Source organism: Copidosoma floridanum, unplaced genomic scaffold, assembly GCF_036245765.1.
Source record: "Copidosoma floridanum isolate Cflo_tuat_1 unplaced genomic scaffold, Cflo_Japanese_pri ptg000012l, whole genome shotgun sequence".
NCBI lineage: Eukaryota > Metazoa > Arthropoda > Insecta > Hymenoptera > Encyrtidae > Copidosoma > Copidosoma floridanum.
The window spans coordinates 2,277,967-2,563,409 of NW_028321889.1; the positions used below are offsets into that span (position 1 = coordinate 2,277,967).

Sequence of the window (285,443 nt, forward strand, 5' to 3'; positions counted from 1 at the left end):
GGGAACGGTTCGGGAGATCGCCCTATTATTACCCTTGGGGGGGTATGGCAAAAAAGAGCACCAACTCCCCCCACGGGAGCGTCCCGCTAACACGCTCTGGCTCTCTAAAGTATCCGATTGTTGTTGCACTGCACGCGTAAAACACACTTTGGAGACGTATACAGAGCCACAAACCTCGAGAGCGGCCAGTTGCTCGGCTTGAAGCGTGCTCACTCGTCGGGGGGGCGGTGGGGGCGGCAACCGGTAACTCATGCCGTCCCCCGTGACCCCGTACAACTCGAGCATATATGTACCGTCCGGGCAGGTGTGCGGGGACCTACGGCCCCGAATCGGCCGCTCCGCCCAATGGAGCGCGTAACTCGGACTCGAGGGTTGTTGATGCCATCTCCACTCCACAGTTGGGATTACTTCTCGTGCACCTACGACCCGATGCAAATGTGTGGGTTGTTTTTTGTTTTTTTTTTTTTTTTTTTTTTTTTATTGTTGTTGTTGTTGTTCAACGACACACGTGCGGGCGCGAGAGGTGTAAAAGAAAAAATAAAAAAAGCGCAGCGTGGCGCGCGCGAACCTCGTGTCGCGCTGGCTCCGCGAGCACTGGAGTACAACCGTGCGCCGAGCCGTGCCGGCTACATCGGCAGAAAGGAGGAGGGGGCGCGTGCGCGCCACGCTGCTGACACACCATACACGCATGGGTATAAATTCGAGGGCGGCTGTAAGTAGGTGTATGGGATGTTACGCGCAAGGAGGGACCAACGGGGGATGCACGGTCGCGCGAGTACAAAGAGGAGGGAGAGATTGCGTCGTGTGGATTGTTGCAGGGGAGACGAGCATCGGTTTCAACGTCCAAATGGTCGCGGGAACAAGTGGATGACGATAGCGATGCGCCAGCGGTGGACGTAAAATTTTACGCAGGGAGGGGGTGGTTAATTGCCGGTGATTGCTGTAAGGGGGAAGAGGGGTTGATACGAACGGAGATTGGCGCGGTTAAAAAGGGCCGTTATAGGCGCGCGGGATGGGATGTAAAACGAGATGGAGGAGTAGCGGGGGGCTGGTGGAAATTAGGAGGCTGTAATGGGGATGGGGTGTGACGGGCAGAGAGATGAAGAGAGAACAATGGAGACTTGGGGGGATGTTGAAGGAAGGTGGAAAGGTTGGTGGGAGCGCAGCCAACAGCTGGACGAGGGATGAGGTGGAAAGAAATCGGGGACAAAAACGCCGGAGTTGTCGAGAGAGTGAGGGAGCGTTGAGAGGACAATAGAGGGTGCGTAGAGGAAGGATAGGCGCAATAAGAGAATCGAGGAGATAATAACGGGTGGGCGAGACAAAACGCGCTCGTGAGATACGAGTTGAGAGCGGGGTAAGGAAGACGTGTTTCCCTTGGCTGGGAAGTGTATAAGTGAAAGGGATTAGGGGCAGAGGCGGACAACGGGTGGAAAATGGTACCTGTTTTGGGAAAAAATGATGATGATGATGATGATGATGAGGACGAAAATAAACGAAAGGACAGGAAAGTAGGGTAAGCGCTAAGAAGGGTGTGATAAGCTGTTTTGGGGGGAGAGGGAATCGTTGTAATATCTGATGATTAATCTTGTTTAAGACATTTTTTGTTGACCGATGCAAAGATTCATTATAGAATAAGGAAGCATAGAGAGAACGACCGATATGGTTATTGTTTTACAGTGATTTTGTATAAAATAAAACACGCATTTATAGAATTACATCGATGCTCATCATTTAAAAACCATAAAGTGGTAAAAAAAAAAGTAACAAATTGTAGTAAATTATCGGAGTATAGGTTGTCGTGTAAATGTGTAACTTGATATTTTGTTTGTCGTATTGTAAATATTACATATGATATTCAGCGCGCATCGCGATAATAAAATAAATATACATATAATCCTCTGTAACCAACTAATGTGTTACTATTTCCTACGTAATCCGTGACTATTTTTTTTTCGTTCGAAAGATTCTTATTTTGTTTTTTGTTTTTTTTTTTTGTTTTTTTGCAAGGAAAGCCCGCTTATGGAGTATCTTTTATATTTTACGCCAGAAAGAGTATAGCAAGCTTGCGGTCGTTTTTAAAATGAAAAGCCGCCTGCCGGACTATTAGGCAAGTTAAAGCGGTTAATACCACGTACGACTGTTGCTTTCTTTTTTCATACGTACGCTGTGTCGCTGTACTTTACGGGATGATGTATAGGGGCACTAGTATTGTTACAAGAAAAATCGAGAAAATTAATTTTACTTTATGCGGGAAAAAAGTGTAACAAAGCTCACGACGTCGATAAAAATTCAAACTCACATGGCTTGCGTACAACTGAGAGAAATATTGGGGCACACACGCTCGCACTCCGTAGCACTAGCCACCCCCAAAGTGTATCAGTAAAGGCCCTCCATCTTGGCCGATGCTCTAATCTACCTGACCCTCTTACAACTGCACTGCATGTTTACCATAGTACTCCGGCTAAAGTTTGCGAATTGAAAATTTAATGCCTCCGGGGCGCGTTACAGGCATCTACTTTCCCCAACTCCCTAAGTGTATTACTTTTAAAGGATGCAGGAGACTACCCCCCTCTCTCGGGGGAGCCCACGTACAGGCTAGAGACGCGTTCACACGTATAAGCACCGACGCGAGAAGTTCCGGCGGCTCGTTACGCGACTGTGATTACCCGAATCTCGGGATTAAACCGCTGACGACCAGGTATCCACTCCACCACCCCAACCCCCTCTTTGGTCTCTTTCGTTGAAGGTTTATTGATCCGGCAGCGCGTATAACGTGTGTGTGTGTGTATCGTTGGGCAAATAAAGAGTACGGTCCCTACCGGTCTAAAATCCCACGGAGGGGGTCGAAAAAGTTGGAGATCGATCGGACAAGTTCAAACATCATTTGTATCTCTCGCGGTAATGGCCCCGGAAGTTCAACGGAAGAGGCCCTCGGAAAAAAGTTTGTCGGTCGGTGGAATTACCGATTTTCCCCTTCCTTCAGCTACGATCGTAATGTTGTATACTATTTTGCTAACGAGAGAACTGTACTGCGAGACGCAAAAAGAAAGATCAGTACACGTCGTTTCGTAAGACGGCTTATTGTGTCTCTTTTCTCCCTGGTAAACAAAATTGACGATATGTTTGTATGCAGGGGCGGCGCGGAAAATCGCGCGAAACGCCGGGCGATAAACAAACCGCGCGCTCCCTGCCACTCGATGTGTTTACCCTCTTGTTCGTTCCACTACGGGGTACGTGACGTATGCGCAGAGCCCAGCGGTGAATGGATGTCGAAGTTTCTTTCTTGGCTTCTCCTTTTCCGCCGAGTTGGCCAAGTTTTAGGATTTCATTGTTGTTGTTGTTATTGCCGCTCAAAACAAAGTGGGCGTGGGACGTGTTTTTTACTCCACGTTTCGAAAATGTTTGATTAAAATCAAACCTTTGGGGGAATGGACAATAAGTGGCCAAGAAATCTTGAACTATGGGTGAAAAAATATCATATCCAGCCCAACATGTACTTTTCGCCGTACATGGCGCTCTCCTCCTTTCCAACTTTCGCGCGTCAAAGTTTTCCCTCACCCATCTCGCGCATCCGTGGAATCGGGGGCCCTTTAGCTCCTCATCGATCGCGTACACACACGCGTATCCAATATCTTTGAGTCTCGCGCGCCTCCTTTCTGCTCCGGTGGCTGCATTCCTCGGGTCCTCCGAAATTGTTTGCCGAGGATAGCCTTAGGCCTCCTCCTTTCCCCGGCCCTTCCGAACTCACGAGCCAAGAGTTACCGCTCCTCGGCCTCTGCGTCAGCAGTGGTTCGGGAGAATCGAGGCGCCGCAATTATAACTACGAAACTGCGCAATGTGGAGTACATCAGAGGCAGTTTGCCGAGTTGAAATTGATCGCTCGGCTCTTTGTGCAGCGGTAGGAGGGTAGTAAGAGCCGTTAATGCGCGAGAGGCACGCCAGCCATCATCCACCGGCGACGGTTTATTGAAACTCGGCTGCCTTCTTTCACGGGGTGCGTTTGTTGTCGTTGCTTTGCCACCTGTGCGCTCTATACGTGTGTATATTTTCGGGTGACGATAAGTGCACGATGGATTCACACGTGTACAATGAAACTGGGCAAGGTGGGGCTGCTGAGTTTCAATGGAGCGCTTAAAAAGCCGGTTACGCCGAATGGTGCCGTGAATTTCAATACTCGTTCGTTCGTCCGCTGCTGCAGCAGCTCGAGTATATAACGGAACAATGCGATTGCAGAGCAGTGGTAGTGGTAGCTGTAGTAATCCCGTGAACGAGCTTTAAAAGACTATAAAAGGTGAAATACTCGGTAAATCTTTCAACGCGTCACGGCGATAATTTCGCTCGCAATGAATCGCGTGTCCAATCTTTGGGACCTTAACGAGATTCCTATGCAATGGCTGCCTCGAATTTGGTGGAGTGCGTGTATACGTGGAGATGCATGAGAGAACCATTGCGATTGCCGTTGTTGTTGTTGTTGCTACAAAAGTTTGCCAAACGGTCGGATAATTGAAATGTTGCAGTAATTTACTCGGGTGTCCTTTCGACGTTTCGAAAATTCATTTGGATGATACAAAAGTATATTTTCCATTGTTTATCGAAAAATCAAGTCTGACCATACGCTGGTCGTACTACTGGAAAATTAATTAATACTTGGTTCAATTTGTTGTTAGCAGCAGTTGTTACGGCGTACAAGCAGTCATCAACGTTATTCATTGTTTCGTAGAGAAAAATATAATTATGTACTTTTGATTCATCTCGGCTGACCGTACAGTGATTTTACTACTGAAAAAGCACTGAATTAGTTGATCACTGGCAGTATTTGTTGTGGTGTACAAAAAACATCATCTTTAAACGTGTTTCCACACGGGAAATTTGGCAGGATACTTTTGATTGTGTATTGAAAAAGTTTGGCTGACTATACGTTTATTGTACTACTGAAAAAGCAGTACAAAAATTTACCGTAACATAGTTTATTACTGGCAGCATTTTCTATGGTATACAAAAAATAGTATACCAACAAATCGTCATTTCTCGTGTTTCCACACGGAGACTTTAACATCATACGTCTAATTATTTATCGGAAAATCATGTCCGACCATACATTGATTAAACTACTGAAAAAGAAATGCAATCATTTGGTTTATTCCACATTTCCTATGGTGTACAAAAAAATTTATACAACGTGTTTATCAATTGATAATTCGACTTGCTTTCATTTGTATGCCGTTAAAACCATGTCTGACCATACGTTGATTAAACCACTGAAAAAGCACTAAAAATATGTATTTTATTGTTCCTACTGTTTGCTGTGTCATACAGATAATTTTTTTTTCGATTCATATAATTTGACAGAATACTTTGAATGGTTTAAAACAATCACTTCTGACCTTACGGTGTTTGTACTACTACTGAAAAAAAGTAACTAGTTTATTGCTGGCTGTATAATTTACTAGGGTGTACAGTAAAGAAACATAGTAATTTATCACGTTTTCTCTCGAGTAATTCCACATTATAAATTTGATTTTCAATCGAAAAATCATGCCTGACTATACGTTGATTGTACTACTACTGAAAAAAAAAAATCAAATCCTTGTTCAGTTTACCGTTAGAAGCATCTGTTATAACGTATACGGAGATGTTCACTTGATACTTCAACAACAATGAACTTCCACATGAAACACTGTATATAGCTGCTTATTACCGATTTGATCTTGTTACTACTCGACCAGTTGAATCGCCTAAAGAAAAAAAAAAAAAAAAAAAAAAAGCCGATACCTGACACTAGTGGCCGAGAGCTTAAAACTCGTTCACCCCTGCCATCGATCTCCTGCACTTTCAGCAGCATCGAAAGCTCGGAAGCTTTCCACGTACACCAACTCGCGATGCCTGTCGCAAGATATTAATCTCGTATACGGCCCCGTGAAACGATTTGCAGTTCCACGATGCCGAAAGCGAGCGAGCCTCCACGGCGTGACTCTGTATTTACCGCGTGGGATTGGATTTGGTCCGCCTGCCTGGCCGACACTACCTACGCGTCCGTCCTGTGTATATAAACCGGGAGCCCGGACTTTGCTCCTAACTGCAGAGCACGCTACTCATCGGGACATACGCGCCCTTCGCTTGCGAGGTACGTGCGTATATATATATATATGGGTACGTATACGAGCGTGGTTTTACTCGACAAGAGACATGGTGGATCGTCGTGCGTTGCTTGGAGTGTGTGCGTATGATTTTTTTTTTTTTTTTTTTTTTTTTTTTTCTTTCTCACCCCAAACCATCGATGTCGCAAAATCAGACACACACACACACCCGCGTTCCCGAAACTTTCCACCTCGTGCAAATATATGGCGGTCGAACTGACCAAGTTTTCTTTTTTCCCTTCTCCCCCAACACACAATGTACCACTACATACAGCTGCACCTACTTATCGTTCGTAGTACTCGTCGGAGAGTTTCAAACCGCAGGTCTCGCGTATGTACCCACCCGGACAAGTATATACACATATATGGTATACGGATGAGAGGCAGTTGGTTGGGGTTGATCAAAGTGACTTTCGCGCTTCGGAGTTCGGGGGAAGAGGGTTTTCGTCGCAAATCGAGCGCGAAAGGTTGCAAAAGCTGCAGCTTTTACTTCTTGACGTGTAAGAGCGCAGCTGGTGCGATTGCCACTGTATACATGAAGCCGAGCTCGGGGGGTACCAGTTGAACCAATGTAACCGCGAGTACCCGAGGGGAAAGAGTATAACGGAAAATGAAGGAGCACGAGAGTTGCACGAGCTCGAAAGGTAGAGGATTTTTGTTTTTTTAACTCATCATTAATTTGGTTTTGGGCTGTACAGAAATGGAGAAACTCGAGCAAGCGTTTCGGCGACGAGGACAATAAAGCAAAGCGAGCGGGGCACAGAGGTTTGACGCCATAACTCAAACTTCCGGCAAAGTTGTAATCTCGAAGTCGAGTCTAGCTATGTGCGCGCGGGGGGGGGGGGGGGGAAATGGCTTGAGCGCCGAAAATCGCGACCTCCACCCTTTTGCTGCATAGTTCAATTGTTGTTGTTGCGTCGAGAAGTTGCTCGGGAATTTTTGGATTCGCTCGAGCTTTTTCATTGATGTATCGTTGTTGTTTTTTTTTTTTTTTTTATTATTATTATTTTTGTTTCCCGCGCGAGTCATCCGATCGGAATGACGGTAAAGTTTTCGGTGAAAGCGCGACGTCCGTTTGCGTTCCGGTCGACTTTGAGGGGCGAAATTTTCTATCTTTCCCTGCGGAGGGTGAATTTGGAGGGGCAAATTTGTTGGCACTCGTGTTGGAACGACACCCAAACAAAAAAAAGCCAATAGTATATATTTCACCTGGAGAGTACAAGTACCATAATAACCACTTGCAAAGCTTTTTTTTTTTTTTTTTTTTTTCACACGCTACATTGATTGAAGATAGAAACAAAGTGTCACTCCTTAATTGCGATCCAAGTAATGCGAGACCCCTTGTTTGTTGTCCTTTAAACCGAAAGTTGTGGAAAGTCGCAGCACTGCCTCGTATCAATTCAAACAAATAACTTGGATTTTTTTTTTTTTTTTTTTTTTTTTTAATGCCAAAACAGTGTGTTTTGTGAAATAAAATATTTTAGCAGCAGTCGATAAATTTACACACAATGCAACTGTATTCTCAATATGTAAGGATGAAGACTGGTTGTTGTTGATGAAATACACGCTTTTTCCCGTGTCGTAACACAAGAAAACTACCCCAAGTAATTTTGTTCAGTTTAGAAATTGAAAATGAGTCAGATTTTTCTCCCCTTCAAACTAACATACCTACATATATTTATAATACAAAGCTGCGGATTTTACTAAAAAAAAATGAAAATACGAAAATGAAACGACGAAATAAAGATAGCGCATGCCCCAGTATCGATGATTCTGAAAATAATATGTATATTGCGTGGCAAATTGGCAATATTATTATTACAATTGATGTCAAAAGAAAAATATGTGAGTGCGAGAGAGACACACTATGTTAAGCTATGTCCAATATGTATAATACACATCATAATATATATGAAACGTTTGTTGACTCACTGTAGAGTTACTGCCAGGCATTCGTTCGTGAGTAGGTGAGTAAGTACTGTAAACTTCTAAGCTACGTAGACACTGGGACTTTTGGCGATAATAACAATTTTTGTGGTGTATTATTTTACTTTTTGTCTCTTTTAGTATTCCTGTTGGTCAGTAAATAATAATGACAAGTACTTTTGCAGCAAAAGTAGAATTCAAAGTACAAAGTAAGCAATAAACAGTTGTAGAACTCCATCTAATTGAAACTGCGCAAGAGCAGCAAACTACAGTCAAGTGAGTCATATTTTTATTAACTTTAATACATTTTAGCGTAGTGTAAACTATCAGACAAGTATTCGAATTCTCTATTCCAAAGGACGCAACACATACACATTTCATCAATATTTGGGCGTTATGTATATTATAGTAGTACGTTTTAGTTATTTTGATGGCTACGATCAGGATCAGATTATGTTTGGAAGTTTAAATCGAATTACCCGCCCAAAGCCCAAGCCTGCGTCTTCACAGATATTCACACCCCATTTTCATGTAAATCACACTTTGACGCGAGAGAGAGACGCAAATGTGGTGTCATGAAAATGCACCTTTAAGAAAGCGCGCAACTCTGCAAACGTGCAAACTAATAACTAAAAGTTATAAGCAGCAAAGCAGCGCGCCATTACTACACTGCACGCTCTTGGAGTAGTCGAAGAGTCCAACAGTGCACTCGCGGGTTAATAAGCTTTTAACAAGTAACAACTCGTCTTCTTGTATCTCAGACTAGAAACATCACACCTTCTCCCGCAAGAGGAGATTAGTTTGGCCATCGAGAAAGCTTTGACAAAAACCGCAAACATTCCGCGCAAAAGCAGCAGCAACAACATGAAGAAGAAGGAGGTCGTGGACGAGGAGGAGATCTCGAATGAGGATACCGAAGAGCACCAGGAGGATGCCGGTTCAGACGAATGGACGCCCAACAATGAGGTACAATTGTTGAACTTTTGTTTTTCCACCTCTCTCGTATCGTCGTCTATTGTTTCGTACTTTCTTCGCATCAGCTCCTACTAGCATACATGAGAACCTAACCTCACTCCGGCGGCCTCGTCGTGCTCCAAAATATACCCTTGGCGCGTGCTGTCTTCTCTCTCATTTGCTCGCCTTTAAGTACACGCAGCAAGAATGAAAATTCACATGCGTCTCTTACTGGAACAATTATCGCACGATTCATTAGTGTCATTTGTAGTGTTCATTGGGTGCATGTGGTCATCGTCGTCTTTCCGGCCAAAAAAAAAAAAAAAAAAAAAAAAAAACGTGAATTGCGCACACTTGTAGCCATTGTCCCGATTCCCGACATTCCGGCTAAAAGTATGTGTTGAACTTTGAGGAGCGCGATGCGGATCATAAGATGTATATAATTTGTACGTTGCGCCATCGTCATGCAATAGTCGACAAGATTTATCGGCATCGTATTTAATTTGCTTTTATCGCAAGAAAAACAGATTTGTGGTACACATACGCAAACGGATACATTCGCTATAACAACGAAAGCATGGCATCTGTGCTTACGTTTATGTGTGCACTCGTTGATTTGCATGCTTGTGGAGAATCGAAAGTAAAATGTCTACTCAAATACGAAACAAGATGATTAACGTAGTCGCTGAGAAACGTCAGCGTCTCTCATTTTTCAGTTTCCAGTCTTTCCACCGGCCGGCCATTGGAGCTGATATAAGTATTACTTATACTCTATACACTCTCTCTTTTTCTCTATACTTATCGCACTCTACTGTACACTACACTCTTTCGTGTTCGAGCTCTCCGCTTCCCCCTTTGTCACAACTTACTCTCGCATCTGGTGTTGCAGGCAATAAATGTAGCAAGTAGCGCCACTAGCGCTTCACTTTGTATATTTTCGTTAAAATTTCACAGTACACGCTCCAAAAATGAATAGTATAAGTAGTGCCAAAAGTCTTGATAGTTCTAAAAATGTCATGTTTTTTTTTTAAATTCTAGTCCACTACTCCAGGGAGAAGAGGAAGGCCACGAAGATCTACTGCAGGCAAAAGACGTCATCACTCGGAAGAAGAGGAAGATGAAGATGAGGAGGAAGATGAAGAAGAGGAGGATGAGGATGATGACGACTCCGACTCTGATTCTGGAAAAAAAAACAAGAAAAGACGACGCTCCAGAAAAGAAGAGGATGAAGAGGATGAGGAAGAGGAGGATTCAGATGACAACAACTTTAATGACACAACTGTACCTCCAAAAGACTTTACTGTGAGTTGAGCCACTAGTTCTTTTTTTTTTTTTTTTTGTGTGTGTAATCACTAGTGTTTAAATTGTGGTTGTAAAATTATCATTTCATTTTTCAGTCAGGAGCGTTTGTGGTTGCCAAAGCCGATGTCGTGGATGGAAAAGATCCTGTTCTGTGGAGGATAGATGGAAAAGCTCTTTTACAGAAATACTTGCCATTTAAGGATGATGGAAAAACATTGTACAAAAGCACATCAACGGTGAGTACTAAATCATGTGGTCACTTGTATTTTTTATGATGGAAATATGTTTTCAACTGTATAATTTTACTGTTTGTGTCATTTAGTATTCCGGTTGGTCAGTAAATAATAAGGACAAGTACTTTGCAGCAAAAGTAGAATTCAAAGTGCAAAGTAAGCAAGAAACAGTTGTAGAGCTCCATCTTGACACTGAGCAGGCTGCAGTCAAGTGAGATATATTCATAGTAATTCTGTTGAATTAAACTAGGGTGATTAATTTAATAATTTTATTTTTTACTTTTAGGGATGAGAAGGAAGAGTAAACTTAGCATCTTACACTGTTTTTATAACTATTAAGATTCAACCACTTGAAAAACCAAACTAAAGCGTGAGTCCAATAAGAAGCGAATGTTAAGAAAACACTTTTTTTATCTAGCTTTCTTACAATTACTGTGAATGTTTCAAATACAATTTCACTAAATGATGATTTGATACGGTTTTTTTTTTTTTTTTTTTATACATATGTATAAATATGAAATTTTGCATCATTTTTTATGATCATTAAATTTAGTTGATTTGTAGGAATAATTTTTTAAGCAAAGTATCTTGACGAAATCAATTATCGTTGTTCAGTAAAATTTACTTGTACAACGATTTTGAATTTTGTGCGTAATTACGGTAACATTAAACTGATACGTTTGTAGTTAAATTTTTAAGTGTACTAACTGATTAAGTCTACAAGAGGTCTTTATCTGTAATTGAAATAAACTATCTTGATGTATTTCTCGAAGCTATAACTTTTGTTGAACACTACGAGAAATCGAATTGATCATAAATATCTTTAAATATATTAAGCATTTTTCGATTCCAAACTTATTTTTGTGTGTGAAATCACTTGTAAAGAAATTATCGACATTAACGTTTAAATAATAATTTACCTAAAATATAGTCCATACTTTTTGATTGTTTATTTTAGACAACCTTTTACGTCTCCGATTTCTAATTATTATATCCTTGAAATAATACAAAACATTATTAATTACACATTTTATTAAACGTGAAATTCATTACATTCTCAATTTTTTTTTTTTTTTTCATTTACATGGTAATTATTGTTTCGATTGTGAGACGACATACAATTACAGGAATTATATAAGTTCCGTATATTATATTACAGGTGAGTTCAAAAGCAATTCTAAAGTTCATATTGTGATTTATTTTATTTGTGGTCCACGTGAGAGGTTTTACAAATATGCATCACATTATTTTTTCTAAAATATAGCATATTTCCGTGATTCTCATTCCCACTAATTTATCAAGATAGTTTCAAAAATTTACCCTGAATCATAAGTAGTAATCACACATCATCTTTGATATAAAATGTAGGTACACAGCAACTAATTGAAATTATGCTATTATGTACTGTAAGAATCAAAAAAACATTTTGAAGTGAAATTAAACTTCCTTAGTTAACGAGTTTTGGTAAGAAAATATTCACAATAGGATAAAACTATCAAACATTCACTTAATGAGTAGTATTTGAGGTTATTATTTAAAGCTTTGACAAAAATTTGAAAATTGAATGTGCTAGCTTTAAGCTTTGAAGAAAATATGGATAAAATTGCTGAAGTTGATTGTACAATACAATTTTATACAATTAGTTAACTACGTATTGACGTGTAGTGTAGGTATAGGCTAACTTCAGATCATCTTACAAAAATGTTTAGTCTAAAAAAAATTTTTTTATGAAAGGTGACATCTATGATATCTTTATTCTCTTTATCGCAAGAGCAACAATATAAAATATAACCATGTTTCTCAGAAACACGTTTAAAATATATAAAAAATATCCAATCAAAATGTAGAGTGAAATCTCTAATCTAACAATCATAAACTATTCTAGTACTTTCTCGTGTTTTAAAGGGGAGACACCTTTAACTTCTAATTTTGGTCCTTTTTTTTAATGTTCGCATGTTTCATCCATTTAAACCGTCATGTCATCCGAAAACGTAAAATTGTTACTCTCAAGTAACGAATGCACGTCTAGGTAACAAAAAGTCTCATGCACATTTTCAACCATACATATGTACTCAATAATTCATTATACACTTCGAAAGGCCATTGAGGAATAATCACGAGTTTTTGTATTGAAAGTTGGCACTAGAGGAAGGGAATACACGGACGATAGAACAAAAAAAAGAAGAGACTCAAAATCCGGGTTCCATCCTGACAGACAATACCGTGCTGAGCATGTCCCGGATCTCGGATATCTCTTTACGACTTTTGGCCACCGTGTCCTCAAGCTGTTTGTTCTTTTCTTTGACCTTCTCCATCTCGCGCCAACAACTCTTGTCAATCGTCCTTCTATGACAGTCAGAGCTCTCGTCCTCCAAGTCTTGGATTTCAAGCTTACCACAGTGAGAGCATGGGCTGTGCCTCGATTTTTCTCTCCTATCTTCGCTTTCCTCTTCCAGAGGCACAATCCCATCATCACCCGGCGTTTCCCGTATTTTGGCCTGACGTTTTAGGCTTCTTTTTCTCGATGTAGAGGATTCAGTGCTGCTGCACCTCCTGTACTGCAAGACACCATCACTGTGCCGCCTACCCTCTTGTTCCCAAAAAGACGACATCGAAGAGTCATCGTTCGAACCCTCGCTCACTCGCCTGGATATTTCATCTTCCCTGCAATGGTGACCTCCGCCGATGGAGGGCTCGTGCGATGTGTGAACGTCGTCATTGTTGTTGGTGTTTCCATTGACTTTCATTGGAACGACCGTCTCGGTGGAGTCCCCGTTATTTTTGAAGTCACTCAGACATTTGTGCTCAGTCGTCGTGATTGGTCCCGTGGTTTCCATCGTGTTCTCTGCTTCTGTGTACTTCTCCTCCGAGGATAAGTCGATTAGGTCGCCGTCGCGTCCAAAGGCAAACGACCTCTGGCCTGCAAGGAAACATTACATCTTTAGAGCGAACAATCGCCATGACCAGTTTTTATATGACGTGCATCAGCCTAATATAATGTGATCTAGCAGTTTGTCTCGTGCTTTGTACATGACATTCGTGCGGACGAATCTAAGCTTTTCATCGTGAATTATTGATAATTTACTGGATGCGAAGCTCGAACGAATCGATGGATCATTAATAAATCAGTACTACTATAGGACTTGTAGTATTTTTTTGGCAAACGCTGCGAAAACTAAGAAGAAAAAAATAGGCAAAGCTTGTGTTGTACTGCAGATACACTGTTGTTTGAATTTACTTTTAAAAAGTGAAGCCGAATGCCGAAAGAAACGTCATCTCAAAACGTGCCATCGCACAAGTGAGCAAAGATTCCTTAAAAGAGAAAACAAATCTTGGTGATACCTTGATTAGCAAAGGAAAAAAAAAAAAAAAAAAAAAAAAAAACTCATCCATCCTTACCTATGATCATACGCTTGTTACGCATATCAGGACTGGTTGATCTTGGCCTGTCGAGGAACTGCCGGTTATCGGGTGACAAGACAGACAGCTTGCTGTAGTCCTGTTGCTGAGGAAGCAGATACGACTGATCCGAAGATCCACAGCCGCTGCTATTCTGCTGGAGGTAGGCATCGATCTCGTGGCTTTCGTGTTCTCGCAGCCGCTGCATGATTTTTTGCACAATCTCCGAAGGCGCTACGTAAGGTGAACCTGCAACAATCCCCAAAGGTCGTGAGAACATTTGTTGTTTATTTGGGATATGGCACGATGAAAGCATATTATACATGTTTATCCATCACATGAAACGCACACCAAATATATATGTAAAATCGATGGTATAACAATAGGAAAACAGTGCGTACCGGGAGCGAAAGTGTGAAAAACAAAACGCAAGCAGCAAATAAAAAACGTCGCAGTCTCGGTGAGTATAATCAAGGTAATGCTAATATAGATCACGAGATACTACTACAGCATAACAGGTGATGAAAAGAAAACCAAACAATACGAAATGTGTCAAATACACAATGCTCTTATCAAGTCGTGGTGTGGGCGAAAAAAAATCTAGAATATTCCTACTTGTGATTGTAATACTCACATAATGTTACTATTTTTTTGTTTTTTGTTTTTTTTTACATCTTTTGAAAGTAAGAAATTTTAAGGTTTTTTTTTTCATCCATAAATAAATGAGGTATGTATCACATTGAACATGAAAACATAAGTACAGCAAGCTCAAAGCATTGAAGCTCCGAGTTATATTTCACTGAGTGGTGATAATAGAAAATCGTCGTATTATGTGTAAGGGCACACAGAAAAAAAAACACAGGTGTTAAAAAAACTAAAATATTCGTGCACACACGTGAGCGGGGCATTTCGTGTTATGTTCAATTGTTCGCAGCAGAACGAGGATGTGGTGAACTTACGAAGGCACTGGGTCCGGAGTGTCGGCGACTCCGCGGCCGCCTCACACGGACCCTCGGGGCGCACATCTCGCTCCCTATAAAATTTTGAAACAGGTCGGTTTTCCTCCAGTTTCTTTTTTTTTCTTTTCGACTGAGTTGTGTACATATATTATATAGGGGCGGATCGATATGTTCTTGAATATTTTGACCGCATACGTTTGTTCCTCTGTTTCAAAGTAAAAAAAAAAACGGCATCGCCAACTCGATTTGTTTTGTTAATATATGGTTGGTTCGTTGGAGCGAGACATCGAAAGTTTCGTTAAAGATTCAAGGACGCGTCAATGCGATTCAATTGAAAGTGTTACGGAAAATTTTAAGATCAACGGAATGACCATTTTCAATACTGTTGTTATGCCTGTTTGAGTTACAAAACCAAATTTTACCGGTATGTTGCGGTAAAAAAATGTACGTTGGCCAAACGGTATAGTCGTAAAATCGACATTGCACCGCACGCAGTAGTACAAGATAATTTACATAACGAAATGTAACTTTACTCGGCGAGAAGAAAAATCATTGTTAGTGAAAACTTCATTCCAGTTTACGTAAGCAGTGCGACGCGTGTTTTTGATAAACAAAAAGTCAATGGCAAACATTTTTTTTTTTTTTTTTTTTTTTTTTTTTTTTTTTTTTTTTTTTTCGTTAAGGAACAAAAATTGCTCGATAAAACCACTCTCAAGACAAACAAAGGTCATTAGCGCAAGTATATATCGTATATTAGTGAGCGGATGACGAGTTGAATTGTCATTACTTGCCGTTGCCCGTGCGGTACGGTCAAAAGAGCTTCCTCTCGACCTCCTGACGCCCTCCGTCAGAAAATCAAAGAAAAGGACCAACACCTTCGATTCGGATTTTTTACTTCCTTGAAACATGATTTTTCATTTCATCAAAGATTCCAACACAATTACAACAAAATTATTTGTTCACACTGTCTCGAGAACCATATATTGAAAATTGGCTATTCAAAAGAAAATGTACATTCTTTTCCAATACCGTAAGCAGCTCCCCGCCACGCAGAGCCATCATCATCGTAGACGCACCTACAGTGAATGAATGAATATGTATAAAAGCACACCAACCTGTAAGTCCGCGATACCCGAGGGACGTCGAGTCGAGGCTCTCGTTGGTCTCCTGCTGGTGGCGCACGAAATCGTCGATGACGATGCCATCGAGCTTGGACGGCTGCAAAAAGCGCTTGGGTATCCGCGCGAGCGGCCCGCCGTCCTGGGGAGTGTTGGAGTAGCCGCCGAAGCCTAGGCTCATCAGGATAGCCTCGGGATCGGCTCGTCTCGATTCCAGCAGGCTCTCGACGCTGCTGCAGTGGCTGCTGTCCGACTGGAAACTCGGGTCCCGCGCCAGTGACCTACGGAGAGACATGCTATTTTTTTTTTTTTTTTTTTTTTTTTTTTTACACGTGTCAGAACAAATAGAGATCTTCGAGACTCTGCAAGCCGCGTGCAAGAGACTTTTCTTTTGTGCCTCGGGTTTCTTACTGGGTTCGTTATCATTTCGAAAAACAAAAAAAAAAAACCCGATACCTATATTACGTTACGCGAATTGCGCACACGCCAGCGATATATAGAACCTGCCGCGAAGATAAGAAAAATTGCTTGAGGTAGATGAACAAAAAAAAATTCACACGTGCGTAAATAATAAAAAAAGTCTCGCGTTTCGCCAAATTGGATTTTTGTCGATTTTTTTGTACGATCGTGGCCTGTCTGCGATCTTGGCTCGTTGAGTTTCTTTTCTTTTTCAAAAGTAGTTGTTCCGTATATATTTAGACAAGGACTGGACATATTTCAAAATAGGTCTCTGGAAATAGAAAAAAAAAAGTTGAATGGACTCGAGGGACGAAAATACGGTTTGTTGGCACTAAAATACTCGTGAAAACTCATTGGTACAAATCGTCGAGAATTTTTTTTTTTTGTAAACCAAATCACAAAAATATTCGTCAAAAAAAAAAAAAACCACGTGATAGTATTTCGGCATAAACGCAGTATCATCCGGTGTAGCGCCCACCTCAATTATGTATACTAGCTGTAGACACGAAAGCTTTGATTGACGTGCTCCACTCGCACAATGACCCACATGCGGAAGCTTTTATCTTCCGTTCTATTAATAGTACACCACCCTTTTTTCGATTTCAAACGCACAGGAGACAATTTTGTACAACTTGTTGAATCGACAAATTTCGCGTCGTTGACGATCAAAATAAAATCCGGCAACGTAATAAAAATCGTCGTCGCAGAGTCGTTGAACGCGAGGGATGGTCGACGAGTGCCAATTTGGAGCGGAGCCAACGTTCGAACTCAATACCGTTAATTACTTTGCTGTATACGCCTCCAACTGTTTGACCTGTTGAACAAATGAGCCGATCTCGGATGAAACACGACGATGGATCCCGGTGACGAACGAGAATTATGTTTTTGTGCAATAAAAGGTACCTCGTCGCGCTGGGACAACTGACGGCTGGTGATGAGGAAGGCACGGCGATCGGTGTCGAGACGGTCATGTCCGTGAAATGGTTCTCCTTGTTGTCGCCAGAGTCAAAGGACCGCGAGTCCTCGTCTTTGGCTCTGGTCTCGGTGGAGAGGCTCTGTTGTTTGGCTATTGGGCGAGGAGTCGTCGGAAGATTGCAATCGTCGCTTGATCGGTGTTTTATCGGTGACGGAAGGGAATCAACCCATTGTTGGACCGGACTGGCGGCGCCTCCTCGACGTCGCATGTCCCAGATACCGCGGAGCCAGTTTGAGACGCGTAGCACTGCCTCTTTGCCGATGTTTTCTGCCAGGACATGGGGGAAAATAATTATAATTTAATCGTTGCTACAACGGGGAAAAAAATCGAACGTGAAAGAATTTTGGGTGAATTACGTGGAGATGCAATAAATATATACTAGTGCAAGTTTTTGGTTATTTAATTGTCGTGATTAAAGCTCGAGTGGTGATTTAAAGTGACAAAAAGGAGATAAGGTAAATGGTAGTGAATTAATGTGTAGTATCTGAACTCAACAGGTGTGTGTCATCACTGCTTTGGCTCGGTAGAAAAAAAAAAAAAAAAAAAAAAAAAGGTAATAAATAAAAATAGTTTTCTGTAATACTAAGGTACAGGAAATACCTGGATCCATCGGTATGTCCTAGCTGCTTGAATAAATGAGCAAAAAATTTTAATTAAAAGCGCTACGCTCAGCAATAATTTGTGTTAGGTATTTAGGTTTCTATCATTTCATGAATATTCACTCGGAATTGAGTTTGTGTACCTTAAGAGTGCTTGCCAAATTCACACGAGGGAAAAACATTTTTTCCGGGACACGTTGTTCGATCTTATGTCGAAAGTTTTCTCTTACGAAAAAGTTTCGGAGCGGTGATGAAAAAAAAAAAAACAAAAAAAACGGTATGACAAGCTAAAAAAAATAGTGACGCAACCGTGTAATAATTTAAAGTATCGTATTAACTTTTTTTTTTTTTTTTTCTTTTTCCAAAGTATACCCAGAAATATTGTGATGTAATACGATACAAGAATATTTATGTCATGGAATTCTTAAGGCATTCTTTCTATAAATTATCCAAGTGTTTTGTATTGAATACCATATAGATAATTTTATTTTTCCATACCGATAATAAAATTTAAAAAAAATATGCACGCAAGAAAAGCTACTCTCACGTCTCCGAAAAAGAATTTAATTAAACATTGACGAAGCTTCATAATCTCTAAATAATAAGATGTAATAAGATGTAGTAAGTATAGAAGACAGACATGTCGAGGGATTCCCATCGATTCCAGTCAATCAGCGACACACAGAGACACACGGAGAGCTTTTTTTTTCTTCACTGTGCAAGTGTGCACTGCCACTGCTTCTTGATCAAAACAACATAACTATATGTATATAGCTTCTAGAAAAAAAACCAGCCACTTGCAACCCACACTTAAACAAAAAACACACACTTATAACATGCACGTCAGACACGCGAGTTAATAAAACACTCGTTCTCTGCTTGAAACACCGCACGACGACCACCCACCACCACCAGCTGTTTCGACACTGTCTGTATACGTAAAAAAAAAAAAAAAATGAGTACAATAGTTCTTAGAAAAGAAGAAAAAGAGAGCACATTCACGATGAGCCCGAGTAAAAAAGGAGCAAACAGTAATACGAGTAAGTAGGCACTGATGTGTTTGCAACACTTGTAAAGTAACAAAGTGTCGTTGTAGCTTACAACATATAATGAGTATTAAAATACAAAAAAAAATACGCGTCTTCATTCTCTTTCTCTCTATTACTTAAGTATTTTATAATATGCTATAGTCGCTACTCTTGACAAAAAAAAAAAAAAAGCAAAGCTTTTTAACCATAATATGACTGCAGTCACAATAACGACGACATCACCAAGGTATTTTCAATTACCTCTTTTCGCACTCCAAAAGTGAAAGCCTCCAACGAACCGCGTTTCCCTTTCAATGCTAAAAGAAATGAAAAAAACACGCCTGGTCAGCGACTCGCTAAGCGATGGACTGGAGAGTGAAGGCTTGTTGACGAAGGAGGTGGAGAAGCAAGAGGTGGAGGGCGAGGAGAGGGACACTTGTTAATCTCGGTTTCGCTCTTGGAGATCCATTCACGAGTTTCGTGTAAGAATTAATACATGTTTGTCGTGCATGGGAATGCATATACATACGACTTGCAATGCGCTTGCAGCAAAGAAAGCTCTTTTACAGCAGAGTGCATTGCAGAGAAAAAAACTGCGGAGTGATGCAACGTGAAGCAAAACAGAGCCAGGATCGGAGCGTGATCGGCTGGTACCCCGCGTTTGTTTTGCCACCCACAACCCACGTGTGTATAGTACACACTGGGTGTATTCCGCAAATGCTGCCAGCAGTTAAGTTACGTAGGTCGTGGTAACGCCGCATGGTCGGGCAGCGCTAGCGTCAACCTGTACTAACTGTCGGTGGGTTCCGCATGTCAACAAACTTTGATATTTTTTACTGTTTTCTATCCCATGCCATCTGATATTTCGGAGTTTGTTGACATGCGGAACCCACCGACAGTTAGTACAGGTTGACGCTAGCGCTACCCGACCATGCGGCGTTACCACGACCTACGTAACTTAACTGCTGGCAGCATTTGCGGAATACACCCATAGTCCGCAGGCTAAGTATACGTCCTTAACCGCCTTTTTCACTAACGTTTAGAATAATGATTGAGACAATCAATGATTGTATCATGAGTTTTTGTATAAAGTTCAATTTATACAAATAAGTTGGTAAATATAGGCACACATGATTAATATTTAAACATTTTAAGCTGTATAAATATATAACATAGATTCCAAATATGCATTATTACCGCTGGAATATGCTAACAAAACCAAATATCCGTCTTTCTCACCCAGCAAAATAATAGGTATCTGTATAATCCTGTATCAATTTATTGCACACATGCGAAATGTTCAATGACAGTAAACAATGACATAATTTCAAACTTTACTTTTAACTATTCATTTCACACGTAATTTTACAATTCAATTGATAAATTATTATTAATACAAAAGTATTAATATTCTTATAGGAGGTCGATTTTCAGGCAAAAGATTATTTGTAAACTTGCCGTAAACAGCACAGCCAATGTCAACTTTTTATTTTCTATCTACGCAACTAGTTGCGGCTGGTTTTAGCGTTTCAGATTTCTAAACTAAAAAGTGGCCCTAAAATTCTGAAGGAAAGCTTTAGATATTTTAGGCCCTAGAGCCATGTTGTCAATTATAAACCAGCCGCAACTTATTTGACAGATACAAAATGAAAATTCAACATTTTCTGTGCTGTTTGCGGCAAGTTTACAATTTATCTATTACTCGAAAGTATAAATATATAGGAGGTCAATATTCGTATAAAACATACACTGCAAACTTGCCGCAAGTAGCACAAACATCGTTAATTATTTATTTTGTATCTATTTCAAGAGTTGCGGCTGGTTTATAAGTGACTAAATGGCTCTAGGGCTAAGCTGCCTAAAGCTCTCCTTCAGAATTTCAGAAGCAATTTTTGGCCAAAAAAATCACGACCGCTAGATGGCGCTGATCCTAATGATTATTACTATACTTATACTAGAGCCATTTAATCATTTATAAACCAGCCGCAACTAATTTGATAAATACAAAATAAAAAGTGAACATTGTTCGCACTATTGGCGGCAAGTTTACAATTTATCTTTTACCCGAAAGTGTAAATATAAGGGAGGTCGATATTGGTGTAAAACATACACTGCAAACTTGCCGCAAGTAGCACAAACATCGTTAATTATTTATTTTGTATCTATTTCAAGAGTTGCGGCTGGTTTATAATTGATCAAATGGCTCTAGGGCTAAGCTGCCTAAAGCTCTCCTTCAGAATTTCAGAAGCAATTTTTGGCCAAAAAAATCACTACCGCTAGATGGCGCTGATCCAAATGATTATTACTACTTGTAGTAGAGCCATTTGATCAATTATAAACCAGCCGCAACTCTTGAAATAGATACAAAATAAATAATTAACGATGTTTGTGCTACTTGCGGCAAGTTTGCAGTGTATGTTTTACACCAATATCGACCTCCCTTATATTTACACTTTCGGGTAATAGATAAATTGTAAACTTGCCGCAAACATCACAATCATCGTTAATTATTTATTTTGTATCTATTTCAATAGCTGCGGCTGGTTTATAAGTGATTAAACGGCTCTAGGGCTAAGCTGCCTAAAGCTCTCCATCAGAATTTCAGAAGCAATTTTTGGCCAAAAAAATCACTACCGCTAGATGGCGCTGATCCAAATGATTATTACTATACTTATACTAGAGCCATTTGATCACTTATAAACCAGCCGCAGCTATTGAAATAGATACAAAATAAATAATTAACGATGATTGTGATGTTTGCGGCAAGTTTACAATTTATCTATTACCCGAAAGTGTAAATATAAGGGAGGTCGATATTGGTGTAAAACATACACTGCAAACTTGCCGCAAGTAGCACAAACATCGTTAATTATTTATTTTGTATCTATTTCAAGAGTTGCGGCTGGTTTATAATTGATCAAATGGCTCTACTACAAGTAGTAATAATCATTTGGATCAGCGCCATCTAGCGGTAGTGATTTTTTTGGCCAAAAATTGCTTCTGAAATTCTGAAGGAGAGCTTTAGGCAGCTTAGCCCTAGAGCCATTTGATCAATTATAAACCAGCCGCAACTCTTGAAATAGATACAAAATAAATAATTAACGATGTTTGTGCTACTTGCGGCAAGTTTGCAGTGTATGTTTTACACCAATATCGACCTCCCTTATATTTACACTTTCGGGTAAAAGATAAATTGTAAACTTGCCGCCAATAGTGCGAACAATGTTCACTTTTTATTTTGTATTTATCAAATTAGTTGCGGCTGGTTTATAACTGATTAAATGGCTCCAAAATTTGGAGTCAGATTGCAAGAAAAGTGTTGTTTTGTATGTACATTCATGCGTAGGTGGTGTGTTTGATGTGGGCGCAATCTAACCTTCAATTAAAAAAGGCAAAGGTGTCACAATGTCCGCAAAAGGCAAAAACAGAAATAGACACACCAGAAAGCGTCATGTCGTTGGAAAGGAGGAAAAGTATCGCCAGGAAAGGGATAAATCTGACAAGGAAGATTCTGGTGAGTCAATCTTTGTTTGATTCTGTTACGAGCTGTTTAACTTTACCAAAGAGCTTTACTTTTAATGATAAGTTTTTTTCAGAGCCAGAACAGGAATGGCCACTTGGTTTTACTGTAGCAATGTGGGATCTCGAACAGTGTGATCCTAAAAAGTGTTCAGGCAAAAAGCTGTCAAGGCATGGGCTGATGAAGACTCTCAAACTAGGAGCTAGATTTCCTGGTCTTGTTTTGACTCCAATGGGAACTAAGGCATGCTTTGATTTAGCTGCTTATCAAACATTAACTCTAAATTTTAACATATGCTTATTGATTTTACTGTTGGCTCTAGTGTGTTAGCCCAGAAGACAAACACATCGTCCAAGATAATGGCTGTGCAGTGGTGGACTGCAGTTGGGCCAAACTAGACGATACACCCTTTGATAGAATGAAGGCATCCCATCCACGACTCTTGCCTTTTCTCGTCGCCGCGAATCCAATAAATTACGGCAAAGCTTGCAAATTAAGCTGCGTAGAAGCAATAGCTGCCACGTTGATCATCACAGGCTTCCCAGAAGAGGCAGACCTCTATCTGAATAAATTTTCCTGGGGCCACTCTTTTCTTAAACTCAATGCCGAGCTGTTGGAAAGTTATGCGGCGTGCACGACCAGCGAGGAGATTATAGCTGCACAAACAAAGTTTTTGGTTAAGGCACAGCAAGAAAGGGAAGACAGACTGGGTAATTGTTTAACTATTGTTATTTATTTTCGCTACTTTTTACATAACTTAGTTAATGATGAATGCTTCACAGCTATGCCAGATTTTCCGCCATCAGAGAGCGAATCAGAAGATGATGAGAAAGATGAAGATAATGCCACGACTAGTAAAGAAAGTAGCAAAGAGGCTGAAAAGGTATTAGCAGCAGATAGCAAAAATACAAATGAAACAGAGACAGAAGAGATGCATAGAGAAAATTTGACGGATATTAACGAGGGAGTCGTATGATAGCGGTTTTAATTTTTTACTTGTTGGATTCTTGCTGATGTAAATATATTCTAATTTTGTTCATATTGTAACAAATCATGTTGAGATTATATATTAATTTATATTAGTGTTTATACGCGATCTTTGAAGGATAACGGATACATAAAAACGTACATCTCAAAATACGATTTATATGACCGTAAAATGAGCTCATAAAAGTTTTTCAATACAAACCAAAATTACTTTATGCCATTTAATTGAAAAAAAAAAAAAAAAAAAAAAAAAAAAAAAAAGATCGAATTCGAACTCAACGACAAATAAATCGATTTTTCGTCTTAACATTGGTATTTACTTATTATAATTAAACGTGTTTATATTAGCCTATTTACAAATCTTTTTTTTTTTTTTTTTTTTCTGAAAAATACTTCATCTGAAATCATGGAATTTCGCCCAATTATCAATTTGTGCGACTTATCACATGTTGTTTCAAGCCTATTAACAACACTTTATCGTGCCTAAAAGAAAACATAAGTACAGCTAGATTGGTAGAATATCTTAAAACTATGCAATTTTCAGTATGTACAATTCATTGACTGTTTCTAAAAAATAAACTTTTAGTAAAAATACAAAACAAAATCACTCCGACGCATCTTCGTGACATGAACTGGACAACAAAAAAAACAAGGAATAAGCGCGAATAGCTAAGTTGCAAATTTGGCGATGAGCGCAAATGCAACGCAACGCGCTTCTCTGAAAGACGTTTCAGCTTGGCTTGCAGTTTTGTCCAAACGCACGCAGATACAAATAAAATAAAAAAAAAAAAGAGACACAAGGCCAGACGTACGTACGAAAGAACTACAGCAATAGGAATGTTCTCCATCATTTACCACACCACTGGTATACCAGTTTGTGCATACAGATTTCGCAAAACACTACAAAATTCCAACACGCTTAGCCTGCCTTTCAAGGCTCAAGCAACCCGATAGACCTGCGTTTTACTCTGGATCTCGCAATCCTTGAAACTTCGAGCCTGAGCGTAATGCTCCTCGATCTCCATCAAAGTCTTTCCCTCTGTTTCGGGAATCATCCTGTACAGCAGTACGAAACCGAACGCGCTCATAACGCCAAAGAACAAAAACACTCCCTGGATCGTCATGTAATCAATCATGTACAGAAACTGCTTGGACATGATCATGGAGAATACGGCCCCGACGAACGACCCGACCCCCGTGCCCACGTTTCTGAACCTACTGGGGAAGAGCTCGCCGTTGAGCATGTTCACGACCTTGTCCAGACCAGCGGCAAAGGCGAACGTCGACGCGATTATCATAACCGACGGCAGGTACAGGTACACCTCGGCCTCGAGGTACTTGCGCGTCGTCAGGTGAATCGACACAGCGGCCATGAGGTAGGTGATCGCACCCGTGGCCAACGAAAAGAACATCAGCTTTCTCCTGCCCAACAGGTGGACCGTCGATATGCAGACTATGGCACCGGCGATGCGCAGCCCATCAAAGATCGTGCCAGCCATTTTTTTGTCCAACGGGGAGTTCAGTATTTTGAACAGCCTGATCGCGAACGTCTGGACGGTGTGACTGCCAACCAGCGCCTGTATCAAGAACGTCAGGCAGATGATCGCCAGGGGGATGTAGAATGACCGCTCTACGTAGAGTTTGAACATATTGGCCAGGCGGCGTCGGCCGGTCAATGAGCTCGTTGAGAGATCTTTCCTCGATTTTTGCTGCGTCTCCCGGAGCAGACGGAACTCGACCTCCACGTCTTCCGGCGTGGCCCAGCCTCGCAGCCATGCCAAGGAGCGCTCGGCCTCCTCGTATTTTCCCTTACCTGAAAGCCAAACAAGCCGATCTTGTAAGAAACGAGTTGGCGTTAGAGGACACTGGGTGATAAATCGGTACACACTCGCGAGCCAGTGAGGACTCTCCGGGAAGAAGAACATGGACACCAGTCCGACGATCGGGAAGGCCAGGTTTACAAGTACGATGGTCCTCCAGTGCAGCCAATTGTTCAACAGCACCGTGAAAAATTGGCCGAGGATCATGGAGAGGTTGGTGGTTGCCATGAAGGTGCTCCTCAAGTTAGGCTGGGAGATCTCGACGACGTAGGCGACGCCGGGTCCGAGGATCGTGGATATGTTGATGCCCACGATGGCTTGGGCGATCAAAAGATGCGCGGCGCTTCTCGCGTAGTAAAATATCACCCAGGAGGCTACGAAGAGCGACGAGCCCAGTAGCAGGGTAGTTCGGCTACCGATCAGGTGGGCCACTATGGCAATCGCTATGGCACCAACCGGTCCCGTGAAACAGTAGGCGCCTGGAAGGCAAATTTCGTATTTGGATGAACTTTTAATTAGATTAAAAAAAAACACGCGTGTGTGTACAAGTACACTCACCGAACCACGACTGGTACGCCAGGGACATCGGTATCTCGAAAGTCGTCTCGTTGTGAAACTTGCCGAGCAGAACAACCGTAAAGCCCAAAGAAGTGCCCGAGCTGAATTTGACAATGTTGAACACCAACACAACGAGGCATTGCGACATAAGATTTCTGACCTTTGAAATTCTCGTCGAGTTCTGGCCTCCTGGACGGCTTTCACTGTTAATACACGCATTCGAGTCAGCGATTAATCGAAATGAGAATATGGTCATGCGTTAAAATACATTTTTATCCATACAATTGATACTATTAAAATGAACAAAAATAAAATAATCTAAAAAAAAAAAAAAATAATAATAACTTACTTAGGCGAGGGATCCATAATCGTGAAAAAGAAAAAAAATCCGTACCACTGGTTACACGCTAATTTATGTAAGTTATGGTACACATGTATCAACGAATACTGAGAAATTCGCCTATATTTTACTGATAAAAATTGCTGAAAAAGTCACGTGACAACTTTCGTTGCTCCAGATGCGAGCGAGTTCAGATTGGCCAGCTTCTTCGTGCACATTGACCACTTTCTCTCTCGACAATATATACATATATATGTGTATATTTTGCCAATGCACATTGATAATTTAGATGTATCAGACAATCAGTTGTCAAACGATCGGTGTATTATCTGATTCCCGATTAAAAGCATCGATTGTAATTTACTCGCAAAATTTTAAACCTCGCAATCTCCAAAGACCTGCAAAGACTGCCGATGTCTGCAGTCGAACCGAACGTCATCGTGTCAAGGCACTGACTGAACTGCCATATCTGCTTAATAAGCCGAAAAAAACTACAGATACCGCAACAATTGTAAACACATTTCAGTCTCGCCGAGCTGACGAATATATCGGAAAGGCATGTATATATTTATGTACATCTACTGAGATTGCTATTCCATGCTCTCTCGTGCAGCGACTTTGCCGATCTCGAATTGTTTATCATAAAGCAACCGCCAAGAAATCGGCGTTTCTTCCTTTCAAGAGATTATGATGATTACTAGCATTATTGTTATTGTTTTATTTTAGTGCAGTGGTGGTAATATAATTTGTTATTACATAATCAACGCACAAACGACACCCCCAGACGGGTCTGTGCGGCTTACAATTATTATTATTTAGCTTGTTTTTATGAAAAAGGAAAAAAAAAAGAAACAAGCATTTGTTTAACTTTACATTATTGGATGTGAAGGGGGGCAAAATTATATGGTCTCGTGATTTTCGTGCTTCAAGAATGAAATTTCGTTATCTCGTCTTGTGCAGCAAAAAATATATATATATATGTAGTCACTGATAGTAAAATATCGTACGTTCGACACGTGAACTCTTCGTTTTCCACCTTAAAAAATAACTTATTATCACGTTGCACTTTCACAAAACTAAAAGTTTTTTTTTTTTCAAAAAAAATCTCAACCACGTGGTGCCGACGAAGGAGAGCTTGCAATTGGCGCTCTTGGCAATGGTAGTCGAACTGCGGCGGGACACAATCACTTTGAGGACAATTAATGCAACTTTACTCGTGTTCCTCGACTATTTTTTTATTTTTGTCATTATATTCCCCTTATAGTATTTATGGTGTACTGGTTGGAGCGTGTAAGAGATTTCAAGCATAAATATGTTATGTATTTTTTTTTCCATGAATCCATGTTTTTAAATATGGGTTAAGAGAGCTTACTTTTATGCGTGGGTGGATGGTGTTTACCAAAACTTTCATGATGTTGTGTAATCAATTATCAATATATACTGTATTGGAGGAAGAAGAAGAAAAAAAAAATTACATTCAGTATATGCTAACGTTACGTGTTTTGGAGCATCTTTGAATGAAATGATGATAATTTTAAGAGACCCTAACCTAAGCCATTCTATAGTGTGTCAATGGAGGAAAACAAAAGCAGCACTGTTACCTAATTATATTGCATTCGTAAATTAAATCATCGACTTACTCGAACCTGGACGAGTCAATAATTAATATCCCCGAATCTGAGTCCGCATTTCTCCACATATCGCGAATGGCGTTTTAACAGTGAAAGGAAAAATTATCTTATTTCGGAGTAAAGTGTTCCACACTATCGTATACTTATACTGTGAGAGGTGAGAGCCGTATGGCCGCTTATCTCATGCCGTAGGTATAAGTATACATGTGGCACTTGTAATACATTGCCCTCACCTCGGCAACTTGTAAAATAACTGTTTACTGTTTTGATTTACGTAATTGTCTGAAAAAGGTAAAGAAAACGATAGGTGCTGTAAAAACGATTCTTTTTTCGATGTTTGAAACTGTTCAAAACGAGGAAAAATCCAAAAATTCAGTTGTGGAATTCACATGTTTTAGTTTTATGGGATCAAAAACCGATTTTTCGCATTTACCTGATTTTTGGGAGGGACACTAGATCCAAAAATTTTACACCATTGCTGTTTTTTACGTATAGTATACCCATTTTTTAAGGCACATTAGCCAAATACTAAATTTGAGCACATAAATCGGTACAATTCGTTTTACCCTACAAAGAACCATAAGTAGTAGATTTTTGGATGCCAATACAATCGTTGGTTGCGTAGCATGAAAAAACATATAAAAACATATAAAAACACGCATGTATTTACAAATCGCGTTTATGCAACCATATAATTGTTGTATACCATACTACACTCGAGTAGGAGTAGCACTCGCTTTGTTACCGATTTCATCGACTTATGTAGGTATTAAAACATGTTCAACGTTATCGGTACAAAAAATATTGATCTACTTCCCTCAACACACCTGCAACTGTACCTCGAAAACAAAAACAACAAAAAAAAACAAAAAACAATAATAATAATAATAATTATTATTTGACAGATCTTGTACAACCATACAAAAGAAAGCGGATAATACGCAAGTGGAGTCAGGAGATCGGTAGCGTCGACCGGTGGTACCAAGCAAACATGAGAAGCTAGGGCGTTACACTGCACGATTTTGTGTGTGTGTGTGTGTGTGTGTTCACCTCCAGAATCCACGGCGAAGAGACAAGACTCTCCGTAAGGTAGGCACACGTTAATGTGTACAAGTCAGTCGAGTAGCGGACAGCGTCCTGCAAACAGCATAATATTATATACCCCGTCCTTTCTTCGAGCATAGCGTATACACACATTGCACATCAACTGTACTTTGCCAATCTACACGGATCACCTGTACACCATGAGTAAGTAGTTTATACCTGTACCGTCATTTAAAATCAAGGCATTTCCCCTTCCCTCGACTTCGTTTTTCCCTGTCATTTCGCGTTTTCGATTTTTCGACGCAATGTATATAAGTACCCTCCACGCGATAATGTAAGGACGCGATGGAGAGAAAGGAGAGGCCAACTGACTCACCTGAGGATCGGTATCTCGGCGGTAGGCATGTTTTATACATACATAAATACACACGTATGGGACCCGAGGTATGGGTACTTGGTAGTCGAGGAGAAGCTCGCGTGAGATGTACATCAAAGCCGCGGAAAAGGAAGCGAGTCACTTTTGATTATGTCGGAAAATCGCGCTCTGGTGTGTACATATGATTTTTCAATTATTCCTAATGGAGCAAATTTCACGGATAGGAATGGCTCGTCGAACATCGGAGAGATCGGTAGTGTTTTTTTGTTTCAACTACAACGGCTGTGAGCGAGTCGGATTCGTTATTTTTCTTTTCTTTTTTTTCTTTTTTTTTTTTGTACAAATATTTATATTCATGAAGAAACTAGTTTTGAGAAAAAAACGGTTGGAAATGCATACGGATGGTTTTCGATTTCGATTCGTGTGCTCAAAAATCTGTTCGTTTTGGAAAAAAGCCGCATCACCGTTCGGCCCACGCGAGGAGGAGGGAAGAAAAAAGAGGACGAGGCCGTTGATTCGCGTATTTCCAAACTCATTGACACGACCATTTGTAAAACGATACCTTTATGAACCGATTTTCACGATCCAACCGATTTTTGTTTTTTGTTCCTACGTTGTCGGCAATTACGAAACAATACATGTGGCTATAAATGCCAACGGTATACGTGTAGCAGCATCCTGTCAATTTGCAAGCAAAAAGCGAGAGACGAGAATGAAGAACGCACGACTGTTTTGTCAATTTTCTTCTGGGCAAATACATAATAGAGGCTATAGAGAGAGAGCGAGCCTTTGACGACTCAAAGAATCAACGACCATCATCACGTTAATTGAAAGACGGGGGCGCCTTTATTCGATAATCTCGACCGTTTGTACGTAGGCACTGCTCTCCCGCGCGAATGACGTGTTATCGACCCCTCTCGCCACATTTGTCTCGCGACTCATGTCAACTGCCGGCGTGTCTGTGTATGGCTCGCCCGATTTTTTTTTTTTTTTTTTTTTTTCTCATTTACACGTATTTATCGGGTGTTGAGCTGCAGACCTAGGTTGTTTCGACAAGACAAAGCTAAAGGGAGATCATTCACGTATATAGCAATTGTTTTGACTTGTTTCACAAAAATCACAAAGAGTCATCACTCAGAGCGGTTTTTCTTTCTTTTTCAATTCAGCTTTAAAGCGTATATTTATACTCAAATTGACGCGCTGTCATTGTTGAAAACAAAAATTTTTATATTGTTTTTCCAGTGTGAATTACATTGTCGTGGCGAGACATTAGCAGGAACATAATGCCTGTACGCTCGGTTTTCCCGCACCAATTTTTTTGAACAAACTCTGGGTTATTCTTATCAAATCCGCACCAAAGTAGTCGTGTATTATGCTAATTTTAAAATGGCGATGGTGAATTTTTACAGAACAAAGTCAAATGTTTTATCCCTCGATCGACGAGTGTGCGATTGAGCTATATTATTCGGTATGTATTTCGTCAAACTTGTGAGCACGCGCCACCGATGAGAAATTAAAAGGGCGAAATGTGAAAAAAAAGAAAAGGATTCGCTGCGCGTTGAAATTGAAATGAACAATCGGTCGATTATCGCGAGAGAAAGTCAAGACTTGATTGGCGACTCCGTGCAATCGCCGAATGACCTGCGGGTAAATGAAACGGCGCACGTAAATTACCGCTGCACGTAAAAGCGAACCATACCTACGTATATACGATCGAGTACCCCCTGAGCTAAGCGCAAAAAGTCAACAATAATTTTTTTGCCATTGCACCGCCGAGTTCGTGTACATGTAGAGCGTGTTCAAAGACTCCAGGAGCGCTGCAATGGTTTTCCAAACAAAACGCGAGATCGGCCTCTACGAGCGCGTACTTTTATGAAAGTATGCCCTGTACGCATTTGAACCGTGTACCTGTGATTCATGGGCACTAAAGTTGTACCAAAACATGAGGGGCACTCGAAAAAAAAAATTCTTCTCACTCTCATTCAAAGTACGATGTTGGGAAAAATTTTATTTCTGGCAGACAGGTGCAAGACATTTTTAATATTAAAGTTTATCATCAAGTCTTTCAATTTTTCCTTGTTTGTTTATTGTTTTTTTTTTTTTTTTTTTTTTTTTTTTTTTATTTCAATTCGTAATACTTTTTTAAATTATGACACAGTAATTTGAAAAAAAACCGGTTTTTTTTGCCCAAGTCCGAATGCACGTAAAAATATAGCGTAGGCGTTACTTTGTTGACTCACTCGCGCGCCATCGCGTTAATATAATCGAATGTGTATTTGCTTTGCTTTCAGGAGACCACTACATCGTCTGCCTGGCGGTCGTCCTCGCGGTAAGTTAATTTATACACTTTGATACCTCTTGATTTACACGCCACCCACTGCTCCATCGTTTGGATTTTTAATTTGCCATTGGCGCGCATATGTTGTACATATACACAGTTGGCTAATCGCATGGAAGTAGATCGCGATTTATCCGTATAGAGTCGAGCCGGTTGTGTGCTTTTTTTTATCTCGGTCCTTTCCCCCGCGCCTAACATTCACTTGCGCCGTAGCTCAAGGAAAAACGAGAACAAAAGCTAAATTATTTCACGCGACCTTCATCAATATTAATGTATACATATATACGCGTATGTCTAAAAGGATAACGTTGGGACGAAAATTTCACACTATCGGTATACGCAAAACTTTTATCTATAAAAAGTACAAGATTTTACATTTTTGTGCGGGAAAAATTTGGTCAAACCAAATCGCGTGTTTAAAATTATACGTACTCATGTGCCAATGCAACGCGGTGCAACGTATGTGGAAAATTTACGGTATTCGAGAGAGACGGGGGTTGACGCTTCGTTTTGCGAAACGAGCGAAGATCGAAGATATAATATACCTACTTACCGCATGTCACGCGACGTGCGGCGCTATTCCTACCGAATATAGGCGAACGTGCACGTCAATATCCGATTGAGACAACGATCGACGATACAAAAATCGGCTTACAATACAATACGTGAATAAAGTATAAAACAAAAAATGATAAAGAGAAGAAAAAAAAAGCATAAAATAAACAAACGGCAGACGCTGCTGATAACGGCAGATGCGGGCGACATGTTGCGCAAGAGCATAGTTTACGACAAGAACACGCCGGACGTGTTTTACTGTCCGCCTCACAAGCCCACGCGGCTCGACAAGATGATCGTCAAGGCCAAGCCGCTGTCGAAGCTCTGCCAATTCGAGGGCGGCCCCATACCCAAAGACTACAAAAGTGATTGCTACAACGACGTTGACGAAAGCGACTACGCTTGCCAGGAGAAGCGCAGGATCATGGTAAGAGAGCATGTTTTTTTTTTTTTTTTTTTTTTTTTTTTTTTTATTTAATAAAAATACGAGATGTATGGTATATATAGATATCGGTTGAGATTTGTTGCGATCGCAATGAGAGCGAGGAAAAAAAGAAAGCTTTGTTGATACGGAGGATGAAAATCATATTAACAAAATGCTTGGCTTACAGTGGCATATATTATTACGGTGGAGCATCGAAAGAATTTTTTATTTCGCGAAGATTTTTTTTTCCCCCCACGAATAGTTACAATCGATACATCATAATCATACTTGCTGCTCTCCATACGGATCATCATTTGTAGCTTTATATGATTTAGCACGGAATAGTATTAACGCCTATAGGCATACCTAAAATCCTTACCATGTACGATAAATTTTTTATCGAAGCAAAGCTTTGTGTATATATACAGACTTGGGCACGAATGCTTTTTCAAACTTTTTTTTTTTTAGCTAAAAAAAAGGTGTTATTTGATCGATACGGGGAAAAACCATTTTCTCCCCAGTTGTTTAAAAGTCCATAAAATAATTGTGCCCAAGTCTGTGTATGTGACGAGCGGGCCATTTCAAGATAAATTACCTTTTAAAGAAAATTTTAGCAACTTTTCACTATACGTTAGAAATAATGTATATGTCATTTTGGAAGAAAATTCGTGGAATGGCCCAAGTGTATGATTAACAATCGTGTTTTTTTTTGAACAATCGAAAAAACACGAGAGCCTTAGCTGCTGGAGGTGCAGGTCGGGCATTGTCATGTTGTTGTCTATCTTGATTGCAGAAACGACTGAAGAACGCGGAGGGCGATCAATTGCCGGTCGACAACGAATACACCGAATAGGCTCGCTCGCTCTCTTTTTCTGCTTGGGACACGCCGCAGCCTTTTCTCCCCGATCGCAGATACATCCACTCCCCACCACCCCCCGCCTTTGTTCCTCTGTTACCACCAATCATAAATAAGATTAATTTTTTGTTTATTATTTTCTCTTTATTTCGCGATTGTGCTGTCTTCCTGTTTATTATACTTTGGACACGAACTATCACGTATATAATATATTTATTAACACGTATATTACTCCTCTGGAATTTCGTTTGATCAAAGAGTCATTGGTGATTATGGATTTTATTTTAATTTAATTGTTTAGTTGAATTTTTTTATGCATGAAAACACGCGAAATTATTTGTTTTGGTGCACGTTTATAAAATGATTACTTCATGTAGGAGATGAATTATCGAGGACTCACTAGCTTGTATTTAACGTATTATTATTATTTAGATTTTGGTAAATACTATTATTACATACACGTTCAATGTACAGATGACGAGAATTTAATTTTTTTTTTTTTTTTTTTTTCCAGTTTATTTGTTTTTTGCGAGAGAAAAATTTGATTGTTGATCTGGTACTATATATATTTAATTTTTTTTTTTTGTACATATATAATTTATTCGTTTCAAACTAGTTTGGATAACACGTTTTTAATTAAATTCTCGTCATCGCGAAATACTTATGTATGGCTTTTATTTACATACAGTAATTTTAAATATGTTACGTTTAAAAAAGTACCGATAAAAATCAAATGTTTTTTCAACAATAAATATTATTTAACTCTCCATGTACTCCCTTTGGATTATTAAATTCAATATAATAATACATCTACTAATGTGTGGTGCTGGAGCATAATATATATACTTACAAACTTGAGCTTAACTAAACACGTAATTATTCATTTAAAACGCAAAGTTGGTTAATTTTTAATAAAAAATTATTTTAAGTCGCATTGATCATGACACTGTTTTGTTGTATGTTACGTACTTAGAAATTAAAAAATTTCTCAATGTTTTTTTTTTTTTGGTAAAACTATTTGTTCGAAATGGTTTCACACTTTTAAAAAAATCGTACCTTGCAAGTTTTAGTTGTTTTCTTTCTTTATGTATAAAAAAAATTTATTTCCAACCAAAAAATCAACGAAAATAGGTATGTAATTTTCATAAACAAAGTACTTTTAGGATAGAAACAACAGTCTACACGAGACGAAAAACTTTCTCTTTAATTAATAGAATTGGGTTTTTCCAGATAAGACTCCATCCTCCAGGCAGTGACAACCCATATGACGCCAGCCACTTGGAAAAATTTTCCAACAAGGAGTTTTTCATTAAAAAAACGAAGAAAAGTTAAAAATTAAATTTTTGATTCGAGCAACTAAAAGACGCTTGTTAGTTGCAAACTAAAAAAAAAAAAAAAAAAAAAAAAGGTGCTTCACATAATTATAGTTACCATCTCATCGCTTTCTAACGTGATAAAATATTCCTACTTTCGTATTAAAAGAAATTTGAACTTTTGGTGGGATGAAATTAATTGACAAGTGATGATAACTCTATTAATGCTATGATTGTTTTTCTCAAAGCAATGCATCCTGTTTAACTATTCTTGTTTTTAAATGCAGATTATTTTTTTGTGTACATATCCATTAAAGAAACGTCGTTTCTTTAACTTGTTGTAATATTAAATATTTTTACAAATACATTAAACTATTAACAAAAAAATAATGATTTTATTGTTGAGTGAATTTTCATCCCTTACAAGACGAAAATGAATGAAAGAGAGGAGTTTGGACAAATGCAATAATAAGGCAGTACATTGGCTTTAAACAGAATGGTAAATAATTTATAACATCACAAAATTACAATAATTGGTGATCGAACATACATTTAAAGAAAATTGTTGCATTGGTGCTCAACATTTTTATGCTCACAAAATAAGATATATTATGTAAAAAAGTAGTGGAATTCATGAACACATTAAAAAATGTGACAAATTTAATATGCGAACCATATTCGCCACTTGCGGGAATACAAAGATAATACCAAATATTCCCCAATTTTTTATAATTTTAATCGTTCGTTATTTTGCGAAAAACGATTTTCCGAATCGTGTCGAGATCACTGACACCACACGCCACCAGAGAAGCGGGGAACCGGCCACCGTAGGCACCAGGGTTAGAGAGAGCGCAGAGCGAGGGAGGTGGAGCCCAAGACGGTGGTTACCACGTTATTCTTGTTTTGTTGTTTTTAGAAAATCTTTTTACTCAATTCTGGAGATTTTTTTTCTTGTATTCTCGCAAAAACCTGTTGACTGTATTACTACACAAAAAAACAATAAATTATATAATGAAATAATAAGCAGTGTAAAAATCCATACATACACATTATAAGTAATTTTTCTCTTTTATCTGTAAATCAAAATATTAACAATGTAATTCGGAAATTGAAGTCTTGTAATATTACTAGTTACACAAACACTGTTCTAGTCTTATTTATCAAGGACATCTTTGCAGTCTGTTACATCTGCTTATCTTGGGTGTAATTTTCTTTTATTAAAAAGTACATTTGGCGCAGGACGTTATTTCGAGCCAACCAGGTAAATATACATTTTTACATTCTTATTTAAAATATCATATTGATGTATATTTTACCATATGGATATGCTTAAAGCTATTTAATCATCACATTTCTTTAATTGTAATTATTTACTTCAATAAAAACTCTTGCAGCAGTACCCCATAATCATATTCAAGCATGTGTTTTTTATGTACATTATTTTAAAATATTTCATTGTAATGAAAAATAACATCATTAAACTATTTTCAATAAAAAAATATTAACATGACAAAAATATAAAAATTGGAATAAAACGAAAATGAAACCAGTCTATATCAGTCCTTTACTAAGAGTATCAGTATGTCCATTGCATGGAACTATACTGGTTAGTACCACAAACTCTAAACACAAGCGCATTTTAATGATAGAAATGAGGTTTTGAAGCTTATAAGTGCGTGTACTTTCCGTGCATTTAAATCAAAATATTTGAAAAATAAAACGCAAGTTTTCGTGATAATTTTGTAATTTGATTTCAAGTAAATTTTTTCGAAAAATTAAAGAATTTCTCGTTTTTCAGTATCGTGGAAAATACTAGAAAAACGTTCAAATGAGAAACCAAAGGAAAAACGCAACAATAACTGACCTCGCAGTCATCATTGAAGAGCTCAATCATTGTTTCGTATAACTTTAAAGCAACAAAAGCCTATCACCTGCAGAGCTGACCAGCAAGCAGGGCTGATGCGCGCAGTTTCACAAAACGAGTTTGCCACCATTAGCGGCTCGGAGCTGGGCCACCTGATCGGGCGTCAAAATCAATTTACTGCCGTTTGGTAAAACAAGCGCATAATGACTGCCAGTCTCGTTGACAACGACGACCAGCTGCGTCGAACTGTTGGATTGCTGTGCCGGTTGTGGAGCGGGTTTTATTGGACTGAGGGAGATGCCACCCTCGTTCATGCGCTCGAGAAGCTCTGGCGGAATGGCACTTTTTTTGGGCGGAGGCGCTGTTTGTTTGGATTGTAGCATTGACGTCGACCCCCCTGGGATTATCATCTCGATATCGTCATCGCTGTCACTTATGACTATCAGTGACGAATTTTTCTGAGCCCGACCAAGGTTACCTTTCACCGGCACAGGTTTCTTGCTGCCTGGATTTGGCATTCTCAACACCTGACATGAATTTTCATTGTTATACTTCATTCGACTACCCTAACCACACGCTTATGCACGCATTAAAATTGCAGAATATTAAAAACTTGTATAAATACCTGTCTAGGTCCAGGAATTCTGGGCGGCCCAGTTCTCTGGCCCGGCCTGAGGACGTTGGAAGAAAGCGGAGCGCTTCTAATAACAGCTCCGTTCGGTGGGTGTGGAAAGTTTGGTCTCTGACCGATTGGCACAGGACCGGGCATCCTGTAGAACGGAGCTCTTGCACCGTACGCAATTTGCCTCGGAGGCGACAAGGTTGTCGTGTTGATAATCCTAGGCTGGGCTAACCTCTGCTGTTGTTGGGGATGCATAGGAGCGCCAACGTATTGCACGTAATTTGGAGCTCCCCGAATCATTGATTGTTGAGTCGAGATGAGCTGGGGGCCACCGACTTGTTGGTAAACTACTGGTGTCGTGGATGATAAGTAAGCAGGCCGTGATGGTGCCTGGACCAAGTAGGTCTGCGCAGGATTTGCAGACTGTACATAGTACCCTTGTGACTGGACAGTCTGCATCTGTTGCATAAGCATGAAAAGGTGAAAATATGTGATAAACGTCGGTTTACCAAGATATTCGATGGATTTTTCAAATTAACGTACCATTTGGGGAACATAAGCTGCTGACTGAATGTACTGGCTCTGCGATACGACAGCTGTGGGGTTCTGCTGCATAACATAATAATTAGCGACTGGTGATTGACCTGTGGTAACAACATAGTTCGGCTGGACGCCGACAGTGACGTTTGGTTGGCTCGATGCGGCTGAATCGTAAATCGGACCCTCGTCCTTGATGTCAAGCACCGAATGTAGGTTCGGATCCTGTGGCTCGCTTTTAACAACTTTTCCCTCTCCAGTTCCAGGTACTGCTGTAGGTGCAGTGCCAATAGGGACTGACGCGACACTGCGATTAAGCGCATTTCTACTGATCTGCTGATTGGATTTACGGTTGCTTAGTTGTCGGGCTATTGCCGCTTTGTCTGGTGATGGATGTAACGACTGATTGTCCTCGGCAGCATTGTGTTCCTGGATGTTTTGAATTTTGTTTTGAAACGTCTTCAAACGTCGACTCGCCGCTGTGAAAAAAATAAATAAATAAATAAAAATAAAAAAAGGATTTCGTGTCAAGCCAGAAACGCGAAAGCTCTGAAAATTCGCTCGTTGGGCCGTGTGGACTCTTTCCTTACACGAACGCTTTCTTTTCCGCTTGCGAGAGCCAGGTAGAATCCAATCCTGGTCTGAGTCCTCCGAATCCTCGTCGTCGTATGATTCAGTGGCTGCGCGCTGGACTGTCGCCGGCGGGTTGTCAGCAGCTGATTCACCGGCCGGTGTGCTGGTGGGCGCGTAGACTGCCTCAATATCGGCCCACCCGTCCAGCTGTTCCTCGGCGCTTTCTTCGTCTGAAGAGAACTGCTCGGTGTAGGAGGACACGCCTCGGGCGCGCAAGACGCGTTTTGTTTGTCTTGGTTCCGCTGCATTTAAAAAAAAAAAAAAAACAGGATATCAACGTGGATTCAGCGCTTGGAAAGGTTGTTATCAGGCTTATTTTAGTACTCACGTTCTTCGGTTTTCTCCCTCTCTTCTTCTTCATCACGACCCTTATCTTGCGCGTCTCGATCTTTCTCGCCTTCTTCTCCATTAGCCTCTTGACGATATTTTTCCTTGATGGTATCTTCGAGGTCTTGTTTCTTTGTCGCTGCTGTTTCATCTTGAGTTTCGCCCGCTTGATCAGCTTGTCTAGAAGACGGGGTCTCTGAAGAAGGATCTGACGAGTCGACAGAGTCGATTTCGGTGCCATCTCGGGATAAGGCAGGCTGCGATAGCATCTCGGAACACTTTTCCGCGCTGAGGAGCCGCTCAAAGTTACAGCCCTGCGGGCCCACCAGCCAGCCATTAGTCGACATGCCCTCGTCGCAGCCGTCCTGCTGCTGTTCCTGATCCTCTTCCGCCACGCTACAACAGGCCCACATCCCAACGCGCTCTCACAGTAACTCTTTTTTTTCGTCTGGCCAAAATTTTTTCTTCACACTTTTCCTCTTTCATTTATGTGCGAGTGGGTTTTTTGTTGGAGAAAGTTGGAAGAAAAGATTTTCGCCGAGCTCTCTGTTTTTCATTTTTTTTTTTTTTTTTACTATTGAATTTGAAATTCAGAGAGCAGCTCGTCTCTACAAGATACACACGTTGATTCACATTGCATTCAAGAGAATACAAGCACAGATTTATATTTATTTATCTATAGTTTTAAGTTATTCAAATACAAATCTGTGCTTGCAAGAGACGTTCAAGAGGACTGTGGTTTCAGCATAATGTAGGTTCGACGTTCAAAGGTATAGACAAGCGAAACCATCCAAAAACATGTAATGCAAATTAAGTTCATCAGCATCTATAAAATTACATGCATGTTAGGTTTTAATTGAACAACTTAAAAAACGCTAGGATTTATGTCCATACCCCTTTCGAGAATCAGGATAGCAAACAAGACCTAAATGTTAGTAGGGTTATCAAATAATAGTTTTAAAAAGCCATTGATTAAAGGGCACATTTTCTTGTTACGAATTTGATGATTCCTCATTCACTCTATTAACGATAATCATGCTTATTGCTGTGGTACGATAAAAGATGTATCTTTAGTTACCCATTTTCAAAGTTACTCCATTCCCTCTGCAATTTATTTCGAGCCTTTTTCGTCGATTCTTTCAAAATACTTTCAACCTTTTCCAATGATGCAACCAATTTTTTCATTCTTTGTAAAAGATTGACTTCACAAACCAGTGTTACGTATGTCTAAGAAAAATCGTGTGTAAAATATTACATATACTACAAAAACAAAATTTTTTTTTATGAAAACTTATCATATGCCCGTAACTTACTTCTTTGCTTTCACAGTTTGAAGTGGTTTTGTCAGAAGCTATGTACTCAATCAATTCTTTGAGGCTATCTAAGCTATCAGCAACTAATTGAAAGTTAGAAACGCTCAAATCACTTATCAGCTCGTTAAAATTCTCTACTTTCCAGTCATTTTCATTGAATTCTTCGTTGTAAAAGTCCCCCTATCGGAACGTAATTGAACTTATTTATCATAATCGTAACAAACTGTAAATTTTATTAAAAGAATATAGTACAAACTTCAGGTGACGAAACTCTACACAGACTATCTCTCAAGTCGATCGACGACAATTCCTCGGTTTCGCACATATCCACGATATTCTCCGCATCCTCGACTTCTAACTTGATTTCGGAAATGTGCTTTATACGTGCACTACGTCTTGAATACGAAATCTGAACCTCTTCGGAGTCAGAAGCAGTGTCATCAGGTTTGCATTTTCTTTTTTCTTCCAGCTTTTCCTTCATCCACTTATCCAGACTCAATTCGTCGCTAGCACATTCGCTGGCGACATCGGTAGGCGTATCACATTTTTTATTCTGGAACAACTTTTCATCGTCAGACTTGGAAGTATTGGCTTTTTTAATAGAAAGGTTTGAAAATAAATTTACATCAGGCTCGGATTTTTCCAATGTCTTTGAGGCAATCATTTCCTCGAGCTTCTCGTCGTCTGTCTTGGAACTTTTGGATACATCGTCCATTGAAAAATTACTACTTTCTTTAACAGAGGATTCTTCGCTTTTCGGAACATCGTTTGTAGACCTATCCAACGGCTTATCTTCTAATGACTCATCTATTACATCCTACGCAAAGAATTACGAGTGTAGAAAATGTTGAAACGAGCTGATTTTATCGTGTATGCACGAAAATTATCATTAAAAACCCAAGCTCACCTCTGTTTTCGTTTCTTCGTTCCTTAAGCTAACTTTCCCTTCTACTTTTACGTTATCGTTCTCAACTTCACTGGCATCCTTAGTGTTGCTTGTACCTTTTTCACTCTTACTGTCAACCACATCGTCCAATGCGTTTGTCTCATAGCCACTAGATTTGGCACAACTACTGGCACTGAGTTCCGAAGCTTTGGACGAGCACCTGGACGTCCTTCCGGTATCAGCTGAGTTCGAGCTCGAGTCGACCACGCCCTGATCGACCAAAGGACCACAACTGATTTTCATCTTTACCGGTTTCTTTTGTACTTTCAGCGGCAGAGAACCTTTTTGCCAACGCGAGCGTCGTCTTTTCCGTCTGCCACGCGACGCTATGGGCCTTGGAACCTCCTTCTTCACCACTAGCTCCGGACTTTTTAGTTTTACTTTGATCGCCGGAGGCTTTACCGACGACAGCACTTTGTTGTCCAAGCAATGCCTGTACACCCTGAGATCGTTGTGTAGGAACTGTGGAAAATACACGTACCGAGCCCCGTACCTGTCGGTACCCAACACGGTCTCAAATTGATTCTCCGAAGGCTGTCTCATGATCTCTTCTTGGATGGTTTTTCTCGTGTGCTGATCGAGAAAATGCGTTTTTCGTTAAAACCTGACATTCATCGTAATATTGAAATCTAATTGTGAATAAACAACGTTGATTTGCACACTAACCATTGCAGTATCACATACTGTCTTTAACAGCCAAACTCTCTGCTTGAAGCTAAAGTCCTGGAAATCTTTTCCCTCGATTTCATTGGAGTCCGGAAAAATTTTCCAAAATTCCGGCTCAACTCCCAGGCAATCGAAAGTCTGAAAAATATATTTGTTTCACCGTGCAAGTGTGCAAACAATTGACGAATAAAAAACAAAAACAACAACAACATGCCACTGCGTCGCGCAGCAAATGAAACAACAAAGAAAATACCTTTAGTGGATTCTCTCTCTTGGATTGGTGGATTTTAAACCAATTTTTCAATTTGTACATCAAAACGTTGGTCCAAAACGTATAAGGCATCAAAGGTACTTTGTGCAATTTAGACTTTGTCGTCGAGGGATTACTAAAAAAACGTATTTCCCAATTAAAGATTAATTTTTTTTTTTTTCATTAAAAATGACGAGATGCAATATGTATGTAATATAATATGTAAGTTCGATACCTCAACAGACACGTCATTATGTGAGCTAGTTGTTTCGATGCTTTGGGCATCAAAAGCATTCGCTCGACCTCGTACATCGACAGGTGCGTCACGTTGAACACTTCTTTGGTTAATTGCAGGAAGTGGTAAATTTGCGGAAGCTCCCACATAGTCTCCATCTCGTCTCGGAGATTTTCAGGAAGTATCTTATCCTTCTCCCAACTGTCCTCCGCCATCGCCATTTTGCGCTTTCGACCTCTTCTGGCCATTTTGCGTTGCCCTGCAAATGCATACATGATTTCTTTTTTTTGTTTTCTTTCTTTTTTTAATATACATACATAAGAATTTATTTCAGCAACATCACAACCCCTCCCACCGCCCCTTCTTTTGTATATTTATTTAAATGTATAAATGTTAAGGCGATAACACATCTCGCCGTATTTTTCGAGGTAAAAAAAAGAAACCGAAGCGCATTAAACACACACAAAAGTGACATTGTAACTCTATTTAGTTGGGGGGCAGATAACGCGATCGTGTCAAACAAATGCAAACAAAGCGAACGAAACGTGCGAGTGTCAGAGGACTCGTGAGTTATGGACGATGTAAGAGCTCAGATCGCAGCGTTGGATAATAATGAAGGTAATGAGGGCGTAACGAGGGCAATGATAGATGCACACACACGTTCACCCGAGACTTAGTACATCCGAACGCGGTATATACGCATTACCCTTTTGTATCTTCCCCAATCGAACAAAGTCAAGGATGACTGCGATACCGATACTTTGAATGTATACGTGTGAAAGAGACCAATTTTTTAAATTCAAGGATAACGCAACATACCCACGAGGATCGATTGTTTTCGCAAACATTTACTTTGCGTCATTCAAGTTTGATACCATCGTTATATTATTATTGTTATTTTTTTTTTTTTTTTTTTTTTTTTTTTTTAATTCCAATAAAAGTCAGTTAATAAAGATGGGGAGGGACTCGTACACTTAAGCTCAAGGTGCTGTTTTTCAACACGCGTCCTCTGGCGAGACAAATTTGATTGCTTTTAGGAAAGAAGGAAAAAAAAAGCTCGAGGTATACAACTTGAAATAGTATACATCACTTTGTCGATATATCGACAACGCGATTTCCAATCGCACGTACACACCCAACGACATGTTGATTCTGTCCATTATGGGAAAGTAAAAGGTACATAACGTTTTTTTTTTCCGCCCCTATGATTACGCGATCGAAAAATACTGCGGATTCATCGCTCGAAAGGTATACTTGAAAGCACATATCATTTGTAGAATAACAACGGATCGGTGTCGTTAATCGTCGCGCCAAGTGTAAGAACATCCTTTTAAACAAGAAAAAAAGTAAGTACTTTTACCACGGAGATGATAAGATCGCGCGCGCGCGCGCGGGGGGGCATAGCGATGCGCCGTGCGATAATCGTCGATCGGTTCGCGTGAGAGAATTTTCATGTGTGTGATACGTGTATATGCCTGCAGATCGGCAACGAGTTCCCGTGGAAAATTGCTCGGCTTTTAATATCGGCTCGGGTTCTGTAAGCAGACGTGCTCGAATTCAAATAGATCGGTATGGCGTGACTTTTTTTTTTTTTCCACCTCAAAAGTGTCGCACTCTATAAATTTGAAATGGCAAAAAATTTTCGCAATTTGCTCGGTTAAAAAAGATTTTTACTAGCGAAACGGTGACAAAATTCTGTGCGCTCGGACACTACAATTTTGTATCCCGAAAATGTTGACCAGTGATCTAACAATAAGAGACATTTTCACACGGGTCAAAGGGAGCTGTTAAATGTTGTTTTTGGTGTCGCCAACCATTAGTTAATTAATTTACTAAATCAGTGAAACTTGAAGTTGTACAGAAGTATATTGAGTATTTCGTAGTGAAAATCCATTATTTTAAAAAGCAATGAATGAATGGACAATCAGAAAGTAGTGAAATCGATCGGTACACACTATAACCCACAAGTAGTACAATTTCACTATAAGAAAAAATCAAGATACTCACAAAGTATTTGCACTATTATCTCGATATAAAATATATAGCATTAGGTCGGACTAATCCTCGGGGACCTTGGGTGATGAAATTCACGGGTATCGAGAACAGCGACGGTGACCAGTGAGGATGTGAAGAAGAAAAGAAAAACGAAAGATGCCGATGAAAAAATTGGACACCGAGTCAGTGTCGGTGATCTGGCGGCAGCACTGGTTGAGGGAGTTTAACGAGGACAAGCACTGGCCATCCGGGCACGCGGATACTTGGAAGGGACCCACTGAGATCGAGGCTAAAAAGGTCCCGGCTAAGGTAAGCGCGGGTGTGTGACATACAACGTTACCCTAATTGTCATACATATAGGCTGTTTATTGGATTTGCGTTTCATTTTCCAATATGTAGATACAATCACCGCTGCCAATTATCCAGAAAAATTACAATGGCACCTTTGGGTTTGCAACGCAACAGTACAACGAGTGAGGACTATTTTACTTTTTCCAATCCGAGGTCAAGCTGATGGGAGGGGGGTTTTCAGTCATTCTTGTTATTTTTTTTCATCTTTAGAGCAGGGAGCGTTAAAAAATTTAGCGGACGATCGAACCTCCGTCGAAGGATCGCGACAAACGTCGCCAAGACGTTCAAGGATTACTGCAATTATTCAACGTTGCACGGCTTGAAGTACATTGGCGACACTTCGCTGAATTACATGCAGAGGTGAGGGGAAAAAGAAAAAAGAAAAAAAGGAAAAAGCGTGACAAGAAATTTCTGGGTTGTTTCAGGTTGTTTTGGGTGATCGCGTTTGTTTGCGCGACGATGGGCACGTCGTACTTCATCTGGCGCTTGTACAACAGATACAGCCAGACACCGATAATCATATCCCGCAGCTCCGAAGCCGTTTCCATTAATGAAATACCCTTTCCGGCAGTCACCGTTTGCAACATGAACAACGCCAAGAGATCCGTCGCCGAAAAAATCATAGAGGAGTTGGTTGTTTATTTTTCTTTTTTCTTTTTTTTTTTTTCTCAACTTGTACACGTTTGCTGTTAAGCACGACTGCTTTATAACTTTTTTTTCTTTTTTTCTTTCGTTGAGTCACGCAATATTTCTTACTTATTTTCGTAATACTTTCAATCTCGAAAGGAATCTCGAAAATTGGCAGGGAAATCATTTTAAAAAAGCAGCCGTGCTGTTGATGCAAAAGCTCAATTTTTGCGTAAATTAAACAATGTTTTTTTTTGTTTTTTTCGTTTAAGAAACGATCCATTGCAAAAGTTTTATCTGGAGGACATTTGTAATTTCAAGAACGGGACGTTTCAATTTTTTCAAAAATTCGATGGGAGCAAGGAGGCCGGGAGCTGGGAGTCTATATACCAATTTTTGTTAAACGTACGTGAAGTTTTTAACCATCTTCACTCACCTATATGAAAAAAAAAGGTTGAAAGATTTTTTAAAACTATTTTGTAAAATCTCTAATTGATAAAAATAATTTAGGTGTCTCAAAGCTGTTCTCAAATGATGTATTACTGTGAATGGAGTGGAAACGAAACCAGTTGTTCCGAATTATTCAACCCTGTATTGACGGATGAGGGCCTGTGCTGCAGATTCAATGTCCTTCCCGACCTATTATACGAATCTTAAGTTTTTCTTCCTTATATTAAACCATACAACTACTAAATTCGATGAAAAAGTTTTAAAAAAATACTCATAATGCAAAAAAACAAAATTGTGATTAATTTTTTCTTTACAGGCGAACATGGGAGAATCTAGATGTATCGAGTGCATTGAACCACATAGAGTGGGATCCAGAGTACAAGTTCACCCCAAAGGACCATCCCGACCAGATACCCTGGCGTGCCTATGCTAGTGGTTCCACTTATGGACTGACACTTGCTCTCGACGTTGCTGCCGACGAGTACTTTTGCTCATCTACAGCTAGCGTTGGATTTAAGGTTCCATGAATTTTCAATGAAAACTTTAGCTTTCAACGTACTAATTTTTTTTTTTTTTTTTTTTTTTTTATGTTAAAATCAGATGTTACTGCACAGTCCGGTGGAGATGCCGCAGATAGCGGATTTTGCTTTTACATTGTCACCTGGCAAAGAGACGCGGGTCATTATAACACCCCACATAGCCGACGCTGATATTTCCATTATTAAGATCCCAGTGAAAATCAGGCGATGTTATTTTCTTGGCGAGAAAAATCTTAAATATTACAAGATTTACACGCAACGCAACTGCGTGCTCGAATGCGAGGCGAATTTTACGCTTCAGTACTGCCAGTGTATGGAGTATTACATGCCTGGTGAATATTATTAATTGTTGAATTTTCGTTTACTTTTCAAGCACGACTGTCGTCTTTTAATTTGAGGAAAACCACAATTTGAAACTACTTTGTTTCGTAATCATTTGTGTAAATGAACAATTTTATCTGTCATAATTATGCTTTTTGAAAAAAATGAATGAGTCATGCCTCACCCAAGCAAAAGCTTAGTTACGTGCATAAGTTTAACCATTTAGTTATAAAATAGTATCTTTATTTTTAACCAATAAGTTACAAGCAACACGAGGATTTGCGGAAAAAATGATGACCTTTGTACAGACATTGCTAAAAAAATCATGAAAAACAAATGGTACGAGGATGACGACGTCAGAGCTGCCTACAATATCACAAAAGCGTGAGTATACTTTTTTTAAGGATCTAGTTCATCAATGACACTTGAGTTTTTTTAAATACCTTTGAAATGATTCCCAGACCTAGCTGTAAATGCTATCCAGGATGTAATGAAATCAATTATAGTACAGAGATTTCACAGAGCATGTTGATGACTACATTCTACATTCCAGAAGAAATTTACAAGTTTGACAGTAGTTATTTTACGTATGGTTTTTTTCTTACAATTCAATTAATCATTGACTTAACTGACTAATTTATTTTTTAATAATTCTTAATTCACTGCTACTAGAAACAATGTGGCTATAGTTCACATATTTTACATCGATACTTCATACTTGAAATACACAAAAAATGTAATCTATGGTTTTGCTGAATTGCTGTGTGAGTTACAATTAATTTTCATTTATATAAAGATAAGCTACTCAAATGACGACTAGTTACTTTTTTTTCATGCAGCCAATACTGGTGGGATATTAGGACTCTTCTTAGGATTCAGCTTATTATCAGTAGTCGAGATATTTTATTTCTCTACAAGATTGGTCTATCGCATATTGAACCATACCACTCCGAAATCTATTAAAATAAATATCAACAATTCAGATTCGTTGAAAAATAAAAAATCCATGTATCCCTTTGCACAATAAAGCTTGTAAAAAAAATGCGACAATCAATTTGTTTATTTTCGACTTGTCCCACGTCAAAAAGATTTCGGAGTCGTATAGGTTAGATTACTAAAAAATAAACAAGAAAACAAAACAACAACTTTTCAGCGCCTACAACAACCACGTCATGTATGATCAATATAATCGAATAATTGAAAACAATTATAAATCGTCCTACCGCATGAATCATTTTTAAGTAAATATTATTAAAATACGTAAAACAAGCATTATTTAGTTGAAGTGATGCTAACCTTTTCTGCGACTTAAAACTGAAACCGCAGTAAATCAAGAAAAAACGATATCTTGCACGCACACACACACGAAATTCTTGCGATTAAACGGCAACAGGAGACAAATGAACGAAGTTTAATTGAGTTGGGTATCAATAACAAAATCCTAATTTCATACCCAAAACATAAATACTTAAATAAAATGTTACAATATAAAACTCACCGTGAAAAATTGTGAGTATTTAAAAATCAAAACATTTCTTTTGATATCAGGTTTGATCCTTTGAGCTGCACAATGCACATGTCATTATCATACAAACTTGTAAGCTCCACACCAAGCACTCGCTTCTTTTTTTTTTTTACACTTCACATGAAAGAAATTAACAATTTGCTATCCTTAGGTATACTATTGCAGTAGCAGACAGGTAGTAAGTATACCTGTAAGTGATATAAAAGAATTTTCTTTGATATTTCTTTAATATCACTAGTAGTAGTAAGTAGGTGTATACTATAATACTATAATAAAAAAAGTACGCTTCTATTATACTAAGGGCTTGCTTGTTGACGATGAGAGGTAAGAGGTATGAACATGCAGGTATATAAGGTAGGCATGACTGACGCGACACGTTTACAGTTTACAGCCGCCATTAAAACACAAGGAGACTTTACGGAAGCTCGGTCACGACATCTGCATAAAAACAGCCTCTGATTTTATCATTCTGGTAAAGAGAGCACGGTGTAAGATGTACGTGAAGTTATGTGTAGTAATTAAAGTAATTACTACTAAGTAATGCCATATGATCGATTTTATTAAACCATATGAACATCTGTATTTTTGGAGGTAGACTTTAGGGTAAAAAATAGATTGTAAACTTGCCGCAAATAGGACAGGCCACGTCAACTTTTTATTATCAATTTAGAAGATTAGTTGCGGCTGGTTTATAATTGATTAAATGGCTCTAATATAAAAAGTAATAATTATTTGGATGAGCGCCATCTAGCGTTTAGAATTTCTGAACTAAAAAGTGGCCCTAAACTTTTGAACCAGAGCTTTAGCGCGTAGAGCCATTTAGTCAGTTATAAACCAGCCGCAACTCATGACGAAGCTATAAAATAAAAAAATAACGATACGTGTGTTTTTGGCGGCAGGCTAAAAATTTATCTTATGCTCGAAAATTTATCTTCAAAAGTATAAGCACATAGGAGGTCAATTTTTTGGTAGAAAATAGATTGTTACCTTGCCGCCAAAAACACATGTATCGTTATTTTTTCATTTTATAGCTTCATCATAAGTTGCGGCTGGTTTATAACTGACTAAATGGCTCTACGCGCTAAAGCTCTGGTTCAAAAGTTTAGGGCCACTTTTTAGTTCAGAAATTCGAAACGCTAGATGGCGCTGATCCAAATAATTATTACTTTTTATATTAGAGCCATTTAATCAATTATAAACCAGCCGCAACTAATCTTCTAAATTGATAATAAAAATTTGACGTGGCCTGTCTTGTTTGCGGCAAGTTTACAATCTATTTTTTACCCTAAAGTCTACCTCCAAAAGTGTAAATATAGGTAGTCCAGTTCACTTTAATAAAAAAAAAAAAAAAAAATAAAAAAATATAGGTAGTAAGTAGTAGTACGAACAGTGTACTGAGTCATAGATATATATCATATAAGTACTTATGAGTCTAGTAGAGTCTACTCATCTCTGACTGAGTGTACACGGTGTTATGAACTTATAATAAGAGAGATGATGTTGTATTCTCTATGCGTATCTCTAATGTTATACAATTATTTCCATGTTTGAAAATTCAAATTGGTTTTTAGGCACGACCAATGTACGGGAGTGCCTTAAATTTTTGTCAGAACTAAAATTATATAATTAATTATTTAAAAAGCGTACAGCTGAAATCATAATTTTGGATTTTTTTTTATTTTATATTGGCAACACTCTTTTATACAATCATTCACGTATTCGTTTTTCTAGCTTCCGTTCGATTTCCATACAAAATTTTTTTTTTTTAATGACAGGCTGCCTGATTTTGCCGGTTTTTGCTTGACTAATTTTATTAGTTACATCCTTTATAACGAAAAAATTTACCCTTTATAAAGTAATCGAGCTTAGGTTGCTCAAAATCTGTAAATATCCAAGAACATGAGCTTGGATGAGAGAAAAAGAGTATGACGGGAAAAAGCGAATTGCAGAGACGCTGGAAGACATTTGTTGTTTTTTTACGTTTCATAATAACCGTGGAAGCTTGGAATTCTATTATCTCTCTATTTTTTACTTATAAAAGAACTGAAGAAGCTGGTGTTCCCGCTTTTTAGGAATCACTACTGAAATTATGAAAAAACTCAAAATTATTTAAATTCAAATTTGTTTATTGAAATCATTGTGTTAATGTGCATAATATGAAGCGATACGTATATACATTTTGAAGATTTTGTTATCGTTACGCCATTTTTCGGGAATGTTAATTTTTTTTTTGAAACGAGTTTCGTAGATAAAAAATACTGGTAATTAACTAGTAGTACAAATGTGCCTCCTCCAGTAATTTTTTCTCTTAAGCGACTGACTTAACTCAACCAAATAATGTTGAATCTCTGACATACCAATTTACTCGTTCATTCACCCATTTGTATATGAGTAAGTTCACTTAAGCTCAAAATAAGAACATTTCTCTTGCAAGTGGAAGAACATCACTGTTTGTAACATACATATTTATTTATTCAGAAAGAAAATAATAAAACGATCTACGTTTGCACAAGGTCATACCTACCTCAGCTTCAAGTACAAATTACAGATATTTACAAGCTAAGAAAACAAAAAGCTTTCAAAGTTACAGAACAACTGACAGTTCTTTTCTTAGTAAACACCTTGAACTATTTATTTATAATATTCACAAAAAATACAAGTGTACTTCGATGACATAATATACGCAATAACAATTCTTAACTAAAAACGGCATTGCTTAATTTTCCTTTTTTCTCTCAAGCTATGTAGGTTAAAATCGATTAAGTAAAACAAAACAAAAATGTGTACTCAAATAATCGGTGTACGATTAACAGTGTGTGAAAAAATAGAGTATTGATTAGTGTTCGTATTAAAATTACGAACGAAACCAAGTTTCATTGAAAGACTAAACTAATTTGAAATACTGTAGCAGGTATCCATTTCGAATAATATTTATGTCACACGAGTTTTTAACAACTATTTTCTATGAAAGGAAAAAATGAAAGAAGAAAGAAAAATTATTCCCGATTTCTTTGTCTAGCGCTTTTCGAACGAAAATAAAAAATTTATCGATTATTTTACACTAGATTAATAATTACGGCATATTTGCTTTTTCTTTAAAAAAAATTCTATTACATGATCGAGAATTTCAATTTTTGCTTATACACAATTCTGAATTTTGTTAACTTGAGGGATATATTACACTAACAGCTTGCTCGATTCCATGTTTAACTTTTCGTTTGCAAAAAAGTTAGTGACTTATTGATTGGCCATTGTTGTCTTTATAACAAGTGAATAAGATATCAAAGTTAACATTTACACAGTCTAAGCAACTACTGATCTAACGATCGATTTATTTATATTTATTACCACGTTTTGGTAATAAGATGCCTTTAACAAACCATTCATTCGATAAGATATAACTATTATTCACTATCACCTTATTGCAGAGTTTTATCATCAAGATTCTTGAATATGTAGAAAGAGAAAAAATGCCAAAAAAAGCATAGAAGTGACAAAAGAGGAATCCAAATATTTAAATGTTTAAAAATAAGTTTATCAAACAATTTATAAAATTGTAAATAAATTTCAATGTGTAAAACCCGCTTTCAGTTGCATACTTGTCGTTTTATTATCCTGGACTTCTTTTATTATATATATATATTTATATCGTATTTTATACTACTGATGTACGTACATACGTTCGCGCAGCCTTAGTGTTATATTACATATGAATTGTTGAATCACAAAGGAATTCATTTTCCGTCAATGTTAATATATTACAGTGTCAAATGACATGTCAATCAAAATTAATATGCACAGCTCCAAGATTTGAATAGTGTAGTTAAGTTAGCAGGGAATCGTGAGTTCAAGTGAACTTTAGTTTATGATTCTTTTTATTCAAGTGCATTGACTTTCGTACTTTTTCACTTTGATTCCATACAATGGTATTCAAATACTTAGCCGTGAATACGCGGTTCGTTATTAAAAAGTAGAAAATCGTTTATAAAAAGCTTTTTTTTTTTTTACAATCAGACTAATTTTTATAAAACACTTGGGAAAAACGTGTATCCACTTTACAAAATTATTTATCACAGGCGTCGATTCATTTCAATATTAATGAGTGCCTATGAGTACATTGTTAAAAAAACAAATTACATTAATTACAGTGTATTTTTTACCAGCGCAAATTCAATAGATTGTATAACAGTGCTCTAAAATTACTTAATAATTAAAATCAAGTTTTTTTTTCTCCAACAATTGATACAAATTTTTTAACCCTCGATGCGCGAAATTAAATGTCTTGTGCCTTACTTTGCACATGGAGCGTTGGTTTTGCGCACTTGTTATGTAATATAATATTTTCGACGATTCACTATATATTCATATTAAAACACAATTTTTTACAATGTATTGTCGATCAGTGAAAGTAGCCGTGTGTATCAAAGTATAAAATAATTAAATGTATACCTGATATGAGCCATTTAATTGATTATTTTATACTTAAACGTTATTAAATTTTTTTTTTTTTTTTCAACTTTTTTTAACACAATTTTTAACGTAGTTTTTAGGTATGTTGAAAATTAGAATCTGGATTTAAAGATGCACTTCTCATACTATCACGATCCCCTCTCATTACAAGGAAAAAACTTATGATGACAGCGATCGTACGACGAAAAAAAAGAAGAAAAAAAATGGTTTCGTTCGTCTTGCACACGTACTCATCACTCTTGTCATATTATTCTGTTTATAAATACATCAATAATATTTGACATCGCAACCTATAACGATGCCCGCACAAATCACGATAGGTCGACGGTTAGTATTCCTTTTTTTTTTCATTCTCACATTCCGTCATAATTCGTGTTCACATTCACTGGCTAGAAGCCTATCAGCATATTATTAACGTACAGAGTAGCTACGTACATTACACAATTTTTTAATTTAACTGATCAAAGCGTATCTGTTCTCAGACCTGGCACTTGTACACTTCCTCCAACATGACGGCTTGACCCTGGCCTTGGCTGACCGTCACAGGCGTCGCCGCGTTCACCACGACGACTTGTTGCTGTTGTTGGGTGGCTTGCTGCTGAGCTTGTTGTTGGTTGTTGTTAGCTTGGGCGTTGCTTGAGTTGGCGTTGCTATTGCGCGCTGCCGTCTGGCCGTACTTCTCGTGAATGGCTCGGTGACGCTTCAGAGCGAAACGGTCCGAAAAACCGATCTCACAGATGTCACATCTACGTGAGTTGGGATAAAAGGAGACGTGCAATGAGTGGTAGTGTGAATTTTCGTTCACTCTACTATATATTTTATGTAAGCGGATAAATAGATCAGTGTCTTTTTGCCTCTTACTTTTTTTGACTTTTTAATAGACGCAAACACTGCCAATTTAGTTTTAGAGTTTTTTTTTGTATGTTAGTTTTTTTTTTTTTCCTTCTGTTAGAGTACCAGTGTGAGTTTACTGGCAGAAGACTTTTATTATAGTGATAATAAAAAGTCCCAATGATTTTGGAACCAGTGCCTGGACGGTAATTTGGTAAAAAATATTAGTTTGCATAGATTTTAAGAAAAATTAATAACTATGGTTATTTTTTTTCACTGCCCCAAATAGGATATGAAAAAAGTAAGTAATTGAGATGAATAACGGAATGAACTAATAAACAATTTGTTGAATTATGCAATGGGTTCATATTATTTTGTCGATGGGCACCACTGTATGAATGACTAATAGTTGTGGTAATAAGGCCGAAATAGGTTTTTAAAAATTTTCTAGGTAATTGAAACCTTGTGTAATATTACAAGCCAACGATAATTGACTCATTATCCCTGAAATAAGAAAACAATAAAAAAAAACTTAATGATGATTAATAAAAATCTTAAAAATTGGTAAAAATAAATATAAAATATAATCCTAAACGTTATCTAAGCATTCAAGTGAGAGGAAATTGTGTCCAGGCAATGGGTCTTAGATATCAAAGTAATAGATGAATATTTCGCTAATATCTCCAGAAATTTTATGAATCTTCACAAAAGAGGTAAAAGCGCAAAAATACATTTATCTGGTTCAAGTTATCAGATTTATCACCAAATTGAATTGAAAACTCCAAGTTTCAACTATTGGATAAGAAAGGCTTCTTAATGCCTCTTAGCAATTTGATTGCAAAGTGATAAATTCTGTTTCAATATTGTATCTCTGTAATATTAGTGAAAGTAGGTTTGTACTGAATGCATTTCTGGCTTTTACCTACCTCGTGGAAGATCCTCTAGGTTGGCGACGCCTACGAGTAATATTGCAAATTAGCAAGATTTTTAAACTTTACTGAGCTATATTTTATTTTGAACGTTTTTAAAATTACTTTTAAATTAATATAATTCGATTTATTCAGCGAAATGTTTAGCTACATTAACATTGAACACATTAACAATATCTTTTGTAAGAAAAGCAATAAAAAAGAAAAGGCAATTTATCATTTGTTAGTTGCTCGAAGTACTAAGCTGTAACGTCAATAAGGACAAAACGTATTTTTTCCGGGTCGCATAAATACTTATGGAAATAATTAAAAAAAAAAAAAAAAATTCAATTTTGTTTTTTTTCCACATATCAAGAAGAACTTTTACACTACTATTTGTTTTTTTCACCACATGTACAGTGTTGGAAGTTATGTTGCTTGAATACACACACCAAGTATATTGTATATTATTAATAAATTAGAAAATGTATACAATACAAAATTTGTTTACATAACTACATGCAATACATTTATGAAGAAATCAATATATGTTAGAAATGCAGATAGCTAACAATATATATTTTCATGCTTTGCAGGACACACTTCTAATGGACAAAAATAATGCATTAGATCAAATAATGATGTTATGATGAAAGAATCAAAGTTTTCTCTTATTTTCCTTGGTAAACAACACTGGATGATATTTAAATAAAAAAGTGCATGCTTCAGGTTAAAAAAAAATACAGGCCTTACGAAGCAGTATGCCATGTACTTAACGGTTCAAAAAATAATAGAAAAGATGAATAAGCTGTTACGTGCGCGTCATTTCATTGGCATTTTTTGCGTCTACAAAAAGCGTGATGAGTCTGAATTTGATGAAGCTGATTTTGGTGTGGCATCGGCAAGTAACGTTACCTGTGTGGTTTTTCTCCCGTATGGACCTTGGCGTGATTCTTGAGATGTGTCGCTTGATTGAACGCTGACCCACAGGTGTTGCATCGATACGGCTTCTCGCCTGTATGAATCCTGCGATGATTCCAAAGAGTCGAGTGCCTAGCAAACGTCTTTTCGCAAACTTCACACTGATACGGGCGTTCACCCGAATGTATGCGTTCGTGATTCTTTAAATGCGGTGACTGTGAAAATTGCATTCCACAATGGCTGCACTTGAAAGGTTTCTCTCCCGTATGTACACGACCGTGGTTCTTCAAATACGCAGCTAAAATTAAGAAAATCGTTATATAAGATTTTTAGGGACATAGGGGACTAGTGTTGATATTGAGCGATGGGCGATTTTTTTCTCAATCCTTACCCTTGGCGAAGGCTAGGCCGCAGACTTCGCACTTGAACGGTTTGTCACCCGAGTGCAATCTTTTATGAGACCATAGCGAGGAATACCTAGAAAATGTACCGTCGCACACGTTACAGTGAAACGGCTTTTCCTGTTGTTGGCTGTTCGCCTTTCCGCCTGGAATTTGAAAAACACAAACCGGGCAATTAGTTTTCCTCAAAAGGGCCAGTTCTACAAAAAAGATTTATGCTCGACGTGGATTTTTCATGGATTTTTTTTTGTTTTTTCTTTTGTTTCTATTGCGAGTCACGACATAATGTAATAATATCGGGTTATTCTCGATCAAAAGTAACTTTTGCGATACGCACTTAAAGAGGAGCTATAGATTTTAATAATAGTTTTTTTTAATAAAATAATAGTTTTATGTAAATTTAATGAAATACTGAAAATTTGTGTAACTTAAAAGTGTTTTCGAAAAGTTTTGTAGCTAGTTTTATTTATTTTTTTTTTTTTAAATCGAATTTTGATAAAATCTATGGTAAAATTTAGGTACAAACTCCTTCTTTGAATTGTATCGAGAAAGAACAAATACTCAACTGAGTTGTTAAAAATTTTGGTCCACGAGCAAACGTTCGAGTGTTGATTCGTTCGAGTATCAAATTTATAAAACTGTCCCTTAGGGGAGAGGTTTTGTACTGTGAAATTTGCTTAAATTTAGATGCTGACAGTTCTAACCAAAACAGAAATAAAATTATTAAATTATAAAATATTTTAATTATGATCTAATGGCATATCAAGTATGATTAATGTTCTTTTGCACCGATATATTTAATGTAAATATTGTCAAAAAAAAGAAAAACAAAAAATTAGCATTTGAAGATCGTTACTGCAGAACATTAAAAATACTTGATCGCTACATGAATACTATCAATATACTTTAAATATAATGTTCATACTTAAAAATCAACTATCTACAACACAAGAGGCATGCAGAAAATCATGTACTTTGATTTTATTGTACTTGCACGATTGCAGAGAAAAATTTTGTAACAATATATCAAGTCAATCAAATGTTTTTTCAGTACTGTTAAATTTGCTACAAATTTTTTTTCTCAACAGGAAATGAAACCCAGTAAATCTTTCAAGTAACATTAGGTGGCTACAAAAGTAGAACAATAGTATTAACACTTTTAAAACTAAAAAGAAAAAAATAACTCAGCAATAAAAAAGAGAAAATAAAAGACAAACTGTCAAAGAAAAAGTCAAACTCAGAGGTACAATTATAGTAAAATAAATTAAAAGTTACCAGAACTGTCACCATCTAGACATACCGATAGGGATTTCTTTATTAATTTTTAAGAAAAAAAAAAAAAAAAGTGAAAAATAGTAAGTATCAATTTTACAAGAGAAATTATGCAAGAAAAAGAGATCCCAAACAATTTCGTGGCTATGATTTTTTTTATCCAACTTACTTCCTATGATGATACGGCCCGTTGCCTTGCAGCCGGTACACTTCGCGAGGGAACAGTTTCCGGATTCAAGTTTTTCGTTGTGTTTACCTACCATACACCACCCGATGTACGATCATGACAGCAATGAAATGAGAAATGGAGGAAAAACGGCCAAGTGCCTCGTAAGAAATGCTACTATTGTTTAGGCGTAATCAATAAATTTAAAAGTGCCTGATTTTTTGACAAAATTCACAATGTTTATCCATTCAAATTATAATACTGATTTTTAATTTCTTATTTTGAACAATTCAATAAAAAAGCAATGTTTGACAAACGTGTAAATCATAACATTTTTACCAAACTTCATTTTTTAAATCATATTTTCAGAATTTTACTAGCAGATAAGCGAGAAATGATTTTATTGTTTATATTTTAGTCTTTTATAGAAAAGCGATCACGAAAAATTGAAGCAGATTAAAAGACTTGATATTGTCATCTAATCAATAGTAACATTTTTTACGTTCATAATTTCAAAAAAAAAAAAAAAATCAACTATGCTTACCAATGAATATAATGCCCGTGCCGTTGCACTTATGACATTTGGTAACACTGGTTACACCACGCCGCTTCACCGGATGATGACCTGGTTTAATAGCTATAAAAAAAAAAAAAAAACATGTGAACTCTCAGTTGTTTATATTAATTAATACTAACATGAGGTTTGATAACTCACTCTTCTTAACTTTAGTTGGATGATGTTCACAAGGGTCCTCACTGCCGCACTCGTCGCAAAACTGAACCTTGGGCTTTGGATGCATGTTTGTTTTGTGGCTTTTTAATTCCCCAGGTAGTGCAAAGCAGGCACCACAAGTGTCACACGTGTGCGGCCGTTCTGGTGTAGTGGCAACAGTGACCGTCGTCGGCGTTTGAACACCAACCTGTGAAGGTTGCTGCTGCTGGTTACTCGGAGTAGTATTGTGGATGCGTTTGTGATGATTGAGCAAACTACTGTGGCCAAAAACGAGGTTGCACGTGTCACACGTAAAGGTCGTCGTGAGGTTCATCTGATTGATAATGGTGTTGTAGCCCACTGCGGCGACTGGCTGCACATCGAAACGATAGCAACCCTTGTCGTCTGTCGTAATTGCTCCAATGGTCCCAACGGTGTTTCCTTGCACCTTTTGTAACATATTTACGTTGTAATAGAACGGAAATTCTGTGGTTGTTGTTTGTTGGCCAGACTTCTCTTCTTTTTTATCCGTAGTCACGTACATCTGTTGAGCTTGCTGTTGTGTCTGTTGACCCTGAGCAGTTTGCTGCTGTATTTGTTGAGGGTCGAACATTGTTATTTGCTGAGACTGTGGAAAAATTATGACGCATCAAATTAAAAAAGTTTTTTTCTCTTGACATTGTAAATTCAGGATAAGGCAGATGTAATTATGTATGCATCGAACAATTTTCAACAACTTGGAAGCAAAACGTTTATTGTACAGAAAAATAACTATATCCTCAAAACTTGTTAAACTAGTAGGTGAAATAATAAAAAGTCTCACCTGCCGCTGATCTGTGTAGCTGGAGTTGCTTTGCTCAGTCTGCGTAAAGCTGTTGGTTTGCTCTGTTTGGGTAAACATCGAGCACTTTACTGGTGCCTGGGTCAATTGGGCCTATTCAACATAAGAGTTTCATAATTATTAGGTGTACTTTTAATTTTTATTAATTTATTTATGCTATCCATGGACCCAGTATTGGTGTAAAATTAAGAACATCAATAAAATTTGAGTGTGACTTGAAAAATGTAAAAAATAATGAGTTCTCTGTTGGGACTGTGTAAGTTTTTGAAAATCTGTACTGTACTTCTGTTTGTCCCATTACTCTCACGATATGCATACCTGCTGTACTTGTTCCGCTCGAGTTGTGCTTAACCATACCACGTTGCTACCATTTGATTCTAGAGCCATTGATGTGCTGTCCTTTTTTTATCCTGAACAATCAACAGGCAATAACTACGTTACTTACATTGATAGAGAAAACCCATAATTTTATTTCTCTTTCACTTTTAGTCATAGCTACAGTCTTACATTTATGTTAATAGTTGTTAAAAGCTCAAGTCACTGGTACTCAATTAGTTACTAAGTTACATTAGAGCAGAGTTTAGATGAACGTAGAAATAATGAGATGTTCTCTGCCTGATAAATCTAAAATAGGGCACTAATTTTAGAAGTATTTAAATAAAGACCTTGTGATCAGTTACACAGAAATCACTGTAAATTTAAAAATACTATATTTAAGTTTCAAAGACACTGGTTTGTAGGGTTTAATTTTTTTTACAGCAGAAATATGCATCAAGTATATAAAATTTTAAGTAAAAGCAATTAATGAGTACATGTATCATAGAAAATTTGATCATTAAATGAAATTGAAGACCGAAATATTTTGTTTCTATAGTTGTGATATTAAGTCAAGTTTTTATAAAAATATAAATTTTTAAAAATAATTCTTATTTATGTTAATGATTTATGAAATCTTGAACTTATTAATTTTGTGTTTGTGGCTGAATTATGTACCTGTCAACTCTACACTGACTGTTTCTCTAGCTTTAACTCATCTGTCAATATGTTATCAACTTGTAGAGCTACAAATAATTTTTGCACTGAATTTAGCAAAACATTTTTTTCAATCTTGCACTGTAACACAATGTATGACAAATTCAATCACTGTATCTTATAACCACTTGGGATAAATGCAAAATACGTTTGTATTTTCACCATATTTCTTGTAAACATTGTAGTAAAATGATGTATATAAAATAGAATGTGAGTACAGTGTACAGCAGATATGCGACAAACAAGAAGCAAATGTGTAACAGATCTTGAAGTTATCACCGCAACATGATAACAAAAACAAATTTTCAATGCTACACATATGTGGACTTTTAACACTTAACACTTGCCAGTTCTCTCTCTCTCTCTCTCTCTTCCTACAAAAGTAGGTCCTTGACAGAGTAGCCCACATATCTTTGAACATTCACTTGCTCAAAACATACGTAATAATATTTAAAAAATAATCTTGACACCCACATTTACTAAGTACACATATTAAAATAAGCAAGTTGAGAAAGGTGAAAGAGGAAAAAGTTAAAAGCAAGTAGAAAGAGGAAATACAAATAAACATGTGGGACTAGAAAGAGTAGTTCAAAACACACACGATGGAAGAGCGAAACGGAGCAGATGAGCAAAAGAGAGAGAAAAGAAGTACATAATCGTTTGGCGTACCAAGGAGCGAGAGAATAAGGAAAAGAGCTCAAACGAAGTGACGTGCGTGCATTGCACACGTCTGCTGTCGAGGAAGCGAGATGCACCATTGAGGGAAAAAGGAGAACACAAGTGTGAGAAGAGAGCGGGCAAATAAACGGAGCGCGGAACAGTACCGTTTTTCCTTTTCTCATCCGGAGAGCCAGAATGAGAGAGAGAGAGAGAGATAGTGCTAAAATGGCTCTCTACACAAATTTACCGCACAGCTCTTTTGCCATGCATCCAGCAGTAGCCCCTGGATGTACATACATGTAGAAGCTAGAAAGAGGGAAAAAAGAGAGCACCCACCTTGCCCTATAGCTATACATGTATGTGTGTATTTATATACACATTATCCCAAGATAGAAGAGAAGCAGGAGCTGCAGAGAGAAAGAGACAAAAAGGGGCTCAGGTACAAATATACGTACTCTTGTGTGCGTGTATGGGGTATGTTTTCTTCTTCTGCTTCTGTGGCCGTCGTCTGGTGTACGTGTATGTACAGAAGAGAGAGGCACCAGGGAGCACTACTATAGTACTCGTAGAAAGAAGAAGAAAGAGCGAAAGAGAGAGAGAGAGAGAGCTAATACTATCCGTTTGACACTGCCTTGCCGCGGATGGATATGTATACAGGCATCCACCTACCTAGCTAGCACAGTAGACTTTGGCTTCAGCTTTCGCCCGGGCTCTAAACAGAGAAGGAAAATGGCCGACCAGCCGAGCGAGACGGAGGATGTATCGGGGCCTCGCTCGCTCGCGTGGGCGTGATACGAGAGCTTAAAAGTGAGCTGTAGCTCCCGGCCCAGCCAGAAGCCAGACAGAGAAGGACGCCTGTATCACTGCTGCTCCGAAATCGACTGGGTAGACTCTCCTCTCTCCGCTGCCCGCCGAACTCCATCCCTTCCTCCTCTAGTGACTGAGCGGCCTTCTCTTTTCCACCGATGTTTCCCCCCTGTTACGGCCTATACGAGGAGCGAAAAAGCTACCAAAGCGTCGTCGTCCCCCTTTTTTTATTGGCTCTACTTTGGGCGTGACGAGGACAGATTCACGGGTGCGTGGCGTGTACATGTGAGCTACACAGTTAGAGGACAGATACACAGGGGCAAATGCCCACTTTAGAGACACAGATAAAACTAGTTGTTGCGTGAAAAGGATAGAGCCATTTTGGTCATACACTTTAAGTGTGTGTGTGTGTGTGAATGCCTGATGAATGAGGTGTGAGTGCGTACAATACATGTAAATGTACAGAGAACAGCTGCAGTCTACAGTCTACAGCTACACGATATCGTTTGCATGAGTGTTTATTCTGTTCTGCTACTTGTGTGTATTATATGTATACACGCAGGGGAACGAGTAATGATTTGATAAACCCAGTGGCTCCGAATCATGGCTTTATGCGGGCACGCACATACTTACTCGTACGACGTGTGTATCAGGGAACAATGTACGTTATAAACTAGTGACACATGGATATGCTTGATACGCCATACGCTCAATGCAGTATTGTTGTAAAGTATGATGCGTGAGGAAAGAATAGATAATGGCTCAAATCAATTATGATAGATAAGGAGCCAAGAGAAATAAAAATGAAAACATGTGGGCCACAACGAAGTCAGGCCGATGCACAAATGCTGTGTAGTACGTGGACTAGCTGTCGTGTGGGTGAGGCACAGAGAGAGGGTCGATTAACGCGTACATGGAGAACGTAGCGGTGAAAAAGCAAAGTAGAAAAGAAGACGGAGAGATAACATTGAAGTAATATAGGGAGAAAAGAGAGAGAATGGAGAGTTTGAGGAAGGAAGAAAGAGAGAAAGAGACGCGTATAGAGCATCATACGTAAGAGCAAGTGGGTAGCGACTTCTATCAGTATACAGAGCCGAGTAGAGCACGTATACAAAAGAGAGACGGGTAAAGACAGATAAAGGGAGAGAAAGAGACTGACAGGGAGGTGGGGAAACGAAGCAGAAAGAGAAAGAGAATGCAGGGAGAGAACACGCCGCGAGAGAAAACGAGAGAAAATAGAAGGTTGGTAGGTGGTAGTTGTAGTATAGTAGAGTGAAAGAGCCAGTCTCTCGCCACTACAAGAGAAGCCACGACTCACATGAGACGACGCAGCCAGCAGTATAACTCAGTCTCTCGTTCGATCTGCGGTTCGCGTGCTTATCTTCTCGCAGCAGTCCTCTCCGAGTTGGTGTGCTTGCCGTTCTCAGTCAGTTGCACTAGGTCCCTCCGATGATCACTGACTCCGAAACGGTGCTCCGTTGCTCGCGTCCAGTCATGTCGTCGACGACGGGGATTCTTTTCCTCACCCAAGACCAAGCAGGCAACTTCAGCAGCCAAGGACGAGCACGGGGACTATGTGTTACAAGAGAATGCAAATGTTAATACACGACGATATGATGATAATAACAACAATGATAATGTAAACGCATGCTCGCCCGGAGCACTCGCTCTGTCTCGCTTCTCGCGGTTGCATGCAAAGCTGGTCTGCTCGACCCGGGAACCCGGAGCGAGAGAGACAGGATGATCAGCTCGTGTAAGTGTGTGTGTGCGTGTACGTGCGTGCGTGTTTACGTGCATGCACGTAGATACGATGTAACTGTATCTAGATCTCTTGTCGTCCTCGGTTTGGTGGGGTGAGAGTGAGGATATGAGACAAGACAAGAGCCCGCGCGCGCGCGCGCCTGTGCTCCGTTCTGTTCTGGGAGATAAAAAAAAAAGCCGGTGCGTAAACACCGTAAACTGCAAATATGCACGCACACTGAGGGTGGTTTTCTTTCTGGCAAGCATTTCCCCGATGCTATTTTGTTATTGATTATGATAAAAAAAGGAAAAAAAAAATAATTTGCGGGTTGGTACGTACAGATGCATTTGTGCAAAACAAGTGGGATTTAACTTCATTCGAAATAACTATTATTATATATATTACGAACACTCCCAAATAAGCTTTGACGTTTATCAACATTATCATAAAACGAGCGCGTATTCTTGTATTTTTGGAGAGCAACCGATGCGCACGACTCCATAGCTGCGCGTAGCCCATTTGCGCATTCTACAAAATTTAAGGCGCAAAGAAATGAGGTTAGGTTGACCTTTGCATGCAACGACGACGAAACCAGGTATACGAACCATTTTTATCGTGATTTTGAACTTATTAAACAGTTTTTCTTGCATCAAGCAGGATTATAATGCATGCACTGATAAACAAATATTTAAAAAAGCAGTAATGAAAGAGCGCGAATCTCATTGTGGTACCCTTTTTTTCTGTGACTGGGAGAAAACACTTGCGGTACATGAAAAACACTCGTAAGGCCAATCGATGACTGGGAAACAATGTCTACGCAATATAAAAATATCAACGAAGCAACGACATGCATATATATAATAATAATGTTCATAGTAAATGGGTTACGTATGTTATACGTACAAATTTCGTCTGTGGGTGCACACGCGTTACGTATGTAATATATATACGTGTACACGCAGATGGCGAATGAGAAACAGCAACGTCGAGATCAGGTCGTCTCTTTTTCTCTCTTCGTGGGATCGTCGTCTCCTCTCCGACCGCCTGCCCGGACTCTCTTATTTTGGCTCTCTCGAGGCTGTCTTCCGTCTTCGTCCCGTACACGGATCAAGCTTGGGGGCTACTTGGAACTCTGGCTCTGTGTTCGTTGAACGCGTCTCATCTGGTCTCATCGTCGCTACGTCCATGCATATGAGTTCCCGTCCGGCATATATGGCGTCGTCCTTCGTCCTTGTTCCACTTGCAGCTATTTCTTTCTATCGGAGAGCAGTGTCGCTGTCCTCGTTTGGCCGCTGAACCCGAGCAACTGAGAGAGACGGCAGAGAGCAACGAAGAGAAGGCGACACTCGCTCTCGTCCCTCATTGGTTGGTAAAAGAGAGCAGGAGGCCGAGCCTGCGCAATGCGCACGCATGTGCTGCTACGCCGGGATGCTCTCAGTGCATACACCTTTTGGCGGCGCGATATCGGCGGTAGTTGAGGGTGACTTTTGATGCATGGGGTGGGGGTTACAAAATGGCCAGGGAGGGGAGGGAGAGAAATTGGGTAAGGTCTGTTCTCTCGCTAAAAGATGACGCGACACCCGTTACCGGTTCGACACCTTACGAGTGAGGCTGTTTATTTCTTTTTTTCAAACAAAAATTCGACAAACCAGATAATATTGTGTTGAACTTGAATACTTTCAATTAATTTGGCTTAATAATAAATGGTAGGTTTATTTTCCAAAATTCGTCAACACTGTCTTATCCCACGTGGGAAGGGAAATTTAAACACCAATCACGTGCCATACAATCACTGAAAAATAAAATTCTTGCCGATTCGTCATTATTATTATTTTAATTTATTTGATCATTACTTACTGTTTTTTTTTTTTTAGTTATTTCAAAATAAAATACGTTGTTTTTTTTAAATGTAAATTCTTACTCTTTATGTGAGAGTTGACACAATACATTAAAATTAAATAATAATCACTCTAGTAAAAAATTGTGGAATAAAATCATACTAAATAATTAACTGTATACGCATTTTTTAAATATTATTTCATAAATGCGGTAAGAAAGACTTCCTTTTTTTTTCTACGAATGGAGTTTATCATGGAGTTTCCTACGAGAGAGTATACTTAGTACGGTTTCAATCGATAAGTACTTGCAATTTTCACTTTCAAGATGTTGCAATCTCTGGATTATATGTATGTAAATACTCGCACCAAATGCCTCTGTTTACAGTAGTACAATTATTAAAGATGTCCCGAATCAGATGAAAATTTCTCTGAAATCTTCGATTTTTAATAAGCTGTTAAATGTCCCGTTAAACCGAAAAACTAACGTTTCTGTTTTAAATATTCCTTTTAAAATAATCGCTACGTACAGAGGTAAGTACTACTCGTATATCTCCCTTTGTAGTAATTTTTCCAACTGATGCATAATATCGAATAATGCATGCAATGTTTTACTACTGTAAAATTTAAACAAAATAAATCGACATAAATATGAAATGTACAATATTTGCGGTAAAATAAAATGTATACTAGATTAATATTTATTGCAAATAAAATAATTTAAAACGGTGGATAAAAAAAATCTGTATGGCGCGAGGAAAACTTGCTCTCGGTGCCTTTCGGGTGGATGTATAAAACCAGTGGTTGAAATTCCAAAGGGAACAATTGCAAAGGGTATATTCTTGGGTTTCCTTGAATATGGCTTCTTTGTGACCCACGTAAAATGCCCCCGATACGACAAAAAGATTATATGTAAGGATCTTAGAAGTAACAAAAAAATGGTAAATGTCACAAACAGCTGGTTTTTTTTTTTTGTTTTTTTTTTTATGTAAAAGTATAATTCAAAGAAAAGCTTGTTCTCTTTGGAAAAGGAAAGCCGAGCAGAAGTGGGCGATATAAAAATCGGTCTTTGCGTTTGTATCTTTATTTTCAACCGGACATACGAATGACGACTCTTTGTAGTTTATATCTCGAAAAAAAAAAAAAAAAAAAAAAAATTATTATCATAACAATTAAATTTACTTGAATAAGTCTACGATAAAAACCGTACAAGAAAATGAAGGATTTTTAATAAAAGTGGAATCCCAGCTTGTATATTTCTCGCGCTTTTCACTAAAAAGCTTCAATAAAAATCTCGCACAATAGAAAACTTTGTTCTCTTTGCACGATTGTTCCAAGCATACCTTGTATATTATTCATTTCCTATTTGACTATTCGCGAAAATTCTCGCTCCGAGTGCAATGGGGAAAAAAAAATCTCCGAGCTCAATATCATCCCTCCAAAGAGGCAAAAGAAAAAAATAAGTTACCAATCCTCGCGCTACCTGCGCGTGATGTGTAATAAATACTTACCTGCACGCGCGCCAATGCCGGATCATGTCAGACTCGATGACCTATATAGGTATACATGCTGCAGCTCGGCGTCTGATCGAAAACGCATATTTCTACTTCCACCGTATATTATACTATCTGTCCTCGCGCTCGAGTGCTGGACCAAATGAGAATTCGCTCGTGCGAGAGGAATGCTTACTTATCAGGGGTGCGAATAAAATCTGATGAGGATTATGAGCCAAGCTTTATGGAAAATAAAGCCACACCTGTAATATATGAGTATATTAATTAGACCCCGAAACTCTACGATTGTGTGGCCGCAAAATCGATTTTTCTGCGATATATAACGCATATCACTGACAAGAGCTTTTTTCGCGTTTTTTTCTCTCTCTCTCGATTTGCAACCTGAGATGAATTTTTTTTTCCGAGTTTTAATATTATTTATTCTCAGGAACACTCTGTATGTACACTTTTTTTTATTTTACAAACACTCTAACGGCTATACTGGAATTCAACACGATATTGAGTTTGATCTTTGACGGAATGAAGTTACGTCGAGTTTGCCGATTCATCCCAAAGCTCGGAATATTTTTATGGTAATCCAATTAAAATCGTCCTCATTAAAATTTCCCAGCAACTAGGTACTTTTTTTCTGAATTGAGTAAAGACTTCCCGACGAATCTTGAAAGCCAAATCAATCCACACTTTGCTTGGAATAAATTCAAATTAACGTTTTATTTTTTATATTTTATACATAGTGGCTTTTGAATAATGAAATCCAATAGACTGTTGTAATCCATATTATTGAAAATTTAAAAAAAATGCCATTGGTTCATCATCACCAATTGAATTCAACACCATTTTATCGAGTGCTATTGTGAGAAGAATTAAATTATACACTTTCAGCTTACTGATTATCATTTTACTACGACCCGACGCGTGTCGTCAAAGTCCGTTGTTATATGTGGCCGGCAACTGTACTTATCGCATCGAACGAGACAACGTAAAATATATATTGAAGCTCCGTTGGGTAAGTATTTGCGATTTTAATCACACAAGACTCTGATTTGATGACGCTGGAAGCGTTTGGTACTATTGTACGGGCACACGTTTCAAACAAGGAACAATCGAACAAGAAGAATGAAAGAAAAAAAAAAAAAAAAAAAACTATCGGGCACGGATTTGTTAGTCGCTTTTCATGCTCTGGCTTTGCCCACGATTCGTTTGACGTTTAAAAAGGACGAAGGACCCTACATGGGCTTACATTCATTTCAGACCTGAGCTGATCCTTCGTTAAAAATAAAAATCCCTCATTCACGACCATAGATCGTATAATGAGATAAAGGCAAGATAGATCGGGAGTAGAATTTTCACGCGTGTACGTGCCTGTGTAAAAAAAAAGAGAAGGTAAAGGTGAGTATGGAAAAAATCTCTCCTTTTGAGTTTCAAACGAAGCGCAAGAAATGGAAGGATTAATGCAACGCGATGAGATATGCTCTTTGAATTTTATCACGATTATACTTTCGACGAAATCAACGAACACCCTATTCGGGCTTTAGACTGGCGTAACAAGGTAATGGCGGATTTTTAAGAAAAAAAAAATACATTATTTTATTAAACATTTAAAAGTTTGATGCAAGTAAAATAAAATGCACAAGAAAGTTACACAATTTGCGGTGGTGAAAAAATGTTTTTTCTACCGACCTAATAATAAATATACATATTGATACCGAACGGAAGAACGACTTTACAAACTGTTCATTGTAAAAAGTTTTATTTTCTTTTTAGCGCCTTGATTTTTTTCCCCTCACGAAATCTCAGTAATTTTTAGGCTTGAAAAAACTTATCGCGTATTTTTTTTCTCTTTTTTTTTAATTAACTTTAATCGATAGTGCAATCTTAGATATTAGTTTCGTTGAGTCCTTTGTTAACTCGAAGACGATTTGAAAACTCATTTTCATGTAAACGTCACGACTCATTTGTATTTTATGCTCGATTATCACATACTTTAACAGTTGGAGCTGAACGTTTTCAGACTCCCCCGTTACGTAACGTGACTCGGCATAAAAATGAGGCCTCACCTGAGCATGCATTTTTTGAAAAATAATACTCACGTAATGTTGACGTGCCCCCAAACGTGTCGAATATTAAAAAAATATTTTAACAAAGTTTCACAATACAGACAACGTAATTTTTTGCTGAATGATAATTCATGTGGTGTAACAATTGTTTCCGACGGATTTTCGTCCTGTACGTTGAAAAATCCCCATTCACCAACAACAACGTCTCACCGAATTCGTGCAAAGAATAACGCCCCAAACAAACAATTGGATTGACAACTACTCTAAGCCCAACTGTTGAAGCTACACGTGTGAGAAACGATTTATTTATTCCATCGAAAATCGATTTTTATCGTCCATCCTTTTTCATAGCTCAAAAAAACTGTGACTCACGCGTTTCGAGCCAACTCACGGTGCACCGCTTGGCTTCGCATGTTCGTTCTTCAGTGCTGGACGGACTCTCGTACCAACGCTGTCGTTTGAACAATAGCCTAACGTTCAAAGGCAACCAACTTGAGTTGTAGATTATAGAAATGCTGCTGATACTTTTGTACGTGGGCTCGGTGGGCTTGGCCCTCGTTGACGCCCATCAACTCGCGTGGAACTACACGGACTAGCCCAACAAAGAAATGCATCACGGGCGATTCGAGGCCATCAGATTTTGGAAGGACAACATGTACGTGGCCATGAACCGGTTCTGGGTCTGGACCGAAATGAATTTTACGCTAGCTGTAGTCCGGACCTCGGCCATCGACAACGGCAAGATGAACGGCTCGCTCGAACCGTACCCCGATTGGGATATGCAGAACAGCAACCACTGCTCGAGCTTTCAGTCCGTCCAAAGTATGGAGATAGACCCGGCGGGCAGAATGTGGCTCCTGGACAGTGGACTGTACAATCGTGTTCAGTGCTCGACTAGTTTGATGATTCTCGACCTCGAGGACGGGGGCAGGCTACTCACGAACTACACTTTTCCTGCGGCAGTGGCCAGTCCAGGGAAAGCCAAGCTCGATGACATGGTGCTGGACCACGAGGACGGAGGTTTCGCGTACATCATCGACAATTACGAGTCGAGCTTGATCGTGTTTTCGCTGCGGGATTTCACCTCGTGGAAAATCGAGAAGAGCTACGTCGACGTACTGGCGCTGTCGCCGGCGTCGAGGGAAGGCCACCGAGTGCTCTACTACGTGTCCTTGTTCGAGGATAAGTTACTCGAGGTGCCAACCCACGTGCTCAAGACTGGAAAAGTACGGGGTCACATAAGCCAGGTGGCCAAGGAGTTGGCCGTGATGGTACACACGACGACGCCAATATGGACCGGCATGACCATGTCCAACACCGGCAGTATGTAGTTTCTTACTGCGCAAAACCGGTCCATCTACGAGTTGAAGTCAAACATCGTGCTCGGCGATTCTGGTGTGTCTTGGTCGTTTGCTTCGCAACAAAAGTCCGAGTGGACCAAGAATTTCCGTCACTCGTTGCGCAGCCCGACCTTCGACGAGAAGAGCAACCTTTGGTTCATCGGGTCCATGTTTTCGGGAAACCTGGCTAGTGTATCCCTGGACGTCAAAATGAAAAATTATCAGTACTACGAGAACGGCACTGCACCGAAATTGCCTTTCATCTAACTATCGTCACGATTAAGCAAATTTTGAGGAAATAAGAGACAAGACATTTATACATGCAACATACCCTTTTCAGACTATGATGTACCCTTTGTTTTCAATCCATACATTATTTTTTGTCCTCTCGGTCTGGAAATAAAAAAGATGTTTGTCCATGCGCATGACTTGATAATTATTTGTTTACGTTTTCCAAATGATATTTTTCACACATTCATTCCTCAACACGATTACTCAAGAATTTCCATTAGTTTTACAGATTAACAGACTCGTCTTGTATATACCAATGTTAAAATTTCGAAAGCAATTTCAATAATGTTTTCATCAAAGACAAAGAAATAAAAAAACAACAGGACCGTTAATCACTTGAAATTCCTGACGTGCCGATTAGTTCCACATTTTCGATGATTGTCATCTATAGCCAGATAGCGTCAGCATTTAATTCTCCACTTGTCTATCGTATCACACGCACACGTGAAAGTTGGTGTAAAGCTTCCTCCTATCTCCTAACAGGTAACATCCTGCACTCGTCCTCGAGATAAATTGGTCATAGACAAGAGTTTCAAGTCTGACGCGATTACAGCTCAGTTAAGATCCATCCTCGCATCCGAGCCTTTGATTCCTCCCTTGGATGTTCGTATCCTCTCTCTTCGAGCATCATCGTCGGTATACATAGGTATATACACTTGGACGATTAGTACGACATATCAAAATAGGCAAGAAAATTATCATTAGAAATTTCGAAACTATTTCAAGATTGAGTGCATACTTACTTTTCGGCCGGAAGATAAAAAAAAAAAAAAGAAAAAAAAAATTACCACAAATTTCTTCATCGAATCAACGCGTCAAGTATATACATTGGTTGTTCCTATAAATCGAGACAAACGATCTACGATTGCCGATGCATCGTCGAAATTTTCAATAGCCGCGTTACTGCAGTTACCGTTTGTGTATCTGTGTATGTATAATATTATGTATACTAACTGCCAATAAATTATAGTCCAAAAGGGGATCGATATAGAACGCAACAGGTATTGCTCTACCATGAAACGCCGAAGACCTATATGATGTATACGGTGTACACACGTGTGAGCAATCAATGGGATAAATTTGCTTGAGAAATTTAATTTTTTAGGTATAAAAAAACAAAAAGGGTACAACATGTGAGGGAATTCTATATATTTTTTATCGTTTCCACGAATCAATACTATGAGTCTATTTGCCATTATTGTTTTTCGCCGTATATGGATAAAAAGCGTTGAAATAAAAACTGCGTATATCAATAGATAAATATTTATCGAGCTCGGAGACGAGACATATATCGCTGATTTCGTCATTTAGAAAAAAAAAAAAAAAACTCAACGAATGTATAGATTGTACAGGTACATACTCCAACACGAATTTCGGGCAACGATTAATGTAAATGACAATAAATATCTTCGAAACGACTTGTCGATAAGTCTTCGACAGTTTCGCAACGACGGGGCGTATAATTAACGTACCTCGACTATTTTTAGAAATACTTGTAAGAAAGTTTCCTCACCCACCCCTGAAGCGGAGCAAAGGAATCCTTTGTTTCAATTTTTTTTTTGTTTTTCCTCAAGCTCGAGTCCCTCCCGAACGAAAAAGCTCTTGCTTCGCGCCGACAAAATTACTCCAACGGATCGAAAAAAAAAAAAAAAAAAAAAAAAAAAGCTTCGCCATTATCGGGACAGCCGTACTTTGGTATGCAATTTCGCTTGTTGGTCGTGTCCACTGCACCGGAGCCTGTTAACAATATCGCCCACGTACCGAACAGCAGGACCCACCCGGGGGGGGGGGCATATCTCCGTCGCGTGCAGCCCGTCACGTCATATAATGCAGGATCGAGCGAAAGCACATTATATACGGAGACAAGCTATAGGTGTACATACGTACATACAAAAATATATATGTACATAAGCGCCAGCAAAAGCGGCCGACTGCTCCAAAGCTCCGTAACAGGCGCCAGTCGAGGCTCCGACGCCGATGGGAATGGACGCCCCCGCGCTCCTCTCGCGATACTCCACGTTGTTTTACCCACATCACCTCCAGCTCTTACCGTAAACAATTGTACCAATCATACACTCATCTCCCCGTGAGCGAAGCGCGAGTGCACCCCACGACCCTCGCCGTACAAAGTGCAGTGCATGACACAGTCCATTTTGACATTGGTGGACCAAAAGCGGTAGGTATATCCTTTATACAATATACCGAGTGCGCTCGCCACGCGGGGCCGTACACCTATACGCCGTGCGCGTGTAAAATATGTATATTACAAGGTGGAAAGGGGGCCAGCTGTTGAATATCCAGGACACGCGCGTAAGCTGCACGACGAGCGAGAGAGAGATGATCCTTTCCTCGGGAGGACCTTCCGTCTCCCCAGCGAGTGTTATTATTGTTGCCGTGCTCTCTGGGATTTTGCTCGCGTCGGGGGGGAATAAAGAAAAGAAAAAATTGGTTCTCTCCGGTGGGTCTGGAGGGAAAAAAAAGTAGGATGCACCCGTAGGGATGCAGATCACCCTTTTACCCCCCTTTCTCTAGGGGGGAGGATTATTTTTTCTCCTCTCCATCCCCATCACGTGTCGCGAATGGATACACCGTGCCAACAGTTTAGGGGGGGAAAGTTGAGCGAAAGGGTATAGGTCGAGGAATGCGGGGGCCATTGGAAGTTCATCGGGGTGGAGGGAACTTTTCCTCGTTTCGCGTAATTACAGCCGAAGGATCCAAGTCGCCAACTTCGGGGATGATGAATCACGTTGGAGAGCTTTTTTTTTTTTTTCTTTCCTTCCTTTCGTTTTCGTTTGGGTATATATATATATAATATCTTTCGAGCGAGAACGAAAGAGAGATTTTCTTTTTTCAATGAAAAATCGCGTAAAGCCATAAAATTTCGGTAGCACCACGCGGTGATTGGTTTCCACAAGTTGGCAACAATCTATTGATGATGAGTCCGCGAACATTGATATATCGATCATCAGATGTATCTGTTCCTATACGTTTATTGTAAATTTTGACACTTTGATTGAAGCATGTGTTAACACACGACGGTATACCAATTATGTGCCGTCCCATTTTTATGTATCTGATCTACTCAATAAGTTTTTACTTATGCAGTTGTTTGACAATTCAACTCGTATACTTACGGTTTTATAGTGGAGGCGCAGTGCGGATTATGTTTGGGCGAAGAAGGTGTTTTTGGGGGGTAATAAACCCACTGGACGCTCACGTGAGCGAACGAATTGAAAGTCACACGAGCAACGAGTAACGTTTTCTTTTTTTCTTTTTTTTTTTTCTTTTTCGCTTTTTCCACGCCACGTATACTCTCTTTTGTACGGATATCACGTACGGTGCATCGGAGGGCTCTTGGAATCACATTTATACGCCCGTTGATGTTGCCATATGAATTTTTTTGCCAACAAAGTTAACAGGAGTGACTGAAATAAAAATTTTAAAAAGTGAACCATCGCTCCTCGCAGAGTTTCAATTCAAGCAAAAGGGCCGAAGTGTACTTAAGTGATATTTCGTGCACCCGTAAGTATATAATATATGGGTCACTCTGTCGTTGTTGAAACACGATTTTTTTTATGACTGCTGTATCAAATTAACTATACGATTGAAGCTAACTGTATATCATCGGATTTTTGCACTAACATAATGGAAACGAAACATTTATCAGTTAGAATTTATATCACTTACACCAACTTAAATGTTCACGTTGCAGATCGGTAAGAAAAAAAAAATGTTCCCCTTTTTCACCCAAATATCACAAGTTTTGGCAGAACGCAGTTACATCTCTCTGTCGAATTGATCGTCCCGAAAAATTTCCCGTCAATTCCAATACCTTCACTTACACCGAAAATATCGCCGCAGCAGTAACGGTAACTCCTTTCTCCTTCCAGGGCATCGGTAATATTGCAGATGGCACATCGAACCGCAGATACGTAAGGTCCTTTTTTTTTCCCTGCTACGAGAGGTTTGCCGACCCCAAGATTGCAGATGTAGGTGTACATGTATACGGTAGCGCGAGATCGATCGCTCAAACAGGTCAGCTGCACACAGAGCTCTGTGTTTACTGCACAGCGAGGCGTGAACCCCAAAGTGATTGCACCATTTACCGACCGGATTCCCATTATATTGGGATTCATCTTGGGCTCACTTATTTCGTTTAAAGTGCCGATATTACATTCTTGGACCGTTTTTTTTGTCCATAGTGCACATCGCGACGTATATTTCAGCGGCAAGGTTTCTTCGTACTTTGGCTCATTCTGATAATAAAAAACTTTGATAAAAAACAGTTAACGTCACTTTCATTAAGCGCATTGCTCAATCATCAAAAATAACAGAAGCACTGATTTGCACTAGTTTGTGTATACTTGGTGACGTGAAATTTCAAAGATTGACCATTTCGTGGAAACCATCAACAAATTATTTAAACAAACGAATAAAAAAAAAAAAAAAAAAACAATAAAAGGATAATTTAAACTGAAAAACGAAGGATCATCATGATGCCTTTTATCGATCTCTAACAAGCTTTTTTTTTTCTCCTTATTTCAATGCAAAATCCCTCGAAACACCATTTCCTTTTCACTTCGGGGAAGCAGTTCTCGTTATCGCAAGTACCTACCCCCAACGCAAAGCGAGAAATGAAAAACAAAGAACAAGCTTATGCCGAGGGGGCTTCCATGCTTTCCCCCCCCCCCCGCCGGGATGCAATGGTTGTTGTTGTTATCGGCCGTTTCAAAGGATACACCTCGCCAATAAGGGAAAAATAAGGCGCCGGAAACTATGGCATCAAGTCCATTTTGTCCTCGTTACGAATCGACGCGTACGGGTATTCTCCAGTAGCTCGTTACGGACGAAAATCCGAGATGAAAGACATTACTTGCGCCGAGAAACGCTGTTATTCTTGCTTCACCTTTCGAGGATCTTTGTTGCGCCGAGTTCGAGGCCCGCGTCCTTGGGGATGATTGACATTACTCTTTTTTCCAGGCCAGTATTTTTTTCTTCAGAAAAAGAAGGGTCAAAAGTAGAGTGACCGTTTTTTTGTTGTTAATTTCCATTTGATCCTCCTTGTACCCGACTGCTTTTACCGCGAAACGACTCGTCCACGAAATTACTCTTGCTGCAGCGCTTGATCAAAAAGAAACAAAAAAGTTCGCAACACTCGTCGCCTGCATCCTCGTAAATAAACGCCCTAATCGATCAGCGCAGCGGCAGGTCTCAAACTTCTCGAGGCCCCCCTCCTATACGACCAAAATCCAATATAGTCCCTAATCTCTTTGCGATAGCGGCCGGCACGGCTCTCGAGCGTATAGGCACGAAATCCGGCGTCAAATTTTGATAAATAGAATCCGCGAACGAGCTTCGGGTGTTAGCTTGCAATGACGCATACATATGTGGCACTACTATTTATATAAAACGCGCGTCAGTCGTGCTGTATACGGAGGAGGGTCGCGAGTGGGTGAGCGGCTGGCGCTCGCTGTGGTACGTATACAATGTACTCCGAGCCGTTGAATAATTCAATGGAAAATGATAAAGGCGCGAGGATGCGTTAAATGCAGGCCCATCTCTTTCTCCTACCTCCCCCCACGCCCACAAGCCGGAGCTTTTAATTTCTAATTCGGCTTTTGTTTCTCCTCCTCTGCGTGCATTTCGTGGGTGGGCAATTTTCCTCGGTTACAGCTCATAGGCTTTGATTCTCCTCTCCTCCGGTTACGTAAATAATGTAATGAGGAATTAACGAGCCATGAGATGCGAATGGTTGAGGCGTGTGTGTCTTTTTTCATGTACGCTTAATAAATTGAAACTTTTTTTTTCTTTTTTTTTTAACTACAGCACGTGTTTGTTGCAAACAGTTAGCGACGAATGTTACGTAGTTAGACTAAAAAAATTAAGAACTGCAAATAGTGATCGTCGCGTCCTTGCCCACGGGAGGTTAAACAATGTGCTAATATTTCTACATAACGATATGGTAAATGCGAAAAAACAATTTTATACGCGGAATATTCAAAAGTACACTGAGAAAATAATAATAAAAATTATTGGGAAATTCCGGTAAAAATTAACATTCTGCACAGTAAATCTAACGGATAAGCTGGCAAAAAAGGGAAAAATTTGTCATTTTTAAAAATTATTGTTTCAACAGTTTAAATTATGGTTCGAAGAGTGAAAATTATGGTTAGAACAGTAAAAAATTTCAATACGGAAAAGTAAAATTCATTAACCGATCCTTTCAAGATTTACCGTTCCAGCATGGTAACTTTTACTGTTGTAAATGGCTTTTGATAATTAATTACGTTGATCAACTAGAGTTGAAATTTTCGGTATGAAAACACGTAACCACGCGAAAGTTGCCGCTCGAAAACAAACTTTTAACGAAACAATGTATATAACAAAGCAAGCGTATATATAGGTATACACTGCAGTAGGTAAGCGTATACACGGGTAGTTTCGTGAAAATTCGTACACTTGAACGAATGTAAAGAGACGTCTACACGGACAAACTCGACTCGATTACTAATATCTGTGCCATTTTTGTTGTACACCACCCAATGACTGCGAGTCACGGTAATATAAATAACACCGCTTCGTTTGCCCGCTAAATCCACCCATGTCACCCCAAAATACGAGATTCCCGAAAAATATTAACTGGGACACGAGATGTAAAAAAAATTGTTTTTTTTTTGCGCAAACTGACCCGTACGTGGGTATACAGTTTACACTTACCAGAGAGAGCCCATTACGAGCAGCAGCAGGAGCCGTATCGATCCGCCGCACTACACCCCGGCCCCGAAAACTCCTGCATCCTCCAGCCATCACCGGATCAGACGAATGAATAAACAAACGAGCGAGCGCGTGCACCACCCGTAAAAAAGTTTTACTCGGCCGATCCAGCCGCGGAAGCAGAGCACCTCCTCCGAATGCCAATTTTCACCCCGAGACCGTAGCCCACGCAGAAGAAGGAGAAAAAAGGGGGAGAATGTCGTCGAGAAACTCGTCAACGAAGCGAGTGCGGAAACTACCCCCGAGGCCAAAGATCAATCTGCCGGCCGCCGGGCAGTTTCACTTCCCTCAGACCCCGATGGGCTTCGTGGCGACGCCCTACGGACAGACATCGGTGCCCCTGACTCCGGCCTCGGGCCAGCCCCCCACCATCGTCTTCACCAACAGGACCAGCGAGTACGTGCTCGACTACATCAGGAGTTTCAAGGACTGGACCTCCGACTGGACAAAGTCCGGGCTGAGCGTCGGCGAGAAGTCCGCCTTCTGGATCTACGAGAAGGTAATCTTTTTTTTCCTCCCCCCACCGCTACAAACCTCCATGATCGATCTTTTTTTTTTTTCATTTGTTTGCAATGAATAACACCTTTTGAAAACGAATTCTTTCCCCACAAACGAGACTGGAATATCCCGTTGAAAAAAAGAACAAACTGACAATGAACGAGCGTGTAGGAGCGTATTTGTTCGATGGAATGAAGTAACGCCGTATTTTTCATCGCTGCTCGATTATAAAGCGTGTAAACTATATAATTATATGCGTGCGCGTCATCAGAAAGTATAATGACCGGTTACTTCGATGTATACGTTTAAAAAAAAAACACTCGCTTGATTCCATTGCTACCGAAGCTAGGCGAAAAAAAAATCATGACGCTAAATAGCCAAACGTGTTGATGTGTACTCACACTTCGCAAAACACACCACTTTGTCTGACCAATAACGCCCATTACTACTTGCGCCTCGTCTCCGTCCCGTGAGAGCAGCGAAAAAAAATCGGCTCGAAATTATAATTTTGTTCCACCTCCGTCGTGTAAAATATACTGCAAAAATGTACACAACTTCCTGAATGAGTTTTAAAACCGCGGACACGCGACTCCCTCGTTCGCACCGATAGCGCGAAATATGTAGGTCAAACGAGCGTTCGCTCGCACCCACTGACGCTTATACTTATATTCCGCGTGGACCGCCTTTTCTCCCTTCGTTCCGCGCCAACTGAACGATACAATGACATATATTATTGTGAACGACGCGTCGAGCGATGACACTATACATTGTATATTATATATAGCGAGCGGCTACTGATTAACGCTACAAACCGCGAATAGCCCCGCGACGTCTACACGCGTCTTCTTTCCCTCTCCCCCCCCCCCGACTCTGGGTTTTCTATATCCATTCTGGAGCTCGGCCAGAATTTAATGGTCTCGAAATACTTTAGTTCATTTTTCGGCTCGTCGTGCGCGCCTATATATGTCGCACATCTACCCACGAGCACCTTGTTAAACGCCGAGTGTGTCGGCGGATTTCCTTCCCCTCGCTTTTTTTTAATAATAGCATCGGGCTGTCGATCCGGAGTACAAGCTTTCTTTCGCGATGGAAGGGTAGACCGGCCATATAGGTATATATTCGTCGCCTATGCTCGTTCCTCGTTGTTGTCACTCCCATTTACAATTCAATAAAGCGTCTTCACAGTATATATATACCGAGTACAATTAATCTTACCTTTTTTTTTTTTAATACAAGATGCAGTTATATATTTTAAGCACAACTTTGAGAGTAAAAGAGAGTAACTCGCAACTTCTCTGCTCAAGGTCAGCTCGTGGAGCAAAAGATGGTTCACGCACATCTTCCTCTTCTTCGTGTTGTTCCTCTACAGTGTGCTCGGGGCTTTTCTATTTATCTACATCGAGGGCAAGCATGAGAACGCCGTCCAGCAGGACATCGTCAAGGAAAGGTACGCCACGTTTTCTAACACCTCGCGACTGGTCTCGGTCGTATACTTATATATACGTATAGCCTCGTCGAGGAAATCGAGTTACGTAACATTCATTTTTACTACATCCGCAGAGCTTTTGGTAACAATCCTTCGGTGGATGCGGTGCGTTTCGAGTTACAATTCATACACACGGATGATTCGTATAGGTATATAATATACACGTGCATCGGATTTTATTTGCTCAGCTCCTCCCCCCCCCCCGCTTATCTAGTGCGTCCTGGTTGTTCGTACGAATCGGTACGTGTAAAATAAAGTCGACCGGTACAGATAAGAGCACGTGTATATACATAATATCGACTTTCAAATTTTTTGGCGTGCACACGCTCGGAGATTAAATTGATAATACCACAGCCACGGTTCATCGTTTTTTTGGTTGAATACGATCGTTTTATCGCTTCATTTCCCAAGGGAGTTAGATACGAGTGACAAAAAGCAAAAAAATAAAATAAAATCTCGAGCTCGATCCGTGTGCGTACCTTCCAGCAACGCTGCCAAATCGAAATACTCCTGTACTATTTGTTGGCGTACGAGTGATATAGTCAAACTGGGGCAGTAATGTTTACTTTCATCCAGAGCGAGGGAAATCGTTGGGATTTTTTTTCTTCTTTACCTTTGAGTTCTCAATGTAAAATTACTCTTAATTTACCCCTCAGTTATTGAATCGCGGATTTTCAATATACTAATTCGTCACGGTGAAAAAAAAGAAAAAAAAATTAATTCTAGCAGTTGGTGCTTCCTGAAAACGATTGCCGTGGGGATCTACATAAAAACCAAAATGGTCTTGTGTTACAAACCGATGCATCTTTCCCAACCATTTTCTCCTTTGAGGAAAAAAAAAAGAAAAAAAGAAAAAAAAAACAAGCTTCAAACTCCTCGATTTTTAAAACAAAAGAAAATAAAGAAAGTGCACCGATGGAGTCGGAGCGGCGAATGAAATTGCACGCTACATGCACAACCCTGTACAAGCACGCAACAAACGCAGAACAGCAGCCTCGACCCTCGAGCCGCTTTGGGGTTAAGGTCTTCGCGTCCGGCACACAATATCGAGACAACGCGATCTCAAATATACACATCGCATGTATATATGTATTACAGTTGATACACGCGGAGTCTCGATTTCACTTTTTTGCCGCCTGAATAATTGAGAGCTTTTCCGTGCCCTTTCTTGGCAGGGCTCGAGTAGTGAGCTTTTTTTTTTTTCATTAATTTTTAAAAATACGCACGTTAAGCTCGTAACGTAAATGCCCTTGGCTCGGAAAAAGCGTACCGGGGAAGTATATATACACTTGTTGATTCGCCGGGGAAAATCGGATGAAATTTACTGCAAATGGAGCGAAATGTACTTGTGGATGGTCATCGACTGGTCGATGAAAGTGAAAAAAAAAAAAAGATATGATTTAATATCGAAACTCTCGAGAAACGGAGTGGTAGGATTGTATTGTTTATCAAAATTTATTCGATAAAAAAAAATTGACATCATTGTCCGGTTGGACTAACTGGGGAACCGTGAGATTCATTAGTGGCGTTGTAATTAACAGGTGATTATCTTTGAGGCGATTTATTTAAATAACAGTGTCGCTTTGTTCGAAAATTTATTTGACCAACAAAACAAAAATGTGTGAAGATGATGATGATGTTTTAAACATTCAACAAAGAGAAACAAAAAATAAAGTCGCGTATATCGCGTGAGATGATCGTGAAGTAGGTCCTTTGCTCACTTCTCAACACTTACGGGGAAGGAAAAGCACTTCGGGGTCATGGTATATATATATACCTACGTGCAGGACACGCTAGTTAGCGATAGTTTCATTTCCTCGCACAACGGGTTCTCGTTTAACACAGTGCGGCTTTTATTTTTTTTTATTTTTCGTTACTGGTTCAGGGCCAAAATAATTATTTGCAATTGCAGGCTTCGTGATTTTTTTTTTTTTTTTTTTTTTTTCAATGGAGCTTTTGCACGCAACTTTTTTTTCCCCCAACGCGCGACACGATAATTTTCGGTAACACGATGTAAGGTAAAGATGGCATTGACAAAACGTGTAATTGTAAAAAAAAAAAAAAAAAAAGAAAAAAGGAAAATCGTTACATTGTCGCAGGGACGAAATGATCGAGAAAATAAGGGACCTGTGGAACGACAAGGAACTCGCAGAGGACTCGGAGAAATGGAAGGACTCGGCCAAGAATCACCTGATGCTCTACGAGGACAAGCTCCACCAGTTTCTCAAAAAGTTGAATTTCCAAAATCGTCCCGATAGCGTCAACTGGGCCTTTTGGAACGCCGTTATTTACTGCAGTACCATTTACACGACCATCGGTGAGTTTTTTCCCCCTTTATTTCTTTTTTTTTATTCATCCAAGTCACGCATATGCATACCTACATACTTATCATCGTTGCATAAACACGTTATTTCCACACTCGCTTGAAAAAGGTAAGAAAAACATTTTAAACCGTGTGAAACGCTTTCGCCGGAAATGGAGAGCAAAAAAGTGTCTATATACCCCCGAGCGACGACGTCTCATGCATAACACCCCAAGCCCGTTCCAATGTCCCTATAAAACACTCCAACTGCGTATAACATATGTGATATAATCGAAACATCAGTCCAGGGCGCGATCGAACCGACAGAGTCCCTTTTAGCACTTTTTATTTTTTTTTTTCTTTCTTCACCCCCGTAGGTAGGTATTAAAAATCTCAAGAACAGAGTCGACACTTTTTCTTCACCCCCCCCGAAGTAAACCTTCCTGCCGATAAACTTCCGCTTCGGCTATCGGCCAGATTTATGCGCTGCTTCCCCCGCTCCGGGGCGGGCACGCGCGTCAGTTTGATCTATAAAGGCTCGACACCGGAGCAGCTTGTGTTGCCGGGACGTGGAAGGGAAGAGGAAAAAAAAAGGGAGGAAGAGCTCCAAGGAGTCAAGTTAATTTGCGTTGTTTTTTTTTTTTTTTTTTATACGCCGGTCAAGCTCTCTATCCCCGTGACGGGTGTACTCGCAAGTGCGTCGAGTATACAGTTAGTTGTGACCGAGAGAGAGGAAAGACGCGCGAAGCGAAAATACACGCGGCAAAGTGACTCGAGAGCTCTTTGGCTCTCCCGAAAATTTATATTTGTATTAGGCTCTTTCCCCTTGTTGCGCAACACGAGGCGAGGAAAGAGTTGTTCACGTCATCCCACGAAAATTTCATTAGATGGACAGACGATGGGGAAGCGAGACGGTGTATAGCTTTTTTTTTTCTCTCTCTTTGCTGCTGTTTGTACGTATATGTGCTTTCGAACCAACTGTGCGACAACTTCTTCTCTGATATTGCGTATGATATAACGTGCGTTGGGAAAAGTTTTTACTTTTTTCCTCTCGGCAGTCACCCAAAAGCCGACGAGAAATTTTCGCCTCTTGGAAGAACTAAGGGCTCAAGAGGTCGCTTGGATGGTTGAAAAAAAAAAAAGCGCACACAAGATCGCTCGTGCAAAAATCACGGTGAGCGACCCACGTATGTACGATCCGCACGTCACTTCGGGCGCAATGGTTCCCAACCAGCTGGAATTTCAAGGGAAGGAATAAAAGAAAAAAAAATGAACACATACGTACAACACACATGTCTCTTGGTCTTTTTGTCACTCCGCTATTCACGTTTCTTCGGCAAAATATTCGGGATGCTGCAGCAGTGACGGGGTTGTATTTTTACCCTCTCGCAGATAAAGGGGGGAGGGGAGAGTGTACTGAACCTATAGACGTAGCTCTTCTATATACTTGGTAACAACGAGGAGTGCGGATTTTTGAAGTGTCCCCCCGCTCGCTGATACTCAAATACACGCACGGCATTTCCGACAAAGTGACGAATTTTCAATCATCAAAAATCATGAAAAAGCCCTTCTGCCCGACAATGCTGATTAAAAATTCCCGGAAACCCTCCGTAGCGCCAAACAATAATCTCAAAAAGCAGGGCTGGACAACTTTTTTTTTTTTTTTTATCATCCCCCTTTGACTCCGTGTATTTTCCACATTATTCCGACTCCGTCTGGAGTAGTACCGGTATACTCACAGAGGTGGGATGCGATTTAAAATTGAAATAGCGGTTGAAAAATATATATATGCGGGACCCACGCGCGCACGAGAGTCACTACCAACGAGTCGTGAAATGTACACGGTGGGCGATTGTCAAGTGCCCATACAAGTTTGTTGTATAAAGCGCAAACACAATATACATTCGCGCGTTGTTGCCAGCTTTGACGTATTATTCAAGCTCAGCAGTAGAAAAAATTGTTTCGCAGTGAATGTGAAAAGGGGGGGGGGGCAAACACAACGAACGCGTTGCGTTGCTCGTAAAAATCGAAAAAATAAAAAAAATAAGCTCGATACGATATTATACATGTGTATATCACTTGGTGTAGCGAAGCGCAAACTATCGTTACCACGTGTTAATATATTATACTGTATATACAACTTTGCGGGTGTATGTGATCGTATAAACTGTGCACCCACTTTGGCTACGTATACTCACCGACCCGGGAGTATATATATTAGAGGAGCTTCGGCACTTGCACTTCCCAGGGGGGGCGGAAGCGCTTACGCCTGCTATTTTAGCGCGATAGCCGCCCTCTGTATATATATATATGTGTGCTCGCACATGTACAAAGTGGATCTAAACCGTTTGCGCGCTCTCTCTCTCCCTCTGCTGGTTAGCCGAGATACGCGGCTATGATGACTTTTTAAGTCGACTGGGCACTTCTCTATTTTTTCTCGCTTTGGTGTGTGTGTATACTTTTAGGAAAGTTCGTAAAAAAAAGGGGTTTCTTTTTCTCCTTTTGAAACACCCACGGTTTGTGTTTGAACACAAAAATTTTCATTAAAAAAGTTACCTCCCGCTGGACCGACTTTTTTTTTTCCTTGGCATTACCTGTGTAAGTATCATGTATATATATGTATACGTGGCAGAGACGGGGGGAGGAAGGAAAGACACTGCCAATATAAGCGAGGGTCTTACGACTGTAACGAGGAGTAATGACCGTATCAATGTATTTGTGTTGGAGTCTTGGCCGTGTAGCCGATGTACGTGGAGGGGGTGCGACGTGATTTGGTTGTTGTTTTTACGGAGGAAAAGAAAATAATTTTCCGTAACAAAAAGGCACCCCATTTCACGCGTTAGCTTTTCGATTTAACGGAGGAATGGGGGGGGGGGGAAATATACCGCACCTGTGAAAGCGAACAATAGTGCGTACAAAGTGAGCCAATATTGCACGACCCATTTTCGGGTATATCCAGTTATATCACGTGGGAGACGACCACGGGATGTCACGGTTCTCTGGTATTCCGAATCGTGGCATCGATGATTTCTCATTTTTACTGCATGGGACACGTGCAGTGGAAGAGAAATAAAATTTTGCTTAGCTATAGTTTTATTGTTCCCTCGATGGCTACGAGCCGCGAAATTGGAGTTTTTTTGAAAATTATTCGCTGCGCGCAAGGTACATGCATATAATATGTGTACACATTTTATATTGGCGTTGCTCTCGTGTGTTTTCATAAGGAAAGTAATGGTCGATTTTTTTTTTGTTTTAAATATTAAGAAAATTTTACCACAGAGTAACAAGTTCATTTATTATTTAATAAAACAAAACTTGTCATACTGAACGTGTACGATTAAATACCGATACACAGCAGCAGTAATTCATAAATTTCAAATCGAAACGAATCCCATGTTGATTTTAAATCATTATTTAAATGAAAAAAAAAAACAGAACACACTTTTAACTCACAAACACGTAGTGCGAGTGACAATGAAGAAAAAAAAGTCGTAATCGCCGCTTCACTCCCTCAACCGAGCGGCATCTCTTCTGCGTCGAGGGGTCGTCCTCCACGTCAATTTTTCGTAAGCCTGACGAGCCTCTGCGCTCAAGGCCAGTCGGGACAAAAGCCGCTTGCAGCCGTGGCATCGATCCACCGGATCAATGGACTTGTGGCCACATTTCCAGCAGATGATCGACGTTGTTGCCCTTTTTGGTCCTACGAAAAGAAATTGGAAACAAAACAAAAACCACCAAAGATTAGGTTGGAACAAAATATAATATACAAATCGCATAATATCAATCTGTATTACTCGCATTTTTTAAATCATTCTTAGGACATCATTTTTTTTTAAATAGTTCTGATAATTTTCCATACGCTTAATCATTATTCAATTACACTGTTGTGAGTTAAAATAAGCTACTTTTTTTTAAGTCAAAAAAATTTGTAAGGTATAAGGAAGCAAATTAATTGGTTTGAAAGGCAATACTGTTCACAACTTTATTTTCCTTATGATGAACGAAATCATCTTCACAATTGTTTGTCCTCGCAAAACATGAAAAAAAAAGATGTAGTAGATATAGTTGTAGCTTTACATGGTGTAATTTAATTATTTTTCAGTAAGTAGATTGAAAATCATAAAAAGTGTTAGAAAAAATGTTTTTCTTAAAATCTTAAAAAATCCCATGGTTATTTAAATGAAAAATCAAAACGCTTCCAGTGACGATGTATGTTAATTTAATTTTTATTCGGGTTTCATGACTAAAATTTTCATTTTATACGACGATAAAGAGATTGGCAAATGACAAGAGACGGCTAAAAAGTACCAATCGGGACACCCCGATACAATAACTATACTGTTATCATTTTATGGGGCATGGCCCAAAGAGCTGCACTGCAGGGATGGAACCGCGTATACACGTGTGCTTAAATACGTATTATCTCGTCTTCAAACACCAAGACTATGGCTTGCAAAGTTCGTGCGCCCGCACAGTTGTACTATGTACGCGCACACAATGCAATTCAGCACTGTATAATTTTGACAACCTGCAGCTACATACATAGGTATATACGAGCACACGCGGATAATGCTTGCAGCGCAAGGCTAATACACACGCGTATAATACATACATACCTGTATAATATGTAGGCGCACGAATATAGCAGCTGATCAAGTAAACTGACCCACTTTGGATGATTATTGATTTATTTTTCTTATTCGTTTTTTTCCCGATTGCACGATTTCACTGAGCTCGGGGTTAACAACGAAGGATTCATACAATATTCACTATAGAGGGATTACTTTCAGGGGTTACATTACTGATACTCCGACTAAATTGTTGTAATTTTTCTGTTATTTAAATGATAATATTAACTGTTAAATTTTGTCATTCAAAGTGTAAGCTATGAATACCGAAAACGTAGCGTACACGAGTATACGTAGGTGCCTGCATCCTATAAGCGCTGTTTGGCGTACATTTATATACCGACTAATTAAAGGCCGCACGCGTACGGAGCTTGGGATGCAAATTTTCCCAACAAAGTAAGTAATTCGTATGAAAACGTCGTTTGAAATCTGCATGTAAATTTCGCGCGACTTGTACTTGAATTTGTTTCCTTACGTATGCCGCTTTCAATTGGCCTATCGACTTTGCAAGCTCTACTGTTTTTTTTTTTTTTTTTTTAATTAAAAGAACATGGCGTGTGCGATAGCGTGTAGTGATAATCATTTGTTATGATTATTATTTTCTTTTCAAGGTAAGCTGTACTTTATCCCGCAATGCAGAATTAGTTTCAGGGATGAAAAGGAAAAGAATTACCCTTTATGGAAAATAAGCCGCAAGCTCTATATAGAATGGCAACTACATGCGTATATATTATAATGTATTACATGCGACTTATTATATTCCGTAAAGGGTAATTCTTTTCGTATGTGGTCCGCAAGGATTGGAAACGAGCCACAGGCGCATAGACGTTAATTACGTTATCCGCGTGCTCGTTCTCCGCCATTCGAGTTGATACAACGTAGATGTGTTCACGAGCTTGCAGAGGACATTGTCATATCGAAGAATACGTAATATACTGATCGAATTTATTTATAGATCAATTTGTTGCGTTCGTTTATAGATTTTTTTTTTTTTTTTTTTTAAATTTGAATGTGTTCCTAAAAGATAGTTGAAGAAAATAATGGAATTTAAAGAATAACATTTTTTTGTATGTTACAAAAAGAGATGTGCAATATTTGGATTTGTCTTTTTCATCGTCGAAAATAGCTTCAAGGTACGGTTGATACCACGTACGAGAAATGGGAGTTATCGTTGTCGTGATCCTTGAAACAATACGATTGGACACTCTTACTCTGTATGTAGGACATAACGGGACACACAATATGCTTCATTTTACATGAAACACAATATGCTTCATTTTTCGTTTTTATTGATAATCTGTCGGCTATATAAACTGGAACAAAAATAACAGATTGAACAGTTGGATCAAGGATGTATACAATAGTGACACCACTTTTTGCGGACCTTCGGCAAAAAAAAAAAAAAAAAAAATACTGATTCAATTTTTAAATTATCAACTGAAATAAATTATACGTGGTGTGCTGTTGCTTATTACAACAGCCAAGGGCTTGCAAAACTGAGTTTTTAAAGGAGTATTAGGAAAACTCATATAGGAGGGAAAAAATCTCAAAGAAGAACATGTAAACGTTCAACAAGTCAAGCGCTGCAGTGTTTTGATTTTTTAATTTTTTTTTAAATTTTAATGCATAGGAATAAGGACAATTGGAGAAAAAAGATATTTTAAAAAATAATAATAATAACTAATAAGGGCATGAAATAAAACTTTCACATTTGTAAGAATTTAATGTTATTTAAATGACCTTTTTTTCTTTACAATGGAATATTGTAATTTTAAAGTTTACAGGCAATCTTATTTTTCAAACGCTTGAACATGGTACATTATTTTTTCCGAAATTTTAAGCACTTGCGATTTCTTATATGTGGTGATAGAGAACCAAGTAAATACAGAACAACTTGTGGCAGCCTCTGCACCCGTAATAAATAAACGAAGAACAAATTACGCATTTTTTGTTATGACCCAGACCATATATTTCACGATCCACTAAGTATTTCGAGCATTTTCCACAATAAACAAACATCTGCAATGAAGAGAAACCGAGAATAATAAAAAAAAAAAAAAAGTGTAAACAGTTTAGAATTATAAAAATACATGAACTAATACTCTTGATGTGAAAGGTATTCAGTTTTCGATTGCAGGGTGTGAAAGAGAACAATAAAAAAGCCGCATGCTCTGATGCAGATTAATAGATGTACTAAAGTACATTAACAGAATTAAAGAAAAACATTGTTCATAATTGTAATTTATAATTTGGTCATAACACAAGTTGCAGAGTGATCGTATAAACTAGGAAATAATATTGATACATTTTTGTTACAGTTTTTGTTAAATATATTAACTTACTAGAATAATTTTATTTAATAGGTAACAAAGGAATTGGATTTTTTTTTTTATTTAAATTGCATTGCATGACTCTGATTGAAAATGAATCATAACATTCTCCTCGAGGAAAAACCATGTGTTACATTTCTTGCATCCGTAAACGATTGATCCAGAACAAAAGAAACACCTTTTCCCTTTAGACGAACTGAATGTACCCATTACTTTTTTAGCACAGCGCAGGCAATAGAACTGTAGCTTACTAACGATACCCATTAAGCCTGAAAAATTTACAAAAAAAGTTAATGAAAATTCATAAAAAAACAGATGAGCTAAAGAGAAAAAAGATTTTTCGCTCGTTGTTAGTAAAAAAAAAAAAGAAAAAAGTTTTTGTATATATTAAAGTTAAACAAGCAGTGTCGTGTACAATGCGGATGTTAAATCAACCAATGTGCATGGCCCATTTGATAATTAAACGATGCTACAATGAAAGGGTTGAAAAAATGATGGCTAAACGGATCATGGCTATTTTATTGGCGTACATTATTTACATAATATATAAATTAACATAATTGAAATATAAACATCGCCAACTGGCACAGTTTGGTCGAAAGAGACGATTGGACATAGCTTGGCTCGAGGCTCGGGCGGATGAAAAAAAATAAAAAACCTGAATTTTCGTTGAAATTACTGAACAATGAACAATTCAGGATAAAGTTTTTTTTTCATGAAAATATAGCCCTTTGACCTGTGAAAAAACAATACGAATTTTTGTAAAACGTACACATTAAATGAATTTTACTAAAAACAAAAATAAGCTTGAATCACGGATTTATTGTCGTTCGATATTATTGCGAATAAACGGATATCTTGCAAACGTCTGTAAATATCTGTAAAACAATAAAAAATGTCATTATCAATTTGTCGAAAAAAAAAAAAAAAAAAAAAAAAAACATCATCACTCGTGAAAAAATTTTAATATCATTGCATATGGAAATCATCTTGTGAACACATTAGATGAAAAACACAATTTGATCATGAAAAAAAAAAAAAAAAAAAAACGCCGCAGCGATCGATTGTCCCCTGCTTTGCAACTGTATACATCAAAAATATCCTCACGCTCTTCCTGATCGTTGCGAAAACCCAGAGACCAAGAGTTGCTTCGTGTACACTCCGATTCTCCACACTCGACAAAAAGGAGAAAAGGAAATTCCAACCATTGCTCCGCGAACTGCTTTCTGCAACAGAGGGAGGCAAATCATAATGTACTCCCCGTGTGCTGCAATGGTCTTTGCACCTCTCTAAAGCTTGGAGGTAAAGTGAAAAAAAAAGCATCGTTGGCCTGAAAAGCAAGGAAGAAAAGTAATCACGAGAATCAGAGAAAGAGAGAGAGAGAGAGTGTCGTCGTTTTATTTTTAGTCGTTCGAGGGAAGAAGGTGGGTGAAGGAGGGGTGAGGCGGCCGGGCCGGATCTGCGTCTTTGCCGGCGGCTCGCGAGTCTCGCGGCTCCCCTCGGCGACGATGGAGGACAGCTACACGGTGCACCGGCGACGCAAGGCCGCTGCCAGACGCCGCGAAAAGACACCCGATCCGGCCACCACTGCCCACTGTAAATTCTTCCGTTTGCTCTTTGGTGCCCGCGCCTCTACACATACATACATGTATTATATATACACACGCGCGTATACGGCTCCCGCGGAGCTTCGAGTTATTCAGTGCGTTGGCGAGTGCTCGCAAGCTCGAGCTTTTCTTTTTTGTACTCGCGTTGCGCGCGAATAACTCTCGAAGGAGATAAACGAAGTCGTGGGTATACTGTGCTCTTTTTACATAGTTAAACAAAGTTACATGGGCAAAAGTTCGACGCAACTTTATCAACTTGAATCAAGTTTAATGTTGCCGGACGCGTACAACTTATATACTTATGTAGAGGCAGGGATGGATTACTACTCTTTATACTCTTCCGGTCGAAAAGCGCGCCCGTTTGAATTTCACGCTCGATAAAATTGACACCTCGCATATATTATATATTATACCGTAGAAACCCCTTCCTTTTCATTGTTCCGATCGCGGTACAAATTTCCACATCCCTCGATACTCTGTGACTTGTAGTTCAATGTAAATTATATCGGAATGTCTTTTTGAGTGCAAGTAAAGAAAAAAAAAAAAAAAAAAAAAAAAAGAAAAAAGAAAAAAAGGGATGCAAATGGTAAGTAATTGTGTGCAGAGCATAATGTGTAAAAACAATGTTGTTTGGGAAAGGTGAGGACACGAGCTCGATGGACGAGAGCGAGGAGCGCCGAGCGCGCATGGAGCGCATGGTCGAGGACACGGAGCGCATGGAGCTCAGGCCGGACGAGGCCAGGCCGAGATCGACATCACCGGGTGCCGGCAGGTCCATCTCTCTATAATATATATATATATATAACTTGCACAACTTTCCTCCATCCCCGAAACTGTATATACATATATGTATTTATCACACGTGACGGGGGGACGTGGTTCAGTTGTGCAAGCAAGCACTTTGACATGGTGATTAATTCGTTGGCGTGATATTATTATTATCATCATCATCATCGCGTTACGAGTTGGATTGTTTCCACGTTGGGAACCATTCAACGAGCCAATACCGAGGCTATGCGTCTCCTCGCACACTATCACAATATATACTGCACTCTCGGGTTTTATTTTCGTCGTCTCTATCAAAGTATAGTTCCCGCCGCGTGATCTCTTGGCCCGCATCTATATTTATTATAAACGACGTATAAACGACGCGTGTGTTTTTCTTGTATATTTTATTTTTCGTGGTTAGCAGAGTGGTATAAGGAAAACGATAGAAGTGGGCACGTGTGTCGGGTATAGTGATTAAATGGTGCACTTGGTGAAAATTGAATGGAAAAAAAAAAAAATTGACACCTTAGGACCGATATACCGGAGGTGAGGGAGTCAGCCTCATCGCTTCCCAAGAGCCAAGAGGGACCGAGCGAGCCCCCGGCCAGGGATGCCTCCCGGAGAACCGGCGACTCCGAGCTCAGAAGGAGGGTGGGCTCCCCCGCGGAGGCCAGAACCCGCTCGACGACCACTGCTCGGGTAACCCACCGATGAGCTCTCTATACATACACATATATTTGTTATTTATAAGGACAAATGGGGGTGCCGCAGGAGGATGAATCCCAGGGGGAGGCACAAAGCGGCAAGAGACAACGCCCGGGCGGGAGCGTCAGGCAGCGTCGCCGTGAACCCTCGGACGAGGAGGAGGAGGAGGAGGAGGAGTCGAGTCACGGTAGGTCGTCACACCGGCGCAAGTCACCGGCAAAGAAGCAAATCATACCGTTGAGCAACGAGAGCCTCGCGGGGGATGTGGCCAAGGCCAAGCGAGCCTACGCCCAACGCCACACCAGCGACGAGTACGAGGAGGAGGAGGAGGAGGAGGAGGTGGTGGTAGCGCCGAGGAGAAAGAGGGAGACGACGGCGCGCAGGAGGAAGCCGAGCGTGATGCACAGCGAGGCCGAGAAGAAAGAGATCAGCGAGTCACTGGGTAACCAGGAGTCCTCCTCGTGGCTCCGGTGGATCCCGTTCTTCGGGAGAAAGCCCAAGACCGACGAGGAGACGAGGACGGTAGGGCACTTCGATAATCAAGTGGGTGGGGGGGTGGGCTCGTCCGCAGCCAAGAAGGAGGTGGAAGAGGAGAAGAAGGCCGGTACGCTGGAGTTTTTGGGCTCGCTGGTGGCCGTAGTCGCGGAGTTTCGGGAGTTTTGCCGTCAAAATCCGCGGGAGGTGGGCATACTGGTTGAGCTGCGGAACCTGTGCATCGCCGAGGCCCTCGTCACGGTGATAATATGCGGCTTGGGTGGTTTTGCCTTTCGGTTCACCGAGGGGGCCTTCGAGTCGTTCTACAAGTGCGGGGTCAAGCGCGTCAAGCGGGACTTTTTGGACACGCTGTGGAACTACAGCCACAACATGAAGGAGGACGACTGGAAGAGCCTGGCGCGCCGCAAGCTCTACGAGTTCGAGGAGCAATTGCACGAGGCCCACGAGGCAGGGGTGCAGAGCTACACGGGCATCAAGAGCTGGAGCTTCCTCAACTCCATGATGTACAGCCTCACCGTTATTTCGACCATCGGTGAGACACGCCTACAACTTTTTTTCCTTTTTTTTTTTTTTTTTTTTTTTTCCCTCCAAGGTATGGTCTCAATCAACAAGGTATATTTACAGTTACTACGACTTTTTTCTTCCCCTGCAAGAAGAGAAGTATATCAAAATTTCTGGTACGCATATCTATAATATTATACGCAGAGAGAGATGCAAGTGCGCTTTTATTACACGTTTGATATTCAGGTCAAAGTAAATTTACAAGTGTCAAGGATGGTAGTACACGCAAATTGAAAAAAAAAAAAAAAAAAAAAAAAAAAAAAAAAAGATACATTATTTGGAAGATATTACACGAGACACAAATTCTGCGTAGCAATAGATAACAGGGTCAAAAAGAGCGTGTATAAATTGCATTCGCAAACCATTGCCCTATAGTCGACGTGTGGAGAAAAACGATAGTTACCCTCAAGGACTCAATCTAGCGAAAGAGAAAAGTAGGAGATATAAACACAAAAAGTTAATTGCCATTCGATTTCCTTTAGCCCCATTGTACGTAATGCGCGTCGTCGTAAATTTCCCGGCGCATGAACTTTAACCCTGCACACAGTGCACACCGATAGGTATATACGTATACACGAAAATGGCTCTCATCCGTATACGTGTGCGCATACACACGTATAATATATCCGCTCGTATAAACTTCCCTGCAACTCTCGGCAATTTTGGCGCCGAAAAGAGTTATGATATACCCACTCGCAGAACCTTGAGAGCTTTTGCCAACTATAACGAGACTGCGAGCTCTTCTTCCAAATATTGGACCATCCACTCCTGGTACATGCATATATACATTATGGTCCTGTTTTTATTTAAATTCTCCTTTTTTTCCATTTCATTCCATCATTTCTGTATAATAAATATCATGTACCTGTTGAGATTAGATTGTCAAAGAAAAGAAAAACGTGTTTACGCAACAACGTCACGATCATTCAACAGTAAAATAAATTTAAAAAAAAGAAAATAATAATAAAAATGATGTTATTGTCGAAATTGTTGTGAAACAGGTTACGGTCACATATCGCCAAGTACAACGACGGGCCGAGCACTGACGATAGTTTACGCGATAATCGGCATACCGATGTTCCTCATAGTTTTGGCCGATTTCGGTAAGCTGTTTACCCGCGGCATCAAGTTCCTGTGGGCGTTTGTGCGTAGGCTCTACCACAACGGCAGCTGTCGCAAAGTTCAAAAAACCGCCCAAGTACAGGTGAGAGAGCCTTTTTTTCCGTGTAATTGTCATACATAATAAGGGGCGAGGGAAATATCTTGTTTACGCATGTACAAAGTATCGGATGCGCGAATTTATCGTGTGTACCTTGAGAGAAACTCGAGACGATGATTTTGCAATTCAAAGGAGCGTCGTGATAATTTTGTACCCATCCCCTTCCCCCCACTATATATACAGAAGAAACAACAACTAAGATAATTTAAATATGCTTTGATCCTAAACTTTACTTTCTCAGGATTATATTTTTTTTTTTTTTTTTACACTGCACACGCGCAATTCTCTTGATCCTAGAACCAATTTCTTGTATCGCTTAGTACACACGAGGTATATCACGCGTAAACTCAACATCGTACAATTAATAGCATCGAAACAATTGTTTTGACAACACTGACGGTATTTTGCAAATTATGATTTTGCCGGTGTCGTCACGCGGATACACGACCGAGCAGTTGACTCGAAAAAAAAAAAAAAAAAGTAAAATCCAGCGATTTTCACTTTATAAATATAAGTAGTGAATTTCTATGGGTTATTGGAATAGTGAAAGCATATTTTTCGCTTGACAATAAATGAATATTCACGGTTTCAAAAGTAAATAGTGAAATTTTCACACGATATTGAATTTAAAGAGTTGATGGAAAAAAAGCAAAAAAATATCCCGTAGGAAATGATGAAAGGCGTGCAGTTGGTGTACGATTTCGCGACGTTCAGGCGACCGTCGGAGGTGGAGGAGATGCAGCGCCAACAGCAGCAGCAGCAGCAAACGACCCTCGGTATCGACGGGAGCGCGTCGCAGAGGCCAGACTCGCCCGCGACATCCGCAATGTCCGTCTTTCAGGTGGACGACGAGTTCAATCTGCCGATATCCGTGGCCATAACGATCCTCGTCCTGTACATCATTTGCGGCGCGGCAGTGTTCAACTACTTCGAGGAGTGGACCTTCTTCGAGAGCTTCTACTTTGTCTTCATTTCCATGAGCACCATTGGATTCGGTGACTTTGTGCCCAAGGTATATAAAGGGTCTCCTCGTTGCTTATCGCCTCGAGCGACCATATTCACAATTTTTTATTTACAAATACGACGACAATCTAGTATATCTAATGCTTTTGGTGCGAATGTCGCTCTTGCAATCGCACGCATGGTAATAAACTTTTGTAAATTTTTTTTCCGCTTTCCGTTCGATGGTCTTAAGAGGGTAAGCCTGTTTTTTTCCTTTGATTTCCAAAGAAATTCATGAACGAAATACACTTGTTTGATTGAATTTCAGGAAGTTGATATCTTATTTTTTTTTTTTTTTTTTTTTTTTAATCATTTACACGTTACCATGTAAGGAGTACAGTTGAAGAACAAGTTTTTTCAATTTCTCGTAAATTGAAATGACAATGCGTGATTTTACAAAGCAAAATAAATTTCAAAATTGAATGTATACAGCAAATATATATATATACCAATGAGGGATGAGTACAGTGGCTTTTAAAAGCTTGGATCTTGCTAAACCATAATAAAATCATGAATGTACTTTGGTAATTTTATGATTAAATTTTATACAATCGTCTATAACGTTCAATTCTTACAGCTGACGAAATTGTAATTATCTTAATATATTTATCGTGCTAGAATGAATTCTGTTTTTTCTACAAATCACAAAAGTTATACATGTAATTGAATTTTCTTAAATCATGCAACGTAATTTATTTTAAAAAAGTATAAAAAAAAAAAAAAACAAAGATTATTTTGCAACGCTGTTCAATTCATATGCAAACAAATACGTATACAACACGGATGTTTCTCTATATTTTAACTACTTGGAGCAACGTCTATTGTCACGCACACACGCACACTGTATTTACGGGTGTAAAGTGTCCTTTCATCCATACCTCGATGTAATGAATAATAATTTTTCTTTCACTAGGATCCAATCTACATGATGTTGTCAATAGTTTACATGATCTTTGGTCTCGCTTTGACGTCCATGTGCATCAATGTCGTTCAGGTAAGAAAATAATAGTCGACTACTTAAGCACAGAAATTTTTTTTAAGTATTACTTTACTCGGTTTACCAAAAAAAAAGTTGGCGGTACATAAAATTAAAGTTAACAAAAGTTCGTTTTGTTTGATTATGCTGTTCTTCATTCGATGGAGAACTTGATAGTTTCTTTAATTTAAATGTATTAATTTATTGATGTATATGTTTAACTATAAAACAATTAAACATTGTTTGTGAGTGAATTGTTGAAACAAAATAATGGCAAATAATTTTTTTTAAAGTTTTACTAGTAATTGTAAATGATAATAATTTATGATATTTTAATTCTGTAAAGCCTGCAATGTTCTGTAGACTTGGTAATTTGTTGCGAAATAAGCTCTCAAAAACACAAAGAAAAAAAAAAAAAAAAAAGTATAAAATTCTCGTGTAACTGAACGAAAGCCACAACTCGGGAGGAAGAAAAAACTAAATACGATATTTCAAACTTTATAAAAGAAGATTAGTAATATCGTGTTACCGGCAGACTTTAGCCAAGAAGTAATTAACACTTGGTTGTTGACACACATTTCGTATGACATTAATTTTTTTTTTTTTTTTTTTTGCTCTTCTACAGTGCGAATAATTACGAAAACCAATATTATGAGAAAAATATTGATCCTAATTGGAATCATTCCGATAGCCAATAAAACGCGGAAATGGAAAATTGGAGAAAAATGTAATTACCTTCGATAAAGAAAAATACACGCGCGCGCAATATTGTTTGAACGTGATTGTAAAGCAACACAAAAAAACCTCGAAATAATTGAACTCTGATACCAACGGATTTGTGCGATGCACAAAAGGAACGACACATGTAATATTGCATACTCGAATAGAAAAAAAAAAAAAAAAAAAAAAAAAAAAAAAAAAAAAAAAAAACAACCCAATATTTTTACGACGTGCTTTTGTGCGCAGGTAATGCTGACGGACCAGTTCAAGCAAGCGAGCCAAAAGATCGGCGCGTCGATCGGTTTCCAGGTGTCGGACGAGGACGGCTCTCTGAGGCCGGCCCCTCCGGCGCCCGTAGAAATCGCCGACGTGCACCTCAACCCGAGCGAAAAGGTCGCGCCCACGGCCAAACAGGAGGACGTCGAGCTCTAGGCCCCGCAGGAGCCGTCGGCTGACCGCGACACTTGGACACGGGCTTTCAGGAAAAAACACCGCGTCGGCAGCTGACGGTCCGAGTTCACGGGACGCTGAGGGCCTTATTTTCCACTTGGCCGTGCGCGTCTCGACCAGAGGACGATGCTAGTTTGTTTTTCAACGCCATTCCCCACTTTCATTCTAAATGGAACAAGGTGCTCGAATATTCAATTTTAAAAAAAGGAGGGAGAAGCATACCGTATTGGGAGGAAAACAAAATAGGGTTCGCGTGGACAAAAGCAGAGGAGGAGTGGAATCAAGTCGACCGGGGGAAATCTCGTTGTATGGTCCGAAAAAACTCGAGTACGTGTGCTTTAAAAAGTTGATTCGAGGGCAAAAGTTTTGCGGAGGGTGCGCGACGATGTTAATTTTAAATGTGGGCGTATAGGGGAGCTTGCGCGTGTGGTGAAACTTTTTCCGGCCGTCGAAAGTTGAAAAATTTACTTTCGGAAGCCGAATAATGGACGACGTAGGTGTCACGTGTACATTTTCAAGATGCGATCGTTTTGTGCTCGTTTGATTTTTATTAGAGAAAGTTGCGATGGTGTATTTTATAGAAAATAATTAAATACATGCACATATATATATAAATCTGTTTCTATGGCCAGGCGCGTGGGAATTGTGTCACTGATATACAACTTATATATACTGTTGTCAGAAATTTAGGAAGATATTTTATTTTTTGAAGAATTGATTTTTTGGTAGTGACGCCCCCGATTATTGTACATAAAAATTATATATATATATATATATATATATATATATATATATATATATATATATATATATATATATATTTGAATCACACTTTACGTGACAATATAAACAAACACAATTTTGCTTGAATTTCGTACTTGAGATATGCATCAAGTGCGATGAAAATAATCTTGTCTCGTGTACGATGTAAAAATGTAAAAATTTAATTGTAACAGAGAGAAAACATAACTTGTATACGGAACATTTATGATATTAAATCAAACAAATAATTTTACAAATATCTTTGCAAATTAACATGAACATTTATTTGAAAAAAGAATTGTATTAAATTATACCAAGTAGATTTTAAAAAAAATTTGTATATCATAAAAAACTAAGAGATAACCACTGTGAAATGATATAGATAAATTTTTAATGACAAAAAAGCGTTATAAAGAGGTGCGTAATTGGTGAAGGAATATATTATAGCAGCTTATTGATAAAAAAAAAATTTTTGATCGATCGAGCTAATAATTCTTGTAATTTATAAATGTTCTTAAAAAAAAAAAACTTGTTTTTAAATTTAAATGCTAATGCATGAAAGCTTCCGAGATAGAAAAATATTTGAGATAAAAACTCAATTTTGACAAACAGATTTTTTTACAATTGCTACAAAGACGAATCAACACGCTCGTGTCGCTAAACTTGTGAAAAAATTATATGCTCAAAAAAGTCAGTTTCCTTACCTCCATGAATTTGTTAATTCATCGTTTCAACAAAATAAAATAAATATATTGTACATACATAGTTGTGTTTGTGTGCACAATAATTGACTCGCGCTCACAAACACATGCAAATAACCAAAATGTATGATAAAAAAAAACAATATGTAATTTTACAAAAAAAAAAAGTTTATAAACTAAATTAACAAAAAAAAATTTTTTAAACTAGTGCCTTTTTTGAAAACTGAAAGCTAAGCGAATATCATAATAAATACGTAAGTGACAATTGATTCATGTATGATATTTCTCGCAGAAAAAACTTGTGTATATGATATATGTAATGTTTACCGAGTGTTTTACATGTAATGGGTGGTTTGTTGTCATTAAAATGAATAAATTATATACACATACTTGTTTTCAAAATGGTATGCGGTTCAGTTGTCTTCAAGTAGTGCATGATTATTTTTTAAGCGAATCACGTGTAATAACATATCACATTATTAAAATGTTTTTTAAATAAACGAAAAAAATACAAAATTACATCGCACGACTACATAAACAAAGCCAAAACCGATACACTCAAATCGAGCACCATTAAATAGCTCCCGGATCGTCTGGCTTAGAAATCCAGCTATACTAAAATAACTACTGTGAAAAAGCTTCCGCAAATAATAATTTAAAGTCTAATTGCACAATAATTAAAATTTTGCTATGAATTATAACAACTTATAAGAAAAAAAAAAAAAAAAAGAAAAAAAGAAAAAAAAACCTGAAATAAACAACCAATTCTACTTTAGCACAATTATTTTTTGGGTTTTGAAAAACTTTGGAAGAAAATTTTTTTTCCTCAACAAAGTGCATTCTATTAGCTGAAACATTTTTTTATGCGCCAATACAATATTTAAAAAAAATATTTTTTGGTGGATAATTCTTTTACTACTTTTTTTCTTCTCATTTTTGTTTCTTTAAATTTTAATGCACTGTTTTGGCTGGAAAAAATGTTGTCAAGCGCTGTATTTTATAAGAAGTACTTGATAAAAAAATTTTCTACTAGCACAAACAAAGCATTACACTTTCAGAAAAAAATTAAAAAAAAAAAAAAACTTGATAAAGTATCCGTGCCCAAGTCTGTCGATGCAAGTGGTTAGTGAACAAACACACGCGAGACACTGTAACAATTCGAACAGTTGACTCACCAATATTATTATTGCGAATAAACATTTGTTACTATCCGTTTCTTTTTAACGTAAATAATAGTAAAACAAAAAAAAAAAAAAAAAAAAAGAACGACTTTTGCTCAGATGCACCTTTTCAAACTTCCCGCCTGTCATTGCTGCCACAGTAACCCGATTAGAAACCGACCTTCCAGCGAGTTTCAGGCCCGTTAATGGTGCCATAAGCTATAGGTATACGGACCAATTACGGCATCATACACGGCCTGTATGGTAAGTGTTACCAGGTGAGTATATGGACCGGGTATGGCAGCCATGGGGTCCGGTAACCGTATACAGTCCGTATACTCCCCAGAGTAGGCAAACGGAAGCGAAGAAAATAAAGCTTAACCAAACTTTAATAAATAGGAAATAATAAATGATCCAATAGTAATTTATAATAAATGACCCGGCATATACAAAAATAGTCTTTATTAATCATTTTATGTATCGGTACAACTAGAAATTTGACTAGTACATTAACATTATACGTTACAAATTAATCTCATTATTCACCGTTTTCTTTGTTATCATCATTTTTTTTTAAATCTAACTGGATTTTTTTCAGCATTCTTTTAGCTCGTCCTCCTTCCCAATCAATACAGTTATTAATAATACTTCTTCGAGTATCAAATCATTACTGAATAAGGGTGCGTTCCGACGCAACGTCAATAGCAATCTGCAATCCATTTGAAAGCGCGAGTGCGAGAGAGAGGGCGAATGATCCTTTATCTCTCTCGCATCCGTGCATTCAAATGGATTGCAGATTGCTATTGACGTTGCGTATGAACGCAACCTAAAACACAGCTGTTCGTTTTGTACGCATAAAATATACCCTCCGGCCTGTATACGGGCAGTATAATAATGCCGTACCATATGGTTGCCATAACCGGTCCATGTACTCACCTGGTAACACTTATCATACAGGCCGTACAGATTACCCTCCGGCAGCGGTATATGGTCCTGATGATGGTATCTTCCGGCAACCGTAAGCTTATTCTAATCGGGAATAGGTTTGTTCATTTATCCACCTTGGAGCGCCTATAGACTTTGTTGCCTGATGGAAAGAGGTATAGGTCTGTTCAGCCTGTTCACTCACTTTGAGTTTAGCGGAACCGTGGAACCCCCTTTTCAATATGAACGTTCACAATGAAGTAAGCAAAAAATGTCTATGTGAATAGCTCCAATGTTACACAGAAAATTTTTTTACACCCACGCACTCAAGCTCAAGCGGACGACGCTCAACCCCGGAGCACAAATCATCATGTGCAGGCCTTGTCACTATATAGAGAGAATATAAAAGATGGCCGTGAAGCTGCGGAAGAGCACGAGCCGCGCGTCCTCGAAACAAAGTACGCGGGCTCGTGAATAAATTTTTCTTTTTTTTTCTTCCTTCGTTCATTTGTGCAGGAGGTGGTGGGTGATATAGTTACCGCGCGGGAGTGGATAATCGAAATGTCGCACGTGCAGTACGTCGACGAGTTGGTGAAGGAGTACCTGCTGTTTCGGGGTTTTTCGCAGACTCTGCGAGCCTTCGACTCGGACCTCAAGGCTGAGAAGGAAAAAGGCTTTCGGGTGAGACGTTGTTTATGTTTAATGACCAGCTCTATTTTTTTCGTATGTACGCGTGGGTGTGTGTGTTTTTAAGGGTTTATCAGGGGGTGGGTGTGTTTTTGTTTTGACGCTTTGGTGTCGAGTGCTCCGTTTTTTTTGTTTTTGTTTTGATGGATGACGTGTGATGATTCATTTCGAAGCATCATACGTATCCATGTTTACGTCACACACATACGATCGGGTTTCAAGACGATAATATTGCTGTTAATAATAAAAACGATGATTTTTGCTCATCAGGCAAGAGCGAGTCGTTGTTTCTAATGGATTTATCAGCGCACTGTTACGCTGAAATTAAAAATTTTTCACAAGTCACGTGAACATGTACGCTTTTATTGATAAAAAAATAAAATAAACCAAAAATTAATCGTTGTGTCGTTCAGGTTGACAAAATTGTGGACCAGTTCATGCAATACATCCACAGTCACGATCTGGTTTCGTTGCGAGAGTTGTGGGGACACCTGGACACGCGATTGTTTTCGCGTCTGGAAAATCATTTCGCGCCCGTTATTAGAAAATTGGAAAATGCCGTCCTAAAGATGTACCTCGTCAGTGCAGTCATAAACAATAAGCCGGAAAGAGTTCAAGAATTTTTCACAAAAATGACGCCGGAATTGCAGGGTCACTCCGAATGGAGAGAGTGGTTTGGTAAAACGAGAAACACCATCACGAGTATTAGGTGCATTTATTGAGATTACCGAATGAGTATTTTTTATTTTCAGCACTTCCTTATGTGAGGAATCCAGAGGAAAATTCGTCGTTTTCGGTGTACTTTAGCAGACAATGGCAGGACACGATGTTAGTTTCTTTACACAACTTTCTGGCGACAATCTTCCAAGTATGTGCACGCAAGTTGATTGAGAAATTTCATCCCAAACACACATTAGAGTGTATTATTGTTTGTATTTTTTTCAAGTGTATGCCAATGCCAACTCTTTTAATGATTGACGAGGATACAAACAAAATAAGAAGGTTGCAGGAGGAGAACGAGAGACTGAGACAAAAGCTCAGTGAAATGATGAAAATAGAGTCTATATTAGACGTCAACGCAGGACCAACTCCTCAGCAGCCACCGCTGATGGACGATTTTTACATTATAGCTCAGTACGTGATGACCATGGCAAAGCATTTAACACCAACTTCACATTATAATGAAAAATCATGTGTATTTTGCAGAGAATCTCCCATAGTGGATAACCCGAAAACGCTGAGGAATCTCATAAGGAACATAGGCGGTGGATCGAGTCCGATTCTGAGTAGAAGAACCACTGGTGGTATAAAAAAGCATTCCGAGGCTGACGCAAACATGACAAAGCGAGCCAATGCCAAAAGTAGAATAACTTCTTTGAGCAAGTCCGAGGCGGTGGCGAAAAGAAGCACAAGCTGTGATTCAAGACTGACTAGGAAAAGGGACTCGTCCGTGGATACCGGCAGGGAACCCAAGACCAACGACAAGTTAGACGGAAGCTACATTCTTCTGAGCCAGGTCGATAATATTAAAAGCACACTCACGTGCATCAAGCTCGAATGGTTAACTAAAATGTAGAGGATAAAATTCGTTTTTAGGAGGAGTACACCGAGCACAAAACGTCCATAATTCAGTGTAAAAGCAATGCCAGTGGTTCGTACGTAGCTACGGGAGACGCGGACGGTATCATTAAAATCTGGACGCCCATACCGTCGCCCAAGTATGCAATTAGTCAAATTAGCTTGCTTCAACGAGAGTATTTCGTAGTAACCGCGTGGGCGGCAAAATAAAACGTTGAATTGACCCACAGGACTGTAGCCACGTTCACTTCCTCCACGGCGAACTCAAATAAAGCGGTGACGGCTCTCGACTGGATATCCAAAAACGAGCGGTACTTCATCCACGGCGATAACAACGGGGCTATCCAGTTGCACGACACGCGCGACTGCAAGACGCTCTGGGAGATCCAGCACGAGAGCTCGCGCATAGTGTCCCTTGTCTGTAATCCCACGGAATCGAGTTTTGTGTGCTCTGTGTCCGATCCAGCCGAAGGCAAGCTACTGCTGTACAATATAAAGACAAAGAGGGTCGAGCGTACCTTGCCACTCGAGCGGAGCTTGACGGCCCTCTGTTCGAGTTTCAACCACAACGGGCAGCTGCTTGTCACGGGTCTCTCGAACGGCAACGTGCTGATCCACGATCTGAGGAGGAACGAGATTATCGACAATCTTAGCTGCCACTCGAGTCCTGTCATCGACATCGAGCTAACCAACGACTTCACGAACATATGCGCCCTCAGCGAGGATGGCAAACTGTGCCAGAGGAGCTTGAGCCAGACCGGCAAGATCGTCTGGGAGACGAAGATCAAGATCGAGAAGAATTCCGTGCACGGAAAGCTGTTTACGTTCGACCAGAGTGGCACGCATATGCTGCTGTGCACCCAAAGTGGAGGCAACATATACAAGGTGCGTTCATGGAATTTTCGATTCTATTGACTTTCATCGAGAAATGTGCGATGCCTGATTTGCCTGTGTTGTTTCTTTACAGATGCCACCGCGACCGCAAGCTAAGATACTCGAGCTGGGAGGTCACAAGGGAACATTGTGCTGCGACTGGTCGATGGCCAATCAATCGGGCACATGTATAACTGGTGGTGCCGAGGGTAGGGCGCGAGTGTCGACCCTTCTCTCACCATGATACAAAAATAGGATAAACATTTGTATAAACTCGTGATATAAAAATATAACGTAAGGATAAGGACAACAGAAGAGAGAAAGAGAGAAAAAAAAAAACTAAGTCAACTGACAACTGCGCAGTTTTTGTAAATAAAAGCAGTATTATAGTGCGGCTGTGCGTCGTATGCATAAATATAAATATATGTAGAAAGCGAAATAAAAATTTAATTTATATACAAAATAATGACGATTTTATTGCTATTATTGATATTTGTATGATGCCTATTGTGAAATTCAAATACCTTATGGTTTAACAAGCTAGGAACTTTGTGTGTGGTTTTGTCATGGACCAGCTACTCGACATCTCCAACTGAGGTGACCAATATCGTCTGAGCGCCTCGTTAACTTCGGCCGGAGTCAGTGGTCTCGTCATGACTGGCTGTAAATTTTTATTAATTTTTTTGCATAATTTTTAGCGACACATTTTTTACTACAAAATTGTTTAAACCCCAAGTAAACATGACTACCTTTGCATATTGATAAGGCTTGTACGTGATAGGATTGGGATAACTAGATTGGAGCCTATCGATTGGATCACCTTGCAATTTGTTCTGATCCTGCCGTACCAAAAATGCAAGGTCAACAATTTGAGCTACCGTTTCGTACGCCAAGTACCCCAACACTGTGTACCCTGCCTTGGATATCGTGAGATCACCTGAAAATACAATTTCCTTTTATAAAAAAGTGTCCACGTTAAAAAACAACTCGATGCAGAGTATATCTGTTACCGCTCGCTCCAATCCAGTCGCTAAATTTGTGTTTGTTTTTGTTTGCAAACGAAACACATCTAGCCTTGCTGAATTCCAGATACCTAGCTTCATCTATCTTCCTTGATATCATCTCCATCCTCATATTTCTTTTACGCTTGACATGGTCAACCAATTCCTTGTCATTCAATAATTCACCTGTGTTGTCTATGTGCTTGAGAAATTTAAAGCACGGTATCTTGGAAACCTCATCAGACTTGGAAACATCCAAATAATCCATGGTTTCTGGCTCTATGGTCTTGTACATTGTCGACTTGAATTCCTTTAATTCTGGAGATCAGTCGAAATAATATCATCATGATTTTGCATTAAAAGATTGTAGGGTTTAAATCCATATATAGCAACGTACTCAAATAATTGACAAGTCTCTGCAACTTGATCTTGTCTTTCCTCAACAGAAACAAAAAATCTTCAGTACTGACGGTCGGACTTTCTCGCATGTCCGCAATCTCGCAGGCCTTGCGAATAATACCTCTCATTTGATTCAAAACAACAGATTCGATGATTTTTGCAGTCTCGACCAGGGGCTCCGAATGATCTCCAAAGCCATGCATCATCTGACGAATTTCTGCAACCAAATAACAGCACGTAAAAAAAACCAAAGTTGTTTTTTATATTCAACAAAATCATCATATGCTAACCGGTAGTGTAGTTTATCGGTTCGAATTTGTGCTCCGGGTTTTCCGGGGTAGGCTTGGTAAAAGCTTCCTCCATTGTGATTGCTTGTTAATTGAGCGCCAATTATTGCTGACTTTTCGAGTTACGTGCTTCTTGCGATTTACGACATAACCCTTACAAAAAGTGTAAGTATCAGGATTAACAATACAAAACAACAAAACTAAAAAGTGATGAAAATAGAAGAAGAGAAAAAACTAAGGGAGAGATAAACCCAAAAACGCAAGACAGTGATTCTCTCCAGGGATCAACACTAACATCAGTCGTCACTATGACTGATCTGACTAACAGGGTGTATTCCGCAAATGCTGCCAGCAGTTAAGTTACGTAGGTCGTGGTAACGCCGCATGGTCGGGCGGCGCTAGCGTCAACCTGTACTAACTGTCGGTGGGTTCCGCATGTCAACAAACTCCGAAATATCAGATGGCATGGGAGCGAAAACAGTAAAAAATATCAAAGTTTGTTGACATGCGGAACCCACCGACAGTTAGTACAGGTTGACGCTAGCGCTACCCGACCATGCGGCGTTACCACGACCTACGTAACTTAACTGCTGGCACCATTTGCGGAATACACCCATAGTCCGCAGGCTAAGTATACGTCCTTAACCGCCTTTTTCACTAACGTTTAGAATAATGATTGAGACAATCAATGATTGTATCATGAGTTTTTGTATAAAGTTCAATTTATACAAATAAGTTGGTAAATATAGGCACACATGATTAATATTTAAACATTTTAAGCTGTATAAATATATAACATAGATTCCAAATATGCATTATTACCGCTGGAATATGCTAACAAAACCAAATATCCGTCTTTCTCACCCAGCAAAATAATAGGTATCTGTATAATCCTGTATCAATTTATTGCACACATGCGAAATGTTCAATGACAGTAAACAATGACATAATTTCAAACTTTACTTTTAACTCTTCATTTCACACGTAATTTTACAATGCAATTGATAAATTATTATTCATACAAAAGTATTAATATTCTTATAGGAGGTCGATTTTCAGGCAAAAGATTATTTGTAAACTTGCCGTAAACAGCACAGCCAATGTCAACTTTTTATTATCTATCTACACAACTAGTTGCGGCTGGTTTTAGCGTTTCAGATTTCTAAACTAAAAAGTGGCCCTAAAATTCTGAAGGAAAGCTTTAGATATTTTAGGCCCTAGAGCCATTTAATCATTTATAAACCAGCCGCAACTAATTTGATAAATACAAAATAAAAAGTGAACATTGTTCGCACTATTGGCGGCAAGTTTACAATTTATCTTTTACTCGAAAGTATAAATATATAGGAGGTCAATATTCGTATAAAACATACACTGCAAACTTGCCGCAAGTAGCACAAACATCGTTAATTATTTATTTTGTATCTATTTCAAGAGTTGCGGCTGGTTTATAAGTGACTAAATGGCTCTAGAGCTAAGCTGCCTAAAGCTCTCCTTCAGAATTTCAGAAGCAATTTTTGGCCAAAAAAATCACGACCGCTAGATGGCGCTGATCCAAATGATTATTACTATACTTATACTAGAGCCATTTAATCATTTATAAACCAGCCGCAACTAATTTGATAAATACAAAATAAAAAGTGAACATTGTTCGCACTATTGGCGGCAAGTTTACAATTTATCTTTTACCCGAAAGTGTAAATATAAGGGAGGTCGATATTGGTGTAAAACATACACTGCAAACTTGCCGCAAGTAGCACAAACATCGTTAATTATTTATTTTGTATCTATTTCAAGAGTTGCGGCTGGTTTATAATTGATCAAATGGCTCTAGGGCTAAGCTGCCTAAAGCTCTCCTTCAGAATTTCAGAAGCAATTTTTGGCCAAAAAAATCACGACCGCTAGATGGCGCTGATCCTAATGATTATAACTACTTATAGTAGAGCCATTTAATCAATTATAAACCAGCCGCAACTAATTTCGTAGATACAAAATAAATAGTTAAAGATAATTGTGCTACTTGCGGCAAGTTTGCAGTGTATGTTTCATACGAATATCAACCTCATATATATTTATACTTTTGGGTAATAGATGAATGGTAAACTTGACGCAAACAGTGCAAACAACGTTAACTTTTTATTTTATATTTATGAAATTAGTTGCGGCTGGTTTATAAGTAATTAAATGGCTCTAGGGCTAAGCTGCCTAAAGCTCTCTTTCAGAATTTCAGAAGCAATTTTTGGCCAAAAAAATCACTACCGCTAGATGGCGCTGATCTAAATTATTATTACTACTTGTAGTAGAGCCATTTGATCAATTATAAACCAGCCGCAACTCTTGAAATAGATACAAAATAAATAATTAACGATGTTTGTGCTACTTGCGGCAAGTTTGCAGTGTATGTTTTACACCAATATCGACCTCCCTTATATTTACACTTTCGGGTAAAAGATAAATTGTAAACTTGCCGCCAATAGTGCGAACAATGTTCACTTTTTATTTTGTATTTATCAAATTAGTTGCGGTTGGTTTATAAATGATTAAATGGCTTTAGTATAAGTACAGTAATAATCATTTGGATCAGCGCCATCTAGCGGTAGTGATTTTTTTGGCCAAAAATTGCTTCTGAAATTCTGATGGAGAGCTTTAGGCAGCTTAGCCCTAGAGCCATTTGATCAATTATAAACCAGCCGCAACTCTTGAAATAGATACAAAATAAATAATTAACGATGATTGTGATGTTTGCGGCAAGTTTACAATTTATCTTTTACCCGAAAGTGTAAATATAAGGGAGGTCGATATTGGTGTAAAACATACACTGCAAACTTGCCGCAAGTAGCACAAACATTGTTAATTATTTATTTTGTATCTATTTCAAGAGTTGCGGCTGGTTTATAATTGATTAAATGGCTCTAGTATAAGTATAGTAATAATCATTTGGATCAGCGCCATCTAGCGGTCGTGATTTTTTTGGCCAAAAATTGCTTCTGAAATTCTGAAGGAGAGCTTTAGGCAGCTTAGCCCTAGAGCCATTTAATTACTTATAAACCAGCCGCAACTAATTTCATAAATATAAAATAAAAAGTTAACGTTGTTTGCACTGTTTGCGTCAAGTTTACCATTCATCTATTACCCAAAAGTATAAATATATATGAGGTTGATATTCGTATAAAACATACACTGCAAACTTGCCGCAAGTAGCACAAACATCGTTAATTATTTATTTTGTATCTATTTCAAGAGTTGCGGCTGGTTTATAATTGATTAAATGGCTCTACTATAAGTAGTTATAATCATTAGGATCAGCGCCATCTAGCGGTCGTGATTTTTTTGGCCAAAAATTGCTTCTGAAATTCTGAAGGAGAGCTTTAGGCAGCTTAGCCCTAGAGCCATTTGATCAATTATAAACCAGCCGCAACTCTTGAAATAGATACAAAATAAATAATTAACGATGTTTGTGCTACTTGCGGCAAGTTTGCAGTGTATGTTTTACACCAATATCGACCTCCCTTATATTTACACTTTCGGGTAAAAGATAAATTGTAAACTTGCCGCCAATAGTGCGAACAATGTTCACTTTTTATTTTGTATTTATCAAATTAGTTGCGGCTGGTTTATAAATGATTAAATGGCTCTAGTATAAGTATAGTAATAATCATTTGGATCAGCGCCATCTAGCGGTCGTGATTTTTTTGGCCAAAAATTGCTTCTGAAATTCTGAAGGAGAGCTTTAGGCAGCTTAGCCCTAGAGCCATTTAGTCACTTATAAACCAGCCGCAACTCTTGAAATAGATACAAAATAAATAATTAACGATGTTTGTGCTACTTGCGGCAAGTTTGCAGTGTATGTTTTATACGAATATTGACCTCCTATATATTTATACTTTCGAGTAATAGATAAATTGTAAACTTGCCGCAAACAGCACAGAAAATGTTGAATTTTCATTTTGTATCTGTCAAATAAGTTGCGGCTGGTTTATAATTGACAACATGGCTCTAGGGCCTAAAATATCTAAAGCTTTCCTTCAGAATTTTAGGGCCACTTTTTAGTTTAGAAATCTGAAACGCTAAAACCAGCCGCAACTAGTTGTGTAGATAGATAATAAAAAGTTGACATTGGCTGTGCTGTTTACGGCAAGTTTACAAATAATCTTTTGCCTGAAAATCGACCTCCTATAAGAATATTAATACTTTTGTATGAATAATAATTTATCAATTGCATTGTAAAAGTACGTGTGAAATGAAGAGTTAAAAGTAAAGTTTGAAATTATGTCATTGTTTACTGTCATTGAACATTTCGCATGTGTGCAAAAAATTGATACAGGATTATACAGATACCTATTATTTTGCTGGGTGAGAAAGACGGATATTTGGTTTTGTTAGCATATTCCAGCGGTAATAATGCATATTTGGAATCTATGTTATATATTTATACAGCTTAAAATGTTTAAATATTAATCATGTGTGCCTATATTTACCAACTTATTTGTATAAATTGAACTTTATACAAAAACTCATGATACAATCATTGATTGTCTCAATCATTATTCTAAACGTTAGTGAAAAAGGCGGTTAAGGACGTATACTTAGCCTGCGGACTATGGGTGTATTCCGCAAATGCTGCCAGCAGTTAAGTTACGTAGGTCGTGGTAACGCCGCATGGTCGGGTAGCGCTAGCGTCAACCTGTACTAACTGTCGGTGGGTTCCGCATGTCAACAAACTCCGAAATATCAGATGGCATGGGAGCGAAAACAGTAAAAAATATCTAAGTTTGTTGACATCAGCGCTCCCAAAAGTGGCTACCGAACTTGGGGGGAAATTCAAATTGGCTATATGGAGCAAGACGCAAAACCTCAGATAACTCGACAACATTCCATACACCATAACTTGATCAATTAATCCTAAGCTATTTAACCCAATAACCCAACGCGCCCATACGCAGTATCATGAGCATTAATAATTAATAAAATAAATTAAACAATAACGCAAGCGCCAATCCCCACACAACCCGGGGCGCTTACTGGTCACTTTAATTATTAAGAAAATTAATAAAGTGGAGCAAGCGCCAATCCCCACACAACCCGGGGCGCTTTCTGATCACTTTTTTAATGAATATATTAAATAAAATAACACAAGCGCCAATCCCCACGCAACCCGGGGCGCTTACTGGTAACTTTAATTATTAAGAAAATTAATAAAGTAGAGCAAGCGCCAATCCCCACAAAACCCGGGGCGCTTTCTGATCACTTTTTTAATGAATATATTAAATAAAATAACACAAGCGCCAATCCCCATGCAACCCGGGGCGCTTACTGGCCGCTTTGATAATTAATTAAATAAATAAAATAACACAAGCGCCAATCCCCACACCACCCGGGGCGCTTTCTGATCACTTTTTTAATGAATATATTAAATAAAATAACACAAGCGCCAATCCCCATGCAACCCGGGGCGCTTACTGGTCACTTTAATTATTAAGAAAATTAATAAAGTAGAGCAAGCGCCAATCCCCACAAAACCCGGGGCGCTTTCTGATCACTTTTTTAATGAATATATTAAATAAAATAACATAAGTGCCAATCCCCACACCACCCGGGGCGCTTTCTGATCACTTTTTTAATGAATATATTAAATAAAATAACACAAGTGCCAATCCCCACACCACCCGGGACGCCTACTGGTCGCTTTAATTATTAATAAAATAACACAAGTGCCAATCCCCACACAACCTGAGGCGCTTACTAGTCATTTTAATTATTAACAAAGTTAATAAAGTAGAGCAAGCGCCAATCCCCACACAACCTGGGGCGCTTTCTGGTCGCTTTAATTATTAATAAAATAAGTAAAAAAATAACACAAAAGCCAATCCCCACACCACCCGGGACGCCTACTGGTCGCTTTAATTATTAATAAAATAACACAAGCGCCAATCCCCACACAACCAGTAAGCGCCCCGGGTTGTGTGGGGATTGGCGCTTGCTCTACTTTATTAATTTTCTTAATAATTAAAGTGACCAGTAAGCGCCCCGGGTTGTTTGGTGATTGGCGCTTGTGTTATTTTTTTTTATATTAGTTAACAAAGTAACCAGAAAGGGCCCTGGGTTGTGTGGGGATTGGCGCTTGTGTTATTTTACTTATTTTATTCATAATTAAAGTGACCAGCAAGCGCCCCAGGTTTTGTGGGGATCGGCGCTTACTCTACTTTGATAATTTTGTTAATAATTAAAGTGACTAGTAAGCGCCTCAGGTTGTGTGGGGATTGGCGCTTGTGTTATTTTATTAATAATTAAAGCGACCAGTAGGCGTCCCGGGTGGTGTGGGGATTGGCACTTGTGTTATTTTATTTAATATATCCATTAAAAAAGTGATCAGAAAGCGCCCCGGGTTGTGTGGGGATTGGCGCTTGTGTTATTTTATTTAATATATCCATTAAAAAAGTAACCAGAAAGGGCCCTGGGTTGTGTGGGGATTGGCGCTTGTGTTATTTTATTAATAATTAAAGCGACCAGTAGGCGTCCCGGGTGGTGTGGGGATTGGCACTTGTGTTATTTTATTTAATATATCCATTAAAAAAGTAACCAGAAAGGGCCCTGGGTTGTGTGGGGATTGGCGCTTGTGTTATTTTACTTATTTTATTCATAATTAAAGTGACCAGCAAGCGCCCCAGGTTTTGTGGGGATCGGCGCTTACTCTACTTTGATAATTTTGTTAATAATTAAAGTGACTAGTAAGCGCCTCAGGTTGTGTGGGGATTGGCGCTTGTGTTATTTTATTAATAATTAAAGCGACCAGTAGGCGTCCCGGGTGGTGTGGGGATTGGCACTTGTGTTATTTTATTTAATATATCCATTAAAAAAGTGATCAGAAAGCGCCCCGGGTTGTGTGGGGATTGGCGCTTGCTCTACTTTATTAATTTTCTTAATAATTAAAGTGACCAGTAAGCGCCCCGGGTTGCGTGGGGATTGGCGCTTGTGTTATTTTATTTAATATATTCATTAAAAAAGTGACCAGTAAGCGCCCCGGGTGGTGTGGGGATTGGCACTTGTGTTATTTTATTTAATATATTCATTAAAAAAGTGATCAGAAAGCGCCCCGGGTTGTGTGGTGATTGGCGCTTGTGTTATTTTATTTATTTAATTAATTATCAAAGCGGCCAGTAAGCGCCCCGGGTTGTGTGGGGATTGGCGCTTGCTCTACTTTATTAATTTTCTTAATAATTAAAGTGACCAGTAAGCGCCCCGGGTTGTGTGGGGATTGGCGCTTGCGTTATTGTTTAATTTATTTTATTAATTATTAATGCTCATGATACTGCGTATGGGCGCGTTGGGTTATTGGGTTAAATAGCTTAGGATTAATTGATCAAGTTATGGTGTATGGAATGTTGTCGAGTTATCTGAGGTTTTGCGTCTTGCTCCATATAGCCAATTTGAATTTCCCCCCAAGTTCGGTAGCCACTTTTGGGAGCGCTGGTTGACATGCGGAACCCACCGACAGTTAGTACAGGTTGACGCTAGCGCCGCCCGACCATGCGGCGTTACCACGACCTACGTAACTTAACTGCTGGCACTGCTGGCAGCATTTGCGGAATACACCCACAATCTAACAATAACAAAACAAACGACAAAACGTATAGAGCGCCATGCGGCGGCATAAAGTAGAAATAAACACTAAGTTAAGAAAAACTTTATTTTACAATAAAATACTTGTACCTACTTAACTTTGATATTTAAGAAAAAAAGACAAATTTTCGATATTAAAAAGACAACGATCATATAATTTACATTCTGTACGAATGAAAATAGTTCCAACCTAAATGAAAATTGAAATAAAGAATAAAGTAGATAGGTACGTGTTGGATGAAAAAAGAAATGTTTGGAAAAACTGCATTATTCAAGTAATGAACGCAATAAGGGGAAGTTATTCCGTATTAGAAATAAAAGTTTGAAATGTTTAAGCGTTAATTTTTAACGTGTTTTACTGTACGTTTCCCAACAACACATACATATGTACATTTTTGTTAGTACTAATTCAAAGTAATCAAAAAGTTTGTTCAACATTGGTAAAATTAAAATGTTATTCTACGTAACTGTCAAACTGTCAAACAGGTCAAACTGTCGGTGACAGGTGACAGTAGGTATACATATATATGTTCTTGTGCCTGCTTATGCTTAGGTATGCGGTATGCCGTACCTATATTGCCGTATGAGACTGTAGAGAGCTAAGCGGGATAAGCCGCATATAGCTTTGATGGTATATAGGTAGAGAGAGTATAGAATACAAAACTATATGCGCCAGCCGCCACCTCCTGCGACCTGCGACCTGCGACCCGCGATATGGAAGTTACATACACTCTATGTGCATATGTGCATTGTGCACACCCACACGCGTACTAACACTTTTGAAAAACAAAATGAGCTTGAAACTTTAGAATTTCAAAGCTGCTATATACAGTGGGCACTGGGCAGCAGCAGCATCAATGGCCATCCATGATATACCTATATTATATTGAACGAAGGTAGAAGCTTTTCAAGAGCGCATATTTTTTGGCCAGACGTCAGACGAGAGAGAAAACACATACGATGACGATCTTGGCTTTTGTCGGGTAAGACATTTTTTACTTAACGCTTTTTTTTTACCAGCTTTGTTTGTTATTTTAATTAACTGTTTTTGACAAATTATTACTGTACCTACGCTAGGACAAGAGATATGTCATTGTTATTGATGCTAGAGGAGATAAAGTGGAAGGGTGATGGTCAAGTATACATAGGCGAGTAATTAAATACATAATTAAAGTGAACCAAGTATTAGAAAGTGTATGTACTCGTTATCTTATCAGAATTACTTTCGGTACATAGTTCTTATTTATCATAACTTGTAACTTTTTTAATAACATGTATCACTGTTGTGTCATCACTCGTCTTACTCAACATCTCAAGCAATATGATCCTTGTTTTCATTATTTATTTATTTTCCATGACATCCGTTTTAAATATAATAGTATTGTAAACGATATTTTGTCTTTTAGATGAAACATTGAGTGCCCATAAGTAAAAAAAAATGGACGTGGAAGGCTCGGATTATTCGAAAAGCGAGCTGGACTCTCTGCAGATGCTGGAGGACGAGCTTCGACTTGATCATCATCCGCCGTCAGTTCCAGATGTGCCGAATACAACGGAGCAGCTGTCGAAGAGAGTTGCGGCTCTGGAACTGGAATTAGAGAGGACCAGGCTAGAACTGAGTGCCAAAAATGCTGCCAACCAAGGATTGAAGAGTATAATAACGGAGCTCCACGTGGACGCTAGGGTCTCAATACAGGAGAAACAACAACTTCATAACTGTGTTAAAGACGTGGAGTGCAAGTTAGCTGCTACTGAGAACTCGATGAATTGGTATCGAAGACAGGTGCACGAGGTCCAAGCCAACAAGAAAACCTTGCAGATCGAAATAGACACTTACCGTGACATGCTGAGCCAGAAGAGCTCGACCTTGATGAACGTTAGCTCCAAGTACAAACAATTGAACGACGATTACATGGCGATTGTTCAGAAGCACAAGAGAGAAAAAGACAGCCTGCAAGCCGAGATTGATTTGTTGAAGACGTCGCAGAAGAGTATGACTAGTGTTACGGTTGGTTAAACTTTTTTCTTACCTCTGCACTTGTCTGCTCAGCTAACTCATGTGTTTTTATTTTATTTTATTTTTTTCAGAAATACGATCAGCAACTGCCATCGACAGTGCCATTATTAGTCCACGTGGGGTTGTCAAACCGACTAGAACTAGCCGAGGAAGAGCTCCAAAAATCTCGATCGGAACTGCGGTCCATGGAGCATCGCCTTCAAACCCTTGGCAGCGAGAGAGCGGCGTCCGAAGCCACCTGCTCCAAGCAGCAGATTCAGCTATCAGTGGCCGAGGACAATCTTCGCAGCTACGAGAAAGAGCGTAGTTCGCTCGCAGAAACCTGTCGGGAACTCAGGGTGGAACTTGGAAAGCTCAGGTCGGAGAACGCGAGTTTGCAAATTGGGCTTCTATCGGCCAGGCAGGATAGGGAACAGGTGGAGCAGGCAATAGAGCAGCTGAGACTGCAGTTGACGAAAATCATTACCCAGTACAAGTTGTTGAGGAACAAGAACGGTGAGCTGGAGGAAAAGTTAAGCTCGATGCAGAATGTGTGCGAAGAGAACAAGAGGCTCAAGCTGCTCTCGTACTCTACCAATGCGTCGCTGTTCAAGAGACTGAGGCAGGAGAGAAAAAAGACGAATAATTTGCAGAAACAGTTGTCCCAGGAACAGAGCAAGCATCGCATCCTTTCCGAGGTGAGGCTTGTTTTTTTTTTTTTTTTTTTTTTTTTCTAGTAGTTGGATCGTGTTGTTTAATTACAGCTTTTTTTTGCAGAAAAGTAAAACTGACGCATCTCTGAGGGACTCTTTGAAGCAAGCTCTCGAAAGAAATAGAGTAAGATATGCCTATGTAACTTTCAAACACATTAATAGTACCCAATATAAAATATACATGAAAATACAATTTTGTTCAGGAATTGAGAGAACAGTTGAAATGCAGCAAAATGTCCGAAGAGAGCGTCGATGAGGGTTACGCTGATGGTAGCAGTACAGCTAGTCTTTCTCTCATAAACTTGCCATCTCCTCGGCCTCTTAGCCCTACTTATCTCAACACTATTAACGACGTCCTCGTCAGGAGCAAAAATTTTTGGGTGCCCATCCAACTTGGTCTGAACGAGCTACAGGCTAAACTTGACAATTGTAAGATAGAAAAGATAGCTGCAGTGCCAAGTACTTGTTACATGCCCACGCCACCATCGTCGCCGTCGGGTGATGTGCAATTAGTGGCTTGAAAATTGTACATACAAATGTAGAGGAAACATGTACAAATGTTTATAATCATCGGTTATAGTTTTATTATGTGAAAAGTCTGTTCGTCAATCGCAAGAGATCGTGATAACTGTATGTCATTGTTTAGGATTTTTTTTTTTTTTTATTTAAATTTTTTAAAATTTTGATCATATTCCCTCGGCAAGTAAGCGACTTTATCACATGGTAAAATAAATAAAGGTATATATTTAGGGCTCAGACGCCAATGTTAAATCGTTGTTAGATTTTTATATTGTATTTATGAATATATATTTTTATATTATGTTGGTGTAGTTGTACTTAAAAAAAAGATGTTAGAAAAAATAGTTATTTGTTACATGGTTCGAAAATATTGATAATGATAAAGATTCAACATTTTTTTGTTCACACTGCAAAAATATAGTTGAATGGAAAATATTGTATTACTTTTTTCATAATTGTATATAGATTATTTATATAACTATTATGGATCAAGATTTGCCAAATTATTAATTCCCAGTTGGTAGTCAAATTATACTACTGTTATTGTATAAAAAGTATTTTGTAATTAATAAACTAAAATAGAACTATTTACAGATGATAATAACTTTGAAATCAGTATCAGATGTGTTACATCATATAAATACACTGTATAAAACTTAGACTTTAAAGGTGTTTGATTGATAGCTACGTGCATAATGATGCATTATTTTCAGTATTAAAAGATAACGGTATTAAATTGGTGATAGATGCAGACATTACTCTAATTGTGCGATAATTTTATATTTATTTGATTCAAAATCAAACCATACATAGCTTATAGAATTATTAATATCAAGTCATCAGCACAGACATAATCTGTAATTTGTTCAAATTCAAGCGTTTAAGCCTGTATTTGAATAAACGGAACGGCTACATCGAGTTAGTGCTGTTATTATCCTTTAGGATGGGAATACACATTGGAAACGACAAGTACTAAAAGAAAAAGAATGACACCGTCATTGGATAAATTCTTGGTGTAGAACTTATTGTTATCATATATAATATGGCTTTACCTGGGATGCCAGGTACGTTTACAAAAGTGTAAAGTGCAAACTTAAACTTATCATTTTTTTGTAACTCTCGTCATCTCTCTTTTTATGCTGTGCAATGTAAATGTAATGATTGACAATTATCAAGGGTGACATCGAAATTATAATAAACAATTTCTTTTGGTTAAAGACAGATTATTTGACATTTTCTGAATTACCCTTTTTTTCTACTTTAAGCAAACAATTTATAGTACGAATTATATGAAAAGTACGAATTATAGACAAAATATACAGAAATACCATAAAACCTGACATAATTAATTTTTGATTTGTTATTTTAATTAATTTAGATGCTACATATATTTTCATTTCATCGATTAATCTATGGTAATGGTAATGTATAATTTACCTAGTTCAAGACAACACTGTTAATATATTTTTTTAAGCAATATTCACGTACATGATGAGCAAAAATGTTTGGATTACAATTTATCTGAAATAACTTTGAAACCCTCATTTTTGGCAACATATATGGCACGGTATATAATATGGGGAGTGTTCCCACGCACTAAAAAAAATTTGTACAATGTACCTATCTAAGTATTTATTATTTCCCGTTATCCATTTTAATTCTCTTTTTTCTTTGTAATAAGCTCATAAATCACAATTATTTTTTGAAGGAACAAATTCAACGTGAACTTTGGCGATTTGAAAATTTTAACGTAAATTCAAATGTAAAAAGAGAGAAAAAAAAAAAAAAAAAAAAAAAAAAAAATTGTTGATTGATATAAAATCCAGAATTAAGCTTAAACTAAAAAATACTTCAAGGTAGAAATAGTGAGTTACTAATAAAATTCATTTAAGAATAACGTATAAAAATAGGGAACTTAAATATTTTTCTACTTGAAAATATCACAGTCAAGCATATAAGATAAAAGAATGAAAAAATAATAATTAAAACTAGTTGTATTTCAAAGCCTTTTTTTAATTATCAAGTGCCCTTTAATTGCATAATTTTTAAAAAGAACTCAATCAAGTCACGTGTACGATTCGATAAGGAAATATTATACACAAACATTGAATTACATCTAATCATTTTGTCCCATGAAAAGTTTGAAAGAATAGTAAAGTCTGAGGTAACAAAGTTTTAATTTTTTTATTTTTCGTAGTGATGAAATAATATTTAAAAATTTTTTCAATATTAAAAACATTTTATTTATTGCAACTCGCGTTTGAAAATTATGTTTTTATGAAATTTAAAAAACTTTTTTATAGATTTGAGTAAAATTCAATAGATCTTATAAAATCAAGTATCAATTTTAAATCGCGTGTCGATGTTTCATCCAAAAAAGGAAAATTAACACGTATTTAAGTTTTCAATGAAAAATAAGCACAATATCATCGGATTGTTCTTCACATTCTTTTGATAATGAAGAGAATCAAAATTTCGAGTTACCCATAAAAAAATTGTACTCGAATCGCGTTAGTCTTCCATATGGTGAAGATCATTTCCCATAGACGTAACTTGTAATTTTCGCCCTCCACTCCCTCCCATTTTTTAAAATATCAATGTACAGCAAATTACCTATTAACGAAACGGGCCGTTATTATCAAAGTGAGAATTGCGTACCCGTTAATAATATATAATCATCAATCGTACCGCACTCGTCTTCTTAAGTAAAAACACAGTCAGCTGCTGCACAAAGGCTCGTTTTTTAGTCTGCTTTGACGCTTGTCCGTGTTTTTTTTATAATAACCAACACTATAATGATGATAATAAAAATAAAAATAATAATAGCAATGATGATGACGATTACCATAATAAGAATAGCAATAGTAATAATCAACACGTCCCATCTTATACACCGTTGCAATGGGAATGTTGCTGAACAGCAATACCTATAATAATATCATGACCGCGCCGATTTGCGGCTGAAGATTTCTATCATAATAATTGATGCTACTAATGTGACTACGTGCCAAAGGGAGTGGATAAAGTGAGAGGAGGAGGTGGTACAATCTACGGGACATCGTTACGTCGGTTAATATCATGATCACGAGCATCATCGCGCTTTCGAGTAATTGGTTAATGTATTCATGAGTATCAAGTAATAGCGGCTGATATTGATGATTCTTGGATACTTGCTGGTAGTCGTCGTTCCCGGTAACCCATTGTCATCTGGTAGCTGAGTCGTTCTGTCGCATGCGGTCCAAGTGACGCCGACTGTGGGCCTTGCCGCGGCCGCGATGATTACGATGATGATGGTGGTGATGATTTTGAGATTGTTGCGCTTGCTGGTGGGATTGTCGTGACTGGCTGTGATTTTGTTGAGATTGACTTTGTTGTTGCTGCTGTTGTTGTTGTTGTTGTTGTTGTTGTTGTTTGGATTTTTGTTGCTGCTTTGATTGTTGCTGTATGGAATTTATTTTATTTATTTTTTCAAAGCATGAGTCAGTAAGAAGAATTCTATAAGAAATAAATGAGTGTCGCACCACTTGTGCTGATTGACTAGCTACAGCATTCAGGCTACTACCAGGTGGGTTGGGCTGCTCGGCAGTCGAATCATCATCGATATTCAAGAGCAGCTTGACGCCTTCGGCCTCGAGGTCGATAATACCTCCACGGCGCTGTTGGTAAAGGTATAATTCGGCCATCTTGAATTGCATATCCTGCAACTCTTGAGTGAGAGAGAAGTCCGTCGCAGATTCTACATCGATCGGTGGTGGTGCTCTTTTCAGATCCTTTACTTCGCAATTAGTCGGTTCCCGACAGACTGGACAGAGAGCCTAAAAATGTATACGTAATGCAATTCTCGTTGTCATATTGATGTGTTCTTTACTTCAAGTTAGAACAATCCGAAGATAACGCATATTTCTACTTGGAAAGCACATACTTGGAATTTGTTTGCTGTACTTTGCTGCCACGGCGGTAATTTTTCTTGCTCTTCTCTGTAGTATCGTTCAGCTGCGACTACATGAGCAGCCAAACAGTACGAGTGGAAATGATGATAACACTCTGTCTTGGTAAATTCATCCCCTTCGCGAAATCCATACAGACAAACAGCACATTGACCAGTAGGGAGATTACTAACCGTTAAATGCTCCCTGACAAGCTTAAGGAATTTTAACACTCGTCAGTACAATGATTCGCTAAATTATTGAGCTGTAAATGTGTATGAGCAGTTACCTCGATCAATTCAAACATTACAGGTTGACCTAAAAAATCTTTGCACTTTGCATCGGCATCCGATTGAATTTGTCTGACAGTTTCTTCATCCAAGCCTCTAGGGTTTCTTAAATTGACAATAGGTGTTGTGTCGGGATAACCAGGGGTCAGTTTGACAACCAGCCTGACACATACGTACTGAGACTGAGAATCTTCTCCAGTTGAAGGGAAGACAAGCGTCTCGATAGATTCTGGCTCACCCCTGTAAGCAAAATAAAAAATGTCAGTTACATTGTAATAAATATTTATGTTGTACTTATAAAATTGTATTGTCTCTTGACTGTGTTGATAGTGGCATAAAATTTCCCATTAATTTTTCCAGCATTTTACATTATGTAATTCATTTGGATACTTTCACTTTCAAACATAGCAACATATGCTCAACTCCTAGGATACATTGAACCATTGTTAAAAAAAAAAGGGTCATATAAAAGTACAAATCTTCAATCGTTAAATAGAAAAAATAACAGTTGGAATGAGACTGGCAAAATTATTAATCAAACTGAATCCAAGAAACAGCAATAACCACTTGCTCTTGTACTAAGGGTAACGCAAAAACAAGTATGTGTGTCAGTGATTTACTAGTTTCCAATAAAACAAACCTTCCCAAACTCACCTCTCGTTTTCAATGACCTGAAGCTCATCGTCCAGGAGTATAGCTCTCAGAGCCTCGATTTCATCGGTAACTCTGAAACGAAAACACAGTATCTTACAGCAAACATCAATAATAAAAAATTAAAAAAAAATAGTAAACACAACAAACGAACCTCTCGTCGATGGCGCTTGACATCTTCAACTGATAGTACTCTCTCTCTCTAAATCCTGTTTAACTTTATGCCGATGGGATCAAAGACCTGAGAAAATGCCCAGAGAGACAAACGAACAAACAACCGAGGAGGGTAGAGGAAGCCGAGGCAAGGAGGCCCAATTGGATTAATCTGATTCGTCAAAAGTTGAGGGGAGAATATCTGTTGTATGTATTTACAACATAAACTTTTGTGTATTGTATCGAGATCTAGGGCGCAGTAGGGCGCAAACTCTCCCTGCAGAATCCGTGCCTATAAAAGCACAAGGATTGGGGGTGGTTGTTGTTGTTGTTGTGTTGCTGCTACAGACGTGTGTATATACGCGCACTGTTTTTTTTTTTTTTTTTTTTTTTTCGTTTTTCAAGAGACTGTCACATACCAATATAATACTTGAACTTGGTAAACGAGAAGTTTGATTTTGAATTTGCATGTAAAAGAAGGTCTTGAAAGTTAGAAGTACAACATTAGTACATTAACAACAGCAGCATATAAAAATATACACCCAAAAGTGATCCGAATTTATGAGTATTTTTTTTTTTTACTAAAATTTTAACAGAGTTCTACCTTATCGGTACTGATTTGATTTGTATGTTCTGCGCTATACTTATTTATCTCTATAAAATTCAATTTCGATTGTTTTTTTTTTTTTTTTTTTTTTTTTTGTTAAAGTTAAATCAAATACTTTTGTAGAATCTTAAAAAAAAAGATATTCTCGAGTAAACTAGCGTTTTTTTATTTTCAGTCCGATCGATATTCATAACACTTTATTTTACGTAAGTATCAACAAAAATAGTTCGATGAAAATGTTTTTATACGTGGATTAGAATACGTAAATTTTCGGCACACATTTGATCCCAAAATCATATAGGCATACAGACTCTTATTCAAACAAATATGCACAAAAATATAATTTTTCGTTATAATTTTGAAGCCATGGAAGTTCTTATTTGAAAACTTTTGTTTCCTTCATTTGAGAATTCCAGTCTATTAACAGCATCAGACATTTCGTTGAATTGTTTTATAGTCAAGTTTGATTTATCCACAACTTCTTGTTCATAAAGATTAACAGTTTCAGGATACATTTGATCTCCTGGCAACAGGAAAGCTTTACCATCACTTAATTCTGTGACTACCTGTAAACGAAAAAAAAATTAATTTAATTAAATTTAGTATAGCTAGTAAAAAAAAAAAAAATCAGAAAAACAGTTTTTTTTATCTCATTTAGAAACTTACAGGAAAGTAAAGTTGAACACCCTTCTTTGATTTAATTAAAGCGTATTTATATAAATCATCAATATTTTTATATTTTTCAAATATGTTTACTTCATACAGTTGAGGTGGTGGTAAATAGTCAATGAGAGATTTTTTCACATGTTCTGGAGTTGCCCACTGCATGAAATATGTAAGTGTAAATAAGTGTATAACAGCTTATTAATCGCTCAAAACAAAATTTACCCACCAATATTTCTTCTACTTCACTAAAATCAAGTTTTGAGCTTGGAATTTGTGTCATAGTAGCAAAAAAGAAAGCAGTGTTGAAACGCCTTGCAGCTGGAAACAAAGTAGGGCTCAACCAATTGGTCCACTCATGCAATGCCCACAAATTAGGCCAGCAATGGAACTGTTCACACATATTGAAAAATTCGTTGGGATCCCCATGAACTTCCTTTTGCCAAAATTCCAAATCATCACTGGAAACTGAAAAACCATTTAACAATTGGAATATTTCACGTACACAACACAATCTTTGTTAATTTCCTGGCACTTAATTTACTCATAATTTAAATTTACTTGTATACCATAAAATTACTATTTTCTGAATAAGTAAAAAAAATAAAAAGTTTGATGAGAGTCTTAGAGATGTTATATCAAATAGTTACCAAACATATGTTACTAATTACATTCAAGTACATGCAACACACATGCATTCAATATAATTTCTCCACAATTCCATTTTTTCGAACTTTCATTCAATAAAACATTACTTTGACATGTTACGTAAAGAATTACTTGGAAAATGGTGTGCTTTGTCGGATATTTCTGATGACTGTTCGCACAATAGTACACCACATTCTTCAAATGTCTCACGAATAGCTGCTATTCGTAGTGAAATCTCTCTAGGCAATTCATTTTCCCTACTATTGAATATGTGCGGTCGACTTTTGGTGTTAGGAAATAATGATTTGAAGCTGTTTTCATTAAAGCCGTAATTTTTGTACAGATTTTGCCACTTTAAATGCGCGTCTGCTATTTCAATGACACCACCAGGGAACACATAGGCACCAGAGAATTTTGCTTCTTTTTTTCTCTTCAAGAAAAGCAAATTGTAATTGTATTGCTGTAAGAAAAAACGCAACAAATTGAATAAATTGTAGTTTTACACATAAATGTGTATATACGTACTGATTGTGTGGCATGGTATTTTTGACCATTTTTAGCAGCAATTATGATGGAAGCAGATTCCCTCCAAGATTTCATTTTGGTGACTTTTCTTTATAACTTGTTATAGTCATAGGATTGCGTTATACAATTCGAGTATTTCATAAAAATAATGCAGTGTCACAACTATATTAAAAAAATTTCAGATACGATATCGTATGTAACGTATGACGTCAGAGCTCAATTGATATATTAGTTTATTTAATGTATATATTATGTGAGGTATGTACCTAATAATTGTAAACAGTAACACTGACTGATTATTGTTCAGAGATCAATGGTATTTTGTTTCTCTTCTCTTTTTATATGTGTATTTAGGGTTAAATTTGTAATAACAGTAATAATTTTAATTGATAATTTTATTAAGAATTTATAGTGGTCATTTCATAATCTTCCACAAAATTTGTATAACAACACTATATAACGGTTAAGTTTATAAATTTTAACAACTAAAAGTAACAACATTTAAAAAATACTGGATTTAAAAGAACTGTTTGTGAACTATTCAGCCAGTAATTAAAACTCACGTAATCTTAACTTTTAACTATATGCTATAAAACCAAACAGTGCATGTGGCACCATACGAACTGATATCTCACAATAAACGTTAATTACACACTCCACGCTTCATTCAGTAATGTTATTCAAAGTATTGAAGGTTGCACTTTGCACACTCATAGTAAAACATCTATTTAAGTATACGCCTTAAAGATGACTAAGCAATTCATCTTCATTTCAAAAGTTCTTCTATGCCAGTCCATGAAAAAAAACATACAAGACCCATAAATCCATCGACTAGTTTTTCGTCAACTGTTTTTATCATCCGTTTCCTTTGGTTTGGCATTTTTTTCTTCATCCACATCGGCTTTGCCCGTTGCAGCCATCATTAACTCATACAACTGGATCACCTGCTCCTCTCTGAGTTTGTCCAAATTTGCCGCATCTAACGACTTGCCCAACGGTTTTGCTGTCTTCACTCCTCGCAGTCCCAGCTGCTCTGACAGATCTATTGCATAATCCTGTATGATCAAACGTATCGATTAATTCATGAGAAAATACATACGAGCTATATCCAACTACACTACAGGAGCAAGCGTAATATCATGAATGAAAATTGCATCATTTTCCAAAACTAAAAATGCCAAGAAGTTGGAAGGTGGGGCCAAAGGCATAAACGAATTCAAACAATAGTGCAAGTCTGCCTTATATAAGATTATACAAGTGTAGTATAAGGTGTACATGCTGTACAAAATGGAAAGAAAAATATTAACTAACCGCCCACTCGTTCAGAAAGACATTAGCCATATCAGGACTGCAAGTCTTGTGTCTCCTGAATTCGTCTTTCACGTAAATGTCGCCGAGCTCCCTAATATCCGACGGCAGACCCCGGTGCAATTTCAAAACCATTTTGTATAACCTGCGGACGCGCTGCAGGTGTGTCACCGGTGCTGACAGGGACATTAATGTCACTTGTCTTTTCCTTCTTTTGTTTGTTCACTCGTAAAGCAATACCGAATTCGCTTACATGTATATATATCAAATTGTAAAAAATAAAAACTATATATATTACTATGGCGGGCTTAAAGAGTTAAACAGCAGACCACTAAATTCTTACGCGCACAACTGACAACTAGCAGACGATAATATAGGGATACCAAAGAACCAAAGCGCGCGGCGTTACTACCACAACCTATAGGTATATATATATACGTATAACTACTCTGATTTTATCATTCTGGTAAAGAGAGCACGGTGTAAGATGTGTGTGACGTTATGTGTAGTAATTAAAGTAATTACTACTAAGTAATGTCATATGGTCGATTTTATTAAACCATGTGAATATCTATATTTTTGGAGGTAGACTTTAGGGTGAAAAATAGATTGTAAACTTGCCGCAAACAAGACAAACCACGTCAACTTTTTATTATCTATCTATAAAATTTGTTGCGGCTGGTTTATAATTGATTAAATGGCTCTAATATAAGAAGTAATAATTATTTGGATCAGCGCCATCTAGCGTTTCGAATTTCTGAACTAAAAAGTGGCCCTAAACTTTTGAACCAGAGCTTTAGCGCGTAGAGCCATTTAGTCAGTTATAAACCAGCCGCAACTCATGATACAGCTATAAAATAAAAAAATAACGATACATGTGTTTTTGGCGGCAAGTTAACAATCTATTTTCTACCAAAAAATCGACCTCCTATGTGTTTATACTTTTGAAGATAAATTTTCGAGCATAAGATAAATTTTTAGCCTGCCGCCAAAAACACACGTATCGTTATTTTTTTATTTTATAGCTTTGTCATGAGTTGCGGCTGGTTTATAACTGACTAAATGGCTCTACGCGCTAAAGCTCTGGTTCAAAAGTTTAGGGCCACTTTTTAGTTCAGAAATTCGAAACGCTAGATGACGCTGATCCAAATAATTATTACTTCTTATATTAGAGGCATTTAATCAATTATAAACCAGCCGCAACAAATCTTATAGATAGATAATAAAAAGTTGACGTGGTTTGTCCTGTTTGCGGCAAGTTTACAATCTATTTTTCACCCTAAAGTCTACCTCCAAAAATATAGATATTCACATGGTTTAATAAAATCGACCATATGGCATTACTTAGTAGTAATTACTTTAATTACTACACATAACGTCACGTACATCTTACACCGTGCTCTCTTTACCAGAATGATAAAATCAGAGGCTGTAAAGTTACGTAGGTCAATGTAAGCAAAAAATGTCTATGTGAATAGCTCCATTGTTTACATGTGCGAACGCACGGTCAGTTAGTTAAGCCAGGGTGGGAGTAGGTACTAGGTACCAACCAAAAACTTAATTAACTTATCATTTCCGAACAGAGCCGCTGAATCGGCTGAATGCTGGTTAAACGCGCGCACACCGCGCAACCAAATATAAATTTTTTGTACACGTATACACAAACAAAAGCGCCTTGGCGCGCTCTCTTTTCTATCTTCTGTACCTCCTACATTCTCTCCTCGATCTCCAGCTTTGGAGAGTCTTAAAAACGGAGGGCAAGTATATTTTTTGAAAGAGATATACACACAAGTGTCACAAGTAAGTAGGTACGCGCTTTTTCTTAATTTTCCTCTCATTGACGTATACACATTTCATCCCATATGGTCTTCTCAGTTGCAGACTACGTCGCGTGCATGATGGCAGATACGGTGAACAAGCTGGTCGACCAGGCCGTGGAAAACATCACCGAGAGCGTGGCCAATGTGACCGCTCAAAGTGTGCCACCGACGGCCGCGGGTATGGCCATCGCCTACGGCAGTCTCGTCGTTATGGCGATACTGCCCATCTTTTTCGGCAGCCACCGGTCCGTCAGGCATCACCGGGAGCAGAAGGTTAGCCCGGACACCGTGCTCCGTTATTTTGACATCTCTTTGTTCCCTGGAGAAGATTTTTTTTTTTTTTCTTGAACTTAAGGATCCTCGGGTTTCTAGCTCGTTTTTCTGTTTATCTTCCTAGATGATAAGAAATAGTACTTGTGGGTTGTGGGTGTGTGTACTTTGCTACTTTGCTGTGTTGTCAGTGTGCAAGCAGATATTGTCAAATAGACTTTAATGATCGATATCTTCTCTAGGAACACTTTGAAACCAGTGGAGAGAAGCCAGAGACTATGAGTCGCAAGGATGCTGCGATGTTTCCGCTCATCTCCAGTGTTGCACTCTTTGGACTCTACATATTTTTCCAGGTAAGGTTGTCGCAACAACAGCTGGCTCTTTTTCTCTGTTGTTTCATGATCACTATACAAGAGTCTTATGCATCGTTCTGATTGCTTGCAGTTATTTTCCAAGGAGTACATCAACCTCTTGCTGACTGGATATTTTTTTTTCCTCGGCATTTTGGCTCTTTGCCATCTCTCGAGGTAAAACGGGAGTTCTTAAAGAAATCAGGCCACAAGGTGGTGTTATGCAGACAATGAATAATAATTTGCACTTTTTTGTTCTTCTCTTTGCAGTCCTCTCATAACTTCCCTGGTACCGGCTGCCATTCCCAAAACTCAGTACCATCTGCATCTCACCGAGGACAGCGAGGATATTATTAATTATAAATTCAATCTTCACGACATAGTCTGTTTGATATGTTGTTCCATGGTTGGTGCTTGGTATTTGTGGAAAAAGGTAATAATAGATTTATAAAAACATTTTGCACTACAGTGTTTGTGTATTGAATTGATAATTTTTTTTTTTTCCTGTCTACAGCACTGGATTGCGAACAATCTGTTGGGAATAGCATTTGCAATCAACGGTGTTGAACTTTTGCACTTAAATAACGTTGTAACAGGGTGTATATTGCTGTGTGGACTTTTTGTGTATGATATATTTTGGGTTTTTGGTACAAATGTGATGGTTACAGTGGCCAGGTCGTTTGAAGCTCCGATCAAGCTGGTATTTCCTCAAGACTTACTGGAAAAGGGTCTTCACGGCACAAAGTTTGCTATGCTAGGATTAGGTGACATTGTTGTACCTGGAATTTTCATTGCCTTGTTACTCAGGTTTGATCACAGTCTCAAGAGAAAAGCAAACACCTATTTTTATTCGACCTTCTTTGCCTACTTCATGGGATTGCTCGTCACGTTGCTCTTCATGCAGCTTTTCAATCATGCTCAACCGGCACTATTATATTTGGTTCCTGCCTGTTTGGGAACTCCTCTGTGCGTTGCTGTTTTCAAGGGCGATTTGAAGGCATTGTTTTCGTAAGTTTACATTAAAACGTTTTGCATTTTGTATCCAGAAACTTAACATGTTACAAAAACATTTGAAGCTGTTAAAGTTTGTGTTAGATGAAATTTACGCACCATTTGAATTTCAAGCACGTTTTTATTTTATTTTAACTCGCACTTAATCTTTCAGGTATGAAGATCATCCGTCTGATACTGATACTGACACGAAAACAGAGACAACACAAATAGACGGCAAAAAAGAAAAATAATAAAAGACGTTTTTGTATTCAAAATGAACGTGATAATAATGCAGGAAACGTTGATACGAAAAAATATGGGTATGTGACGACGTTTCGTGCCTGAAAAAGACTCTCAGAAAAGTGAGAACTCTAATGAAATTTTGTACATTGGTTAAAAAATGTACTAATGTTACCCTTTGTGTATAATTTTCAGTTGTTTTTTTTTCTTCTACCTTCTTTACGTTTCAATTTCTATAGAATATTTATATTGAGCCGTTTTTTTTTAAAGTTTTTACAAGCGGAAAATTTTGTGTGTATGTATATATTGAAGTGTAAAACATTTAATGTTATAATTGCGTCTTATGTACACGAATCAAGTTTAAAGAGAATAGGTATAGTGTATTTGACAATTTTTTCAGCATCAAACGCTTAAATTGAGTATTTTCAATTGATAAGATGAACTGATCCCAACTTTTGATGCATATAAAAATCATTCCAGCCTTACTAAACGCCTTTGGCTTAGGCGAATATATTCATGCAATCTGACATCTAAAACATTTACTTTTACTCCTTTACATGATAGTAAAGCAAATCGAAACGATATTTTAAGATATCTCCAAATATTTTAAAAATTGGTTCTAGAAAAATTATAAAACAATTTTTATTAACAATGTATAGAAAATTTTCTTAGTCATTGCATATTTAGTTTGTTATTTTCTACAGAATAATCACGAAAAGTAATTCTTGATATAATACAGGACTAATTAAGAATTCTTAAGATTTTGGCTGAGACAATACGTTTTTTAAAAAAGTTTTCTATTATATTATTTGTGATAACAAAGAGCTTAGGTTGAACATTTTATAAAACAAATCCATCACATGCAACGAAAAGAGTTTTTTTCATTGTAAAGTGAAGAAGTCTCGCACAAAATTTTTTATATACTTAATTCATCTTCCACTAATGAAAAGGACTTGAGCAAATCATCATGCCAACTGAAAATAAAATTGCTTTCCTTTTTGTAAGTCTTTTCATTTCTGTAATGTTCTAGAGACTGACAATATTTACAACTGATTCCTGTATTAAACCTAGTTAATTACAATAAAAGTTTCTGTCACCGAGAATGTAATAGTTTTATTCATTAAATTTTACTTAACTTAATTGTCAAACTAATAAAAGAACATGATTCAACACTATACTTATATATACAATACGATATTGTATTCAACAAGTCTCGGGTAGTTTATTTAAAAAAAAAAAAGTTTTGGATTCGGAAAAATTTGCCATTTTTACTGCAGTTTCCAAGTTGTGTCTGGAAGTACTTTGTTGGAGTGCACTAAAGATGTTTAAACTTACCTATGATAAGCAAAGACAAATCATTTTTTTTTTTTTTTTTTTTTTTTTTTACAATCAAAATAAGAAACATGATATCTTAAAACAAGTTCAAATCAAGTTTTTGATGTTCTACAAACCCATACAGCAAATGAAAGAGTGATAATCGTGATTAAGTACTTTTTATGAGGTATTGTCATTTTGTAAGAGACACACACGTGTAAGTGAGAAAGTTTTTTACTTGTGAATCAGAAATAATTGACTGATAGTGTACCGATCTGTATGATACAGGCTTAATAAATACTTGTCAAAGTAATTTTAAAACAGTGCTTTTCTTTTATTTCATAAAAAATTATTTATGCATAACAAAAGTTGAAGACATCAATTTTAAATCATAGTTGATTTTTATGAGGATGTACAAATTTTTTAAATAGTATTTTCTTTACTTAAACGCTCAAATAGCTCGAGCGGTTTCCACAGCTAAGTCCTGAGCCGTTATTGGAGGTAAATCTTCAATTCCATCCTTGGATACCTTTTGAACTTTGAAGTTTGGAAGATTGACAATCAATCTTTTGTGTATTTCACGGACACACGTTTTCATTAAAGCATAGCAATCATCAACTGACATGTCTATAAAAATAGATTGTAATCAACTACTAACTTTTTGATTATTAGTACTTATTTGTATTCATTTTCTAGTTATAGCCAAACGATTGAAAAATTATTGGATCTAGTATGCTACTTAAATTCATACACAATAAAGCCCTATTAATTATTTAAACATACAAAGTTCCACATTAAATGGAAGAAAAAACTTAGACTTACTGCACTTGTGGTATCTGTCCATGATACTGAGTGCAAAAAATCCACCATAGCCATGAGCAGCATAAGGTACTTTGACAGAGGATGCTAGATAATCTATGAAATAAAGTTCAGGACCAGTTTCATTGTCACAGCCTGCCATCAGAAGATTGACGGCATAAGGCGTCCTGGACCTGAGATAGTCGGCAAGGTTCTTTCTTGTGAAATTGGCCGAGGCCCTGGGTGACAGCTCATAACCATTGCGCATTTTGTAAAGCTGCAGATTTTTGCTTATGTACTCGGAGAACTGAATAGCATCACCGCTCTCACCGCACACGGCCATCACCAATTTATCCGACAGCTTGTAAAGTTTGTTTTCATCTGTGTAAAGTAAAGTGTTTTGGAGTGGATGATGTAAATTGCTAAGCCGTGATAAATTGTAGAGAATCACGAAGCAAAAAAAGAAGTAAGAATGAATTTATCAAAAGTAGCAATCACAATTTTGATTAAAAAATCGAGTAAATCAATAGGATAATTTGTTGATACATAGGTTAACTTAGCAAAAAATGAAATTTTACACTACCGCTTTTCATAACCATGATGGACGAGGCGTTCGTCATGTCAGCCGCGACGAGGACAAAGTCCTTGCACTGAATTCCTAGGAGACACTCCATTATTAAAAGATTATTCTTCAAAAAGTCTTTTACTTAAACAAAACTCTTAATTGCGGCTTTTTAAAGACGAACGACGAAACGACGAAAAGCGTGTTGTCATTCTTCCAATGAATGTGTATATACACAGGTACATACACATATTACATATACGTGCATTGTGTATTTCATGCAAATTGAAAATGTTGACTTTATCGGCCAAAAATAATTGAAATCACTGATTTTGCCGACTGAAACAGGGTATGTAGAGTCTACCTCTTCGTGACGTTCTACAATGGGTAAATGCGATCCCTACTATGTCGGTTGTGATACTTGCGCGCGCGCTCTACAAAAAACTGTCTGCATATAGTATATTATGCTAATGTCCTTAATAAATTGATGTTTAAATTGTTAACGTATACATGTATATGATATATCCAGTTCTTTTGCTTTTAATTTTATTACAACTTAATTATAACCACTAATTTTTTTATCCAACTCCAATCCCCACTGTGAGTTTCTCTCTCCTTTTCTTTCTCCGATAGTCGTTCATAGACATATATACACGTAGGTACCAACTATCTCACATACGTGCATTCGTTCGTTCAGTTTGTTGGCACTTCAACATTTAACACATTATTTGAGACTACTTACTTATACTTAATCTCTGATAGGGTAGTTAAGTTGTTAACTCACAAAAATTGCGGAGTTAACGCATAGCGAAAGCTGCACGGAAAGCAGTAAAAAAAAAAATTAAAAAAAAAAAAAAAAAAAAGAGAGCGGAACTAAACGAATGGAATAGAGAAAGGGGAGACAAGAAGCGCATGTACACGGAGAACAACAAATAGAGAAAAAGAGAGGGATCAAGAAAGAGAAGAGAGAAGCGGGCCCAACGTTTTTGTACTACTAAAAACAACCAGTCCCCAACATTGATTAACCGGTAAGACCTATCAACTTTCACACAGCGTGCTTCGGATATACATTTACTTATATTATCTGTCAGATCTAATTTTTCGTATAACAACTACGTTATAACATCATGTAGGGGAATAAACTCTTTGCTTAGGTTATGAGTACTTCCTGTCTCTGAAACGAAATTCCTACTTTTGATTTGCATGCACTTTACTATGTATCAGCATGCATGACTGACCTGTGCGTTTACAAACACTCTAAATCATGAAAAAATTGACCTATCGTTCATTTACCACACCTACTTATTAACTGTATCAATCATAAGTCGCTGTAATAAAACCGTTAAGCCTCGCGTGTGTGTAACATTTTTAAGCACGATATCTGCACACCTGTAAGCATCTGCTGTACGTATTACATGATACAGAGGACACACAAGTTCAAGCTGTAAAAGCTAGTACTTGTACTTAAACGGGTAACGTATAAAAACGCCAAAAAATTCCTTGCCCTTACAGTGGGCTGCTGTTTTATCGCGCCTCTTCGCCTATATGCTTGCGCCCGTGGGCCTGTCGCGGTGCCGCCTGGTCGCACAAGTATTTTCTTTATCTCTTTCTCTGTCTCTTACTCCACTCGGTCGTTTTTTTCTCATTCTATATAGCTACTTCGTTGTTCGAATTAAAGCGTAGTTATATTAATTATCGAGACGAATATACGGGACTAAAGTCATCAGGCCTCAGGGCAACGCGATACTCGCTGCTTTGTTTCGTCACCTACACTTATATTGATAAATTATTTATTCTTGTCATCATCGTCATCATCCTCGAGGAAAGAAGTTTCAAGAGAAAGAGGAAGTGAGGGGTTATAAGTAATTGGTCTTTTGACGGTTTTGGACCGTCTATGCTCTTGTTTATTATTATACATATACTCAGGTACAGTAAATTTTCATAATATATACATCCTCCTTCTCTCCCTTTCTCTTTACTTGGAATTCTAAACGCGGATGCATGCAGAGCTGCAGTATATTGCCTCTTCCTTTTATTTTATTCTTACACTTTTCTCTTCACCACCTCCTCTTTTTCCTACCTACGCACAGCAAGTTCTTCTCTGTAGCATAGCCAGCTTTTTCAGAAAGTAGATTTCGAGTTTACAAACAGCCTCATGATAGTCGTGCTGATTTATCACTGTTTTATTCACTTACATTGTGAATAGCCATACTCGATTTTCCAAGCTTTTAGTTTCATGTATAGGTTATCAATAATTAATGTAAGGTCACCTCTATGTATATTTTATTACTTTTAAAATTAAACTTGGAATAATTTAATGCATGTAGGACATAGAGTAGGTATAGTGTATGATTTATGTTGCAGACAGGCAGGCTAGTTCTTGAAAATTTCGAATTATGACACCTTTCTTTTAGATTTATCAAATTCTTTTTAAAGTTAAATGAACATTAATTTTGTCACCTAATATATTGTTCAGTGATTTACAAAAAAAAAAATAATAGTAAAATAGAGTCACGTTGTGTAGTCTATTAACTTTTCAATACACAGTGTTTACTTAAGAGTACATGAAATATATTTTAATAATTGTTAAATGGTTTGAAAATCTATATTTTATACACAGTAAAAATGTAAAAAAATATTACCAGTATTTATTTAAAGTTGTCATTTGTTTTCAGAAAACATGGCGGTTAACGTATATGCAACAAATGTGACGACCGAAAATCTCAGTCGGCATGATATGCTGGCTTGGGTTAATGATTGTCTGCAATCGTCATTTGGCAAAATTGAGGAACTTTGCACTGGAGCGGCCTACTGTCAGTTTATGGACATGCTTTTCCCAAACTCAGTACCTCTGAAGAGGGTGAAATTCAAGACAAATCTTGAACACGAGTACATACAAAATTTTAAATTGCTCCAAGCTGGCTTCAAGAAAATGAATGTAGACAAAGTAAGTTCATTCAACCTAGTCCAAAAAGAAATTCTCTTTAAATTTGGGTTTAAATTTTTTTTACGAAAATTGACTGTACAGTCATAAGAAAAGTGCCACTTGTCTCATTGTTATACTTAAAGCACTGCAAAAATGGTTCAGGTAATACCGGTGGACAAACTTATAAAAGGCCGTTTCCAAGACAACTTTGAATTCCTTCAGTGGTTTAAGAAGTTCTTCGACGCTAATTACGACGGCCGCGAGTATGAGGCGTTTGAGGCGCGCGGCTGTATTTCCTTGGGCTCTGGTGTTGACGGCAGCCATAACGTTTCGAATTCACATCTGGTGCCTCTAGCTCAGAAACCAATAATGCAACAAAAACACATTCAACAGAGAACTCCCATCCCGCGACAGCAAATGAGTACATTGACCTCCAAATTTGATTCAAAACCATTTTTCTCCTTGTTTTTATTCACACGCACCAATGCTTGCGGCATGTCAGCTTCCTTTAGGAATCAATTGTTATTGGATCAGTTTTAGATGTTTACCCTGTGTTTAATACACTCACTTCAAGCAAATTTTTTTCAAAGTCACCTTTAATCCATGCAATCGTATACATATATTGTACATAATTCAAACAGCAAAATTTGTTAGGCTTAGCAAAAGTAGATTGTTACACTATCGATTTTTAGTGTTCCTGCACTTTGTATATATCAGTACAACCATTTTGTGTTTTACATAAAAAAAATACACTCTTTTTCAACTACAATCACAGTTCCACTCACTCTCATCAATGCAGTTACGATTTGAAAACTTTTTCGTTCTTCAGTAGTGCTTTGTTTTACAAAGTTTTATTCTTTCATTTTTTAATGAACAGTTGTTTTCATCATCAGGAAAGCCCAAATTTTTGATTTATACATTTTTTTTTATTTTTTTTTATTTTTTTGTAGCAATATTTTCTACTGCGATCGCGTTTTTTCTTTTGATCAACTCCTCAATTAGTTTTACTTGAAAATTATATTACTAGTATCTCTTAATGTTTGATGTTTCTCATAAACAACAAACCATTGACTGTACATTATCGGTGCCAATAATCAATTTATTTTTATTACACTATTAATACAATTTATTACACCAGTATTATTTTGCCTTAATTTATGTATTATTGTTTTTAATCTCACCATTCGTGTGTACTGTGAATGTCTCACATCGTTTACAGATTGTACCAATCGATAGGCTGGTGAAGGGTAGGTTTCAGGACAACTTTGAGTTCTTGCAGTGGTTCAAGAAATTTTTCGATGCTAACTATGCAGGAGGAGATAATTACGATGCACTTTCCATGCGAGGTAATGAGCAGATGGGTAGTGCTGGCCACAACGCGCCACGGGGTATAGGAATGGTAAAGAAAAGTGCCCCAGTCTTATCTAAGCCTGCTGCTAGAACCGGTACAGTCGTTCATCAATTTAAAATTTTTTTTTCATACTAACACTTTACACATGATTTTCACGGCTTTACAGACTTTACACTTTTATTAACAACTTATAGTGCAAAATAACTGCTTACTGAAAAATTAACTAAGTAACTAATAGATACAGGAAATCACAAATTTAAAGAGGAAAAGTAGAAAAGTCCTAGATGGCATGTTTATTGAAATGTGAAGAACTTGTTTTTCTCATGTAGTGTGTATTGTTCATTTACCCTCGGCAATCAAATTCCACTTTAGTTCGAGATATGGTGCAAAATTAGTTTATTGTTGATTTGTATTGAAATTGTATTGAAATTTGCTCATAAAACTCCCGTTTAAATGTTAGTATGTTCTTTCTCGAGTAATAAAAACATGCAAATATTTATGAATTTTTCATTCTGAATACTTAAAAACACAAACAAAAATAAGTAAGCAGTTAATTGCTTATCAAAGTGGAATTACAAGGAGAAATAATAAAAGTTAAATGATGATTGCAGACATTATACGATTTACCGTTCAATAATTAATTCTCATTGGTTTTATTTATTTCATGTGCTTCATCTCCATACATTTTTTACAAACACTTTAAAACATAAAGTCATGAATTACATTTTTCAATAATATGATTTTACGGCTTATATTTTAATTAAACATAATACTTGAACTACATGGCGAATTTTTAAACAGAAACAGTTTTTATAATGGCTTAATTATCGAAAAAAATTCGTCGTAGGTGAAGGAATACCATCATCTGTCCAAATACCTGCAAAAACTGTTCAAAGAACCAGTAATTATTTTAATATTTTTTTTTCTTACTTCATCTGTAAATAACAAAATACAAAGTATTATGCCCTTAGTTATATACCAGCTATTTTATACCTAAAAAAAGCATGATAACCTCAGTAACTTTCAAATATTCGTACACTTTTAAACAATTTTTCGTTTTTATTGTAAGTAACTTAATTTAAATACTTCTGCATGTTTGCATGGTTTGTGGCGTAAATTTTTACAGGTTCGTGTGTATGCTGCTGTGCTAGTTTTTTTTTACAACCTTACGTATCATACTTAACGAAGCAAGAACTCAATCAATTTTATGGCTTATGCAATGCATGTATCAATGTTTAAATTATAATAAAATGATATAAGCCTTGTAATGTTTGTCCTACATTTGCAAAAAAACATCAACTTTTATGATTTTTTTTTCTCTGTCCAAAAAAAAATTTTTCTTACGTTTTAAAATTGTTTCTCATGTCATCTAGTAAACAAAGTTCAACCAACTCGCGCACAACCAAAAGTAGGGGGCATTGGAGCTCGTGGTGATTCAGGAAAAGTTGAAGAACTTAATAGTCAGGTAATTACATTTATTTGTAATTGCTCATATTGTCCTTTCACAGTACAATAAACTGATATTAAAGATACACGCAAATTTTTTTCAGCTCATGGATCTGAAAATGACAGTCGACGGCCTTGAAAAGGAGAGAGACTTCTATTTTGGAAAATTGAGGGATATTGAAGTTATGTGCCAAGAGTGCGACAACAGTGAAACTCCTCCAATAGTGCAGAAAATTTTGGAAGTTCTTTATGCAACTGAGGTAAATATTATTCAACTTTTTTGTTTAATTTGTCAATTAAATGAAAAATTGATTGATTGCTCTAATTTATTCTTTTGAAACTGTGGGTTATGCAATAATGTTTTCAGGATGATGGAGAAGTCAATCAAGCTAGCGATGAAACCTATTAAATTTTTTATTTTTATAAATACAAATAGTTTTTTAAAACGAAGGTAAAGCAATGTGCTGTGCAATTGTATTCCATGTTTAATAGCTGGTGTATTGGATTAGATGGTTAACGGTTTTCATCAAAACATTTTACACGATTGCATCTTATTTCATTGTTGATCAATGAATAGTTATGAAAAATCATCTTTCATTATAATATTCGAAAGACTTCGATGAGTTCATACTTAAGGATTTTCATGTTAAGTTCATACAAATTTAATAAACAATTCAAAACATCAAAAATGCAACATATGCTTTTTTATTTATTTATTTATTTATTTACTTAATTTAGATAAATACGGACATAATTTCTATTTACATAAGTGAGACACTTAGTAACACCTCACATTTGGCATACTAAATGAGTGACTTTCTTTTGGATTTCATTGAACAATTTCAAGCGATTCTCATTTCACCCGAGAAATATTAAATGCTTGAGCGTAAAATCATGATTTTACCTAAGTATTCAGTTATTTAAACAAGTTCGATAACTACTTCGATACTGAATCCACAATAGTCATTCATAGTTTTATGTTTATAGATGATTATCAGTGTTAAAATTTCGTGCAGTAAACAGTTTTCTAAGTCTAGTGAAAATAATGAATATTTGGCTATTTTAAGCTAAAACTCGTTGATTTATAGATCAGGGCTTGCAGTGTTCCGATTTATATTTTATTTTGCAGGTTTGAAAGGCAAGGGAAGAAGTACGTAAATAACGTTATCGTTTGTCTTTCTTTTTGTTAACTGCTCGAAGTTCCTTCGTGCTAAGTCTTTGTTGCGAATTCGAAAAATAGTTTTAAATCATAATTAAAGTACATTAGATTCAAATATTAAGGATCGGAAATTTTGAGTAGTTTAAATAACCAAACACATTGCAGTCTAAATCATGAGCATGGTTTATTAAAAATGTATTTGTCTAAAATTAAAAAAAAAGTACTTGGATGTAGAAAATTTCAACAATGGCTTTATTTTCAGGATGGCTTCGCACCTCCAGAGGAGATTGAAGGCGATGATAACGAAGATGATAAATACTGAATAAATAAATTTTTATAGTTCAAATAAAAAATAAAGTGGATCAAGAGTCAAGTCTGGTTTGATGTGAAGCATTACGACGTTAATTCACGTAAATTATTGTATGTTTGCGCGTTTATTTTCTTTTTGTTTTGTTATTACCAATAGATTCAAAGAACTTCGTATAATTTTTTATTCATATTTTTCCTACAAAATTGAAAAAAATCTGTATCGTCTGTATAAATGAATTTCCAAGAGAAAGTTTGCATCTTGTTCGTAATTGCTAAAAGTGAAATTAATTTAATAAATTTAAAACAAGTGATTTTACAAGTCTGTTTTCTCATTTCTAACACTATTTTTACGAACGAATAGGTATTGGAAACTAACTATATTTGTACTCATCATATCTTATCTTGTAAAATAAAACGTTTTTCAATTTGGTTTTAATATTATTTTCTTTATTTTTGGACTCAATATATGCTACCAGATTTTTCATGTAAAAATTTCTGGTTGCGTTAAGAACACACAAATGTATCCTTGAGTTTGGTGTTAATGTTTTACAAGTTTTTATAATAGTTTAGGTTTCAAATCAAAAAATATAAGTACACGTTTTTGTTATATGCAATTTTTGTCAGAGTGTAATAGATAATAAAAAAAATTAAAAGTTTTACTGAAATATCTCTTTGACTAACTTGAGATTATATTTAAAATCTTTCTCTTTTCGGGACATTTTTTGGTTACATAATAGTGAAAACAAACTAAATGATTCAACGATATATTGATGTTTGAAATGGTAACCGAATATAACTTATGAAAATAGAGAGAAAACTTTGTATCAATAAAGTACATCATTTTTATTTTGTTTTTTCTTACAAAGAAAATATAGACTCAACGCATTTCTTTAACTAATTTTGAAGAGTTGTTATCGGCGACTACTTGAACAAAATTTATATTCAATAAATATTGATGTTATTGTAAAAAATTATCGAACACTGTTATGTAAAATTTAAAAAAATTTATGGAACTAAAAGTGGGAGAGTAAAATGTGTCTTATACACTACGGAAATATTTTCTTTTATTAATAACAGTACATAAATTTCTAATATAACTCAATGAATGCATGCGATAACAATATTCTTAATACTGATTTGTGGATAAGCTTTCGATTTGAAATTTTAATGATGTAATAAGCGTTTAATAAAAATATACTTGAAAAATAAAGTGTAAAGTCGTTTTTTTAATAATCAAAGGATTTTCTGACTTACAAAAAGTTTTCAAAGCTTGATGTTTGTGTTGAGTTAAAAATAGCTGTTAAAGTTGTTTTTTATTTTATCAACAATTAGAAACATTCTATTTCTGCGACAATGTTTAATGTATATAACAATCATAAAGCACATATTTACTTAGCAGTATTCTTTAGAAGAACAAAGAACATAATCAGAGCGTCAAAAACCTCAAGATTTGCTACAAAGGTATCCTCTTTACTAGTGTGGCTGAAAGGACGGATTTATTGTATCATTACCCGTTACGGTTGTTTTTATGAATCATTTTTTTTTTTTTTTTTTTTTTTTTTTTTATTAAATTATTGTCTCGTTTATTTATATCTTTTCTTTACTAAATTTTTATGGGTCGTTATATGCATGTATGTATTCGTATGTGTTCCAACATTGTATATTGTTAGTAACGTACATTGATAGTAAATACCTTCACACATAGTAAAAATACTTCACGAAAGTTTAGAAATGGTGACAAACAATATTACTAATTCAAACCAAATAATTTTCTTATGACTTTCTTTTGGTACTGTGGAATTAAATAGTTTGTGCTTAAATATTCACTTCAGTGGATTAAAAAACAGATCATCATCTGCAGATTCGAATCTGAATTCGAAATGTCAAAAATTTTCAGATACAAACAACATATGAAATGTAATACTGTTTAAAAAATACTTCACTTAAAACATTTTGGGGTAATTTGAAAAAATTAAGTTTTTGATTTCCTATATGTGATTAAAGGTAGATATTTATAAAAAAAAAAAAATATTGAATGCACATATCTTACTACATAAATGCAATTTCATACCAAAGAATATCGGTCTATGATATTCTTACAATCAATTCACGAGGATTAATGAAATAATGATTTACACTCCAGTTCAACTTTTTGATTTCTTTAATAAAATAATTATTAAATTGTGTCAATACGAAAGAAGAAATAAAATACTTACATTTACGCCAAAACAGATTTGATAATCACATGCAATATATATAAACGTGTCGGAAATCGTTGAATTACAATGTACAATAAATATTTTAAATATGCATGAATAAAATCATCCACACATGTATATAATAACACATGTCATATAAATACGCTACAATGAATATATGTACGTGTAATTTAAATTCTAATGAAACATTATGCGGTTTATGTACTTTGAAAATACAATAGACACAGTTGAAACAAAAACAAACGTTCATGGTAATAAGAACACTAACAATGATTTTTTTTAAAGATCGATGAATCTGGTTTTCTAACTTCGTTACAGTAAATATCGCAAAAATTTATCATTTAATTTTTATTGCATAATGAAATTGTGATAGTGACTCGCAGAGTAACAGTCGTTAAAATAATAGTCGAAACAGTTTTCTTCTTTATTTGTATTATCGACTTAGCTATACATTACATTTAATTGGTTGCGTCAAACGATTTGGTAGATTAAAATTAGCTCGATTTGCTATTTAAGCAATGCAATTCACTTTCATCCCTATATTAGTTAATGATCGTTAGATGATAACCAAACAAGTGTAGCTAGCTTTTATAAAATTTTGTTACTTTGATTTGCTTTTTATTTGCTAGATAAAAAAGCTACAGCTCTCAAATTGTGTTTTTATTTACTTGTTTTAACATTAATTGAAATTAAATTAATCTGAGTATCAATCTGTATTCTATTAACTTTTGGACATTGAAAGAAAATAATTTGGACATTCGAAGTCATTGATAACTCAGTGGAAACTCTGGTTATAATGTGAAATGAAAAATAAACAAATAATAACACTTTACTCAAACCTTTTAGTCTTCATGAAAATATTTTTAAGGAACTACTAGAAATACACATGTGACGTCTTTGGTATTCAAACCACTTACGGCACTTTTTAATAAAATTTCAAGAAAAAAAAATGGAAAAAAATTTTTACTTGCCAAAACATGAATTAAGCTTGAAAAAAAATCTATTTTAAATTGTGTGAAGAGATCGTGACAAATAAATACCACAGTTACATACAACATCAATGTCGTATATTAATTGTTGAAGGCTCGAAAGTTTATGTTTTTACGTGGCCATAGATGATGTTTGTTGAACACCAACACAACTAACCAGAGTAACTTGTAAAAACTCGCGTATATGCTTATTCACGAGTTTTTTGTCAGCTATTTGTTTTTCACCATACACATGGGAGTACAACGAGCACAAGCATAAATAGCTCTTAATCTGAGGAAGAGGCGTTGAGGATGCTAAGAATGTACAAAAAAATGTTGACGATGTCCAGGTACAAGTTGAGTGCAGCAAAGATATACTCCTCGGGAGACACGGAGTATTTGTGGCTTCCGCCAATCATTAGCTGCGTATCGTAGACAAGGTAGAACGAAAATAGCAGAGCACCAATTGAACTGTAGACTAAGTGCATTGTATTGCTTGGGCGGAAAAACATCATGATAATACCAAACAGCATAAATACTATGGCTGCAATGAATAGGTACGTGCCCATGCCGGTGAAATCGATTTTCGTTTGGAATGCGAACAGCGTGAGCGAGAAACATATCACGGCTGTTATACCGACAGCCATAATGACCTGAAATTATAAAGATACCCCAATGTATGAATTATTGCTGAACTATTTAATGTTTTAATAACCGTAAAAAAAAATTACTTTGTCTCTTTTAAGTTTGATGATATTAGAAAATATCGTCTATGAATCAATAATCAACGAAATATTTTTCAATCAAATGAAGTTTAAGTATTTGGAACTTACATATTTTTGATTGCTCACACTTGAAGCAAAGCCCAACATTATTGCTTCTGCAAAAGTAAAAAGTCCGAGAAAGATATAGTTCATGGGGGCTTCACGGCGAACACTTGTACAGCAAGCCATGGAAATAAGCAAGACGAAAGTGGCAATCAAACACGCCCACATGATCCATGGATTACTCCAGGCAAATTTTTTTGTAGGCATATGGTACGTGAAAATGGCCACGATTCCAAATGTGATCAAAAGCTGAACCATAAGGATCGAATAAACTTTCCTGGAAATAAAAACAATAAATACAACCAATTAAAATAGTTATTTATTTTACTGAAATTCTTCATTGAGCAATAACTCTATTACAAACCGTATGAACGCTTGCCGTATGGTCGCATCATTGAATTGAAAACCCTTGATTTCATCCTGCATGGGATCCTGGGCGTAATTAGCCCCGTACATGCCTGCAGATGTTGGTGGTATGAATGGGGGAGCACCTCCTGGTGGTGGTGCGAAACCGGCTAGTGACAAAAATGCAATAATTCATGTTATCAGTTTGACTACGTTTTACGGATTAAAAGATAGAGATTACAATGAAAAACTTTAAATGTACCTGGTGGTGGTGCGCCTGGATAAGGCCCTCCTGGATAAGCTCCACCCGGATAACCTTGCTGGGGATAACCACCTCCTGGGTAACCTGGATAGCCTGAAAGTTAATCCATCACGATTAAAAAAACATGGCCATACACAACCCTAGGCTCAAAGTGGTTGAAAAAAAATTGTAATGAATGAAGTGATGGAGCTTGAAAAATTAGTTGAAGCCAGATACGCTAGGGTGTGTTTTTACATATTTTATAAAATATCAAATATTGAAGACGAAAACCTTGTTGGCCAGGATAGTAACCACCACCAGGATTCTGCCAAGTCGACATCTTTTTCTAGCTGAAAAATAACTTTACATTAGCACACAGTAGTACAATTACGCTCAACTGCACTAATAAAGTTTTTTTTTTGTTTTTTTTTTTTTTTTTTTTCGTGATAATATAGTTGTCATACGAGAAAGTATAGGGCTGAGCAAACAAATGAACATTCGAATGGTATGAAAAGAGCACTTGATGTTTTCAAAATTTTTAAATACGAAAAATGAACATTTTATGTGGATTTATGAATGATTCAACTTGATGTACAAAAACAAAGAATTCATGCAATTCAAACGTGAAAGTCGATAATTTTATGAAGGTATTCTGTATTTTTTTTTTTTTTTCTTCAAACGTAAGTTTTATTTATAACCTATCCGGAAGAACCGGAACTCGGAACTCTCGGAAGTACGAGCCCCGTTAGATGGGATTAGATAAATACTTTGCTCTGTGCGTTTGCAATCGTGTAAAATATTTAGCTTTGCAGACGAGAACAGTAATTTTTTATATAATATAATATGTTTTGTTTATTTCGAAAACAGTACACTGTGGTAGTAGTACACACTACAGTGTATGTACACTGGTATAGTAGTGTAACACTACTGTCGTCTGCTTTGTTTCTCGTATACTTCCGGAATTCCGGATTGCGTTAAAAACATTTAGTTTGAAAAATTTTTAATCTTTCGATAGTTATTTTTGTGGTCAAGTGAGACAAATTTGAGTTTGTGTTAAGAAAAAAAAAAAGCCAGAAACTTATACCTTTTGTAGGAAAAAGTAACTTCTCAGCCCTTAATACAAAATTCGTGAAGTGATTTTAAAAAAATAGCGCAGTGGCTGAGCGCTCAAGTGCTGCTGTGAGTTTTCAAGCTTTAAAAAAAAAAAAAAAAAAGTTTCTTCTCGATTGCATAATTATGGTTATCTTTCATACAAAATACCAACACTGGGGAGCTTTTAAATCTATCAGTATTGGGACTTACGAAATAAGTTGGGGTTGAAAAAATAAATCAATGTCACTTTCAATGATGCATTATCCACTTTAAATTATATTTTATTTTTTTGATAGATTCAATGGGAAACGCTTCATATTTGACGCCAATTTTGTATTAATCACAATACTGATGAATATATGTAAAAAGAAGAGTTGTGCACAACAATGAGTCTCAATTTCGATGTGAAATTCTTGTCTCTTGTTCAGTATTATTATTTTTCCAACAAATCCAGTGAGCTATATACTAATTACGCTGGAAAATCGAAGCTTTCATTCGTAAAATCTGTATATACATGCTGCTTTGGGAATAATAATTTGTTTCAAACTGACACCGCATATAATATTATCATTCAAAGTTTTAAGTGCTAATGAAAAAAATTAATAAATTACCATGATTTTGAAAAAATTTATTTTTCCCAACAAAACAATTGTGAAGTTAGTAATTTGTTAGCAAAATTGGCGTGCAAAGACAAGGTTCGCTACGTGCATTAATTATTACATAGGTATCACCTTACTGCCAATGCTTTGTAGATAATTTTAGTGCACAGAGCTATTTTCACCAAGCTGTTAAAAAAAAAAAAAAAGTGCAGGCATGCTTAATTAAGTATTGTTTGTTCAACAATTAAATACTAATTAAGAATTAATTATCATGTTATTTGGCCTCTGATAATATGGTTTTGGAAGAAAAATTTTTATTTTTATTTTAGACAGTGTTACAAAATATTACTGCCGTTCGAAGTATTCGTGATACTTTTAGATTGTTAATGATAATTTAATGTTTACTGGAATCGCAATCATGAAACGAACACGAACGAAAATATTTTGAAACAAGATTGTGTTCTTCGTATCGTCAAATAATAAAAAATTGTTTTGGACAATCGATGTAATGCAATCGATAGATTTATTTTTGGTGGTCCGCAATGTTACAGCTTTTTGTATATTCCATTTCGTGCTACTTGCGATTGCTTGGAATCTCGAAATAGGAAAAAAAGTGTACTTTTTTATTGTTAAACAATAACTTATCCTGATGATGGATTAGGACATTTTTTTACTGTTATTCTTATTTTCCAGCAAAAAAAAAAAAAAAAAAAAAAAAAACGAATTACGAAAATTACACGGCACAGCTCGTTATTGATCGTTTTTCAGCCAAAAACTGGCACGAGTAAACTACACAAAACTGGATAATTATCATGTTGACTGCAAGGAAAAAAAAAGAATGATACTCTTTATCACTAATATAATTATACGTACAACACAAATAAAAGTAGAATATCTTTTTTTTTCTTTTCTCATTTTGTTTTGCAAGAGAAAATTTTTTCTGCAACAGATATAATTATTACGCAATTGCATGTACAACACACACACACACACACGATGCAACGTCAAACTATCATTATCGTTACCTTGACGTGATTGTGTGTGTAATATACTTACGTTGTCGCACGGCGCGTTAAAAGTTAAGTGTTGAAAAAAAAACAACAACAACAAAGTTACCGTTTGAACGCTAGTCGGCCGTTCCAAGTATTATTTTAATCCGCAGGTGAAAAATTGTGTTGATAGAAGTGTTTGAGGGGAGGTAGGTATAAGGTAGGTACAGTACAGCCGGTTGACATCATTCTTTACATTTCACCGAGAAACTGATAAGACAACCGTGAGATCTGTATAGAATTTAAAGCAAGTATTTTTCTTATGGAGATATAATTTTTTTTACACTCATTTGTAAATATACTATTAAAGTTTAATATTTAGTCAATGAAAACAAAGAACTGGAAGAGATGAAAAAAAAAAAAAAAAGTAAGATACAATAATAAGCGACACCGATGATTCACAGTTGCATTTAACGTTTTTATTTTTTTCTTTTAATCTCCAAAAATATCACAATGGTTATTTCGACAAGACCATGATAAATTGAGTTAATGTGAGTTAAGATGATTCAATTATCAAATTAAGGAATTTTGTCGAGAAACGTTTCGAAACGTTATAATCATTACTCTTGCGATATATGTTGAACGATCAGAAAAATGACGAAGTGTGTAGGTATTGGTGTGATAAACGTTACCTGATGTTATTCTCGATTATATTGTTATCACGTTAATGATTCATTAAGTGTATCATACACGTAAGACCATTTCGTGTTTTTTAAAATACCAATTTAAAGGGGTTTCCCCGAATTTTCTCTTCAAAGTCGTTCACACAGGATTTTTTATAAGTAGTTCGTATAAAAAAGTTTTTAAAGACATTATTGATTTTCTATGATTACTGGAAGGTTCTTTGATTTGGTTAACAAGGGCTATTGAAATAAAAAAGTTTATAAAATCAGATGGGTTTTTTGTTTAACGAGATATTGATAAAAACCATGAAGATAATCATTATAAAAATTAAAAGAGATTGTAACAATGCAATGTATATTTTTTGGAATTTAAAAACTCATTGTTTCAGTTGATTTATATTTTACATGTGACATAACGCTAATTTCAATCCAATAAGTACTCTATCGTGATTATTGAATTTATTTATATTTTTCCTTTCACTATCTTGTCAATTGTTTTAGCTTTAGTTTGATAATGCCGTATGAGTCACTTCACTTATCGCAAAACTTCGAGGAAACGAACGCAGTCACGGTTGACCTGAAATATACTGTTTGAAAATTTACCGTGGGATCATGTATTAAGGTAAAAACGGGACTTTCATTACATTTCGACCCAAAAAAATTGCACTATCTGTAAGATGACTCATTTATTTATAAGCAAACAACTTTTGTCCAATATTTTGTCGAGGCTCACTAACATCAACCGTCATTGCCAAATTTCTTTAACAAAACCAATATTGACAGTGTTTTTTTACATGTTGTCTATAGTACAAAAAAGAAATACTTTATATCCCAAAAATGAAACGTCATGTATTCAAATAGTTCAAACATCATATAAATTGAGGCTTTATACTCTACGTCTACGACTATTTCTCTCTTGTCCATATAACAACAAAAGCACCCCACACAATTATTAAATAAGTGCTTATATAGATAAATTTAATTAATTGCACGAGCTGACGAAAGCTGACGAAATGTACTTGTCTTTGCAAACTACATAAGCGTATGTATATAATATATAAGCGTTCGTATACATATATATGCTCCGGATTGTGTGACACATGTGCAGGCATAAGCCGGAGTATACTGTGACGTACAAAAATTTCCCAGACGAAGGAATTTATTTTTTTTTTCACTTATTGGCCCATAACAAAAAGGAAGCTGCTGCAGCACATAAGTACATTGTATACACAAACCCAACTGTGACACGAATACAGAAGTAATAACATACTTTTGAACACACCAGTATTTTATTTATCTAAGCGCACCAAAGGTATGTTAATGTTGTAAATGTCCTTAAAAAATTGAGTAGCATTCGAATGAATAAGGTATAAAAAATGAAATGTTTCGATGTCTGATTAATACGGAAAATTCATGTTTCGAACAATTTGAAACTACAATGTTATGATGATTCTTCGTCACTTGTTTTTTATCGTTTCCCGACGAGTTTGACAGAAGGTCCGACTAGACAGTTTTTTTTAAAAGTTTCAATTTTCCTTGACGAGGCTTCGTATAAATGTACCTATGCTTACTTGGTACATCCATTGCACCAAGCTAAAACGTATGTACACGTTTACTGAAATATACGTAAAGGCGTAGTTGATATACAACAAATTAAAACAGATTTACAAAAAAAAAAACTATAATTCATTTTCACTATAAGGTTAATTTGTTTCAGTCGATGAAAATTGATGTCATCCCAAACTCATGATAGTAAGAAAAAAAAGATTTAAAAATCTTGTGCCATATAAGTACTCCGACTTATATTTACTTACGTAAAGAAAAAACGCAAAAACTTGGTAAGTACGTCGGTAGGAGTTTTGAGTTACAGTTTACAGGTAAGTACATGCAATAATAATCTGTACATGTGTATGTCACGTACCTGAAACCTGTATGTACTAACGTAACATAAAAAAAAACACACGATGCGTCATCAAGTAAACATAAAAAATTATATCTATATTCGTATGTCGCGTTATACACTCGTACTTTCTGGAAGAGGTGCATGCATGACCATCGTGTGTCTAAGTAAGGTATGAATGAATCGATATGTTGTATGATTACATTACACCCACGCACACCACTCACTCGCACACGTACCTACCGATAACGCAATTAAAATTTAATATGCACAATTGTTGTAGGGGCAAATATGAAAAGCTAAAAGCCATTGGTAGGTTAATGTGCAACATCACAGTACGATGAAAACTTTTTGGAGTCGTTACCTGTTTTTATATATCGTCTCGCTAAGATACACGCTTCTTAATTTATTAACTTATGGAGGAATCGTTATTTTTTTTTCTGTCAACTTTAAATGTATATGTTTATCACGCACACGTTTTTACTTTAGTTTACACGAAATATCTTTACTAACGTCAAAACTAACATCACAACAACCAGACGACACGAATCGAACTGAAGTGTGGAACAAACTGCGCGAGTGTTGCTGCCAAGGTTGTGTCGACAGTGTCGACCTCTGCCGATGAGTTACTGATTTATAATTTATATTTTTATTTACTATTTATTTTTTTTCCAAGTGACCCAAGTGTGTCCAATTATCTCCAATTCTTCACCCACATCGCTCTCCACCAGATGATGATATAAACAAACTTTGAAATTTCGGTGATAAAGTGATATGACTCAATTTTAACACCAATAGTTCGAAGTTTTCGTTTACAAGTGAAAAAAAATGTAAGTTATCAGCGCCATTCAGCAGTATTGAATTTCTCATCACCAAAACAATTTACTGTTGAGATTAAAAATTTTGAGAAATGAGTCGTTTTTGCGTTTCAATCAGTATTATTCTGGTTCAGTACCGATTTTCACAGATTATAAGTTTTTATTTTAAAAGGAAAATAAATAATCAACAAGCAACCAGTATGTATTTCTTAGAAAATTTATTTAAGATGTTTGGTGTAAAGAATATATAAAGCTTGCACTAGCTTATTTGATTAAGTTTTGAAGTTCGTTTTCATAATTTTGATAGTATACACAGTTAATATCAACATCAGATCATTATACTTCTGGAAGATTTTTCTTGATTACGTCAAATTGACACTAGTTGTAACTATTGTTTTCTTAGAGATAAATTGTATTGAATATTTGTTTGATCGCTCTATATTTTGAAATCGCACTACTTAAATAGAAAATAGCATTCTTGCCCTTAATGATCTGCAATAGAGTGTGGTGTCCTTACTTTTCCTCGAATGCTCAGACTCGTGCGTCGCGCCGTCTTTGAAGCTAAAAGCGATTTTGAGTTATCTTTGTCTTCCTGTTAGAAAAGTGAACAAAACAAAAAAAGAACGATAATGAAATAAGACTTATATACAAAAATTAAATGTATTAGATTATTTTTTAATTGCTCAAATTACTTCTGATGCTACTGGCTTTGGTACCAGGCCTAAGCTGTCCAACATTCCCGGTCTCATCTCTTCCGCAGGAAATGCGGTGCGTTTTTTGCACTTAACCAAATGAGTAGCTGAAAATTTAGTTTAATTTTTCAAAAAAATACGTTCTATCAAATGTAAATCTGCTCAAATTAATATTTAAATAAATGAACTGACCAAGGTGATTTCCATCAGTTGTTTTATACCCGCAAGTGCACTGCATTTCGCGTTCGAGCGGAATATTGACAAGGGGCGAGGGAACGACGACACTCGTCATCGGTCGTTCGTTATGAATTTGTCGCTGATGCTCCTTATAAGCGCGCCAGCAACAGGTAACGTAACGACAGCGCAGGCATTTCAGTTCGCCACTAAAAGGAAATAGGTATGTATTCGATAATTTACCAGTGGAAATTGCAGCTTCGAACGATTTGTAAATTAAGCCAGTCTTACGGGTAGTGTTCTCTCATGTCTACGTCTTCCTCGCACTCTTGGCATCCACAGCCATTGGGCGCGCGAATCTTGAGAGGACCCGAGTACCATTTTTTGACTCTGTCGGTAGGCATGATCTCGTGAGCGAAATCATCGTAGACATAGCGTTTCACACAATTACGTGACCTAGCAACGGTTATTGGATTGTCGCTAGTTTTGTAAGGTACAACCTCTGTCAAAGTAAACGTGGAAAATAAAAGTTGGTTAGTAACGGCAGCATTAATCAACTTTTACCTAAGATTGGTTTAAAATTCGTAAACGTACTAGGACCGATTGCCTGACAGTGTAGCTCGACGTGAGCTTTGAGCGAGCTCATCTGATTGAACCAGAGGCAGCAGCGGGGGCACTTGTTGAGCTTTTCTTCGCGTCTAACAATGTGACGCTGCATGTGCAGTAGGTAAGCGTATACGTTGGACGCCTGGGGCTGACCGTTTTTAACAAACTTGACAATCTTGAGGCAGTAGGGACATTGAACACTGTCGCTCTTGTCGTGAGCGGTGTAGTAATGGTCGATCACGTCCTTGTGACTTGAAGTGCGATAACTGCAGGTGTCACAGCGATACGGCATTTCTGAAGGATAGTGCATCGACGACAAGTGATTTATCAAGAGACCGCCGGAGCCTGCAAGTGAAAGGTCAAGGGTGGGTTCATCGATTAGTCGTTTATCGGAAGTGCTACTGTCGATCATTATCGCGTTGTAGGCTCTAATTGTTTGTATACAAACATGTTAATTATGCTAAAAAGTTTTAATTAGTGCAATAGTACTCACCGAATTTTTGCTCGCAAATAGCACATACAAGCATAACACTGTCCGATTTGCCGAAATTGCTGTGAGCTTCGGTTATGTGGACGCTCATCTGATGCTGAGATGAAAATGCTGTGCAGCAGTAGCGGCAAACTGGTGGATCTGATTGGCCGGGTACTTGGGGTGGTACGTGACTGACCATGTGTTCCATGATTTCTGTGTTTGAATGCATTGTTGCAGAACACAAAAAACACTGCAACGACAAAAACAAGACGATATTTACAAAACGATGCACAAATTTTTGGATTTGTAAGTCTATTGATGAACTTACATTAAAGTTAAACACAATCTTGTTCTCTTTGGCGGCTTTATCAGGTTTCTCGGGCTGCATGGTCCCATAGTAAAACTCGTAAAGCGATACCTGATCCGTTTTACCGTCACTTAGAAGTCTCGATTCCGGTGTAACGGTGTGTTCTACGGTAATTTCAGGACTAGCTGGAGCATAAGGGCGCTTACGGTTGGCTCTTTTGTTGGTTACAGGACGCGACACGGAGTCCAAGTCAATGGCCGACTGGATAGCTGGATCTTTTGGAATGGTGACCATGGGAGCTTGGAATGGGCCTGATACTACAGGATTGCTACTGCCACTGTTGCCCGCTGTAGGGGGTGAAGTTGGCAGGGTCGTTTTTGATGGAATATCGTTGCGAATATGCTTGTACGACCAATCGGCGAATGGATTTGCCGAAATCTTTGTCAATCTTTCAAGAAGTGGTATGTCTTTAAACATATTAACAAATTTGTGAAAAAAAAAAAAATGTTCAATTTGTCCTCAGAAGCGCTTTAACAAGCACTCGATTGGATTGAGAAAAAGATTGCATGATTATTTACCTGAGTTAAGTTGAGTTTGTTCATTAATATGAGTGAGGATATTTTCAAAGGCTCTGAGCGCTGTTCCACCATACATCTCCCTCCACACGAGTTCATCCAGAAATTGTTGAATCATTTGCCTGCTGAGTAGACTCAATGTGTTTTGAAACATTCTGGGCACGATTTTTCTCAGATACTCCATTATGTGATAATTGCTCGAAATGCTTCTCGGATTCTGTTCGCCAAAGGCAGTCTGACTAATATTGTGAAAGCCCATTTCTTGCAAAGTTGCCTTGTCAACAGTAAAGTCCGTCAAGATCTTGGAATCTTTTTGCACCCATTCGGTTAGCGGATGCAGGATGTTTGTAAATCTACGGCGGTACGAACGGTCGATGTCATTGACAGGCTCGCAGGCACGCAAACGTAACTCCATGGTATCTGGATCGAGTATGCCCAAAACTTCCACTTTAACCTGGAATTATTAACAATTGCGAATATTGTGAAGAAAAAGATTATTGGCTGCTTTAAACCTTACTTGGCGTAGGTTGCCATCCTGAGACGTAGTTCCTAGACTTATTACGCCAACCTGAATAAGTGAATTTTTACCACCTATTTTCTTGCATTTCTCGGCTATAGCAGCAGTACAGATACTCCGAAGATTTGTGTAGAACGTCTTTACATAGTAGTTTGTGACTTTGACCCACGATACTACGTTCTGCACGTTAGTCTGGCATGCCCAGTGGTAGATGAGCTTGAGAAGTACAGTTGGCGAGTGCGGCGAACCTTGAAAGATGGATCCGCAGAATACAGACACAAAGCGATCAGGACAACAGGAAGTGATCCAGACGTAACCACCGGAATAGTTGAAGTTTTGCGCTGCATCAGTGTATTGGCCGAGTTTTAGACTATTATTTGGATGCTTGTCGCAAAAATGCTCCGATCGTACAAGCCCTTGCTGTAAGAGCCACTCCGTGAACTTGTTTGACTGATACATGAGAACGCCCTTTACTTTGATGTCTGAAAAAAACATTTTAGTTTTAAAAAATTCGAAACGTATAATGTTCGATCACTCAATAGTTATTTGACAAACCCAATTCTGATCTCTCCTTTTGAGCAGCCTGTGAAGTAACGTTTTTGATTTTCAGATTAGGTCTGGCGACTACTACTAGCGATGGATATGTTCGACCACCGTTCATCTTGTTGAAGCTTATTTCTTTGCCATCAGGATGATTTTTCTTCGACTCATCAACCATTTCACCAGCTAATTAAAAACCATGTGAGTATTAGTAAAACGTATCTTAACTACAAAATTATTATTAAAATTTTCCGCAGTGAAATAACTTACATGCCATTTTGTTGCCAATCATAAGACCACCAATGCTGAGTGTTTCATGTGGCCTATGCATTACGGTTTGTTTGGTAACAGTTTTTACTCTGAAATTTGATGTAGCTTGCGGTGTAGTTGAAGCTGAAGCAAACAGAAGCAAAAACTTACTTTAAGAAGAATTCAGTACTTGTATGTGTAATCAATACTAGATGTGGATTGTAACTTTTGTTAATGGAAGATTCTAGATTTATTCATCAATTATAAAACTTACTACTGGGTGCAACGACGTGAGTTGTTCCAGATGGTTTTGTTATTCGTTTTATGATAGTAGGTGGTGGTGGTGGTGGTGGTGTCTGCTTAAACATTTTTGACACACATGATTAAATATACGTTTTTTTTTTTAAGGAGCTGTAGGAAAACAGTTTTATTAATACCTCTTCAATAATTTCCGGTTGCTGTACTGGCATTTGTGGAGTTTTACTTTTCCGTACTGGTCTTGTTGCTTTTAGCTGAAATTTGAGCTACAATCAAGTTATCTACATTCATTTAAAGGTATACTAAGAGTAATTTATTTTTGTTTACTTGATCATTCGGCACCTGCTGGGGTACTGGTGTAATTGGGGCCACTACTGGAGATGCAGTAGTCATAGTACTCATAGTTGTTGAGGTATTATTTGTAATATTTGTCATCAAAGATACAGGTGCAGTAACTATTCCTGCAATTAACAGTAAACATTAATAATTTTTTTTTTTTACTTAGAAATTTTTAATATTACCTTGTTGTGGTGCTACAGTGCCAAGGATGACACCCATGCGAGGATCAATCACTAACTGCATGTTGCCTTGAGTGGTTGCAGTGTTGTTCAACATATTAAGCTTGATCGTTTGATTATTAGGAGCAGTATTTTGATTCTAGAAAAAAATTACATTGTTCAAGTGATAAATGATATGTTCAGAAATAATATATATATATTACTACATACAACGCTAATCATTTGAGCTTGGGCATTTGGTTTAACGAGAGCTGCAGTGGGTGGAGCACTCGAAGGCCTAAAATGAAAGAAAAAATTTTTAAAAAACTGGTATTTTCTGAAGTAGTCGTAGCTTTTTGTACAATTGGGAAACTTACAACTGGTACTGGTAAGCACTGACTGCACCAGCTTGACATATTAGAGTTCCATTGTGTTGTTTAACTAGAGATTCCAACATTTTCTTTACCTGAAATGAAAATCATTGGCACATAATTACGAGTGCTCATTCGATTGGGCATCTGACAATGACATGTTTTAACATATACCTTGCTGCATTCATCTTTGATTTTCTTTCTTGCTGCCTCTTGACACGGTGTCAATGGCTCGTCCATGCACTCCATTTTAAGAGCCATTTCTTTGGCTTTCATTTTTTCAATCGGTCGAGCTACCAGCGTACCTTTCGTCATTATTTATATAGTTCAAGGTGTCAGCTCGCACGGTTCTACTAACAAAATGCATCAATAAAATAACATTGCATAAGATAAGTGTTCCACTACGTATTTAAATCACTAGAATACCAAACGAATTACTAGTTTGGTAGCATTTCAAAAGTAAAACTACCGCTCGATGGCTACAAAAGATTTTAAATAAAAGTTATTCGCTTTGAGTAGCACTGCCACGCCTTGCAAGATTTACCAAGGAAATTCATCAAACAGATGAAATTTAATTGTTTCTATTAACAAGTTTATCGCGACATTGATTTAGACCCACTCGGGAATGTCAATATTTCGTGAAGACTCCACACACCTCGTATTTTCAGCCATAATTGTCATCGTAACAACAAAAATAAAAAATGTGACTCCTAACCTACCTTGAATAAGGGGTTATACACACCAGCAAGTATAAAAACAATTGAACGGACGGTAATCGTCAAGATATTCTTCTTTTTCCGTCAATGGCAAGACAAGTGATGCGTATGTGTACAATTTTAAAATAAAAATAAAAAACAAATAAACAAATATGACAATTCCGAGATTGTGAATTAAAGCGATAGCCGGCGCGCGCGCGCGCGTGCAGATTGTGTGATGATGCTTTCTTTTTATACGTAATTCTAATAGGTACCTTAATCAAAGGTGATGTTACAGATGTGCAAAATACTTAATTCGCGATTCTACGAGCAAAATCCGATTACCGATGTTTTTGTCCCGCAGAATCGGCTAAAGCGTGCAATGCGCGCGTGTGCGCCTACACACTGCCGCCGCCAAGACGCAGCCATTTTTTATTTTTGATATTCGCAACGAGACTCGAGCACACTCACACATAATCTATGCCCGGCTGCTCGTTTTGGAGAGGGGGGCAGAAACTGGGTAAGTCAGAAGCCTGTGTTGTTGATCGAGCGATTGTTTGAAAAATGTATTGTCTAGCTCTCGCTAGATGGCGCTGATGGTTTCTAAAATTTGAAATTTTGAACTGGCAGTAGTTGCTTGTCATTGTTATGAAAGCCAATAAATTATCTATATGTATGATTGTCAATGTAAATTTACGTTAAGGTAATGAATTCTAAGAAATTGCGACTTATAGGCATTCTCTTGTATTCTGCGGAACCTACAACGAATTTCTGATGAAAATTGAAACCTCAAAAATTAGTAAAATCTGCTGTAAGTTATCAATGCACAAAATCACCAATTTTTCAACAATGACAATCAAAGTGTTGTTATTAAAAAATGATGCTATTCTATATTGCTTTAAATTTTTTTTTTTTTTTTTTTTCATTGTTAATCCTTTGAGATTTAACTAAAATATATTTTCAATTAAGGGTGTATCGATAAGTTATCAAAGTCTTATCAATGAAAACTTGAGAGTAATTGTTTACAGCATCATTTTTATCAATTTTGAATTTTTCTGGATTCCCGAATTGCAGTTAATTCAGAAGCTAGCAACTTACTAGCAAAATCGTATCATACGATTCGTATGAAAATTGTAGAAAAACCATCTGCCCGGAGTTCGCGGAAAATCGCGATTCAGAGTCGACAAAGCTATTGTATAAGACCATTCACATTATTGGCAAACGTTCAAATTAGCAATCCTAAAATAAAGAAAGGAAATAAAGGAATAATACCAAAAAATAAATGAAAAAAAAAAAAAAAAGAATCATTAGTAAAGTAGAAAGTTCTGAGAGCTTGTTGTGGAAATTTACGAATATTTGTTATTTTTTTACACTAACATACTAAGAGTCAAACCTCGTTGAAGTTGAATTTATAGAGACGAGAGACATATATACAAATAATAATTTCCTTTTGACTTTACGTGCTCAAAAAAACTAACTCTTTTTTTTTTAAATGCTTTTGTCTAGGGTAATATTATTTTGTTCAAAAATAAAAAAATAGACTACTTTTCAACTACGATTATAACACAGAATTCTTTCTTTTTTTTGCGCAATTTGTCATCTAGAGAGCTTTTTTGGTATCTAGAGAAAAAACGTCCCACAATCATGTGACATTTTTCACGATGCCCTATATTGTTGTCTGCAATTCCTACATAGACGATTGTCATTAGAATCAAACGGAAAAATGTTTCAAGGGCGTGTACCTATTCGACCACACGTCTCGGGACTTGCAGATGAATAAATGGCCAAAAAAAGGTAAATTTTTGAATATGCATGCAATGCATATGTAACACACGTTTAGTTACAAGCAACAACTGGAAATAAAGTACCTACAGCCGTGTTTCTCCCTGCGCTACTGGTGAATCGATACTAAGGCTGCCGAGACCTTGTTACGCTCAAATTGAATCGCACCACCTAGTTAGGTACTCCTTGTCGCGATCTCTCTCTGGGGAATAAAATCAAGGCATCTTCGTTTGTTCGTTCATTCTTTAAAAGTTATAAAGTTTATGTCAATGATAATAGGGTCTTTTGGCCGTGGTTTACTTACACTGGTCCGAAAAGGACTACAATTTTTACACTTTTGATGAGGGAATAATTTTACATTTTTTATATTTAAAAGAAACTTGCCTTTGTGATTACAATCAACGAAATATAGAACGATTTTTCATCATCATATTAATACAAAGTTTTCAGAAAATTGAAATTAAACTTTTTTTTTTCATACTTTTTTTTCACTATCATGGGTTAGTTTTTGCACGCGAAGGTATAGGCATAAACGTAATTAACCCAGGCGATAAAATAAATCGAAACATGAAAATTAATTTAAAAAAAAACTTTATTATCTTATATTTGTTGTCAAACATACGTTATGAAAAAAAATTCTAATTTTTTTTTTACAAACGGATTTCCATTAACACAGTTTTTATTAATTTTTTATCGTCTTACCTTTTCTTAAATTTACTACAATCATCATTAAATGCGTTTCACTTTTACAATCCTCGTTATCCTTTATCTCCTAAATATTTTATTAACACACTTTTATTTGTGTTAGCGAAACGAAATTTTTTACACACATCCATACTATTTCCAGAGAAAATTCATTCCATTTTATTTTCGCCATTAATATTTAATAACCAGTGGCCATCTCCAACGCTAAACAGTTTTCTTTTTTTTTTTTTTTTTTTAATTTCTAATAAGAACTTGAACAATAAATTTTCTTTCAGTATTATACTAGAAATTTTGAAAGATATCGGCAAATTTTTATTTCCATTGGTGTTTGTGCTCTTCGTCCTGTTTTCGCATCTACTTTTTTTTTTTCTATTATAGCAACGAAATATTACTCTCACCCGGAAAATGTGCACCAGAGAATATTTCATCTAAAGTATCCAACATTAATTTAACACAAATGTCAAGCTCTTTTTTTTAGAAACGTACAGATGAGGAATATTTTTTTCCTCATAAGTTGAGTAAATAAATACATAAAATAATCATGCAATAATTCACACGCCCCGTTTGTAATGCACATAATTCTTGAGTTAATGCTATTTTTTCTTCTATGGAGTACGGTTAAGTAAATAATAATATTAGAACTTTTTTTTATTAATATTTACTTACTTACTTATCGAAATGATATATGTACATACATTTTTGTGTCAATCAAATCCAAAACATACTTACTAATGGAAGAAAATTCAAAGTTAGTTAAAGTTTATTTTTTGCCATAGTTACATTAATAGACATTCATACGCACGCAATAGTAAAAAATAGGTACTTTAGAGATCATCATGTCAATATTAAACTAATTTTTATTTAAAATTTTTTTTTTTACTGCAATGTAACAAAATATTAATTGTTTCAGTTTTCTATCGTGTTTTATCATATTACGTTTACATTGCAAACACGTTTTTTTAGTCATCGTTTTATCGCTCGTGTATTATTTTACAGTACATAAAAATATTCATCGATCGTATTTGTCCATGTAGTTACCACTTGGAAAAAATCGTTACTTACTGTCGTTATGAATTTGATCCATACAAAAGAGACATCGATGATGACTATATTTAATTATATTAAAATTTGCTTGATGCACATAGTTTGTTGTTATTGCTATGTCAGAATTTTAATATTTTTCAAAATTTATCACGTAACAATACATACCGGGACAGGTTACATTTTTGATTTCACAGGAACACACACAGAACGCCGAGTCGCTTTGTTTATTCGTATATACATTGATGTGAGTGTGTGTACAATTTTGTGCGGAAGCATCACAGAGCGTGAGTGAAATCGGATTTTATTGAAGCTCGAGGTAATATGCATTTTATGTAGGTCGAGGAGTTCAGAGGTACAACTTTGTTTGTTTTCGCTTTTTTTTTTTTTTTTCATTTTACAAACGCTAAAAACATAAATGAATATTCATTTTCTGTTAATCGAATTCAGGAGACAATATGCCAAACACTTTTGTTTGCAAAAGCTTTGACCGGTGATGTAGATTTTTTTTTTATTACTTTTTTTCAAAGCTTGGAGGTAATAGTGTTTTTAGTGACTTATGGATCATATACTATGCAAACAGTTATTTATCTGCATCCCTCATGAACGTGAGAGAATTATTGATTAAATGCAAATGGGTATTGTCTTTTAGGTGCAACAGAATAGTTTAAGGTAACAAAAAAACGTATGCAACATTTTTTCAAATGATTTATAAGAGAGTTTTTTTTGGTTAAAAACAGTACTGCAACTTTAAATAACTTCGTAATCTATTGTCTTTCGCAACGAGACACGGATGCCTACGGAGGTGCGAAAAACTTGAAAAAAATTTTTCCTTCCTCCCCTAATACCGATACAGATTCGAGGCTTTTTATTAGCAGCTGCGAAAGTCATAAGTGAACTTTTAACTGCGAGTTTCTTTTTTTTCTACCTCCATTTTCTCACGGAGATGCGTAATTATCCAAGTTCTACATGACCTTAAAAATGAGAAAAAAAAAAAAAAAAAAAAAAAAAAAGAGTGTGGAGAAGTAACGTTGGAAGTAAAATTAAACAAAGTTCGATTGAAGTTTATAATTTCAACTATATCATTACGATGGTGATTGTAACTCGTAAACAATAAACAGATCAATAAATTCAAAAGCATTAAAGTGGCTTGAATCGTAAAATCAAATCATACGACATATGAAAAACTGACGTTTCCGTAGTTTCGTTAATCACTTATAGGACATTGTAATTATCATAGATACTATCAATCCGCATAAAATGTTAACTGTTTAAATTTACGTTTGTGTTGGTAAAGCACTTACATACAAATTGGATCAGCTAAAAAAAAAAACAAAAGTTCACCCAGAAAAGTAAATATTGATTGGATTCATATGAAAAAAAAAAAAATCCTTTTTGCAACATTGAATTTTCGGTCCGAGAGTAAAAAGCAACGTGGAACAAAATTCGTTGACTCAATAAATTTAAAAAACCGCATCGAAAAACGTTTCAATGTCCCGAGCTAATTTCGTTAGTCCTGCGGTACGAGCCAAAAACCAATATATTTGAGATATTTTAAAGCCCTGTAATAATTAAAATTCACCTTTTTTATAAAAAAAAAAAAAAAAAAAGGCCAGTATTTCATAACGAGCAAACTTTCCGGTCGCCCCGGTGGGTTGCGTCTTCTCTCACCCTCCACCATATATTATATACGTTAGGTCGAAGACACTTGCACGTACACACCGGTCGGCTCATCGACTGTCTCGCGATTAACGGGATCCATCACCTTCCCTTGCCTGCTCCCCCCTCCCCTTTTTTTCCCCCTCCAATACACCACTCCACGTCGTCTGGGCACACTTTATTTTTTCCCGCCCTCCTTTTACCGTGACGACTTGACGTATCTGGAGCTTCCTCGCACCCCGAGGAGATAAGATTTCGACCCCAACGTGTTGTGTGGGCACGCCTCCCTCTCCGTATCAGTGTAAGCTTGGCGTGTCCGTTTTAACCCGTTGTTAAGGTCTCCCTTGCGCCCAAGATTAGAAGCGAGTGGGGCAAAAGAGAAGTAGTCTTTCGAGCGAACGGGGCCAATATCGAGCACAGTGTCGAATGGACATGGCGATCGGGCTTATCGCGACCGCGTGTCTACATATACACACACATTTATTCTTTTATCGGTACATCGTTCGTGGATTGTTGCTATACTGACAGGGTACTGGTTTTCCCTTTCTCTCCCTGTTTTTTTTTTTTTTTTTTTCTTCTTCCAAGATACTGCGATTGCCTTGTTCGGGGAGACAGTTTGACATTTTGTCGTTTCTGTGCCATTTGACATTTACCAGTGAGCACTGGACAAACATTCATTAAATGTTAAAACAAGCCTGGGCGCTGGTCCTCTCTTTCTTACTTGTCACAAGTATAACGAAGACTAGCCATCAAGTGCCAACCCTCAGCCATACCTCTCTTTTCTCTCCTGTTTCGAGAGCGCTTAGTACGGGCTTCATTAAAAAAAAAAAAAAAATGGTCAGACAACGTTTATCCCCATTCGAAGCAGTATCGTACAGGCATTGCCTCACAGAGTCATGTCTGCGACCGTACTTGTATATACGTAGCTTAGGATTAAATCAACACACGACTCGTGCTATTTTCCTCGACAGCCAAAAACGTCAACTTTCCCTTCCATCCCCCTTGCGTGAATCATACTTTTCGCTTTTATTCGGGATTTCCCAAGAAAAATCATGGCGTAGCTCAAACGAATTCCAACGCGCTCGCCTTCGTTTATCCGTTTAACCCACTGCCTATACACGCACGTGTAAACAGCGACCAGCCGAGTGGAGGAAAACAATCGCGTGACTCAGGCCCTTTTTCCCCGGACAAAAAGGCCTATACTGCCCCAACCCCCCCCCGTATATTTTCCCGCCACGTATTAGATGGAGGATCGGAATTTTCCTCTCTCACGATCGTCCCAAGGAAAATCGGGAGCTATATACGTATAACTCCTGGCGCGCGGCTGGACGACCGTGTTGTTGATAAATCGGCGGGGTCACGGCTTCCCTCGTTTTTTCTTCCCCCCCCCCCCCAGCTTCTCTTGTGCGGGAAAAAAACGCGAGCGCCCCGTGATTTGACTCCCAAGGAGTGTTTACCCGCGTATATCTACACACGGGGTTAATGCTAATCAGTGAGCGCTACTCCTGTGCCTTCCCTATTTCAAATTCCCGGCTCGTATTTATTCAGTTGTAATATTCCCATCGGGCCATTTTATTTCCCCGTCTCATTACGTGAAGGGCTTTTTACGTTCGTTCGGTGCTTGGGCACACCCTTGGGCGTGTGTCAAACGAGGAAACTGATGACGGCTGCAGTGTTTCGAAGGTTCGTCGAGTGTTGGGCCGGTGGATGCGAGAATTCAGTTGATACTCCGAGTACATTGAAATCGGATCGAAAAGTCGAGCTGAACGAATATTATTGATTCGTTAGTAGCACGCGCAGTTCTTTGTGGAATGCATTTAAATCTTCCGTCTACCTCAATTCCGAGTCCAAGTCCTATAGTGGTACAAAATATTTAGAAATGAGCACTTGATACTTATTCATTTGGAAGTAGAAAAACAGTCATTACATTGCTCCATGCGCAGTGCGATTTTATTGTCTGATGAATCACCCATTATGTCGTGAAAGATATATATACCAAAACAATGAACACCCAGAGCGTCTTAAGAGATAGATTAATGCGATGTGTAAACAATATTATTACTGAAAAATAAGACAAGTTGTTCCTTACTTTACTAATTTTTTTTTTAATTTTATTTTGTCACAATTCTTTCAGTTTTCTCTGTGTGCTTTATTGGGTTACTGTATTTTATTTTATAATTTTTTAAAATTCAGATTAAATATCTTATGTAACTAATAAAAAAAAAAATAACTGTTTTGTTCCAGTTTCGGAGTATGTGAATAAATGTTAAACCAACTACAAAATTCAACTTAAATAAATACTTACTGGGTAATAAATTACCTTGAATGTGTTCTTCATCAATTTTTGCAACACAATGGAACCTGTTGACTTCATAAAATAATTATCATGTAAATTGTTTTTATAAACATAAAGCTTCCAATCAGCAATAATTTCTTGTTAAAAAAGTTTCATGATAAATATATAATCTCACGTTCACTGCATTGCAGTTATGAGGACCGAACTGCTTTTACATTTTGCAAAAAGTCCAATGTCTTGAAAGAAAGAAAAAAAAAGCTAGTTTTCAAAGACACTCAGAAGTACGTGTATATACGACGAGAATCTCGTGATGTCTGACCGTATCTGTGCTGTTTTCACTTAAGCCACTGTCGAGACTATGGTTTACACCTACGTGAGTATATATAGGTGCGTGTGTACGTAGCCACTACGTAAGATAACACATTGGTCTGAGGTGGACTACAAGATCAGATGGTCAACGGTGAGCTTTATTCCCTCGTGTCGCATGGAGTTTTTACGGGTGTCTTTGTTTCAGTGACGGTGAGTCTGTTTTTTTTTTTTTTTTTTTATATTTACATGCTATACTACGTGATATAAAAATCTTTCGATACTTTTTTCGGTCGAAAAAGTGTTTTTTTGAGTATGGCAGTATGGCTTTTTGAGAGTATAAATACTCTCAGATTATGTGTAATGATTGAAATAAAACGAAAAGTAAAGCAGATAAAGTAAAATAATAGCCAAAAAACGTTTTTATAATTAAAATTATATTTATTTATTCAAATTAAGGAAAAATTCACATTTTCTTTTTTTTTTTTTTTTTTTATATAATATCTAATTCAAAACAACATGTACATACTTATTATTTACATATATTATATTTACACAGTTACAGGATTTTGTCATTTTGGATTAATAAAAAAATAGATAAAATTTTTTGTTAAACAAAGATAACGCAATGAAGTTGAAAAAAAAAAAAAAAAAAAAAAATTGTTTTCTCTTCCAACAGTACAAGCATACAACGATCCATTTGCTTCTACATGTCAATTGATTCCTACTTGAATATATATTTATCAAAGTTAGACTATGTAAAAAATAGTAACTGCCTAAGTCAACAGATCTCTATACAATTATTAGTAACCAAATAAATTTTACAATAACTCAAATGCCGACAGCAAACTTGTTCATCGATATAAATCGCAAAAATGATTCTTGTGAGGTTGATTCGTTTTATCTCCGTGACTTTCGCTATATCAGCTTAGAAGAACAAGGTATACTTTAAAATATACTGATATGCGCAAAAAATCAAAGCAATGAATTCTGTCTTGGGGTGAAAAAAAAAAAAAAAAAAAAAAAAAAAAAAGAGTACGAAATTGTATGGTTTCAATAATTTGAAGAAGAAAAATCGGATTGTTTTCCGCAGATCCAGTCAAATACCTTACAGTAAGCAGCTTATTCCGCTCATCGACTCGAAAAATAACGAGAGGAGAAACGATCTCTAAGGTTTTCCGATGTCTTTGCGGGAACAAAGACAAAATAGTCGCGCCAAAGAGGTGGAAAGAAAAAACTCATATTTTCGATGTGATCCGCGCCTTCGAGGGGCTGTGTATCTGTTTTATTATTATTATTATTTTTTTTCTCTTAGTATGTAGTTGGTGTACCGCGTGTTGCGGGATGAATGAAGAGGAAAAAGCTGCTCCGACGACGGTTCCATCGGAATCTTAAATCTAACTTTTTCTCTTATTATGTATTTATTTATTATCAGTGTCAAGAGGTATAACAATGACGATTTTTTTTGGTATACGTGATAGTCGAAAGATTTGATTTTTGGTGTAAAAGAAACAGTTGTAGGGTGCTTTTTTCTCATAGAGAGCGTTTATTTTTCTTCTTCGTTGATAAAATAACGACTCGTGATTAAATAGTAATTTTTACATAAATTTATAGGCTGAGGATTTTTTATTTTTTTTTTATTTAAATCATCAACAACAAATGATAAATATCTTGGTAGTGGTGTAATATAAAATGTTTTGATTTTTTTTTCTTTTTTTTTTTTTTTTGACAAACATTACTTTTATTTTAAGAATATTTTTCAGTAATATAATTTCACGATAACGTAAATGTATGTTGACTTTGATCGTAAAGGATATAACAACTTTAATTATTTAACAGAAAAAATTATTTTATACATGTCAGGTATTTTTAACCCATAAAATTTTCTTGCTCAATCATATGATAAAAAAACCAAAAAAAAAAGAAACAAACGTTGAAATTATAAAATTTAACAAAGATTCCATCAACATTTCATAAATTTATGATGATTTTAACACAAATAGTTTCGTAATAATATAACTTTCGAAAGAAAAACATTTTTTCAATAAATAAATATCTAATATTTGAAAAAATATAAAATTTACACAATATTCATTACGAACCTAACGAAACATTCCACTTTCCTCACACGAAAGTATCAGACTTGAAATTTATTCATCGTAACAACATAACACCTGAAACTGTACTGCGTTTCCGTAATACATAATATCGTTCGTCGCGAACTTATAATATCGAGTATCGAGTATACATGTGCATGTCCTTAATAGTGGCTCCTTTTATGTATATGCATATATTTTATTTTATTTTTATTTTCCACGTTTACTTAATTTTTACGTCATTTATATTGCTTCGAGATGCTACCCGAAGTCGTGCGCACATGCGCTCACGTATTTTACAAAATAAAAGCAGAATAATACATTTTTTTCCGTCCTTAGTTTACTGAAATTTTGATACATATATTATTTACCTCTCTTTTGATTTTTATGGGGATGGTGTATGTCGATTTAAAATGTGAAATCACCAACAAAACGTCAACCACGTCTCACGGGTTATGTACGAAATAAATATCCCAATCAGAAAGTTTACAAGGACGCCTAATTTTCATTAAAAAAAAAAAAAAAAATATGACTTGCTAAAAGTAAGCAGCAAATTAGGTAAGGTGATGATTCGACAAAACCCCGTGTGGCCAAGTATCAGTTGTATGGATGTTTGGTTTAAACTTTTTGTTAACGAAAGAAAAAAAAAAAAAAATTACATAAACAAATAAAAATTAAAGAAATGACGTGATTCGACGTGTTCCTCATCAACGTTAATATCACTATGTCGTAGGTATGTACATTTACACTTACAAAGGAAGAGATTCCTCGTCATTTGACAATTTGAAACATTTAAATTAAGTGTCGTTTGAACGCGTGTTTTTTTTTATTTTAAGGGGCTTGGGCAGAGCATTTACTAGCTACACGACAACACCACTGAGTTTTCATAGACTACTAACGCATCATTATACACACATATCATCGAGGCAGTAGCTACTAATAACACCATTTCGTGTCGTAGAAAAAAGTGTTCTTGTTTCAACCACATTTTATTTTTATCTTTGTCATGATTGTTTTCGACGAAATAAAGGAACATGCCGCGATACAGCTTTTGGTATTGAAATAAAATTAACAAAAAAAAAAAAAAAAAAAAAAAAAAAATGCCTCTTACCACATATTAATGTTATTATTATTATTATTATTATTATTATTATTATTATTAGTATTATTACTCTTCTTCTTATTATTATTATTACGTATATTATTTTTACGACTGCGCATTTTTAATTTTTCTATGTATATATTTATATATATACATGTACAGTATGTATACTTACGACACGGGTAATACTTTATTGCGTGGTTCATCCTGATGAGGATGTACCTCAGTTTTCGATCTCCAAACACAAAGTATATGCGACGATGATTACAAACTAAAGTGATAAATATTTTCAATCTCTTCGATATTTTTACAACAAATTTTTTCTGGTTAAAGAAAAAAAAAAAAAAAAACCACAACTTAAAATAAATCACTATAAGATGTTCGTCCGCTCGACTTCGGGAGCTCGCAGAATCCATCGAAGACTCTGGTTCTTTAAAAATCATCGTACGCTTTCTTTATTTCATTTTTTCACCAATAAATCCTCGCTCGGGCGTTACTTAATTATATTAATTTTTTTTTTTTTTCATTTTTTTCATTTTTTTTTCTTTTTTCTTTATTGCGTGCACGCACCCACATTTACCCATTTTACACGTAAATAGACGCACTCATTCGCACGATCGGCTAAAACACAAAGCACGCGCTTACAAGCTAACTTTGGCAATATGTGATTACAAACCTAGCACAAAAACATTATGCGAAGAATCATATTTATTTCCCCCCCCCACCTTTTGTTCTTTTTCCATCGATACATTACCAGCTCTTTTCCAATTTTGTTTCGGGTAAATGTACTAATAGTCGAACATGCGAGTGCACGTGCGCAATCGACTGGATTTCTTCTTTTTTTTTTTTTTATGTCAGCAAACTTTACCCAACATAATTAATAATAATATTGTACCTATTCTGTCGAAATTCCTGCGACTCTCTCAACATAATGCCACACTTTTTTTTTTCACGGTTCATCCAATACAAACGACGTGTCAGCTATATACAATTAATAAAATTGCGCACGTGCACCCGCGCGCGATTATCGCCTCGCGCTATTTTATTTATATTCATTTTTCTTTTCTTTTTCTTTTCTTTTCTTTTTTTTTTTTTTTTTTTTTTTTTTACAAATTCATGATTCGCCAAGAGAATAGAGACGACAACGACGACTTTGTTACACAACAAACATATTCTACGTGTCTGCTGTCAGCGTCTCCGGTGTAGGTGTGTACCAATATTTTTCTATGCTTTGTTGTTTTCTTTTGTTTTTAATAATAATAATTCTTTAATTAAAAACGTGTATCTATTTATTTATATATAAATATGTATATACACGTACGCGTATACGTGTGACCTCTGAGTGATTGCTGCGTGTACTTTTGCTTCATGTAAGTATGGGTATGCAAGTAAGTAGGTATGTATTTTCGTCGAGAAATACATTCCGCAGGCGAGAGGTGTACACGGAGACGGAGATAGAGAGAGCACGAAGGGCGTCGAGGTTACGTAACAGCGACTATACACGTTGACGGGGGTGACAACGGTGAGCGGCTACGATGTGGGGAAGAGTATATTATACTGATGATGACCTCGTCAATGAAGATTGGATTGAAGAGCGGCTTCTCGCGCGTGTGGGTGATTATGTGTACATATTATGTGTGTGCTCTCTCGGGGCCTTTGGTGCCTAGTGTCGAGAGACGTTCGGGGGTGGCGGCTGGAGGGTTATCAGGGGCAAGGAGGGCGACTTAAAGCTACGTTTCCTCTCGTCTCAGAGACTGCTGCCGAAGTCGCTGGACGTGCGCCGGTCATTGTGCTTGATGTACGTCTCCGAGTATATGCTCTTGGTGCGGTCGTCGTACCTGCAACACCATCTTGTGAAAAGAAGAAAGAAAAAGACTTGATAATCATTTTTTGATTTTTTGTTCTTCTTATTTTTCTTGGCATACGCTTTCTATCTCTCGTACAAAGATTTTTATTTTATTTTATTTTATTTTCTTTTTTTTTCTTTGCGTGTTTGCATAGCGTGCGCTTTTTTCTCATGTATACAGCGTCAATATAAGCATAGGAACAAATGATTAGAGAACGATTGGTGGTTTTTTTTTTTTTTTTTTTTTTTTTTTTCATTCAGGGGATATAGTGTACACCTCGCAGTGAGGTCGAGAACGTACCTTGGCCCCTTGAAGGTACATGATAGATTTTTCTGCGTTTCCGCATTCGTTTGTACGGATCGTACCGACGAAAGAGTGTTACTCATATGCGCCAAGCTTAACTGGAGTGACAGTTTGAGGCGAGCAAAGAAGTTCCATCGAGTGCTTGGATGCACTTGTCTCGAGTGAGGTAGGGAGACATATTGTGACTCTGCGAGGAAATTCCGATTGATCCGCGTTTTTTGGACGAGCACCCGATGGCTTTGTTCCTCGAGAGTAAAAGAAGATTATGGAAATTGATTGTTCCACAATGATGTTTCCAGTCGGTTGGAAAAACGTCGAATTAAGGTGCATAAATCACTCGTTTATTATAATTTTTTTTTTTTTTTTTTTCGTCTGTAATCAAAGTACTGTACCACCGTTGCGTCATAATATTATGAAGACAATGAAATTCTCACTAGTGTAACACATAAAAGACATGTACGAAATACTTATCGAAACCAATGCTTTTAAAATTGGAAAAGCACCTGAAAAGTTTCAATACCGATTCCAAGTTGACATTTAATTTTTTAAATTTTATTATTAAAAAACACGCACAGCATGCTCTCGTTGTACCCCCAGCGAGCATGAACCCCCGACGGCGAAGGAAACAAAAAGCTCGAAACTTAGCTTCGCGGTAAAGTCGTGCGGGCTCATAAATAATTCAGCGAACCGTTTCGCCTTCCCTTGATCCGTCTCGCATCGCGATGCACTTGCCGGCAACGTGTGTGTATACAATAACAAGTACACATGCACGTGGGTGAGCCTCGCAATCGTTTCGTCATCAAAGCACGGACGTGTACGTCCTGGATTGTACGCGATTCAACTACATACCGAGATATCTCTTTCACCACTAGCGTGGAAAAATAGCGGAGAGCAGAACTGTAACTCGCGTGCAAAAGTAAAAATTTACTACATGTCATTTGATCATATGACTTTTTTTTTTTTTTTATTGATTCATTGATGCATATAATTGTTGTACACTTAATGGGTTCGATGAAAAATAAAAATAGACGTATATGTATCGTTGGTGCATAAAGAAAAATCACTTCGATTGTTTTTTTGCTCGATTATAATATTTCCAGAGATTTTTCGGCTCCTCCACAGGTTCAAAGTTTTGGGCTAAAAAGCAAGCTTTATAGTTGTCTCCCTTGCGTTATACGGTCATGACATACTTGCCGCCAAGTTTCACTAAAACAACTTGAATAAACAAATGTTCAAACTTGTTTACTCTTATTATTGTCATCTCCGAGGAATTTCCAATCAATTAAACTAATGTTTGGTAAAAATTAAAACTGATTTAAAAAGAAATTATTGTTCGTACCAAAGTATCGATCCTCCGCGAATATAAAATCTCCAGTTCATGGCAAAAGGAACAAAGGTATCGAGTTAACTATTGAGCGCAATTGACATTGTGATCGCTCCGAGACCGCTATGACTCTCTCATTATCGAAAATAGCGATGGACAAGGTTGGACAATATTTCGTCCGGACGGTGGTTTCTCCACTCGTGAAGATCAAAGCTACCGCTAGTGGATGATAGGTACGGGGAGGGAGGCTCCTCCTGTGCAAGGATTCAAGGGATTGGGTCGGGTTTTTGTGCACTCTGCGGGAGTGCAGTGGTAAGGACAATCTGTATCGGATTGCACTTTGATTAAAAGTCAATTGTAATGCGCTTTCGTATATTTTTTTACGAAAACTGTCATCTGTAAGCAAATCTTCTAAAATCCACCACGACTATAATGACACGACCGATCATTAAACCTTTTAAATTCCAAAAATAACAGTACAGTCAGGAACGGAGGGATTTACCGCGAAAACAATAATTTTTAACAAACGCGAACATTTACCACAGCGACTCAATAGCCATTAGCCGATTCGGTGAGCCATAATCCATATAATAACCGAATACGTCGTATCACGACGCGTCCTCTGATTCCCATCCAAACTGTCACTCCGGAAAATTACTTAGCGATTGGATTTGCCCCGTCGATCGCTCCGCAATTCACCCCCTCAGGGCGTTATCATTACATTAACTACGAATGTATATGTATATACAATGCGATACGGAGTGGGTATATGCAAAAGCGCAAACCATAATCCAACCAACAGAGATTAGCTCAGCTACAATATTGCACAAGGTAATATATAATCATACGTAAGTCAAAACTACGCAGCAACTACGCCGTTATGAGAATAACAACAATGATACAAATAAATAATCGAACAAATAAGAACGAACAAATAAACAAACACATGATGAGTATGTATATATATATATATATATATATACGTATATGATATGTTAGTATACAACAAGACTACAAACCTCTAGGTGTTAAAAAAAAAAAAAAGAAAAAAAAAAGTATTACGTTTGTGGATGTCTGTGTTTATAAAGCAGTAAAAAATGGCAGGAACAAGCACCTTATCTCTCACCTGATCGACGACCTACGGCACTCGAGAGCTTCGAGATCGGATGGCTCGCGACGGCACAGGGAGCAAAAGGCGCACTGCAGAGTGTTTTTGAACGCCTCCCGGAAGTCACGATTGAAGTAGGCGTAAATGAGGGGATTGAGCGCGGAATTGGTGTAGCCGATCCAGAAGAGCAGGGAGACCACGATGTCGGGACAGGGACAGATGTTGGGCCCGCAGAGCGAGGTCGTCAGGTACCAGATGAAGAAGGGCAGCCAGCACGCTATGAACGTGCCCATTATTATGCCGAGGGTGCGCGCGGCCTTGTGCTCGCGCTTCATCTTCATTATGTTCTTGTCCTTCGTTGGTGTGTGCAGGTGCTCCGCCGCGCCGCTTACCTGGTGATACACGCTTATGTATCTATGTGTATGCGTAAATATTTGAATAAAAAAAAATTTTTAACTCTAATGTACATTTTATGATAAAAATCAAGCCGTGTTATATCTTTGAGGGGAAAACTTTTTTAATCGTTGCAACTTTTTGGAAAACGTTTTTCATCAAGATTATGATCGAGTTTGTGGTTGAAAAGTTAATCGAACTGTGATTATAACGGAAGAAGTAGTTTATCTCGATATGGTGACTAAAAATGAAGTCATCTACTAGTGCCCAAAAATTTTTTATTTTAAACAACGCCTAATTATTACGTAATTGATTCAGGTATCCTACTGTACTCGTTTTTTTTCTACTTTTACATTGTTGTAATAAATGCCAAATTATTCATTCAACTGTCTTATTATATTTGATTTTTTATTTTTACATTTCCGAATCACTTTACCAGTTCAGATGTCTGACCATATTCAGCCTTTTCTACTTGACCATTTTTGTCACATCATCGTCGATACAGGTGTCTTACTATCATGTAATCGGCTGTTTCTACTTTTACATTTCATTACATTATGCGTACTTATCTGATTCAAGTGGCTTACCATACTTGGCCTCTGCTACTTTCATATTTAAACATTTCTATATCTCCAATTTAGATGATTTATCGTGCTCACCTTTTTAAATGTTAATATTCCCTAATTTTTACACGATTATTATACCGTTAGTTTAATTTCCTTATCATATTTAGCCTTTACTTTTTATACTTCTCAATAACAATATTAGAAATTAAAATGTCTGACCATACTCTGCATTTTCTACTTTAATATTTTTAATTGCTATACAGCTGATTTAAGTGTCTCGTCGGATACTCGGCTACTTAAACTTTTAAATTTCATTATTCGTACTTTTCGGATTCAGGTGGCTTACCATACTTGGCCTTTTCTACTATTATACTTAATCATTTCCATGTCTCCGATTCAGAAGATTTATCGTGCTCGGCTTTTTAAACTTTCACATTTCCTAATTCTTACATGATTATTATACCATTAGTTTAATTGCTTTACTATATTTAGCCTTTAGTTTTTACATTTACCAATTACAATACAAGCAATTAAAGTGTCTGACCATACTTAGTCTTTTCTACTTTAATAATTTTTTTTGGGTTTTATAAAAATTAGTAATGTGAAAAAGAAAATGTGTTTTTTAATGTGTACTTGATAGATTTAGGTGTCTTATTATGATTGGCTTTTCCTACTTCTATTTCTTAATTATTTTTCAACTCATTCAGGTGGCTTACCATACTTGGCTTTTTTATATTTTTATATTTAGTTAATACAATATAATTGATTTAAAAGCCTTTATTACTACTTTTTAAATTTCCTAATTCTGACATAATTGATTCAGGTGTATGTCTGACCATACTCAGCCTTTTCTACTTTAACTTTTTTCATAGCCATCACTAAGTCAGGATGTCTTATTATACGTGGTATTTTCTACTTTTTCGATTATCAATAAGAGATGTGTGGTGTAAAACTCAGCATATAAAGAAGGCCATAGTGATGAGTCCTGAAATATCTATTATTGAGGTACACATATTGGGGTATTCGTAAGAGTACTGTATACTACACGTCGTTAACGTCGGTCATCGAATTTATCGTTGATGTTGACACACATTATTCTTACGGATTCCCAGATACAACGGTATACACATACATATTTCATGACTCGTTGCCGTGACACTCGCTGTATCGTTGATTTTATTGTCTTACCGTATTTGGCTATTTCTACTTGTATTTCCTAACAGTCAATTTCTAATAACCGGATTCGTTTATTCGTACATTACATCACAGATTTAGTTTATTTGCCCAACTCAGCTTTTTTCTACCGAATCACAAAGCTCTTTAGTACCATGAAAGAAATTAATAAACAAAAATAAATATCCGCTCACTACATTAAGTGTTAAGGTATATCAACGAGTCTTACCAAATACATCCTTTTCTACTTTTTCATCGAATTATTAGGTGAAATGAGGGACACGAGAGCATAACGCGTAAGTACTTGTAAATTATTGCTTTTTGCAAATTTTCTTGTCCAAGTACACAGCTGTTGTTCACCTTTTCATTCACTATATTGAGATAGGCTATTTCTTCCTCCATACCAATGAGTCAAATGGTAACGATAAAAATTTATAATTTTTTTTTTTTTTTTTTTTTCACCGATATCTCAAACATCGCGATCAACGAATTCGAGTTGGAGCTAAGTGAAAATTTTAGAATGAGAGGATTCGAGTGTTCATTTCTCACTTCGTTAAGCGTTAGAGTCTTAGATGAGCCACCGCCGCTATTGATCTCGCCGTTGACGTTGTCTCTGCTCGGCCTGTGGCTCAGCAGTATCGCCGTGCCCATACGAGCGTGCATTTGTTTCTCTTGCTGATTCGCCTCCCGGAATATCGAGTAATACGTGAGAGTCATTATGGTGCAGGGTATCCAAAACGATATACTGGACGACAGTATTGCGTAACCCTTGTTGACCTGGATAATCATACAAGGGTTAAATATGTCATTTGCGCCCTTTGTCTTTTGTTTTTATGATGAGGTAATAGATGCCCTTTTTTTTTGAATACAAATAATTTTTACTTCTCATTGAGGAAGATGAAAGACAAAAAATTAGGAGCGAAAATCTCTTCGCTTTGGATGTATCTTATTCACAGCTTTCAGATAAATCCAATTGTGATAAAATCGATCGTGTACTCGTTCAAAGAAAAATAATTAACTTTACGATTTTTCCGAGAACCACGCGGTGTACTCGCTAAAATTTACTCAAAAAGCAATAAAATGACAAAAAAAAAAAAAAAATGCATAAGGGTTCGCTGAGAGCATATTCGTATATTACACCATGTAATTATAAAAAAACAAAAGAAAAAAAAAAGAAAAAAAAAAAACACACACACACACACGTACCCTAAACATGCACTCGTCCGGATGGGCGTGCCTGAAATGGTCGTTTTCCTCAGTCGTGTACCATCCATTGAAAATGGGTACGAAGGATATGATGGCCGGTGATATCCAGCAGGCCAACAGCATGAACAGAGCGACGCGCTTTGTTATGCTGGTCGGATAGCTGAGGGGCTTGACGATGGCGTAGTATCGATCCACCGAAATGAACATCAGATGGAGGATCGAGCTCGTGCTGAAGTACACGTCCAGCGAGTTCCACACGTCGCACATAAAGTAACCGAACAACCAACGTCCCATTATTTGAACGCTCGCGTTGAAGGTCATGGCAAACATCGCGACGAGCATGTCGGCCAGGGCCAACGACACGACGAAGTAATTCGTTATGATGCGCAGCTTCCGGTGACGTATCACCGAGACTATCACCAACAGGTTGCCGAATATCGCTGTTGCTATGATCGAGCCCAGGATGCAGCCCAGTATCACGGCTCTGTTGATTGTGCAATTTTTTTTTTTTTTTTCATGGTGAGAATACACAATACTCATTTTTATGCTTAATATAAGTATACTTTAATTTTTTTTTTTTTTTTTTTTAGTGTTGACAACTAAAGAACTATACATGATGTATCGGTCTTGGTTCATGACAACGTTATAAAATTTTAGCAGGTACGTGTAAAAGTAAGTCTAGTACGTGAATATTTTATTACAAAGTTGTTATTGTTCTTAATGACCGTTTTCATCATCAGCAAAGAACAACAAAAGCAAAGGGGGGACAAAAAAATTCTCGACGAACCTGGACATGTCGAACTCCTCGATCCCATCGGTCGTCTGATTCCCGTGTACCTCGGATTCGTTGACGCTCGTAACGAATCCCGTGGGCGACATAGCGGTCGCATTGATCACCGCCACCAAAGCCGCGGCATCCCCCAATGACATGGCGAACCTTTCCTCAACTTCCTCCCGATGCCTCTTACTTTTATGTTTCGTATCAATATCCACGTTGATATCAATATTACGATTATTATAGTTATGATTATTATTATAATTATTATAATTATTATAATTATTATTGCTATTGTTTCCCGACACCCTCGTGTGCTTGCTGCTGCCCGTGTCCTGGTCCGACTTCGGCATGCTCCGCACCTCACGCCGGGCGCGCCTCACCCTCAATGTACTCGTCGTCTCCGAGCCAACTTTATCCAGCACCACCTCCACCCTTTGATCCTCTTGCTCCGACCGCTCGGATACCGATCTTTTGTCCTTAATACTACTGGCAATGCTTTGAGTTTCGGTTTGGCCAGAGTCACCTTCCGGCAACTCGCCAGCCTGGAAAATACAATCGTGACAAACAAATAAATAACCATCGAAGAAATCATCGCGCTCAAGGACAAAACGGCGGTAAAGATGGAAAAAAAAAAAAAATTGTGCGACACCCGCCCATACCCCCATACCTCTAGGTAACGAAGGAGCAGGCCAGCCGTATCCTTGTGGTGGGCGAGACGACCACCGCGAGCGACAGCTTCGTCCTCGTCCTCGTACCGTCGGCCCACCTCGCCTCGATCCCCATAACAGTCGTTGGACGGGGACGGTTCATCGGCACCTCGGCCACCCCGGGTGTTGCTCCTCACGCTCGCGCCAACGAGCCCAATACCGTCATCCACGGCAGCAGCAGCGGCAGGCCCGAGGCTGCCAAACGCCGAGCTAGCTCGGGCCCCTCCCGCCACGAGTAGCAGCACGACGAGGCCGACGAGTGGCAGCCGTGGTGGCGATAGGTGGGACGGGGGGGTCCGGCCCACTCCGCTGCCGATGGGGCTGGTGGTGGGCCGCTCGAGGCTGGAGCCGAGTTGACGGCGTGCTCTGCGCTGCGCCGCCGGGCCGCGGCGTTCTGCCAGTTCAGCTGCGATTTTTCCTCCTTGGCGTCGGTGGCGTCACTCGTGACACTTTACCCTCGCGTCCCGTCGCTCCTTCCAGACCGAGGACTCACCCCCGGCTGCCGGCTGCTTGGCTTTCGTTGGCCTGGCGGGGTGCGTCTCCTTCGAGCGCCGGCCGACCCCCCGCTCGAGCCTCGGCGACGACGTCTGAAAATTACCACGGGATTGAACTTACAATGAAGGATACAACGGAACTTTTGTCGAGGCTCTCATTCGTAGCCCTTTGATTCGTGTTACGTGTTGTAAGCGTATACATACATATATGTACGCGAAAGGGCGAGGGAGGGTACGTGTGATGGGTGTTTCTGCTGCATCGATCTGTTTTTGTTGTTCCGAGCGTGTGGCGGAGGGGTTGGGATGATGGCTCTGTTTTTTTTTTTTTTTTTTTTCTTTTCAACTCGTCGTGGGGTGCTTTGTCCAACAGTTCGATGGTGTATGCTGCGCGAGACGCGATCAAGGGGAGAGAGCCTCGTTTACTCGTTTCGTTTGAATTTCCAAGGCGACCTTGACACCTTTATTTATTTTTTTTCGATTTTTAAAAAAATATTAATACACAGTTTGCTCCAAATTCATCCTCGTTAACGGTTATCGACATATCAATTAAGTACGATGGTAACTTTATTATTACGTTTTCACGTAAAAATACCTTTGTTTGAAGATTAAAACGTGAATTATACTAAAATCAACGTCCAGGTCTGGGAAAAAAAAAAAAACAGTAGGAAATAAAAATTAATATTTGCGGAATAGTTTATTCATTTGAATGTACACGTTGGGTGCTTATGGATTATTGGATTTTCCAAACATGATCTGCCGAATATCAGAACTTACAGCTTTGTGCACGTGTTTTTTCGAGGTATAAATAAACAATCAAATATACAGAAATCTCTGATGTCTAAAAACTGCGTCACGTATTTATTTCAATTGAAAGTATTATTTCTATGTTTTCAATGTAACTCGATGCCATGAGGATCAGCTATGAATTTTTTCGTTATTATTCAATAATAGCTATCCGAGTATTTTCAGTTTCAGTATAACTTGACACTCATTTTTGATCAAAGTTATACATTCGACTAGCGAATTGCCCACAGTAATACCTTAAATAATGTAAAATTGCCCTCTGCACGTTACGCGTTAAAATATATGTAATCCTCGTCAGAGTAGGTGCATTCGAGGCATGCTGGAGTCACTTTAGATAATGTATATATGGCTCGCGTTACGTGCTTCATGTGTATTCACCTAAAATTGCTGAAACTTTGGTAAAATTAACAAAGTTCGCGGAGAAGACAGTTTAATGACTTTTGCTATTGTCCCTTACAGCTATTTCGGGGACAAAAATTATTTTATGTCCTGTGTTACATTCATAATCACGTTTAGTTGAATACATTGTCCCGAGGATTTTGCTAGTACGCGTAATGTTCTCGGTGGATGTGTGAGCAACATAAAAAAAAAAACCACTTACAGATTTTTTAAAATAATTACTGTACATCCAAAATAATTCATTTTATCGAAGAAAAGAGTTGGGCTGGCACAGGGCTAACAGTTACGTGGAACATAAAACAAGAGGTTGGATACCAAAGATTATCATCCCAGGAGCTCTCGAAAGGATGATAAACTCGGATTTCATTAAGCTATGGTTAAAATAAAACCAGTGGAAGAAAAGAAAATGATTTTTCTTAAGCAGCGTTTAACTTTACGGTAAAAATATTTAAACGACTTAGCTTTGGGTTGGTAACAATTGTCATGGCCTGGATATTTGAATGAAACTTATCTTTTGTGACAATAAATTTTGTTTGAAAAAAAAAACGCAACGAAAAAAATGTTGCAATATCTTTCTAAAAGCATCTCTATATGTCTGATAAAAGAATGTAAGACTCACACGCTCAATCCAATCAATTCCATTATTTACTGTGGACTTTTACGGTTGCGAAAAAAAAAAAAAAAAAAAAAAAAAAACTCATAAAACCCGCGTGTACAGAAGAAAGATTCCCTTCTCTACCTCCTTCCCTGGCAATTAGTTCAAAACCTTCGGTCAACAAACTAACATCCTCGCATCTGTCTGTTCTTCCGGCCGTTCACACGCGTCGTTTGTTTCCACGTCTAATCCGCCGGGTTGACCATCGACAGCCCATTGTCGTCCAACCGAAAGCTGAGAAATCGATGCGTCAGTCGGGTCGGCTATTATTTCATTTTATTTTTTATTTTGTACTTACACTGATACCCGTATGGTCCACGCCGATAAGGTTTTTGAGTCGTAGGGGTAGAGGGTCTTTTTTTTCTACGTTGTGTCTTATCTCTTTACCAAAAGGTTTGGTGTGCGAAAATTGGGTAGTTGGCCGAGAAGATTGATGTGTTACAAATTTTGGCAGACTATGGTTTTTTTTTGGATCACACGAAGATTTCGCAACGTAAAACCAAAGACGTGTTGACGCAAGAAACCTCCTACACACCGACAAGTTGAGGCTATTTTTTTCTTGTGTACCTATACACTTTCTCTCGATTGGGTTTCCACTGTGGTTTTTTGGCAAAAAATTTCACCACCAAGTAAAAATTATATTCTTTTACATAATGTTGTCGCAGCGTTTGTTTCTTTGGCTGCGTAAATTGCTCATCACTATACAATTGACTATTGCGAAAACTTGGAAAAAATGCCACAGGACCCGACAAACTTTTCCTTCGCAACTTTCGTCCTTTACACTTTGTTTTTCGAGTGGATGTAGAAGAAAAAGGTTTTTCCAACATGTGATGCGGAGCAGGAAGTGCCCTGGAGAAAACGAGGGCAGGGGAAGGCGTCGAAATAGCTACACGATCGTCCCGGAATTTCGGCAGATAATGAATTCCCTTCCTCCGAGCGAGGGCAGACCTTTTAGTTTATTATTTTTTCCCCCCGATTTCATCGACGGACAGAGTAGATGAGTTTAGAGATAGGGTGGACGCACCAAACGGACGAGGTAGAGACACCATTTGCGATGGGAAGAGAATAACGCGCCCATATCGGCAGGGTGTTTTGCAAAATCAGAGGACAAATGGGATTTTTTTTTTTTGCCCATCTCGGCACATTGATTCGTCTCGTGACAGTACAGCTTTTTTATTTACAGCAAGTACCAGTCAATCCACATACTCTCTTAATACTGTAACTCTGTCGCACGTGGCTTATTACAACGACTCATTTTGTAATAAACAAAACAGTAAACCGTCCTTACGAGGATCAAAGAAATTAATCGTCAAGGTATTTATTTTTACCTCAACTAGAAAAGAAAAAAAAGAAAAAAATTGCACCTCGATTGCACGAAAAGTATTTTTTTAACCACAAACAGTTTCACTTGGAGATAAGTTACACAAGGCCGACGAACAAAACCGACCACAGCAACAACGAATCAAACCCAATAACCCCCGCAGCATATCCATTAGGCTTGAGCTCGATATATATATATATCCCGGGGCGCGGTACAAATCAGATAACGCTTCGCTTTGAATTATAAACCCAATTAATATCAGCACTCCCACCCTCTCTCTTTGCGGCATAAATTTCCCAGAGATACGTATATATATATACACGCTTTGCCGAATAGTCCAACGAAGAGGAAAAAAATGAAAGAGCGACGAAGGTCTTGGGATCGATACATCCACCCGAGAGTGACCGGAAAAGCCTTTCTTTGGAGCCCAAAGAGCCTCGCATCGTTATCCAAGCAGCGGGCCGAGCCGCTTATAATATGTATATGATATGTCACACCACCGGTGCCCACAACCCTGCACCCTTGTACCAACGGACCGACGACGCGCTTCCTCGTCTACACAGCGGCCCCGACATTAACCCCCCCCCCCAACGGCCGCGAGGACGCGGTAAGGCCTGACCGCGAAATCGCGTGTGCACTTCACCTACAAAGTGAGGGGGGAGGGAAAAAAAAGTCCACTATCTGCGCTCGATCATCGGCATCTGTGCGATCTCTCTCGCTCGCTCGCTGGGAAGAAAGAAAGAGAAAGCGTATATACCACATGGAGCAGCGCGTCATTGACATTAGAGAGAGGTTTCAGGGGCGATGGGGCGGGGGGTGGTAGCGCCGACGACAGTGACCCTCGGCTTGTGCACCTGTACTTGTGTACACACACACACACAGAAACACGTGTGCGGTCGTGTAGAGATACAATCGCAGTCACGTAAAACGCGAGTATTAAGCTGTATTACGATGAGCTCCGTGTGCGTATACATGTATATATATGTATGTATACGAGTTTAAAGGCGAGCGGGGTAGGTATGTGATGTATATGTGTGCGAGCATCGAAAATAGCCGCGGTGGCTAGTCGAATCTCACATTGTGAGCTAGAGCGTCAAGGTCGAGAGCTACACGCGGCCATGTATATACATACGTTTATTTCAATGTATTTATGCATATTTGTGGGTCCGTGTGTGTACGTGCGAGTGGGTGGATGCACTCCACCCCCTGTTGGCGCCGCGTCCGTATATCGAGTGTAGGTCTGCGCGAGCTTGACGACTTTTTTCAAGGATCAATGTCACGAGCATTTTTCTTTCTTTTTTTTTTTTTTTTTTTTTTTCTCTCTCGATCGAGTGACAGATAGAGAGAGAGGGAGAGGGAGGGAAAAGGGGTGGTAATTAGTGATTCGATTGCGCTTTTTCATGGAGAATTTTTTGATTTGCTCATATTTTTTACCGATTCCTTGGGAACCTTTATTTACTTTTTTTTTTATGTCCGTTCTAAGATAATCTTCGTAACAGTGCGATCATCACACGGCCATTCACAAGGAGAGAAACACCACGTAAGTACCGTTTTTTTTTTTTTTTTTTTTTTTTTTCAACCATGTATACATATTTGTCCGAGCACCATTTCCGAGCAGCCCCTCTGTTTTTCCTTCATAATTCAAAACAACAGGTACATATGTATATATATATATATACACATGTACACACCCACTGCGGTACAGAAACTCTGCCACCTCGAGGAGGCCTGCCTCGTTCCTCGTGTCCTTTATAAAAGTTTGTTATTACACTGCGAGCACGTCCTCCTTCTTGGGCCATAAAAAACCTCTCTCCGGCTTGGCTAACAAACGCCCGGCGCGTGCTGCAGCTGCGAAACTTTTGCAATTCCCTCTCTCTCTCTCTCTCTCCGCGGTGCGAGAAATATTTTTCTCAATCCACCTTTATGTGTATATGTTACACTTGTGCTCGCACTTGTCTTCGCTCGAGGCTCTCTTGACGTGGCGCCGTGCCTTGCTGGGCTGCAATGGATGGACGGGTCGCGAGGAAAATATTTCGCAATCGCAGCTTGCGAACTCTTGTTGTTTTCGTTAACTATTCTTTTTTTTCTCTCTCTTCCCCCCCCCCGCCCTCTCCGAAGGTACAGGTTGAAAAATCCATCCAAAGACAAAGAGACCTCGGGAAGACATTTCACTCGATACATTTCCCGGCGAATCTCGTCGCATCGGCCAGAGTATGGGCACCGAGGTAATCGAATCTCGACCTCCAGACTTTTTCAATCTGACAAACATAATAGTCCCTCACCCATCACCCTTTTTTTTCAGCACCAAAACAAAAAAAAACCACCCCATGTAAAGCATAGGGTAACAAAAAAAAAAAAAAAAAAAAAAAACAAAAACAAATCGTCGGAATCCTTCCCCCTAATTGGCCAGTGTGCGTATAGACGAGTGCGTGCAAACACACTTGTACACGAGACGCTGGAAATTGGATTCACCCCTCCCCCCCTTCGCGGGGATAAGGGGATGTAGCGTATCTGTGTTTACACGCTCGTATGGGAGCGGGGGAGAGAGGAAGGGCCTAAATTTTGGATTCTCACTTGGCGAGGTTCAATGGTATTGGACTTCAACGCGTATTTTTAGGCTCAAGGGTGTCTAATCGGCGCGGCTTATCGTCCACCTGGATTCGTTGTTTTTAGCGTCCTTGAAGGGGGAGCCGGTTTGGCCCCCTTTCCCCCTAAAGAAGACTTTTATTTTTCCACTGTAAGCTAATCCAACAAATTCCAGGAGGGTTGGTTCATCCCCGGATGACGCGGGGTTTTTTTCGCCATGGCTCGACGCAACACTGGGCTGCTTGTTCCTCAGGAATGAAAAGAAGAAAAAAAGAAAAAAACTACGATGTCACCCTTTAAGAACCAATTGTTTGTGGTACACCCCAGAGCACGCGATGACGTGACTGTAAGACGGTTCTTTACTTTTAGCGTTACGTGCGTGGAAAAGAAGGCTAAAAAGTGTACACATATCTCTACCCAAGTGTGCACTCGTTATACTTATACGCGGAGAAGAGGTGCAATTAAGCTTGGGAGCGGCGGTATAAGCATCGTGTTTCACGATTGTTAAAAATAGATCCGAGGGACGAGTTCTCTACGGATCCAATATCGTGGGCCCACTCGTATATATTTATAACCAGGTGCTGCTTGTCTTTCTAAACTTTTTTTCGAGCCGTGTCTGCGGATACTGGCAGGGTTCTTTTTTTATTTCTTTTTATTTTTGGGCTGCAGGTGTTGGGATCGGGGTTCATTGGCGAGCGAAGGAAAGTCAAAATACCCATACATGTACCCACCAACTCTCCATTTAATTAACCAAGCCTGTGTCATTGACTCGCGATGTAAACCCGAATTGAGCAAATTTTGGGGCATTTTGTAGGAGATTTAGGCCATCACCACCACCACGTGTGCTCGAAGCTGCTGATTGACCAAACGGTGTGTACATCGCGCGTAAACACGGGCTCGGTTAATGAAGTTAACGGTAATGGTGGGTATTGACATGAAAGCCAATCGAAGCGTCACTCGCGAATACGCCCGTCCAAGGATTTATTGCCTGAAGCCTTATTATTTGTTGCGTGATCGGTTGAGACGGGTCACGGGGTTGATTGTTTGCCAGGTTTTTTTAAAAGTCAATGAAACGAAATAGTTTGGAGGCATATTATTTCATTCATTTAAAAAAAAATTTTTTTATTTTATTTTATTTATTTTGTTTTAAGAAACAATTAGACGCTGCGTTTCATTGTAGTTAATATAAAATTCAACAAGACGAAAAGTATAATTATGTTTGGTAATTTTTCTTAATACTTTAAATTACCATTAAAATTTACTTTACAAAAAAAAAAAAAGTCTTTACATTCTAAAATTTAATTCATACAGTTTGGTACGTAGGTTTGCGGAAAAATGTAAGAAAATTCCTATTCTCCTCGAGAAGCATAGAGTATACTTGTCAAATTAATAAAATGTTGAATAGTAATAAAAATAGCGCGATTACACCTACTCTTCGAAAAAAAAACTCTTCTCTGCAGTCTTCGACTGATACCTATTTTGGTTGGTCAGTCTGTAAGGGTGGCTGTATCGCCATACCTGAAAATATAAAATAAAGTACGAACTTTCGCACCCTCCGTACCGGTCTAATTGTCACACGTAACTTCTACTCGGAATCATAGACGCAACAACGGTACGCAGCCACACACGCGACGCGCGCGCTCGTGAAATTACAGCCGAGGATCACACTCCTGGCAAATACGAGGGTATAACTTGTACCTATGCAGTCGCTTCGCTCATTGTGTACACGTCCGTGTCGTTATATTTTTGCTGATGGATTTTATTTTATTTTATTTTTTTTCATCCCTTTTTTTAACACACAATAGGTATTTATCGCGTCTGGGCTCAAAGATTATTTGTATCTTTGTGGTCATGCATCGATCACATTGGTATAAGCGCAGATCAAAGCAATCGTGTTTCTCTCATCGTTTGTTGGGTGGGGGGGGGGGAGGGGTAATCGTGATCGTCATTAAAATCAATCTCCTGCACGAGGGGGGAGTGTGCGTTCGAGCCTGAAAGACAATGGTTGTTATGATAGCTGCAATCGTGCAGACACCAATGCGAGGTGAAAGAGAGCCACCAGCTGTGGCAGTTGCGTAAGATTCGGTAGCTGCATATTAACGCGGGAGCACCAGAGCAGAGAGAGAGAGATCGATCGGGAGGGAATTTATAGTATGTGCTCGGCGTTGGCTGGCAGGTCGTTAATTATCCGGTGATCGATGCCGATCGACTCCCGCGTGCTTCTTCTTCTCTCTTTGCTCGGCCGGTCGCCGCGATTTTCTTTCCTTTGATTTATTGTTCGAGCTGGCGCTCTCTTGCGCAAGGATTTCTTTGTTTTCCTCGGGGTGGCAATACTTTGATGGATGATTCTTGCTTTGATTTGCATGTTGTGCAACATCCACCGCGTCTGTCGTTTTACTTTGATCGGTACGCGAGATGAGGGAAAATAGCGCCTTCGTGCTAAATGCTTTGGGTTATTTATTAATTTTTAACGAAATTTTGTACAATTGTTTCATTCAAACTGTACATGTTTTATTCTAAATTTGTATAAGCACGATTTTTGATTTTCCTTTGATTTTGATATAAATCAATTCCTTTTTATTTAGCATTTGTACAGTATAGTCCCTTAATTTATTGGGCTACTCACGTAACGAATTAAAAAATTTATTTGAAATTATCTCCTTTTTTTTCTTTCTTTTATTTATATCAACAGTGTCTCAGTCTAAGGGTCCTAAGGTCATCCGTAAAGAGAATAGTGTCATTTTTTTTTTTTTTTTTTTTTTTGAGATGTAAAAAAATGAGAAATGCAATTTGTACGAGCAGGGCTTTTCTAATGTTCCTATGATTTTTTGTAATCATCACAAGGAATTTAATGTACAGGATGATGGTTATTTCACAATTGAAAAAAAATCCATTGTTAATTTTATATTCTTTTATTTTCATTCCCTCCTCAAGATTAGATCATAAACTGTAGTGTATAATAAACTTACGTACGTGTCAATGCTTGAAGTAGTACAAGCCTGGTTTTGGTAAGACACACATGAATTTACCGAAAATCGTTTTTATCGATTATTACGAATAATTCAAAATTCATACAAGTAAAGTTTGATGATTTTTATGTACAATTGTTACTACTTACTTCAACCTAGGCCCGTAAGCACGTGGTTAATTAAAAAAATCTTGAGTCCAATTCGATGGACAAAATGACGTAATGGAAAGACGCGTGTCACCGGTTAAAGTGACAACCAAATGCAAAAAAGGTGCCCTCCATCGACCAAAAGTGAAATGTGTGCAAAATAAAAAATAAAGTAAAAATCCTACTTTCCACTCGTGCTAAATCGAACCATTAAACTTTTACTTCCAACCTTCGTCTATAAATACACTCTCCGATTTCCACAACAACGGATGTAGGGAAAAATGAGAACAGGAAGGAACTCGCCGGCTCAAGTCTGTGAAGGTCTCTGTCGCACAGTTGAGACGATTGTTGTAACAAATAGTGTCATTTGTGCCCACTTTCTTTTGCTATATATTTTTTTTTCGACGGACTTAACTATGTAGTACCGCAATTAACCTACGATTTTAAGTAGTAAAGTTTACTGAACAGATGTGAATATATATATAAATTTATATATATATGTATACACATAAATTGCTCGTCTGTACTTTACACGAGTAAACGATAGACGGATGGAGATTGCTCGTAAAACCTTAGCTTTTTGCAAGTTTTTTTTTTTTTTTTTTTTTTTCATTGTTGACTTTGGGTGTATATGATACAAGTGTCTGAGACTAATGAAAGGGGATACGCGCATTGTTGCCCTTTTTTTCTTCGTAACCCTAATTTTTACACAATACTCTATATTTATGCCGAGCAAATTTGAAGATCTTTCAGACGTTGGACCTAACAGTTGAGCAGCAATGACTACTTTGAGGTGGAGCAGTATAACATTTTTTTTTTTTTTTTCCCCACAAACGATAAGCAAAGTTTGATGAAAGTATACTTATGAGTGATCGCAACAGCACTCTAACGCAATAAAATCACACTTGAAGCATATCATTTACATAGTAACAATTTATGGGTTTACGGTAGGTATTTCAACTATCACGTGTAAACCAAAATATTTTCAACACACAAATTCATTTAACAGACAAGCTCTTCAACACACACACACACACACACACACACCTTTTTCCTTTCGCGGTTGTCTAGCATTCAAGCCAGAGTACCTCGTCGTGATTGTCGAATCAACGAAATGTCAATAAAACGATTCCCTCTTCCATCACATAGAATTGGTAATGTTCAGTCCAGTGAATCTTGCGCGGTATATTCATTTTGGGATTAACACACGAGGAAGTGTATTCTTGCGGTTGGATATTGTACAGGTAGCGAATAACAGGGACGTCGAAAGAAATCATCATCCGCATGAGGAGTGATGGGAGCATTAAATAGAAATATGGTCCGGTATGCGTAGGACACGCATCAGCAAAAGGTGGCAAAGCATGTAGAGCATGGATGCTCGGATTATGGAGATTTATGGAAATTTCGGGGCCAAACTGAGCTCTCTCTCTCTCTCTCTCCCTACACTGCACGGCTCTTTTGTGTGCAACTCCACGTAACGGGCGAAGGGAGGATCTCTCTCGAGACGCGTTCCCTCCGGGTTATCCTGTCCGTGTGTGTGTATATACATGTAGACCCGTACAGGGTGGACATGTGTATATATATATATATATGTATATACACATATATTTACGTGAGGTGCGTGTGATGAATGTGGGAAGTCTCAGCTGTAGGTCGGGGTTTGCTGTCGAGAACGCCGGGGCAGTGAGTAGTACACTGTTTGCCCCGAGATTTTTTTTTCGTTGGGTAAAAGTAAGAAGGTCCTTTCTGTGTTTTTATTAGCTCTGGTGGGTGTGCGTGTGAATTTTGTCGGCAATGACTCGGAGTAGGTCGAGTCATACATATGTAAGTGGGTTGACTTTGCGGGGTTTTCTACTTTTTTTTTTTTTTTTTTTTTTTTTTTTTTTTTTTTTTTTTCTCTCCCCGTCGCCCCTAATTTCGTAATGCCGAAGGAACACGTGATTAGTGTGTATACCTTTAGGGGGTTCGTGGAGCGATGAAGTGCCAGTGAAATGGCTAAAGTGAGTTAATTTTTTTTGACACGGAATGTATGTAGCCCGGGAGGACGGATGACGGGAAAAGGGTCGGACTTGAGTACAAACACTTTTTCAATTCTTTTTTTTTTTTTTTCAATATAATTATTGCTAATAATTTCATGTATCGTTTGTGACAAAAAACTTTTTTTTCTTCAACTACTACTTGTAGAACACAGTCCGAAAAATAAGAGTCATTTGAAAAAGCATGTGAATATTTGATTTCAAATATTTCACAGTAATATGAAACGTATTGCACTCATCTGCTAGAAGAAAAAAAAAAATTTTCTCACTATGTTATTGCCAACAGCGATGAATAAAATGTTTTCCATAAAAATAATGCGCTATATTAAGTGAAAAAAAAAAAATTTCTTTTAAAGTGTAAAAAAATTCATACAATAGTTGTGTCCAAGTCTGAAAGGGTTAGTATTTTATTTTTAAAGGTGAGAAAGTGTAATAACAAAAAAGTGGCGTGAAATGATTAAAAATAAAGTAAACTTTGTAACAAATAACTAAAAAAAAAAAACAAAAAAAAAAAAAAAGAAAGAAAGTCCCACAGGTGGTCCCGTCCCATCAGCGATCCGTATCACACCATATTACACCCGAATGATATATTTCCACCCCTCCCATCGCGCCACACATCTTTCAGGCCGAATGGCATAAACACACGAGAGTAAAAACGCGCCCCAAGGAATAACGCGACAACGAAAGTAATCAAAGTCAGCCACTCACGGCAGTCAAACGATCAACACGCGAATAAAAATCTCTTCCCCCATCCTGTAGGTACGTTACACAACTCGCACGAAAACAGCCAGGCGCGTGTCACCGTCACGCTCATCCCTCCTGTGTCCTCCCACCTTTCCAACTGACAGTCCACGTACGTGCCAAAGGGACCAATCTGCCTTAATTTCCTTTCGGAGCGTGCGTGTGTAATGCTTGGCCCTTGTTGGCCGGCAATAAAGTTACCCCGCATGCGTGTGTCCCTCTCCCTTTGTCAAACGGAGCTGGGATCGATGACGATCCACCCACGAGGTCTGCGCTCCAGAGATACACGAATTTGTGCTCTATCTCCGGGCCGATTTGACGCTTCGGCGTGTGCATAGGGCCAAAAATGCCGGATTTTTCCTCTTTTACATATTCGGTATACATACAGATTTAAATACGCGTTCCGGGCCTCCATGGATTTTTTTTTTTTTTTTTCTCGAGAGATCGATACCACCACGTGGTTTGTTGAATCAGTTCTGGAGCGATACGATTACACGCGTCAAAAATCCAGTTACAAAATAATTGCCGTTAAGTTTAATTTTTGGTGTGGGGTGTGAAGGTGTCCAGTGAGATTATAATGATTGAAACAAAATGAAAAGTGTAGGCGAAAGCATCCGTGGCACTTTAGATAGCTGTCAACTGTGTCGAAGAGCGTCGCTTCTCCCGCATACAGAGAGAAAAAAAAAAAAAAAAACAAACTAGCGTCTCCCTGCACAGCTTATCCATAAACCTGCAGTCAAAGCGGCAAAGAGTAAAACTAGAGTAACTCGAGCACACACGTGCGCCGTAGTATTAAAAATTAGCAGCGAAACACTTTTCGGGATCTAATTGGGGCGCTGCTATTCACCCCCACCCCCCACCACCCCACGGCTTTTACGAGTAATATTTATACGCGCGGGGGAGCGCAAAATTTATCGCGTGATAAAATAAAAGTTTTCCGCTCCTCTCCCCGGGAGTTTCGGTGGCATGGTAATTTGTGCTCGCCCACTCGATTTACGGCTCTGCTAATTATTAACTTGTTAGCTGCTCCGCAGAGCCAAAGGGGGTGGGATTGAAAAAAAGATGCCGTTGTTTCCGATTGCTCGAGCGTTAAATCATCCTTTTTTTTTTTTTTTTTTTTTTTCCATCCGATCGTTCATAAAACCGTAAGAGATTTATTGCGCTGCTGCGTACAGGCGCGTGTTTGTTTGTGCGGGGAAAGAAAAAAAAAAGAAAAAAAAAGTTGCACGTACGGTAGGATTTGTGTTTATATATAAATACGACTTTGCGTCGCTTCCGTGCGTGTAATCGTATCCGTATGCGTTACGTGTTTTATAATGGTTGCGAGAAGAGTCACTTGATTAACGCCGCGTACGCGTGCACGTGCAGTGTCCGTATCCATTGGATATTCCAGTATACTTAATTAGCTCGCTAATGGAAATTAATTGTTTTGCGAATTGCAACGAGTTGCGCTCCTCCGTTACACTGTTTCCTCGACGAAATGTGTATATAATGTATTTTCTTGTTTGTACCTCGTGCACGAGTTTCAAGTATTTGTAATTGATTTATTAACTACGAGCAATGATTGGAATTTTTTTTTTCCCCGAGTCTCTATATTACGTATCAATGATGCGTTGAATGTGATTTTAATAGAGGAGTTTTTTCTTGCGGAGCAAAAAATTTACGAATACTTGATATTACTGAGATCTTGTACCTTTGGTAACACAACATTTGACATGTGATTTTTTTAATTTATTTGAAACGTAATTTTTCTTTTCCTATCAGTGTAATGTATTGCATGTGCTAAGAATTCTCGTTTTTATCACTATTTTTACCATACTTCTTAAAAAATTTTTTTTAGCTAAAACGATGGGTTACTATTTGCGCGAAAGACATTAAAAAACAAAAGCATTAGTCAAAGAGTCAGAGATGCATGTAAATGTTTGATTTCAAACACTTGACGATAAATTTTAAGATATATTATACGCTGGAAAAAAAAATTCATTCTCAATAAGTACTGTACTGTAAACAGTGATGAATAAAAAATTCAAAACAATAGAAATGATTCTTTTCAAAAAAAGCTGACTGTTGCATAGTGTGAAGTTTTTTTTTTTTTATTTATGAAAATTTATCTTGGAAAAAAAAAAAAACCATCCATACACGTGTATTTAATTTTCTTCTTACTCCAACGTATGATCGACCAACACCTCCGGATAACGCAGTCATAGCATCTAATCCAACTAGATTGATGAAAAAAAAAAAAAAAAAAACTCTGCAAGAAAAAACCAGCAACCAATCATTCTCACAAAGGATACCATCTCTCACATGCAAATCAAAACCCGTCAGACGCACGGCACCCGCTCGACTTTTTTTTCCTCCCCCATCAGCTTCGGATAAACGAGCAAAATTAAAACGTTCATCATCCTCCCCCTTGTATGCATATGCACACACACATCTCTCGTATACTTATATTAATAGCTATAACGCCACACTTACTCTACGGGTATACGTGTGCATACAAACGCACTCGCTCGGGACATGACTCGCGGAATACAGCTTGGGAATCAATCTTAATTACACTAGATCCTGCTCCATCAAAGTAGCATATATTTATGTGTGTGTATTTGCACGTACACTAACTCGGGATGGAGTCCGGTTGGGTATGTATCATAGACTCATTTAAAAGCGATTAATCAGAAGACCCGCCCGTGTACATCAAGTATAGGTAATATAAATGATGACGTGTACAGCTGGGAAAAAAAAAAAAAATCAAGCTATCGATCCGATATACTTTTGCAAGTGCGGCTAATACTTGTTATTATATATACTGTTCGCTGCTAACTGTGTATCGTTACTTTAGATCGCTTGATCGTTGCGTAAATGACAGAGGGAGAGAAAGAGCCACTTGTGTCGTTTGATTGATGGATGGGAAAGGAATACGTACCAATATCAACGCCAATGACGTTTGCTTGTATTGCGTGCGTGTGTGTACGCATACCTACACACCAGTACATCCCGAATGCTTTCGTATAGCATAGTCGATCGAAATTTAACGATGGGCTGTTTGGGTGTGACGGTGTATCGGTTCCTAATGACTTTTATCACGATGAGTATGGGAATCGCCGACCATTGACAATCTACATGGCACTGCATAGGGGCTGGTTGCCACAATTTTGAAAAGTCACAGGAAAGTTGATTGGCTCTTTGCTGGTTCTAGTGTCACAAAAGCACCTGTTGACGGCTCGATTATTCCTGTGTTGTGTCGAAAAGAAAAAAACATTACAACCATCTCTAACGTCTTCAAACCAGTCGTTGAATCCATTGTTAAAACGTACCCCTTCTAACCAACCTTTGCTACTTACTCCTGTTATAACTAGCCCCTACATGTCCTCTAACAAAGTGTGAATGTAGTGACATTGTACGCCAAAGGGGTTTTGGGGCTGCAAAGTGTTGTTATTTCCTTTTCATTGAAAACCAATGGGAGGTGAGACGTGTACTGGAGCTTTTGACTCACGATACGCGAAAGTTAAAAAAAAAAAAATCAAGACATAAGTTAATTTTTCGCGTCCGTGCCGAAGAAGCGTTCGAGCCCAATAAGCCAGCCGCAGCCAATTGCTTGCATCCCCGTTATCTGTCCTCGAATCGCGTCGAGTGGAACTCCGCAGGGTTGTTCTTGCGATGGAACCAAGGGCCCTTTTTGTATTCAGTTATCACTGCCTCGTTGGCTTTTCCTTCGGGTGGATCTTGCAAGCAGTGGCTACAGCAACGGTAAAACCAAGCCGAGGCTCCAGTGCACCCCCTCAGGGACACCCGCAACTTGATGCCACTTACACAAGGGTAGCCATCACCAACTTTTTTAAATTGGCGTCGTCTTGGCTTTCCTACCCCCACGACCCCTTGGGGCCGCGAGTCATACGCCATCTCGCGATCTCCAATATATTATAAATCAAAACACGCCCAAGTCCAAGTTTTACTCGCCACAGGGCGGCCCACCCATATATATATACCCGAAAAGTACCCGCGGTGAAACACAAAGAGACGCGCTCGAGTGGCCGATACCGGATCACATTACACCTAATCAATACCAAATGAACAACACCTATCGATCGTCCCCCCGCGCGTTTAGCCCCTCGGGCCGTTGTTAATAATGTACAAAACTCCCCCCACCCCTTCCTCGCACCGTCGAACCCAAACTCGATCAAAACAAAACCACGCATTAGGCACAAAGCTCTTTTCGGATGTCAATTAATAATCACCCTCTCTCATACCATCCCCATGCAGGGAAGCCCCCTTTTTTGTTATTGGATGTCCTCGATGTATATATACATATATTAATAAACTATACAGCGATGGAATTGGCAGTATGCGAGATTAAAAAACGAAAGGAAAAAAAATTTAATGCCAAAGTGTGCCCTGCACGTACATATACATTTCGTATGTTACATTATGCGCACCCACCCCTACGTGTACAATATGCACAGAGTGGCGTCCAAATCGTAAATCCCAGTCTGCGCCCAACTATATACTCCAGCACCATGTGTTCCTCTGGTATACAGTATCACTCGACCTGGGTACGCGTATGCATGATCTCAGGTAGCGCGAAACGGGGCCTGGAGGGAAAGTGCAAAATTAACGGGTAGCCTCATCCCCTCCACCTTCTCCTTTGCCAGCTACTGTGACTTACGTGCACACTGTACAGCTCAACCGGTTAACGAGTCGGGCGTTCCCCCGTTCGCGCGAAATATTGTTTATTCCCGAGCTTAGGTGGGCTTTCGGGGGGTGCTACACTGTTTGCACTGTTTGCGTATACGGCCACTCTTTCTATGCATACGCACACCCTCAGTGGACTGACTGTGCTGTTGAGGTTTTTTTTTTTTTTTTCCACGCAAGGGATATAGCGGACGGGACCCGGATGCATTTTTCACGAGGACGAGTGGATATTGTGACTTTTGCTCCCTACACAGCTGCTGCAGGTTTGTTGATGCATGCAGTGCCCAAGTAAGGGGGAAGGGGGGAAATGAAAATTAAACAAATTGGCATCGAGAGCATCCCTTGAAAAAATAAAAAATAGACGATCCTTGGCTACGAAACTCTTCAATGGCGACCAAACACTCCCGAGGATCCACCCTTAAAATCCTCCCATCTCGCGCGTAAAGTGGGCACGAAAGCGTCGTCGTCGCGACTAACGAGCCGGCGCAGCCTCCGTTTCTCCGCTCGTTACGTCCATCCTCGTTCTTCTCCGCGCCCCCGGCCTTGCGCGTTTTCCAAGAGACGTTACCTTCGATAATCGATACGTCCAATGCGCTACCGATTGCACGAAAGATTTCGCAAGTGACTCCTCGGGCCACATATACGGGCGTGCAGGACCTGGCAGTTGGAGCTGGTAAAGAAGAATATTCTCGCTTGAGTAACAAAACTAGTACGAAGCTGGTAGTGAAAAATCGTTGCACAACCAATCCAACCACCTGACGCATGGGTTCCAATCGGTCTTGCGATGTATTATTTTTGTGTTTGGAACTGTAAGCCCCTTACGCGCAGCTTTGAGATGATTAATTATTTTTCGTCGATATGTAACACAACCGATTTCCAAAGTACGGCAATGTTATTCGTGAAAATCATTTGTTTCTCACGCGCCCGTTAACGCGGGAGCCGAAATGCGGTAAATCAAGGGCAACCAGTGAGCACCCAAAGCCTTCCCTTGTCCCCCGACCGAGGCTCAATTATGTGTTTCGGAAACTCTGGATCTGCACTTTCGAAAGCCATTCAATTCAAATCATCAATTACGACCGTTCGCCGGGCGATCCAGTTGCGCTATTATTCGTCCAATTAATCGTTAAACTCTCTCTCTCCAAGTTAGCCACGTACCTAACGGGCGCGTCCTTAAAGGAGCTACTCTTTCGTTTGCTGCTGAATCGGCGTTTTCGCTTTGCTGTGTGTACGATACTTATCGTTGCTCTTCGGTTTATCGAATTGAAAAGAAAAAAATATTTAAGGTTATTCATTCGATGACACATCTTTTTGTTTACATTTGTTTTGTCAACAAATGATATTTGAGTTTGGTTTTCATACAATTCCTACAGTGATGCAATAATAAAAAAAAAGGAAAAACGAAACATATACAATACATACTTACAATATGAATCCCAAGCTTATACTGTCCATTGATTTATAAGTTGGAATCAATTTTCTACTGAATGAATTAAAATTTATACTAGTGCTATTTATATTTATTTTCTTCGCTAAACTGGGCGATTAAAGTATCTATAAAAATTTTCAGATTTAAAGTTTCAATCATTTAATATTATATTAATATTTTGTCCTTTTTTTTAAATAGTTTTACCCAATATTCATGAATAAATATATAACTCATTCAAGAACTCGTGTCTTCCGTCTGGCTATTTTCGGTTTGTTCTACTTAATATCGCTCGCTGCTCGTATACTCTATGGTAAACGTAATTTAACTAAAAAATGGTAAATAGTAAACCAGAAAACCAATGTTTCCCCTATTTTTGCCGTGATAACACCGATCAGTAAAGAAATGAATGAATTTCCCACTAGTTCGACTGCCCAAGAGTGGCTCTGTTTGGATGACATTTTGACGCTCCATACTTTGATGCAGAAACATTCGATGAATACACGGTAAAAAAAAAAAAAAAAAGGGAAGAATCCGTTTCTCAGAAAAAAAGCTATAAGCAATCAACGAAACAGAACAAAGTAAATATATTTGTAAAATTCACCGCAAAGCCTCTGACCCACAATTCACTGGTCTCCCCTGTAAAGGAGCTCAAGTATACGCAAACACCAAGCCCTCCATCGCGCTATTCCCCAAATCTAATAACTAACGCGCAATCGCACCAAATCTCCTCACTAATTGTTGGCTGATGTGTATATACACCTCTGACAAAGAGAGTCGAGCTTTCGCGGTTCAATCATCGGTAGCCAGCTCAACCCTCGGGGTAATTACAAATCCAAGTTGGGCACGTCTGTGTACACACTTTGCCCTGTTTGTCAATTATTCATTACTCGACATACGATACATACACGTATACATGTATATGTATACACACACGTGTGCGAGAGTGTTACTTCGAAACAGGGAACGTACACACACAAGAAGCTGCAGCGTGGGAGGAGCACCCGTGGCCCGGTTGTGGATTCCGTGGTTTGGTAGTGGGTTTTTGTTCCGAATAGTTGACTGATACACGCGTTGGATAAAAAATCCACGAGACATTGTTGCTGTCCATTGTCATCAATGTGATTGTCACGAGGAAAGAAGATAATCAGTTTTTCGTTTGCACCCGATCGATGTATACCCTCATTGCCGCGTGCTTCGGAATATACGTGCGCGTGAGGGAGAAATATAATATTTTGCCGTATGAATTTCAGACAGCAATAGCCGGGGTGGAATACGCGGAATCTCATTTATTTTGCACCGGTGAAATTTCAAAGGAATAGCAGAGACGATGACAACAGCAATGACGATTGTAGTAGCAATGTGGTAGACGCGAGGGATTACCGTGATAGAGGGTGGAGATTTAGGGGTTTTCTTTTGTTGAGGATTTTTACCTTTACCGTGAGATGATTTTCGATCGATCGTACGCATGTTTCTTTCGAATGTCCTTTGCTTTGCCATTTTTTTTCTAAAACTTTTTTTTCCATCTCCACGAAAAGAAAAAAAGTGATTAAATATTTCTTTGGACATTTTTGCTAAAAACTTTTTAATTAGGAATCAAAAAAATATTTAAAAGAAAACAGAGCATTACACGTTTTTGAAAAAAGAAAAAAAAATTGTTATCATCTAACTCTGCTTTTTCACACAATCGAATACATTTTTTTTTTTATTTTTTTTTATTTTTCCAATCAAAACAAGTTTTTTAATTTGTCGGAGGATATGAAGCAACGAGAGAGTGGCAGAAGTAATTGGACTTTTCAACAATCGAGCGACCTCCCCGCTCCTATTGTCTGCGCCCTGTAAGAAGAGGACGTAGTCGGAGCTCGGCTCAAAGTGACAATAGGGATGTATGTTTTTATGTTTTTTATTTTCGTTTTTCACATCGTTGTCAATGCAGTACCGGAAGGAGCGACTTGATTGAATTTCATCGGATTCCGTGCTCTCGATCTTTCAACTTTTAATTAAAAAATTGCTCTTGATTATATACGGTTGGCGATTGAAAAAACTCGAATTGCAAGCGCTGCAAATTTAGTCTGGCCGTTTCGTCTCCATCTGTAATTAGCGCGTGAAACTTTTTTTGACAAATAACCTGTCCAACGGTCCGAGCGATCGGCGAAAAAATTAATCACGGCCCGCTCGTCTGTCATCAAAAACAAAAGTAACCCCGGGACGTGAAAAGCGACGAGAAAATTGCTTTTCCTCGGGAAATTTTAACGAACCGCTCGAATGTCGGATTGTAATTGAAACGCTTCCAAGTACTACGTTCGTGCGTACGTGCGATCAATCGATTTTTTTATCTCTCACTCGAGCGTAAAAAACACGTAATCACGTCGGTTGATGGTAAAAAACGAGACTCTAGCAAAAAAAAATATGTCACACGCTTTTCCATGAAACAAAATGATTGTAGCGAAAGCTACCGATACTTCTCCCCTGTAATTTTTCTGTCCTCTTGTCTCTCGCCCCTTTTTTTTTTTCAAGGATGGTACTTTCTCTTACACTTTGACGATTTTTTTGTACCGCGTGTATTGTCGTGACGAGCACATTTTTTTTGTTTTTGCAATAGATTTTTTTCTTCTATAAATATCATACTGGATTCATCGAAGAATACGTCCACTTATAAAAACCTTTGATCAAGTTTTATCTTTTTTTAGAAATACGTTCTAAAAGAAAGAAAAAGTGCACAAACAGTCGTAATCTAAAGTAGGTCAGGTTATTTTTATAAAAATTAAACTTTATCAATAGTAGATAGAAATAGAGCAACCATGAGCTAAAATAATGTTAATTATTACATTGATTTTTAGCAGTAAAAGTAATTAACTCAATTTACATTAATTATGACATTTATTTATTTACTTATAACACTTATTTGTGTGTAAAATATAACGTTACATTATAATATTTTTATTTATTTTTTTTTTGTAACTTATTTATTGTATTAATTTAATAATTTCCTTTCATTTTATGAGTTAAATATTTTTTTAATGTTTACTTTTCTGTATATTTGTTTTAAATTTTATGATGCTAATGAAATACTTCTAGAAACAATAATTTTAAAAGAATTAATGTTTTATATAAAAGCGTTTGTTCAAACAAAAAATAGTTTTTTTTTTCTTTTTTTTTTTTTTCGTGTACTTAAACATAAAATTATTCGACTCGACTGAATAGTTAATCACCTAAAAATGCTATCCTGATGAAGTGTTTCATCATCACCCAGTGATGAAACGTTTAATTTAATCCACTTTAGTCAAAGCGATCACCAAAGACTAAACTCACAAGGGCGGAAATCGGTAACTAAGATTCCTCGGGAAGTGAAATACGTAACACCGAGAGGGGACGTATGTATAACATCAAATATACGCGGGCTAAAGACAGACAGTGTAAAAAAAAAAAAGACGGAAAAAGGTGGATGCGTTTCAAACGTTCCAGCCCATCTGTACTTAACGAGCTGGTAAATCGGGTGCCTGTGACATAAAAGAACGGGACAGATCAAAGAACGCGAGCTCGTTTTCTCTGCGTGTGCGTGCGCGCGTGTGTATTTGAATCCGATTGACTGGACGGCACGACCTTTGCGAGTGTAGGTTGATCATTTTTATTATTATTATTATTTTTTTTTTAATTTTTCTCTTTGTGTTGCTGTAAATATTTTCAAACTGTTTTCTTCGTGCCATCAACAGAAGGATTGTGATTTTTTGGCGATTGATGGCGAGTGTTTCCTATAGGTCTTGACGAATGGGTATAGAGCTTTCTATCACATCGACGTTTTTTTGGAATAGCAATTTTTTATTTTTCAAGTGTAAGTGGTATTTTGTTTTATCGGTAATCTGTGGGATGAGTGTAATGTATGTTCGAGAGGATGGTAAAACTTACTTTAGACGAAAAAGCATCGCCTCACCTGTAACAGACAAAAATACGAATCATCAGTGAAACGCTAACATTTAAGTGTAAATAATACATTTTTGCTTAATGTGTCTGGATGAAAATATAGTTATCGAGAACTGTAACACTTGAAATAATAGTAAATTTTATGAAAATGAATAATTAACTGTTAAGAAATTACTTTTTATAATTCATTGGACCAAAAAATTTATCTCTTCTTTCATCTCGACATCCGAAAATTAGAGAATGAAATATAAATTCACGAAAAATATTACGATATCACATGTAAATTTTGACAAATACGTCAGACATTATAAAGGCGGAAATATTACACGAACGTAATAATAAAATACGTATGGACATCCAATTTTATAGATTTATAATAACACATTTTCTGTCCTCATGGAGGGAAAAAACTTTTTAAACGTGAAATGACCCAATTTCCAGTCATATTGTACGAATGTGTTACATATATATGTATTTGTATGTAAATGCATGTATGAATGGTAAACTTTACGCTTCTGGTTGCATTTTGATTTCTCCCTGCACCACAAGGCAGTCCCCGTTTTGACAAGTTTAAAACTTTGTTCACAAGTTTAATATATAATTATAGCATCATACATTAAAAGAAAAATTACCATCCGAACAATGAAATATTTAAAAAGGAACTTTTCTTTTTCCACTGTAAAACCTTTTTTTTTTTTTTTTTTTTTTTGTTGAAAATCGTTTAACTTACTTTTTTGACCAAAGCTCCCAGTAAAAAAAGGCTTGATATACCAAAATCTAAAAACTTTGTGTGCTTATGTAGGTGTCGTAAAATTTTTTTTCACCTCTTCAAAACAACAATCGCCGTTTGGAGCAAAATACAAGGTTGACATTTTGGAAAAACTGTGTACCTAATACACAAAAAAAAAATTTTCTCTCTCAAGATCTGGAGCTTTCATAGTCAACCGTTTGGCATCGTAACGCCGGATAAAAAAAAAAGAAAAAGTTTTGAGGCTGCATAAAATACTTTCCGGTTGTTTTGAAACAACAACTTGCGTTATTCACACCGTTAAACCAACGTAAGAAAAGAGATAATTTTTGTCTTTTTCTTTTAAAAAGGCATACAACTGGACTCCAAGTAACATCCCACAGTGAAACACAAAAGCTTGTAAATCATAAAAAACGTGTTTCCCCTCGAAGCTCGTGTCAGGGGGATCCGCTCTTTCTATAAATATCGACAAAACTCCTCCAAACGTAAATCACCAGCTGCTAAGTAACCAGCCCCAAATTACAGTTCAACCGAGTGGATTGTGGGGGTTGATCTATTTTGATATGAAAAGAAAAAAGGGCCACACTGCCACGATTCAATGGTACACCGAATCGCACCCAATGTTGCTTACAGCAACAGCGTGCTTGTTTTTTTAAAAAATAGCCACGTACATTAACACTCGGTTTGCAGCGTTGAAACGAGCTTTTCTCGGCAATCGATGAGCAGGTGTACATCATACCGTGTTATCATACATGCGTAATACGTACAATTGACTGGCTTTTAAAGCCGAAGGCTCGTTTTGTCGTTCGCAAAAGCTCTTTCCGTCTGTCCAAGTTCTAACACACGCGTACACAAACAGAGACAGAGAGTTGGAAGGTTGGGCTTTTTTTTTTTACTTTTTTCTTTTAAAGAGACACGTGCCAGCGAGAAATGCCGGAAGCTAAAGAGCGCTACTACGCCCGTCTCTTCCCCGTATGCGCGAGAAGGTTATTCGGGGGAACACATTCCGTAGGTGGCTCTTTAGAAAAAGAGGGGATCGATATCTTCTTTTTCTATCTCTCTCTCTCTGAAGCTGGGATTTGTCGAGGGGGTTACGAAGGTGAGGTTCAAAGTGGTCCTCGACTCCCTGTGTGCATGTGTGTGTGCTCGCGCGGTTTAAAGATAAGCTTATTGTATACACTGGCGTGGGTGGGTGGGTGGTTTTTTTTTTTTTTGGAGCTTTTTCTTTGTAAAGAATTGAAGGCTTTTGAAGGGGGAAAGCTCGCGAGGATCGGGGTTATGGGCTGTTGGGGCACGCTGATAGAGGTGTGATATGGCTAGGGGAGGCTGTCGAGCGCAATCCTGGAGGAGGCGAGAGTTTTATTAATGAGTGGGTGTCTGACTTTATACGTCGGATGCCGCTACAATTGATCGATTTTTTTAACAACAAGTGTCGCGATTACTTGAGAGATATAGGTTTTTTTTTTTTTTTTTTTTTTTTTTTCGTGTGCTCCTAAAATAAATCTCGTTTTCCTTATTTACTCCCCGTGGGGGTTCTTCATAGCTCATTTTCTGCTAGGGAGCGGGAGTCATTTCACCGCTGTTTTTCCTCATGCTATATCCACGGTAATCAAGACGCGGCAAAAAAAAAAAAAAAACAAGTTAATCAGCATATTAGGTGCCGAGAGATCCCGTGAAAGAATTTTTCCTCGGCACTGCGAAAGTGTCGGATAAATCACGCGCAACTGATGATTAGTATAATTTTCCAATATCGGCTGTACCAAGTGCTACCTGATGAATTATTGCTTCCGTTTCCGTCGTCAGCCTCGGCTCGTTTACTTTTACAGCGGGACAGTAATGATCATCTTCAGCAGCCCAATTTTTGTCCATCCAAAAACACCGAGTCATCCCCAATGTCGTATGGGAAAAAAAAAAAAAAAGAGAAAAGTGTTACATCGTTAAAAATGGAAAAAACGTGTCGGTGAGAGGAGCCCGAGAGGGCGTCAGTCATTTGGCTCGTGTCGAGCGAAAATAAAGAAGAGTCAGCAGAGAGGCGCCTGAGATAAAGGACAAGGGTAAAGAAGATTCGGGGTCGCCACTACTGTGCGTCCACCAACACATATAGCCATATATATATAGATACATGTATGTGTATTGAGCAAAGTGCAGAGAAAGAGAGAGAGCTTCGATCCCCGTCTAGAGCTAATTTTTCTCCTTCGCCTTCGCCCCGAATGAAGGCCAGTTCACCCCCGCCCCGTCCCTATCCACGTGCTCGCGTGCAAGAGAGAGAGAGTCAACGAGCAGATTATTGAGTCTGACTCTCTTGTGCGCATATAGCATGTGTTTATTATGTGTATGTGTACATATAGCTGCATGCCTAGTAATGGCCAAGAACTTTAAAATATGTATAGGTGCTCGTATATAGCCAAGGGAAAATAAACGAGAGCCGTGACGTGTGGGAACGAACAATGACGTAAGGGTGTATAACTTAAATGGTTGCCTAATGCCAAATACGTGATGTCTAATGCGCTCTGACTTGTAGGTACACGTAGTATACAATATAACGTAACTTTCAAATCGTTCAAACCATAAACAAACGAAAAAAAATAATAATAATGATGAAAAAAAAAAAAAATTATTATTATCTCGGACATTAAAAAAACTAATGAATTCACAGTTTTTTTCAGTGTAGAGCAATTAATAATTAATTTTATATTAAAAAATTTGATGATTTTTTGTGTTTCAAGGCTTTATGATGTTGGGGGCTGGTACGTACTTAATTTTTTTTTTTTTTTAATAGAAAAACTGTCCCACTTGAAATAATTAAGTTGTAGAATAAAAACAAAGCTGCGCGTAGATGGACTTGAGCATAATTATTTTATATAATTTATAACGTTTTCGAAAAAATTTTTTTTTTTTTTTTTTTTCATTAAAGTACATTAAGCATTTTTATTCAAAAAATCTTCAGTTTATTACTTATACAGTTAAGAGGAAAAAATTTTTTTCCATTCCGGATAAGACCAAGACTTTTCATGTATTAAAGCTTAAGGATTTGAAATGAAATAGTTTAGAACATTTTTTGAAATACTTTGATTTTTTTTTCTAACTTTTTTTCTACTTAATTAAGAATAAAAATGTACTCCACATTTCGAATTTTTACGTGTTATAGTGGAAATTTTTTCTTTATTAAAATGTATGATACTCCTAAAAGTCAAATTTCTCTCGGATAGATTAATCTTTTTTGAAAAAGATAGTAAATTTTTTTTTAAGGGACGACTTTTTGTTTGCACGTATTCACAGCAAAATAGTATTTTTGAACGGAACTTCAAGATTGCGCGTTTTGATAAAATTTCAATTTATTCTGAGTGACATGAAAATTCCATACTATTCTGAATGTAATTTTCGTATGGATGAAAAACAGAGTAGCTTCCGAATGATCGAAAATTGTGTACTCCCCACTTTCGCTTATTTGTACGATAAACTTCGATGCATCGTAGCTGCGATTGTGAATTCATTATTCCTGAATAACTTATGACCAAATCATTATTAGAAAAAAAATATGTATATGTTCTTCTCGTCATATGCAGTTCTATTTTAAACAATTGAAAACTCCTCCATTTTTTCTTGGAAATTTCATGATATATATAACAGAAAACACTCGGAGAGATGACTATCAAATCCAGCGAGAGACATCTCGTAGACATGGGGCTCAAGTGTAGAATCTCAGAGCTAAAGAAGATGCGAGGATGAACTGTGAGAGATGAGAGTGCATGAAAGAAAAGCTTGGGTGTTGCATTAAAAAAAAAAATTTTTTTACGGTTACTCTTTTCTCTTTGTTTCTACAACCACAAGTCGTCGTAAAGTGATACGTAGTGAATCTTTTTCAATTTTTTTATACATTAATAATAATAGTAATAATAATAATAATAATATACATTACAAATAATTTAATCATGTACGTATAAGAATAATAAAATGTTTGTTTGATTTTCTGTGTTTTATTAATTGAAAAAAAAATTGACCACGTACGATACCATATTAATTATATTTTTGAATGAAAAAATTGAATTTTTGCATTATTGGGAGCGTGCAATATTGAAATCTCATCTAGATTGCCCGGATATGAAAATTCAATAATTGACAACCGTACGTTGCGCTCGAAAATAAAAAAAGCGTTCGTGTAACAAAGCAATTGTTCCCGAATAACCGAGGCGATTTTTCCGTAGTCCAATGTTGTCGGGCACGGTATTCCAACCTGTAACCCAAATTTTGTGAATTTAATTTACATGACACAAGTCCATAGAAAATTCACAGATGAAAAATCAATCAAACCCGCCAAAAGAGAGCCTCTGTTCTCGTTTTAAATTTCCTACCAGGAAACCCCTCGCAATATTTTACAATCACACGTTGGTATAAAAAGTTAATAAACGTGTTAAAAGACTTTGGTACGTAATAAACTCACGGAAGCTTATGTGAAAAAAAGGGGCAACTGCCAAGGACAGAGAAGAACTCTTGGCTCCCTTTAATTAAAAGATTAAAACGGTTGGAAAAAACAAAAAAAAAAAACAAAATAAAATAAGAAAATAAAATGGGGAAAAGCGTACACGTATATGATGTGCAAAAAGCTGAAAAAAAGGAGCGTCACCTCTTTCACATGCATGAAGCCGAGCATAAGCCAGTAGGACGTAGACGGCAAAGCTCGTATAAGAACTCGGAGGCGGAGTCGAAAACGACTCTGGATATCGAGGACTTTGACCGGGCGTTCATCCTCTCCCAACTCGGTCTCCTGTGATATTGCTCTCGGTGACATTTACAATTCGATTCGACGACCTCGATTCTCTTTTTTGTTACTTTCTGATATTGCCGGTGGATGTTGAAGTGACGAGAAAATACATTTTTTCTTCTCTCAAAAGAAATGGATCTTATTTTTTGCTACGAAAATTGGATGCTGGCTGGGTTGTTAGGAGGACGGATGTAGCCGAAAAAAAAATTTTTTTTCTCGTCATATCAAAATAGTATCGAGTACGGGATACTTGAATAGCCGGTCAGTGCCTATGTGGGTGTACGTGCTCACTGTAGAAATTGTGGTATCATCATACGATGAATTTATGCTGGCAAAAAAAATATAAGGTCGAGGTATCCAGCCCCGAAATAACGTTCCCTCGCCGTAAAAGAACGTCTCGCTATTTCGGGTTCCATCGGACCGATATGTTACCACAGCGAGGGAGGCGAAGTAACGAGGCAGAAGTAATGATCATCAAAATACTTGTAAGGAAAACAAATTTCCTCTCGTGTAGTTAATGTGAGGAATAATACATTTTATGTTGTTTTTTTTCTACCCTATTACCCAATACCCTGTAAACATGAGCATGATAAGAAAAAGGAGAAAAAAAATCAATATTCAACAATGGTCTTGAGAGTTCCAATCGACTCAATTACCAGTGAATAAGCTAAACTCAACAAATCGAGAAAATTCGAAATCGCGGGTCCATCGATCAGATTTCTTTTTTTTTTTTTTTTTTAAAGAATAGTTTTATTAATCTTCAGAGACGAGTGGAAGAAAGATGGGAGCTAATGCGCTGAATAAATTTTCCGCAGCGGAGCGCTCTTATTCAACTGCAGTGAAGTTAAAAAAAGAAGAAAAAAAAAAATGAATAAAAAGAATGGGGGAGGAGAAGGTGGTTCGTAAAAGAGCTCGTACTCGGGAGTAAAAAGCGAAGGAGTAGCTGTATAATTGGCAATTTCGTTCTGCCGGCTGTACAAATCAAAAAGTGAAAAGATAAAGAACGCAGAGTTGAAAAAGGAAAAATTAGGGAAGGACTGATTTATTCGCGAGAGACTGTAATGATCAGGGTATTTTTTGCGTGTTATTTGTACTATTGGGAAATTGTTTTTATCATGCCGAGTTACATGATAAAGCGAGGAAATTTGAAGATATTTTTTGTTTTGGTTTTCTAATTCTGACTCCTAAAATGCAAAAAATGAGTTAATTTTGTAATAATTACAATATAATTAAATTAAGGTCGTAGTTCCTCGAAATTTAAATCATATAGTTGATGGATAATACCCAGACTCTTACGTAAATTTCATTGAATATTACACGATTATTATAAGAATAGGATGAAAAAATTTTAGAGGGACTCAGCTGGGCTGAGAATTGTGTACTAATTTGAAATTTTACTTTATTAATTTTTTTACAACTTTGTTGCATTTTATCGTATATTTAAAAATGGTCTACATAACGTTTGAAAAATAATTTATTAGAAAAATGATTAAACGAAATTGACATTTGAGATGGATTGCAGCTTTTAAATCTCCTTTATTTAAATTTAATTAAATTTTATGCCTATTTCTACTGGATAAATTTTTAAAGGTAATGGTTTTCCGTACATACGAGAAAGTACTATGCTAGGTATTGGACGGGCTAATTAAGAATTTTTGTGATACGTTGATGTCAGTGTGGAAAAAATATGGAGTAAAATCTTTCATCGGTGAATTTGACTCTCCAAATTAATTAATACCTTTTTTTTTAATTTCAACAAATTGATGCTCCAAAATGTAAGACGATTTTTAACATTTTTGGTGATTAAAATCTACTTTTTTGTTTGTGCTAGGTACGTAAAATATTAGACATGGTTCCTTTATCGAGAAAGGGCAGGATTAAAATCATTGCAAACAAATCAATTTTGAATTCTATTATACTTTTATCTACTGAGAAAAATTAATTTACTGCTATCTCTTCAGTGCAGACAAATAAATATTTCTTAATAAAAATTTTCAATCAAATTTGGAATACAAATATCACAAAGTAAATCGTAAAACTGATTTATTGAATTTAAACCCAGGCAATGGCAATGCGATAATAACAACTATGATTCCTTGAAATTCAAATTGTCATCGATATTGGATAAAACCCGTACAAACGCGGAACAAAATGAATTTGCGATATACAAACATACAAAATCGAATTCCAATCACGTAAAAAATAAACGAATAAAAATCATCCCCAATAAAGTAAGATAAAATTTCGCCACGAACGACGATACATAACTTTATACAATTTTTTTCTACATTGTTAAAATACATGATGTTGCATTTTAAAAATTTTTATTGTACATTTTTTTAATACAACTACACAGGTCTCAAAACTTTAAAGTGCCGAAAGTCGCAATAAAAAAAAAAAAAAAAAAGAAAAGAAGAGCTACATACTAGCAAATGTGTCTCTTCTACTGCAGCAAATAGGAAATTAAGAAAATTATATATGATACGAGTACTCAGTCAGTGCACTGGCTCCTGGCCGACGATTGTTGGATTTAAAACGCTAAACACGTAGCTTTAATGGCTTTTCCTCTGCATACATCCGCAACAAAATTCTCGGGATGGACACGCGAGAATATGAGTTTCCCCCCCCCTTTTTTTTTGCATCATCGCTCTTCTCGTTTTCTCGGCACAATTTTCATCACGTGGATTATTAAGACGCGTAAAAATACCGCGGCTGAATGTGCGAAGCGCATGGGTTTCCGAGCTATAATGCATATTATAAGTGTCACGAAAATATAATTTTTTTCCATTTTTTTCTCTCATTATTCGCATGTTTTATAGCGATGAATGTGAATATTCGAATGAAATATTTTCGCTCGGAAAAATTTTATGAATTTTAGGGGATGCAGTTTTTCATTGCCATTTGGACTCCAAAAGGTATACGCGTTTACGTTCGTATCGCGCAGTGCGTGCGCGGAATATTGCTGACGGTGTATCGAGGGATGGATGTCTATGAAATATTTTACTCCGAATGATGTGTGCACGTGAACAAAATTCGATACTCTGACATTAATAATTTTTTTTTTTTTTTTTTTTTGCATTGATACTCGTGTCACGTATTTGTTTGTTTTTCTTTTTTTATTCCCAGATGATAGAGGCCCTCAATTCTATTTTGAGCCACATTCAAACACCCCATAGTTTATAACGTAGAGTATTTAAATCGCATAATTTGTCCATTACATTCAATTTTGTTGCATTATCTTGATGAACAATCGATTTTTTACACGTTGAGTTTCACACAAGATACGTATAATAAATTCAAAATATTTTTTTGCGTAATGCAAAAATAAAAGTAATTTTCTGGAGAACAAGCACTATAATTCAATAACATATTAATTATTTGTTGGCCAAACTGAATTTAAAAGTTTCAGTTACTTAAATCTTACAAATGTAATAATTTGATTACTCGCTTGTGTTTTTGTTTTAAAAATACACACGTGTGCTCGGAACTGTAAATTACTTCCATTTAATTTTATTCTCAGACGCATGCATCGTTATTAAATAAACCTATCAACCATCCAAGCGTCGAATAAAACCAAGCTACCATGAATAATGACAAACACCATACGCATAAATAATGTACGACGAAACTGTGCACGAGAAATCATGAAAAAATTTTTCATACGTTTTATTTTTAGTCCCACCGTGCTCGCGTAACAATCGATTAAAATTCATCCCTGCCTGTGCATAAAATCATCATTTACAAATCAAATTCACACTGGTACCTTCGCTTCTACGCGATCAAGAGACAATTGATTTATACCCATTTAATTACGGATGCCAACAATTCCATTGAACATATCATACCATGGACCCTTAAAAAAAAAAAAAAAAAAAAAAAAAAAAAAAAAAAAAAAAAAAAAAAAAAAAGCTACACGCAATTGTTTATTCTCCCTTGTTTCTTCGTTTTCACTTCCCAAACGTCCAACCCTGCCTACAAAGACGCACATAATATGTATGTATAAACGTACCTCTAAGCGAAGCGTTAAATCTTCGCGAGTCTCTTGGCTGCTGCAGAGCACAGCATCTGTGCACCTAATACATTATATTATATACATATACACATGAAATTGTCGTTCCGCGCAAGTAATATCCCCGAGACTCGTACGTCACTCTGTCACTCTGTCACGGGGTGTATGCATATTGCATGAACATACGTAAGCTTATATTATTCGACACGTACGCGTGTACAATTAACAAATACGTAATAAACAATTTCTCCCCAAGGCATTGCCATGTATGTATACAGGTGACGCCAATTGCATATTCTTGCGTGACGCATCAATTTTTCTCTTTTCTTCCGCGTGTACCTCTGGGTCTTTTTTACTCAGCGATTCACAGCTCATCCAACTGTAACACTGCTCGATGGTCACCTCAAAATCTCGGTTTGCCGAAAATACACTCGCTCTTTCGTCCCTTCGTATTCGCACGTAATCATTATTTTTTTCACTCGAAAGGTATACAGCGGGAGAGTCAATGTATGGAAAAGGTTGGTGGAAAAAAAAGAGCTTTTTTATCGATAGGCATACTCAAATAAACGTATATATGTATCATGGACGCGTCGACGAAAAAAGGAAGAGTAGCGCTCTCGTGAGCAATCCAGAGCTTGCACAAATGGAGTCTGCACGTTGAAGTGCAGGTAAATGTGTATACTGCAGTATCTGTAATTGGAAAATGAAAAGAAAAATAAAAAAGGGGTAAACAAACTTGCATCGCGTGGGTAAAATGCGCGTTCAAAGGCCAAACGCGTGCGTCCCTTTTACAGTGAAATGCCGTACATAGGATTTATTTCATGATATTTTTCGCGGTAACATTCGCTCGCTCACGCATACACGTACTTTTCTGTTTGCGCTGCGCCCGAGGGGTCGACGAACCAAAAGCTCTCTTGGATTAATTCGCGCTCTCACCCTCCCCCCCCCTCTTCTTCTTGCGCCCGTCATACCGATCGATCGATTAATCTTTTTAGAGACCCCCTTACACTTTCCAGTGTTTTACTCGACGCGCGCTACACTGTTTTGGTACACTGTCGTATAGCCGTACAACGTGTGATTCGGACTTTGGCGCTACTTACGATGCAAGAAAAATATATATTCATTTGAATTAATTTGATATCAAATATTTACTTTTGATGAAAATGTATTAGACGATGTATATTTTACTACACTAAGTTTAGTGATTGGTGTAAAATTAAATTAATCTTAAATGAAAGTAATACATTTAATGAGTTTTCTACATCAACTATACGTAGATCGAGCCATCAAATCCATGTATATCTTATGACTAGAAATATCTTATTACTACTGCGATTTCTCGTCTGTCTCCCTGCCCCTCGAAGTAACGATAGTTGCAAGATTTTTTCTGTACGAAAATTTTTTGACAACAAGATACAGTTATACAATACATTTTCGTAGTTTATGTCAGTATGTATGTATATACGAGGTTTTTATTTTTATGTATACAAACTACTGCATGTATATTCTGAGAGGCCGGATGACAGCTCCCGCGTGGCCCATGAACCAATCAATCATACTGTTTATATTGAAAGTTATTCGAGTGCTCAAAAAACAAAAAGAGATAAAAATATAAATAAAAATAAAACAATATACAAGTCGACAATATTTTGATGGGAAAATTTTTAGACAAGTACATCAGAGTCCAAATATGAATTCGCGTGGATGAATAAATAATAAACGTGAGCACATCGACGCGTATGGTACACCGGTGCTACACCCCTGTATATATTACCGATCTGCGATGAGTATACATACCGGAAATGGACGTTATCGGACTGGAACTGTTACATATATATATATTCCATTATATATAAATATATATTTTATTCACTACTATTTGCAATACAATATTAAGAACAATTTTTTTTCTATTATTTGATACTTTTACTGTAGTTTTTTTTCCCTGACCGTAATTGCGTTGTAAGTAGTTGTAAAAAATAAATTTTTTCCAGCCCAAATTGATATTAAATTGTAAAAGTGTCCGTGCCCTTGTCCGCAAGTTATCAAACTCTTGGGGCTTGTCGTCGCGAGTGAAGCAACCGATACGAGCCAGTTTGACCAACCAAAGTGCTCGTTCACCTTCGTATACCAATCACAACGTTCAACTGCGGCGGTTGTATTGTAGTTGTAAAACATTGGCATCGAGCGAACAAACTTATTTACGCTCATCGCACACGCTTACATTGTAAGACAGGCATACGGTTATCATCGTTTGCGTCCGAGTTTTCAAACTTTTTCTTCACATGCATTTTATTTTTAGACATTCGATCCTATACGTGTATACTCACATGGCAGGGCTATAAGTGCAACGAGATATATATATATATATATATAACACGTGTGTCACCTAAACGATCGTATAATAGCCGATTTGCCACTATATATACTCAAATACGTAATAACAATCACTAGTGTATATAATATATAAGCTCATGTTGGCTTCTTTTTTTTCATTATTATTTTAGAGGACAGTATAGGCGACAAGTACATATTATATAATTATGTACATGACAAAGCTTGTTGTTGTTTTTTTTTTTTTTTTTTTTTTTACCAAGTACATGTTCTGAGCAGAATATTTTAACTTGACTAAAACATAATTTGATTCGTTTAGAATATTTGTCAATATTATAAAACTATTTTGACGTTTTTTAATTGAAACTTTGAGAAAAATTTTCAAAAATTTGAGGAAGAATACAAAGTTTGAAAGCGTGGTAAGCTTTTTTACAGTATGGGTTGGATTTGAAATTGGAGAAATGACAGGCGAGTCGAGCTATTTTACCTCAATTTCCGTCAAAATTGGAGGGATTTTGATTTTTTACTTTATCCAACTAGCATCATCTTTGACGTACTTTCGAAACTTGTCTTTACTGAGAAAAAAAGCGTAAGCAAAGAAAACAAGTTCAAAAATTCGTCTAATCGCATGAGAAACGTGTCACATGAAAAAAAAAAAAAAAAAAAAAAAAAAAAAAAAAAAAAAAAAGAAAAAAGATTGATTTTCAATAGTTGATCTCGCGATAAACGCAGACCAAAAAAACTATCGGCGTCAAGAAAGACGCGGCTTAAATAACGCCTCTGGTAGCTCGTGACGCCCAACAGCATTAATAAACCCTTACGTAAACGGGAAAAGCCGATTACTTATTTCCGAGGCAAGGGACTACGTCGTAATGTCATACACATAACCACGTGACAGAATGAACGTCACATGTATGCACGTACGTGTGCCAGCGGGAGACAGGTACATCGGTGGGGATGAAGGAGGTAAATTCAGAGTGCGAGTCTATACGAGGAGGGAGTCAAAGGTTGTGTGGTGGTGTAATCTGGACGGATTTCGTTTCCATCATCCACGTCCGCTTGACATGACCCGAGCCTTGCTTTGATTCAGTCTTTTGTACAATCATGATCGCTGTAAGCTTATTCGTTTGTTTAGGTATATGTGAGTCTCAGCACTTGAAACTATCAATAAACATTCCAAACAGTTGCTTTAATACCATCAAGGCGAAAAATTTTTGCAATCTGTTATTAAAAAATTCGCGTCAAAGCTGCAACTTTACACACGAATCGTTATTTTACATTTGATTCAATGCATCTTTTTTTAAAATAATTATATTAATCAATTTGAAAAAAAAAAATACAATAGATAAGAAAAATCACAGTTTAATTACTGTAAAAAATAAAGTTTTAAACAACAAACAGTACTCTTTTTATACGCTGATTCAAAAAAAAAGCGCAGTCATCTATGTGTAAGTATTTTCCAGTTGGGTGGTAATGTAATAGCTGTAAATTTAATTACAAATACAATCGTCGGAACTTATCGATTACGAATCAAAGCGATACATAAACCATCGCGTAATCGGGGTAATTTATATGCCTATGACCAAACGGCGTTGTAGGATTCCGTATTTGGGCTGCATCGTTGAACCGATTGAGATTTTCGAGAGGTTTGTTGTCATTGCGCTGTGTTTCAATTGTATCTATGATACTTTTTTCAACAATCGGCACACGATAAAATGCACGATGGTGCATAAAATCGTCAAAAAAAGCATGTTACGGTAAAATCACGAAAAGTCGTCAATACTCACGCGAACTTTTACATAATATACATGGGCGAAGGGAAAAAAATTAAGAAAAAAAAAAAAAAAAAAACTCGGATCCCGCAACTTTTCTTCCTTGCCTTTGTTTGGTTGTGCGGCGGAAGGATGGATTCCAATGTTTGCTCTCAGGGAAAAAATAAAGTTTGCGGGACTTTTCGCTTTGGGAATCGTATACATGTATATGTATCATACCTTATGTAGACACCGATCGAATTTTCTTTACGCCCGATATGGCTGATGTGATACTTGTGCGGGTCTCGGTTTTTTCAAGTTCGCTCGTGCACGAAATTTGAAGAGCTAGAAGTGGAATCCAGGATGAGGCCCCGTACTTGTGGGCTACTGTAGTATTAGAAAGTTTCGAAGAAACGATACTTTTTGTTTCGCAATACTTTTTTTTTCTTCGATCCTATGGTTGGTAGAGTAACTGTATGTAGTGGAAAATTTTGCGATGAACGTAATTTGGTGCTCCCTTACGCGGAATACATATGTCCTTTTTGAGATACTTGTTCCGAAAATTGACCCTCAATAAAAGTACTTGAAATTTTAAGTATCCCTTTTTGTTATTGATACACATCATTGGTTCAAATTTTTCACTAGTTTGAATATATAAAACTATACGTGCCAACTTATAAAGTAAGTATGGGCTAATCGCATGAAAAATAGATTTTAATGGAAGAGAAATTAATTTTTTATAAAAAATAATATTTTCGATACCTCAAAGAAAAAAATGGTTTCGGACTATTGTGACGTGCTGTACTTATTAATATCTTTATTTTTATTCAATTTTATTAGGTTTAATTTGCCTAATAAATTATCAATAACTAGCTATTATGAAAATTATTAATCACCTAATAAAAATTTAAATAAGTAAAAACTTACTATGCGAATCAGACTATGATTCAGTTCCAGAGTATATTACATACTCAAGAAAACGCAATTATACCTTTCGACCTGAAAACAGCAGATTAATTAAAATAGTATTGTAGTGAAGCTCTTAGATATCAAGTAATCACATGGAAATACATTTAATTGGCGTGTGCACGAGTAATAGTGTTAAGTATACGTAGCGTATATTTGAAAATCCAATTAACCCGCGTTATAATTAACTTTCATGCATAAATAACGCAAGCATCACCAAACTGAGTGCAGCTGCCAATTTCATTATTTTAATGGCTCGAAATTTAATTTAGTGAAACGATTGCAGAGTCGAGTGATTCGATTTCTGGCAGTGCCACCGAAAAAGTTGGTTTACTTATCATCTTAACGCAAATAAACGATTCACAGTTAGTGTAATTTTTTTTCTCGCAATTTTTCCCCAGGAATTTTTATAAGCTCCGTTTTTATGGCAAAATGCAAAAGATCGAAAAAGTGAGCGACAAAAAGGGAAAAAATGAAAATCGGGGCACAATGATAAAGCTGAGAGTCGCATGTAGGCGCGTGACAATAGACTTTTTCCGTAAGGTGTGCAAATACAGGCTTACACAATAAGCGGAGAAATATAGCGAAGGCACGAAATTTTTTTTTCACTGCTCTTATATATTTTGTACGTACAGATATGAGGCGGACTTTTTTGTTCGTCCGATTCATCATCTGTGACGTGTAATGTGTCAGAGGGTAGGTGGGTACCCCTTGGATTTTTTTTTTTTTTCTTACAATTTTAGCAAGTTATCCGACGTTTGTTAGACATATTGCTAATTTAGGTGAGTAGCAATGAATGAACTAATGAATAAATACATTTATCATTAGGAAATAAAAAAATCAACTTGAATAAATAATTAAACAGATAAAAATCAAACAAAACTTTTTTTTGCAATACGTATAAATAATAATTGAAAAATAAATAAGCAAGTGAACAAGTGAAACGTAATTAGATCAATTAACTGATAGTCAAATAAAATAAAACAAAAAACATGAACAAATCGTAAATAAATAAATAAATAAATAAACTTGGTTAAGCAAATGAATGTAAAAAAGGAAAGAGTAACAACATGATCTACCATTAAAGTATTTATAAAAAGCTTAAAAACCAAAACAACTTTTTTTTTAATACGGATCAAATAAAACCCATATGAAATTATAAAAAAAAAATCGCTTTTAGCGTTTATTGAAACGATCCGAATAGCCCTCAATTGGCGCTTATCTCTTTGGATTTTCCATTCGTTCGTGGTATGTGTTTTACCTTCGCCCACCCACGCACCCGCACCCAAGCAAAAATACATCAAATCCGCTCTAATTGCTGGGAACATTGAGCCATTGTATAGGTACGGCTTTGTTATTTTTAATAAACCGACTATTTCGCGCAAAATTCACATCACGCATTAGGTATACGTATACTCATGGATAATGTATTGTTTTTTTGCGAGAGATCTCATGCAAATTTTGTGTTTTTTTTTTCTCTTCTCTTCTAACACCATATGCGTCATTCAGTACTGATGGAAATTTTAACTCGTCATTACGTAGACGTTTGCATTACGTTATGTTATTCTATTCCTATAATCATACAGATTGGATGCGAGTACTTCCTCCTACTTTGTCTAATAAAATTTGTTTTGTAAATGGTTCATTAAAATAAAAAAATAGTTTTAAGTTCAAATTTTTTTATTACGAGTATAATTTATGTAAAAAATTTATGTATGAATAAGTTGTTAGTCTGAGGTGCATAAATAAAAACTAACAAAACAATGAAAATTGGAAAAACTACTTATCAATGTTGACTTTTGTATTGACCTGTGCAATATAAATCATATTATAATATATATGTATAAATGATATTACGCTATAACTTTGATTCAATAAATCTTCAAAGCAATGACGCTGTGTGTTTGAAATGAACATGCGTGTCCTTGGCAACCAGATTGTAATGTCCTTTCCCTAAAAACCGAAAATCTTTTCGAATTAATTTCTCGAAAACCACAAGGCTGGACCTTTTAAATAATTATTGTTGTTTGAAATTATAAAATAAGGTATGCTATAACTTTTAGCAGAATTTCTGTAAGAAACAATTTGGGATGGTAACTTGACGACTCAACCCTTCTTTGACCACTATTTATATAATGATATATTGCGAGATACCGTATAAAATCCTAAAAAAAAACCCGTTGTCTTAAACGTTATGTCTTTTCAATTCTTCGACACACAAACCGATGAAAAATAAATCTAGCTTTTGATTTTCACCTCGTATCTATAAAACATACTTTTGCCCAGCATCCTGCTACTTTTTATCGTAAATCAGGTTGTCTCGCATCTCATTTCACTTTTCGAATGTACGTACAAAACTAACGACATCATCAACAACTTCAGCAATAATAACAATAAGGAACATGTTAGGTATACCAAGTATGGTTGAATTACTTATTTGTTTCAGAATTGTCTTGTAATGATTATTATACTGCAGTGCGTATCTGTGTCAAAATCACGTCCACTGTATGAGCGAGAGGTAGTGAAGGTAATACAGTAGCAAAAAGCGCTTCGTAATTGACAGGGCCATTTGTAAATTGGAAAATCGAGAGCTCGCGTGTGTATGGATGTGGTCTGGCGTCGAGAGAGTCCTCTCGGCTTTTCACTCGAAATACAACGTCGGTGGAGAGAGGCGGAGGCAAAAAAAAAGGCGTATCAATTTCCGACGGATTGACGAGCCCGTTTTTGACGCTGATTGTTCCTCTTGTGTGTTCCCATTTGGGAATTTTTTCATTTTTGAAAAATTAAAACGTTCGGTTGGATTTAGGTGTGTGTGGTTTTGTTGGATGCTTGTGATGGAAAGGCCGGGGACGCCGACTCGCATATGTACGGCCATTGCTTCCGAAAATCAAAAGAGTTACTGATTGAAAGAGTGGATTTTTCGTGTCAACTTCAGTCCAAACGGCTTCCTCATGCCTATTTTTCTTCGTATGGATTGTCAAACCACACCGATAAACCGTTGATTTCGATTGTTTGTTAAAAAGTGTATTTTAAGAAAAAAAATTTTTTAAATATCAATATTTAAATTGCGGGGGTTGGTGCACGAAGCACGCAGGGGGTGGGTCCCACCTTAGCATAGAAAAAACGATGTAGCGTTAAAAAAATAAATGTTATAGCAAAATTAAGGAGTACACTCTCCTTCTACTCCTTACTATTTTTGCAATGACGCGTATTGCGTAAACTCGATATGAATTTTACTCGCACTGTGTTCTCATGTATCATTTCGTACATATATTGTGGGCAACAAGAAAAAGAGTACAACGACATACTGGGAGTATTTATGCGCCGATTTCTCTCTCGCATTGTGTACTTTATTTATTGACCGAGCGCCCTTTTTTTAAAACTCCATGCCCAGCTCACAGTTCGATTTTTTTTGTGTTGGTCTGTATACACGTGTAGTATTGAATGAAAAAAAAAAAAAAAAAAAAAAAAAAAAACGTACTGTCCCACTTTATACTCGCGGAGGGACGAGACGCCAGCACCGAACATTGGCTTTTCACCACTGCGAAGAGGTCATCACTCATATTATGCCAAGTATCATTTTTGTTCAATTATTCTATTCATCAGTTCAGCTTGAAAAAAAAAAAAAATATAAATAAAAAAAGTGTGTCACGAGCAACCGCATAATTATACAACAAGACTCATCACACGAAGCCAGAATCGCGCAATTTCCCACCAAGATACCAAATAATTCGTGTATACTAGCCGGGTAACGAGAGCGCAAACGATATCCAACGTGCCCATGTATCTGTACGTATACAACGCGAGAAGCCTTGAGATAAGCGTGTAATTGAATAACGCAACCTATATATATATACGTATCCTGCGTGCCAGGCTGTCTCTCTTCTTTCCTCGATCCCTTCTCTCCATGTACCCACATTACGTAAGGATCGCAGAGTGAATATCCCGACATTGCTTACGTTTGTACGTATACCAGCTGTACATGGTTAAAAAAAAAAAAAAAAAAAAAAAAAAAAGCAAGTAACGACCGTTGGACCAAAGCCACGCACTGCTGTACGTATATTATGTACATCCCATACATGAGATTTATCGAAGATCGGGATGGGCGTGTCCTCCAAATTCGCACATAGGCAGGGGTGGAGAGCTGTCGCGGTGCGATGATGAATCGTTTCGAGATTTTGTTATTAATTGCTGCAGAAAGTGCCAAGGAGGCGGTACGTACAATTATACGCGTAATGCATTGGAAGCGCATCGATGATCTCGCTGGGAAGTCCGAAAGCATGTATATATACACGTGGATTGTCCATTGGTCGCGTGAACCGAAAACACCCCGCACTTGAGCAAACAAACAGAAACAAAGTGCGAGCAGTTGAATGAAAAATAAGCCGAGGGAGAAAGAAATCTCGAGAGCTTTGGTAGAAAAGTTGCGCGTCCACGGTGTATATATACCTGCGACTTTCAAGCAATATAAGGTGTGTGTGTATACATTACACACACACGTACAGAAGAAGAAGAAGAAGAAGAAGAAGAAGCAAAGTGGCAAGTTGGACCCTCGGCGACGGTGTAATTTACGGCTCCTCGGTGACTTTGGTTACTCGAGAGCTCGCGGATGAGGTGTGTGTGTATTATATGCATACACACGCATGTATGTATATATGTGCACGCAGGACGTGAAATGGACCCGCGAAACTTTTGGAGACGCACGTGCCGCGCTGTGCTCGATGCGATGAAAAACCGGGGGGCGATAAAGCTCTCGCCGAGTCGTTGCGCTGGATGATTTATGTATGGATATAGCATCAGGGCGCGAGGTAATTATGATCCATCCGGAAGTTTGTCGATTACCTTTATTATACACGTGTAAATGTGTATATGGGCCTTACGATCACGGTGTTGTGCACTTTGTACGTGCTGTGGTGGAATTAGCGATGCGAGGGGTTGGTTTTTTCTGATCACTTAATTGTTTTAATATATCGTTATTTTAATATTTTTTAAAAAAGGCAACATGCCATTGAGTACACGGGGGATAGAAAATCAATTTGTTACCGAATACTCGACTCCATTTTCTTTTGGGCTGGCGACGAGAGCTCGAAAATTACACCCTGCACCCATCACCCGCAAGGGCACGTCGCAACGACGACAACGACGGCAAGTGTATGTATGAGTAGAAGTTCTCGTCGTCTCTATTCTCATGCAGAAATAATTACCTCAGCACACTTTGCGCGTCAGGCACTTTTCACTCGGCAAATGGCCTGATTTAATTTCTTTCAATCGTATTTTTTGATACTACAGATTTTATATGATATTGGAGATGACTGAAAAAATGGCTTGTACTTTGAACTTGCTAATACTTTGCCAAACAAATTTTCTTAAAAAAATATAATACATTTTAAAAAATTTCAAATTAAAACAAGAAAAAGGTAAAAAAAATTTTTTATTCATATAAAAAAAATTTTGTATTCATACAAAAATAGTTAAATTTTTTTTGAATTTTTAAATTTTATTCTTTTAATAATATTGTAGTTGTACATAGCAATGTACTTCTTATTGTAATGTATGTTTATTTATTTCTTAATATTAATATTGAAGTTAGTTTGAAAAAGGCTCTTTGACACTGTGCCAAATGATGTTTTAAAAAAATTAAATCATTTTTATGTTTGAATGTGTAGGCAAATTTTTTTTTAAAATTTATTCTTTAAATAATATTTTAATTCAAAAATAGCTTGTACTTGTAACTGGCTTATACACTTTACCCAGTAATTTTACTTCAAAAAATTATAGTTTATTTTTTGCTTATATTTTGATAAATAATTTTGCGTTTCAAAAATATAATTAATTTTTTTAATTAAAAAAATTATAAATTACAACTTACAACATTAGATCATATTTTTATATACATGTAAAAATAGTGCACCATATGTAAAAAAAAGTAAATAATAAAATAAAATAAAATAAAATAAAATGTGTAAATAATTTTTATGTTTAAATTTTAAGTCAAATTATTATTTTTTTTTAAATTGTATCCATTAATAATATTTTGGATCATTAAAAAATTGCTCGTACTTGTAACTTGCTTATACTGTACCCAGTAGTTTTGTTTCATAAAATCGTAATTTTTTTTTTTAATTATAAAAATCATAAATTATAACATTAAACCTTATTTATATATATATATAAAAATAAAGCACTGCATTTTAAAACAGAAAATAAAATAAAATTAAATATGATAATAATTTATACCTTCAAATGTTGAGTAAAATAATTATTTTCTTATTTTACACTTTTTATTATATTTCAGGTAATATAAAAACGGCTCGTATACTTGTAATTTGCTTATACTATGCCAAATAATTCTACTTAACAAAACAAATCCAATTTTTTAATTGTACATTACGACGAACAACACACAATCATATTAAAAAAAAAAAAAAATTAGTGAAAAAGGTGGTATAATTTTGATATTCAAATGTTTAGTCAAATTACTATGAATGAATTTTGCTCTCTTGGAAAAATTTCGTTTTCGAGTGATGTAACGTGTCTCTTAAAAAATTTGTGAGAAAAAAAAAAAAAAGAAGACGACAACGAGAGTCAATCTAACAACAAGTTGTAGAAAAAAAGCGTTTTATCCTCCCACCCACAAAAAAAAAAAAAACAAATAACTCAGTGGGGCATTCAAGTACAAATATCGCCGAGTACAAAGCGATTGATCGTCTTTGCTTTGCTCCGATCGAAGGTCGCCACATCCATCATAAATACACAACCGCGCATAAGCCGATGTACAGTCGCACGCTTACGTATTATACAAGCGGTTGGCCGGTAATCGGCCATTAAACGGTTTCTCCCGTCCTTCGCGGATTTCTTCTGCTTCTTCTTCTTCTTCCCTCCCGCGGTCGACACAAATACACGAGCCGAGCCGCGTTACGCAATATATGAGCCTTGCACTTGCACTTGCAGCCACTACATATACCTACCGGCACTTTTCATTCTCGGCGAGCATATACATTTATGCACATAGCACCGCGGCAGTCTACTTTTGTGCTCCGACGGCGGCGTCTTCGGATTTCACAGAAGAGAACGCGCGCGGACTGCTATTGTGTGTCAAATGCATGTATATATCTACTGGTGGATTGAGGATGTTGCTAAATGAGCATTCGTATGGTTGAGGAAAATGAAAGTTTCACGTATACGCAAACATTATTTATTTACCACTTATTTGTAAATAAAGCAAATGTGTTTCATCGTGAGAGCATATACTTCAGCAATAATCCGTAGTTCAAACTTTAATACGAGTATATCTATTACTGAAGACTTGATAAAACAAAGCAATAGATATCATTAATTATTTTTTTACGCTAAAAAGAGCACCTACATGCATCAGTCAGATCAATAAAAGTCACATGAAGATTTGAATTAATTATCAGTGGATCAAAAGTATGATACTATACATCATAAATTTTATACAATTATTCATTCATCAAAATGTTATAAGCCCAAATCGTTTTATTTTACATGTCATCCCTCGGGACTAATAACTATTGGTGACTTTGAATAGTACAGAAATTAATAATCTTTAAAAATTTTATTTTCATTCAGCAAAACGGCGACTGAAAAACGAACGCAAAAATGCTTCTTGGTACACACAATATTCCATTTACATCATCCGGGCTGGCTTGGACATTGCAAGGAGGAATCCCAAGTTCAATCGAATAAAACGACATCGATCGCGTTCCCCAAATGGCTGCGGGTCTTATAAATATGTTCTTCGCATTGCGCGCTGTTAATAATACACGTTTGACGTTACTCGCGGGAAAAAAAAGATAAACAAAAAACATACTTTTAGCTGTTTCGGTTGTACTTTTGATTGTGGTTTTTCGTGTCTTGTTACCGTAATATTTTCAATATTAACTAAATGTACGTGAACGCCAAACATTGTTTTGGTACTCAGTTGGCAGTGCCAAAGGAAAGCAATCATGTGCAAATCTATAGAGCAGCGATAGCGAATATGCCGGCCGGGATGAAAGGAACAACTGTATTATTTACACCACTTGCCGCGCGACTGGTTGGCAAGGAAAAGCAAACACATTGCCGGAGAATCATCAAACATCAATGCTCGGATTAGCTGTAAGCGCATGATTCGGTGAACAAGTGGACTTGGGCCTAATTGTCTCATGGTTTTGAATTAATTTTTTTTTTTCATTTCTACATTTTTTTTCCTACCAAAAATGCGGTACGTTATATATCTCACATTCTAAAACAACTAGTTATGTTAGACGTACTTTACTTTATTAAAACTTTTCTTATAATTTTTTCATTATTTTTCATCATAACGACCCTACCTCAAACCATTTTTACGTTTTCTTTATCATGTAATTAAAAAAAAAAAAAAAAACTTTTCACGTAAATTAATAATTAAATTTTTTTTTTTTTTTTAAATATGCACATATCGACAACTTAAAACACAGATACAGTTTTTAATGTATTTTCTACTTTTAAAAGGACAAGCAAAGGAAAATTGAACACCAAGATTCTATATTATTATAATATAGCGTTGGAACAATTAAATGCATTGGACTGCATTGGAATGCATGCACTTTTTGTTCTTCCGAAGAAACCGACGACTCTCTCTCTCTCTTTGCAATCCCCTTAAGAACAAACAAACCCACGATGTACTACAAGCCGGGCAATCGCAGCAGATTAATAGGTCGAGAGCAAGCAAACGCAAAGGCTAAACAGAACTTTGTAATACACTGCCTCCTCCTCCCTCTCTGTTTGTTGTTTATGCGAATCGAACCGGATCGCGTGTGTGGGGGCGAAACGATCGGCTGTGCACACGTAGGCAGCGAGTCGTTAATTGCCGATTCGATGAGCCTTCGAACAAACAATCTGAACCCCCTCTGTTCTCGGACGTACACCCTTTTGAAGACAATTAAGCGCAATATTTGTTGGATTGAGCGGAACATTGTATTTTTTCTTTTGTTGTGTATTGGCTAACGGATCACCGTGTTTTGGTTCTGTTCGTGTATAGCTGTACCATTGGGAGATTAATAATCTTTTTGCTCGTGGTATGTTGCTTGATAGGTGGTCATTTTAAAGCGCCAAGGAGAATTTTTTTTTTTTTTTATTGATTGGAAACATGCACGAAAGTATTTTTTTCAGTATAGAGGCTGGTCGACTGATGAAAACGCTTGTTCAGAAACGTGTGTTGAAGGAGCTTTTGGATCAGGTGACGGGATGAGCGAAAAAAAGCTCGGAGTAATTGTTTAATCTGACAATAATTATTGGTGAAATTGATAAAAAGTGACTGAGCTAACCACTGCTTTTATCGCCCGTCAGGCAATTTCTTGCGAACGGAAAATAAAATTAAGAAAAATAGGAAGTAGGAAGGATTTTCAATAGGATTTATGAGAAAAGCGCAGCGAGAGGAATAAATTTTTTATCAAGCACCGAGTCAATGCGTGTCGCGATTGCAGCCGAGCATTAGGTCAGCTCGGTCGTGGCTAAAGGAAACGGAGAGCCGCAAGGGACTCGTAAATTCAAATAATATTTACAGCTCTCTTCCCGTGACTCTTTGTACTCCCCGCTTCCCGAATAATGTAAGAGCTTAAACATATTTCTTGATTCATCGTGGCGAAGACGTAACGTCTCAGGTCCTAAATGTATATTATTATTTTCTTCGAGGATTTACATTAAAATTTATAGCTGGATCATTCCTTTTTTTCTTTGCACCGTATTAGTTACCATGGAAAAATAATGCTGGGTTATTCGTTACAGAACGAATGGTACAAAGTGCTTAGTAAATTTTCATTAGCTACAGTGGTAGTGGCGATAAAAGTCCTGCGTCAAGTTTTATTGAAAATATAGATAGTTGCGGGCAAGAAAAAGTGCCGACCTGGAAAGTACCCTTTTTTTTTTCATTTCTTATTTTCCTTAAACTTTTCAGCGCCATGTATCATACTCCTGCGCTAGTCTAACTCAAATAAAAATATGCAAACGTACTTGTATACATCTTAAATAAAAAATGTATTCTATTTAATTTTTTTTTGTTTCAACCAAAAGGTATCTCCAAGCATCAGCGAAACAAGTAAATACGCATCCAATCGAGAAACCATCCACTTACGCTTTGAAATCTCAATGACATACGCCCACTGTATGTATACTTATACGCTCAGGGAGGAGCGCGTGTATATCCATAACAGGCTCTGGGGGCTTCTCCACGTAAGCAAACACGGTAGGGTGATTTTGAGGTTTTCGCGGTGCAGTATTGAAACGCCAACGAGCGATCCGTGCGCTTGAGAGGCAACTACCGCGACTCGATGTGGAGTGGTGCTTGCTTTTGTGTGTTCTCCATGTGTACTCGTATACATATGTATATACATGCACTGCGTATTGCCCACGATTTTCAAATCTCGCTAATTGGACGCTCTATGCGGTGAGATTTTTTTTTTTTCTTTCACTGAAAACCCAAGTGAGTTGTTTCACCAACCGGTTGACGTGCACGCAACTGTAACATTCGAACGGCCGTTGGATTGAAAACAATGTTGCTCGAGAGGAGTTTGCGAGATTCAAAATTTTTCAATCCTGCACTCTCGCTCAGGACGATAACTCACAATTTCGGCGAAACTCTAACGATCATCATGCCCCACTGTACATAAAAACCATAGCGATACTTTCAACACCACCGATGAGTGTCAAAAGCGTGCGATTATTGGCAAGTACGTGTCATGTAATGTGTGAGCGATTATACTGCAAAATAATGCAATAATAGCGTTGCAATATCTGATATTGGTGCTCAAAGAGTGTATGACGTTGTCAAAAATTCAGATGAATATTTAATATGTGCAAATATCCCAGATTATTGCGGTCAGCGCGTTTGCAGTATACGTATAGATATAACAAACAGGAAATGTTGTTTTAACCCTTGATGCGGTGAGTTATCAGTTATAATTCCACCAATTGTACCAATCTGTTTTTACCCGTGAGATGAAAAGTTGTGCAAAAACAAGTGCCTATTAATACTCACATGCAAACGCGTAAAAAGTGGTGTGACGGCGAAAATCGGGGTGAAATTGGGATTTTTCCTGTTGCCTTTCCTCTTCCCGCTCACGAATGCAAATTGAACGAATATTGACGAAGAATTTCCTTTGCGTTCAATCCGTGAGTTCATTCAATCAATCGATCTATTCTGCGTGACACAAACATGCGGTAATATTTCTCGCAAGTAAAATCCATTCAAGATTCCTTTTTTTTTTTTGCCTTTTCTTTCGAGTGCGAAGAAAAAAAACACAACTCTTCGCTACACGATCTACGGGGTGAATGAATGGAGTCCGTTCAGTGCAGTGTGTACTTACCACGCACTAGAAAAAAAAAAAAAAAAAAAAAAAAAAAAAAAAGCGACGCGTCATTGAATCCCTTCGGCTGTACAACTCCCATGAGCTCGTGCGTTTATGGGGTTCGTGTATATGATTTTACGTTCCGATCCAATTAATTCGTGCGGCGAATTTTAAAACATACGTACGCATGTCTACGCGCGCGGGCGATTCAACAGAGAAAACATCAAATCAGCGCGTATCCGATCCCTCTTTCCGCTCGATCAGCCGAGCGACCCTCCCCTTTTATACCCGCACAATAAAATAGACAGCCCCGAGCTATGGATCATCTTCAAAGCTCGCCCGTCCCCTCCGCGCTTTATTGCCAATACTCCGATCCAAATACACCTCCCCCGTCCACCTGGTGTACACGAAACCAAAAAATCATCCGTCCTGCCGTCTGTCATGTCCTTTGCTCGCGTCTTCGTGAAAATGAAGCGCAAACAATCCGTGACCTTACGACTCCCGTCAGGCAATTGTGGGAGAAAAGTAGAGGGGCGGGGGGAGACTTGGTCGTTACGATGATTTATGCAACGTGTAATAATGGAGTTGTCGGGCCGATCGCGGGAGAGCGTGCCCGTGTTTTCGGATGAAAATGACTTTTCGCAGATTATAGGTGCGCGGTTTATCGCGGGCATTGAATGACAAGTGGGGGATGCTTGGGGTTGTTTCGGATTCCGAAGAAAGGGTTGATCGGTGACATTATAGTTTCATTCGACTTTTTCTCGCATCTTTGGACAAAAGCAGCACTCACATACGGATGGAGTTTTCAGTTGAACCGATGAGTGGAAAATCGATGTTTATTTCATCATGATAAAGTAAACGTTTTTTTCTTTCCCCCACAAATGACTACACTAAACCCTGGGATACGACGCATTATACACCTGCGGCCAACCTCATAGCATTTCCACTGATTTCGCAAAGCCCATTGCCAATATCCCTTGATGATGGGTTTATTTTTCGACAGACCCAAAGCCCAAGGAGCGCGAGGCAGGGAAAAACTGCCGATACGCGGGTATGATGTTCACTTGATACGCCACGCATGCTTCAACTCTATATACCTGTGCTTGCGTGCATCAGCACAACGTACATATAGACCGCACTTTCGGATATTGCATCGTAAACACGTGAGTTGCGCATATCGATGCACTGCGCTGGATTTACGAGGGTGTTTGCACCCTCTTCGGTCGCGAGCTCAGAAAAATGAAAAAATAAAAAAAAATAAAAATATCTACTTTGAAGCATATAGCCAAAGGGAGCAATATTTTTTGTTCATCCCAAAAAGATATATTTAACCTTGTTCCCCCATGGGTTCTTTTATCCCGTTAATTATTACGCCTGACATAATATCTACTTCGCCCAAAAGGAATCACTTTGACGCTGCGGCTCGTAATTACGAGTATCCATCTTGTATACACACACACGAGCAAGTGATTCAAGCCAGAGTAACTAGTTATGTACCCGGTAAATGACAAAGTCGTTTGATTAACTCAATTTTGATTGCTCCTTCACTTGTGTATATATATATATATATATATATATATATGTATATGTATACTAATGGACACCACGTCTCTCCAAACTCGACTCGCTTCCTGTGTCACGTGTGTGGGTGCACGAGGTATTATATATGTATAGTATACTATGCGCAGCTAAGATTCAAGCGGAGAAATTACGTAGTCCCCGAACTTTGTGCGCCGCATCTTAGTCTTGGCAATTGGGGCTTTCGTCTTCTCCTTCCTTGTGCCAATCAACTCTTATGTGTTTGTATTATGACGCGAAGTTTGCCTCGAGGGTTTGTTTCATTATATTTCCCGTTGTTTTGGTTAAAACGAAGGATTTACGCAAAAGCTGTTCGTGTACGGCTCCGAGGCTAAATTAAATAGGACTTTCAGGACACTTTCAGTGGGTTTCTTAAAGGATTTATCAACGCTGCGTTATGAAGGGTGGAAATATTAATGCTCCGATGCACAACTAAACTTATGTGCACACGAGAAAAATATATGTACATTATTTTTTAGCACAACTACAGCCGCAATGGTTATTAAATCACACGATTGTTTCTAATAATAAAAATGGAATCAAAGTTGACAAAAGCTTTGCAGTAAAAAAAAAAAATTAATAAATAAAAAATTATGCATGTAAATAATTTGAACTTAGAAATGTACCCACCATTCGATCACCCGACCTTAGCCGAGTATTCAGAACCTCCTACAATCTAAATCCACATTCCGCTAATTATACGCGAAGCTGTAAAAAGCTTTTTTTTTCGTTACTCTCTCACTCGAGTAAGCCCACAACTTGTGAAACACAGGTACAAGCGCTACGTGTATATATATATGTATATATATACACCGAGAGATTTCACAAAAGATGCTGAATCGATGGTATAGCCCGCAAAAGGGGCGAGAAAGACATCATGGGCGTATACAGATTAAGTGTATAAGCGCAAACGCGGCTCCGACTCCTTGACCTTTTTTTGGCCGCGTCAATGTACACATGTATACGGAGGGTCGGGGCGAGCCAGTCGGCCGTGAAAATACACACAGCCAGCCAGCCAAGGACCTTTTACTTTTGCGCGATAATTAGCGTCTTTCTCGCTCTAGCTATTCCTGGTGCTACACATGTACATGCGCGAGGAAGTAGGTACATACATATACATACCCACTTCCTCCACAGGGTGCTCGAGCGCTTTTCCTTTTTACCTGTACGTACATATATACCTACGCTACATCCGTTGGCTTTTGGATGTTCTTGCTGGGAATTCAAGAGCAGCTCGCGCTGCTGGATGTTATATACCAGCCACAATCGATTTTACGACCGGCCCTTTGGGAAATCGCGTCCCCGTTTAGCACTGGATTTCGCTCTGCGTTATTTTCGGGGGTATTTGCTCGATTTGTTTGCGCTACAAGTGAGGCTTTATTTTTTTTTTTTTTTTTTTTTTTTTTTTTTTTTTTGTTCGGAAATTTTTTCACCCCCCAATAAGGGGGATTACACTGCCAGTCGGAGCGTGTGTTTAAAGTAGACGCTCAAAGCATACATCAGTCAAAGTTGTGTGGGATTTTATGAAAATTTATTGCAATATTGTGTAAATAAACCCTTTATAAGTAGACGCGCAGGCCGGGGAGGGGCGATTTATGCATAATTAAAAAAAAAAAAAAAATTGATTGTTATCTATTATTGACTATATATATATTGTACAATAACTGAATAGCAATTACTTTAATTCGATAATAATTCCTACCAGCCGTCACTGGCACATAATGAATGTTTTTAGAGATGCAAAGTATTTCTGAGATTTATGAATATTGAATGTTCGTAATTGAAAAAAGTAGGGCAAACACAACAAAATGTAAAAACAAGATACTCTTATCTTATTCAAGTTTTTAAACCTTCATCCGCATCAGCCCAAATCCAGAGCAAGTTGCCAAAACAACAAAAAAAAAAAAAAAAAAAAAAAACAAAAAAAGATCTTACACATCGAAATAAAATGCACACCATGGTGCTGTACAAGCTTTCCGTCCATCTCCAGACCCGCCGTTCTCATGCACTAAACTTCCCTGGATCGACTCACGGAAGCAGACAAGCGTTGAAAAACTTTGTCTGAGGCCTACATGTATATATATACGTGGTTCCTGAAAAATTCACCCCAAAGTCGTGTCTGACGCTCATCATCAACTCCTCCAACACTACATGTTTTCTCTCCTCCTCTTTCCTTCCGATCCCCCCCCCCTCTCGCACTCGCATGTGTACGTATATGCGTGTATACACTCTGGAACGAATTCTCTTTTAGGGATGCTCCTCACGACATTAATTTCCTCCCTGGGTCGTCCTACGACTTTCGGGAAGTTTTCTCCACCCCCGGCCACTGAATACCTATAGCTATGTGCTCCTGTTTCCAATAAATCGCGCCTTTATCGCTCGGCCATCCGCCGTGAAAATCCTCGCGGACTTTACGTCGCTTTCCACGTTTCCGGTTGGACGAAGGTCATTTGCTTTTTTTGGGGGAATTTTTATTGAATTTATTTTTTTTAAGGTCACTCGAGATTTTTCTTTTTTTTTTCTATGTGTGCTGGGAATTTTCGAAGCTTATTTTTTTTCCAGCTCTTACTGTTGATTTACGTGGACTTGGAATCGATTTTGTAGCAGAGTATGCGAACTTTGGTATAGAAGTACGTTATCTGATATTTTTTGCTAAAATGTTTCACTACAACTGTAACGCAAAATTTTAAAAAAATTCAGAAGCAAAAATTATCAATGTATTTCTTGTAGTCATTTTATTTTATAAAAACATATTATACTGTTTTAAAATAAAAAATTTTTTTCAATACTGTGTTTATAAAACAATACAATATTCATAATAGAAAAAATGTTTTTCTTTTTATGCATTAAATTTTGTGGATAAAAGTTTTACTTTGAAATGTTTCAAAATCTTAAAAATAATTGTGCCCAAGTCTCAGATCATGCAGAACATAAAAGAATCGTGTAACAACTGATGTAGGGCTTACCTTTTACAATCTTAATGACCGTTTCAGCAAGGGACCTGGAACAACAAATCATTTTTATTATTAGTAGTTATTTATTTTTGACCGTCAATGTATTATTATATTAAAATAATCTTTTTTTAACACTTGATTTAATATAAAAATACCAATAACTAAATGAAAAAAAAAAAAGGTACTAAGTAGTAACTTAAAATATTTAGTTTAAAATTTTTTCTTGAAAAAATACCCTGACATTTTATAAAACAGATAGAGCGGGTCGTTTCGTAAATTTATTGAGTATCGAAGGACGAAATATCGATTGACGTTAATGTCTTTTGTAGTGACAATATACGAAAAGTAAGAATCGATTTACCATTATTTTAATCTTCCCAACCATTCTCTCCTCCTTTTTTTTTCCTTACAGTTTCCTTTTTTTTTTTTTTTTTTTTTTTTTTTTTTTTTTTTTTTTTTCAGAAAAAAGAGCATATCGATTTTGCCGACCGATAAAAATAGATGGTGTCGAGCAGAGGACATTTTGTAACTAACTGTCGACTGCAACATCAATTTCCTCTGAAATTACCATTTGTACCGAAAGTATCTTCTTATATGCAAATAAAAAAATAAAATAAAAAAAGTCAACTTCATTTAACTCGAAAAGTGGATCTAACGTTACTTTAGTGTAATGCTGATGAAAATATCGGATCACGGAAATAAATTTAAAGTATTCTAAAGGATTCAATTGACTCGTTAGTTTGCCGATACTTCATCACAGCTGCGAAAAACAATCACGAGGATAAAAGCAATACGCGAAAAATAAATACGCGTTATGGAATTTAATTTCGTGAATATCAAAGATAAATATTCACGGAAAATGTTTCACCTGTAGTTTACGTAAAATAGCTTTTCGAATTATTTAACCACGAAATTCTCATTAGAGATAACAAGTGGTGCAAAGTTATTTCCATGTTTATTATTAAATGCGGGGATGTACAACGTGAGTTTTCGCATAATCCTTTACTTTCAGAGTAATTTAAAATTTTCCAGTCACAGGACGGTGGATCCATTATATCGCACCAATAATAGGATTTCGCCGCGCACTTTATGCAACGCCGTATAATTCAAGTGCTGCGCTAAAGTTCGCAAACACAGTAATAATAGCGATGCCGGATTTTAACGAAGGCATAGACGCATAAACTTTGTCGTAAAATCAAATTAATTTTTTCGAATCTTCCTACCCTGATACATTACGTTGTTACGTGATGTAACGAAGCGGAGTTTGGGAACTTAAATTGAGTTTTCACCCTTAAATCGATTTTCCAGAGGTGAATCGTTATCATCGATAAGAAAGTCCGTAACTTTTCGGCTTTTCCTATCTTATGATCGTGAATTTCGCATAAATTAGGACTCGCTTTCTACGGCATTGAGGGCATTAAGTTCCGGGAGCACTCGATAGTGTGCATTCACCAACTTAAACAATTTTCCAACTAAATTGTTATGTGTTTCGAAATCCTCAGAGTAAAAATTTACGGAGGAGGAATCATCGGACAAATAAGGATGTTCAGTCACTGGTTGATTTTGAAACAATGTTGTGTAAACGTTAAATCCTCACAAAAAAAAAACGACTTAAATAAAATATAAATTTTTCACTTGTATTTTTTGCAAATTCAACACCTATTGAAATCATTTGTTCATAATTAAAAAAATTTTGTCTAAATCAAGTTTCGTGAGAATCTGTGCTCAATTATTCGTTTCTATTTGTATGAACAATGGACGTTTCAGATCATTTCCACCAAGTGAAAATCTACAGAAACGATCGACGCAATGATGGCACGAAATTCTTCTTCTCCACCATCCGAACAAAAGAACAAAAAGAAGGAAAAAAAAAAAGAAAAAGTAATTATCCTCACAACGAGCAGGGGCAAACAAAAGTTTCGCCAAAAGCACAAACTCCCAGCCTTTCGAGCAAGCGACCTACGGCACGGAGCACAATGCCATATATTATTATATTAGGAAGAAGAAGAAGTTGGAGAAGAAAAGACACACGCGAAAAACGCAGCTAATTGCCCTTGAGATAAGTAAGGGCGTAGTCCAAGTTTTCCTCGGAGCGAGTGAAGAAAAAAAAAGGTGCGGATGAACGCGTAGCCTGTACGTCTATAGTACACGTGGAAGGCGTTTCAGAAGCAGCTCGTTCCCATGAACCCAAAGTTACCTATCTCAAGCGTGTGGGAATTTTTTTTTCTTTCATTCCAGTGACCGTCAGAAGCTCTTACGGGAGTTTCCTTCCTATTTTTTTTTACCCGAAAGAGATGAACGCGAGGAGCTTTGCCAAGTTTTTCTTACAGCTGCAAGTGCCTGTAGATGATTTTGCTGTAAAAGACGGTGATTGTGAATTATTGGAAAAACTCGGAAAAAAAGCAGGTACCAGTACTGTCTTTGAGGCTTTTGAAGTGAAATTAATTACTATTGTTCGACTATTCGCACGTTACAATCTGTCAAACACGTACATGCTACTCTCGTAAAGAATTTATGATTTAAAACATGAAGAAAAATTTTAATAGAAATTGCAGTATTAATTTTATTAATAGATCACAAGAATTTATGTAATCCTAAATCGGAGGGATGAAAAGTCTTTATTGTACACCTTTTATTTCGTTGTTCCAGATACAGCAGCTTGTATATCCCAGAGAGACAGCCAATATTGAGCTTGAAAAAAATTTTTTTTCTTGGACTAACTCAATGAACAACGATAAATAATTGTAGTTCGTAAAATATTACTATTATTCGTATTACGTGTTGAAAGATTATAAATGCTCGTGCCTTTTTTTTTTTTTAATAATGCACTTGTGATCCCAAAATTGTTCACAAAATTTCGCATTTTATTATAATTTCTTTGCATATTTTTCCAGTTTACTTATGTTGGTTATTTTCTAATTAACTTTTGAAACATTGCTAAAAACATATCCAAGAATTAACTCCTAAATTACGCAAAATAAAAACGACTGGAAATGTTCAGTTACTATAAGAGAAATTATTGTATTCCTGTTAAAGTCAAACCACATTTAAAATCGTAAATTCGTACGAGATCGCTTGACTTTGACACACTTGTTATTAGGAGCAGAAAAACGTATCCCCCTTTCTCCAGTGAGACGGTTTTCTTATATCCCATTTCCAACACTTTGACGCACGTGAGGGTGAATTTTCGACGTGAAATTTTCCTTGGGGAATTCGGAAAGTGTCAAGCGGGACTTGTGAATGGGGATTACACGTCGGAATGAGGGATTTTTTTTTTTTTTTTTTTTTTTTCAAGCAAAATTTCTTATTACACAACCATCCCTGTGTAATGGCGTATCGAGTATCAAAGCACTGACGTGGGTAAGGACAAGGTCGTGAAGGAAAAACGTCCACCTATATACTTCTACGCTTTGTAGAGTCATTCAATAGGGGGAGAGAGGGTTTAATGAATTTTTTTTGTTGCACAATTACGAACTCAAAAATGCCGTTCCCTTTTTGGGAACAGCCCGAAAATGAGCTAGTTGGTAGAAAGTTTCAATGTGTGTAAGGCTTTGGTCGTTCAAATAGTATGGCTATTCAAAAATATGAAAGGTATTTCTTTTATTTAAACGAATTGTTGCCAAACGTTCTCTGTATTAGGTACAGTGACATTTATCAAACATAAAAATTCAAATGAAAAAAAGAATCACTTTTTTCCCCGTCCGTACCATAAATAAAAAATTGAAAAGTAATAATGTTATTTTCATTTATAAATAGATTATCTAATGAAAACGTATCTAATAGAAATTTTTATTTATTTTAAGAAGAAAAGTTATTTTTTTTTTGTTACAAATTAAAACGATCTTCCTTATTTTGGACTTAAACAACCACTGCTTGATTGAGAGACTTTCAATTCACGTTAGATGGCTCGATTTTTTTACTTGATCCAATCTCTAGAGATAACCAAGTAATCACATACATCCCAAACAGCTTAAAACTTTAAATTTTGACGATTACCATAGTGTGTATCTTTCTCTCAAAGTCATTGAAGGACTCGAAAATCATCATGTAGTATACTAATTACAAAACTAGGAACAAAAGTGGCTTGAAATCATCGAATGATTTCCATGGGAATCCTAAAAGGATTTTTGAGTCATCATGAGTACCACAAGATTTCCAAAGGATTCTTGAAATGATTTTTGAAATCCCATCAAGTTTCAAAGTTTTCCCCCAGAAGAGCAAGGGATATTCACCATCTGGTAAAACGAATACAACCTGTTTCTGTCTTCCTCAAAATTTTACGAAAGTAATTGCAGGACGATACCGGGTATGCCCTTGACTGGCTACTCCTCTCCAATGTGTATATCGACGCGTTGACAAAAAAGAGAGTAGAAGATGAAGAAGACGAAGTTTAACCAACTAGTGGTGCCAGCACGAAGGACAGGCTAAATTTATAGGTACGGTGTCCTTGTCTTTGCCTTTCAAATGCACATATCCATCCAATATAACTGTGATTTCAACTTATCACTGTACAGTAACCACTTGTGATTGGGGGAATCGAAATGATTATAATTATTCATTCGGTATACTCGATGATAATAAAGCCGTTTCGTACTCCGCGGACCGAAATTCATAACTCGCCGAAAAAAGTGTAAATATAGAGGGAAGTGTGTAGCTAAGAGCAAGGGAGAGATGTCTCTGTTTGCTCAAAGCTATCTTTACCCCTCTTTTTCATTTTCCAAACAGATATGCTGTGCGGATCTATCCTCGTAGTGGTATATGGGTGGGAGTCGATAATATAGTCACGAAGCGATAATTGGATTATTTATGGGTCTAATTACGATTCGGGAGCGAAATTACGCCGTTCGTCAAGAGGCGCGCTCGACGACGACGAGTATACACACAGCGCGGTGTGATGGATCGTGGATTCCGGCTGTTACTAAATATTTATGCATCGGATACGTTGGGGCGTAAGGGTGAAATGTAGGGACGATTAGGTGGACGAAGACTATACGACCCCGCGTTGATGAATGGCCCGATGATTTATCTTTTTTCCCCTCGAATGACGTAGGTGTATAAGGGTGTACACGCGTCGCGCGCCGAGTGAATATTTTGAGCGTTTATGCATGGGGATGTTTGCTATTGAATGAGCTTTTCGCGCGAAAGAGGGGTGAGGCTGGGAGTTTTGGGTTACATTGGGATTCCGAAGGATCATGTTTTTGGTGATGGATCGAATTGACCGTAATCGACGTCATTTGACCGTGAAATCGTATCTTGCGGTGAGCCTTTGAGCTTTTTCCAACGAGTGCCACGGACGGGCTCTATATTTGCTGTCCCTTGAATGCCTCTGTGATAACCATAATTTCAGCACCGGAATAATGACGAGGTTTCAAATGATAAATTTCAAGCATTTAGAGCAGGTAACAGTGGATTTATGGAAAACCAACTTACGTGCCTATTTAACACCAATCAGAAAGAATGTAATACGTAATCTCAGACGACGCAATTCATTAGGAAAACTTATCAGTGGATCTGTACTATTTTAGGCGGTTGATAATTGTATTTACATTGGAAGCTAGATCATTTGTAAGTACGGTGGTGCGATTGTGAACTGCTCAAGAGATGGGACTTGTCGTTTCTAAAAGACACTATGAACCCTGTATGTATATCTGGGGGTGAGTCACAAGCGAAACTAGTCACTTGAGAAGTGCATTTCATGTTAAGGTGAGGGTTTCTCCATGAGAAGTTGGACTTCCCGATTTTGATTGGCATTTGAATCAACATGGGTGATGTTCCGTGAAAATAAGTGGAATAGATGGACTCGCGAGCAAGTCCGATGCCCGGCTTTACCCTTTCGCGAAGCTATCCCAATCCCATGTGGCGCTTATTTGGATCTTTTCTAACGCGTGATTGAATCGGAGATTACGCTGCATCGCAGTGGCTTTTCAGAGTGACTTTGAGAGGAAAACACGTAAAGATCCCTATTGGCACTTTCAATCACGTCGGGGATCCAGTAAGTAAGGAGCAGTTTCTTCAAAGTCAGATCCTCCACGGAGAGTTTCAAAGTCGAGTTCAAGTTCGTGGACCAAGAATCTGTTTCTTTTTTTATCCACTATTCCCTCCTTATGTGTTCTTCCAAATGAATATGTCGTAGTCGCCAAACTCAAGGACATCCCCTGCCGTGTGTGTTGGGTTGACTGGGTCATCTGCGGGAAACATGTGGGACGTTTTGTAGTGTTCGTCGAAGACAAAGTAGAAATATACGCCTAATGAAGTGACCCCGAGAAAAACTGAAGAATGTACACGAACCGATGACCATTGAATTCGCCAAGTTGCCAAAGTCACGTATTTTCCGCTTTTAATGGAAACAAGAGAGACCTTTCGCATCGGCGATGGCCCTGGGAATCGTGGGTCAGGGTCAGGGTCTGGGTGTTATTTTATCGTGCATCTTTGCACGCGACACAGATCGCCTTTTGAACCGCCAAATTGATAAAACAGAAAAGAAAAAAAGCTATAGGTCCTAGTACCGCAAAGTATAGGGAAGTACCCGACGATAGCGGCGTATGAAGCACAGCGAGGAGGAGGAGAAGAAAAATTATTGTGTTTTCTCTCCTCGTTCCCGAGTACAAGAGATATACCGAGAGTAGAGGGCGCGGAAAAAGACAAATCGATGCGTACACAGACGGGACAGGGAGAGTAAGGTGAAAGAGCACCGGGAAAGGGATGAGCCGCTAGTGGTACCCGGTACTTGTTTCCCCCCACTCACGGAGACCCATCTACATCAGTTTCTTCGTCGGCTTCTGGTTGGATGTATATATTCACTCGTTTGTCTCCTGGTGAATTTCCAGTTATGTTTCGCCATTTCACGATGGTCCGGGGCTCGTTGAGAGCCATTAATCGGAGGGGTTGTGCCAAGACATTGAGGAAGCTATGTCCAAACGTAAGATCTTTGCGTTGAGACTTTGAAGTGCCCAAGCCCCTCACCTTTTCAGGGTCGTTCGACTACGTCCATTGTAAATTTGATGCAGCAGCGCTCGAATTTTCGTGCTGTGGAGCTACATTTTTTTTTTTATCACCAACCCCCGCGCATTACAGAGAGTATATATATGTAACACAGCGCATCGGGTCATCGGAATAATTTTTCCATTACACACGCGAACTGAGCGCTTTCCCTCTCGCATCCGAGGAATTTCGCGTGCGGGGCACGCGCGATGCCGATGGTACACTTCGAGGAAGGAAAAATTAAATTTTTTTCCAACGTAACGGGGCCTTGGGGGATCTTTTTTTTTTTTTTTTTCTATGAAGGGTACAAGTAATAGCTGGAATTTGGATACTCTTCGTATTTTAGGCGCCGGCAAGTTTTTAGTGGCAGGACGAATTCGTTCTTGGGTCTTGGGGTTATTTGAAGTTGCAGTTACTCTACTGAGCTTCATAGAAAGAGATAAAAACAAGAGTTTGAGTAACTTTTTGTGTGTGTCTTTTCGGGTAATTTTCGCTACTTTCGTTTCCGCCGTGCTGTATTTTCTAATGAAGCTTTTTTGTATGCATTTTTTTTACTACAGGCGATGTTGACATAAAAAACTTGGGTAGTGAAAATCAATAACCATCAACGTAAAACCAAACAATCAATTATCGTCTGTCATTGAAGTCAGCAAAAACAAGGTTGGCAATGCACTGTAGTAAAAAGTTTTAACAAACTTTTTTATTTCATTGTATTGAACAATATGAACTTTATAGTCTCGTGAAATTTCCACGGGATAATTATATTTGAAATATTTTCATGAACGTAAAAGATCTTAAAATATTTATTCTGGTGAGAAAAAAAAAATAAATAAATAAATAAAAGTTGTAGGATGAAAAGTATTAAATTTAATTTCATCCCGGGATTAACTAATTTGAAAGACGAAAATCCATATACAAAATTTTATTAAGTACATCAAACACCCATTTCTTGTGTTGGGTAATAATAATCTACTTTATAATTTTTTTTTTCTTTTTTTTTTTATGTTTCACAATAATATACAGTCCTTGATATAAAAAATCCCAATTCCATGTATCAATTTAGTTGATCTAGAAAATCACAGTAAACAACATCATCAATCTCACCACTGCGACAACGAAGGAATAAAATCCACAGGTATAAACCATAGTCGTATTATTAAATTCCACGCATAGTCAAGTATCACCGTGACACTGTAATTATCATAATGAAACTCGGGTTATTTTCATTAGACGAACCAAAACTAACAGCTACTGTACCACCACGAGAAGGACAAATAACACGCGTCGAACGAGCAGTAATGATAATAATAATAAAATTATTCCTCAGTTTTAAAAATAAATTAAAACACACGCACCCACCCACACACACACATGTGTCAATCCCGTAAGCTGAAACAAGGGGGGAGCGGGTGTAACTTTGCAGTGAGCAAAACATTGATTACTGGGACGCGTGTACACTCGCAAAACTTGTATGTATGTACGGATTTGATACTTTACCCGAGCGTGCGTCTCTCGCTCGCTTTCATTATTATTGGTATACACACACAGGAAAAGCGGCTTTTGAATGTGCGCGTACGTATTCACGAAAAAACACTCTCTGGTAGGGTGAAACTTTTGTGGATGGAGTGTAGTCTCTGGTGTCCTTTTTTTGCAATTCTGTTGCGTTAATTAGTTGCTTTTTGTTACTTTTGTTACTTTCTTTGTAAAAGGAAAAAAATTAAAATTTTCATAGGTATAACTTTTTTTTCCATCATACAAGGCATACTTTTGATATTTTTTTGCGTGGCACTGCAAAAACTCAAAATATTTTTATTCTTACTAATGTGTGATGAGTAAGAATAACCCTAATTACCTTTACAAAGGGCTTTATGATTTTTTAATCACGAAAAAGTTAGAGGTATTGAAATGTGCTATAATTCCAAAAGTCAGAAATAAGAAGACATATTCCATCATAAAAGATTGGTTGTGACAAGTTAGGACATGTTACAATCTCGTAGTTTATTTGCTGGGACTTTTAAATAATTGCTTGTATTGAAATGTACTTATAATTCTATTTTGAAAGATTGATCGTCACGTGACTAATTTATAAGAATAATTGTATTTTCTTTGTTTAGTAGTATAGTTTGTTTAAGTAAACGAGTTGTTAATATGACCATAGTAGAGTAAGAAAGCAAAAAAAAAAAAAAAAACTATTTCAAACAAAATTATTTCACGGAATATTTTAATCCAACGAAATTTGAGCTGCTTGTAATTTTTTCATTCGCGAAGAGAGGAAACTTGCAAAAAAGAGAGGTACTCATAAATGTTTTCTCCTGCCGTGTAGAAGATGGGCAGAAAACAATCACAAGTCACACGTCAGGTTCTCACCCAAACGAATGCAAGACAGTCTACACAAAGCTCTCGCTGAGTTTGGCTCGCAGATGTACATAACCAAAGACGTCTGGCCAGTAGCCATAACTAACGACAGGAACAGAACGGCTCTATCTTTTTCGCAACCAAGTTCCACACTGCCAGCACTACTGCGTCGTCCTTCCACTTAACGCCGATGCTAGGCAGTACAGTCTTATTTATGTGCAGGTTTTTTTTTTTTTTTTTTTTTTTTTTTTTCAATTCTAAATTGCCGGTTTGGCAGATGGAAAATAACTGTTGTATCCATGGAGAGCTGCCGTGAATTTTCGAGGATAAAGCGTCTGTTGGGAGTGACAGATTGACAGACTATTTGTCTGACGCCCCGGGAAAGCCTAGCGTGTTTTGACAAACAGGCGCATCGCACGCGCTTTTTCTCTCTTTCTGGATTGAATAAAGATGTTTATCATAAGGACCGAAAAATAATCGCTCAAGTTGAACAAAGCTTATTCAAAGACTCGAACCAGCTGCCTATTCTTCAGTACGAATGTGTAAGGAGCAAGTAGAGCGTACACCACCGGGTAATAATGATAACTCCTTGGGAGAGAAAACACCAAGGACCGGGGGGGTGCATGTCGAAAATTAAGTTGCGTTTTAGACGGATATCGTGGGGGCGTGGAGACTATGCGTGGAATATATATATATACTTATATGCAACTTGAACAAGAGCTTTCAATTAAGTTTGCGCAACTAACGCGGGATGTGTGTATATGTACGGTTTTAGACGTCGTCGCCACATCGAGGCTCTGTACTTGCACGTGGATGCATATGTATATATATATGTACCCGCACTACTGTACACTGAACGCATAACTTTGTGACGAACAAACGAGCAGCAGCCGTGGAGGGAGCGCTGCAACTGATGCTTCGTTGAAGTTTCGAGACTGTACACCTACTTATTGAAAATTCACTTATGAAAAGCTTCCCCCCTGCAACACCGGGCTCTATTTAGTCGAGTACGTAGTATGACGAGTGCGTGTGTTGCTTTGAATTTTTTTTTTCTTTGTTTCGAAGCATTTTGAGAGTTGGCCCGTTAAATATCAGTTTTGATACTGGAAGTATAATAATATTTTTATATTTCGAACGATTTTAATGCCTCGGTAAAATTGACTTTACACGAAAAAATCAAAAAAGCTCGCAAGCTCAGGAGCCCTTCAAAATTGAATGAATAATATGTTGTGCACCAAGTGGTGGTCAATAATATGACTCGTACATACATTTTACTTTCAAGTGATTGCTCGTGCATCAATGTGTAAAAATACGGGCGTCAAGTGGCTCCTTTGTGCCCTTGTGCTAAAATAGTCTAGTTTGCGCACGAGACGTTAAAGATAAAAAAAAAAAAAAACAATATGTAAAAAAAAGGTGTTAGACTAACTTTTTGTTAAACGATTCAGGTAATTCAAGTTTATTCGTTTTTGCCATTTTATCAGTAAGCTTGCATGAAGAAAAAAAAAAAATTCAAATTTGACGTATTATTTGCACATTCAAAGCGAAATCATCGAAGGAAAGATTAGAGTTCCCACTGGGGTGTTAAAATAAAAGGAAAAATTTCAATCACGGCCCCGACGAACCAACACACAAGATTGTCCTTTTCTTCCGTCGACCTACAGCGCGCTTTCATTTTCATTATTACTTCACCCGACGTATAAAGCTCACATACATTTACACGTTGCCGGAAACGTGGAAGCTTTTAGCCCGAAGCTTTTAGGTGCGCTTTTTAGAAGTAATTAAGCTAGCGCTTCGTCCCTCCTTTTCATTCCTCGACAAATTGGGATATTAGATTGGAAGCGATGGGGATCTCGGCACTACTCTCCTCCTGTGTGTGTGTGTGGCTGTAACTTTGATGGCGAATTTTCAGCTTTATTTTCGCCCTGTAACTCGACCCTCGTGTCTTTTGGGACGAAAAAAAAAAAAAAAAAAAAAAAATGCATTTTAAAGAGCCAACTCGCAGCTAACAGCCTGATAAACATGTTTTTGCAAAACGCAGTCTTTTATTTTTTCGACAAACACTGTTATTGGATATACAGAAAGAGATTATTCCAAAGTTCCTGCGAGTGAGAGAAGGCAAGGAGACTAAATCGAGCTTCTTTCGTGAGGATGTATACCTGCACCCACGTACATGTATATATATATGTAGGGGGTGAGAGTCGCGGGACTATCGATTAGCCGGGTATTTCGAGTGCGACCCCTCGCAGTGGGTTTATACACCTACATTCGGTCTGAAGAGGGCCAGATGGACTTGGCGACGCGCCAAGGGAGCGTTTTGCACCAGTACGTCTTTGAATCAAAGTTGTACAGTCCAACAGCTGCGGCTCCTCCTGATGCCGATGCGGTTCTCTCGAGTATGTGGGTATAAACGGCTGCGAAATTTCGAGTGGCGTAGCCTTTTGTCGAGGGATGAATTTTGGAGTCACGGACGAGACTTTTTTTTTTTTTTTGTTTTTTTCGATTGCGACGCGAAAGGAGTTGCGGAAATATTGTCGAGTGTTACGTACAATAATTTAATTTCAAGCTTTACGACAGAAGCAGGGCTGCCGTGGTGGCTTTTAGCTTGCGCGTGACGCAAAGTAGGTAAATTTTCAGTGTAGCTGCATGCGCCCTCAAAGGAGTTTCGATAGCTCCAGGCGCTTTCCGAAAGTTAATTATTGTGAATGGAGTGTTTTTTTTTTTTTTTTTTTTTTTTTTGTTGGGCGTGAGAGACCCCCGTGCGTCGTCCAATTTACATGTTTTGCGCTTTGTAACGAGGGGAAAATTAAAAAACAACGATATTAACATCATGACAAGCTTTTGATGAATATATACATGTGTGAAAAAAAGTATTTGATGCATACATGCTCATATTACGCATAATTCTTGGTTGAATTATTTTTTTATTTTTTTTGGCAACTACGGTATATTTTACTGTCGCAAAAAAAAAAAAAAAAAAAAAAAAACAATTTAGAAGAAAAAAAAGAGTCAAGGTATTTGAAAAAGTGTGCTTAAATGTTATTCATGATACTTTGGAATGAGCTTTGAGTTAGAAAATGATACGCTTATTGTATTGCGACTAGTGATGAATTCAAAATTTTTTTAGCCACAAAAATTTACCTTGTTCAGGAGAAAACATTGTATATGAAAGCGTTTAAAAACGCACGCAATAATTGTACCCAAGTCTGCATACCAATGTGAAACGTTTTTTGGGACAAACAGTGAGAAATCCCGTTGTGCTATTCACCGCGTTTAAAAATTGCTGTGATGCATTGCCACACATTGCAAGGGTGTATTTTTACTGCTTTTGAATTTATGAATGGGAAATATTTCATGCGTCTCGAAGGGAACGGGATTGGAAAATGGAACGCGTTGAAATTGCGGAGGAGAAATTTTTGAAAAATTTCCATCCCATAAATGCAGTGTAATATATTATGTGCCGGCGTTTCCAATATTTTGGATTCATAAACTTGATCAACTTGAGTGGTGTACCAGACTCGAAAAAATTCGCTCGTAGCGCTACATTCCTTCTGACACGCTGTTTGCACGCGTGTGGAGGGAAATTTCAGAAATATCATATTTCGTGTGGTTGAAAACATTGAAATTTCAGTGATATATTTTTCGACGCTTTTTAAAAAATAGTCACATTCTGCTCACACTGTAAGTGATGAATGAGAGTGATAGAGATTGTCAGTCAACGTGACACAGTTTTTTTTTTTTGTGAGCTTTTCGTGGAAACGGGAAAGAAAATTTTCCAAAAAGTAGGAAAAATACATTTATCATCACTTTAGTTTTCCACGGCAAATATCAAATTAGTTTCTCTAAAATAAAAAAAAATAAAAAGTGTTCGTTTTTGGCTTGTGATCTCTCGGAAAGAAGCCAAGCCAAAGAGCTTAGGTCTTCAAAAATTTATCAAAAATAAATAGAAAAAATTTGTGTTGATTGAAACGCGTGTCGAATGGCTTTTTCGTGGAATTTCCCATCTGCATCGATCTGATGAACAAATTGTAACCCCTCCATAAACAAACACCGATAATGAACAGATAAATAAGCACGCGAGTGTTTCGTGGCTTTGAAAAATCAAACGCGCTTACGCACGCAATACCAGACTAAAGTACAATTGGATGGTGATTATCGTTCGCGCAAATTACGACCCGTGCAATCCATGGGTATTACATACGTTAAATATTTTGATTGGTTAGTTAATAAAAAACTGAATTTGAAAGTGACTCGGAAGCTTGAAGTTATGGCTGTTAATTAATTTGAAAATGTCCATTGATGACTTTTGAGGATAAAATAATATTGTTTGAGCGAACGTAAAACTAATGTCTTGTTTTCTGATCGGTACACAACAGCCGTGTAATTATGATCCTCTGGCTTAATTTATGTTGGGGCATCTTTCAAATATTAAAAAGTAATTAAATTCACTCTGAATTTAATAATGCCATACGGGTAATGACGGCAACATAAATCGGAAAAATTTCAATAAATTGATATGTATGAGATAATAATAAAAACATTATTAAACGAATTTTCTTGTGTTAGTCACAAAATTTAATGTTGTATTTAAATAAAAAAAATTGAGGTAAAAAAAATTGAATGGATGAAAAACTTGAGAAATGTTATTAAGAAAGCTTGTGAAATAAAAAAAAATTGCATGATATATCTCAGCTCAAACGAATGACGAATTTGAATGAATATTTGAATAAATAACTGCACAAACAATTTTCTTTAATTTTTGATGTTACGAGTTCTTGCACAAGCCATGTGTGCAATTAATTATTTATCTAGATGATTCGAAACTTCAAATTAATTAGTACATGATTGAATACGTGGTAAAAAACCAAAAACAAATCTTGTCTTTAGGAGGACTATTCCTATACACAAATACAGAGATGGGGCAAGAGGTGTAATGTTGCGCGTCCAAAAAGCTCGTTAAAATAAAAACGAGCTTTTATCATTCAGGTCACCGTTCCTGAGAGCGTGGTGGAGTTGATTTCTAAAAAAAAAAAAAAAAAAAATTCCTACCCACAGGATGGATGAGACTTGGGAGAGAAAAAAATTTCTTGTTATCAAACTAATTAAATCTGTCGGTGAAGGCATTCGTTACACCCGCGAACTAATGGCTGAAAGTATCGCCATATGTATACCACCGCACGACTGTCCAGTTTTCGGCTTCCGGCTCGCCTCGAGGTGCTAATTAAGAAGAAACCGCTCCATCTGTTCTTTCGTCTGGGAAATCTTTGGGCGTTTCTCGTTGTGTTTCGACGCAGCTGGGCATCATCCAAAAGCTCTCGAGTTGTTTGAAGCGAGAGACGTGCGTTTGTGTGCGTTTTTGCACTGTGTTCCTAATCGCCAGCTGTCACGCGTTAATTGTTCTGTTATTAATCGAGAAAACACGTGTACGGGAAATGTAGTGGATGAAAAAACGCGCGTCGTTGTAACACACGTATTTTTGGGGTTGTTACATTAATTGCCTTGAAAATTGCTCTAAACTTGGTAGCTTTCATTAAGCAACTTCGTTTCATCGGAATGGTTATTTAGAGCGCCTGCATGGGTATCAACACTCTGAGGCAGTTACTCAAATACTGATATTCGACATCTATTTTCGGAAAATGATTTGGTTGGACAGTTATACGCATTTTATTAATTTTACGAGGAATAATAATTTAATTTGAAACATCATATAAGTAGGTATGAGACTGACAAGTAAAAGGTGCCCAAGTAAAGATTCAAATGTAATTTTGCAAAGCGAAGCTAAAAATGAAAGACACAAATTTTTTTTAGAGTAATGACTAGAAGGTGTAAACACTTTTCAATTCTTAATGTAGCATATTTTTGTAACTATCTTGTCTAAAACTCCATGTTTTACAAAAGAATAAAAGGAAAATTGTGCAATTCACAAAGCATTTATAACTTTTGAAAAATTTACGAGTATAACAAGTAAGATTACAAGTATCTGATGAAAAAACAATTTTATTTTATTTGTTTTCGTCATTAGGAGTATGATTTTTCATTAAGTCGATGAATGAAGTGCCAAATTATTATAAAACCAAAAATACCCACGAAATTCATAAACAAAATTAATCTTCGCTTGTTCATAAAATTAATAATACGTTATTTTCATTAGTCTAGCTCTAACATATTGTACCGCTGTCTCGAAGATAAAACCAGGAAGGTGTACAAGAGTTGGCACTTTATTTATCATTGGACTAAAAAAAAACTACCATAAAATCAATCTCCATACGTAATGATTGTACAAAAATCGTACATTTTAGTATTGATAATTTTAAAACACTTATCGATTACTACACATTCACCGGTAAAAAAACCAAAATTGTAAAAAAAAAAAAAATTTGTTTTGCATCACCAAAAAAAAAGAGGAAACAATGAAACCCAGTCGCAACGAACTGCAACGTGCATCAAACGAAACTCGGAAGTTGCAGCACACGCACGCGCTCGCCGGCGTCAATTATTGATAGCCCTCAGCTGTTCCCTCGGTGTACTCCCCGACACGACGGCTCTAGCCGATTTCTTGGCACGCACATTGTAGGCAGGCATCACTTGAAACGTCGCGCTACCGTCGCCCATTTTTTATTGTTATTTCTAGCCGAGTCTTGCACATACGAAGGTTGCTTGGCTCGCGCACTCACGCGCACACACATGTATAACCCACTATTGTACTGGTCCGCGTAAGAAATCATCCAATGGGTTTTTGCGGGTTGGAATTTCAAGCCATAACGCACGTACACGTGCCAGAGTGGCCCTTGGCTCTTCTGAGGTCACGTTCAACGTCCTCGTCTCTCGAGAATGCACTTGCCACCGCTGTATGGCAAACTGCCACGCCGACGCTCGGGCTCTTCCGCGTCTTCGTTACTCTTTAGAAAATATTTTTTAGAAAGAAAAAAAAAAAATACCTTTGATACCTTGAAACGATGATTTAAAAAAAAAAAAATCCGCCCTATATTAATGACACAAAGGCACCCTAAGAATTGAAGCTGGGGCTGAGCTCGCGATAACACCTGTATATATATTTTTTCCTTGCCCGGATTTTTTGTTTTTTTTTTGTTCCCTTCCTTTTCCAAGTTTTTCTTACCTACACCACGCAACTGCCCCCCCCCTTGGAACCGGGTGCTGGGAAAGTTTTACAATTTTTTTTGTTTTATTTAATTAAAGTTTCTCCTGCGGGCTGTGTATAGTACACATAGTCGCGCGATACGGAGTCGCGCGCTTGTTTGGCCGCTGAGGGGGAGTAGATTAGCACGATTAAGCTTGATGTATATATAGGTGCCAGCTCTGAATACGGGAGGGGCTTGATTGGTGTTTGCTTAATTAGAAGCTCGGCTTTGGCGTTGATTTTTTTCTCTTTTTTCTTCTTCTTTTATCATTGCAACTGCTACGTGGTTCAATGGCGAGTGTGGTATGAAAAGTTTCTCGTTTGCTTGACGTCTCAACGTTGCTGGGGGACGACTGTTTCGGTAAGCGTGAAAAAAAAAAAAAAAAAAAAAAAAAAAAAAACAAACAACAACTTACACGCAATTTTTTGTCAAGTTTTTTCTTTTTCTTCATGCAGCATATTTAAAGGTGAGACCCAGCGACAATCAATGGCTGCTTCAATAGGGGATCGATGCTACTCGTGATGGATACGCAACATGCCGGTACTATAGAGACACTCTCCCAGACTCTGCAATCAATAGAGACACGCTATATATTGACTTTTCTGGAGCGGCAAAACCCATTTGCCTATACTAAAAACTTGGATACGAGGCTGTCTACTTCTCCAGCCCCATCTGCACTACTTTTTCCCTCCTTGTCCTGTCCAACCCTGGCTTTTCTCTCTTTTTTTCGCGTCGCTCCAAGTAACGGGCAATTAATTAAGACGCAATCGCCACGATAAAACTACCCCCCCCCCTCCCGACCCTGAGTACTCCCTTTGCTACGGTGCAGTTTTTCAACCATGAAATTTTTCTGGCCCGTCAATCCATCCAGTGGAACGAGTTTTGCTCGATTACTTTTTTTCTATCCTGTTTCGTTTCGCATGGACGTAAAAGAGATTTTTGTACTTTCCAGTTAGGAATTACCCGAATCTTGTGCATTTAAAGGATATGATAAAACCTTGATTTACAAGTGCGTTATCATCCGTCGCAACCATTCGCGTTGCCTTGTATGTTACAGAGTACTTGCACTTTACACCGTCTTTTATTTTTTTACCAATAAAACTCTACAGTACCGTTGATTAATTTATCTTTACATTGAATTTATGTGATCCTTATTTTGCCACTAGTATTCATCACTTTTTTAATACAAATATTTGAAAAAATTAATTTTTATCAAAAAAAAAAAAAAAAAATTTTATTGTTAATTATAAATGAATCATTTACAGTAGTTTTATAGATTCTTATAACGAAGATTATTATTCTCAAATTAAACATGTGTCCATAGACTTGAGCGCGGATATTTAATCAATTTTTTTAAATTGTTAAATGTGTAATGCTTTGTTTATGTAAAAAAAATTTTGTTTTTGATTATTAATTATAAAACTCGGAGCTCAAAAAACTCTTTTTCTCAAAAAACGTTGCATTACTATTGGAAAGGAAAAACAATTAATTTAGAAAAAAAAATATTGAAGTAAGTATTTAAATATTTTATTTCAAACACTTTACAATGAAATTTATTACATGTGAAATATTTGATACACTGATTTGCAAGAAAATTTTTTTCAATTATTATACTATGAATAGTGATGCAGGAAAAAATGTTTCACCAAGATAAATGCACTTAATTTTTTTATCGAATCATTAACCCATGAATTAAAATTGTGTCCTAGCCTGCGTATACAAAATACCTCGCACTAAGGTAATCGCAGCCAGGGCTTTTTAATCTGTTCCCAAACTGTGTGTGAATACGTGTAAATCTCGAATCCCCTTGGTTACGGGCTTTTTCTTCCTTGTCTGTGTGTAGGCAGATGTGTATTTTTTGCCCGATAAAACACGACACTCTAGTAAATCAAGAGAAAGAGAAAAAAGAGGCCTTAGAGAGTTCTCGGGCTATGTTTGTTTATTCAACTCCGAAGGGGTGGATCTTGTTTTTCCATTATACACAAAAGGAGTCCTGGTCCCCTTTTTTCCGCTCGACGAATTTCCATCGCTTGGGAAATGCCGAGGACTACGGGTATACGCACGTTTCGGCGCGAGACGGACGCGTTGACGGATGCTAATGAATGGCGAGGACTTGTTTTTTGGATACTAACTTTTTTTTGGTTGGCAAAGGAAATCGGGATATTGCAGGAGGAGACGGGTTTTTTTGGGAAAGAGGACGTGGGCGTGATTGTCGGGGACGAGCGGAAAAAAAACAGGTCGATCTTCGTAGTGGATTACTTGTGATTGAATGAGTTAGTGGTTTTTGTGCGATTGTCTCGCGAACTAAAATATTTGTTTTGCGATGAATTGATGATTTTGCTCGCAAGAAAAAGGTTTTTTTAACAACAGAGATGTAGATTTTTTTATATCTGAAAGATAATTTTTTGTTGAAGATTGTGGTTGGAGAAAAATTTTGAAAGTAACTTTAAAAACTGTGAAAATTACATCGGATTTTTGGATCGCATAAATTTATTGAGAGCACTTGAAATTTGATAAAAATAATAAAAATAAGTATTCATAAATTATATAGAATTCAGATTTATTATCTTGAAGTTTCCACAGGGATTTTCGGTGAATACATTAGCATTCCGTAACAAAGTGTCATGCAATAAGAGGCATAATCCATCAAACTTTTTTTTTTTTTTTTTTTTGAATCGTGTATAAATCTTTTTCAACATTTCTGTGATTTAAACTTTTTTTTTTTCGTGAGCTGTATATTTTGTATGTTATAGAAATTTTTGACACGTGGCGGCATCATCGATTCTCATCTGTAAGGAGAACTTTTATTTTCGCCGAAGTGAAATGGGTTTTACGATAAGCGTGAAATATGCTTATTTTTATAAAGTATTTGGATTTTGTGTGGAAGTGATGGATTACGTCGTTAGGAAGTTTAGATTGTATATCCAAGACTTTCTTGTTAAATTGAGACTTCACGAGTCACGTTACAGCGCTGTCTAATGTATATAACGTGTAATAAAAATTTATGACTGGTGTGATAATATTGTAAAGAAAAAAAAAAAACTCTTATTTAGGACTATTTTTGATAATTTTTATTTATAATTTTAGTTTCGTTGGGAAATATTTAATTTCTCAACATCGTCAGGTATTATACCATACCAATGAAAATATTCATAGAAAATATTATTAAAAATTTTTTTAAAAATTCAACAGTACGATAATAGTGCTAAAATTATTTTTGGAAAGATTTTTAAGTCGTAAGGAAATCAAATTATCGTGAATGAAAATTAATTAAATGAAAATGTAATAAAAATTAAGTCTCACAATTTTTTAGTATGATAATAACTTTTACATTACATGAATTTGATTTCTGTCTGTGCTTCATACTTGAAAAAAATTAATATACTCTGCTTATGACGGCATTTGCACACTTTTTCTTTGTTTAACTCAGAAAAAAGTAATAAAATTCCTTGATGTAATATGACACCACTACTCTAGACTGGTCGTAATTTACCATTAATTTTTCATCATCTCTGAGACTGCCTATCCACAAAATTCAATCAGTTCTGACAGCTGCTAAGAAAATCGTGTAATGAGCACAGTTTTATTGAAATGTAGGTAATATACAGTACTTGATATAAGTAGGTGCTCATGAAAATTCAGAGTACAATTAACAAAATGAATACACTCGAGACCCAAGTTATCCCAATGGACGGGGAATAACAAAAAATAAGAAGAAGTAAAAGGTGGAGGGTAAGAATCACCACGATGAATCCATATCAATTAGGGATGAACGAAATATCTGAGTAGATAATCTTGTCGGTTTCTCGGACGCGGAGGCGTTGGATTTTCTTTCTCCTCATAGAAATAAATCTTCGTACTTATGTAGCTCGGGAAGCTTATTTTAACTTTTGAGAGCGCGCGAATTTTTCCCACCCCCGTCCAATGGCTTTGAGTGCACTTTTAGGTTCTTCCGCTCGGCACATTATTTTTCGTCGTCTCTTTTGACGCCCAGCAATTTGGGGTCGTGAGATTTTTTCATTTATTTTTTTTGCTCTCTAAAAAGCCCGTTGCGATCACTCAAGATAATCTCTTTGCACGCTCTCGGAAAGCCAAAATTAAATATTTTCCTTTCAACGAACGTCATTTGGACGCTCGTTTTTAACCTGCCTCATATTTTAACCAGACCAATTTTTATTCTAAAACGCGTGGTCCAACTGCTTTATTTTACGTTATACTCGTGTAATCAGCTTTTTGTTGTATCTGATGTAATTTTTGAGCTACTTTATGCAGGTTATGATTTTTTCAATTTATTGGATAATTTTTTGCCTCTACTCATAAAGTCGCTTGTTTGCAATTTGATTCTGACGCTCTCACAAAAATTATTTTAAATTGCCTTAAAAAAAACGTAGTACAGTGACTAAATTTTTTATTTGACATATTAGGATAAACTATCAGATAAAAAGCTTGTAAATTTCAGAAAAATGTATAACTTTTTGGTAAAACCTGTTATAACTTATCATTAGAGCTAGTGCCCTCAGTCAATTTGATATATATGTAAGAGTAGTCTCTCACTTGATTCACTCATTTATTTTATATTTATTTATTTATTTATTTTTTTCATTTAATGTACACATAATATATAACGTATCGGAAAAATATAGATATCTTCGAAAAAATATTGCCACCCGTCCAAAAGTGCACTCTCCTTTCATACACAAAAACCCAGAGGATCTGTTTATCTTTTATGCACGCGCATTAGACAGACGCTCTGCCTCAATATATACGTGTCTCGTGCTGCACAGTCGTCGACTCATTCGCGAAAATAGAAAAATTATTAATATCGTTCGCACAGCTCGAGATATAGCACAAATAACGCAATAGCTCCCGCGTTTCCTTAAAATATCCACCCCTTCCCATGTGTAGGTCTTATATCATTCACACCCACGCGAGTGAATGGATGTTAGCCCCTTCATAAAAACAATATGATGGAGATTATTCAAAAAACTGGTATAAATAATTTTTAATCTTCGAAAGTTTTGCTTGTTGATTTATTAAAAATGTTAATGAACGATTCACCTTTTTTCAAAACACTCTTAATAATATTAGTGCACGGGAAAATGTAAGGAACAGCGTGTTACAAGTACTGACAAGATTAGGTGAGTATATCAGGAAATCCAGCAACTGATAAACTTAAAAAATGGACATGCACAAACATATTTTTATAACTTACTCTACAAAATACTGATTATTACTATAATCACAACATAATCACACAAATTAGTATATAATGAATATTGCTTTAAGTTATAAAGAGGCTAAATATATATATATACAATGAAAACCCAGACCACTTTCCCCTATAGATAATTAAATCGACGGATTCTCATGAATAGAGTTGTGTTTTTCATTGGTCGATCAGAGGCGCAACTTTGTAGCATTTCGCTGAGCGTCAATGTTTGAAAGCCATTAGCTGCTCGATTGGCTCGTCCGTTGATGCATCTTTGACTACTTGGGCGGACGTATCTTATATGTATATAGGAGTGCAAACTTATCCTCCAAAAGTTACCGGTTTGATACACAGTTTCGATTTAGCTTTGATACGTTCGAATTTGTATCAGTGCAGCGTAAGCGCGAGTTATGTCAGTAGGTGTAGGTTCGATAAATTGGTTTCACGCGTTATATTAGTTCAAAAATTTGGTTTAGCAGCATTGGCTTCAAAATTTTCCCATAAAAATGTTTTTTTGATTAGTATTTAATCGTTGTTTTAGGGAAAATTTTTTGAAAATATAAAGGTTACACTTTCAATTTTATTTTAAAATTTCCTCGACTTTTGTTGAAAAGTTATCAACACAAAAATTTTTTAGTATTATTGTAAAATTTTTTTTTTTTTTTTTTTTCAAAACATAATAAAGTAGCTCTAGTGTGTTATGATGATTATAGTTCCCTAAGTTCATATATTTTTATCATGATAAATAGAATAATTTTTTTAAAAAAGGTAACTTTCAAAACTGTACATGAGCATAGAGCTTTTTTATTTTATTTTATTTTATTTTAATTTTATTGTTTTTTTTAAAACTTTTTTCTTCAACTGCCTGACTGAACTTGCTAGTATGTTACAAAAATAATTATTATTAAAAAGTAAAACTATAAAAATTCATACACGTGACAAGATCTACCAAGAAAATAAATTTTTAAATGCACGTAGATAAAAAATAACTTAAAAAATTATTTTTAATATTGAACATTTAATGTTGTAGCATTGGTAAATTATTTCTTTTCATCAAACTATTTTAATGCGAAACCGTAATGTTACGGAAACAAAGTCACTCACCAAATAACGTATGAACTTTCTGAGTTAATTCATTTAAATACCTTAGTCCATATGACACGAAAGCACAGAGTATGTGCTACTTTCACATTATGGATTTTTTTTTCCCCTTTAAAGGGACGCGTTACCTGCACTTTTTTTTCTCTTACTTAATAGTCATGCTTAAAAAAAACCAACAATCCCCTTGCAATGGCATCTCATATTTTTTATCTAACGACAAAACGAGCTCCAAAACAAAACATGAAAAAAAAAGTGCAGGGATGAAAGAGCAAGATTGTAATTAAAGCAGTACATGCGTCAATGTAAATTATTAACCGCAGGGTGGAGGAAGCAAGTAAAGCGGCTCGGAGGTGTTTCACCGGCCAAGAAAGAATGGGACGTGAAATTTTCAGGACACGAAAAGCTCGACCCAATTCGGGCCGTTAGAGGAAAAGAAAGAAAAATTTGAGCCTCGAATGATAACGAATGTAAAAAAAAAAGAAAAAAAAAAAAAAAACGAGGTTTGGCTGAAGCACCGGATTTTTCACGAGTGACGGTGCGGTACAAAGAGAGAAGAAAATGGGGGGATAAACATAATGCGCACTCGACACGGTGTATTATACGCAAAACAGAAGCGATGCGAGAATCGCGAAACAATATGTATACGGGGTTATTTTACGTGGTGTGTGGCCAAAACGGATGGCTTTGGTTCGCTCGTGTTGCACGGGAATACGCGATTTCGTGGGCAATGTATGCACATCATATCGTGCGCAGCTTGTGCATTATTAAAATGCCTGCAACGTGCCCACGATGAATCTTACAGGGAAAAGCGAGCCGGGGATCGGTGCAAAATATCGGACGATATTGCCGGTATTTGTATTAACGAGAGCTCGCCACATTGTGCTTCTGAAAGGCTTTAATGCCTCTTTGGAATGCAGGTTGGGTACCAATGAATTACCTATTTTTTCCAAGCGCGAGTACGATTTTTACTTTTATCGTTTATAATTAATATATTTTATTATTTTTGTAGTATACTTACTTTTTAAATCATAAAAGACATCGAGGGCTCAATTATTTTATGCTCAAAGTGTATAATGTGTGGTCAGATAAAAAACAATTTTATTTTGCAGCGGTGGTACAAAATTGCGGATCAGTGTAAAACATGTTCAACTTGTTTTTAGTTCTCCAAACATCGTCTCCATTATATATTTCGACTGAATGGTTTGGCGAATAAAAAAGAAAAGGCAAAGTTCTCTCCTGAAAAAAAGATCTTGGGATTTAGAGTGCAAAATTCATGAATGATAAGTACGGGTCATCGCGAGCTAAAGAGAGAAAAATGCACAGTCATGACAGCGTGGTATCCTGCAAAGCGTAGTACTATACAATTAACGCCTATTCTCTCCTTCGCTTCAATTTGATTCCCATACTCACAGTGATCGAAAGCGAAGCAAAAAAAAAAAAACAGAAAAAAAATAGAGAGCAACATTTAACCTCTGTTTGGCGTGTCAAGATAATTACAAGTCAACAATAATTACAGGTATTCAAAGGCATGGTAACTGCTTGCAACATAGCGCCTAACAAAATTCTTTGTAGCAATAATAATACATTGCAGTTAAAAATTAAAAGTAATTTAGGAAAAAAATGAGTCAAACTACGTAATAAAGCATTTAAAAGTTTATTTTAAATATGTTACGATAAACTATAACATACAAAGTGTATATTACATTTATCTTCCAGATTTATTTAAGAAAAAACAAAAATTTTCTTTCAAAGTGTAGAAAATTTACAAAACAATAATGCCCAATTCCACACGTATTTTATTCATGTGTATACAAAATAAATTCTGAAAATGTTTTCATGACAACGTTACCATCGATGTACGATCGATTATCTTATCTCCAAAAAAAAAGGGGTAAAGTACACAATAAAGAATCGCGAGTATCCATTATTATTAATATGTTTTTTACTTCTATGTATACTACTTTATAAATATAACTGCTGTTCGTGCTTCCAGGCTTACTATATGGCGAGTCTTTGAAATGAACCAAGTGACTCCGACACATTTCTGACGGTTCTTTCTCGCTCGCCACCTTTTGCGGTTTTTTTTCGTCTACTAAGCTGTTTTCGCTTAGTCATTAAATGGGTTTTTTTTCGGTCATATTAACCGGCAATTATTTTTGCAAAGTTGATCCTGAAAGCGAGTGCGGGACTTTGGACATTGTACAGGGAAGAGTTGCTAAAATTAGCCTGGTAATGGGTTGACGGGTGTCATCGAATAATTGTTGTATTACTGTGTAAATTATCAATGACTGATGCGAAAAAGTGTCGTTAACTGTAGTGTGATTCAAGCTTACACATATTTTTATAACTAAATTATAAATGGTTCAAGTATCGCAAGCAAAAGCAAAATAAAAAGAACAAAAAATCCTCAACAAAAAAAAAAAAAAATGCGATGTATCTTAAGAAAATAAAATATATTTTTAATATTTAAGTTTTTATTTAGTACAATGCATTATTTCTGCTGAAAAAAATTTTTCTTCATTACTGCGTTACTAGAAAGGAAAAAAAATATTTACAGAATAAATACTACTGTATAAATTTTTAGAAAAAATTATACCAGAAATTGTTGTAAAAAGTACAAATGCTAAATACTGTAAATGGATCATTTCGCAAAAACTGCAATATCTATATTTCAATGCGTAAAATTCGATGTTAATTTTTTTTTTTTATGTTACGTAAGGTCTACGTGATAAATTTTTTTTTTTTTAAATTAAAAAAAACCACTATAGTAACAACAGTTCTGTCATCGGGGCATTTTCCACTTTTAACTTATTCCCATAGCGACCATATACTTGAGCATCCCATTCATTCAAATAACAATAAATAATATTTTTCTACGCTTTAAAATAGATTTTTTTTTTTTTATATCCGGTATCGTTTAAAATAAAAGTTCATAATTTTCAAACGATACCTCATGAGACTTAAATTTTGTCCTTGTACTGAATGTATTTTTTTAAATAACGGTTATTAAGTCGGTCGGTAACGAGGCACACATTACCTTTGACGAGCTTTTGTTTAAAAGCAGAATCGTTACAAGTCCGCGTACAACGTAATGCCACGCGCGCAATTGTTCTATAATTCAGTGGTACATTAGCGAGGAGTAAGAGAAAGACAAACACATGTTAAGCGGATTCCACTCGACTGTCGAGTTTCGCGTTTGCGATTTGAAATTCCGAGCTGGTGGAAAAGGGAAAGTATGAGGCCTTAAGTCGACTTAGAGCCTTATTACTGAAACAGCGCGTTTTTAAGTTGGTCCAAAGTGAGTCGGGGAAAAGGTTTGCGCTCTCGCGCGAAAAAAATGTTGCTCTTGCACTCACGGAATTCCTTTCGACGCTGTAGGTACGAGGTGTTGAAAGGAATTGTTATGCTTTTACATGAGCGAAGAGATAAATGATGTTATTTTTGATTTTTTTCAAAAGATTTCCAAGTATGAGTTGCATTATCAATTTACAGGGTAAAGTTTAATGAATCTTTAGTGCTAAGGATAATGTACACGTCAAAAGTTTCATAACGAGGCACGAAATTTTTATTACATAGATAATTTAAAGTTCAGAGTAAAAGCCTTACTTGAAAATGGGTTTTTCTAGTCTCGCTTGTGATTTGCCCCAAATTAATTTTAATGTCCTTTTTTTGATTTTTAACAATTTTCCTTTACAATAAAGTAATCAATTCATTTATATACACAACACCGACCGATTGATGCTTTGAATAATAGTTGACATTTGTTTTAGGATTCAAAGTAATTAACAGTTTCATTTAAATTGTTTTTAGTGAAATTTTTTAATTAACATAGTTACGTGTTTTTATAACTGAAACATTATTATCAATTTAATTTAATTTATGTTTGTTCACTAAACATTTTCCAAATGTAATTAAGAGTAATAATGTTTGATTAATATTAAAAATTATCCATGACAGTAATAAAAAAAGGATACACCCGCCAGAATGAGCCCAGTGAATAATACAATACACATCAATTAATTTAGCTTTGCCGACCTCGTGGAATTATTACATCAAACTTGATAGCAGTGAAATAATAAATTAAAAAAATATTAGTGTGCATACGTGTATATATACATTTAGATTTTCTCAAAGCACCAACGAACGTTTCGAGATTTCTAAAGTAATTGAAATATGTTTTGAATCACTCCATCCGCGCTTCAAATCAATGCTCCACTTCTCGACGATAAAAAAAAAAAAAAAAAACGTCCCTTGAAGAGTGTAAGATCAACGACAAGAATACACGGGAGTATGGTGAAAAAGTCCATTGCTTCGTAGGTACGGAGAGTAAGAGAGTGACCTCGTGATCTTTTGCGTCTCGTGTACAGGTATATTTATTGCTCGCTAAGCCCCCGAAGCCCATAGGGTAAAATGCCCGAGAAGAGGAGGTAAAAAATTATAAGTGTCATGGGCGGTGGCGAATAAAATTTCCTTGGAGGCGCACCAAGGGGAGTCGTTTCGGATCTTTTGAGGTCGGTTTGGAGTGTCAACATTTTTCAGGAGCAAAGAAAAAAAGTGGTTGGTCAGTTTGCTCTTGAGCGAGTTTTATCCCTCTCAAATACGGGAAGCCTTCTTTTGTTTTTCAGCGAGTAAATTGAAAACACCTTTGAGCCGCATTTACACGATAAAATGGAATTTACGTACGCGGCGTTTTTGCCGCATCCGTGTGCATTAACATATGAAGGAGAAACTTATTATTTCGCAGCTCGTTTGGTTCCAAAGGTTCATTCAAATTCATGTAATGCAATGCAAATTTTCATCATCGTAAAATCACAGTCAGCGAGTGACGCACGCGTTATCATTTTGACGTTGCTCCAGCTAGCAAGAGATAAATACTGATTTTTCTCGCAGACTTTAATCGACTCTATTGAGAACTATCGAGATGAAAACGTATAGTGACCGCTAAAACTTTTTTAACCTTTTTATTTACTTTTGCGCTGATCTCGGGGGAAAATTTTTCTGTTTTCATCGAATTTCGTGATGATAAAAGTTTTTCGTTTAACAGGAGTAGACAATTTTTTTGTCCCGAGTAATTATTTTTTAAATTAATAATACGGAAAATTTTTTTGATATCGGTATCAGATGGCATTTTTGTCTTCCTTATTTTTGAAACCATTTTTTTGTTTCACGAAATCTATGACCAAAATTAAGATAACAATAATTTTGAACTCAAACATTGATAGATGTTGGTAAAAATCACTGGAATCATTTCTCCTTTTTTTCACGATTCGAAATATTAAAAAAAATTAGATCCACGAGAAATAAAATGAGGCAAATACATATCCACGGCTTTACAGGCAGTGTACATACGTATAAGCACTTCCTCCTTTTCTGCGACGATGGAGGCATTGGGTATTATATCACCGCCGTTTTCGTCAACTTCAATTTTACACAGAAACACTCAAGCAAGCGCGGAAGAGTGGTCGCGCCGCGTTGTATTAATAGTGCGACTGCCGTCGAAAATAACCATCACCATCATCTCTACCGTTGGAAACGTTAGCGCATAATAAAATCATACATATATATTTACGTCTGACGCGTGCGAGACCATGTGTATCATTCGTGATATTGGCTAAACTATGATGTTAGATGTACACCCACCCATTGAGGGTGGATTTTTGGAAAAAAAACCAAGCTGTACTTCTACCACCTCGTTTGAGATTATTATTTTTATTAACACGTTATATCGCGTGGTTTTTTTTTTTTTTTTACTGCTTTGTTTGGGTTTTGTGGAGCTCGCTTGGATGCTTTGATGTTGCGAAGCTATGAGCTTTGTTTTGTTTTTCGAGATTATAATTTTCATGTTCAATTCAAAGAAAGCCAATGGGCTTTTTTTTATTTATGAACGTAATTTAGTACCCTTTGAAAAACACGAATTTGGGGTTGAATGAGACTTCTCACATTAATGAAGAAAAAAACAATGTATGATTTTACGTAAAATAATAGGGCAGTTCAACCCTCGCTATATTTGCATCAATAGATGGAAAAAAATATTAAATTACCCCTTGCTTTTGTACACCTTGTTAATTAAAAATTCAACGGCTCATAATTTTTTTTTCATTCTTCATTAAAACTTTTTTTTCATTACTAAATACTTTTATCGTACGCAGCGAAAAATGACCTTTGTAATTTTCAATACGGAAATTCGGAATGGCGTAACGAGTAACCTGATGTTATTACACTATGAGTAAAACGGTTACTTAGCAAGATCATACTTAGGTAAGTAAATGCAGACTGATGAACATTCATAAATCTTTGTGAGAAATGTTTAAAGCTGCGTTTGGACGAGATAAAGGGCAAAGGGGCGTGCACGGGCTGTAGGGGGGGGGGCAGCTTGGAAACGAAATCGTAACGAGAAAACTTTAGGGATGATGTTAATTGACCTGGATATCATTGACTGCTGAGGAAAGCTACTCCAATTTTACTCTGAAATTCATGTTTTCTTAAATGAAAACAGAATGAGTTCGTACGCTTACGGCTGATGGTTTTACCGGAGAAACGAGCTTTTAAGCATGTTACAGGTTACTACGTAAACTGAGGATATCCAAATGCTTGATGCTAAGTAGATCTATTTTAGTACGACTTTTGGAGCTGATTATCGTACAAGTTTATTTTAAAAATGTATTATTTAAAGTAATATTGTAATTAATGTCATTTATAATACTCATTTAATATTTTATAAACCATATTTCACAGTTTTTGTTGGAAATGATATTTTTCTAGTAAAACGCATCATCACAAACAATATTATAAACCATTGGTACCTCAAAATATTTTTTGAACAATATGTCATCTAAAAACTTTCAAGATAACATTATATCATTTTTACGATAATTTGGAAGCGATACATTACAATTAAAATTGCAGATTATGCGTTTTTCCCAGATGCATGATTTAAACAAAGTTGTAAAATGATGAGATCGGTAGTTAGATTATGTTAATGATAAAGTATTATATTATTAAACCACTAAGAGTTTTTTCTCCACGATAACGACAAATAATTTTTTTTATACCTTTGATTCACTTGAAACACTGATTCTTGATTTAATTTTTGATGAAAATTTAGAATTTGATTTTTACCCTTACAATACTTTTCAAAAAAGTGACATTTGCGAAGTAATATTTTCGTACCTCCTAACCGACAGCAATTTGATAGAACAAATCACACTTGGGTACATGGCAACGCAATGAACTCACATCACTAAACTTAGACTCGACGTCTTGCGACAGCAAATGTTTACACGGTGGGGACAAAGTCGATAAAAAAAAAGTAGGGTGAAAACCATTGTATAATGCGACGTTGTTATAATAATCTGGATGCTGAGGGGGTACTTGTGTCCACGAGGACATTGAAGTTTTTTTAATGCATTTTTGGGCATAAAAGACAAATTTTTGGAATAAAAAGTTGGAAGCTTGTCATTTTTTTCATTTATTTCAACTATTTGAACGAATCAACTAAGACTTGTTAATTTTTTTTTTTTTTAAATCCTACTCTTCCATAACAAACAAAATCACTTGTTTATTTTTTGAAAAACGAAAAATTTTCTGATAATAAACGTAAAGTTTTAGAAAAGATTATTTTCTTGATTTTTAACTGCCTGTTATTAGAATAAACTTCATACTCAAATATTATGTTAACGTTGGCTTAGAATGGATACTTTTTTTACACAAAATTTGCCATTTATAGTTAATTCATTAGGCCCCACACTGGAACGAAATTTTGCCAATCCAAATAAACGTTTATTTGAGTGCAATCGAAAAAATATTAACTTTAACAAATAGTAGTTTTCGTCGGATAAGTGCCATCGTCTCCGGGGCTATTTTGCGGCCCAAGAGACCTGCGAAGCAGGGCCCGAGGGACGTAAGGTAGCCACGGAGCGATAGTGCTTATGTGGCGAATGCTATTTTTCCTACCGAGGTCACACCAGCTTCTCAAAAACGCCCGAGGTAGAAAAAATCTATTAAATATTACGTTATAAAAAAAAATTAATTTGATTTAAATTAATATTACTTGATTTGAATCAATATGTACTTTACTAAAATAAAAATATTTTTTAGTTGTATTTAAATAAACGTTCATTTGGGTGAAAAAATTTTGTATAACAGTGCAAAGACTTTCTCAGCGTCCAAATTTGTTTATATTACATCATGAGACTGTTATAGGAAGAGAGAGGATAGTGGTTGGCTACAATTATGATGTTAATCCTTCGTATTTCTCTTCATTTGAAAATAAAAAAATAACAGACGCGAGCAACTTTGACATTTCCTATGGCTTTTTCCCCGCTTGAACGATGATGAACGACGAGCCCCTTCCTCCATTTTATCCATCCGTGATAAAAAAAGTTTTCGTTGTCACGTGGGCGTAAGCAGATGATTTACGCCGAATATATATTTTCAATGCAGGTCGTTTGATGGGGCTAAAAGTTCCATTGCGAGGGGATTCTTTTTGCCGTGAAATATTATCGGATATTCCGTTTTACGGGTACTAGCTTCCAGGTTGGCGGGATTTTTGTTGTTATTTCATTTTCGCAAGATGATTCCAGTGAAGTAGGGCTCGTAAATTATTTTTAATCAATTACGCTGATAATTAAAAAATTTTCGTTCAAATAGTTAAGAAAGTTTCACCCTCACGAATTTTCTATAAAACTTTGAGAAGTCGTTGGTTGTGTTGCAATTGTGTAAAATTTTAAATAAGTTTGGCAAAACACAAATTTCGAAAAAAAATAGTTTTAAATTTATAGATTCTTATTAAATTTTTACATTTTAATAACTTGAAATTTTTATACAATTATTACTATTTTAATAAAAAATCCGACAATAGTTAATACTCTTAACTTCAAGTTACTTAAGGATAAAGCTCAGTGCTTACATGTTATAGTCATAGGTCAAGGCATGGCAGTCATATACACACTGAGTAACTATTAGACTACATAATCAATAAATAAGAATTATTTCATTCATTAATTCCTTTCTTATAATGTACCTTTTAAATGACTATACAGTATGGATTTAATGTTACTTTTTTGATAAGGAAGTCGTTAAAATTAAACTCTTTCAGTATTTAACCATCAAGTAATTCAAATTAAATTTCTAGTAAAAGTAGAATTTTTGTGGAAAACTTTTTGTTGAAATTTATGAAAAATTGATTTTTGTACTCTTGTATCATATGAGAAATATTATTCCGAAAATCAAGCACATTGTCCACTGCTGAAATTTTTCAAAACTGTTTCTCCCTACCTTGCTCATAATAAAAGTTACAAAATTTAGGTCATACCTATATATTCACAAACAGACTCACAGACGCTTTGTTTATATTATTTATGTTTTTGATCTTTTAAAACGTAAAACATGTCGCAACGGTGTATTTTAATAACTATATTTATAAAGAACACTTCAATGCAAACCGAAAAACGATTCGGAATCTCAATGATCAACCTTCGCTCGGTTGATTCGAACAACGGCCATTTGACAAGAAAAACATATCCTCGCACGCGCGTCAGTTATAAAAGTGAGTGATACTTTTCAAAATATCATAAAGACTTGGAACTCGTTTCAAAACAAAAACAATATTATTCCGGAACGATACGAAACGTGGTAGGTATATACGTCGCGACGATTTTATATTCTTTTTTCTTTTCTTTTTTTTCTCTTTTTTTTTCAATGTCGTCGATCAAGAGCTAACAGTTAATTTGTGCACGCATGGAAATGTTTGAGAAAAGGCCCATCAATTTTATTATCACTGGAAACAAGTACGTTTATTTTTGCTTCACTTTTTAGATTATCTTGTTTCTTTTTGCTAAATTCATTAGCAAGAAAAACAGTTACTACGGCACTAGTACACGTTATACTCGTTGTAACTTTTTCACGGATTAAGGACAAAAATACAGAGAACATACAGTAGCTGTATTTCTATAATTTTTGGAAATTTTGTGTAATAACACCCGAAACTTTGAAGGTTAAAAAAAATAGCTCTGAAACAGCTACGTGAAAATGAGAGCTACAGATATTGGTAGAAAAACCTGGCTATGCAGGACAAACTGGAAATTTCAAAAGCAATAGGACAGGAAAAAGACCCTCCATTATCCAATGAGGGATAAGAAAGAAATTATTATAGGCGAGATGCGAGGAAAAAACTTTTTTTTCAAAGTACCATCCCTTCTATTCGATAAATAAACGTAGTTTTACACAGGAAAAAGTTTCATACCAAAAATAGCATCAAAGGACATTTTTACCAAACAATATTTCCCCACATGACCAATGGAACCAAAAGAAATTAAGAAAAACAATTTGGCAAGCAGGATTCATAAACAGAACGATTCTTAGAGATGGAAAAAAAATTTCAATAAAAAAAGAGATTAAAGGAAAGGGACACGTATACGTCCCGAGTATCGTGCCAACAGCGGGACAAGTCGGAAAAATAGAATCCCAACCGAGCAGTTTCTTTTGTCTGACGTGATACATCGAAAAAAGAAATCTTTTGGTAGATTTTACATTTTTCACGCGATTAATTCGGAAAGTATGCAAGATCATAGTTAATCGAGGCATCGGTAAGTAGAACGTGAGATTATCATCGTCAAATGATAATGTCAGGTGAGAAATTAAAAAATAGTGAAGAGTGAGAAATTTTATCGGTATGAGTAATCCATTATCATACCACTGATTTCTTGGGTCTTGGCAATGTAAAACCAAAATTTTTATAATACACTGATGGAACATACACCAAAATAAAAAAAAAAGTTTGACCGAGTCACACGCTTAGTTTACGAACTCCTTGCCGCGTCGTGGTATCGAATTTCAGGACTTTTTACGATGCGAGTATTGACGAAAAGTGTGAGGGCATCTCGCTCCGTCGCATCCGTATTGGCACCAAGGAAAGAGTATTATTGTACATTCTATACCAAAAAAGTAGGTACACCAGTCGCAGCGAATTGATTTTTCCTCGCTCGCCTGCCTCTTTTTCCCGCAGGTATATCCACCCGTGTACACACATTCACATATCTGCACATACGTACATACGTGTACATAGGAGATTCGGTTATATTTATAGCGAGGAGGTGACGTTGTTGTTATCATTTTCTCTTTCTCGCACCTTGTGCTCCGATCTTTTGTTATTATTTTTCGCTCAGCTCTTGGCTCCGAGATTTAGGGCTGCCAATGGGTTATCGAGATTCACGGATATTTCTGGATCCACGGGGATTTCGTATCAACTTGCGGGGTTTTTCTTGGCATCGTTTTTATCATTAGCAGAGGTGAGCTTAGGGATATCGAAATTTACGTGATATTGAATCTTTGGCTTACGGAACTGTCGAGTTGATTTGAAATAAGAGTTTTTCGCGAGATTGTAGTTCAAGTACGAGTACGGGAACAGTCGATGTAGCTGATTAATTCTTAAAAATTTATTTTATTAAAAATATTAATTTAGGATGACCAAAGCAATATCTATTATATTATAATACACCATTTTTAATTTAGTCATGGAAAAAAAACAACATTTTTTTTCAAACCCTTGCCAAAATCTCAGAGGCAAAAGTTCCTCCTGGATTAAAAATCGAGTTCCTATTTTGGAACATAATATTTTAAAGCACTGTTCCAAAGTAAAATCTGGGTCAAAAACAATATCTCTCGAATGTACACCGATACGCGGTCAATGTTGATTGATTTATAATTATTTCAAATAGAGATAAGATTCCGATATAAATATGAATTGATTTGAAGAATAAGAGGTAATAATGACGATGTTAGTATTTATGATTTGTTGTTTTGTATGAATTAATGAAAAAGCCTTCATATAAATTATTGTTTACTGAGTTTTAAAATAAAATATTATGACTTACGGTGGAATATGTTTGTCCAGTTTGTTAAAAATACCAATCGTCGATTTCATCGAGTATTCTAAAAAATGACAAAGGTGGATGAAGAAATGTAAAAATTCCGAAGAAATAGATGAAAAAACTAAAAACAACTGAACGTCAAAAAAAAGGAGACAAAAACAAAACCTGCAGGTTCTCCCGGAAAAAGAGACACTAACAACGCCGTGTGGCGCATTTTTCACGCAACTCGCTATAGCATACGTATACGCCAGAACAGCCGTAAAAATGTCAAAAAATTCGACAATCAATCTTGCATGATACCGTTGTTTGCTAAAAAGTGAAAAGTTTTAGAAAAAACTACTACAAATAAATTAAATTATTAAGATTTTTGTCATCTATGAGATGTGGATATAAGATGTTACTTGTATCGTATGAAGTTGATTATAATGAGATTTTAAAATGGTTTGTTCGATTATTTTAAAATAAAAAATTCAAATAGAACCGATATTTTCAACTATCATTTTGGTAAGTTACTGTACACGCTGTTGTGAATAAATATTAGAAACTAGCAGCCCCCCGTCTCGGCTTCGCCCGAGACTTACTAAATAAAACACCGTAGTGTGTTGACACGTAATGTGAAACATTTTTAGTTAGAAAATTTTACACATATTCCCGATACATCTCAGAACAAAAATCTTCTTATTAAAAACATATTTTTTCGGAATCCATATAGTTTATTTGGTCAAATAATAAGGTGTACAAATTCAAAAAAATAATTATGCTGAAAAGTACCGTGCGTTCTTTATGCCATAAAATAATCGATGGCTATAAGAAGTTGTTGATTTGGTTTCTTCTGTGTAATTCACGAAAAGGGCTATTTTTTAAAGCTGTTAAGATTTAAAACCCCCAAAAAATTTATATTAAAAAAAAAAATTGTTTTTTCTCATATCTCACAATTTTATTACCAGAGCAACAAAGTCCTGGACCTTAAACCCAACATCTTTATTGCCACAAAAACACAAATACATTTTCTACTCATTAAAAAATCTGAAGTAGGATCTTTAAAGATTTCAGAGATTGCTGTGAGGGTACAATGAAAAGCTGATCTCTCACGTAATGGACTCTTAAGTTGACGATTTTGACGCTGCTGTTTCAATCTCGATAAATTTTCTGCGTCAGTTTCTTGACGCCTCAAATTGTATTCATTAGATACATTTGAGGTTTTCTTTCCAATATACCCTTTTGCGACTATTGGTATGCTTACGACTTTTATGACCCCTAAAGGCTATTTTCAGTCAACTTTGTTAATTTTAATACATTTGTTGGCAAGGTAGTTCGACGTCCGATGGCCCTAAAAAAGACCGGTGAGCTTCTTAAGTTAACTCTTTTTTGACTGCAGTTAACAGCAATTGTGACTGCCTGGATACCTCAGGGTGATCTTCTCTGGCTTACTGTTGAAGACCCAGACTGATTGGGAGAAAAATTACAAAGTCCGAAACTTTGGGGCTAGTATTAGAAACAATGTGAATTATTCCCGAAGATATTATCTGTTTATTTTGTGATTTATTGAATTATTAATTTTCGTTGTCGGTTTAAAAATTCAAGTACAAGACGGCCGTAGATATTTTATCTTCAAGGATACTATAAAAAATCTAGTCACACTACTCTTGATACACTGAAAAAAATTAATAAAATTTTTTCCATTTGAATGCAGTTTGCAAATGAAAGATTAAAATACAAAATTACCACTTTTTATGATATCAAAAATACATTGAGAAATTATGCAAGGGTCGATAAAAATTTGAACTTTTCTTTGCATTTTTCTTTGTGCTCACATACGTCATTACATTTTTCGTTACATTGCACGTCGAAATTCCAGTACTTATATTCTTTCGAAAGGAATTCCTCTATTACAGCATTCGCAGCGAGATCCACGGAAATTATGATAAAGCCTTATCAACGACAGTGAGAGCGTTGCGTTTTCGCAGTATGACTCATGAAGAAATGCGGTCGACGTATTTTTTTTTTTTTTTTTTTTTTTTCTTTTTCCAGAGCCGGGAGTAATCGCCACGCGCGTGTGAGAGACAGATTCATTGCTGTCGCTGTGCGTAATGTGGACGATCTTTGGGCATGAAATATTGAAACGGATGATCCTTTTTTTGTGTTGAAAAAAACAATGCAGCTGGAAATTTATGGCCCCACCAGGAAAATCGATGCTTTTGGATTAATCAAAGGTGTTCAGGGTGGATTTCGCGATACGGGATGCAGGAGAATTTTCGCAATAGGATTACTTCGGTTCGCAGAAGTGAATGATTTGTTTTTGTTTTTTTTTACTTCAATATTTTTTAAAAAAAAGAAAAAAAACTAAACGAAAATTATTATTCGAAAGGGAAAGTATCGTAAATTCAAGACCAACGAAATATAATAATTTATTACTTTTATTTAACCTCAATGGAGCACAATAATTGTTAATACTATTACACGGGTTACTTTTAATGTCAACGAGAGTTTCTCACTCTGATAATTCTGGCACTTGACGAGGATTAGCGTTGCAAGTACACACATAGAGTGGGTGCAGGCAGTAAACTCGCGTTCGTGAAAAAACATTTTAATCGAACCTGTTTACTGCTTGATAACGAGTCCGTGTTTCCGAGACAACAAGAATGACCGATATCCTTAATAACTGTTTACACTGAAAATTTCGTTTGATAATTTTATTTACAGTTATTATTGAAAAAGGTGTGATTGTTGACAGTAGTAAAGAAAAAAAGTTACACTTGGTCAAACATGTGTAGTTATTTTTGTGTAAAAAATGATAGTGACACGACGCATCCTTTGTCACATCACAATAAGATAAAGTCATCAAGCTGCATTAATCTCGAAATTCGCACACATCATGTCGCTATTCGATTTCACATTGCACCAGACAATTTATATATTATTTATATTTACATTTTTCGCCTGATTTTACTTGAAAAAATTGAGATTTCAAAAGCAAAAATAAAATATCCCACGAAAAATTCAGCTGTGCATCGTTTTTCTCTCCTTGTCAACTGAGACACATAATCACAAGTGCTATCAGCATAATATCAACGGTAAATCCCGGAAAAAGGTCTTTCTATTAATCCTAAGCTGTTGATGAGTGTCCATGATATCCTTGGTGGCTCCATAGTCCACGATTTTTCCAGCGCAATAGCGTAGCGAAGGGACCATTGTGTAGCCGTGATTTTTACGACGTGGCTGTCTCCTTTCTTCCGGAAAAGCGAGTCCTGTGCCCCATAAAAGGACGCCTGATTTGTGAGGATCAGATTTCGAGATATTGTAGTAGTGCGCCCGTGTGAGGATTTGGGTCTACTTTAGGGTTTTTTTTTTTTTTTTTTTTTTTCTTTTCCTTCTTCTTCCAGAATGAGATAAATTGTTGTTCTTACGAGGATTTTCATTCGCACGCGTAGGAATGGCGTTTCTTGATATAAATTGCTTGATTTCTTTCTTGATTCATGGGGGCTCTTTTATGCATTTATTTTTATAATTACAATAGAGTATATCATATACATCTCTAATTCTGTTTGAGAGAAAAAAAATTATGTAATCCTGTGCTTTATCATGTCAAATAAAAATAATTTATAGAATTTTATCAACTTTCAGAGCATCATCCAAAAATAAAAAATAAAAATACAAACGCTTCGTAAGATTTTTAAAAAAATCGCACAGCATTGACATGTCGACTCGATGTTTACACACCGTTCCAAAACCGACTCAACTTTGTACCCCCGAGAACTTTCGACTTTTATCTTGTATTTTTTCATAAAATTTATTTGCCCGCGTCTTTTAATTTCGTCGACAGGAAAATAAGTGAGTCACTGCGTGCGGAGATCTTTTATATTTAAATATCATCAAAGCCAGAGGGAGAGAAGGAGACACTCTGGCGTAACCAACGAGCGCCTTGCGAGATTTTATTCGCTTCATAAATAGTCGGCAGACGCAAACTGATCTAAACCTCGGGGATTTAATTTTATCGTATCAGTCATCGAAATCAGCAAGCCGGGTAGCTAAATACAGTTTGCAACTTTTTTTTTTTTTTTTTTTTTTTTTTCGTTTCTTTTGATGGGACAAAACATTGAAAAATCTTTTCCTCATCTCCGTCCACTTTTTTTTTTTTTTTTTTAATTTGTTAACTGTATAAAAATAGAAATTAAAAAAAAAACATACTAGGCTCGTATATTATTTTCACAGAGAAAACATGTATACCTAAGAAGAAATTATTTTTATTCGACGCTATTTGATTATCGAACGGACGTAAGTGGCCAGATAAACTACAGTGATAGTCCTCTACATGCAGTTACATCAAGTAAACATATATTTGCGCGATAGAGAAGGTAAAATCAATATGGCAATGAATATAGCTGCACATGATCAATAAAGAAGTTGTGCAAGTTTAATGCGAATCATTGATATAACCTCGATATCCTCATGTTAATAGCTGAATTATTATTTAAAAAATTGGCTTTGCTGAACATTTTTTATTCATATTAACATTACTCATTGTTTTGGTACAACTGGGTGAAATATGTTTGGTACCTAATTATTGTCACGGTAAATTTATTCGATTACGTAGCTTTAAAATAAATCGTTAAATATTGACAGGAATGAATAAGGTTCAGTTTGATTTTACGGAACAAAGTTAATAATATGAATATTAAAATAAAAAGAATTTGTTCGATACAGTGATTCTCTCAATATTTTAATGTATGCGTTTGATTGAACGTCTCTTTCGATTCGTTAAATAATAACAATAAGAATTTAAGTGTCGATAATCCGAACGATCGTGCATAGTTATTGAGCGCACAATTATTAAATGCGAATTATTATCAATGAAAAAATTTTATAATGAAAGCATCTCATGATTGACATATTTATGACTTATAATGTGATATGATGATTTACTTCATATTTCTATAAACAATTTTTTTTTTTTTTTTACTTCATCGCTGTTTTGAAATGACACATATTCTTTATTTTAAGCAAAACAAATTATTTTTTAGTTTTTATTTTTGATGTAACGTAAGTGGAGATTTGTAAAAAAACTCTGTTATAAAAGAAACTAATTTGTCAAAAGTTAAATTCGTAAAAAAATGAATTTAAATAAAATAGCAGAATAAATTTGATATTAAAAATAGTGTTGGTGAAAAAGAAAAAAAAACTGATAAAAAAAAATTTTCTAGAATTTTTAATAAATTATCGTACCAAAAAAAATGTTTATAAGCATCAAAGGTGTTTCAGTACATCAAGATACGTATTGTGTCGTAATAAAAGGACTAAACAAACTGTGACCTTCACGTTTTACTAGGGTCATGATTTTTTGTTTTGAAAGGACGAAAATAAGGGATAGCTTACAAAGAAAAGGAGAGTGCATTGTTTTCTCAATGAGTCTGATGAGAAGCAAGCAGACACGCAGATATTAGCTTTGTGTTTATTTATATACTGTGGAAGTATTGATTAAAAAGCTTTGACTTGATTAATTTTTTTTATTAGAATTTTGTACTAAGTTTATACAAAGTGTTAAAGTGTTTTAACTGAGTTAATTAATTAAAAAATTTTATGAAACCGCAAAAACTAATTATTTATTTTCTTAATTAAAAATTTCTCAATTTTATGCTGTTAAATCATAAAATTATTATGTCCATTTTATTGCATCAAAAAGACCTTTGTGCGTAGTCTGTGAAAAAAAAATTAAATCCAAGCGTGTTTATAATATCAATATTCTTGCAGTGACGGATAAAAAGATGTAGATCCATGTAAATGTACCGCACCACTAGATGACTGTTATTGTACAGACGGATTTGGTCAGTACACAACGCCATGCAAAATATTCAATTTACCTCGGATGTCGTTTAAAAATGTTACGGCAACGAAGGAATAAGAACAATTTAAAAAAAATTTTTTTTTTTTCATCGTAATAAAAATGTATGATTATATTTGATTTTTATCGTAATTGCGAATGCAATTTTGTGGAAAATATGAACTTTACTAGATTTATTTTTATTACTTCAAAAATTAAGTTTTTATACAAACAATGTTAATCACTACTAAGTTTTATAATTTAAGGATACACTAGTGAAAAAACGAAATACTTTAAAAAACGAAAAAAAAAAAAAAAAAAAAAAAAAGAAACAATCGGTAATATATTTTCATGCATCAAAAGAGAAACAGACACCAAGCTCGCCATTCTCTGCCGAAATTATTTTCTCAAGTCTATTACAATTCGCTCTTTTTGTCACGTTCTGCGCACGTCTATCTGAATTTTATAAAAAAAAGTCGGCAAGCGGCTCATATTTATACGTCAGCCACTTGGGGTCTGCGGTGAATTAAAAGCAAAATATCGTAAAGAAAAAAAAAAATTAGTTTTACGTAAAAGAGAGGTAGAAGGGGTTTTATGAACTTCTGGAACGATGATTGTCGAAGGTTGGATTTTAATGGCTGTGTAGAAATGAGGTTATTAAACGGAGGCAGAGCGCTTATTTTGTTGTTGTTATTATGATGTCGAGAGAGCAGGTATTTGTTTTGTAAATGCATTGCGTGAGAGTTCCAGACTTACCGTCAGACTATTGTTGGCAATACTGCGAGCAAAATCTTTGTATTGATAATATTGTTTATTTTTTCCAAGAGAGGTTTTATTGTCTCGCGTTAAACGAGTTTATCAGTAAGAGATTTTTACTCATCGTTATGACAGTGTATAATATACCTGTGCATTTTTATTGTGTGATGTTCTATTTTTCATCTTTTTTTCAAACATTTCGTTTTTCATTTAGTTTTTTTGAGTTTCAGTTGAAACTGCGTGAAAAAATGAAACAATTTTTGTACAAAGTTTATTTATTTATTCATTCTTTTTCCATTAACAATCATGCAAAGAGTAAATAAATGTAATTGGTCGGTCTTATAGTTGGAATTTTTTTTCAATGTATTTTCGAACAATTATATTTAACGCACTTTTATTAATTTATCGACATTTTGTAAAAAAACCACAGCCGCACTTTTTTCATTGATAAAAATATCAAGTGCGAGTATCGAGATATTCCTGCGCACGTATTATTAGCATGATTTTGAATAAATAACACATTTTTCATCCACGAGGCGAGAGATACACGGAAAACTTTTACGTATATTCGAAGTAGCGAGTGCTGTTATATTTCATTCGGGATCTAAAATAAGAGACACCTCTCTCAGATAAATAAAGAGTGTGAAATGCTTCCTCGGACATTTCGGGGAGGTTGAAGGGAGAAAAGTACGTTCGATAGTCTGATGCGAGACCAACGAGGGGGAAAAATAAACTTTTGCGGAGCTCAGTTCGGAAGAATAGGACAGTAAATATATTTATAAGTAAAAAATTGTTCGAATGTGATTGCATAACTAAGTTTGGAAAAATTACGTCAAATTTTTTTTACTTTTTTCCCATATTTGAAAATAATAAACTCAAAACTACCTACATACAATAAACTGAGAATTATTTGGCTGTGTTGGCCGTTGATTTCGTATCCTTGATTCTCTAGCACCGGGGTATCAAAAGAAAAAAAAAAAAATGTAAAAAAGGTAATTGAAATTTTAATACAAAATTTTGAATCAACAAATTTACAAGCTCCCTCTAGATAATTATTACTCAAAACTTCAACAAATAATAGAGTGAATTTAAATTTACTGAAATAACAAACATAAGCTGTGGAAAAAAGACATCCGCTAGATGTACTTCTGTTTGGTCACCTACAGCACATCCTGAGAAATATTAATCTTTTCAAACGAACGGCAATTTTTGTATTTTTATTCGTCCAATAAGAAAAAAAAAAAAAATATATGTTTACAACAAATTTTTCTCCTCCATAAGTAGTTGACACATTTATTCAACAAAGACCATGAAAAAGGCAGCCACTCGTTTGTCCAATTTCAAGCAAACCAAGGGTCCACGGGAAACGTTTTAATGACGTTGAAGAGGGAGAGAGAGAGAGAGAGAGTGCATTGCGAAATCCAAAGTTATTCGAGTCGTTTAATTGGTCTATTTAAGTTTGCCCTGACGTCTCTGAAAATACCGTGCCCGCGCGCCGCAGTAAAAATGAGAGAAGTCGCGACGACCGCAAGAATTTAATAAACCTGCTCACGCGCGTGCGACCCAAAATTATCCCTTCGACTCCTTCTCCCTCCGGTAAATAAACAACGAGGTATTTTTTTTTTTTTTTTTTTTTTCCTACACACTTGTGACACCCACGTGCAAAACGACGCACGCAAAAATCACCATTGACCCGGAGCGAAAAATCTAAAGACCGGGTTTCCGCATTGGTTGGCCATAATTCAAGAAGAAAAATAAAACCCACGTCTAATTTGCCGCGAACCCGAGAAAGAATACAGATGAGCGTCACTCCCGGCTTTTTCAATTATATATCATCGGGTGGCGCGCTTTCTCTCCTCTCGGCGTGCAAACTCGTGGGAAACAAATTACGCCTATTGTTCGCAAACAACGACGACGCTGGTACAATGAATAAGGCGCGGAACGATTTTTCACACACACACACACACACACACACACACACACACACACACACACACACACACACATATATATATATATATATATATATATATATATATATACACGAGTATGGCTGTTATTGTTATTATTATTATTATTATTATTATTATTATTATTATTATTATTATTATTATTATTATTATTATTATTATTATTATTATTATTATTATTACTATTATTATAAGGGTACGTGAAACGAGAAGAATTTTTAATTACAGATTCCCCACCGTCGCCACTCATCTCCTCGAGGCACCGAGTGGATTTTAATTTCTGGAGTTTACATATATATCGCGCTTGTGCTGGAATCTATGGCCAAGGAAAAATTGTATGATTACAATGCCGCGGCCACGGCGTGGCTTGTATTTACGGAGCAAGTTGTAGAAAAATAGGAAGTTCAACCGGAACTTTATTGGAAGAGGTCGTTTGCGCCTTATCGCCTTCAGCTGGTATGGAATTTTTTTTTTTTTTTTTTTTTTTTTAATTATCACGCAACTGCGTACATTTTTAGTATAGCCTATGTTTATCGTGTTCTCGGGAAATCGTAGTGCGAGATTAAAATAATGATTTCAGTACGTACAGATGTGAGTTTCATAAGCAGAGGTAACTGTGACATGTATACACTGTTTTTGACCCTCGGAAGTGTTTTTTCGCGCATTAGCGCGCAAAGTGGCTACTTCACGCTCATTGTTCTAGAATAGGGCTCTTTCCTATTTGTAAACCAAAGGAGTCGAGAAAATTATCTTAGTTTTATCTCGATGAGTTTCAAGTTGCTGCTCAAACGTTCGCTTATCCATACATTAAGCATAGTAAGTACGTATGTGTATGTGTATTCGAGAAATCGTTAAAACAGAGTCACATGTTGACATGATAGGATGTAACAAATGGTGCGTTTATCAATATACGTTGAAGCGTCATGTCGTAAAAATTGATATCCCTCATGGGCAGGCAAGTGTAATAAACAGTGCGTGAGAAGGGAACTGTATAGGCCCGTCCGGTACTCTTGCGGATAATGTATTTGTAAAAAAAGATATCGTCTTAATTGCGCACACATATTGTATACTTATTATCATTGGGATGAAATCGCATTTAGCCGCACAGGCAGAAAAAACCTTTTTTTTTTTTTTTTTTTTTCTCAAACAGGAGCGTGTAATCGCTAGTTTGATACATTATTGCACTACATGCTTATCATGTTACATGTGTGTGAATTCAGACAATGATTCTATAGATTTTCATTATCTTTTAACAGTAGAAAAAAAATTTACAATAAATATATGTAAAATGGGGTTTTTTTATTTTTTATTTTTAGCAGATCATGTAGTGCAACACATTTTATACATTGAAGTTCACTACAAATATTTAAATAATTTTGCAAATACTTTGAAAGTTTTTTTCAAAATCGTCTCTTCTTTCAAATTCTAATCCAATGAGCTATGCGTTGTAAGTAGTGATGGAAAAAATTTTTTTATTCATCACTATTTTCAACACAATATTGCAAACACTTTTTTTCCTGAAGAAGATAAGTAGCAACGCATATATAGATGTTAAATTTTGTTTTGTAGTATTCAAAACCGCAAACATTTAAACACCACTTTTTTTCTCCAATACTTTTTCTTGAAGTTAAGTACTCTGGTGATTACTGGTGATTCAAAAAATGTTTATGGCAAGTAATGCACGGCAATTTAAGCAAAATTGCAAGTGTCAAAAAAAAAAAAAAAAAAAAAAAAAAATTGGAAAAAGTATCCGTGCTCAACTCTGAGTGTGATGGGATTTTGGGGCGTCAGGCTGGAACTGACTGGTGCGAAAATCCGAATAACGTCGACGATGACTCCAAGTCACATGTATACTTGATAATGTACCGCCATTGATATCGAAACGAGTACCACGCGCGATATATGCGCAGGTGTGTATACGTGTGCATACATATGTGTACACACACATTGATGCGATCTATGCTCGTTTCCGTGAATATTTGGGTTATTACCGAAAGTGACGGGAAGGAAGTACTCGCGAAGGGAAAAAAAAAACAGGTATTAGGAAACACATTGACGCTGTGAAGGACGGATGGGCGATTCACCGCGCAGCGCTGAAATGGTGATGAATTGTTTTTTTTTTGTTCCAGTATATTATTTGTTACTATTTGACGTGATTTCTTGTTTTTTCAGAACTCAAGCTTATTGTTGTGTACAGGCTCTACTTTTTGACAGAAATAAGTAGCTGCTGGTGTATACCATTAAATACCTATTTTAACATATCGTGCATCCAAATGGCGTAACCGAAACATGTTCAGACTTAGCTTCATTTTTGTATCAATCTGTAAAATTGATTCGTCAAAGGAAAAAGCTTTACCAGCTCCAAGAATACAAAATCCAGAAAAATAAATTCATGAAATAAAGCATGCACTCATTCATTTCTGTTCCCTCGTAAAAGTCGTACAGTCAAAGTTTCATTTTCATTCAATCACCCATAATATGCATGCACAAGCAAACAGACGCGCTTCTCTCCGACAGAAAACAACGGTCACCTCGATGTGCTCCTCTCGTCATCTCTAAATTGCGCGTACCTACGTAAGCACCTTATACCCACATGTGTATGCATGTACGTACACCCTCGTGCACTTTGTTCACACACGTAGCCGGACAATAATGCGCGCGCCTAGAAATTTCTCTGCTTCGTATTCAAAACGCGGCCCGAGTGCACAACAAGGAAATAAACGCGTTGATGGTGGATGGAAGGCCGAAGGCGAAATAATAAAATGAAAAATGCTCGGGGGAGTTGTTGTCGTTGATGCTCCCTTGGATTGTAATGCCACTGCGCGTTGTACGCTGAGGTCACGGGAGACGTGAAGTGAAGAAAATACAAAACAAAAAAAGCGGATCTCGTTCGTGTGGTAATGCAAGAAGCAATAGGGAAAAGAGCCAATTGACAGAGCATCCGATTGAAAAATTGAACAGTTTTCCTTCTTGTTCTTGCGGTCGAAGAAGCTTTCATTATTTTCACTATACCGTTTGCCAATCCTTCTTACATGGTTGGTGTACAAAACGGGTGCTCCTTAAATTAGGCAACGAAAAAACAAAAACAAAAATGGGTAGTGAAACAAAAGCATACAAACAAAATTTATGTTACGTCTCGCGTCAAGTACGTTTCACGTGATTTTTTGGATGGCATAGTATATGAATGACCACTCACCGAGTTGGAAGAGAGGAAATTTATCGCAGTGACAGAATTTTCGACAAGCACCTTCTTGTAGTGCACGTAGTCACGCTTTGTGCTTACTTTTAATGTGGTAGCACTGGAGGTACTGGTCCAATTACATTTTCATCATTTTGTGTTAAAAAAGTACTTTTGAAATGCGTTTTAATGACATAGACTAGACGAGAATAGAGTTTTTTTAATGGTATTCTATATTTTTCTTATATGGAGATAATTTCTCGAGCATAGATGGGGAATGGACACAGAAAGAAAGCTAAGTACTTGAGGTAAGTAGTCGGCTGAGAAAATGAGCTTTTTACGGTTTTGTTTCAACTTTAAGCACATGCTCTACAACGTACTTTCTTCATACCGAAATTGAAATTTCCAATTATGCTGTTTTTAAGACGTTTGTACTTCAAGTTTTGACGTGGGTAACATGGGAAAAGCTTCCGATAAAAGGAGGTTTTTACTCGTATTGCAAGACTAAATCTTACCATTTGTACCAAAAACTGGCGTCAAAGGAATACACCTTTATAAACGTGCATATAAATTTTAAAGGATCTGTATCGTACTATTTTTGTAATATAACCAATCACAGTGATCTAAAAATGCCTTTATTTTTTAATAATTTTTTTAGAAATGTTAGTGACTTCCAAAAGCTACCATAAATAGCATTAAAATCAATTTTCGAATTGGAAACTCAAAAACGTTACTTTTTTATGCCTGGCAGAAAAAAAAAATCATTATAGATTGTATGAACTTTGAAAAAGCATATGAGTATAACTATTATAACTATTACATGTGTTTGACTTGGAAAATGTTAACTCATTTCAACATCAAAGTCTTAGAGGTTTACGATCAAATATTTTCAAAGCTGCAATGAGCTTCAGGTGTTATTTATTTTCAAAGTTGTATATTAGCAAACGACGCATTCACAATATTTTTCCGTGTTGTTATTTCAATATTTTTTTTTTGCGCTTGCTAAACTCAACTTCTGTTGACAGAGTTCGTTTGAGCTTTTTGCTGGACAACCGAGCGGCACGAGTTTTAATTAGTTTTTGTTTGAAAAAATAAAAGATTGAGATAAAACTTTTTTTTTACAAATGACTAGATTCGCGTTTACTTGTGGTTGGATACTCTTTTTTCCAACCTTCTGCACCTGATTCGTTTTCGACTGGAAAAATAGCTTTTTGTCCGATTTTTTCTTCTCGAATGTGTGCTTAATGTTCAAAATGTTATTATTCAATAATTAATTTTTATCACAAATAGAACTTTGTTAAATTAAAAAACAATGAAATTGGATTTTTTTATGTTCCTCGGAAATGGATACTTTTTTAATTTTTAAAAAATATTTTTTTTTTCTAAAAGTGTAACATTTTTTTTCAGCACGCTAAAAAATTTTTTTAAATTGTACTCATTATATAGTACTCGAAAAAAAATTTTTTTTGAAAAAACAATGCATTACAATTTGAAAGAACAAACAATCAGAGATAAAAGTAGTCAAAGTATTTAAAAATATATTCAAACGTTTGATTTCAAGTGCTTCACAATAAAAGTTGGTATTCCAAATGCATTTTGTTTATCTGCCAAAAAATTTTTTTTCTTTATATTACATTGGGAATTAGTAATAAATAAAAAGTAACTTCAACAAACAGAATGCACTTTAATTAGAAGAAAATTTTATTAAGTCTATAAAAATTTATAAAGTAATTTTACCCAAGTCTATACACAGAAAATTAATTAATTTGAATACGTGAAAATAAAAAAAATAAAAATATTTAATCACTTAAAAATGAGCTGGTGAAAAAATAAGATACCAGCATTTTATAGCAAAAAGACTTTTAGGCACAAATTTCACGTTAACATCGATGACATCAGCGTCGTTTTTCATACCTAGTTTATTATCAATGAGGAAAATGAGGCAGCCAAAAAGTAAAATAATTAAAAATTGCCAACACATATAAAAAGCGACGAATCTAATGCAGATTTTCGAGATGATTCACTTGTTGATGAATTACAAAGTGTGAACTTTGCATAAAATCAACACTTTTATTACCAGTAATGAATTTCGTTGACGCACGAATCTGTATTTTTTTTTGTTTTTGTTTTTTTTTGTTGAGTCGTAAGATATATTATTCAATATCCAAGGAAACTTTTCTAGTTTGCCGAATTTAAACATCAACATTCCCGTAGCCCAGTATATGCAACACGTAATGAGCTTCAATGCAACCTTACACTAAAATTACCGCTCTATCTAATCTTATCGACGTAATGTTAGCTGACAACCCACTAGCAATTTTTTTGTCTGTAAATAAACACCCGAATCAAATTTTTTCTTTTTTTAAATACAGGTTTGAAATGACAAAGTTTTTGCTACAACTAGTTATTTTTACCTTTATTTATTTATTTTTTTTTTACATATTGTTTTTAAGAATATTGCCTAAGAAAATTAAAAAAAAAAAAAATACTCATTTACATTTTAACATTTGTTTACTCAAATACTTTAAATGATTTTCTTTCATTTCACTAAATCCAGATAAAATTAATTAGATTCTTCAGTATCGCCAAAGTTATGTAGAATTCAAAGAATCTGTATAAATAAAAATAAGAAGTTGAATATTTGATACATCGCATTAGCTTACGTTGAATCTTATAGCACTTTTACAGATGGGCGACACGTACACTTATCATGTCGAGGAAAAGTACCTATATTAGTTTGAAACACTTTAAACTGTTTTTCCAGGGAAAAAGCAAAAAAAACTTGCAGCAAGATCCGTATGCACCAATTGTAGATTTTAATCACGAATAAAACAAAAACGTATAGAAACGAGTGTCAATATAATTACCGACCAAATCGATATTTATTGACACTACAAAAGCACTCGGTACTCGTATAACACGTGTCACCGACGAACAAACGAAAAAGTTGGTAAACAGACGAAACGAAACAACACCCAGACAGTCGATTTGCTTCACGGACACACATCACCATTAAAAACGGCCCCTCCCCCTAGTTCGGAAAAACTAAAAACTTTGCGTAAAAATATCGTCGTGGGCGAGTATTCATCGACTGTTCGGTCACCCGTGCGCGCATGCACACACCATTGCGTCCGAAAAATCAGGCGAGCCAAACGAGTCGTTCAAACACCGACCAGCTCTAAAGAGACTCAAAGAGCGAAAGAGAGACAGAACGCGCGCCTTGTCGCGTCGACGTGTAGGTACAATCATCCTAATCACCGGTTGCCGCGTAACAATCCAATTCATCGCGCGCAAAAAAGGAAAAAAAAAAAAAAAATGAGCAGACCATGATTTTCAAAGAGCAACTTGTGCACACACTCCGCCCCGCATTTTTGTTATGCAAAACCACTTGTATTAGTCACCGTTCGCTGGGTGAGATGGAAAAAAAAAAAAAAAAAAAATCGCTTCGTGAAAGCTCAACTGATGGAACTTACTTGCGAGCTTGAATCTTGAACGACGCGTGTACGTGGTATCCAAAGCACTGGGCGACGACGAAAACAAGAACAACAACAACAAGAACAACAACAACAGCAAAGTGATCACAAAAAACTCAATTTTTCCCCCTTTCACCAATATTTTTGTACGTCAACTTGAAGAAAAAAAAAAAAAAAAAAAAAAAAAAAAGAAGCTTTTTTATCCAACGAGGATCGGCAACACCTTGCACTTGATCTCCCGAATGCACTGCAGGGTGGTATCGTTTTAGCCACCTCGTCGAATGGCGCAGCGGCCCAGTTCACCAAAACTCACTTTTCCAATCATTATCATCATCATTGATATTATTATTGTATCACACACGCACTCTCTTTCCACACCCCCGCAATCATGAAATATCACGGTCAAGTTGTACCTCGTACGACTGCACCGTGTACGCGCGGAGGTAAAAAGAGAGCGAGAGAGCGGGCAGGCGAGGGGGGGAGGACCGCGTGCTACGGTCAGCCGCGAGTGACTGACTGAGTGACTGACTGCCGGGGCGGCTGATACTACTGATGCCAAGTCGCGAGAGAGAAGGACGCCCGATGCAGAGAGGGAGCGGGGAGTGGAACACGCGCGCGCGCTCTGGCGTTGTGCCGTGTGTTGGTGCGTTTGGGTGTGTGTTGCGGCGGCCTCCCGGGTAGCAGCGATGCGCCGTAGAGGGGGAGGAAAAACTTGCAGAGGGCTCGCTGGGTGGTTCTTATTATTCTTCTTTTTTTTTTTTTTTTTTTTTTTCACGTTTACATGTTGATCAAGGGGGCACGCATGTACGAAGCTTTCGTGGGAGCTTGCAGGTAAGAGGAGTGAAGCTTTTTTTTTGCTGACGAGAGACCATGTGAATTTCTCGCTATGTTTTTGGAACTGTAGGGGGTGAGAATATTCGTGCGCGTACTTTAAATCCTGTGAAAGCTCAGTCTACTCCCAATGTACGCGGAAGTAATGGAGAATCAAGTTTATGAGCTCATTCTTACGATTTTCCTCCTTTTTTGCTGGGATCATGGAAACTTTTTTACCAGCTAACAATAAATTTGTTGTTGTTGTTTTTTTACGCCTTTTTCCATTTTCAATCGAGGCTTTGACTTCCCAAAGGGCGCCAGCAAAACTCGATTTATGGTGGAAAATGCAGTCCTCTGATTTTTAGTTTCGATTTACACGTAACACTTTTTCAATTTTTTGAATCGAGACGATTCAACTCTATAGTAGCAACAAAATATATTTTCACTTTCAATACGATTAAGTAAACATTACTTTCATGTTCTACCACGAGGATCAAATGAGCTTTTTCAACAGTACAGACGCAAGTGTACGTGAAAACTCGTTGCACTCTCGTGGAAGGGGCGGTAAAATATGTGCAAAAAAAAAAAACGACCATTCGAGATTAGAGGGTACATCCAAGAAACTCTCGCAAAGAAATGAACAACAAATTGTTCGAGGTGGGTACATGTATGTATGGCAGGACTTTTTTCAACCCTTCGTACCAAGTTGGTACAACGTGGCGTAGCGTTGAATCGATCATTGATGCCAAAAGCGAGTGGAAGGGCGTTGAAATATTAATCGCGGTCGCTAGTGGTTGCGGGAGCTCGAGATCGATCGGTATCAAATTTCGTTGTCTCATTTATTACCCAAGTGCAAATGTTTTACGAGCTCTACGACTGCGAGTGCAAGCTCGCTTGACCATCGATGATCGATGGTTGATTGCACAGATTTTACAAATCTTTCATCTCTGTTAAAGCGTTCAGTCAACTTTTCTTCCTACCAATTTATATTCACTCGCAACGAATCATATTGTGAAATATAGTTTTCCCAAAAGCATCACAATAGCAAACGATCGTGCAAACTGTACATCAACGGATCGAAGAGGAAAAAAAAAAAAAAAAAAAATTTGCGACAGTAATCGTATTTACTTAGTCTCGGTTACAGTCTTACTTACTCAGACAAATTTCACTCGCAACTTGACCACAAACATAAAACCGGAGAATTTTTCCAACGCCAATGGAGATGACGGTGCATAATAATTATTGTCTTTCAGCCGCATCTATTACACCAGCTATATTTATACAAAGTCAGCGTTCAACCACATCTCGACATTCATACAACGAGCGGGGGTTCTATACATATAGTATGAGAGTCGAGTCGCGTGACACGATGAGAGTTGCATATCGTCGGTCGACCGAGCTGTCCCGTGTACAGTGCACAAGTGTATGTATGTATATATATATATAGGGCCCGGTATCCGGTACACGTATACACGTAACCCGAGAGAAACGGGCGGCTAAAGGGTGGGGGGTGGAGCACCAACGGTCAGTTTGGCCGCCAGCAGATTGCGGTGCCCCTCCCCCCGTCTAAAGTTGCGGCATGGACTCTCGACTTTGATGCCGCGCCGAGAGTGCTCTTTCCCGCGAACCTATACCTCCATAGGTATAATAGCCGAGTGGCTTTTTCTTGCAGCACTATAATATATGTATACAATCTTGTATCATGTCGTGAGGGTATACTGATGGAAAAACACAATGCGCGAACTTTGTCGGATGAGGTCAAGCGTACGCGCTCGCGACTTGTGATTCTCGCAATGGACATCAGAGATATGATGCGTAGCTCACGTATCTCGGTGCAATCGCTCGATAGAGGGGTACAGTTTGACCTTGGGAGGGGGGGGGGTAAGGCGGAGAGAAATTGTAGAGTTTTTATTTTACGTCTTCTTCTGTTTCTTTCGTTTGGGGTGTAGTGTGTATACAGGGAGGGGTAGCGTTTCATCACGCGAGCGATGATTAATGGCTCATCGCGTGGAGTTGTGTATACCCTTGGAGGAAATCGTATATTGTTGTCGGAGAGTTGGAAGCAAATGACGGGGGGAGAGAATTAATATGGGCACACGCTTCGGTGCTGGTAACTATGGGGGTTCTTCGGACCATTGTGGGGGAAAAAAAAGAAAAAAAAAAAAAGAAAAGCAGGTGAAGAAAATGAACCGTGTTTTGTTTCGTTGTGGTTCATGCGTTGCTCGAATTAGTTTGAGAGCTTGATTACGTACGCGTGAATACCTCGGACTCATCCTCGTATCGCGTAATGGATGCTGTTTTTACCCAACACCCCTACATTTGTGGTGGTACAGTTCTTCCTGAAAGAACACATTAGTGCAAAAAGTGAGCATCTCTATACGTTACATGGAGAGAAAAAAAAAAAAAAAAAAAAAAAAAAAAAAAAAAAAAAGAGAAGATTTTCACCCCAGTCTCAAAGCCAGTTGTGTATACACAATTTATGCAGATGAGCAGAGAGTGGCACGGGACACGTTCGCTCGTCCTAGCGCGTGTCCATATGTATAATTAGCATCAACAAAAGCACAAAAAGCTGCAGCAGACGTTTACGGGACAAGGAAAAAAAGAGCACGCCACGATTTTTCTCTACCTTTACCGAGTGTATTATACACACGCGCAGCGTATGGCCAATTTCTCTCGGGTTACGCAATTGCTGTCACGAGTCGTATTCTTCCGCTTTTTTTTTCTGTCAATGTATACTTTCATCGCAAATTAAAGACCACACGTGCGTATACGACAGCTTACTGTACACAATATTTTTTTGATGCACCAACAAGTTGCTTAAATTTAATAAGTATTTTTTCTCCATAAGATAGGAGTGCAATGTAATACCGCAACTTGCTGCGGTATACCTACAGTCCGAGTACAGTCAATCCAACCGATGCAAGGGATTTATACGTAGGCACTAATCGCATGGGGCGACGAACTCTGTGAGCAAACGTGCAACAGAACGTCAATCATTTAAGGCTAATCCAAATTTTTTCATTTCTACTCTTTTATATATTATGGACTCGGAACTCGTGTTTCCCACGTTGCAAGCAAATGTGAAGAATATAGAAACGAGAAACGAAAATTTCACGGTAAATCACGTCAAAGTACATTATTATTATACAACACTTCCGACTACCACCGGAGCACCGGGTGCAGGCTTTTTTCATTTTTTCGTGCCCTCGTATTCGCTGGATTTTTTTTTTTTTTAAATGCGGGTGAGTTACGGCGGTATATTGTTTCCCAAAGGCAGCGCTGAAATGTGTGTTATGTATGTGAGGCGTGTGGAGTAATTGAAATTGCGTTCAAAATTGTTTGCTTCTTTTCAGCACCTATAGAATTGGAGATTAAGTATTTTTTTTTTTTTTTTTTTTTTCAACACGAAACGTACAACGGCGTTTTTTTTTATCGTGTTTTTGATGCGTTAGTACAGCGATCGAGTACTGGGAGGTTTCACGAGAAATTGTACTGTTGAAATTTTTTTTCAAACTCCAACAAGAATTTGAGACGTGATGAAACAGGTGCAATAACTTCTCTGCATAACGAAGACCAGCGGAACATCAAGCGTTTGAGGTGTATCAAACATCGAAGAAAAAAAAAAGATAAAACAAAGATAAAAATAAAGAGCATAAAACAAATAAGCTTGAAATAAAATAACTGAAAAAAAAAAAATCACATGAACAAAATTAAAAAGAGTCAATGGATTACAGCGTTGGTGAAACTTTTGGAGACACGAAGCACCTGATGAATAAATAGGTATGAAAAAAAAAAAAATTCCAAAGAATCGATTAATTGTGAAATAGAAAGAAACTCGAGTGTCCTTTCTTTCCATAGAGCACCACGTGCCAAACGACAAATTGATAGGTCGATGCGCGCAACAGCAGTTCTTTGATCGTTACAACCTTGGTGTACCTTTAACGACGGAGCTGCCCCCTCCACTGACAATAAAAGCGCCACCTGTTTCCGAGAACGAGGCCCGTGGTAATCATCTCTACGGCAAAGTAATTTTTGTCAGCATACAGTTTTACCATCCCGCAATTGCAAATAATGCTTTCAAAAAAGTTCACACTCGCGTACTTTGATTAAGCAACAAATTGTACAAATACAATCCCGAGTTTGTTCGTGAATAGAGAGGCTGAAGAGATGTTTTATCAACCACAGGGGTACGTATAGTTTTTTTTTTTTTTTCTAGTGATACTAGCAGGTGTAAATTTGATGATTCATGTAATTTGGTTATTCATTTTTCTTCTTCCACAACAGTTTGAATGTAATTCAGTTCCAACACATCTCAAACATTGAATTTACGAAGTTTGAACTTGCAATAAACAGTTTCCGCAAAACGTTGAATCGTAAAATTTAATTAGTCACATAAATTTCGATGCACCTACTTTTAATGCTAACTTAGTCGTTTGCCAACTTGCAAGTGTACGACGTAAGGATTTGACATTTAGTTATCAAACTTGCACTTACGTGGGATTAAGTCTCATCAAGCGATGAATTAAAATTTCTGGAGCTTTAACTGGGCCATACATTACTAAAATTGTTTTAAATAATTCGTCAGCTGTTGATCAGATCTCACGAAACGGGGACTTTTGAAATCAGGGCTTATTAATCGTATTCAACTGCAACGAAACGCAAAGTGTATCTTGCAAATCTCACAACCGGAATAACAAGAGCTGAATTTAAAAAGCATCACTATACCAATGAAACTCAATTATTCTTAGTCCAGGTGTCATTGTGGTACAAAAAGAAAACCTTCCTATCCACAACTCGATTCTCGACACGAGGGTATTTAATCTAGGAAAAAAAGTTGGTGCAAAATAAAAGCTACTGTGGTGTCATTTTACAGGAAACACTTACCCTAATCCAGTAAACTGAACCGAAAAAATAAGGAAAGAGAAGCAACTGAAACTCACTTTCGAAGTGGCAAGTACAGTAGGGAGACGAACAATACGATTCCCCACCTCCATTATTTTTTTTTCTTTTCCATTAACTTACACGTACAACGAAAGGATGGAGATTTGTTTTACGCCTCGGCTGCAATTGAAGTGGCCTTTCTCGGTGCTCTTGCACGAGGACACACACACACGCGCGCGCGCATTTTTATTTGCTCTCCATCTAAGCTCGGAGATTCATTCATTAGTGAGCTCCGTTACATTAACACCCAGAGGGATATGTGGAGTATCTGCATGTACGGGGAAGGGGATGCGGTGACGTCGCGTGTTTGCCTATGAGGCCACGAGAGCCCCCTTGAGGGGAAACTCTTTCGCTTGATGCTCTCGCGGATTTTTCAGTTGGAAATTTGTCAGGGTAATTTGACTCGAGTGGCCGCTATGTAGGATTTGGGTAGGAGGGCGTTTGAGTGTTTTTTTTTTTTTTTTTTTTTTTTTTTTTTTTTTTTTTTTACGAGCAACGAGACGCAAGGTGCTGTGGATGTTGTTTTTATTTATTTAGTTTTTGTCGTAACACACGCGAGAGCCTACATGTGCCTTTCCAGGAACATTTATTCCGTATTTTTATACATGGCGGTTAACTTTCTATTTTGTAATTAGTTTTTATTATCAAATACGAGTATGGTTTTTAAAATTATTTGCTTTGGTCTAAAACAAATTGTACAAATTTTTTCATTAACCATTACTTGGACATGAGTGATTTTCGCACGAGGAGAATAACTTTGTTGGGTGTGTTTGAATTGTTTTGATATAGATGAAAATTCGATTTTTTTAGTATTATACTATAAACACACCACGTTATCAACAACTTTTTAGATGACAGGAATTTTTTTTTCTTAACATTTAAGAGTATTTTTCTATTTGATATTTTTATTGGCTCTCTACAGGTAAATCACCCATTTAATTTTTACCAATTGTATTTCTAGAATTTTAAGCCCTTCCAGAATTAAAGTAAACTTACTAGTTACTGATGCACTTAACATGATATTGATATGATTAATGACAAACGATTTCTCATTTAAAAAATTAAATTAAATTTTATCATGTTTCTATGAGATTCGAAAGGTGAGAAAAGATTTACGGAAAAATATTGTAAATTTTTCTAGAATCAAGTATTAATTTGAATTTCGTTGTTAAAAAAAAAAAATTGGAAAATTGAAAAATCTTGTTACTCAACAACATGGCTTTTATTCACTGAAACTTTGAAAAAAGGTATTATTTTTACTGTATTTACGAATCAGCCGATTGAATGATTTTTCATCAAGTTTTTCGCATTATTTTAGCCATCATCAGTTTTTTTCACCGTACGTGTCGGAGGTAATTAACTTCATTCTCCGGTTCAACCGCAAAGCAACAAATTACACGGACGAACAAGCAAATAAAAAGAGAAAAAAAAAAAATTATTACATTCCAGCAGAGTTACTCAATCCTCCTCCGAAAGCTCACCTCAAAAATCCGACAGCTGCAAGCTCGTGCGCATACCACGAGCGAATTTTCCCGTCACAAAAGCTCGTGCCGATCATCGCGCCCTGAATATCCTCGTACCTCCCGTGACCACCTCTCCTCTGCCTTTGGTCGCATGAAATATCACCCGCAGTACGTGTGGTGCCGAACTCTCGCGCTTTTGCAAATTTTCAGCATACCCCCGATCGGCGACCACGCGCGCGTGGGCATAATGTGATTTACGCGCCGCTGTGAGGTCAGATTTATCGGAAGTAATTTAACTCGACGCCGAGCAATTTGGGGGAAAAAATTTTTTTTTTCCTCCTCCTCCTCCCACCTCCATTTCTGCACCCATATTTTGGACGCCCGTCTATTTGCTCGTTTTCCTTTCTCTTTCCAAAGATGCTGGGGGCTATGATTTATGGCCGTTTTCTCACGCAGGAAGAGTGTGTACCAAGACAAAGATGGAAGTTCTTGCAGGCTTCTTCTTTTTTAAAAATATTTTTTCAGTGAAAGGAGAGAATTCGTGGGGTGAAGGGGGAGGCTTGCATTATATACACGTGTACACGAGAGCGCGGGAGAAGGAACCAGCCGTTCGCGAAAGAGCGCGCGTGTGTCTGGGATGCAAATTGATGCCACTATTAGAGCCTGCGCGTTTTGCGCCGAAAAAAAAGCAGGAGGTTGGATTCACCGAAAATTGTATTCGCATGCACTTTTGGTCTCTGTTTCGCTTGAGCTGCGTAGTGTTTCGTTGGTGGATTTCGAGTTATTGGCTTTCTATTTGTTTCGTTTGGCCATTTATCGCCAAAGGTGCAAGCCA

At 37.2% G+C, this 285,443-nt stretch overlaps 23 protein-coding genes across 53 annotated transcripts in view; 10 read left to right on the forward strand and 13 right to left on the reverse strand.

The window, feature by feature from the left end:
• Window positions 1-8,702: 8,702 nt before the first annotated feature.
• Window positions 8,703-11,492, forward strand: LOC106638508 (uncharacterized). The gene is made up of 5 exons (XM_014351716.3): window positions 8,703-9,032; window positions 10,059-10,322; window positions 10,418-10,558; window positions 10,645-10,766; window positions 10,842-11,492. Exons 1-5 carry the CDS (start codon window positions 8,931-8,933, stop codon window positions 10,858-10,860), a joined length of 648 nt encoding a protein of 215 aa, XP_014207202.1. The 5' UTR covers window positions 8,703-8,930; the 3' UTR covers window positions 10,861-11,492.
• Window positions 11,493-11,891: 399 nt separating this feature from the next.
• Window positions 11,892-28,072, reverse strand: olf186-M (Ki-ras-induced actin-interacting protein-IP3R-interacting domain olf186-M). Of its 5 annotated transcripts, none has more exons than XM_089590379.1 (6): window positions 18,706-18,974; window positions 18,067-18,089; window positions 17,394-17,733; window positions 16,029-16,312; window positions 13,955-14,203; window positions 11,892-13,475 (listed from the first exon to the last, which is right to left on the reverse strand). In XM_089590379.1, the coding sequence occupies exons 2-6, from the start codon at window positions 18,074-18,076 to the stop codon at window positions 12,745-12,747; spliced, it is 1,614 nt and encodes a 537-aa protein (XP_089446505.1). In that variant the 5' UTR covers window positions 18,077-18,089; window positions 18,706-18,974; the 3' UTR covers window positions 11,892-12,744. The 5 variants fall into 5 exon arrangements, with proteins under 5 accessions (XP_089446505.1, XP_014207247.2, XP_089446506.1 ...); XM_014351761.3 differs by having other exon boundaries at window positions 16,029-16,327; XM_089590380.1 differs by lacking the exons at window positions 18,067-18,089; window positions 18,706-18,974 and adding an exon at window positions 27,959-28,072 and having other exon boundaries at window positions 16,029-16,327.
• Window positions 22,429-23,793, forward strand: LOC106638534 (18S rRNA aminocarboxypropyltransferase). The gene is made up of 4 exons (XM_014351768.3): window positions 22,429-22,607; window positions 22,690-22,856; window positions 22,936-23,323; window positions 23,396-23,793. Exons 1-4 carry the CDS (start codon window positions 22,499-22,501, stop codon window positions 23,587-23,589), a joined length of 858 nt encoding a protein of 285 aa, XP_014207254.2. The 5' UTR covers window positions 22,429-22,498; the 3' UTR covers window positions 23,590-23,793.
• LOC106638533 (facilitated trehalose transporter Tret1-like) lies at window positions 23,910-26,531 on the reverse strand. 2 transcript variants are annotated; one of them, XM_014351767.2, is made up of 4 exons: window positions 26,328-26,531; window positions 25,979-26,181; window positions 25,489-25,899; window positions 23,910-25,413 (listed from the first exon to the last, which is right to left on the reverse strand). In XM_014351767.2, the coding sequence occupies exons 1-4, from the start codon at window positions 26,342-26,344 to the stop codon at window positions 24,539-24,541; spliced, it is 1,506 nt and encodes a 501-aa protein (XP_014207253.2). In that variant the 5' UTR covers window positions 26,345-26,531; the 3' UTR covers window positions 23,910-24,538. The 2 variants fall into 2 exon arrangements, with proteins under 2 accessions (XP_014207253.2, XP_089446436.1); XM_089590310.1 differs by lacking the exon at window positions 26,328-26,531 and having other exon boundaries at window positions 25,979-26,262.
• Window positions 28,073-29,046: 974 nt separating the features above from the next.
• LOC106646520 (uncharacterized) lies at window positions 29,047-34,939 on the forward strand. 2 transcript variants are annotated; one of them, XM_089590612.1, is made up of 4 exons: window positions 29,047-29,197; window positions 31,661-31,698; window positions 32,441-32,689; window positions 34,773-34,939. In XM_089590612.1, the coding sequence occupies exons 1-4, from the start codon at window positions 29,194-29,196 to the stop codon at window positions 34,872-34,874; spliced, it is 393 nt and encodes a 130-aa protein (XP_089446738.1). In that variant the 5' UTR covers window positions 29,047-29,193; the 3' UTR covers window positions 34,875-34,939. The 2 variants fall into 2 exon arrangements, with proteins under 2 accessions (XP_089446738.1, XP_089446739.1); XM_089590613.1 differs by lacking the exon at window positions 34,773-34,939 and adding an exon at window positions 33,480-34,315 and having other exon boundaries at window positions 29,050-29,197.
• A 406-nt stretch (window positions 34,940-35,345) lies between these two features.
• On the reverse strand, window positions 35,346-48,408 carry LOC106638489 (uncharacterized). Its single transcript, XM_089590611.1, has 13 exons — window positions 48,030-48,408; window positions 42,249-42,507; window positions 42,017-42,149; window positions 41,764-41,901; window positions 41,059-41,670; window positions 40,408-40,968; window positions 40,152-40,331; window positions 39,917-40,065; window positions 38,840-39,234; window positions 38,469-38,753; window positions 37,885-38,357; window positions 37,345-37,800; window positions 35,346-37,246 (listed from the first exon to the last, which is right to left on the reverse strand). The coding sequence occupies exons 2-13, from the start codon at window positions 42,494-42,496 to the stop codon at window positions 36,827-36,829; spliced, it is 4,050 nt and encodes a 1,349-aa protein (XP_089446737.1). The 5' UTR covers window positions 42,497-42,507; window positions 48,030-48,408; the 3' UTR covers window positions 35,346-36,826.
• Window positions 44,400-47,566, forward strand: LOC106638454 (pickpocket protein 28). Its single transcript, XM_023389876.2, has 12 exons — window positions 44,400-44,552; window positions 44,643-44,716; window positions 44,805-44,954; window positions 45,020-45,223; window positions 45,494-45,626; window positions 45,732-45,868; window positions 45,982-46,189; window positions 46,272-46,542; window positions 46,792-46,915; window positions 46,993-47,118; window positions 47,204-47,295; window positions 47,371-47,566. Exons 1-12 carry the CDS (start codon window positions 44,400-44,402, stop codon window positions 47,556-47,558), a joined length of 1,860 nt encoding a protein of 619 aa, XP_023245644.2. The 3' UTR covers window positions 47,559-47,566.
• Window positions 48,409-50,161: 1,753 nt separating the features above from the next.
• LOC106638539 (uncharacterized) lies at window positions 50,162-64,135 on the reverse strand. 11 transcript variants are annotated; one of them, XM_089590515.1, is made up of 13 exons: window positions 63,722-64,134; window positions 63,550-63,631; window positions 62,396-62,649; window positions 60,940-61,367; window positions 58,897-58,988; window positions 58,561-58,671; window positions 57,741-58,365; window positions 57,570-57,662; window positions 57,029-57,115; window positions 55,578-55,733; window positions 55,181-55,484; window positions 54,284-54,313; window positions 50,162-53,272 (listed from the first exon to the last, which is right to left on the reverse strand). In XM_089590515.1, the coding sequence occupies exons 5-13, from the start codon at window positions 58,963-58,965 to the stop codon at window positions 53,005-53,007; spliced, it is 1,743 nt and encodes a 580-aa protein (XP_089446641.1). In that variant the 5' UTR covers window positions 58,966-58,988; window positions 60,940-61,367; window positions 62,396-62,649; window positions 63,550-63,631; window positions 63,722-64,134; the 3' UTR covers window positions 50,162-53,004. The 11 variants fall into 11 exon arrangements, with proteins under 11 accessions (XP_089446641.1, XP_089446639.1, XP_089446646.1 ...); XM_089590513.1 differs by lacking the exon at window positions 63,550-63,631; XM_089590520.1 differs by lacking the exons at window positions 58,897-58,988; window positions 63,550-63,631 and having other exon boundaries at window positions 63,722-64,135.
• A 4,555-nt stretch (window positions 64,136-68,690) lies between these two features.
• LOC106638455 (major royal jelly protein 1) lies at window positions 68,691-69,831 on the forward strand. Its single transcript, XM_089590468.1, has 2 exons — window positions 68,691-69,495; window positions 69,589-69,831. Exons 1-2 carry the CDS (start codon window positions 68,833-68,835, stop codon window positions 69,829-69,831), a joined length of 906 nt encoding a protein of 301 aa, XP_089446594.1. The 5' UTR covers window positions 68,691-68,832.
• A 19,139-nt stretch (window positions 69,832-88,970) lies between these two features.
• Spt3 (Transcription initiation protein Spt3) lies at window positions 88,971-110,498 on the reverse strand. Of its 3 annotated transcripts, XM_014351749.2 has the most exons (6): window positions 104,752-105,079; window positions 104,460-104,678; window positions 104,072-104,380; window positions 103,811-103,998; window positions 103,586-103,722; window positions 88,971-89,099 (listed from the first exon to the last, which is right to left on the reverse strand). In XM_014351749.2, exons 1-5 carry the CDS (start codon window positions 104,822-104,824, stop codon window positions 103,594-103,596), a joined length of 918 nt encoding a protein of 305 aa, XP_014207235.2. In that variant the 5' UTR covers window positions 104,825-105,079; the 3' UTR covers window positions 88,971-89,099; window positions 103,586-103,593. The 3 variants fall into 3 exon arrangements, with proteins under 3 accessions (XP_014207235.2, XP_089446254.1, XP_014207234.2); XM_089590128.1 differs by lacking the exons at window positions 88,971-89,099; window positions 104,752-105,079 and adding an exon at window positions 110,465-110,498 and having other exon boundaries at window positions 103,503-103,722; window positions 104,460-104,684; XM_014351748.2 differs by lacking the exon at window positions 88,971-89,099 and having other exon boundaries at window positions 103,508-103,722.
• Window positions 89,378-97,141, forward strand: LOC106638526 (uncharacterized). The gene is made up of 8 exons (XM_014351745.2): window positions 89,378-89,469; window positions 90,120-90,252; window positions 90,779-90,947; window positions 91,020-91,980; window positions 93,011-93,213; window positions 93,896-94,240; window positions 95,144-95,224; window positions 96,173-97,141. Exons 1-8 carry the CDS (start codon window positions 89,382-89,384, stop codon window positions 96,356-96,358), a joined length of 2,166 nt encoding a protein of 721 aa, XP_014207231.2. The 5' UTR covers window positions 89,378-89,381; the 3' UTR covers window positions 96,359-97,141.
• Window positions 100,296-103,494, forward strand: LOC106638527 (WD repeat-containing protein 91). Its single transcript, XM_014351747.2, has 8 exons — window positions 100,296-100,604; window positions 101,024-101,288; window positions 101,363-101,478; window positions 101,557-101,744; window positions 101,817-102,126; window positions 102,207-102,328; window positions 102,419-103,073; window positions 103,156-103,494. Exons 1-8 carry the CDS (start codon window positions 100,485-100,487, stop codon window positions 103,303-103,305), a joined length of 1,926 nt encoding a protein of 641 aa, XP_014207233.2. The 5' UTR covers window positions 100,296-100,484; the 3' UTR covers window positions 103,306-103,494.
• A 2,636-nt stretch (window positions 110,499-113,134) lies between the features above and the next one.
• LOC106638458 (uncharacterized) lies at window positions 113,135-116,813 on the forward strand. Its single transcript, XM_089590273.1, has 5 exons — window positions 113,135-113,351; window positions 113,775-114,376; window positions 114,457-115,062; window positions 115,142-115,201; window positions 115,281-116,813. Exons 2-5 carry the CDS (start codon window positions 113,807-113,809, stop codon window positions 115,596-115,598), a joined length of 1,554 nt encoding a protein of 517 aa, XP_089446399.1. The 5' UTR covers window positions 113,135-113,351; window positions 113,775-113,806; the 3' UTR covers window positions 115,599-116,813.
• On the reverse strand, window positions 116,335-120,986 carry LOC106638503 (E3 ubiquitin-protein ligase RNF25). 3 transcript variants are annotated; one of them, XM_089590275.1, is made up of 6 exons: window positions 120,618-120,986; window positions 120,467-120,538; window positions 119,812-120,052; window positions 119,519-119,737; window positions 119,121-119,411; window positions 116,335-119,021 (listed from the first exon to the last, which is right to left on the reverse strand). In XM_089590275.1, the coding sequence occupies exons 1-6, from the start codon at window positions 120,638-120,640 to the stop codon at window positions 118,800-118,802; spliced, it is 1,068 nt and encodes a 355-aa protein (XP_089446401.1). In that variant the 5' UTR covers window positions 120,641-120,986; the 3' UTR covers window positions 116,335-118,799. The 3 variants fall into 3 exon arrangements, with proteins under 3 accessions (XP_089446401.1, XP_089446400.1, XP_014207196.2); XM_089590274.1 differs by having other exon boundaries at window positions 116,335-119,024; window positions 119,118-119,411; XM_014351710.2 differs by having other exon boundaries at window positions 116,335-119,036; window positions 119,118-119,411.
• Window positions 120,987-121,573: 587 nt separating this feature from the next.
• Window positions 121,574-123,352, reverse strand: LOC106638459 (acyl-coenzyme A diphosphatase NUDT19). The gene is made up of 5 exons (XM_014351613.2): window positions 123,060-123,352; window positions 122,667-122,994; window positions 122,116-122,354; window positions 121,890-122,045; window positions 121,574-121,789 (listed from the first exon to the last, which is right to left on the reverse strand). Exons 1-5 carry the CDS (start codon window positions 123,132-123,134, stop codon window positions 121,574-121,576), a joined length of 1,014 nt encoding a protein of 337 aa, XP_014207099.2. The 5' UTR covers window positions 123,135-123,352.
• Window positions 123,200-124,662, reverse strand: Sdhaf3 (Succinate dehydrogenase assembly factor 3). Its single transcript, XM_014351714.2, has 3 exons — window positions 124,371-124,662; window positions 123,326-124,114; window positions 123,200-123,221 (listed from the first exon to the last, which is right to left on the reverse strand). Exons 1-2 carry the CDS (start codon window positions 124,554-124,556, stop codon window positions 123,902-123,904), a joined length of 399 nt encoding a protein of 132 aa, XP_014207200.2. The 5' UTR covers window positions 124,557-124,662; the 3' UTR covers window positions 123,200-123,221; window positions 123,326-123,901.
• Window positions 124,663-125,959: 1,297 nt separating this feature from the next.
• Window positions 125,960-129,143, forward strand: LOC106638486 (signal peptide peptidase). 3 transcript variants are annotated; one of them, XM_089590270.1, is made up of 7 exons: window positions 125,960-126,175; window positions 126,243-126,460; window positions 126,700-126,810; window positions 126,902-126,984; window positions 127,078-127,240; window positions 127,322-127,815; window positions 127,973-129,143. In XM_089590270.1, exons 2-7 carry the CDS (start codon window positions 126,263-126,265, stop codon window positions 128,049-128,051), a joined length of 1,128 nt encoding a protein of 375 aa, XP_089446396.1. In that variant the 5' UTR covers window positions 125,960-126,175; window positions 126,243-126,262; the 3' UTR covers window positions 128,052-129,143. The 3 variants fall into 3 exon arrangements, with proteins under 3 accessions (XP_089446396.1, XP_014207130.2, XP_014207132.2); XM_014351644.2 differs by having other exon boundaries at window positions 125,960-126,171; XM_014351646.2 differs by having other exon boundaries at window positions 125,960-126,167.
• A 521-nt stretch (window positions 129,144-129,664) lies between these two features.
• LOC106638487 (proteasome subunit beta type-2) lies at window positions 129,665-130,938 on the reverse strand. The gene is made up of 3 exons (XM_014351647.2): window positions 130,736-130,938; window positions 130,177-130,533; window positions 129,665-129,981 (listed from the first exon to the last, which is right to left on the reverse strand). The coding sequence occupies exons 1-3, from the start codon at window positions 130,824-130,826 to the stop codon at window positions 129,806-129,808; spliced, it is 624 nt and encodes a 207-aa protein (XP_014207133.2). The 5' UTR covers window positions 130,827-130,938; the 3' UTR covers window positions 129,665-129,805.
• Window positions 130,939-131,383: 445 nt separating this feature from the next.
• Window positions 131,384-138,341, forward strand: Eb1 (microtubule-associated protein RP/EB family member 1). Of its 6 annotated transcripts, XM_014351756.3 has the most exons (8): window positions 131,386-131,742; window positions 133,390-133,661; window positions 134,860-135,085; window positions 135,839-135,892; window positions 136,365-136,456; window positions 136,542-136,697; window positions 136,805-136,888; window positions 137,859-137,928. In XM_014351756.3, the coding sequence occupies exons 2-7, from the start codon at window positions 133,395-133,397 to the stop codon at window positions 136,844-136,846; spliced, it is 837 nt and encodes a 278-aa protein (XP_014207242.2). In that variant the 5' UTR covers window positions 131,386-131,742; window positions 133,390-133,394; the 3' UTR covers window positions 136,847-136,888; window positions 137,859-137,928. The 6 variants fall into 6 exon arrangements, with proteins under 6 accessions (XP_014207243.2, XP_014207242.2, XP_014207238.2 ...); XM_014351752.2 differs by lacking the exon at window positions 136,805-136,888 and having other exon boundaries at window positions 131,387-131,742; window positions 137,859-138,341; XM_089590272.1 differs by lacking the exons at window positions 131,386-131,742; window positions 136,805-136,888 and adding an exon at window positions 131,957-132,186 and having other exon boundaries at window positions 137,859-138,341.
• Window positions 138,342-140,048: 1,707 nt separating this feature from the next.
• Window positions 140,049-148,317, reverse strand: Lfg (Glutamate NMDA receptor-associated protein 1 lifeguard). 2 transcript variants are annotated; one of them, XM_014351750.2, is made up of 6 exons: window positions 148,133-148,317; window positions 142,797-142,855; window positions 142,527-142,619; window positions 142,284-142,434; window positions 141,926-142,196; window positions 140,049-141,745 (listed from the first exon to the last, which is right to left on the reverse strand). In XM_014351750.2, exons 2-6 carry the CDS (start codon window positions 142,843-142,845, stop codon window positions 141,380-141,382), a joined length of 930 nt encoding a protein of 309 aa, XP_014207236.2. In that variant the 5' UTR covers window positions 142,846-142,855; window positions 148,133-148,317; the 3' UTR covers window positions 140,049-141,379. The 2 variants fall into 2 exon arrangements, with proteins under 2 accessions (XP_014207236.2, XP_089446397.1); XM_089590271.1 differs by having other exon boundaries at window positions 142,485-142,619.
• A 474-nt stretch (window positions 148,318-148,791) lies between these two features.
• row (relative of woc) lies at window positions 148,792-154,952 on the reverse strand. 3 transcript variants are annotated; one of them, XM_014351660.2, is made up of 19 exons: window positions 154,564-154,952; window positions 154,019-154,194; window positions 153,851-153,939; window positions 153,705-153,771; window positions 153,498-153,633; window positions 153,304-153,437; window positions 153,156-153,230; window positions 152,993-153,074; window positions 152,740-152,862; window positions 152,485-152,655; window positions 151,930-152,411; window positions 151,416-151,866; window positions 150,859-151,304; window positions 150,552-150,780; window positions 150,047-150,403; window positions 149,744-149,954; window positions 149,471-149,661; window positions 149,279-149,385; window positions 148,792-149,178 (listed from the first exon to the last, which is right to left on the reverse strand). In XM_014351660.2, exons 2-19 carry the CDS (start codon window positions 154,157-154,159, stop codon window positions 149,071-149,073), a joined length of 3,600 nt encoding a protein of 1,199 aa, XP_014207146.2. In that variant the 5' UTR covers window positions 154,160-154,194; window positions 154,564-154,952; the 3' UTR covers window positions 148,792-149,070. The 3 variants fall into 3 exon arrangements, with proteins under 3 accessions (XP_014207146.2, XP_014207145.2, XP_014207142.2); XM_014351659.2 differs by having other exon boundaries at window positions 152,993-153,077; XM_014351656.2 differs by having other exon boundaries at window positions 152,993-153,077; window positions 153,156-153,242.
• An 11,893-nt stretch (window positions 154,953-166,845) lies between these two features.
• Window positions 166,846-175,240, reverse strand: LOC106638510 (octopamine receptor beta-2R). Its single transcript, XM_014351718.2, has 6 exons — window positions 174,892-175,240; window positions 174,234-174,766; window positions 173,447-173,930; window positions 172,790-173,017; window positions 170,127-170,500; window positions 166,846-167,364 (listed from the first exon to the last, which is right to left on the reverse strand). The coding sequence occupies exons 2-6, from the start codon at window positions 174,572-174,574 to the stop codon at window positions 167,274-167,276; spliced, it is 1,518 nt and encodes a 505-aa protein (XP_014207204.2). The 5' UTR covers window positions 174,575-174,766; window positions 174,892-175,240; the 3' UTR covers window positions 166,846-167,273.
• A 5-nt stretch (window positions 175,241-175,245) lies between these two features.
• The window catches only part of LOC106638513 (uncharacterized), a 111,858-nt gene continuing 1,660 nt past the window's right edge, over window positions 175,246-285,443 (reverse strand). Inside the window, exons 2-4 of the mRNA XM_089590469.1 lie at window positions 277,392-277,506; window positions 227,557-227,591; window positions 175,246-175,518 (exon numbers count right to left, since the gene is read on the reverse strand). Coding sequence (XP_089446595.1) covers window positions 175,421-175,518; window positions 227,557-227,591; window positions 277,392-277,506 — 248 coding nt within the window. The 3' untranslated portion in view covers window positions 175,246-175,420. The remainder of the gene's footprint in view (window positions 175,519-227,556; window positions 227,592-277,391; window positions 277,507-285,443) is intronic.

Coding starts and splice junctions, on each gene's coding strand:
- LOC106638527 (XM_014351747.2), top strand. CDS start 100,485: ATGTCGCACGTGCAGTACGTCGACGAGTTGGTGAAGGAGTACCTGCTG. Junction 101,479..101,556: donor TTCTGGCGACAATCTTCCAA/GTATGTGCACGC, acceptor ATTTTTTTCAAG/TGTATGCCAATGCCAACTCT. Junction 103,074..103,155: donor GTGGAGGCAACATATACAAG/GTGCGTTCATGG, acceptor GTTTCTTTACAG/ATGCCACCGCGACCGCAAGC.
- LOC106638458 (XM_089590273.1), top strand. CDS start 113,807: ATGGACGTGGAAGGCTCGGATTATTCGAAAAGCGAGCTGGACTCTCTG. Junction 115,063..115,141: donor AGCATCGCATCCTTTCCGAG/GTGAGGCTTGTT, acceptor TTTTTTTTGCAG/AAAAGTAAAACTGACGCATC. Junction 115,202..115,280: donor AAGCTCTCGAAAGAAATAGA/GTAAGATATGCC, acceptor AATTTTGTTCAG/GAATTGAGAGAACAGTTGAA.
- LOC106638508 (XM_014351716.3), top strand. CDS start 8,931: ATGAAGAAGAAGGAGGTCGTGGACGAGGAGGAGATCTCGAATGAGGAT. Junction 9,033..10,058: donor AATGGACGCCCAACAATGAG/GTACAATTGTTG, acceptor TTTAAATTCTAG/TCCACTACTCCAGGGAGAAG. Junction 10,323..10,417: donor TACCTCCAAAAGACTTTACT/GTGAGTTGAGCC, acceptor TTCATTTTTCAG/TCAGGAGCGTTTGTGGTTGC.
- LOC106638454 (XM_023389876.2), top strand. CDS start 44,400: ATGCCGATGAAAAAATTGGACACCGAGTCAGTGTCGGTGATCTGGCGG. Junction 44,717..44,804: donor GCAACGCAACAGTACAACGA/GTGAGGACTATT, acceptor TTTCATCTTTAG/AGCAGGGAGCGTTAAAAAAT. Junction 46,916..46,992: donor GCCTACAATATCACAAAAGC/GTGAGTATACTT, acceptor AATGATTCCCAG/ACCTAGCTGTAAATGCTATC.
- LOC106638534 (XM_014351768.3), top strand. CDS start 22,499: ATGTCCGCAAAAGGCAAAAACAGAAATAGACACACCAGAAAGCGTCAT. Junction 22,608..22,689: donor ATCTGACAAGGAAGATTCTG/GTGAGTCAATCT, acceptor AGTTTTTTTCAG/AGCCAGAACAGGAATGGCCA. Junction 23,324..23,395: donor AGAAAGGGAAGACAGACTGG/GTAATTGTTTAA, acceptor AATGCTTCACAG/CTATGCCAGATTTTCCGCCA.
- Spt3 (XM_014351749.2), bottom strand. CDS start 104,824: ATGGAGGAAGCTTTTACCAAGCCTACCCCGGAAAACCCGGAGCACAAA. Junction 103,999..104,071: donor CGACTGGATTGGAGCGAGCG/GTAACAGATATA, acceptor TTGTATTTTCAG/GTGATCTCACGATATCCAAG. Junction 103,723..103,810: donor AGCCTTATCAATATGCAAAG/GTAGTCATGTTT, acceptor AAAAATTTACAG/CCAGTCATGACGAGACCACT.
- LOC106638455 (XM_089590468.1), top strand. CDS start 68,833: ATGCATCACGGGCGATTCGAGGCCATCAGATTTTGGAAGGACAACATG. Junction 69,496..69,588: donor CCAAGGAGTTGGCCGTGATG/GTACACACGACG, acceptor TCCATCTACGAG/TTGAAGTCAAACATCGTGCT.
- LOC106646520 (XM_089590612.1), top strand. Junction 31,699..32,440: donor GCCTGGCGGTCGTCCTCGCG/GTAAGTTAATTT, acceptor AACAAACGGCAG/ACGCTGCTGATAACGGCAGA. Junction 32,690..34,772: donor AGGAGAAGCGCAGGATCATG/GTAAGAGAGCAT, acceptor GGGTTTTTCCAG/ATAAGACTCCATCCTCCAGG.
- LOC106638459 (XM_014351613.2), bottom strand. CDS start 123,134: ATGAAATCTTGGAGGGAATCTGCTTCCATCATAATTGCTGCTAAAAAT. Junction 122,995..123,059: donor AATACCATGCCACACAATCA/GTACGTATATAC, acceptor TTTTTCTTACAG/CAATACAATTACAATTTGCT. Junction 122,355..122,666: donor CAAAGCACACCATTTTCCAA/GTAATTCTTTAC, acceptor ATGGTTTTTCAG/TTTCCAGTGATGATTTGGAA.
- LOC106638489 (XM_089590611.1), bottom strand. CDS start 42,496: ATGGCCAGAAGAGGTCGAAAGCGCAAAATGGCGATGGCGGAGGACAGT. Junction 41,671..41,763: donor CAGTATGTGATACTGCAATG/GTTAGTGTGCAA, acceptor TTTCTCGATCAG/CACACGAGAAAAACCATCCA. Junction 38,754..38,839: donor GAGGGAGAAAACCGAAGAAC/GTGAGTACTAAA, acceptor TTTTAAATGCAG/CGGAACCAAGACAAACAAAA.
- LOC106638486 (XM_089590270.1), top strand. CDS start 126,263: ATGATGGCAGATACGGTGAACAAGCTGGTCGACCAGGCCGTGGAAAAC. Junction 126,811..126,901: donor GACTCTACATATTTTTCCAG/GTAAGGTTGTCG, acceptor GATTGCTTGCAG/TTATTTTCCAAGGAGTACAT. Junction 127,241..127,321: donor CTTGGTATTTGTGGAAAAAG/GTAATAATAGAT, acceptor TCCTGTCTACAG/CACTGGATTGCGAACAATCT.
- LOC106638533 (XM_089590310.1), bottom strand. CDS start 26,234: ATGACCATATTCTCATTTCGATTAATCGCTGACTCGAATGCGTGTATT. Junction 25,900..25,978: donor GGCGTACCAGTCGTGGTTCG/GTGAGTGTACTT, acceptor TTTGCCTTCCAG/GCGCCTACTGTTTCACGGGA. Junction 25,414..25,488: donor GAGTCCTCACTGGCTCGCGA/GTGTGTACCGAT, acceptor TTTGGCTTTCAG/GTAAGGGAAAATACGAGGAG.
- olf186-M (XM_014351761.3), bottom strand. Junction 16,328..17,393: donor AGTTGTCCCAGCGCGACGAG/GTACCTTTTATT, acceptor AAAAAAAAATAG/CATGTCTCTCCGTAGGTCAC. Junction 13,476..13,954: donor TAACAAGCGTATGATCATAG/GTAAGGATGGAT, acceptor GTTTCCTTGCAG/GCCAGAGGTCGTTTGCCTTT.
- LOC106638487 (XM_014351647.2), bottom strand. CDS start 130,826: ATGGAGTGTCTCCTAGGAATTCAGTGCAAGGACTTTGTCCTCGTCGCG. Junction 130,534..130,735: donor CATCATGGTTATGAAAAGCG/GTAGTGTAAAAT, acceptor TACTTTACACAG/ATGAAAACAAACTTTACAAG. Junction 129,982..130,176: donor GGACAGATACCACAAGTGCA/GTAAGTCTAAGT, acceptor CTATTTTTATAG/ACATGTCAGTTGATGATTGC.
- LOC106638526 (XM_014351745.2), top strand. CDS start 89,382: ATGGAGGACAGCTACACGGTGCACCGGCGACGCAAGGCCGCTGCCAGA. Junction 90,948..91,019: donor GCTCGACGACCACTGCTCGG/GTAACCCACCGA, acceptor GGGGTGCCGCAG/GAGGATGAATCCCAGGGGGA. Junction 94,241..95,143: donor TCGGTGACTTTGTGCCCAAG/GTATATAAAGGG, acceptor TTCTTTCACTAG/GATCCAATCTACATGATGTT.
- LOC106638503 (XM_014351710.2), bottom strand. CDS start 120,640: ATGTCAAGCGCCATCGACGAGAG. Junction 119,738..119,811: donor TAATGTTTGAATTGATCGAG/GTAACTGCTCAT, acceptor AAATTCCTTAAG/CTTGTCAGGGAGCATTTAAC. Junction 119,412..119,518: donor GTACAGCAAACAAATTCCAA/GTATGTGCTTTC, acceptor ATACATTTTTAG/GCTCTCTGTCCAGTCTGTCG.
- Lfg (XM_089590271.1), bottom strand. CDS start 142,845: ATGTCGACTTGGCAGAATCCTGGTGGTGGTTACTATCCTGGCCAACAA. Junction 142,620..142,796: donor TTACTATCCTGGCCAACAAG/GTTTTCGTCTTC, acceptor ATTAACTTTCAG/GCTATCCAGGTTACCCAGGA. Junction 142,197..142,283: donor ATACGGCAAGCGTTCATACG/GTTTGTAATAGA, acceptor TTTTATTTCCAG/GAAAGTTTATTCGATCCTTA.
- Sdhaf3 (XM_014351714.2), bottom strand. CDS start 124,556: ATGTCCCTGTCAGCACCGGTGACACACCTGCAGCGCGTCCGCAGGTTA. Junction 124,115..124,370: donor TCTTTCTGAACGAGTGGGCG/GTTAGTTAATAT, acceptor TTGATCATACAG/GATTATGCAATAGATCTGTC.
- LOC106638539 (XM_089590514.1), bottom strand. CDS start 58,965: ATGGCTCTAGAATCAAATGGTAGCAACGTGGTATGGTTAAGCACAACT. Junction 57,663..57,740: donor TCCAACTAAAGTTAAGAAGA/GTGAGTTATCAA, acceptor TTTTTTTTATAG/CTATTAAACCAGGTCATCAT. Junction 54,314..55,180: donor ACGGGAGAAAAACCACACAG/GTAACGTTACTT, acceptor TATTACTCGTAG/GCGTCGCCAACCTAGAGGAT.
- row (XM_014351656.2), bottom strand. CDS start 154,159: ATGACGAAAGGTACGCTGGTAGCTCGACCGATTGAAAAAATGAAAGCC. Junction 152,863..152,992: donor TCACGTCGTTGCACCCAGTA/GTAAGTTTTATA, acceptor TGTTTGCTTCAG/CTTCAACTACACCGCAAGCT. Junction 149,955..150,046: donor CTGTCAGGCAATCGGTCCTA/GTACGTTTACGA, acceptor TTACTTTGACAG/AGGTTGTACCTTACAAAACT.
- LOC106638510 (XM_014351718.2), bottom strand. CDS start 174,574: ATGCCGAAGTCGGACCAGGACACGGGCAGCAGCAAGCACACGAGGGTG. Junction 173,018..173,446: donor CGGACGAGTGCATGTTTAGG/GTACGTGTGTGT, acceptor ATGATTATCCAG/GTCAACAAGGGTTACGCAAT. Junction 167,365..170,126: donor TGCCGTAGGTCGTCGATCAG/GTGAGAGATAAG, acceptor ATGGTGTTGCAG/GTACGACGACCGCACCAAGA.
- Eb1 (XM_014351752.2), top strand. CDS start 133,395: ATGGCGGTTAACGTATATGCAACAAATGTGACGACCGAAAATCTCAGT. Junction 133,662..134,859: donor AGAAAATGAATGTAGACAAA/GTAAGTTCATTC, acceptor CATCGTTTACAG/ATTGTACCAATCGATAGGCT. Junction 135,086..135,838: donor TAAGCCTGCTGCTAGAACCG/GTACAGTCGTTC, acceptor AATTCGTCGTAG/GTGAAGGAATACCATCATCT.